At 37.4% G+C, this 288,358-nt stretch overlaps 1 protein-coding gene across 3 annotated transcripts; it reads left to right on the top strand.

The window, feature by feature from the left end:
• The first annotated feature begins 49,405 nt into the window (after positions 1 to 49,405).
• On the top strand, positions 49,406 to 273,585 carry PDE1A (phosphodiesterase 1A). Of its 3 annotated transcripts, XM_058664694.1 has the most exons (15): positions 49,413 to 49,865; positions 171,539 to 171,652; positions 200,146 to 200,328; positions 206,311 to 206,377; positions 209,462 to 209,578; positions 210,759 to 210,899; positions 223,106 to 223,206; positions 230,127 to 230,252; positions 233,195 to 233,296; positions 233,393 to 233,513; positions 245,148 to 245,229; positions 247,407 to 247,527; positions 247,896 to 248,083; positions 265,983 to 266,099; positions 273,260 to 273,585. In XM_058664694.1, the coding sequence occupies exons 1-14, from the start codon at positions 49,813 to 49,815 to the stop codon at positions 266,054 to 266,056; spliced, it is 1,590 nt and encodes a 529-aa protein (XP_058520677.1). In that variant the 5' UTR covers positions 49,413 to 49,812; the 3' UTR covers positions 266,057 to 266,099; positions 273,260 to 273,585. The 3 variants fall into 3 exon arrangements, with proteins under 3 accessions (XP_058520679.1, XP_058520677.1, XP_058520678.1); XM_058664696.1 differs by lacking the exons at positions 265,983 to 266,099; positions 273,260 to 273,585 and adding an exon at positions 259,540 to 259,909 and having other exon boundaries at positions 49,406 to 49,865; XM_058664695.1 differs by lacking the exons at positions 49,413 to 49,865; positions 273,260 to 273,585 and adding an exon at positions 171,226 to 171,334 and having other exon boundaries at positions 265,983 to 266,131.
• The last annotated feature ends 14,773 nt before the right edge of the window (positions 273,586 to 288,358 follow it).

Here is a 288,358-nt window from a genome sequence, read left to right as displayed (position 1 = left end):
GATATTGTATGTGGGATTTAATTAACATTGTAACTGCTATTTCAATTCAGGCAACTCCCTTTCCCATTTTTCTGATACTAGATTTTCTGGTGTTGCATACGAGACTTTTTGGGGTTGAATCTCAGAATCTGTGTTTTGCCAGTCTGCATATGAATTTATTTTCTTCTCCTTCCTCTCTTCTTTCCTTCCTTTTATTCTATTTTAGTGAAGAGAAGAATTATATTACATCTGTGAGCTTGACTCTAATTACTCTTTCAATTAAGGGTTTAATTATAATGTTCACAATTTTATATAATTTGTAATGTCCCAGTTTATCAAGGAATTGTTACGGCTGCCAGTATTGTGGGAAGCTGTCAATGTAAATGTCTTTTGGATGAACTTTCAAGTGGGAGTATGTGTGATGACAGGTATGCTGCTTTCATGAATCTTTAAGCTAACATCTGATTATTGATATTTGCAGAAGTAAAGTTCTGTTTTCATGATTTTAGTTTGTCTATTAAAATCTTAATGCTTCTTATATAGTCTGTTTCATATGCAGGGTATTAAAGAACTAGCTGTTCCTTGAACTGGCAGTGCCATGTTTTCTATTTGGAGTATTAAAGGTGTCTTCTATTTCCCTCGTTTCTTTTTTTTTCCAAACATTTTTAAAAAGATTTTTTAATTTTTATTGCAAAATCAGATATATATATAGAGGAGGAGAGACAGAGAGGAATATCTTCCATCTGATGTTTCACTCCCCAAGTGACCACAATGGCCGGAGCTGTAATGATCTGAAGCCAGAAGCCAGGAGCTCTTCCCGGTCTGCCATGTGGGTGTAGGACCCCAAGGCTTTAGGCCATCCTTGACTGCTTTTCCAGGCCACAAGCAGGGAGTTGAATGGGAAGCAGGGCTGTCGGGATTAGAAACGGTGCCCGTGTGGGATCCCAGTGCATTCAAGGTGAGGACTTTAGCTACTAGGCTATTGCGACGGGCCCTCCCCTCATTTCTAAGCAAATAGGATCAGTGGGAAGGAATAAATATGTGTGTTTTCTGTAACATCCTGTTAAAGGAAACATCATCAATCATCTCTACTGTGTTTTGGAGCCAAATGGAATATATAGCCTATTATAAAGTAATATGACAGAGCAGGAGTCATTTATCAGACAATATGAGATTACAATTTTAGTGTGGAGAAGAGAATATTGTAGACAAGTCACCCAAAACTAAATTGTGGATCCAATAACAGTTTAAAAGTGGTAAGTTAAACTCATAGCTCTTTCTTTCTTGTATGATAAGAGATGTCAGGCATTCACTATGTTAGCCTCAAAATGGGAACTGGGGCATGATAGATCATGCAGAAAAAGACCAACTTTTCTAAAATATTAAGAGCTAGAATTGGCCAAGGAATTTTGTGCAAAATCTTTAAGGCAGTATGATGAGTCCATTGGCAAAACTGTTCAAGTTTAATTGGGCCAAAAGATATAAATGACTCTTGCGGTGGTAAAATGATTTTGACGAAAAGATAATTTGAGGGATAAGTGGCATATATATAGGAGTCATCAAAAATGTGCTGGAAGGGATGCATCATGAGAGAAATGTGCATGGATGTCAGTTTTTTATGTCAAAATAAATGCAGCTTTCAATCCCATTTCCATCAGCTTCCGTACATGTCTTCATACGGGAATATAGGGTACACATGAAATAGAAATAGTACAAATGTAACATGTGTATGTATTTCCATTTTCTGCTCATGCCAGACATTGCTAACTGACCACAGTACCCTTTCCCACAGATGCTAGACGTAATCCTGTCAGCGCCATGCTCCAAAAACCCACTGCCAATTGATAAGAGTTAGAAAACACTCCAAGTTTGTTTTTATTTTTAAGAACAGGAATAATGGAGCCAATGTTTGATTTACAGATATACCTAATGAATATTCTTTTCATAACCGAATTGAAAATGTGGTCTAGAATTGATTAAGTTCCTTCAGTGTCTTTGAGAAATATAGCAAGTGCACAGCTACAAAGTGGTTTCTCTTTGCTGCTATTTGTTTTCAAAATCCCAAAAGAAATTTAATAATGGATCATGTTCATATTTCAATTTATATTGGTATGAATGGTTTCTTCTTAGAGATTCAATTCTACTCTAAGCTCTTCTCCATGCTGAATTGAACTGTTATTTAAGAATGAGGAAATGTTTCTGCTTCCATGAAACCTCACCTCTTCTTCCTGTGCACCAGGTTCTAGAAAATGAAGATTTCTCCGATTGTCCAGAAATGAGCTGTGCATCACATGGATGTTGTGTTTGAACCATGTCACATGGTTACTTTCAGAAACAGGAAAGAACTTAGGATTTTTAGGCTTGAGTGAGCTTGTGCCCAGTTTACACTAACTATGCAATCTAGGGTTTCTTCAGCTTTAGTTGTCTTATCTGTAAATGGAGATTGCTGTGAAAATGCTTCTCATTCTAGGAGTTATTTTGTGATATGAAATGAAATATGCACAGATGCCAGCATAACTTTAAACAAATGCCAGTCAAGAGTCAGCCCAATTTAGAAGGCTAAGACACTAATCAAAAGTGGAGGCAAGATGACATGTGAGTTGAGAACGCTGTCTTTGAAGCCAAACAAAACAGTATTCACATCTCACTTTCACTGTTTACTAACAAGGCGATACAAGACACATTTGTTGCTTTCTGAGCTCCATTTTCTTCATCTATCTGCAGGAAAATGTGCTTTTATGCAAACTGGGTGGCCCTCACTGAACAGTCAATTAGTGACAGTGACTACAATCAATGAGTACTTATTGACTAAGTTACAATCAGGTGTGATCATGATTCTGCATTTTTCCCTTTTATCCTCAGTATTACTTGGGTCATCAGAAAAATCCATGTATGAATTACTTACTGCATTACTCTCCTGTACCCATTCCTGTTGCAGATCCTCTGTGTTCTTGACCAGTTTTGTTGATGTTCTTTAGAGGTGATGGGAATATAGCCTCTGAATCATTATGTTATTCATTTGATTTTTTTGCTACCTGCTAAAATTTCACTAATGTGATAATAAAACATGATAGTGATATAAATTCCTTGGAAGGACAAAGTGAATGGGAAAGACAGTATCAAGAAAATCAGTCATTGTTAAAGTAGAAGGAAGAATGGACTTAATCTAATTATTTTTCTAAAAGGAATAAATTCAGCAAGAAAAAAAAATGTAACCCTAGGTTTTCCTGAATGTTTTGTCAATAAAACAATGAAATAATGAAACATTTTTAAAAAATACTGAGTCTGTATTCCATTCCCTCAGTGAGGTTACCTGTCCAAAACACCAGACTTGATTTGGATGGAGTGGGCAGAGAAATAACGAAAGTCTACATTAGTTCACTTCCTTTCTCTGTCTTGTCTCCATTAGCAGTGTTAATTGGTGCTTAGTCTTCTGCTAGTTTTTTTTTTAAAGATTTATTCATTTTATTACAGCCAGATATACACAGAGGAGGAGAGACAGAGAGGAAGATCTTCCGTCCGATGATTCACTCCCCAAGTGAGCCGCAACGGGCCGGTGCGCGCCGATCCGATGCCGGGAACTCGGAACCACCTCCGGGTCTCCCACGCGGGTGCAGGGTCCCAATGCATTGGGCCGTCCTCAACTGCTTTCCCAGGCCACAAGCAGGGAGCTGGATGGGAAGTGGAGCTGCCGGGATTAGAACCGGCGCCCATATGGGATCCCGGGGCTTTCAAGGCGAGGACTTTAGCCGCTAGGCCATGCCGCCGGGCCCTTCTGCTAGTTTTAATCTGTAACTTTTTCTGCCATACCAGGTAGCATTGATTTTGGTTTCTTCTACAGGATGTTTATATGGAAGCCATCCCATACAGGGAATTGATTGACAACACACTTGCTGAATGAGAGAGATCTATCTTTCCAGTTAGCTTCCAAGAAGATTTACGCTTCCAGGTTGCCTTTCCAGGATGGTATAGATAAGCCTTTAGAGACTAGGAAAGTTACTGAAAGGGGATCGCAAAGGCTGCTGTTCAAACGTGCCACGTTAAAAAATGTTTGGGAATGATTCTAACTTACATTGATTCTGATCTCTCAGTAACTGCCTACTTCCCTTCAGAGAGACATTGAGGAGGAATTTTTCCTCCCTTTCTTGAACCCCTGAGCTTGTTGTCCATGTCACCATCTTTCATTTTCCTTGGGCAGTTCTGTGCTGTTTTCATGCAAGCAGGAGTTGGTAGAATCATCTGGAACAACTGACAGTCATACTGTTGTTTCTATTTTCTCTTATTGAGGGAATGCAACAATTTGAAAAAGTTTCTCCATAGACCCAAGAGGACTAACATAATTAAATGCTTTTTTCATTCTCCCCAAATGCTTAACATTAGATACATTTACAAATAAGAAAATCAAGGTTGGGCAAGATTAAGTAGTTCATGCAAGATCACAAAGTTAATTTTGAATGGAGTCAAAGTTCGATGCTAGTGCATTTTGCTGTGCTCCATAGTCTTTGCTCTGACTGTTTCCTGGGTAACATTTACTTGGATTTCTTTACAAGCTCCTCCTTAACCTTTTAGAGAATTAAATCATCGGTCTTGCTGCGGCCCATTGTGTGGAGACATTCTTATTAGTTCCTTCCTTTGAAGAACATATTTATAAAGGTGCCATCCCTCATTTAAAAGGTACTTCCTCAACTGACATAAAAGTAAGACTTTCAGTCCTGATGCAAAGGCTCAATGGCTAAATCCCCACCTTGCAACCACCGGGATTCCCGTATGGGTGCTGGTTCATGTCCCAGTTGCTCCATTTCCCATCCATGGGGAGTGACTCAGCAGATGGAAGACCTCTCTCTCTCTGTCCTTCCCTCTGTAAATCTTATCTACCTTTCCAATAAAAATAAATAAATCTTTTTTTAAGGGAAGACTTTTAACACACTAACATACCTAGAACAAAGCAAAAAAAGTACTCTAAACACTTATCATTTAACACAGAACAGGTACATATACCTTATTACATATATATTATTGTCATGATTGTAGTGAGATATGGGTATAGATATCAAAGGTATGTTTTTGAAGAAATATTTATTTGATAGGAAGCGAGGAAAGCAGGGAGACAGAGCGAGAAAGAGAGAAATAGGAAGCACACAGGGTGAGATCCTGTATGCTGATTCATTGTCCAAACACCCTCAGTGGCCCCAGACTGATCCAGGCTGAAGCCAGGAGTTAGAAACTCAGTCAAGGAGTTTTATGAGGGTGGCGGGAACGCAACTGAATCCGTTGCTTGCTGCCTCCGAGGGTGTGTATTAGTAGGAAGCTGGAATCCGGAGCAGGGCAGGACTGAAAGTCAGGCATTCCAGTAGAGGATGTGAGTGTCCCAAACACTAGGTCAAATGCTTTCCCCAAAGGTAGGTTTTTATATAAAAAACCTATTTGAAGTGATAACTGGATTTTAAAATAAGAAAGTTTTAGAGGAAGGGTGTCTCACGAAACCCTTTTTGTCACCACATTGCTGAGCCATTGACTTTCGTGTTGACATTCACTGAACAGTTGGAACACTGAATAGTGTGATAATTTCTTTCCTGTTGGAAAAAGTTTTCAACCAAAAAAATTTCTTTAAAAAGAAACACATGACAAGCTAAAAAATTCTCTTCCCAGAGTATAATGAAGTATTTAGCAGTGTACAGCTTCTTAGTACATAAAATCTCAATACTTTTCACTAGCGATCCATCCAATAAGCTAAGACTAATGTCATTTTAGCTTAGGTTTGAAAAAGCTATACTTTACATTTAAGGGAACTTGATTTTGTTTTATTTCATTTGGGCTCCTGTGATAACAGGCAGTAATTTTCCACTGTAAGAAGAATCCTTAGAATTTTAAAAGTGGCAGGAATGAAGAGAGTCAATTCTGTGGTAGGTAGCACAGGGAAAATTTCTTGTTCATAATTTTTAATCTGCTTGACATGCATTATGTTTATGATATTCTATATATGTTATGATATGCTATGTATTTATTAAATGAATAGTTTTCAAAATATATGTATCTTTATATTTGAGTATCTATAGATTATAGCTAGTAAATATAAGCATATTGGTCTATAGACCAAGTTGAATTCCAATAACTGCTTAAATTTAGTTCACAATTTTGTGAAGATTGTTATTTGCCTATCCTGTTTTTCAGATAAGTGTATATAATTTTAACTATTTGAAATGTTATTCCACCTACATGCTGCACTCAAGCACAAAGATTACTTAGAACATCAGACAAGGTAATTCTTGAAAAACAAATTATTGTATCAAAATAGTCACAGTAGCTCTAGAAAATGTGAAGTCAAATGTTCATCTCTTACTGAATTGAATCTCACGTGTACATGCAAAATCATCTACAGTGGCACATTCTGCAATACAGTAGATATCATCTCTGCTCTGCAAATATATCCATTTCCATTGTCTATTTGTTCTTCCATTAACAGTGGATATGTTCCTTGCATGTACCCATATCGTATGTCTCATATATATGCCTCTTAATAAGGCCAGCTCCTCCTCAACTTCAGGGCCTCACTTTACAGATATCTACTTCCTAAAGTCTTTCTGCAATGCAAGACAGTAATGAGCAACTTCCATTGTGACTTTGCATTGCCCTGTGTTTATCAACATTACAGCACTGATCAAGTCTTAAATAGATCTTTTATTTTCCTCTCAGTAAATTGTCTTGAGAAGAAGGATTGTGTTCTCATTTACTATAAGACTGGCATTCCTGTAATAACCACTAGAAGAAAACAATTGCTAGGTGAATCTTTGGAGAGTTACATTGAAGTGAAAGTTTAGCATGTTGTACAGCATTACACACTGCTCCACTTCTTAGCTGTGGCTTCTTCGGCTCTCTTGAATAGGTTTAGGGCATTCATTTTTAATTCTTGTTCTGAAAAAATGTTTATCATGAAATGGTGGTCATTTTTCTAAGTTCTTTTCCTCAATCTATTGAAATGATTATGTAGGTTCCAATTTGAGTATAAATATTGTGAGTTACAAAGGTTGATTTTCAGATATCAGCTCAACCAAGCATTCTTGGGATAAACATAATCTATAGTTATGATATGTGATCCTTTTTCTGTAATGCCCACTTCGGTTCCTTTAACTTTTTTTTTTAAAGATTTATTTTATTTTTATTACAAAGTCAGATATAATGAGAGGAGGAGAGACAAAGAGGAAGTGGAGCTGCCGGGATTAGAACCAGCGGCCATATGGGATCAAGGCGAGGACCCTAGCCACTAGGCCATGCTGCCAAGCCCGGTTCCTTTAACTTTTAACAGACATTTTGTGTCTGGGTTCACAAGCACTTTGGGTCTGCAGTTTCCTTGCATTATTTGTGTTAAGTTTTTGATTAGTGTAATTTTGGCTTAACAAATTGCAAAATTGCAAAATTTTTGTCAAATCCTCTATTTTCTGTGTTTATTGATGTTAGTTATTGTTTCTTCCTTAAATATTGCTGGAATTCACCAGCAAAAACCATTTGGGTCTTAAGTTTTTTGCTTTGGAAGGTTTTAATTACACATAAAAAACTTTACTTTCATAAGGTTGATTATTTTTTATATTTCTTTGTATGTCTTTTAGGAATTTTTCTCATTTCAGTTAGGTGGCTCAGTTTGATACACAGTTTTTTATTTTAATGAAAGCCTGAAATTGTCTTATTTCCCTTTTCATGTCCACAGCACTGTGGTAAGGAAGTTTCTCTCAGTACTGGGATCGACCGCCTTTCTCCTCTGCCTCACCCCAAGCCTCCTTCCCTTCCCTTGTTCTTTCCTTCTCCTTCCCTATTTCCTTTCATTACCTTGCTCCTCTCCCAAATACCATCTGTGCACACACTGACGTCTAGCTGCTCTTTTAGCTCAGCAGAGACACCCTAATAACACCTCCTATTATATTCCTGGTAAATCCATGGCCGAGCAGAGTCAGTTTCCTTATGCCTTTATTCATCAAAACTATGTCCTTACATTCTGGATTTTTTGAGAAATAAGGCTTCCCATGAACAGAAAAATGAACATGTTAGGAGGAAGAACAGTCTTGAGTTACCTCATAGCTTTAACTGAAAAATATACCTTTTGCCCCACTTTCCAACTTTCTGTTTTCCTCTGTTTGCATCATCACATCTCTGCCCCCAATAGATTTCGGCTTCTTCACAATGTTAAATCTTTTACACTTTAACTTCTCTTAGACAACTGAGGTCCAGAGAATTGTTCAAGGCCAAGGACCTGACTTAACGGAGAACAGACTTAAAAATCTGATCTATGAGTTTTCTTTCCTTAAATGAAGAGTTTGTCTTTTGCCTGGTAAGAACCAGGTAGGGTGAGTTTGGGGTTCCTAGGAAGATAACTCTGGGATAAAAATGTGATGTGAGAAAGATAAGCCTGCTATCTTAAATAGAAAGGAGAAAGATAAAACCTAAGACATGTTCAACAACTAAAAGACTTGGGTTATCTCTGAGGATACAGCTCAGGCCAGAGGTTATGGGCAAATGGAAAGGTACGAATTAAAACACTATGAAGAAGACAAATGACAATGCACCCAAGACTTTGGAAACACAGAAGTAGCAGGTCACAAAAAATAAGTAAACTTTAACTGACACCTTAAAATACTTTGGATTACTCTAAAGGTTATCATGTTTGGTAAGAAAGTGTTGATGCCCACTGACTTATTTTTGCAAATAGTTTTGAACAATCTATTTTTTCTTAGCCATTGTTCTAAACAAAAATAACATAGGTGTAGACACTGTAATGAATATAATCTCATCATAAAATTGCATATGCCGGGCCCAGCGCGATAGCGTAGTAAAGTCCTTTCCTTGCATGTGCTGGGATCCTAGATGGGCACCGGTTCTAATCGTGGTGGCCCCACTTCCCGCTTCCCATCCAGCTCCCTGCTTGTGGCCTGGGAAAGCAGTCAAGGATGGCCCAGGGCCTTGGGACCCTGCACCTGCATGGGAGACCCGCCAGGAAGAGCTCCTGGCTCCTGGCTTCAGATTGGCTCAGCTCCAGCCGTTGCAGCCACTTGGGGAGTGAATCATTGGACGGAAGATCTTCCTCTCTGTTTCTCCTCCTCTCTGTATATCCACCTTTCCAATAAAAATAAATAAATCTTTAAAAAATGCATATGCCAAAAATTTGTTAAGACTTAGAAAAAAAGTGATCTACATATTTATTTTAAAGATAAAGAAGGGTCCAGCGCGAAGATCCGGTTGTTGAATTCTTCCCTTGCAAGTGCTGGGATCTCATATGGGCACCAGTTCATATCCCAGATGCTCCACCTCCCATCTAGCTCCCTGGTGTGGCCTGGAAAAACAGTAGAAGTTGGCCCAAACCTGGGATCCTGAACCCATATGGAAAACCCAGAAGAAGCTCCTGGCTCCTGGCTTTGGGTCGGCTGATGCAGGCACTTTGGGAGTGAACCAGCAGATGGAAGACCTTTATCTGTGTCTCTCCCTCTTTCTGCAATCTGCCTCTGTAAATCTCAGAGGTACGAGTACCACAGACTGTCTGTGTCAAGGGTCCTGTTAGGTGGCATTAGCCAGGATCCCTACTTATTCCTGGTGTTTCCTTTTAGTAATTTTTAAAATTACCTCTACCCTGCTCCTTGGCTCTGAATTTTCACTTCTCATGGTGTGTTTGAACTTGAGCTGAATTCTCCTGAAGTTTCCTTTTTCCCTACTGCAATCGTAATAATAGTTTTCTTTTGTTCTTTTAGCATGTTAACTGCGTACGACTCTATTTTCTTTGACAAAGGAAATATGCAAGTTACAGAATACAAAGTAAGTGGCCATGCATAGTCTACTTTTCATAGGTCCCCACAGCTGGAGGGGACCCTGCCAAGAGGTATTGGTTGAGCCGAGGGCTGAAGATTTTAATATGATTGACAAATTTGGTGCAGGGGAGTGGGCTTAGCTTAATAGCTGCCACAAACCCATTTCGCATTCAAAAAAGGCAGAGATATGAGAAGAAATAGCTTTTCCTTCTCTTCCAGGATGCCATTTCAGTTTTAACACTTCCCCTGCATATTTGACAGACTTTTAAAGGACATTAGCAAACTGGAAAATTGGAGAAGGGCTTGATATTTCTGAAGGTAATAATAAATTTGATCTTTACATAATTTTTTTCTGTGAAATAAAATTTTATAGCTCTAAACCTGTTGTAGTCTAGATTTGATCATTCTTGTCTAATTAAAAATTTTTTTGAGACAATGCGTTTTAAATTTACATTGTAGGCAAAGGAATAAAGCTCCACTAAAAGATACAACAAGCAAAAAGAGGATAGTTTAATAGTAATATAGGCAAGGACTATAAACAATAATCAGATGAATAGATGTGAACTTCACTAATACACTATCAGTTTAAAAACAGTTATGGATGATTAAAACTACAGTGGGTATATAATTCCTAACAATCAGTTTGAGAAAGATGTAAAACAAGACGATACTTAAAACAATAGTGATAGACAAGTATTTCTCTTCTTTTGCTTCCCAATTTGCTGTCTTTTTTTTATTTTATTTTTTAAAATTTTGGCTCTCTTATGCAGGAGGGATCAAGCAGTGTTTGCATATTATTGAAAAAGAATTAACACATACTATTTTGCATTTATATCCTATAGTATCATTTTAGCATAAGTGTATTGTTCTGCTTAAATCAAAATACATACTTTAAAATTTTTGACATTAAAATTTTTTTGCATTTATTGATTTATTGAAACACAGATATACAGAGCAAAGGAGACACAGAGAAATGTCACTTAAACAGTTGATTTGTTTTGCTTAGATGTCTGGATGTTGTGTATCTGATGGGGTTCAGGACACACTGCTCCAATGTGACACTTGGCATTTGAGAAGGTAAGGGGATGCTGGGGAGACTCTGGCTCTTCTGCCTTTCTCCCCTTGAAGCAAAGCACAACATCCAGAAAGGACTCCCAGCTTTCCCGTGAAGTCCTTTTGTGAGAGATGGCCAAGAAAATCCTTCTGTGAGAGGAAGCCACTTTATACCTGGAAGAAAGCAGCAGTTTTACCACTGAGCCACAAGGCAGAGGGGATCTGAATGAGCAGTTCTCCCAGTTTAAGATCATTAGCTCAGATCTTTTGTCCATCTTTTCAACAATGTTCATACGTCTGCAAATTTAAAGCATAAGAATGCACAAGCTTCCTTGTTTATTTGGGTCTTCATTTCCTGGCATGGGCTCCAACATCATTGAAAATCTACCTGAGAGAAATGTGTATGCTTTACTTCTTGTTTGTCTTTTTTTTTTAAGATTAGTTTATTTTGGCATGAAGCATTTTTTAAAGATTTATTTATTTTTATTGCAAAGTCAGATATGCAGAGAGGAGGAGAGACAAAGAGGAAAATCCTCCGTTCGATGATTCACTTCCCAAGTGAGCCACAACGGCCAGTGCCACACCAATCTGAAGCCAGGATCCAGGAGCTCTTCCTGGCGGTTGCAGGATCCCAAGGCTTTTGGCCATCCTTGACTGCTTTCCCAGACCACAAGCAGAGAGCTAGATGGGAAGCGAGGCTGCCACGATTAGAACTGGCGGCCATTTGCGATCCTGGCAGGTGCAAGGTGAGGACTTTAACCACTCTGCTATCGCACCAGGCCTGTTTGTCTTTTATTATAAGTACATCAGCCATGAACCTAGTAATGAGTGATGAAAGAAACATTTCTCTTTTACATGTGTTCTCAATTGGATAGAAATTTGTTTCTTACATAATAAGAGTAGAAAAGAATTAGTGTTAGTACAAACCTGGAATGCTCACTTGTGTGAGCATCTTTGCTATTTGATTAGAAGGAAATCTGGGCCCAGCACGATAGCCTAGCTGCTTAAGTCCTTGCCTTGCGCATGTGGGGATCCCATATGGGTGCCAGTTCTAATTCTGGCAGTCCTGCTTCCCATCCAGCCCATCATCTTCTGTGAAAAAAGAAAATTCTAAATTTTGTGACTGAATTCCTACCTTTTCAACAAAGCCTGTCCAAGACTTCATAAGTGCAATTTTATGACTGTCCATAGTTGGCATTAAAGGCTGATCTGGAATCAAATACAAGCTGGTAGCTTTGGCTGGCAACTAAATAAGATGTTTCAAATGGTCCAACTTTAGTTAGGGTCTTGACTCTTCCTCCAAGCTCATCTATGTGCTAATCAAATCCAGAACTAGTGAAGAAGCCTGTAATGCCAGGTTGGTAGGAACTCTCCTTTCTTAACAGTGTTTTACCCTTGATATATTATCAGCTTCCCTATCCTCTACCATCCCCCAGATGCTGTCGGACCTGCTTGGCCAATGTTTGGCAAAGTTTCCATTATGTCAGTTTAGTTAGGATTCTCCTTACTCTTCATACTTTCTTTTAGTAATTTTCTTGCCATTAAGCCCACATTGCACTGTGGCTATAAATTTCCACTTGTATGTTTGGTAGTCACAATAGAACTCAATCTATCTCTCTAAAGGACCCAATTGCAAGTTTGTATACCTAGTACACTGGTCCTGAATAAAGGTTTCCTTACTATGTTTTTAAAATGTCACTGAGTTATTTTTGTTAACATTACTCAAGATTTCAGAAGGTGAACATATTCAGAATCCCTCTGATACCAGCAGTTCGAAGAAACCAAATTTGTAAAGTTGCAAGTCCTTGGTGTTGTATGCTACAGGTGGCCAGGTTAGGATGGAACACTGATAGAGTCAGCATTGCCTTCTTATTGGCACTGAATTGTTATTCACTTATCAAAAAGAAAAGTTGGGCTGGCATAGAAGCTGCTTTTCCTGTGTCATTACCAGCTTATTCTCTTTGCCAGGAGTTCCATGCCAGGATATGGTTCGGTTACCATGGACTCCTAGAAGTGTTCCTTGGCACCTCTGAGTAAAGCGTGTGCTTGTCCATGATTCTGAAAATTAACTCTGAATTTTCAAAAATGACATGTATTTTGTATGTTTTAAATTTGTGGGCACTTGAACATTAGTTTTCCATTGTATATTTGTTCATCCATAATAACAAAACATTATTTTTTTTTGCCTTGTCAAGTGCACTTGTTTTTTTCTTTTTAGAGCAGTATGTGAGTGGGAAGATCTTGAATAGTTCCTGCTCCCTTTGCCAGAAGAAAATAAAAGTGTCTTCTACCAGTCTTTTCTCATGGTAACCAATGTTATTTGGGGCTGTGAAAATGCCAGCAGGTGACTTATAATACAGTTGGTACAATGCAACACAAATTTTCTCTCCTTTCACATAAAGTGGGTTAGCTTCCAATATATAAAGGTTAAAGGTCAAGGGAGAAGGAGTGTACAGTGTATTTTTTATGTGTATACATGAACATTGATCTTTTGTGTGTATATATGAATATATATATATATATATATATATATATATATATATATATGAATACCACAGGATTCGTGGGGATGACAGATAAGTTAGCTTTATAGTAGGTATTTTTGGTGGATTAGTGGTTTCAGTTACCTTAAGACTTTTGGACTGGGGGTCTTTTTTTTATTAACAGCAATGTAGAAAACTAGTCACAGGAAAAATATACTTAATGCCTGATGCAACACATTGTGAAAAATAATTTCTTGCTATTTTTCTTCCAAATTTGAAAAAGTAAGGAGAAATAATGGTTTCAGGGTATAACATTTTATCATTTAAAAATCAGTAGAAAAGGACCGAAGTGTTTCTCACTGGGAAGGGGAAAGGCGTGCTCCTCTTCACTCCGGCTCTGCTTGTGCGGCTCACTGCTATCTCATTTTCCTTTTAAAGGTTCAGGCATTGCTAACAAGAAAACTGGTCAGAATCACAGCATTCTAAAAGGCAGGACGTTGGCCCTGCTCCAAATCTTGTCATTCTCTATGCACAGGTTGAGTAGATTAAGCTGGATGAGGGTATTAACTGTCAAAATCCCTCTCCACAATCAAGCCTGGATATAGACTGTGACTCACATAATATTGGATGTGAGATTACTCTCAGTACCCAGTGCCACTTTCTAAAGCAACCGACTCCAATTCCTTTTGAAAACCAGCTGTCTTTCATTATTATTGATTGATGAGATTGAATTACAATGCTAGGAGAAAATCCAGGTTCGTTTAATCTTTCTTTTTGAGCATGAGACAAATTCACGGGTGGGCATGTAAACCAATCAGAACTAGATGATGAAAAAGCAAATTTTGTGCATTTCTGCAAAAAATTGGGTCATCATTTGTTGGATGTGGAAGTTTGAAGACATGAGAATGAGAGTTGGACAGCCTTTGACTAGCAAGAAGATCCACTCTGTAAATGAAGCCCATTCATAGGGGTAAAAACAGCTGAGATATAGGAGAAAACAAAACTTGATAACATTGTTGGAGAGTTTGATCCGAACCACGGCACGAGCAGTGGGTTCTACACATTTCCTTTCCTTAAGTCAGTCTGAGCTCAATGTCTTTCATTTGCAACATACAATGCTGTTCTATTAACAAAAGAAAATTCTGAGCTCTGTGACTGTTTATATTTGGTGGTCTAGAGCATCAAGGCTGTCTCTAGAACGAAACACAAACTGGTAGCTTTCGTTGACAAATATGTGTATATGTATTTTTTTAACTAAAGCCAAACTTGAGTACAGATCCTGATTCTTCCTCCAAGTACGTACAGATCAAAGTAAGAAGTTGAGATAGTGGGTTATGAAATGGCTGCTGATGGGTTGTTGGTTAAATTAACAGTAATAATATTGTACTTTGTCTTCAATTTGGCAACCATTCCCAGTACTTATATCCCTCTGGTTTCTTACAGATGAGAGAGTCAAAATAAATTACAGCACAGAGTCAATGAAGTTTTTGAAATTGTATAACAGTACAAAACCCGATGTTCAAGGATTTTATTTTTTTAAGTTTACTGACTGGAAGAACTTAGTTTACAATATTTAAATATTTTCTTTCATGATTTTTGGTAAATAAGGATACTTGAAAAGTGTCTAAACGGAATTAAAATATGATTTTATTTTGATGCTCTGAATTTTTTAAGTTCATGAGTAGTTTTCTTATAATGCTCATTTTCCATAAACTTTTTGAAGTATCCTTGTTTGCACAGATTTCAAATTTTTTTGCCTCTAAAAACTTACTGTTAATTCCATTTTCTAGCTACTTTATGAAATACGTTACATGAAGTAGTATGTGCTAGGGTGGGAGTGAATTCTATTTTATGTTATTGTAATCCATTTCAAATTCCTATGGTTTTATGCTGTGGAATAACATTTCATAAAGATCATACCTCAGAACTCCAGGTCTGCAAAGCGCTTGATGAAATTTCCACGGCCAAATATGTGGGAAAAATATTGCATATGAGATCACCTCTGATGACTCACAGAGTCCATTAATATATTTAAAGTTTTGACATGTAGTCAAGGAGCTTATTTATTTGTGCTTAGTTCACTTGACCTTGACTTGTTTGCTTCCTGATCTCCATCTCTTTCTCTGATTTATAAAGCAGATTGGAGTTGGTTGGCACTGAAATGACAATATTCACTTTGATCGACACCTGCCATTTTCCCACTTATACTTACAGTTATTAACAGAATGGCTTATTCTTTCTATTAAAACACAATTGGACTTGGGGCCTCTGTACACGCATGGCCCACTGTCTACCAACAATTCTTCTATTTAAACTGATGTCATATGTGAAAGATAAGCCCTTTTTATAAGCAGGAGCAAAAATTATATTAAATTTGCAAAATGGGATAAGAAAACCTTTTCTATTCTTGATTGTAAGGGGACCTGTGGAGGGGAGGTAACATTGGGAAGGACAGCTTGGGCAGCTGAATGTGTGTACCTGTCCCTGGAGAAGCCAACGGAGCTGTGGAGAGTAAGAATTTGAGTTCAGGTCTGAGGTGCTCTTTTGCTCTTGACTTACATTATAGTTAGTTGCTAATTATTGATAGATTTGAGGGAGATACACACACTTTTAGGAAAAAAAAATTGATGGTAACGTGGAAGATGGATTGTAGTAAGTGGAGATAAGGAAGAAGGGATGAAAAGCGACTTGGTGACTGGAGAGTGAAGTGGCTCACGGATAAGCTCCTTCACCTTAAAGAATGTAAAGCTGTGAAACCAGTTAAGTATTTACTAAGCACAATGGAAAAGGTATTTTTTTTTCCTACAAACTTAGAAATTTGATGAAAAACACATGATAAAGTGAATGTTGATAAGAAATGTAAAAATTTTTTGGCTGCTCACAATTAACTGGCTTTGTAGATATCCCCATTGAATCTTGGCAGTTAGAGTGTAACTCTTGCCACAAAGGTCAAATAGGGTGACATATTGTCTCTCCTTTCACACTTTCTGGCAGAACCCTATGCTTTTGACCAAATGTAGAATTTGGAGTTATTATGTATTTGGTGCCAGTCGAAGGCACCCAGATTTTCTCTTCAAATTTGACATGACAAATAAAAACATAGGAAAATAACAATGCATATAACAAAATATAAAACATAATTTCCTAAATAGGAAAGAGGGCACTCTTAAAAAGCAAGCTATCAGTACAAAGAGAAGCTCGCATGTTCCAACTTTTTTTTTCCTTGCTGCTGGTTTCCTTTTTTGTTGTGGGCTAAGGAGTTGGTTAGCACTCGTTAAACTGAGCACTACAGGTAATGGGCTTGGAGCTGAAAGCACCTGGTCTAATGGAACTCAGCTGTATCCAATATTGAGCGTGTGGGCTAAAGCATAAACAAGAACTAGGTGAGAGGTCAAGATTGGAGGCAATAAAAGCAGGCCTGAGAGAGGCCAGGGAGAGACATTTTCCACCATCTCTGGTCTCCGTGTCGGTGTCTCATCCCCAGATCCTTCGCCGTGCCACGATACCGGCTCAGCCGGCCGCGACACTTTTTGGTAGGAAAACTTTTTAAACATTTATTTATTTTTATCACAAAGTCAGATACAGAGAGAGGAGGAATGACAGAGAGGAAGATCTTCCATTCGATGTGACTGCAAGTGAGCACAATGGCAAGTGCTGTGCCAATCCGAAGCCAGGAGCCAGGAACTCTTCTGGGTCTCCCACGTGGGTGCAAGGTCCCAAGACTTTGGGCTGTCCTCAGCTGCTTTCCCAGGCCACAAGTGGGGAGCTGGATGGGAAGCAGGGCTGCCAGGATTAGAACCAGTGCCCATATGGGATTCCGGCACGTTTAAGGCGTGGACTTTAGCCACTAGGCCTCCGCATTAGGCCAGGTAAGAAATTTTTAAAAAATAATTAAAATTTTAATTAGTTTTGCCTTATTCAATATAGTAGGTACAACTGTATGAATATATATATTATCTTCACCTTCCTTCCTCCCTCCCTCCTTCTCTCCCCTCCAGCCTTTCCTTCCTTCCTTTCCTTCCTTTTTCTTTTTTATCCTTCCTGCCTTTCTTGAAATAGAAGTTTTTACATTACATCGCAGTAAAAAAGGCTCACTATTTCATCAAACAAGAAGTTTAGCAAGTAGAATCCCTGTCAGCATCCTCTTAACATGCACTGAAGGGAATTTCATCAAGGAAGAGGATTCCAACAACCCCTGACTACAGAGCTTAGTGTATATATGTTCTGTGAATTTCTGATGTGAAGGGTTTAGTGCTTTGTATAGAGACTTCTGTCTTGGTGCCTTAAACCTTCATTCACTTTGTGCTGACAATTTACACAGGAAACTCCACCAGTCTGTTGAGATTAATTTAATAGCTATATATATACACACATATATATGCATGTAATATATACAAATGATGTATGCATTGTATCCAATAGTAAATTATATATGTGCATAATATATAATAACGAATTATATATACATATTTATACACACACATATATATACATGTATGTCATGTTCAGGATGAGTGAAAATTGTGGTTAAATGTACTCAAACTACAAAAATTTCATTGCTTCAGGGAACAGCTTACAAATGAGTTTATTGTATCAGTGTGAATGCCTTTATTGAGTAGCAGAATCAATAAAAGTAAAAAAGAAAAAATATGATATTATCATCTTTAGAACATGATAAATGAATAGTTGGACCACTAATGAATAGACGAGTGATTTGGCACAGTTATTGATGTAATCATGAGAACGCTTAGCATCATTTTAATTATTCAGAATTTATGAGGGCTCAACTTGCTTTTGTGGCACAATGTTTTTAAAAAGCAGTTGCCTACATATCAATTCAGGCATCCCCCGCATTTTGCTTTGTTATGAAAAGCTTTTCAAGCCAACGTACTTCTCTCTTTGAAAGGCCTGTGATGCAAGGAAGCATACGTAAGACTGAGGTGCAAATTCTGAAACAGAGGTTTGATTTCTCCATTTCTTGTGTTCACCCTTGAGTTCTGGTTTCTCATTTGAAGAAAAGACTAAGATGAAGCTTCAGAGTAAAATGATGGTGATGATTAATAGCAGATACAAAATAGTGCTTCCTCACTACCTCCCTCCACAGCCTGCTGATCAGGGTAGCACTTGTTATACCTAACTTGTTTGCTTGCTGAATTACTTACTACCTACTGTCTCTTTCTGAGACAGATTAGAAATTTCATAAACACAGAATCTGCCTGTACTTTGTTCACTGTTTTCTTTCAAAAGCACACAGTTGTGCCCAAATGGAATGTGAGCTGAGTAAACTTTAGTTGACTAAATGTAATAAAGATGTTACCAGTGAAAAAATTATCATTTTGGATAACTCCATGATGCTTGTGCCAATTTATAAAAGTAAAAAAAATTAGTTTATACGTAAAATTTTATATTATTTATGGGGTACAGTATGTTAATTTGTTTTATTTATGCAATGTATAATCAGATCAGGGTAATTAGCATTTCCATTTTCTCAAACATTTATGCTTTTCATGAGTTGGCAATAGAGACTGTATAGTCTCTTCTACTTATTTTGAAATATAGAACAAATTATTACAGACTGTTATTTCACTGCGTGGTATAGAACACTAGAATTCATTCCTTTCTAGTTGTACTTTTGGCTATTATCAGAAAAGCAAAAACACTCTGGCCAGCATGGGGGGAAAGGGGAACTCGGCACAATGTGTGAGTGTGAAATGTGGCAAGTGAGGAGGTGCCTCAACATGGAAAGAGGACTACCCTCTGATTCAGGAGTTGTATTAGGTGTATCAAAGAGATATCTGTACCTCATGTTTATTGCATTATGATGCACAATAGCCAAAATAAGATGTCACTTGGGATGACTATTGTTGGGAGTACTTGAAATGCTTCATAGCAAACCTGAATAAAAGTTGTTATTTTTGTACAAAAACTTTTGGGAAAATGTGCATTTTTTAAATTTAATGAGCATTTTTCAGAGCTTGTGGAAAAGCACATATATACATGGATTTCAAAATTTGCACCAAAAAGCCTCCTGATTCCATTCCCACAAAGTCTTAAAGTACGCATGTATACACAACAGCCTAGTATTTTTCACAAAAAAGAATAAAATACTGTCATTTCGGGCAGCACAGATGCAACCGGAGCATGTCTTGTTAAGTGAAACAGGGTAGACACTGAAGGACGTGTTCTTATTATTTTGTGGTAATCAAAGTATTTATTTCACAGAAAGAAACTAGAATCACTAGACGCAAGGCGAGACAATGGGAAGGAGACAGCTGTAGACAAGCAGCACTTGCACCTGAAGGCAGGAGCAAGCCTTCGCAGCTGCTTTCCTGCAAACTGAGGCCCGGGAGTTTGGATTATAGGATAGCAGATCATATCTAATGGATGATCTTTGCTATCCATTGCACTATTCCAGGTTATCTTAACATAAGACAGATTGCTTCCTCTTAAACTTTTTATGCACGCTATAAAAACTATTAAAAGTATATCATGATCAAACATTCCTGGTTTGTACATATTTGATAATACTAAAACCTTAGATGATATTTCCTTCAATACGTACACGGACTTTTGACTTTAACTTGTCAGAGCCTGAATTTTGCTTTTCCCAACACAAACCATAAATAAATCAATTTCTTAGACATAATCTACTTCAAATGTCATGAAGCTTTTTCTTCATTAAGCCCAATGTATTTTCCTTATTGTAATCACTTAATATTTTCCCCTTTCATAGCTGTTTGCTTAATTATTTTAAAAAACTCCTTCACTCAACACCAAAAAATCATATATCTACAATCTCTCTCTCACTAATGCATTTTCACACCATGGTGACTGATAAAACCTTGTCATAGAACCATAGACTTTCACATTTGTATGTTACCTTAAAGAATCCAATTAACTACCATCTATAAATGTAATTATTGCTGAAAATTTTATATAGTAATTTTTATCAGATGCATCATTTAAATTGTCTATAGATAGATGCTGTAGAAGATCTTGTTTACTTAGTTTCTTTTATGTTTAATTAAATGCTTACTATAAATATACATAATAATTGAGAAAAATATCTTGCATACAACATTCAGGAGGGTTTATGACATAGCCTATAAAATAAAGTGATGAGAGGTCAGCAACAGATAATTGGGAATATTTTAGAATGTGAGGTTTTTTTTGTTTGTTTTTTTTTTTTTTTTTTTTTTTCAAAGCAGGATAAGAGTAATTTGTGGTATTATCTAGACCAATGAATTTCTCTATCAAAGAAAGTGGAATTGCTGTCTGGGATTGCGCCCAACTCTCCTGGAAATATATTGAAGTATTTTCACAAGAAAGAGAACACGGCGATAGCCCCAGGCTCCTGCCCCACTGCCTGGCAGGCTTGGCCTAAAGCTTATTCCCCATGGCCTGAGGCACAGCTTTCAAGCCTACGGGTGGAGTGCGGCCTCCAACATGGCTAGAACGGCAAAGGGAATACCAGTGGGACATGACCTCTGACATGACCGGAAGATCTAGGGAAACAGACGTGTCATACAGCCAATTACAGCGCCTTTGGTGGGCGTGGGGTCTGCCGGAAGGCTCCCCACTGCCCTCCCCTTCCTTACCCTTTAAAATCTGTAACTTGTGCGTAATAGAGTTTAAAATCTATAACCCATACATAATACAGCGGACATTACTTACCCTCTTGTCCCCGCTGCTTCTTGTGGCCAAAGAGCACCGTCGCCTCACCCTCGGGGGCACCGGGGACCTGCTGGCAGGCCTACACCCCGAGAACTGGCGCCTGGACAGGGACGTCAGAACTTTGAGACTTCAGAACGTCAGGACTTTGAGACATGAGGTAAAATTATGTGAGGCCCTCGGCCCGGTTTGTGGCCTCCCGATTTTCGCCCGGTTTAGGGCTCTTGCCCTGGTGTGTGGGTCAGGACTGGCAAGGTGTCGGCAAATCCTGGTTTGTGCGCTTTGGCGCCTCCTAGTGGTGGGCAGCCGCAGTTTGTGCTTAGAGATTTTCACCGTTTGGTTAGAGGATATTTCCCTTTTTGTGGAGCTCCTAGCTTGGGTACTGTTTGCTTCTAAGTGGTCAAAGAGCCTCACTCTGTGATTTTGGGACCTGCCGGCAGGCTTAAACCCCCGAGAACAATATCTGGTAATTTAATGTATCCAGATTGGGATTCTCAAAAGCATTAATAGTGACTATGAGGATGTTATTATGCAAAAGCCCAATATGTGAGAACTGGCTGCCAAAAGCAGAAGTGATATTGAGAGCAAAGAAAGTGGCAGATTATTCAGGATTACACAAAGAGTGATTTATTAGGGATTTTTTTAGGACAGAAACATGATCTTGGGCAGCCACAAAACAGGTATGTCCCTGAGATGTGAGGCAGCAGGAAATGGTTATCTTGCAGAGAAAAGGTAGTTCATGACTAATTGGAGGGTGCCTAGACTTTCTCAAGAAATAGTAATTTTCCATATATCAGTTCCCAGGGTAAAGTGTTTACTAGATTATTTTAAAGACTTGGTTTATCCCACAGCATGTAAAGGGCAAGATGACAGTCACAACCAAGTTGGCTGCATGCACATTGAGCTGGATTTGTACAGAAGTGTTTGAAAATTATGGGGCATGATTTTGCTCGTTCTAATACTGAAGGGGCACAATAAGCATTTCGTGTGTGAGGCAGTGGTAGTCCTATAATGTGAAAGGCTTTCTTTCATCCTGAACAATCTTAAATTTCTCACCAGAGGCTTGTGTAGAATAAAACATATTTTGGTAAATTTTCCAGGCGGTTCATAGCTCTCTTGTGCATGCGTACTTGCTGCTCACAGAGATTGTAACAATCATTTGTAACTTCAGGATTGTCTTGTCTCATCATGCTTGAGTACCAGCATAGGAAAATTTGTACTTTTTCATTTTCATTTATGCTGAATTACAGTTAAGATATTATATTAAATTTTTCTGGGTAGGTAAATGATAAATTTATGGTAATGGAAACACTATGAAATATTTATTATTAAAAAGATTTTGAGTCTGATCCACTGCAGGCCTAATTAAAATGTAAATGACTGGCCCACACCAGAGTTTCTGATTTCAGTGGGCGTGGGAGGAACCCAGATAATGTTTGCACAAGTTTCCAAGTGGTGCCGGTCCAAAATTCACACTGTGGAAGCAAGGGAGGGACTAATGGGTTTGAAAACCTGAGTAGACCTAAGCAATCCTGATGATCAAGAAAGCAGTGTTTTATGCCTATCTTGAGTTCAAGTCTGTCTGATTTCAAATGTACTAATTAGTTCTAAATTTTCCTGGATTATTTTGAATAAAAGCATGTGCATGAAAGACAGGTATCAAGGGTTTTCTGGATCAATCCACTGCTTTGGATGCCTGTATCCCATGTTGGTATGTCTGTTCAAGTACCAGCTGCTCTGCTTCCAATCCAGCTTTCTGCTAACGCTCTTCTTGGGAGGCAGCTGATGATGTTAGATGTATGGATGACCCAGGGGAAGCTGTGGAATGCTAGCTTTAGCTAGGCCCAGCCTGGTTGCCAAGGCATATGGAGAGTGAACCAACAGATAGATGAAAAAATGGCGATTTCTCCCCTTTTAAGTACCCAAATAGGTAAAAATCGTCATTTTCATAAGCATATATGTGATACATCAGAAATAATGTAAACGTAATTTACTCTGAATGGCCAACATAAGCACTCATTAGCAAATTCTCCTATTAAAGAAATGCCCTGTGAAACTTTTTTTTTTAAAATAAATTAACAAATTAGAAAAATGCTCAGAAAGTAAGCATATTCATGCAGGTTGTATCATGGCGATCTCCCCACTCCGTCCCGTCCCTGCAACACTATGGAAGTGGAGACAACTCTTACAAAACATAGGATTCAGCAGAAATGCAGGAAGGCAACACTGGGGCAACTGAGTGTTTGGAAAGTTGGGGACCCATGATAGAAAATAACTTAGAAGTTTGTGGTGGTGTGCCTGGCTAGTGTGCAGGATTTTTGTTCCGGAAAAATTGGGAAACTTGCAGTAGTAGTGGGTTGTTTTCTTCTTCATATTGCTGGTCACAGTGGCTTTTTTGGAGATTAACTTTCTAGTTGAGAAAGATGAAAACCAAGCAAAAAGATTATGAGCAACTAAAACAGTGCTTAAAGTCAACAATATAATCAAAGAATCAAAATAATTTAGCAAATAATTTAGCAAAGAGAACATTGGAAATCTGCCATGGATTTGTGCAGGGCTTTTTGCAAGGCCTTGCATCTGAAAGACTTACATATTCTATCACAGTGAATTCAGATGGGAGAAGACAACTGTGGAGATAATGGGATGCTGCCTCAACAGTACGTGCTGGCAGAGTCTCCAGGCCAAGGAGAAAGAACTGGATGGACAAAACTGAACTCACAACTTATTATTTTGCTATCTGAAGGTTGCCAAAGTAGAGTCTGCTATAAAACAACCCATGTGCATTGTGAACAACATGTTCCTGAGCAAAACATGATTTTCATTTTTTTTTAAATAAAATGCATCAGTTCAGAAATTAGCCCATAAAATATGTCTGTCTTGTTTATGCCTATAAACTAGTTTCCAGCAGAGGTTCCAGCTCACAGCTAACACTGAATGCTGCGTTAAGAACAATAGAATGGAAACCTGAGATGCTTGGAGCAGAGTGGTCCTGAGCACAGGAAAGCAGTAAGTTAGAGCCCCAGGGCTGATCAGAGACAGGGCTGAGCTACCACAGAGCTACCACAGAGAGATCAGCAAATTTCTTGTCTTTTGGGTGCTCTTTATGTCAACAAGAATTTGGAAAGTTTAATTAATTAATCTGAAGGTTATGCACAGTTCAAATTCACATTGACGTGCAATTGCATGTTCCATATAGTGGCCTGAAAGGAGAGTAGACTCCTCATTGATGTTATTTTTGACAAAAGATTTGTCTATTTGAAAATCAGAGGTTCAGAGAGAAAGGAGAAGACACAGAACAATGGTTCACTTCCTAGATATTGCAACAGCTGGAACTGGGCCAGGACTAAAGCAGGAGCAAGGAGATATGGGTAACAGGATCCTAAACATCTGTAACATTCTCCACCGTAAAACCCAGGCCATTCGTAGGGACGCAAATGGATAGTGGGGCTGCTAAGACAGGAATAGGCACCCATGTGAGATGCTGGCCCTGCAGGTAGTGGTTTGAACTGCTATACGGAGTTTAGACTGCCTAATGATACCTTATATAAGGATGGAAATATAATACATTCAAGATTACTAAAGATTACATTACTAAAGATGATTAAAAAGTTGAAAAAGGCTTAATAAATGAAGTCTTGATTTCTTAAGTAGTTAAGTAAGGTACTGTATTATCAGATGTTGCCAGTGAATGAAATAATTGGATACACAGAAGAGTACATATTTATACTTTTTAACTTATCATATATATGATAATATATTTATATTTTATGCACTTATATATTCAAAATAGTTTTAAAAAGCAAATATATTTCAAGCATGTATTTCTTATTTTGAATTGTGCCTTATAATTTTAAAACCAGCTTTGCTTTAGAATATTTTTGCTATTATTCCAATTGTATATATTTATGAGTCATAATGTGAAAATTGTATGCTTATATTCAGTGAATATTTAATCAAATCATGTTAGTGTTTACATCTTAAAGATGCTTTAGAATTTCTTATAATTACATGTATTGGACACAGAAGCACATTCTATAACATTGGTTATTGAATGCAATTTAGAATTCAGTCTTCAGGTACTTTAATACAGATTACCAGTTGTAGTTGTCTTCATTTTTTCTTTTTTTTTTATTAGTTAAGGTAAGTAATTTTTGGAACTATGAGAAATTCTTAGCTTTTGTACTTTATGTATTTTTATGCATAGTGAAAAACTAGCAGTTCTCACAAATGCAATACTAATGTAACGTGTTTCTGATTAAACGTTACAGTTGCTGCAGCATGACTTCTTGGGAATTTGAAAAACCAAACAATACCATTAACAGAAACAAGCGTGATCTGATCCCCACCAGTTCTTGATTCAACCAAGTTGCAAAAGATTTTTGTTTCCCAAGTAATGTCTGTTTCCTTAACAAAAGAAGACCTTGCCTGATGACAGTTGGTAGATTATCTTTTTCCATGAGCCAATAAATTCACTTTCATGGGCAGTGCTTATGTTTTGGGCACTAAGCCAACAGACCTACTTGAGTTAAGGTCTAGTCATGAAATGACCAGTTCTGAATTCCGTTCAGTGAGTATTTTATAGATTTTTTATCCAACATTCTAGCGTAATTTAGCCTTTTATGTTCCCATTTTTTTCTATTCTTTTTCTACGTCCAATTTCTTATTGTCTCTGGGTTAGCAAATTTTTGTGTGTGCCACACTCTTGGAGATATGATTTGTGCTTGAGGATGCTTATTTCATTTAGTTGGAAGAAAAGGAGACAGCAGCTGACACTTTGAGTAATTACAAATGATGCTAATGATAATAATGTCAGTGATGGCCGTTAAAAAGCCAGTATTTATTGGGATGGGCATTGTGGCAAAGTGACTTTATCCTTCTCTTGGAACAGCTGCAATGCCTATCGGAATGTTTGATTCAAGTCCTGGCTACTTCATGTTCTCATTCTGATTTCCTACCCTCATAGGCAGTAGATTCAAGTACTTACATCCATTCAACCAGCATAGGAGACCAAGATGAAGTTCCTGGCTCCTGGCTTCCACCTGGCCCAGTTCTAGCTGTTGAGGGTGTTTGGGGAAGTGAACAAGTCGATGGATGATTTTTCCCTCTCTTTTATTCTTTTTACTCTGACAGAAGTAAAGCAAAATAAGTGTTTTAAAAGTCGGTTTTATTTAGCTCTTATCATGTTTCTGGTACTATTAACAAAGTTTTTGAATTTATATTATCTTATTTAATCCTGACAAGAATCTCATAATGTAAAAATAATTTTAGCTGATATCCTTTATGTTGTTGTAGGCATTCTATGGATTATCAAAATTGGATTTATTTAATCTATCATGGAATAATGATTGAAGTCTAATTTTAAAAAGCTATTTATTCTAAAAGGCACAGAGAAAGAAAGAGAGAGAGAGAGAGAGAGAGAGAGAGAGCGCTCTCCCATCTCTTGATTTACTTCCTAAATGCACACCGCCTTTTGAGCTGGATCTTGGCCAAAACCAGGAACTCCATTGCAGTTTTTCATGTGAATGGCAGGAACCCAAGTATTTTGGTCATCTTTTGCTGCTTTCCAGGCACATCATCAGGAAGCTGGATCAAAAATGGAGCATCCTGAACTTACACGGGTATTCCAATGTGAGATGACAGGGTTGCAAGTAGCACCCTGATCTGCTGTGCCCCAGTCTGGCCCCAGGAGTCTTAAGCATCTCTTTTAACTAAACACCACAGACTCTATAGAGTTAGTGTCTACTCTGGTTTCATCTACTTAATTATGGCAGCTTGGCGAAGTAATTGCCTTTTTCAAATCTAGTTAAAAGTATGGAACTCAGGCATGAAGATATTAAGCCAGATACCCAAAGTCAAATAGTCAGTGACAAAATGATATTTGAAGTCAGACTTTTTGTCACCTGATTTTATGATTTTTAGCACTTCCCAGTCAAAGAAATTAAGGTAATGCCCAAGAGTGAGTCTCAGTACTCTTTGAGGATGTGGAAAACAAACTTTCGTGAAAGAGAAAATAGGTACATTTTCTCCTTTCATTACAAAATGCCATTCACGAAGTCTGAACTTCAAACACCCTCCTTTGCTGAAGGAGCATGGTATAGATAATCAAGGAAAGGACATTATTTATCCTATCCTATTATTTTTACCATTAATGGCACAGGATAAATTGTCCACTGAGGTGTATGTGGTTTTACTTTTGTTTTCTGGTGAGGCTGAGTTAATGATCTTGTTATTTGTGTTTTCATTTTTAGTGTCTTTTTTCTGGTTCAGTTTTCACATTTGGCAGAGACAAGTCTACATTTGGGTGTGTTGTTATAGTTGGATGCCTTTTATTCACAGGTTTATTACAAAGTTTGACAAAACTAGTGTATTGAAAATATGTAGAACGAATTCCTGGTGAGTGTGTGTGGGGTGAAGAGTGTAGAAAGTGAGGCAGTATATACCTCTATAGGTCATATAATTTTTTCACCTGCCATTGTTTTATATATAAGCATACTTGAAATGTAAGGTGAAATTAACTTTGGATTTGTGGAATAGATGAAAAGGACATCTTTTAGTGCAAGTGTGTGTTGTGACCTCAGTTTTCCCAAAGAAAATACTTATACAGGCTCATAACCAGAGTATCTGTATAGTATTCTTCCATATTGGCATCACAATTATTGTTTGTACAGGTCATGAAATGGGGTCATAGTAGACCATAAAAACACTGTAGTACATAAAACTTTTAAGTTAAAATAAATCGGCTTTAGCCATTGAACCATGCTAAACTAAATCAACTCATAACTCTCCTTAAAAAGAACTGTAAGTGAATACATTTGTTGGTACATGAAAATCGGCTGTCATGCACAATCATTAGCAGTGGGTGATGGTTTTTTTGGATGTAATGTGGAAAGAACAGAGAGCTGTTTTGAAATGCCTTTGAAGTTTTTTTCTTTCAGTTCCAAATATCTGAGATTCTTTGCAACTTTTCACAGCAAAATGGTCTATAATTTCTGCTGGGTTCTAAAAAGTCACATTTGGTTTACAATTATGGAGTTTCAGGGTAACTATAAGTCAGACTTAAATAAGGGAATTTATAAGTTGAAAGAATAATTCAAAGTTAACTCTGAGTTACCTGATTTTAACATCTGCTTTCCACATGAAAAACAAAAATGATTTAGATGGTAAGCCTAAGTAATGATGAAGCTTTGTTTATCATATTTAAAAATTCATCATATTAGAAACATATGCTCTGACATGGTACAATTGGCTTAAAATAGGATGCAGAGAAGGAAGTTGTTCAAAGGGTATTAAGCATACATTCACCACTCAAGCATGAGTGTTAGGATCTCGAAATGTTAAGAAAGCCAAGGATTTGCATGACTAAAGGTTTACTAAGCTCGTACTGTAGAGCTCAAATGCTAAATAAAGCTTGTCATCGCCATAACTGGTGTCTAGAGAGACATCAGCGACACCCAGGGTTGTGGAGAAAGATTACGTAGTTAGGGAAACAAAACCAGGGCTCCAAGCAAAGCTTGTGCTCTATCCCCATAATGGCAGAAGTTTGTCCAGTGATCATGGTCATCAGCAAGCAGCCATGACTGATTACGGATGGCATGCTGAAGCACCGATTATGTAAACAATTTAGACACAGTCCAGAGAGTGAAGTTTTATATTGATTCACTCATTCGCTCATGCACTTACTATCTATAATGCCTAAGAGCCTAAAAGGACAACATATCATGGATTTAAGAAACTACCATGCAGGGTAGAAAGTGTGTTGCGCAGTGAGAGACAGTAGATGAAGTTTGCGTTTAATCAGAGGGAGCGTGTAGAGGCACTGAAAAAAAAAAACTTTTCAAAGGTTGCCTTGGACCTGGGTCTTGTGGAGTAAGCCTGAGTGCTTCATTGGGGAGATCCCTGACTTGCCAGGTCTTTTCTGGGATGTGTGAGGAACTCTGGTGGCAATCCCCAGCAAGTTTCTGTTGTTCCTCTCCGCTCACGTGCTGGAGCAGCAAGAAGGGCTCTTCATTAACTGAACTTGAATCAGGAAGACTGAGAGAGTAGGAGTGAGAGGCAGTAGGAGACAGTACTATCTTCAGCCTGGGAAGTCTTGGATATGGCCTTCTTATGTGGCCATAACCCTCCTTCACTGGTTAGAAATTATTGTTCATAGATGACATAAGGTATTAGGATGGTAACACTAAATTCATTATAAAAAGGGACATAATGATAAGAGAGCACTATCTTGTAGCCTAAAGTGATAGTAAAAATATGAACAAAGTGTATACATTTACATGTATGTGTGTATAAATGAAAAAAAAAGTAAACATTTTCTCAATGGTGTTCCTTTTCAACAAACCAATATGTGAGTGCAATTGTAGAGTTGATTCTACAGATTAAAATGAAAACAAAAAAGCATTTTTGTGCAGGTTAGTTGTGGATCAGCCATTTGTCTAAATGACCTAATATACTATGTCATATAAAAACACAGCAATATATTCATATTCAATATGTTCATAAATATTTTCCCTTCTTTGCTGATGAAGAAACTGAAGATGAACTATTTCAATTTTAATTTTCCTGTGATCAACCATCTCGATCGAGTAGGAGCTAAGATTCTAGTCCAAGCAAGCCAGAGATCATACTTTCTAATCTATGCCAAAGAATAATTTAAAAGCATAGAAATTAACATTTGACATTTGAACTGAGCATTACTAATATATAACATAGGCTAGCTAATTAACCAAATAATAAGAGTAGTAAATTTGTTAAGTGACAATATGAATACCTATTCTTTGCTTTGAAGGAAATTACTTTTTCTTATAAAATATTTCTTTACTTGAAAAGCAGAGTTACACATGGAGAGGAGTGGGGGGAGAGCCAGAGAAATCTTCCATCAACTGGTTCCCTCCCCAGATGGCTACAATGTCCTGAAACAGTCAGGCCGGAAGCCAGAAAACAACAGCTCCACCCTCGTATCCTTGGTGCAGGGACCTAAACATTTGGGCCATCCTCTGCTGTTTCCCTAGGCACATTAGCAGAGAGCTGGGTCAGAAGTGGAACCCCTGGCAATTGAACTTGCCAATGACATGGGATACCTATGTTGCAGGCAATGGCTTCACTCGCCATGCCACAGTGTAGTTCTTATCTTTGACATTTCAGGCAGACTTTTTCCTCTCAGTCAACGCATTTGTAATAATCACTCCTAACCAAAACAACAGATTGTACTTAATTGAACAGACGATTAACAGCAGTAAAACTTTCCTCTATCCTCTGACTCAAATTATGGCAAACAAAATTTCTTTTGTGTTCAATGACTAAGGTAAATATATGCTAACCCTTTGCTAACTGTACCTTGTGGGAATGTTGACTTCACTGGCAAGAGCAATGTTCTGTAGAGCCAAGAGCTTCTGGTGTTTTCCAGGCAGGAGACTTGGTAACTGTGCGTGCTTTTTGTCTAGGAAGCATTTAAAGATGCAAGAAAATATCTCTGGGAAACCATTTGTATCCATTTTACTTTTTAATTAAATTATTCTGGTCATTATGTTTAAAATAGCAGTTTGATAAAAGCTGAGATGAGAGAAAACTGATGTCATCCTGGCAAATTCAAATCACATGAATAACTGGCACTTTTATCTCACGTATTAACATTTTAAATAGTTATAAATACTGAATATTCATGGCTCAGCATGTCATCTCATTTGTATTTTACTAATTGCCTAGTGAGTTTTGGTTAAATTCCTTTCTGATACTAAAGGCCCTTGACTATAATGAAAACATATTTGAAAGGAAGTCTTGATTGAGGGTCACACAAAACCCTTAGAAGGCCTGTGTAGTTTTATGCCAATACACTCATCTTTAAAACAGCTCAAGTATTTTTAAGCTTCAAAAATGGAAAAAACAACAATATTGGGCAGGAATGAAAAAGGATATGTTTGTATTATTATTTCCTTGGGCAGCAACAGATCCAAGTAATAAGATTAAAAACCAATTGCCTTACCAGTTATCTTTGTGTCCTATAGATTTTCTTCTTTTCAGCATTTTTTAAAATTGAAGCTAATTTGGCTTTTACTAGCACAAAATATTTGCCCTTAAACTCTAGCATCAACTCTCTAAAATAATATTTGTCAGTTTGAACTATCCAGAAGGGATTCACCAACATTCATGAAACCTTGAAAAAATAATGATGTTTAGAAGCAAAACAATGTCTTCTGATTTTGGAATGTTTATTTTGAGGAGACAGTTCAAGGCATAAATTATTTATTCTAAGTTACTTGTTTTGCTATTGGTTTTGTAACAATAAAAAGTTGGCTCAATTTATTTTATAATCTCTCTTGAGATCTTTATATTTAGAAGAAAGTTCCATTTTATTTTCTCATTTTTAGAGATACTGTATTTCTATATTCTCAAAAAATGAGATGAAAAATTTAAATCTCTTTGTTTTTGATCTGACTTATCCATGTCAAAAAATACACTAGCTTTCCAATAAATATAAACTCATTCGAGTGTACTGAATGCTCAACCACTCTTGTATGCATTTCTAAACATTATCATAGTATTTCTGAAATGGTCTGAAATTTCATTTGCTACAGCCAATAAAAGCAAATTTTTGGCTGAACGCTAATGTTTGCCTAGTATATATTGTGTCTCAGGACTATTTCAGCAAACTAAATCCCAAAGATATCTTTTCCATTCCTTTTTCCTTGTTTTATTCATGAAAGCAAATAAGAGTACTAAATTAAGTACTAAGGATATTCTCTTGAAGAAATATTCCTATTATTACATACTCAGCTGTGAGTAGATGGAGTCCTCTATCAGGCGAGAGTATATAGTGGCTAAAGTCTTGGAGGAAAGTATACCCATTACCATTGAATTGTCACTACCTGTAAGCCTTCTCACCACACGGAACAGCTACACACATACACAGATAATCATATATACATATACACATATATACATATATACATATATACACATATATACATATACACACACATATATAGTTATAGTTATATAACTATATATGTGTGTGTATATACACACACTCATATTTTTTCCCCATAGTGAAAATTTTGTAGACAATGCTTTATAAAATATGTACAAATGTGCATTTCATAATTAGGAATCCAGTTTATGTAAGACAGTGTTAAATGTACATAATACAAATGCATTATTTTCCAAATCTTGCATAAATTAAGAAAGGAAAGTTATAGCAATGGGAAGAGAGGAAATAAAATTGCTGCTACAAGGATTTTATGAACACTTTGAAAGTGGAAGGAAAGTTACTTAACTTCCTCAGAGGCACATTCAACTCAGACTTGATTCTCAGGATGGGTTTGTAAAGGCAAGAGATACACACATCAAGGGCTGGCTAGTAAGATGGAAATGGCTAGGAAAGTAATTTTTTTAAATGCATTTATTTTTTTTAAAGATTTATTCATTTTGTTACAGTCAGATGTACACAGAGGAGGAGAGACAGAGAGGAAGATCTTTCACTCCCCAAGTGAGCCACAATGGGCCGGTGCGCGCCGATCCGAAGCCAGGAACCTGGAACCTCCTCCGGGTCTCCCACGCGGGTGCAGGGTCCCAAAGCTTTGGGCCATCCTCGACTGCTTTCCCAGGCCACCAGCAGGGAGCTGGATGGGAAGTGGAGCTGCCGGGATTAGAACCAGCGCCCATATGGGATCCCGGGGCTTTCAAGGCAAGGACTTTAGCCGCTAGGCCACGCCACTGGGCCCTAAATGCATTTATTTATCTTTTTAAAAAAATAATGATTATGTGGTTGATCAGGTTGGGAAGGATAAAGGCTTAAGGAAAATTGAGTGAATTAATTGCTTCCATATTTGCTGTTTCTTCTTCTTGTTCCTGGGATAAGGGGAAAAACAGGGGAAAACCACTCACGACTTTCTGCACATCCCAGTACCCAGGGATGAGGAACCGCCACCTCATATCAACGCAGAGTCTCAGTGTGTACATATGCCAAGGGTTCTGTCTGGATGGTTTGGATAATTCTGAGATGCTGCTGATTTCACCGATCCAAGGATGACATCACCCTCCCAATGTCCATTGGCTCCATTCACCAAATTTTTTTGCTGTCATCATTTGTTTGGAGTTGTTGTCCAGTTAGTTCTGATCTTCTGCTTCAGCGCCAAATGTGCTGGCTTATTCTCTTTTTACAACAGGGCCTGTGTCACTGATCTACCTTTTTCATCAAGTAGGGCATATTTTTGCAGGTGAGTCCATGTAGTTGGGCCAGGTGTCCCAAGTATCACCGAATGCCCCTCCCCTGGGGCTGATGAACCTGGCACCCACCTAGTAGGAGGGCCCTGGGACCTGGGCAAGGAGACCCAAGCCTCACCAGATTCCCCACCCAGGGGTTCACTAAACCAACCCCCCACCAAGCAGGCGGGCCAGGTGACCCACACCCCACCAGTTCCCCTGTCCTCTAGGGCTTGGGAACCTATCCCCTACCACACATGTGGGTCCCATGGCCTAAGCCAACCTACCCTACCCCTGTCAGATCCCCTGTCCCTGGGATTCACAAACCTGGCCCCTGCTTGGCCCAGGCTGGCATGACTCGCCTCACCTGAGCTTCCTCAGTCTTACTGCACCGCCTGGCCAAGTCTAGTCTGCTCACTGTTCCAGCTCCTGCTGGTGGGTGCTACAGCCTATCCCAGCCCAGCCTCGTTGCTGTCCCAGTCCTAATGTGAACTGGCTGGTGTTGTAGCCTGACCTGGCTCCTCCTGTCCCCTGCTCTGGTTCTCAGATCTGCCATTGGGTGTCGTATGTCAGCCCAGACTGCGTCTGTCCCCAGATCTGACCCACATGTATCCTGGCAGGTACTGTAACCTGGCATGGTCTGGGCTGCTCCTAGCCTTGCTTCTCGCGCTGTGCTGCAGGGTCAGTGTTCCCATGAAGGAGTTTCCCACGCTCCTTCATTGAGTCTCCTCCAAGTGGCAGTTCTGGCACACACCAGTGTGTCGTTGGCTCAGGTTAACTTTGTCCACCTTCTGTCCTGGCTATAACAGTATCCTTGCTCAACTGGCCACACCCATTCTGGTTCTTGTTGTTGGGGGTTGTAGTCCAGCGCTACCTGGTCCACATCCAGACACAGATTTCATGTAGTTCAGCGGAAGTCAAGACCTAGTCTTGCCCGTTCTGCACCCAAACTGGCTCTCACAAGTACCCATGGGGCCAGGGGTCAAGCCCAATCTGACACTCTGCTGTGCCAGTGCACACCCGTGCTAGTGCAGTTTGTAGCCATGTATAGTCATGCCTGCTGCACTCAATAGGAAAGTAATTTGAAGAAATATTCTAAGCAACAAATCTGGAACCTGTAGATTTCTTGAGGGGAGAACACTGTTTTATAAGAAGTGAGTTTAATATATCTGATTGCACCTATGTACTGGATGAGTGGGTGGGAAGATTTTGAGAGATGTAGCTGTAATATAATGATATAATATAATAAAATATTTAATGTCATAAAATATAATATTAAAAAGTCTGACCATTTTCAGGGCATTTGTGAATCCACGGAAGGATTTTTTTGGTGAACAGAAATTACACGTTCCAGGAGTTTTCTTTAGTAAATGGTCAAAGAAAATGTTTGTATGTATAATTCCTAGGCAACATGGAAAGTTTAGTTAGTCTTGCAAAAATTAAAAAAAGTGATAGACAAGTTGAGAGTATGAGATTATTTCTACTTGAGGGTAGATAAACCTCCATGAAGGGAAAGCATTTTGGTATTAAATACTTACTACTCAACATGGCCATAGATTAACTACTTTGTTTATTATTGGGTGTTTTGTTTGAAATTCACTGTAAACTTGAGGAATAAGCAGAAATCATGTCCTAAAGTTTGGAATCTTGTAGTTGATATATGTATCAATGACATTTTGGTGTAGTAAATTCATCATTAGATAAAACATTATTACATATGTTTAATTATATTTTTCCTTTGATTTCTCTTAGATTTTGATACAATTAGTAAGTTAAAGCAACTAAATACAACTTTTACATTAAATATATCTTCAAAGTTAAACTTGGAAGAATAGCACAGGAAATCCCATTTTTAATTCTTTTTCTACACATATTTAAACATGCAAATATGTATGAACTTATGTACTAAAGTTAACACGTGTTACACACTAAACATGTAATCAATCATTTGTGTACTTACACTACAATATAAAACTAGAAGTTTGGGCAGACATTGCATCTAGTAGTTAGATGCTGCTTTAGATGTCTGCATTGGAGACATCATGCACCCCAGAGAATCTCGGCTCAGTTTCTTTTGCTGGCTTCTGGTTTCAGCTTCTTACGATTGCAAACTGTGGGAGGCAGTGGTGATGCTCAAGTGTCTGGGTTGCGGTCACATCCATGCAGCAGTCCAGGATTGAATCACTGTCTCTCAGTTTTAGTACCTGGCCTCTCCTCTGCCATTGTGGGTATGTGAAGATCAGATCAACTGATGGAATCTCTCTTTTTCTCTATCTATACCCTTCCTTTCTTGCTATGTGTGTGTCTCTGTCTCTTTGTTTTGTAGATAGATACATTTAAAAAAATCAAGTCATGTTCTATTGGTGAAATATTGTTGCTTATTGTATAGTTCTTATTAAAGTTTTGCCTTTGTCTGTAATCTTTAATTCTATATCACCTGCAGTCCAGGATCATGGAAGGGTGTATCATGTAAGATGATGTATCACACTTAGTTGTTGCATCTCTTTAGTTTTTAATCTAAAATAGCTTCTTGATGTTTCCTTTTTGTTTTGTTTTTATTTGTTCTGTTTTGGTCGATGTTTTTAGCAGACAAGCCGATATTTAGAGACCTTCTCTTGGTTTGATAGTGTCTGGAATTTCTGGATGTAAGAAGTATTTATTTTGATGTTTAAGTTGTCCCAGCTTTGATCAATTAAATCCTTTCAAGTTAGCTTTGATGTTCCTTAATAACCCACCATTGTTTTTTTTTAATTTTTATTTTTTTGGAAAGTCAGATATACAGAGAAGAGGAGAGACAGAGAGGAAAGATCTTCTGTCCGATGATTCACTCCCCAAGTGACCGCAACGGCTGGTGCTGAGCCAATCTGAAGCCAGGAGCCAGGAGCTTCCTCTGGGTCTCCCAGTTGGGTGCAGGGTCCCAAGGCTTTGGGCCGTCCTCGACTGCTTTCCCAGGCCACAGCAGGGAGCTGGATGGGAAGTGGAGCTGCCAGGATTAGAACTGGCGCCCATATGGAATCCTGGCATGCAAGGCGAGGACCTTAACCACTGTGCTATTGCGCCAGGCCCCAATTTCGTCTTGTATTTTCACTTCCTAGCTATAGATTCAGCCTATGTGATAAATAATCCTGATTACTTTTAATGACGTGTTCTTTAATTCTAGTTTTGAGTCTAGGTGAGGTGATTGCTACTGATGTTCCATTGCTGCTTGGTCTTCTCAATGGACATGGCTAGGATTTGTATGTATAACCTGACCTTCCATTTGTCCATATACAGAGTTCCTTTAATAGCGTTGAGCAATATGGCTTCCATTATCATCAGTATGCCTTTGCTCAAGTCATTACATATTTTGTGTAGAAATGATTATATATTCTAATAAAATTTTGAAAAAAGTATACTGTAGCATTCAAGATAAATTTTGTGTTGAGGGGGGAGACGACTTGAAAGAATGGTGCTATTACTAATGCTAAATTGTACTAAGAGCAATAATAATTAAACTAGCATGATACTAGTACAGAAAAATCAATAGAACAAATGAGAGCTAGAGGCAAATAAACAAGAAAATTAAATATATGGTAGAAGTAACATTTTTAACTATAGAAAAAGCAAGAGGATATTCTTTAGTAAATAGTATTGAGATAATAGGCAATTTAGACAGAATCAAAGTATTTATTATTGAGAATGTGCCTCAAACTGTTTATACTATTAATTCATTTACTCAATGAGCAATGTTTTAATTATGAATGTAATTATGCAGAAAATGTCATTATTTATTCATGACTAATTTATCATAAATAGAGACACAAGCAGGCCCTTCCTACAATTCAAGGGAAGCATGGCATGTCAGCATAAGTTAGGTAGAGCATCCTGCTCCTCCCTGCTTGTCCCTCAAAGTGTTGGGCTGTGGCTCTGGTCTTTACACCACACTGGGCATGTGTTCTCTGTGTGATATCATTCATGTTCATAATTTCATATTTTTGCAATACCCCCAACTTCATTTCTATAACTGATACTTTCCTCTGTCATCAACATCCCAGCTATTCCAATTTGAATATCTAATTACTCATTAACGAGATTCACTTGGATCATCTTTTACTATTGCAAGTTCACTGTGTATTGCCAGTGACCTTGCCTTTATTCTCCTGTCTTTATATCAGTTTGGATCTTATTAAACTTCCCTTTCAGACAACAAGCCAAAAACCCAAAATGTTGTCTTCAAACTCTTTTGTTTTTCATTCAGTAATAACATTTTTTACTAAACCATGTGTATTATTAGCTTTGTAAATGTCTTTTGAATATGTTCTCTTTTCCAGCTAAATTAGGTAGATTATTCCAAATTATTTTTACTGATGTTTCTGCACTCAGACTATAATCTTCAAAACTGTTTTTTAAATTGTAAAACATTTGAGAGGAGATAAGGTGTTGTGGAATAGGAGATTATGTTACCACCCCAGATGTCAGCATCCCATGTGGTTGCTCGTCCAATTCTTGGCTATTTCACTTCCAATTTAGCACCTTGATAATGTGTTTGAGAAAGCAGGGGGAGATTGTCCAAAAGAATGGGCTACTGCACTCACATGAGGACCAACACGAAGCTATTGGTCCTAGCCCTGGCCATTATGGCCATTTGGGGAGTGAACCACCAAATAGATTTCTTGTGGGTTTCTTCCTTTATCTCTGTGATTCTGTTTCAAATAAATAAATGCGTATTTTTAAGTAAAAATTTTGAGATGGAGAGTGATATTTCATCTACTGGTTCAGTTAGCAAATTTCCACAAATTTCCACAACAGCTCTAGCATCACAGGTTAGATTTCCCACAAGGGTGGTAGGAACTAAACTACTACACCTATTACCCCTTGCCTTGCTGGGTCTGCATTAGCCTGAATTGAGAAGGTAAGTCTGGGAAGGAAATCCAAGCACTCCTTTCTAGGCTACAGTGTATTAATCACTACGGCAAATACTTGCTCAATGTTTTACAATTTGATTAGTGGGATTTTTTTTTATTTAAAGATTTATTTATTTTTATTGGAAAGTCAGATATACAGAGAGAAAGATCTTCTGTCCGATGATTCGCTCCCCAAGTGAGCGCAATGGCCAGTGCTATGCCGATCCAAAGCCAGGAACCAGGAACTTCTTTCCAGGTCTCCCACACGGGTGCAGGGTCCCAAGGCTTTGGGCTATCCTCGACTGCTTTCCCAGGCCACCAGCAGGGAGCTGGATGGGAAGTGGAGCTGCCGTGGTTAGAACTGGCGCCCATATGGGATTCCGGTGCGTTCTAGGTGAGGACTTCAGCTGCTAGGCCACGCCACTGAGCCCGATTTAGTAGGCTCTTCAAAAACTTCAATACAGAAGATGCCATTTTCTTGGCAGCATCCTACCAGGAGCTTGCCCTGGCTATTTGATATACTCTTTTGTCCCCAGTAGGAAATGTAATATGGCCTCTAACTTTCCAACTTCATTGCTCCCCTACCTCCTCACGCTTCCATATGTGATGGCCCCAAATGCAGTAGACACAAGTGGCTAAATGCATGGGCAATGGAAGAAAACAGCCCTGGATTCAAATCTTTGCTCTTCCAGTCTCCTACCTGTATAACAGTAGCTCTGTCTAAAATATGGAGACTGATTACTCTCCCATCTTGTCATGGGAAAAACTCATTGTAATAGAGTTTGTGGAGCCTTAGTAGTGCCTGGTACTGAGCTTTTGCTCAATAAATGGCCAAGTTATTTTAGTAGAATAGTAAGAACTAAGTAATTTCCTAGATTTACTAGTGTATGTGTTGAACCCATGTACTAAACCCGTTTTAGTGAAAGTGTAACATTTTATGATACAGTTTTGGAGATAACTAGATAATTTAATTAAGTGATGCTATTGCTATTTGGGTTGCTCTAGACATGATTTTAAAGGAGAATTGCACTCCTGAGCTACACCTTAGAATTGGGCATCATTCTGCAGGATAAGAACTGCAATTTCATTTGTTTATTTACTCTGAGTTGATTTTTTTGAGTCTTTGAGTAGGTTTTAGCCAGAAGTTTTGTTCACTTTTGTCTGGTGAAGATTGTACAGCATGAAGATGTTATAATTCAGCTGTTACAGCCTCTAAATATCTAGTCTTCTGATGTTCTGGATTCTCTGGTTGCTCATGAGTGAAGCTTGTTTTGTATGAAAGATCCAAACTAAACTAATGTGTCCCTGGAATAAAGTTTTAATTCCTGCCAAAGTTTAAGTTATTTTATTCTTTCAGAGAATTCTATTTTTAAATATAAGGTTAGCCAAGACACATTTTACTGAAAACTATTATTAAAACCAAGAATATGTCCATGGAGGGGCAGTGTGATACCAGATGCACAGACTTTGAGCAATTATATAGCTCTTCTGAATTCAGCTTTTTTTTTGTTGAGTGTGAAATGGATATATGAGAATCTGACTTTTGGAGGTCTTAAGTATAGTTCTCTGAAATACTGCCTGATACACAATAAATGACTGACACATATCAAATCTGATGCTTTCCCTCTTTCCATTACGTCAAGTGGAGAAAAAGAAGCAGAGATGGGGAGACTATGCAATCCCAATAAAAATCCTAGCAACATCCTTCTCAGAGATAGAAAAGATGATACAGAAGTTCATCTGGAAGCAAAGAGACCAGGAATACCAAAGAAATCCTGAAGAATAAAAACTCACTGAATTTTTAAGATGGTTTTAATGTTCAGTGTTCATTTCTGATAATGTTTCAGTTATCAGATGATATAGCATTGGACATAGGACAAAACCACTGGAAGACTGACGTTCTTGTAGAATGTTAAATATGAGTTTAGTTGAAATAAATGTACAAATTAATGATTGCAGTAATAATCAATGATTAATATATTAATGCTCCACTGGCATGAAATATGAGACAGAAAGTCCAGAGATGAGTTTTGCAAGAAGAAATCATCATGATTGGTTTGTAATGGGGAGTATAGTCTGTAGAAGGAAGCTGAGGTTGAAATGAAGCACTTGAGGCATAAATCATTGTAAGAGTGCAAATACACAAGGGGTGATTTATTCTCTGCTAATAACTCACATTTTGTTTCAGAAAAATAGTAGCAGTACAACCCATTTCTATACCTTTGGCTTATTGTCCCTGAACCTGCCATATATACTATTGAATGTTTGGCAGGCTCAGGAGTCACCTGTCTTTAAAGTCAGGTCAGCATGAGTCACCAAAGGAAGAATAGTAAATAAGAATCTTGGCATTTGGGGGGAAGTAATAGAAACTTTTGAATGGCATGCTTTTGAGACATAATATTATGTGAATTTTTTTCTCAACTGTAATCCCTCTTCTTACACAATGCATTCTCTTTTGTAACTGTGTAGCTTAAGACCATACCAACCACATCACACTTCATGCCTGAAAATCGTGCACTGCTGTGTGGCTCCTTGAACACCCTGCTTGCCCTTGCTACTAGCCCTCTTGCTTACTCTAATTCTTCAACCATCTCCTTTCCAGTCCCTGACTCAAAGGAAGTTTTATATTGAGAAGGCTTCTTTTAGTAATGTTGCTTTACCCACTGTGCAAAAGTCATTTCCTTTTATAGTAGATATATATATTGCTGGATGACACACTGAGTAGTGGGTGTTTGGCTCTGAGGATCTGTTTTAAATGACTTCCTTTGTTGTTGTTGTTGTTTATGTTTTCACGAAATGTCACACCATTCAAAGCAAGTTGTTTGGCTGCAAGCACTAAACTAAACGCTGTTAGAACTTGTGGGAGTGCTAATTGGAGCCAATCAAACTTTAACTGACCTGCTTCTACACTTCAGTGACTAAGAGGAATTTCTCTGATTTTGTGAAGTAGAAAGGCTCAGCTCTGATGGAGTGTAAGTGACTGGAGAGTGTGCTCCTTGGTAGGTCTCTCATTTCACTGGAAGCTATGAATTCAGACTTGCTTTCTAATTCATTTAAGAAATCACAATTCTGATGTAGTTTGTTATTGAATACATTGCCAGTGAAGCTGATCTCCAGCACACAGTTCAAAAGAGTCAAATTTCAAGGAATTAACTGCCCAGAGTATGCTCCCACCCCACTCCCAGAGGAGGAAAAGATGTTTGCTGGAGTTGAGAATGACTTTCTGAGTGATTCTCAGTTATATTGTTGATTTTAATCTTGCATTTTGGTATAATTTGGACAAGGCTCTTGGAAAATCCAGATATTGCTCATCTGATGGTATTAGCTAATACGACTGTTACGAGGTGATAATACTGTTGCTTGTTCCTTCCTTGAGGTGTCATGGCAGCTTGTCCTGTCAGAGTCTGTGTTACAAGGAGGCCACAGCACAAAGACCCTCACTACACTAGATGGCTGGCACTTTGATCTTGGATTCCCAACTTTCCAGGCCTATAAGGAAATACATTCTGGTTCTTTGTAAACAACCCAGTATCAGTTGATCTGTGACAGCAGCACATGATGAACAAGGCAGCTGCATATGATGAGCTAAGGCAGTATTGTCTCAGATATGTAACGGCCCTGATTAGAAGAAGGGTGATTCCACTTACTTCAAGATAAAACACATACGTAAGTATTAGAAAATGTTCTGAGGCATTGCAAGAGATCAGTAAGAGTCTATTTTTAGGTTCTTACAGTCATACACATGAGGAAAAATGTACTTCTGGTTTAACAAATTAAGCTTATTTTTTATTGTAGTTAGGGAGAGTTAGATGTTCTGACTCTTCCTCAGTTACTACCTCTTTCATTTGTGTACTGAATGGCCACACAATAATTACACAGAATGTGCTTCATCCAGCTTGTGGTATACTTGGTATGAACGAAGCAAGTCAGCTCTGCATGCATGTAATATTCAGACAGTTCCTCCTGAATAAATAGGATGAGGATCAAGAGAGTGGGAAGTATGCACAAAACACACAAGGACGAGTGACAGAAGATCACAGCCCAAAATGCCAGTGCAGCTAGTGGGGAAGGAGTGAGAAGTTCATGATTTTGAAATGAGATGGATGATACAGGTAGGTGTTAGATGGCCATGTTAGATTGTTAAGCATATGGTATGGTATCCTAACTACACACACACTGAAATGAGTAAGAGAACGTCACAGCATGATAAGAGGAGAACATGCTTTTCTTTCTTCATTTTGATGAGTGTGACCTTTTCTTTTTCTGCCACAGATATCCAGCTGCCTCACCCTGGCAGGGAGCAGGGGAATGTGGGATTTACATGCCCACAGATAAAGGCAAAGACAAATAAGAAGTTCAGCTTTGAAAACCTAAATGGAAGTTTAAGTCCTGTCAGACCATAGTCTGGAAAACTAGGCGTTGTTTACAACAAAAAAGGGCATCTAAAATTCTGAAAACTCTGCTTAACAGATGTGGCCAAGTGCTGTAGACGGATGTGGGTTTTCTCTTTAGAGCTTTATTTATTTTGGTTGAAAGTCAGAATTACTGAGAGAGAGAGCGAGAGACATGGAGCTCTCCTGTCTACTGATTCACTCCCTAAATGGTGGCTACAGCCAGAGCTGGGCTGGTGCAAATCAGAGAGCCGAGAGCTTCTTCTGGGTCTCTCGCATGCTATTTTCCCAGGATAAAAGCAGGGAGCTCAATCAGAAGTGGAGCAACTAGGACACAAACTGTTGCCAATATGGGATGTGGTGTGGTAGGCAGAAGATTAGCATGATATGCCATTGTACTGGTGTTGTGGGATAGCATGGTGGCTGGCATCTCCTGTGGGTATAGGTTAATGTCCTAGTTGTTCCACTTCTGATCCAGCTTCCTACTGATGGCATGGGAAAAGAAGTGCAAAATGATCCAAGGGTTTGGAGCCCTGCCACCTGATGTGAGAGAACCAGAAGAAGTTCCTGGTTCCTGGGTTTGGCTTGACACAGCTCAGGCTGTTGGGGCAATCTAAAGAGGGAACCAGCAAATGGAAGATGTCTCTCTTGGTCTCTCCCTTCTCTGGAACTCTGACTTTCAAAATAAATCAATAAAATGTCAAAGTAAAAAGGAAGACAAATGTATGGATTTTCTGCCATGTGGGATGAAGAAAGCTTATCTCTTCTGTTGTGAGGTAAAGGAAAGCAGACAAACATCCAAGCTGTTATGTGCAAGTGATCAAGTGCTTTGACATATTCCTTGTAAACTGAAATTTTAGGAGAGCGACTTGGTTGGTTGAAAGTGAAAGTTGAAAAGACATGGCACTTTACTTTGATTTGCTGAGTTGACAGTGATGTGATGGTATGGCAAATCCCAAACCTTCCTTGGTGCATTAGTAGGAGCCAGGTCTTAGGAAATCCTGGCATCCCTGTGGGGATTTCAGAATTCAGCTCAAGAGGTAATGGAGTTTCCCTCATGATCCTGCCTTGTGTGTTACAAGGTCTAGGGGATCCTGCAGAGATGCACAGGACAGGGCCATGGCAGAGAACCAGATGGAGGAAATGGGCTAATTAGTAGGGAATGCCTATGGTTCCCATCATGAGTCAAGTGAACGGAATAGCAGTGAAGTGTAGGCGTCTGCAGGGAGCCAAGTGCCGTTTGTGCAGAGGGCAGAGAACTCAAAGGAGAGCATTGGTCTTCAGTCTTGAGGCAGAGGCCATTTCTTTTCCGCCTCCTAAAAGTCACAGAAACCTATCTCCTTATAAGTTCAGATGTCTCCTTCAAGAGAAACAGTGACTTAGGGGAAATACAAAAACTTGGGAGTTTACCAGATATGACTGAAGTTTGAGAAACAAAACATTTATAAAAGAAAGTGATGAGGTACCATTAGTGATCTTTTGCTTCATGTGTTTATTAATTTAATAAATACCAATTTGATGTCTCCTCTGCTATGCACCAGGAACATCCAGATACTAATCTCTGCCTTCCGGGATTCTAGTGAGGATAGTTCCAAGTGGAAGTTGGGTGTGATTCATTACTTGTGACAAATGTAATAATATGAGGTGTTAACAGGGAAATAGGGTGAGGAACTTATGGGAACATGCGTGTTACTACTTACATTTTTTCTTTTGTAAATTTAAAATTCATGATTAAAAAGCAGAAGGAACAGCTCTTCTAAGGTGAGTATAATGCACAGCTAGTAATGAGAACCAACAGCTGTTTTTGAAAACCACGCATCTGCCAGAAATGGAAACAAAAACACAAAACGGTAGGAAAATGAAATGCTACAATTTGTTTTCACAATTGAATACTGGTTTACATTTGTCATCCTACATCAATGGGGATGAAAAGTATTCCTGTGGCACATAGGACCTTCTTGTGGCCAAGGAAAGCTTAAAAATGATTACTGGGTTTACTCTGGGTTGGACGCTAAATTTAAACAGCAATATTTAATTATAGGGTCATTGTAGAGTCATAGAACTTTAGAGCTGGAAAGGATTTTAGAGGTTATCTGACTCAACCTTTTTGCTTGACTAGTGAGGAAATTGACATACAGGGACTTGAAAAGAAAATTGCTGCTAGAACTGAAGTTGAAATATGGTTCTTCAATAAGTTCTTCAATAAGTTCAAGGACTAAGTGAATTATCTTTTATTTCCATTTTCCATGACCTTTTGAACAAACCCATATATACATGTATATGTATATATATGGTTTGTTTTTAGTCCAGGGAGCTTCATGATAAGAGTTTCCATTCAGATTCGAGCAGGAAACAGTCATTGATTGGCTAGTTTAGTGATCTTGGAATTCAGAGGTATTTGGAAGACTTTCCAAGTCTGGCTGGTACTCAGGCTGGACATGACAGGCAGTGTTATATTTAAGGAAGGTAGGGGGTCAGTAGGAGAGACTCATTGGAGTTGTTGGTTATTTTCTCTTTGCTTCCACTGGAGAAAGTGTGAAAAGTGCCCGAGGACCCTCATAGGCTGAGTGGCTGCCCAGGTGAGACATTCTTAATTAGAGTAATGTCTGAGTTCAAATCCTGGCTCTGCCATGTGTCAAACAGCTTCTTAACTGGTTGTGAGTGTTGCAGCAAGAATTTTGTATTAAAAAATGCTGAAAATTGTGGGGGACTTAATTATTAAGAATAACTCAGAATTAAATTATAGGTAAGCCAGTCTCACTAACTTATTGCAATATGTTTACTCATGACTCAATGGCAGGTAATGGTTTTTCTATAAGGAATAATTTATACCTAGCCATTTACCTCATGACATAGATGAACAGTGATTTTCTACTTTGATGATACAGTGTTTATAACTGTGACAAGTGGAAACTATGGAATTGCCTGCATTTAAAGTGCATGTTTTAGATCGCTTTCTGAGAATGTAACATGTACATTTCACTTTTCCTGTATGACATATATATGTGTGTGTGTTGGTATACACACACACACATAAATTTGGAAGCATTTAACTGCAGTGCAGGTATATGAGATCCTCTTATGTTATACAAAGTTATCTTTAACACTGATAGGCTAGGGAGGTAACAATGAAAGAATCAACTTTAAAATTATTGGAGTATCAATATGTATATCATAATGATAACTTAAAATGCTTCCTATCCTTTATTTTCCACATTTTCTTTTTCTTCCTTCATTTGAATTAACACTCAATTATATAATTGTTTTCACTGTTTTTTTTTTATTATCTTGTATTTGAAAAAAGAAAAAGAACATACACTTGGTCTCTGCCTGGCATCTGGCTAGACCTATGTAGTGATGGTGATAACCTTCCAAGAGGCATTTTCCAGTGGCTAACCTGCCACATGTCGCATGATCTCTCTGCCCCTGTGTGGCTTGACATTTACATACTCCCGTTACAGACAAAGCCAGGGAGAAACTTAACAACAAGAAAATATTTTTTAAAAATGGTTTCTTTTCTATGAAGTTTAATAGAAAATAATATAACACTCTCAATATATTTTTTTTTGGAAAAATCATGTGAGTTAATTCAGGTATTTCATCACACAAAATGAATTAGTTATGATGAATGCATTGGTATGTTTCTGCCAGCTATTTTAGCAGATGAATAAAACAAGCATAGGTTTGTATGTATATATTGTGGATGTATGTGTGAGTGGCTATATGTAAATGTAGATATGATTACATATGAGTATGTAACTATGCGTTTTATGTACAGAAAAATGTTAGGTGGACTTTGTTTAACTTTGCCAGAAAAAAATAAAAAAAAATATTTTTGAATCCTGCACTGAGACAAAAACAATTCATGATAAGTTATGTTTAGTTTGTTTTAAAAGAGAGTGGGCCACATTATTTATACCATAAGTTTTAATATTATGTACTGCAAAGTTGTGTTAATATAAAGAACATATTTTTGTGATTTAAGTAACAACAGTGAGCTATTTTCATCTTATTGAATATTGTATTTAAGCTGAAGAAACTAATAACATGAACATTTCTTCCTAATATTAAAAATAATCTTGGAGAAAAATTTACTGAAAAAATTTAAGAAATAAATATCTTTATGTGTGCCAAATGAATGTTAAATTTATTGATATATCTCTATTGTTCTTAAGATTCTAACTGGATTTAAATATGGTGGGTAATAAGAATATTAATAAGAATATTAATATGAATAAGAATATGAATATAAGCTTCCCATCTCAACCACTTAAACCAGAATAGAAATCTAATATACAGAAATGTTATGAATTTCCTTGGGTTAATTAAGCAATTTTCAGATTATTTAATTGATAATAAAAATTTTAAAAAACGTTTATTTACTTTTATTTGAATGGCAGGATTATGGAGAGGAAAGGAGAGAGAGATCCTCTATCCTTTGGTTTACCCTTCAAATGACTGCCATGGTCAGAGCTGGGTCAGTTAAAGCCAGGAGCCTGGAGCTTTCTCTGAGTCTTACATGGATGCTTTCCATGGAGTTTTTCCATGGAGTCTTCCTGGTTGTGCTTTTCCAGGCACATTAGCAGGGAGTTAGAATGGAAGTAGTTTTCAGGGCTCAAACTAATGTCCATATGGATACTAGTCCTTCAGGTAGAGGCTTAGCGTAATAAACCATGGACCCAGCCCCAATAATCAAGTCTTCTTAAAAATATTTATTTTATTTATTTGAAAGATAGAGTTACAGAGAACAAGAGGTAGAGACATAGAAAGAAGACCATCCATTTCACTGGCTCACTTTCCCAATGTTGATAGTTGCTTTGACTGGGCCAGACTGAAGCTATGAGCCATAAGTTTCCGCCTGGTCTGCTACATGAATGCTTGAGTCATCTACTGTTTTCCTTCCTGCATTAAGAGGGAACTGGATTGGAGGTGGAGCATCTGAGACTCTTAACTGGTGCCCTATGGGTTGCCAGTATTGCAGGTGCTGACTTAACTTACCATGCCACAATGTGAGCTTGAATAATCAAGTCTTTGAGGACAAAGTTATATTGTATACTTGGCTTGCCATTGGGCTGTACTTGGCTAGATTTTGTTGTTGTTGTTGTTAGCATTCACGGGAGTTCCTTTTACTGTGCTTATATAGAAATAATCTCACCGTAAGAATTCAAAAGTAGGCAAAATGAAATTTTATTTAATGGTTTATCGAGTTGTTGTTCTCTTGGGTTGCTCCTCAGGAGGACCTTTCATGTTAAATTAATAGTAATATAGGCAAAACACAAGTATAGAAACTCAGTGCCATTCACAAATGCAAAAAGTCCCCAAAAGCCATATACATTGTGTTATTACTTCTGTACTTGCCTATATACAAAGAAAGCAAAACGTGCTATTATGATGTACAACTTGAAAAGACTTCACATGGATTTAGACATAAATGGTTTCCACATTTTACTGTTATATACACATGTGAATTTATGATTTGATGCACATTCATTATAATGGGAACATTGATTCAAGGTTGACTATGTAAATGCATAAAGAAATACCTAATATAAAATATTTTTATGGCAGCTTTCTTTTTTATTTACAACTGTACATAGTAACTGCACATTTTGGAATGCAGATTTCATACAACTGCTGATATGTTTTCTGTATGAACTAAATTAGTCATATTTACAAATATGACAGTACCATCAAGGCTCCGAAGAAGCTTAGAATGCAGTCAATATTATAATTTCATTTTACAGGCAGGGAAAACTGGAGTTCAAACAGGTTGAGAAGTTTGCTCACAGTAGTTGAGCACACTCATGATTGAGTTAAGACCGGAACCCATGAGAATCCAACTCTCTCAGCCTGGTCACGCTTGCTAGTGTGGAACAGAACATTTCAATAAAATCAGTGATTTCTTTGTAGTTCTCCTCGCCTTGCTTATCTCATTCCTGGGAGGAAAACAGCAGGGTTTACTGGCTCTGCTGGAAGCACCTGCACAGTGTGGATGACTGGAGATCATATTCTCCCTCATGACATTTGATCTTTATTTTTATGGATGTGTCAATGGAAGAGAGGTGATATCCATTTTTTTCCATCCTTTTTACATGTATAATTTTAAAATATTTAAATCATGCTTTGAGAAGTTTTACTTCTTTACTTACCAGACCTCTGGCTGAAATCTTTGACATAATTGATGGGAAAAGAACACTGGTGTAGTTTTGAATTCAGGGAAGTTTCCAAAATTAGTTATATTAATGTATGAGAACTCACATTTCTGTAACTAGAACAGCATTTCCTGTAGTGTACGTTTGAGTCTTATTTAAAAAAAATTTTTAATGTTATTTATTTTCAGCTATTTATCAATCTATTTTATATCTGCTTTTCTTTCCTTTTATTTCAGTTTCAAAATTCAAGTATCATTAAACAATAACATTTAAAAAAAGATCTTAGGTATCCTGGGTGTTTGGGAGCTTTTTAAAAATTATGAGTGCATGTGGGTGTGTTTGTATTTCCAATTCTTTTATTTTTTCTCTGTCTCCTCCTTCTGGACAGCCACATTTGGGTACAGACATCTGGGTACAATGTCACCAATAGAATTGAGCAATTTTGTTTTTCTAACTTTTGAGGCACTAGCCAGCTCACATGGGCTTCTATCAGTGGAAATGGCATCTTCAACTTCAGCCAAGTATAGGTTATTAGGTTATGAGTGCCAAAAATGATGAGTTGTCCACACACTTCATCCAGCATGAATAAAAGCAAGATTGTAAAACAATTATAATCTCTTGAAGCAGAGCCAGCCCTGAAACCGAAGCCCATCTTTCTTCATTAATTTGTATACAGTTCTTATTTTAACAGGACAAACTTTCAGAGGGTACTCACATGGGACTGCTGAGCCAGCTGTGCAACTTTTATTTTGAAGAAAAAAGTTGAGCCTCAGAACAGGCTGTTTTAAAGCCAGGGAGGGACTTAGCCTTTCTGAGCTTGACCAGCATGTGCAAGGAGAGTGCTCATGGCTGCAGTCATTTAGGGAGCGCCTACCTGGGTGTCACTGGAGATAGGAAGTTTTCTGTTAACTCTGTTCTCTTGCCGAGGGTCCCGTGTGCTTCTCTTGCCCAGCTCAACGTGACTGTTGGTGGTTTTTACTCACCCTGCTCTGTGGGGGAGTGCCCCAACGTGCCTCTCTTATGTGGCCTCTATGGACACATTGCTCAGCTGGCAGAGAGCAGGGAAGTTTTCTCCCAGCACCCAAAAAGAGAAAAAGGAAACTACTTTTTCCTTCTGGGCTCTTTGTAGCACAATAGCTCAGAATAAGTGTGCACATTCCCTCCCTGGATTTTCTGGAGTGGTTTCCAGGAAGAAGTTAAACCTTCACCTTTAAATGGATGACCATGTCACAATCAGGAAGAAACATCTCCAAAGACCCATCTTTCGGTAAGTAATGCTACATCCCAGGTGGCTCCAGGGGTGTCAGGAACATCAGATTCTCTTCATCCTTCTCGTGAGGATTTTGACACTAACCTATAGCACAGTAATACAGTGCACTTAAACTTCTAGGAGTCCTTTGTTTTTCTATTTTCTGAGTCTGTATACAGACTCTTATCAACTTCTCAAAATATATTTTGAAAACATCTTAACTATTTGAGCACATGAATGACATAGCACTGGAAAAACTTTGGAAACATTATGCACTCCCTTGCTGTTTCGGAGGACTTTTGCACAGCTTTCTCAAGAGGAAACATTGCGCTTGGTGCTTTCAACTGATTATACTCAAGAGCTGTATTTTAGTGCTGTAAATGCTACATCTTTTTTGCATAATGTGTTGGAGATAAATTTGCACTTGATAACTGCTGTGCCAGAGTGTACATTTTACAACTTGTTAAGGAGTATCGGACTGATACTAAAGAAACAGTGGTCAATAGAAAAATTGTACACTGATGGAATCTTTAAATAGGCAAAATGTCCATACAGTATAATGAATTGAACTGAAGCTTCATCTGGGGGGAGTTAAACACTCTCTCTGAGGAGGTGGCAATTTTTTCACTAAATTAGTACTTCTAGGTTGTTTACTCATTATGTAGTTCAGGACTCACAATTGAGAATGAATCATCTTAAAGCAGGTAGAAAATGAAGACAAACAATTTCTGCTCCTTAAAATACAAGCTTAAAAAAGAAACTAATTACATATATATTTACATATATTATATATCTATATTTCCCCAAATAATATTCTAAACAGCACAATACTGCATGTTATCAGTATTGAATGTTGAAGCAAGCCATTGACCATTGATTTACAGTTAACTACCAGATAATGGAAGTTTATGGATAGAGTTTCTGGCATTTTATGATTGTTATATAATGAATAGAGGACCTTGGGGTGTATGGTTATTCAAAATGTGGCAAGTTTTATTTATTGATTATGCATTACTAATGCTATACTTCCGTTATGCTTAAACAAATGCTAGCTCAAATGTATTTGAAAACCTTCTTTTGAATACATGTATGAGTGTTTAATATTATAACCTACATCTATTTAGATACATGTTTATAGATGTCATGCAGCAATGGCAATACAATATAAAAATTCATGTGTATTCCATTGCATGTGTTCTCTCCATCCTATTTAATTAATCTCTGTTTTCTCAAATATATGTGTGATTCCAACGTGGTATACTAGTCAACAGATCATTGGAAGATTGTACTTGCACCAGCTTAGGAAGGCCAGTTTGTGCTGGATAAAATCACATCAACCTAGCTATCATCTTCAGCGAGTTACACCACTGGAGAGTTGTTGGAGTTAAGCAGAGATGCTGGTGAGCTTTTACAATTAGCTAATGTTAAAATTTCATCTCCACATTGGATGAATTATATCCTAATGCTACATGCAAGTGAGCTGCAGTGTGACTAGGTTTCTTTTCATTTTTATGTGAAGAAAGAATCCATTATATAAGCTGAGATTATTTTTTCAGATACTTAAAAGAAATTTGGTAAGCTCAAGTGATTGGATCAGGATTTTGGTGATCTACAAGATAAATATAGCTACCAAAGACATCATACTTCCACCAAGGCAATTGTTTCAAGCAAATGTAGAATTGATCCCTAATGGAAAATGTTTAAGTCTAGAAGTGAGAGCAGGAGCCAACAGCAAGTTGATGTAAGACCTTGATCTTAATGATAGTATAACTGAGATGAGAGTACAGAGAGTTCAGAGTATCTTAAAGAATGGGAGAAATAGGGTATCATTTCTCAGAGAAAGCTTTGGGATGGATTTCAATAAAATATACCATGGATAACCTAATAGTTAATTATATTTTTAGTTATACTAGTTTTCCTAAGTTGGTTAAGGCCACCTTTGGCCTTCATGCCATGTATCTTCAACCAACTTTCCTTCCTCCCTTCCCTCCCTCTGTACTTTTCTTCTTCTTCCTCTTCTTCCTCCTCTTCTCCTGCTCCTTCTTCTTCTCCCTCTCCTTTTGCCTTGCCTTAGCCGCCTCCTCCTTCTTCTCCTCTCTCTCTTCCTGGAAGCTTCCACTGTCAGGTAGTCTCTCTTTGTAGCCCATCGTTGGGCTTCACTGTGAGAGGCACTTTTCAGCCTGACTCTCCTGTTCAGAGATGCATGTAGCAATTTTTCCTTCTCAATATGTACTTGTCTGTACCCATTTCACAAATGCCTTCAGAGCAGATCTTTGCTAATTGTTTTTAGATTGCTAGTTACTAGTTTAACATAAATTCAGTGAGAAGAATATCTTGACTATCCATAAATAATTTAGTTATTAAGGAATATGAATCTAGGATTTATTGGTGGGAGATTGTGTATGGAGGTAGTGAATGTTTGACTTCTTGGCATCATTCCAAGTTTCTATATAAAACACTTATTTTCTCCTAGAATTATAGCTTTAATTCAACTCAGTTAGCTTTCTCTGAGTGATTGTAAGTATCCACCTATAGTCTGTGGCACTCAGAAATTATACATGAAACAAAAGAAGAAGGCTTAGCTGCCCTCACATGATGCATCATCTAATTGATACGTAGATAACCATGGTGCGAGCAGCTAATACGTACCTTAAAGAGGTAAAAACATTGCTGGGAAGTTAACGTGGAAGAGATAGACTGCAGTTGTGACTGATTCTAACAAGTGACCTGACAGAGATGGGAATAATTTTTTTTTTCCAGCAGTTCTTGAGGCAATTTAAATAAAGCTTCCACTAGCATAATCTCTCCAAGTTTCAGGGAATGAAAGTCTATTTCAAGTGGAAAAAGTTAGAATAGAGGTGTAGGGTAGGCAGTGGGTGCTGAAAATTCCATGGCTCTATAAAATACTGAGATACTGCAACAAATCTGACTTCTTATTTAGATTCTGGCAGTAAGAATGTCTGGGCCTCCTGCAATGATGGTTTCCAAATCACCTCATGCAGTTCGGTCATCAATATGTTTTTTTTTTTTCTTTGAAATCTTTTTGGAAATATTCCTTTTATGGGCAAAACAGAAGTCTTTATCATGTCTTCAAGGTAGAGCATGTGGAATTTGGGACTCACAGGGCGGTTCAGCAGAGGCCTGGGAACATGGTGGATCACATCTTGTTATTCTGGCCACAAAGACTGGCAGACTGTTGTTACAAAGAAAAGACTTAGGGTTTTATGACTTTCCTGGGGGAGGAAATGCCCTCACAAAAAGTACAGCAGATTTTTTTTTAAAATCAACAACATTGAGTTTTGTCCTTTAGCACTTGCAGAATAATACTATATAGATCCTTAAAATCCTAGATTCAAAGCAACACTTGATAATAGAGATATTAAATAGAAACATTCCATTAGGTCTTTAAAGATTTTTTTTTTTCTGTATTGCCAGAGAACTTTATCTCCGGCAATTATAACAATTAATCTCTCCAAATTAATTAATTTATGTTTTAATATTACATGATACAGTATGTACACATGGAGAATCTTTATGCAACTTCAGCAAAAGCAATGGGGATACTTCAATTTTGTTGCATGCTCAATGTCTTAGTAGACTTTCTGACCATTCCCAAGTGGTAAGTCAACCTTAGAAAGCGATGTCAAGAAAAATTCATCTTTCCTAACATGGTCACATCACTGAAAAATATTTTTTATTTGAATTTTATTGTCTGCTGCTTCAGCGTCTATGTAGAAACAGGTAGGGCAAGAAGACATTTTAAAAATAAATGGAAATGATTCTTAGAAGTTAAATTTTATTTAGTATTCTTTGGAAACAACAACCTCTTTCAGGATTCATAGGTGGGCAAATTCTTGTGGTAATTTTCCATCAGAAGTCACGCTAGAAAGCCATAAAAAAAATCCTGCAAACAATGCTTCATTAGCCTGAGAATTAAGAATTTCTCTATTCTTCCAGGATCTGAGACAGAAAATCACAAGGCTGCCCGGTTCCAAGACTAATGAAAATTATGTTAGTGTCTCCACAGCATTTAGAACATATTGTTTCTTTTCTTCATGTCTTTCCAAAAGTTTTATTTTTACAAGTATCTGTTAGCAGAGCAATTCTGAGTGTGATTTTGGCAGACGTGCTGTCTTTCATGGAGATGTGGAAAGCAGGAGGATGAAATAAGAAAGCTTGAGAAAAGAACAACAGATCATAGCTTTGCTGTAGAGATGATTAGTAATACATTGGTGTGTATGTATTCTAATTCCAAGGTCTGGCAATTTATGCTTTATAGAGGACCATATGTTATATACTTACTGTAAAATATCTGCTATGTATTTAAAATCACAAAGTTTCTTGGAATCTGGTCAGTTTTATTTATTCCTTCACCAACTAAGTTTATTAACCTCAGTGTCAAACTAATACAGAAGTTGCTGGCATGCAGAGGCCATGTAACATCTCAAGCTTCTGAGAGAGTTGTAACTGACTTTGCCAGTGGATAGTAGTTTTCTGGGCAAGGGGTCCAGATAATTTTCAGCTGTTTCAGCTGTTTCAGGCAGGTCTGTTCCTGCAATGTTTCATGAACAATAGAAATGTTGAACAAGTTGTGTAAAACATAAAATCATTTCATAATTCAAAAAACTCATGACTTATGTCATTTAATAAATCCTTATTTACATTTTTGATATAAATCTATCTTATATACCTTTACATCAGACATATATATTTTAGGCAGCTATGCAGTTAATACCATTAAGCAGGTGAAAAGAAAATACATAGAAACAATTAGATATGAACTGACAAAGTAATTTAAAACATCAAATATTACTTTCCTTTTTGTGCAGTAAATTTTCTTATGGGAAACAGAACTATGTGAGTCAACAGAATTCTATATTTATGAAAGTTTTTACTAGTCTCAAGTTACAAGATGAAAGTAACCATGGATTTTTTTTATTTATAAAAGGAGATAAAGGAAGACCATGAATTTAACTGCAAGAGTGACATAGTCACTGGAAATTTAGGATTTTTGAAAGTGTGAATGTCAGCTTTTACATGGGTGATAATTAACAGGACAATGCAATATATTTAGATTATTCAATCTTGCATGGAAAATAAAAAATACTGTAAAGTGGATACAATAAAATTGGTTAAAAATTTGTAACACTATGGGGAATAAAGCTAATATGTAGACAAACAAAAGCATTATAAAATTATATAAACATAACATTATTATAAAACATACATGTTAAATTGAATATTTTTTTTGTTGTCTAGGTCAATGTTTATTCCTCCTGGTCAAAAAAATTGTTGTATGGTTTTAAGCAATAAGGAAAATACACCAATTAACTTTTCAAATATTTGATGAATACCAAATTAAAATAACAAAAATTTGAATATAAGGCAGGTAATCGTTTATCATGGAAACATCAGTTATCACTATACTTTATTACTTTTCAGGGTGGGAAAAAGTAGTTCAAATTTTTAGATGATCATCATCAATAAGTAAACTGTTGCTTGCTATACATTTTATTGTTGGGTAGTAAGTAATTTACTTTTCTGACATTATTTTACCCACAACAATAGAAATTTAAGTTATCTCCATTGGCAGGGGAGGGGGGACTTAGCCTGGTAGGTTAAATGGCCACATCCCACACTGGCATGCCTGGGTTTGTCTCCAGCTTCCAGCCAGTGCAGACCAAGGGAGATAGCACCATCAGTTCCACTGGTTGGCTCCCTGCCACCTACAGGGGAGACCTGCATTGGGTTCCCAGGTCCTGGCTCCAGCCTTAGCCAATAGGCATTATAGGCATCTGAATAGGAACTAGATGATAGATTTCTCTTTTTCTATTTCCCTCCCTTTTCTTCTCAAACAAATCAATAAAAATATTTAAAATATCTATAATAGACATTACTGTCAACAGCACTAGCATGTATTAATACTAATAACTAGGAGCTACAATTCATTGAACTCTCCATGTATTGGTAGAAAAGTTACAAACATGTAAGCTTTAGGGCAACTCATGAAAAAGTAGGAAATCCACCAGTAAGCATTTGGATACGGATCCAGGAATACAAAAGCATGAGAACATTTCTTGCTTAGGAGTTTTGTAATCTTGTTTTCTAAGCTAGAGTAACATGGTGATATTTGTGCTTATCTTGGGTGTTGGTATGATTTAGAAATAATTTTTTCAAAGATTTGGAGTACTTGAAATGAAAGAAATCAAGGATACATAGGTAAAATGATAGACTGGTAATATTGAATGGTTTTCTACCATCTGGAAAAGTTTATATTAGATAATTAACATTTTTACGAAGAGGTTTTATGTAGAAACTGGTGAAAAAATTCAGCCCTACTGGCAAATACTTGTTAAAAAGATGACTTGTAGCTTTAGGAAGTCTGTAATATTTATAAACCCATCCTCTTCAGTTATGTGTTGGGACAGAGCATAGTTCTGACAGTTAGTTCTCATGGGAAAGCCTTGGTTTATTTATGTATTTGATTAAAGCCACTTGGACAGGATCTCTAATTGAGAAAAGCCAGCATTTCCTGAATTGGAGCTTCTGTGGTACAAGACACATTGTATGGTACAAGACACAGTGCGTCTGAAGGACCAGCTCATGATGTTTAGATTTGTTATCTTTGTCGCAGCCCTTCCTGCTCCATTAGAACCAGTTATTGAAAAGCACTTGTTCTGAGACTGCTGCATATCTTTAGTGCTTTGGTGACTCCAGATCTTAGAATGCTAGTCTGTTATTTTTGAAAGAGCCTTTTAAAGCATGGAGTTAAATATTAATTATATATTTATCAACCAATTGCATATAGCATGGCAATTAGGATTTTGTTAGATAAGCCATTTCAGATTCAAAATCATTAATATTTAACTTGACTCTTTAAGGATCAAAGAGCTAGAAACTCATTAGATAGCAATGTTAATGCCTTTAAGATACAGCAGTGACTATCTTGTGAACCCTAGTTGAGAAGGGGAAACAAAATACCATGAGATCAGGTCATTTAAAAATTATATAATTAAAACTTGGATGAATGAAAGGGCATGTCACAATCCGTTAGACACCTAATGAAATTTACAAACTCATATTTGCTCCAGGACTGATGTTCCTTTGAAGCATTATAAAAAAGAAAGAAGATGACTTGCTAATTCCTGTGCCAGCTAATTCATCATGTGTTGTTCAGTGCAGCTGCATCCCATTGTTCCTAACTCTGAGAAGCCTTGTCATTTTATTTGTGTTTGTTCTACACCCATATGAATGATAAGGTGATAGGATCTCCTCAAAAATGAAATATTCCAGAGGCTAAATTCAATAATGAGTTCTGTGCAATTCTCCTTTTAGTAAATATTTTTCATAAGTAAGCATTTACTTTAAACCTTCAAATACTAACACATGAAACGATAAGTTTGATACTGTAGATGTATGAAGTAGAAAATGTGGGGCTCTGTGATAGCTGGGAAACAAAAGGCATTTCATTTCAGATTTTTTAAACACATCAGAAAACTAAACAAAATCAGCTGCAGATTACAGACTCATGACCCTTGACATAAGTGAGCGATAGAAAAAACAGTTTGTTTTGTTGGGTCCATTTAGTGGTCATTTCTGCATTCTCAGGGTGAATGATGACCAGCAAAGCCTGTTGAAAATTCTGACAATTGTATGTTAGGGAACTATTAGGCTGTTGCTTCTAGTATCTGTTACAGAATGAGAAACCAATAAACCCTATAGTTTATCTGTACTGAGACTATGTGGCATTAAGGAATAGATAACCATATAATTGCTGAATGAGAACATGGGTTCCTGTAAGCCCCAACTTAAATTATACCAGAATCAAGAAATTTAGTTATAATTGACTCATTGCTACTTTTGGACAACTATTACTTGTTGGAAGAACACTTTTTCAATTTAAATATGTCTTATCAACGCAATTTTTTTTTTCTTTTAGTGGAACAACAACAAAGGGAATCTAAAACCTCTCTTTCACAGGACAGCACTTAAACACCGAAGATAATTTTCTCAGCTATTACTATTTATAGTCTCCCCAAAACATGATGACATAAGACCACGGGTGAACTGCATGAGTCTGCTGATCTCTGCCAGGCTGGGTTGATCTCATGTTTTCTCAGGCAACTATGGCCAGATGGTGATTTGCTGGGAGCTGGTGGGTCTGGGAGCACCTTGTTTTCATGGTCTGGCTTTTTTTTTCCACCGTGTCTCTCTTTTTTGCCACCTAGGTCAGGCTGGATAGGTTCTTAGCATAGTAATGGAGAGGAGAAGTAGAAAACCAAAAACCCCCTTTCAAAGTACTGTTTGAGTGAAATTTCTGCTGTCCTACTGGGAAGAATTAAAAAAGAAAATCACACGGCCAAGCCTACACTCAGGATTCAGGATTCGACATATAGTTAGGTCAGTTAATGCAATTAACAAGGTTTGAAAGCTCTTTTCTGTTGTCTTTCTTTAGTCCATTCCTGGTTCGTTCAGTCATTCGTGAGACAACATGTATTTCAGTCATGATTTCTTGTTATAAAGTGTTCTGGGTCACCTGTGAACTCAGAAAAAAATGTTGCCTGAGCCATGAGGCCCAGATGACTTTGCTGGGACTCAGGAGTCACAGGTGGCTCACTTGACTCCAGGGTGACTGCATGCTTCAGATTCCTGCTTGAAAACAGATTTTTAAAGTTCAAAAGTTAAAATGTTTCACTTAACAGCCCCAAACATCAACTATTGTAGCCCTAATGCTTGCCTACATTTCTCTAGTTCCTGCTGGATAATTGGTTTTCACCAAGTGTCATGCTAGCACACTTGTGAAAATTAGTTGTTTTAATAGAAGCTGAATATAATTAATTACATAATTTTCAGCAATTCAATTCCAGTTTCACTAAACCATGACACAGAGAGGAAGATTCAGAAACAGTCATAATAACAATAAGCTTCCTTATGTATCTGGATGCATGTGAAACACATGCAGTGTGCATTCTCTTGAGATTCAGGTTTATTATGATCATTTAAAAATATTTATTTGCTATGTGATAGATTTATGATAATGTTCTCTATTACTGAATCCTTCTAAACACTGTAATAGTGGGTGCGTGCTTTCATAAAAGCCACAAATTATATAACCTCCCTTTTGAATCAATGGTTCATAAAATGAATCTAATTCTATTGACAATGAAGTTGCAGTTTACAAAACAAAACCAAAAATAAACAAAGCAAGCAATAACCTCAGAGATTCTGATTCCATGGTGGAGATTAGGAAACCCCTTTAAAGTTTCATTTATTTATTTGAAAAGCAGAGTGACAAAGATGACAAGAGAGAAAGAGGAGGAAGAGAGGGAGAATATTTCCATTCACTGGTTCATTCCCTAAGTAGCCATAGCAACCAGAGTTGAGCCAGGCTGAAGCCAAGAATCCAGGACTCCATCTTGGTGTATATTGGTTGATGAGACCAAATTAATTGGACCATCTGCCACTGTCTTCTATGTATACTAACAGTGAGTTATATTGGAATCAGAGTAGCCAGGACTTGAAACAACAGTTTGATATGAGATCTGCTGCAAGCCAGAGCTTAACTTGCTTCTCTACCATAGCATTCTGGGGATGGAAAACCTTGATGTAGTTCTACAAGCTCAAAAGCTTTTGAATGGTCATAACTATATTTGGGACCCACTTTCCTTACATGCAATAGAGATGGAAGAGAAATTGGGAAGACATTTTAACATGATTAGAATCATATTGGAAATAAATACTTTCAAAAATTTTTAAACTAAAAATCTTTTTTAGATATAGGGGAACTTCGAATATGAAGATGGCTAAATTTTCCCTGTGAAAGAATCTTAAATTTCTTTTCTAGTGTAGGTCCATGACAGAGACAAGCTACTGTGAACTTTAAAGCAAAGTTTTTCAACTTTGGTTGTTTCTGACGATCATTGGAGGCTATTTTCAAATTCCAGTGTCAGGCAGTGTTATGGTGTGGTGCCTGGAGCTTCAATTACTCTGATTCCAATTCAGTTTCCTGCCAATGTCCTTGAGGATTGCAGGCACTATGGGTATGGACCAACAGATCAAAGTGCAAATGGAACACCTCTCGCTCTCTGTCTCTCTCCCCCTCCTGTCACTCTGCTTTAAAATAAATAATTCAGTATTTCAAAAAATCCCAACCTTCAAGTGACATTTCGGACTGAAGATCCCTGAATGAGACTTAATAATCAGTATTTTATTTTTTCTTTCTCTCTCTCTCTCTCTTTGAATTGTCTTATTTTTGAATACACAGTCAAGCTGTCAGTCATAGCACATTAATTGCAGTGACTAAGGAGGGTCAGGCATGAGGGTGAACACTGATGGGCAAGTTGGATTTTGACAGCATATGGAAAAAGAAGGACACCAAGGCAACAGGGTGGCATGACCAAAGGCATGGAAATATAAAAACACATGGTGTCTGGAAAAGTTCTGGGATGGAGGAGCTGGTTGCCCAACACAGAGCTGAGTATCTTCATGAGGATGAAAGCCTGGTTAGCATTACATTTAAGGGCCATTGATTGATTTTGTGTGTTCTCTCCCATTTGGTCTGCTATTTAATAGCATTAAAATTGACTAATCCAATGAAGTATTCTGAGCTCAGTGTTTCTAAGATGAAATTTCATCACAGAACACCCTTCCCCTGAGATACAATCAAAAAGTTAATCAAATAAGTTTGGGAAATTCTGCTTGGGACACTCATTCCCTACTTTGGGGTTTGTAAAGCATATTAGAGGTTTGAAGTAAAATTTAAGTTTATTTACTCTAATATTTTCCCAAACACATTGCATCTATGCAGACTGCTTATTAATATCCAGTAAAACGTATACCTAACACTTTTATTCTCCTAAGGTATCCTCAACTGTACCTCTTGTGTTTCTGAAGTTTACTTTGCTTCAGCTAGTCTTTATCGTCCTTCAATTATTTCTTTACTTAATTATGTTATCTGGAAGATAGTCTGATTCCAAGAAATTTCTCCATAGTTAGCATTCTCATCTCTTCTTAGAGAAGCTTGGCAAATACAGTTGCCTAGTTGAGAGAATAGTTAATGTTTTATTATATAACCGTGATGGTACAAGTTTAAAAAAAGGAAGAAGAAATATTTTGAAAGCATTTAGAAATGATGAACAATGTCTTATTATTGAAACAGCTGAAGGCAAACTAAGCAATAACAGATGGAAGATACGTGTGGCTCCTCACACCCAGGTGTCTTTGTACGCACAAACTTGGCAGCATTACCTGCCATTTTCCTTGAAAAAGAATGTTTAAAGATTGCTTTGAGTTCACACTTGGTGGACAGTAGGACAGTTCAAACTTGCAAATACTATTGATAGAGATGATAGCGTAAAGTCGTACAGAATCCCCCATCAATTATTTTTACTTTTAAATTTTGTATGTTTGTTTTAGTATTTGTTAATGTTATACTTGTGACATAGAAAGGAAACCTTATTGGTCCTTCTTTTCTAGATGAAGAAGAGACATCTGGGTATTGACATTAAGGATGGGCAGATTAAGTAGGACATTACAAGGTCACCTTTTTGACAGATAGTGTAAGGGAACTGTGATAAGCTTGGCATGCCAGTCTTATAATTCTTCTTTGAATTGTAATCCCTTCTAATTACCCAAAGAAATAAGATGAATTTCTTTAAGACTACTTTTTTTTTTCTTAGTTATTGAGACTTTTTTTTTAAGCAAACAAGATTTCCATAAAGTTTCTGTTCTGGAGGTAGAAGGAGAAAAGGAAACTGAACTGAAGTGTATGTTGTGTTTTCTGTGTCATCTGATGATTACTTTACACATAGATTTGACATGTCACATGTGATGTACACACTGAGACCTTTAGAACTTATAGGAGGTAAAAAGAGGTAAAAATAAGGAGAGGAAGGAAAAGAAAGGTAAAGTTCAGGCCATGGCTTTATAACTGTTTCTAAACAAAAAAGATTTGTTGCTTTTATAACATAAACAGCATTTTGCTAGGAAGCAGAAGGACCCTTGAGGTACTGAAGAGAAGACTTTTAGCTTGTGCAGAATAGAAACAGATTTTTATGTGATTTCATTAATAGAAGGCCTTTACTATCATTTGAGAGTAGGATTTTGTTAATCTGTATTTTTAGATATTATTTTGATTTATTTCCTAATAGCCACGATTCTAGATAATCGCTGTTTAAAAGTATTTTCAGCAGCGGTGACATGGGCAGCAGGGTGGTATCCGGGACGGGGGGGGGCATCCCCGAGACCCTCCTAGGATGCACTGAGGTTACACTCTGCCAGGCACCCCAGCCCCTACACACAGGAGTGTCCTGCGCCTTGCTAACCTTGGGCCCACCAAGCCTCCTTCTTCCACCTACCCCCCAGGACTTAAGATCACTAAGCTGTTACAGTTAAATAATTTTGAACCATGTTTATAATCTGTACAGGTTTTTCTGCTTTATCCTTCCCAATACCTATGCACACATCAATCCTCCTCCTCACTGTTAGTTCAAATGGCAATTTAGCCTCATCTATACATTTCAAGGAGATCATGTCAGCATGGAGCTGGTAAAAGACCTACCTGCATCTAATTTTCTTTTTTTTTCTCAGTTATATACCAATATGATATTCTCCTTCTCACTCCTGCTTTGTTTTCTTCCTGTTCTTCATCACAACATACCAGGATGTCTAGTATTTCCTGCATGAGATGAGCATGCTATACACTCAGAAACATAATGACTATGCTGATTAGCATTTTATGTTTCAGGCCACCTAAGAAATATGAATTTAAATCTGAGCAAGTAGCAGCCTTAGAATTCCCAGCTGGACTGGTAGTTTTGAACTTTCTCCCAAGGAATAAGATCCTTAGGAAAGGTTCTGGAATTCTACATGTAAGACTCTCTTTTTTGGAGTGGAATGTGTGAGTGGATACAGTGATAACTTACTGAGTTATTTGGAGTTGTCCACTCTAATTTTACCTTATATCTTCAACTCCATTAAGTAACATTTCTACCTCTCTTTTATTTATTAGTCCTTAAATATGAATTCTGTTTGCTGCTTCCATATCTTAGTGTCTTCTTTTATACTTTATAAAAACATCTCTTCTCATAATCTCCACTGTCTTTTCTTTTTGGTGATTCTTAAAAATCCCTTTTCACATGAAATTTTAGCATAAGTAACAACTCACATTTCTTCCACACTCTTAGACATGTCCACATGATGACCTTCTGACATGATATTAATTCATTGAAATATGTTTGTGTAAAAACACTGTTGCAATTATTTGGAAACCCTGGTAAAGAAATAGTCTCCCAAGGCATAACTTTGTCAGATCTTTTCAATCATGTGCTTACATGTATGTCATTTTTTTCTTTTCTTTATGCCTTTTCATGTCAAATCTTTTGACTGTATAGTATGTTTTGAACTGAACTCCTGAATGTGTGCTCTTTCTAAACAGTTGTTTGATTCTAGTATTAACATTACAGTTGGAAACTTTCTCATGGTTATGTCATTTTTTTCTTCTGCAATTTCCAGGAACTTTCATTTTCTACCCAGTGAAAGACTGATTCTTTTGGTATTCAAACACTTACTAGTTGACATATTATACCCTAGATCCTGTCCTATGCTCCTCTTCTCTCCAATCTGCCCCCTCTGTTTGGAAGCTTCCCCTCCACTTCTTATCCACACTTGAAGTCCTGCTTTAAATGGCATTATATTCATGCAGTGTTCTCAAAGTCTTCTGGGCAGGATTGACATTTCTGCCTTGAACAGTAATGGCAGTGACACCCTTTACTTGTTAGCTCTGTGTTTAGGAGCATATTTCTGTTGACATGTGCCTTATGTCTCCTTTTTGGGTGAGAAGACCTTATCTCCAGCACAACTTCCTTATCTTAGAGATAAATGGAATGCTCTACAACATGACATGTTTCCCAGATCTCACAGCTAGATAGTGCTTAAGTCAAGATTAGAACACAAATCTTAACTTTCACTCTACTGTTTTGTTTCTGTGATTTCTTTCTGTATCTTGATCTTCTAATCCATGCTGCATCTAATTGTTGAGCATCCACTGTGTCAGTGATCTTTTCCACATTATATTTCATTGTAAAAGTAATGTTAGAGAGTATCATCTTCATATTGATGATAAAGATACTTAAGTTCAGGCACCAACATGGTGGTTCAAAAGGTTGATCCTCTGCCTGTGGCACTGGCATCCCATATGGGCACTGGTTCTAGTCCGGGCTGCTCCACTTTCTGATCCATCCCCCTGTTTATGCATTGGGAAAGCAGAAGAAAATGGCTTAAGTCTTGGGGCCTCTCGCCCATGTAGGAGACACTGAAGATGCTCCTAGTTTCAGATCTGCTTAGCTTCAGCCATTGCAGTTACTTGGAAAATGAACCAGAGGATGGAAGACCTCTATCCTAGTCTCTCCTTTTCTCTGTGAATCTATCTTTCAAACAAAAAATGAACAAGTCTTAAAATTACACTCAGGTTAATTACTTAGCTAGGTAGAATAATTTGTAGCTAAAGCCAAGTTCAGATGATTTCCAGAGCTTTCAAGAGGACTGTTCTGTTTAGGGTAGGAGATTAGGAACCTGAAGATTTAGATAGTTGCTCAAAAACCAAGTTTCAGTCATTGAATTTATCTGGACAATAAGATGCTGCATTCTGTGCCTGGTATATGCTTGCAGTGAAAGAATCTTGACTGAATTTGAACTATAATACTGCAACAAGGTGGAGGAATCCACCATGGGGGGAGGGTACAGGGAGGGGTGGGGGGAATCCCAGAGCCTATGAAACGGTGTCACATAATGCAATGTAATTAATATAAAATAAATAAATTTAAAAAAACAAGTTTCAGGCTTTAGAATGACTGTATCTAGTTGCCTAAGAAAGGCAAATTAAAACCACAGATAGGTAGAAAGCAGGTGGCACACTGTGTAAATGGCTGTGGTGTGGCGTGGATAGGCTTGAAAGACGAAAAATAGTTGTTTTTCATGTCCTTCAAATGCAAACCTAGCAAAGAGATGACAAGTGTGCTAGCAATTAGGAGTTGATATTTACGTAACATACTTTGCAGGTTCTTTTTCTATTTTGCATTATTAATCAAAGTGGTTATAATATTTTCATGAAAAAGAAATTGAGAATAGGAAAGCTATGCAGAAAGTCAGATTGTATGAGCCAATCTTTATTTTTCTGGCAGACAACTATCTATTTATTGTACTGCAATTCCTTCATCTTCACTAGAGAAATACTCCTACACTCATGTTTGGATTGTTTATTAATGTTGTTGTAGTAGATGCATTCTGTACCATATCATTATTTACTTTAATATTTTATTAGTAGTTTCAAACTGTGGGTGCACAATAAATTGGCAGTTTAGTTGAACTGTTAATTATATAGTTTTAAATATTTCTCATGAATATGATCTTATGGAATATAAACTTAGATACCATTTATTCAGTTATATTTTAAAAAATCTCCTCTGAATGTGGAAGAAATAAGCCAAATACACTCGATATTCTGAATTCTTAATGAAAGAGAACACTGTTGCTGATAAATTTGACTATTAATGATGTGATTTAAGCATATCAATTATCATGGAAGGAATATATAATATTCTTACTTACATATATATTGGCAAGTGTGTTTTTAGTGTTTTGACAACTGTCAAAGCTATCAAAAACTATCAAAGCTGAAAGTTTATCAATATAAGGATAATTATTATCACCCTGACCTTTATAATACATTCAGTGATCCTCTCATTCATTCTATTGTCATAAATTAATAAGTAACAGAGGAGACTTTCACAAGCTATAGGAGATGTGATTATTTAAAAACACTGAATAACCTCTATTTTAGATATTTATCATGGTTTGTAGCTATGATGTTTATTTTTATGATTTACTTAGAGTCTGTTACTTCCACTAGAATGAGGATTCTCACTGAATAACCTCTATTTTAGATATTTATCATGGTTTGTAGCTATGATGTTTATTTTTATGATTTACTTAGAGTCTGTTACTTCCACTAGAATGAGGATTAAGTTTGTACACACTGCATCTCCAATGAGTTGCACAGTGTCCCCAACTAGATAAATATTTGTACTGTATAAATATTTATTCAATTAATAAATAACATCTGTGAATATTTTTGGAGTCATGAAGATAAACAGGTTGTATAAGTTTTAGCCCAATATTTGAGATTAATAACTGAAGACGTAAGGCCATTTAGATCATAACTGTTAGCAAGTTTTTCCCAGCCAAAGAGTAAAGGCTTGAAATCAGATTCAAGAAACAGACAGAAAAAGATGCTAGTTGAGGAAGAGGAAAACGTTTTCAAGGAAAAGAGTATAAAAGGAAAGGGAAGAGGGCTGATAAAAAAGAAATACTTATTAAATACAAAAAAAAAAGGAAGAAGAGTGAGGAATGAAAAGTTTCAGAGTAGCATGTGACAGATAATGCAGATGGAGCAAAAGGGATTGTTTGAAGGCAGGAGACCTGTAGCTCTGGTCAGCTGCCTGCTAGGGGACAAATCCAGCCATCATTCTGCTATTTGACTTTGTCTCTGCAGTGTACATAATCTGACTTCTACTGGATCACTCAGTACCCTCCAGGGGACTTTGCAGCCCTTGGATTTTGCAAAAACTTAATCTGAGAAAGAGCCATGTCCATAGGGTTGATCCTCTTTGTTTATAACATTTAAGTGCCACCTTTAGAGAAATGGAAGAAAGATGGCAATTAACGAATCCTGAGTAACGATAAAGAGAAAGCAGCAGAGATAATTTACTTAAGTACTTTATAGAAAATGGAGTCAGCAGCAGATATCATATTGCACATTTGTCCCAAATGGTCTTTTAAAGGAAAATAAATCCTTTCAATTCAGCCTTTTTACAGATCTAGGACAATAACATAGGGGTATTCATGATAGTATTTAATGAGCACCTCCTATGTGAAGGTGCCTTTTCATTTGTTGTTTTACAAAATGTATCGTTAGATAGTCTTCTCCGTATTTGAGAGATTAAAAATGAAGACCAGAGATATTATCTAATTTGGTTAATGTGGTACAGCTTAGTAAATACCAGGGCCAAGATCTTCCAAATCACAGATTTTGGAAAGGACATGTGTGACATATTGTCTTCAAACACAGAGAAGGAGTAGTGTGAGGTAATAAAAGGCGAGCAGGTTTGGAAACCACTGTTATTTTTCATTGACAGATACTTGAAAAAATATTTTGTGCACAAATTGATGGACAAATTCTATTCGCTCAAAGTAGTGATATATCAAATGTAGGACAGTGATGCAGAAGTCTTGGGTACAGGAATTATGAGCTCACATGTTCTATACAGAATGTGAAAGCATTAGTAGCCAGCTAAGTATTAACTTACAATTAGCTAGCACCAGTGATTCTAAACAATATCAGCAACAAAACACTCTTTCAGGGTCCTGTGTTGCTCTCACTCCTAAATATTTGTTGTAGCTACTGTTAAATTTTAATTATCTACTTTACACAGATGGGATATGTATGTAAAGGGTCTGTGAGCCCATAGAAAATATTAATGTTTATGTCACTTATTCTTTGGTAAACATGATATTCACCGTGAAAAATAGTTTGGAAGAAGTTTCAGTTGTTTGGTAATCTTTCGACACATGAAGATTTGGCTAAATATTTTAGTTTAAGAATAAGCAGTTTGAATGTTCTGTTTTTCGATCATGTGGCACCGTTTGGTTTTGTTTGTTTTTAAAATACAGTTTTTAAAATTTTTGATGAGGTTTACATAGGTGATTAGGGTGCAAAGGGTTAAGGGCTATAGGAAGTGGTTGAGATCATTGTTTTCACATTCTCTTTTTTTTCCTTCCTGCATCTGGGGAAAGAGAGTGCGAAGGGTCAAGGGCTACAGGAAAATTGGTGAAACCATTGTTTCCGCATGCTCTCCTTTTTTTTGTTCCTACTTCTGGGGGAAGAGGGAGACAAGGGGAGAAGCCACAACCAGCCTCTCAAATGCCTTTGTACCCTGGGATGGAGGACAGCCACCAGACGCCATCCCAGGGTCCCTGATGTGGGGCATGCTCTGAGGGTCCTGCTCAAGAGGTTTTGATAGTTCCACAGTTCTAAATTATTGCCAATCTTGGCACTCCAGGCATGATGAAATCTTTCCAGAATCCATTGATTGACATAGTTCACCTTAGCTTCTCCATTTGCCCAGATATTTACTGCTAACACTTGGTTGCGGTAGTTGATCAAATTTTTTTCCATCCTGCATCCTCTGTTATGGAACAAGGTATCCTCTGCTGGCTCCAATGTACTGCCATATTCCCCATGTGCATCTGGATATGCTGTCCACAACTCTGCCTGAGCCACTGAGGAGGTCTGGCTCTGATACGTGCACTAGACATTCAGACCATGGAACCTGCAATTCTCTCCATGCTTGGGCTTCTGAGTCCAGCAATTCAGTTGGGGAAAGTGCATCTGAGGGGATCCCAGACCTGATTGTTGTGTATACTTGTCAATACAGAGTCTGGGACAGTCTGTTGTACACACTGATAGTTACAATTGCTGGGTCAGTTCTGTCTCCAGCCCTGTCTTCTATGCAAATCAGTGAGTGTTAGAGCTGGGCTATAACACCCAACAGTAAAAAATGGAAAGGGGTGGCAGTAATGAAAGGCCACTATTCCTGCTAGGACAGGAGGTGGACTAAGTAGAGCTGGCCCATGGAACGGTGGGCACAAGATCTGGCATTTGGAAAGGTTCTGATGGAGGAGTTTGGGGAACTCCTCTCTTGGGACACAGTCTCTGCAGGTGAATGCAAGAACCACAAGAGGGAGCAGCCCAGACCAGGTCAGGTAATGGTACTGGCATACATTTGGTTTAGGTCAGGAGCAGGCCAGGTTGGGCCAGTTCATATCACCCACTGGTGAATCCAAGCACCTGAATAGAGTGTGGGTCGGGTCGGGTCAGGTCACAGCACAAGCCAGTTGACATGAGGGCCATGACTGGAGGTTGGCTGGGATTGACTAGGTTGTAGCCCCCACCATATGAGCTGGAATTGGGGATAGGCTGGGCCCGACCAGGCTATAACACCCACTGGCAAATGCCGAGGTAAGATGGGCCATGCCAGACTGGGCCACAGCACCCAACCTGCACACGTGAGACCCCCGGGGAAGGGAACGAATCTGGTAGGGGGGCTGCATGGGACTCCCCTGCTGGGCCACTACTCCCACTGGAGAACATGAGAACTGGGATGGGGGCAAACCAGGCTGGGCAGGGCCACAACACCTGTTGGCCTGCATGTGAACTTGATCAGGGAAAAGCCAGACTGAGTTGACTATTCCTACTACTGCACACACAAGCCAGAGTGACTGTAGATTGGTTGGGCTTTGCTGCAGCATCAACTGGCACAGGCTGGCACGGGGGGTGGGGCAGGCAAATTCTGTCAAGTTAAACTGCAGAACCACCCGAAGAGTGCAATATCCAGGTGTGGGAGTAGGCACATTAGGGAAATAGTGGCACCTCCCTCTTGGGTTGCACTCTAACTGGTGAGCATGACAACAAGGACTGGGGTGGCATGGCTAGACAGAGAGCAGCACCCGCCAGCAGCTGTGTGGGCTGGATAGTGGGGCTGGTTGGGTTGAACTGGGCTCCAGTGCCTATTGACATGTATGAGAGATGAATGGGATGGGGGACAGACTGGACTAGTCTGCTGTACATACTGGCAAGCACGGGAACCAGGGCAGGGGTTATTGCACATTGCTCTGACTAGCTTGCAGCTACCGCTGGTTTGCGTGAAGGCCGAATGTGTGGTGGGCTGGTACAATTTGTTTTAAATAAATTATTTAAAATGTGTTGGAGATGAGTCAGTGTTGTGCTATGGGTTAAGCCACCACTTGCCATGCTAGAATCCCATATTCTGATTCAGCACTTTGATAATACACTTGAAAAGACATTGAAGGATGGCCCAAGGTCTTGGGACCCTACCACCCGTGTGGGAAACCAAGATGGAGTTCTTGGCCTGTGGCTTTATCCTGACACAACCCTGGATGTTGCTGCCACTTGGTTTGTGATCAAGGAGATAGAAAATCTGTCTCTCTGTTTCCTTGTCTCTGTGATTGTCTCTTTAAAATAAATGGGTAAATCTTAAATATAAAACATAAAATGTGTTGAAGAAAAGGAAGCAAAAATTGTCCTTAAAGAAAATTCAAATTATTCTGACACATTGTAAACTTTGGAGAGTTTTGCTAAATATAAGGCACATTATATCTCTTGCTGACAACTTTTCTGCATGAGGCGTCTGAAAGCTTACAACTCAGTTGTGAAGGAACAAAGATATGAGCAGCAGCTAATTGTGGAATGAGATTTCGTAAATCTCTGCCCACGACTTTTCTTATGTAATTTTCACACCTGTTGCTCTATGTGAGTAGTGCAGTGGAAATGTTACCTTCTTACTGTTTCCTTGTTGAATATTATGATTAGTGAAAATAAAGCTTATGAATAGAGAGTAGGTTAAAACTGTTTCTGTGCAAATAACTGTTGAAGAGAGGGAAAGGATGGATGGGTTTGGTGGAGGAGGGGCAGGGGAGCCAGTGACACGTGATTGTCTTCTTGGAACTGTACCTATGGAACACATAAAATCCATTCTCTTTATATTACTAATAACAAAAAAAATACCCCTAAACAGTTCAGTCTCATTCTAGTGGATGACTTTCAGGAAATCGTAGGGAACAAAGATAAGATTGTGAGGTAAACTGTGTGTAGTCCACATCTGTGGATAGTGAAAGTCACAGTCATTGAAGCATTTTTAAAATATATAATTGGCTATGCTTGATCATCCTCATAACAAAGTCATAGTAATTAAGAAGATGAAAGTAAAATGCATAAAACATATACTTTAAGCTACTCTTTTTGAAGATATATCAACAAATGTGGCAATGCTGGTGCAGTGAACATGAATGCAATGTTAGTAGATCAATTTGACACCACTGAAAAATATGCAAAAGTTAAAGTTCAAAAATAGAAAATGATATATCACTGATTAATGTGATAGAACATCACACTGGTATACCTTTCTGCTTTATACAGAATGCTAATTTTTATAAATGCTTCTTCACTTTTTCTCTTTTTTGGTGTCTTGTACAATCGCTTTTGTAGTTTCATACTAACAGACACAAGTTTCACTAAAATGTGTTTCATCTGCATTTCTTTTCCAGCTATTCTTTTTCAAAAGACTTATTTATTTATTATGTTATGGAAAATTCAGATTACAGAGAGAAGGAGCAACTCAGAGAAAAGTCTTCCATCTGCTGGTTCACTCAAGTGGCTACACTGGCCGGAGCTGAGCTGGAGCCAGGAGCTTTTGCCAGGTCTCCCACACATGTGCAGGGTCCCAAGGCCTTGGGCTATATTCTACTGTTTTTTCAGGCAGCAAACGGAGCTGCAAAGGAAATGGAGCAGCTGGGATATGAACCAGCACCCATATGGGATCCTGGTGCATACAGGGCAAGGACTTTAGCCACTAGGCTGCCTTGCAGGGTCCTTTTGCAGCTATTCTTACTATGTCATTTCTTGGTTATTTCCAAGAAAAATGTTTCATACATATAAAAGGAATGCTAAAAATTGATTTATTCTGGTGTCCAACATGCTTAACAGTGAGGATTATGTTTTCAGTTTTCTGTTTTATAATGGGAAGCATGTTTTTATTTCTTATGTTCTACCAACTTCTGAGCACAGCACTTGATAATACACAGTCATTGGATGAAAGGAAAGATGATGAGTGAATAACAAACAAATGCTTAAGGTACTCCATGTTTCATTTTCTAGCATTACTGGAAATCTGTATTTTTTTTGTGGGCCTAAAAATCTAAAAATAATTTGACAATTAAAATTTCCCTTTTAGGCTTTTGTTGAATAGAGTACTGAATGCGTAAAACCTCAAAGTAGTTAAGGCTTGATTTTCTAAAAATATTCTGTGAAAGGTTTAGGAATTTCTGACCTGATAAGAATTTTTCTTCTGTTACCTATAGGGAGAAGAGCAGTACTCCCTATAGTTGAAGTAGAGTAAAATGAGATTTTATATGTTTATTATATATAGTGCCTAACATCATGCTGAAAATATTTTAAGAACTTTGTGACAGTTACCATTTACCCTTATCACAGAAAATTAATGGATTTTAGTACTGTTCCTTTGACCTAAAATTGATGTATTAACTTTTTAATTTGATTGGGAAATATGTGTAGGAAGATGTTTTATTTTTTAATATTTTATTTTTTAAATGTTTTGAAAAAATATAATTATACATTATGGGGTAAAGTGTGACAGTGATCCACGTATATACCCATGAAGTAATTTAATCTAGCTAACTAACGTATTCCTAAACTCAAATACTTAGAATTTTTGTAGTCATAACATCTAACAGGTGTGATAGGTCTCAAAAGACACTCTTCTTATCTAACTGAAACTTTATACCCTTTGTTCAAATCCTTCCATTTTTGTCTATAACTCCAATATTTTATTCTTTTTATTTTAAAATATTTTTTAATTTTTATTTACTTTTATTTATTTTTTAATTTTATTTTTTGTAATGATTACATGGTTGATCAAGGTGGAAAGGGTCAAGGTTTAGGAAAAATTGGGTGAACTCATTGCTTCTAAATTTGCTGTTTCTTGTTGTTTTTTCTGGGGGAAGGGGGAGAGACAAAGGGGGAAATCACACATGACTTTCCACACGCCTCAATATCCAGGGATGAGGAACTGCCACCTCATATCAACCCAGAGTCTCAATGTGTACGTATTCCGAGGGTTCTATCCAAGTGGTTTGGATAGTTCTGAGATGCTGCTGATTTCACTGATCCGAGGATGATGTCACCCTCCCAATGTCCATTGGCTCCATTGACGGAGAGTTTTTGCTGTCATCGTTTCTTTGGGGTAGTTGTCCAGTTAGTTCTGATCTTCTGCTACAGCACCAAATGAGCTGCTATAGTCTCCTTTTACAACAGGGCCTGTGTCCAATGCTCCACCTTTTTCATTAAGTAGGACATGTTCTTGTAGGCGGGTCTAAGGACCTGAGCCAGGCATTCCAAGCATCACTAGATCCCCTCCCCTGGGGCTGATGAACCAGGCATCCACCTAGTAGGCGGGCCCCAGACTCAGGGCCAGGAGACCCAAGCCCCAGTATTTTATTCTGTAAAATTTTGAGGGACAGAATCAGTTGTTGACTCTGGTTTTGATAGAATCTGGTGAAAGCGGAAAATGAAAAATCAAAATCAAAGGGAATAAAAGTCACACTTGTAATAAAAGTCACAGTTCTATAAGCATCATATTCAGCTTTCTGCAAGTGATGATTATGTCAGGAGCACTTGACAAAATCCTATCCCATAGTTAATCCTGTGAAATGTAAGGTTTCACTCACTTATGGGCACTAGTCATGATCAAGGAATGATCAGCTTCCTTTCAAATCAGCTGTGTTCTTCTGTTCTCTAAATGTAAGACTGAAGAGAGTAGAGGAGTGAGGACTCATTTGAATCTTCAGTTGCTGTGCACATTCTGCTAGGGAAATGCTTTACCATTGAATCATGTATTCATGTGTGTAATAATTCTCATTTCTTCTCAGCCATGCTGATGCCATTTCCCAGTAGAGTTGTGGTGTAGCCTGACTGTAACTAAGTTGTTCATCAGCTGTATGTGATTCACTCTGCTGTCATTTGGCTATTGTTGACTCGTAGTAGATCCCTTTTTTATTGCCTGTTGATTCTGGTAAAAACAATTGTTTCTTCTCCGTGTTCACTTCCAGACACTACAGAAATGATAAACTTAGCTGTATTGGGTATTTTTATAGTTCATAGACATCCCTCCTGTGTTGTTTTCAATTGAAATCCAACATTGTACCTGGGCAGGAGGTTGGGGGTGGGGGAGAGCGAGGAGGGCAGCACTGTGTTAATCCTACACTTGCTGTAACTGAATGGCTGGGAGACTGCAGAAGCTGGAGCAGCCCGAGCTCCACATTACTGAACCAGAGCACTTTCTACTTCCTGAGTTGTGAAAATGCTGTCTATGATTAAAAAGCTTATTACCGAGAAGTTTCTTTCTATAGTTGACAAAATTAACTAGGAGTTGGATTTCATTATTGTTGCTATTCTCTTCTTTTGAGACCAATTCTGGATAACTATATCTATTTTTTTTTATTTCTATTGAGTCAGGTGTTTAATGTAGTGGTTGTTTCAGGTACCCACATCCCATACCACATTATCTGGTTTGAGTCCCAGCTGCTCCACTTCCAGTTCAGCTTTCAGGTAATGCTCAGCTTGGGGTGCTGCTGGTGGTGACTTGAACCCCTCCCACCTACATGAGGGATGTGAGTTAAGTTCTGACATTCTAGTTTCAGCCTGCCACTGCTCTAGCTGTTGTAGGCATTTGGAAAGTGAAACGGTGAAAGGTTTTCTCTTTTTCTCTTTCTACTTTTCAAATAAATGGGAAAAATGTTTCTGATGAACAAATCAAGGGCTGGAGGAAGCTTAATTTTAATGCAATTTATAGCTTCAAAATTAGTCAGCAGGCACATCTGAATGTTTTGTGCTGTACACTTTTCCACCACTACAGTGTTTCTGTAATGTGGTGGGGAGGGGAAGGGGTGAAGGAAGCACTGGCCACCAGCAAAGCAATAGTCAGCAGACGATTAAGTCTAAATGTAGAACTTGACAGCTAAACTTCTGTTCTCTCCCTTTATAAGATCATGTAACCAATTAACTAAGCAGAAAGAGCAGGCAATGGTGAATAGGAGGCAGAATGTCTCAATCTATGTTCATGAAGGTGAGCTGAAATTAGCATTAAGCCAAGCTAGATGAATAACAATGCTATTCCAATCTACAAATATTGCTCTTTAGCAAACACATGTTTAGATAAAATTTTGTGAGTCAACAATTTTAAAATCATTGTGCATTGCACAGGAGAGGTATTTGTGAGCTCTAAGAATCTTCCATACTTGAGTTTTTCTTTGTTAGACATTGGAGAACTACAGGTTAACTTCTTAATGGTCTAGAAATTTCTGGCTTAGAAAGTCACCTTCTTAGGTGAATAATGTGTAAGTAATGGTTTCTTCTAGAACTAACAGTTGTTACTAATCATCAGATTTTTTTTCTGAATTTTTATCACTTTGGCTTCAATCATGTGACATCTATTCTGTTAAATATAGTAACTGCATCTTTTTATTTTAATTAAATACAAGGCATTGATTTTTATCTCCTAAATTTAAATTATGTAAACTAATTAGTGTTTTAAATGTCTTTTTTTGGCTATGGCTATGCATAAAATGAAGAATGCAAATAGTTTATAATAATTTCTGAAGTCAAGAATGAGTAGGCCAGTAGCTAAATGGTATCTGAAATTTCAGCACATAAAATCATATTTAAAATGTTTTAAATTTAGAAAACATTTTAGATATTTAGAACACTTCACAAATAGCTTTCAAATAATTAGTCTTGATTAAATTTTTTTCATAATAGAGGGAACTAAAATAGAACAGAAGAGAAAAATTAAAAGCAAGACTAATCAAGCAAAGCTTTATTTTGCAGTATAAACTTGTTCTTTCTAGTTATATGCTAAACCCCAATTGTTTTGAGCTTCGAGTCCCGTATATTGAGATAATTTGCTGCATGTTGCCAGAAGACAATCTGAAAACGAATTTGATCTGCGCACTTGCAAAGGCACTTGCAGTGAAAACATGGGGGGGAAAAGAATAGAGAATGATTGAATATGGGTAATCATAGCAAAAAAAATTCAATGAACTTGAAATCTGTTTGATATTACTATATTCACATCTTATGACAATTTTGAGCTCTATGTTTCTATGTCAGTTGGAGTTAAATGGCAAAAGGAATCAGAGTTGTAAAATCAAGATTGGCAGTTGCATTATAATATAATGGTGTAATCATTTTCTATATGATTATTAAATTTTGTTTTCAGTGATCATAATTTAGGAGAGTACATTTAACTCTAAACTGTTTCACAAGAATAGAATAGAATAGGAATTTTCTCTCAGACTTCATCCAACGCAAGTTTTTTTTTCTGACATTTTTTCTTTCATTTGTTGCTTTTTCAATGTCAAATGCCTTTTTTTTTTGCCTCAGATATATAAACCATGTCTATCCTTTCTGAGGTCAGTTGAAATCCCATGTTTTTCATGTAAATCTCTTTGGCAAGAAGGCTTTGTATTTCTGAAATATTATTAAAGATATAATACTGTTAATGTAATACATGTAATATATAACACTTCTCTGAATAATTTATAATCACCTCCTTGCACGTATTTTTGTCATTCAGTCATGTTCCATCCATTCAATCATGTTGATGTTAACTATCTGTTTTGTTTGGGGTATCGTGTTAGCTGTTGAGGGGAAAATCAGGTTGACTGAACACACACCTGACCTTTAAAGAGAGATGAGCCCACTGCTCATCTGACCCCAATCTGAGACACATGTGGCATCAAACAATGAAACAATGCACAAACCATCAGTGGCAGGGCACTATTTCTTCTAGCTGATCTTAGAAATATTCAGTGGAATGAATATGGTTTCCTTCATATGGTTTTCTAGCCGAGATATGTTTTTATGTCTGATATTAATTCTAAGATACCTAAACATTTTCATTCTTTGAGAGTCTCTGGAAAACTGTTCATTTTTTTTTTCTAATTTACAGGTTTCCCTGAGATTGCAATGTCTCTAAAAATCAGATTGTGTCTTCTAAATCGTGTAGCATAGCTACTTCAGGTCATATGGAAGTCATATGTTAGATCAATCAATATGCAAAAGTTTTTAATTTATGCTAACAGGAATTTCATAAAATAATTGCTAGCCCATATTTAAATTTTGTCATTTTACTTTCAGTGCAATTTGTTATTTTTTTTTAAAAAACTATCAAAGTTGTTTATCTGAATTGCATAATAAGAACATATAGATTCTTCAAAGAAAAACAAATTTTTGGTTAATATTCAGCACATTTTCATTTCCATCTTGTCATGGTAGAAATGTGTTTAATTTTCCTTCTCACTTGTGTTGAATTAGATACGACCTCTATATTTAAATTTTCTTTCATTTATAAAAATCTAAAGAAACGGTTAGATATTTATCATTTGCAATGTTTAGCGCATGATCCCTGTACTCTATGCAACTACTGTCCATAAAGGAGATAAAGACAGTAAGGAAAGAGTTCAGAATGACATTTGAGAGGAAAGAAATAAATACACTGATAAAAGAAACTACTGCTCAGATGAGAAGTACTTGGGTATTTGGAAAAAAAGGAAATCTTGAGGGCAGGAGTAAATTGAAAGAACCTCAGGAAGGATGTTAACCATCTGAATTATAGGAGGATATTGGATAGGATGAGAGGAAGAAAGGTGAGTCCAGATCATAAGGGATAAATAAATAAGAAGCCAGCATGAAAATCTCAAGCTGTTTTCAGAATATACGGAAGTCAGCAGAGGAGGATTAATTCAATCGAAATTTTGGTCCAGAGGATACTCAGTCTGGATTTTAGCATATTGGTAGTGAAAAGTATTTAACAATTATTTTGATGGTGAATTTCAGTAGCTTAGATATGAAAAATCTGAACGTATCACCCACCATACTTCCTTTCAAATATTTTTTCAAAAATATTTTTCACAAAATAGTAGTAACCTTTATGAAGACTTCTGATCATTAAGTTATAAATGAAAAATATTTCATTTTGTACTGTGACTTACATGAAATGTTATGGTTTACAACAACATCCATGTATTAGTTCAAAGTTCTGCAGGTCGGAAACCCAAGCGTGCTCAGTTGGGTTTTATGTACAGTGTGTCCCAGAGAACATCAAGATGTCAGACAGGTTGGGCTTTAAACTGATCTTTCTGGGAAAAGTAGCCGTTTCCTGACCTTGTTAACGTTGACAAAAGTCAGCTGCTTAGCCAGGGCCCCCTCCAGCCTCTGCGGGCTGTTCCTGGTCCTTGAACGTGGTTCCTCCTTCATACTAAACCTTGAATCTTCTTTGTGCTTTGTATCTGGTTTCGTCTTCTGCCGTCTCACACCAGCATTCAAGGAGAGCTCTCTGCTTTGAAAGGAGTGGTGGCAGTTATGGTTGGAGAGCTGGATTACCTTCCATTTGAATGTTAACGTTACTCTATAATGCAAAATGTTCACAGAAAAGTAAATGCTTCACCATACTCAAAGAGATCACAAGAGCGTAGCAATCATTGGACAACATTCAAAGCAGTTTGATGGCTATAGCTGTGCATCTCATTATTGTCAAAATTAATTTTTAAGATTATACATAACAGATGTAGTGCAGAAAATAATGGTTACAGGAATGAATAATATGTAAGGACTACTGAGAAATCAGTCATCCAAAAGCAATACCTTTTAGTAAGAATAAAAGTAAATTAAAAATTTAAAAATATGTAAATTGCCATTTTGGGGGAGGAAAAAACACAAAATTAGACAATATGAGCAGCTCCTACTTTATGTGCAACATATGGCTTATCACTGACATTTCCAACAAAATTTTTACAAATTTGTTTATTTTCTTAGATGAAAGGCAGAGTTACAAAAAGAGAAAGAGAGAAAGACGGAGACAGAGAGAGATCTTCCATCTGCTGAATCACTCCTGGAAATGGTCCCAATGACTGGGGCCAGGCCAAGTGGAAGTCAGGAGCCAGGAGCTTCTTTTAAGTTTGCCACATGGATACAGGGCCCCAAACAGTTGGGCCATCCTCCACTTCCTATACTGTAAGTGACGGCTTCCCCCACTGAGCCACAGTGCCCGCCCCATTTCAACCAGGATTAAGAAGGCAGGTAGATTGCCATCACATCGTGATCCATACAGCCTGACTCTTCATTGACCACTGTGGCCACCGTCCCAAAGCCCAGTTTGGTGTACTCAGATGCCCTTCTGAGAAGTTCAGAAGTTTATTGTCTCAGCTGAATAGGGCCTGCTGGTAGACTTGGAGCTGAAGAAGAAAGCCCTCCTTCCTGTCAGCATCCCAGATTTTTAAGAAAAGGAAAAAAAAAAAAACTTTTTTTTTTTTTTTTTTGCAAAAATTTACCAGATCTCAAGTAGCTTTATTTCTTTCAAGAAACGTAAAATACACATTTCATAAGCCTCCCAATCATCTCCAAATAATCAAGCAATTTACCCTTCTCTATAGTTGCTTGCATGAGACCCTGAAAGCCTGCAGGTCACCATGAGTTCTCTGTGTGCATCACTGTACATGTCACCCACACCCACAAGCCCCTGTCCTGGCTACTGGCTATGGGTAGCAAATGATTGACAGTCTCCCACAAGTCTCCTGGCTGCATACCCTGTGCGTGAATTTTCACTGCTAGTGTACTGTTGCATCCTCAGGTAATTTTCAGTAAAGTATCATGGCTTGACCCCATGGAGATTTTATTTAATGTTATCATTATTGCTCCATAAATAACCATAAGTTCCAATCGGAGTAGGATGTCTTAAGTTTCCGTTAATGACATAATTTCTCAAAGATGAAGGAATAGCTTTCTCAATTAAAAAAGAATCTGTAAGCAGCTATTGAAAAGAGTAAATTAAAGAATGAGAACAAAGATTGCTTGAAACAAAAATTTCAAAAAATTTCAAAATGACATTCAAAATAATTGTTCATGTTTCTTACAAATCAACCGCACAGGTCATTATTTTCAAAATGAACATGATTTCATATCATATGGGCATGGATGGGTGGAGGAAATAGTACATAAGAAAGATCAGGAAGGAAAAAAGGAGTGAAGACAGAAAGGCATCACAGAACAAAGGTTGAAGGGAGAGGGGAAGGCAGGAGAAAAGAAGAGTCAGAATGTTGAGCTAATCAGTCATATCAAGAAGTGTGTGATACAATGGCAGTGGAATAGAACTTGTTCAAGTCCCTGGGTCATCATGGATATTCCCCTTTTCACAGAATCCACTCCCTGTTCTTTAGATTAAGCAAGAGGATGGTGGCAGGCTACCACTTCTGGAAATGAGGTATTTCATAAATAAACACATCACTATACTGTGGATGGAATCAAAGTAAAGACAATCCTGTTAACACCTTATTCCTAAACTCATGTTTGCAATTCATATACATCCAATCCCACTTCATATTTCTCAATGGTGTGCTTTAATTTTCTCCTTTTGTGAGATTGTTTAGTTATGCAAAATCCTTGCCTGTGAGAGCTGCTTTATTTCTGTTTGTGCTGTTAAAGTTCAGCCAGATGGAATTCATCCAAGCCCTTATTTCTATCAGACATTTGAACAGCTGGGATTCTGCTGTTCCTGTGTTTGAAGCAAAGTATCTGTGGCGCTCATGTCAGCAAGGCCGTGTGCTTCCATGATCTCTCTTAGCTTTATATTCACACAGTTTCACTTGGAAAAGACTAACGTCTGTGATTTGTGCCAGGATGGGAGAGAGTGAGAAGGAATTGCATAGAATATCTGGCTTTTAACAGTTCTGGACACTTGTGATTGTTTTACTAAATCAATTTTGTGAAACTGTAATTATGTCATTATTCCATCTGGTGAAGTAATTTTGCATTAAACATAGATTTCAGTAGAACAGGATAGACATCTTGAGGGAGTTATGATTCACCATGTTTTACTTAGCTAAGTAAGAGATAATTAATGTTGATGTGCTATAGCATGTGAGATTTATGTCAATCATTAAAGAGGTTTGAGGAGGTTAATTTGTTTAGTTTAAATTTTTATTTGTGAGGAAAAAAAGAGAGAAAGGAGAGAGAGAAAGAGGCAGAGATAGATAGATATAGAGAGAGCGTGCCTTGTTTGTCATGGTCCACTTCCTAGATTGCTAAATGTCCACAATTACAGGGCTGATTCAGAGCAAAGTCAGGAGCTGGGAACTCAATCCAGATCTTGACTGTGGGAGACAGACACTCAACTACTGCAGTCATGATTTTTCAGCCCCTAACGTTCATGTCAAGAGAACAGGGACTCAGAGCCTTTGATGTGAGATGAGGGTGTGTTAGTTGCTATCCAACCCTCACCTTGGTTTAGTGTTTTAAAGCAAATTTTTATATTGGCAACCAAAGGGCTGAAGTTATTTTAACTTTGAAACTAGATATTAGTGGAATTTAAACAAAGGTGTTGTTTCCTTTTCTCATTTTTCAGTGGCTTAAAATAATATTCTCATAAACTTTGATCAAGTTTGATTTAAAAAAATATGGGGAGGGAGTAGGGGAAGTCCCAGAGGCTATGGAGTTGTACCATAAAAGTAAAAATAAAATAGAGGAAGGAAAAAAAGAAATTCTACCTGTGTTGATTGCCCATGTGGGATATATTCTACATCTGAGTGTCCAGTATTCTACTGTCAGTATATATTCAGCATTTTCACTGGGAGTCCATATTTAGTCTGGATGCCAGAGATGCATACTGCATTATGCCTCCACATCTGGACGTGTCAGTTTCTGCTACACTTCTATTATACATCCCCTTAAATACAGAGCCAGAAAACACAATCAAAAACAGAGAGAAAAACAGAAAATTTACATCAACATGAAGTTAAACAACATGCTACAGAATGACCAATGTATTGCTAGAGCAATGAAAAAGAAAGTAAAAAACCTTTTTGTAGAAATTGATGCTACTGCATGACCCATGTGGTGCTGAAGAAATGACAGTAAAAATAAGAACATCGATTCCCATGAGATGTAGCAAAAACAGTCTTGAAAGAGACATTTAAAGATCAAGTGCTTTGCGGGGAGGGTACGGGGAAGGGTGGGGGGAATCCCAGAGCCTATGAAACTGTGTCACATAATGCAATGTAATTAATATAAAAAAATAAATCTTTTAAAAAAAGATCAAGTGCTTGCAAGCAATCCAAATGTCTTCTATGAATGATCTATTAATGAATCAGAAGGACTTATTGAAAATGACACAAATGAATAGGAAGTGTGAAAAGGTAAAATTCACAGCAAAAGTAATTGGATTTGAAATTAAAGCACTGCATATTGAAACAAGAATGAGTCATTCCCTAAGAAGATGAGCAAAACAACCCTTTAGCCATATTAGCAGAGAGCATCATGAGAAAACAACCACTTAAAATTAGAGATTAATAGAAATGGTTCCAAGTTTCTGCTCTTTATGGGGCCATGACACAGCTGGCATAGGCAATATTAGAGATTTTAATTTTTTGTTGTCTAGGTATATTTAGAAGTTTCATTTGGAGTCTACCTTCATTCCTTAGTAGAGATGCATTCTGTTGATTTTCCTTGATTCTTGGTACTCTGGTCTCTATCAGATCCTTCATTTGTGGGGTTACATATGTGTTTTTATTCTCCTTTATTGTTTTGTTTTGTATTTTCAATGGAGGTTGTCTTATATTAGAATGAACATATGATACCTACCCTTTTGGAATTGGCTCATTTCACTTAGCATAATGGTCTCCAGTTGGGCTCATTTGGATGCAAATGATAGAATTTCATTCTTTTTAATAGCTGAGTAGTATTCCATAGAGTAGATGTATCACAGTTTCCTTATCCAGTCCTCTTTCAATGGTCATCCAAGTTGTTTCCATGTTTTTGCAATTGTTGATTGTACTGCAATGAATACAGGAGTGCAAGTTGCTTTCTAATGTGTATGTATCAGATCCTTTGGAGATCTGGAGTGGGATTACTGGGTCATATGGTATGTGAATTTTCAGTTGCCTGACTAGTCTCCATATCGATTTCTACAAGTAGCTGCACCCGTCTGCAGTCACACCAGTAGTGGAGTATGGCACCTTTTCCCCCACATCCTTGCCAGCAAGTGTTGTTGGTAGTTTTCTGTATGTAGGGCATTCCTCATTGGAGTTAAGTAAAACCTCAGTCTCTTTCTTTCTTTCCTTCTTTCCTTCCTTCTTCCCTCCCTCCTTCCCTTCCTTTCTGTCTTTCTTTTTACTTTCCTTACTGCTAGGGAACTTGAGCATTTTTCATATGTCTGTTAGCCATTTGGATTGTTCCTTTGAAAAGTATCTGCCCGTTTCCTTCATCCATTTCTTAACCGGTTTGTTTGTTTTGTTGTTATGGTTTTTCTGGAGTTCTTTGTGTATTTTGGGTATTAGGCGCCCTGTCTGTTGTGTAGTGTGCAAAGATTTTCTTCCACTCTGTTGGTTGCTTTGTTACTTTGGTGATTGTTTCCTTTTCTGTGTAAAGGTTTCTTAGTTTGATGTAGTCCTGTTTATTTATTTTGGTCTTGATTGCCTGTGCTTTTAATGATTTTTCTAGGAAGTCTGCCTGCACCCATATATAATCTCATAAAGTATTTCCTACATTTTCTTCTAATAGTTTGATGGTTTCTGGGCATAGGTTTAGATTATTTTTTCATTTAGAATTGATCTTTGTGTATGGTGAATGGTGTGGGTCTTGCTTCTTACTTCCGCAGGCTGCTATCCAGTTGTCCCAACAGCATTTGTTGAAGAAACCTTCTTTCTTTCCTGGGTTGTTTTCTATTCTCTTGTCAAAGATTAGATGTCTGAACATGTGTGGGCTCTCTTTCGATGTTTGTATTATGCTCCACTGATCTTCCTTTTGTCATTTTCTGTTTATTACTTACTTCTATGGTACTTTCACAAAGATTGCACATGATTTAGTAACTGAATAGTCATTAAATAAAATTATAATTTCTTTTTTTGAGCTATTAGTAGCATTTCCTTGTTATATTTTCCCCACATCTAATTCCTTACAAGTATGTTTATTTTAAAAAGTGTGTGTGTGGGTGTGTGTGACAGAGAGAGAGATTAGGAGGTGAATATTCAGTTACTGGTTTGTTCTCCAAATGCTGTTAAACGATGTGGTTCAGCTGAAGCCAAGAGCCTGGAACTTAAACTGGTTCTACCTGGTTGGCAGAGATGAAACTACCTAATCATCACTTCCTGCCTTCCCAGAGCATAGATTGGCAGGAAAAGATCAGAGCCAGGCCTTGAACTCAGAGAATCCAGTATGGAACGCAGGCATTTCAGGTGGCATCTTAATCACTGTGCCAAGTATCTGCCACTCCTTTATGTCTGGTTTTCATATGCTCTTCTATTTGTTGCCTAATTTCTTCTTCATTGCCTACAAGCAAGCTCAAACGTGGAAAAAGATCTGCCCAGTTTTCATCTTTGCCATTCACAAAGTAATAGTTTATCTTTCTTCATTCCTGTTACTGGGTGTGCTATGTTATATTTCTGAGGGCCTTTAACTTTCCTGTGAGAAAGTAAAGTTTTCAGTTCAAAAGAAATACATGAAGGTCCGGTGCAGTAGCCTAGCGGTTCAAGTCCTCATCTTGCACGTGCCGGGATCCCATGTGGCCGCTGGTTCTAATCCCAGAAGCCCCATTTCACATCCAGCTTCCTTCTTGTGGCCTGGGAAAACAGTCGAGGATGGCCCAAAGCCTTGGGACACTGTATCCTTGTGGGAGACCCAGAAGAAGCTCCTGGCTCCTGGCTTCAGGTCATCTCAGCTCCAGCTGTTGTGGCCACTTGGGGAATGAATCATCAGATGGAAGATCTTCTCTTCTCCTCTCTGTGTATCTGACTTTCTAATAAAAATAAAACATATATTTTACAAGAAATAAATACATGAAATAGCCTTTTTCTGGAAGACCATCTTAAAACAAAGTTTTATAAAGTTTAACTGAATTTTGAGTTAGAGTTTTTAAGTTCAGCATGACTGAATGACTACCTAATAATTAGTCCATTTTCTAAAACATGAGGAGCTTGGTTGGCTTCAGGTTGTCATTACTGTTGATTTATCTCCCCTCTTCTCTCCTCCTCATCACTTCCTTGCCATCTGGCTTTGCCCTCTGGCTTTTCATCGAAGATGCGCTCTGACAGCAGCACATGACACCCAGGCCCTTCCGTAGGTCCACACGCAAAGGGGTGGGTTGAGAAGAATGTTCTCCCCTTCCATTACTGAAACATTGCAGAGTATGGTACCATCCCCCCAAGTCAGCGAGGTGCCTGAAGTGCCTTTTCCCTTCGAGTCTTCCTCACTGACTCAGGTAAGCATTGGCATTTGTGAGGTAATGAGAATGCCAAGCCTCAGCTGTTCCTTCTGCGCAGCCTCATGCTGTCCCAGTCACGGGCACATGGGTCGGATCCTTCTGACATCTCAGCTTGCCAGCTGGCCTCGTTCCAGGTTCCAGTCTTTTCCACTTCCAATAGATGGAATTTTATCTGACAGCTCAGCTTAGTGTTTGAGCTTTTCCTTCTTATGGAAAAGCTGATAAACCGTGGGTGCATTCCTCTTGAGCATTCAGCCAGTTCTTGAGTTTCTTTGTGTTCCTCATTACCCCTTCATATTGGCTCCCTATTATAAGAATCTTCTAGAATTAAACCTGAAATAATGGCACAGAACATTTATAGTTGATGCACGTTGTCCCTCTGCAGGCACACACCCCTGCGTTTCACGTCTCCACCTCACCTGACTCTGGGCACTAACTCAGACAGCTATGCTTTTTTCTTCTTCGTTTTGCTGTGACATTGACATGTGGCAGAAATGCGTTTACTTTGCTGTGGTAAGATCGTTCACAAAGTAGTCTACGATGTGTTTAAAGATTTTTTAAAAAAAATTATGGGGCTTATTAATTATTATTATTTTGCTCATTTTATTTGTTCATATTATGATTATTATTTTGGCTCATTTAAGAAAAGTCCTGATCATACCTACTTAGTCTGAAAAAAGAATGGACATTACTATTTTATTTCTTAAATATTTACTAAATTTCACAAAGCTATTAATTTATCTAAGCTCTGAAATGATTTCTGTATTTATTTTTAAACCAATACCTTCTATTCTCTATAATGCTGCACACAGCCTCTTTCCTTTAGCAGTTATGCAACAGAAGAGTTGTGTAAGTTATATAAATAAAAGTAGAACACATGGTTTTACTATATGCTCAAAAATATTCTTACCTTTTTAGGCAATTCAAGATATGGACATTTGAAAAGAGTGATGCCAGTTAACCATAACTTGGATACTTTTAAGTTATCACATGTTGGGTGTCATTTGAACATTTGTAATTATCAATAACATGATTTATAAAATCAAATGAAAGTGTTGGAAATATGTAAATGAGAAATTACCGCTGTATCTTTTGGGGAAATCGGTAATATCCTGATGAATAGCTATGCCATTTGGAATCTCTAATATGCAAATAATTTAGCAGAAAACCACAAATGTATCTTTTGGGAGGAAATTATAAATGTTTCCATTCCTCCGCCTATCAGCCTAGGCACTGCAGGGACAGTTTGCTTGCACTTTTTATCTGAAGCTTTGTGTCCCTGTCCTGCAGAATCATCTTCTTTTGCTCAACTCCTGCAGCCTTGTTCAGCATAAACTTCTCTCAAAAGAAGTTTTCATCTCCACAATCCCGATACTCATTCCAAACACAACATTTTAACCAAACTATTGCTTAGAGATGTTTCTTCTGTTTTTTTTTCTTCTTACCAAAATAGATGTGGCCGAACCTTGATCAGAAGTAGGGACTGATGCCTGCGGATGTTAATGGAATAGTTTAATATGGAAGGAATCTATATTTTAAAAATGTTTATAATGCATATTTTATAACTACTTTTTCCATAATCTTTTCTTGGAACTGTTGTTCTAACATTTTAAACTGGTTTTCAGAAGCGAGTGACGTTGTGATTCCACCCAGCTGTTGTTTGGAAAGGAAAAAGTTTTCTACTAGTATGTAACTGAAATTATTCTCTATCTTATCTGCTTGAATCACTCTCCCTGTTTTTCTGTCTCATGGTGAGCCTTGTAGAACCTCTCTTTAGTTTTTCTGCTTTCTTTTCTGTTTTGTTGTTGGTGGTGGTGTTGGATATTTCTGAAATGCTCCTGGGAGACTGTTAACTTCAGCATCCTCAGTGAAGAGCCATATAACACCACTTTTTGCTGCTGAAGCACATGCGCATGGTATTATCTTTATGCCCTTGAACTAAGAATTCGATCCTTCAAGGTGTCTAATTGTAACTCCTGCTAACCAATTTGTCATTCATCCTTGAGTTTTTTCTTTTCTTTTTCTGACAGGATCTCCTCGGGTGCTGACAATAGCCTCAACAGCACTACCACTCTTTCATTCTTTGGTCCTGCTTGGGACCAGGCTTAGTTGTCTGCCTGCTCCCAGCCTGAGTAATGCCTAGTCAATATGGCCCTTTGCTGTAGGTAGCCTTACTCAGCTCTCCTGAATTCCTGGTCAGTTTCTTTCAGATTCTCTTTCCAGCTACAAGAAAAATTTATGACTTCCTGCTCAAACACCCAACTAAACCCAGTAGGCAGCCTATTGTCCTGTTTAAAAAACAAAAAAACAAAACAAAATAAAAAACAAAAAACTAAACACCATCAGGCCTGGGCCCTATTCATCCATATCCATTTCAAAGTTTATCTAATTAATTGGCTTCTCTTTCCTCTTATTTCAAAGGAAACACTGAACCACTTGCCTAAGATCTCCTTTGCATTTATTTTAATTTCGAATAATGAATCCATCTCTAATCTTTCATTTACCACCAAACTCACATTGATTCTTAATCCTTATTGCTGATTTATTCTTTATGCCACTACAACTTGCTTCAGTTCTTACTGTTCAAGTGTAATGTTCTAAGATCTTAAGGCATTATTGATGGTTAAAGTTTGTTTTCTATGTCATACTTTTTTCTCATCTTCCTTAACTATGCTGCAGGATTTATCTCTGCTGACTACTTCTCCATCAAATGTTCTACGTCTTTCATTTTCATAGCACCCCTGAGATGTAAAGTTCACTTTCCTTAATCTTGGCTAAGATATAGCTATTATGAATTATCTCTCTGTCATTTCCAATAATTGCCTTATTAAGCTGGAAGGAAGCCACATTACTTACATTCTTAACTGGAGCTGCCTTTTAAGCAATTACCTCTAATTGTAATAGGTTGAGCTTAATTTTATGTCCCCCAAAAGTTTAAGTAGATTACAATAAAATGAAATAATTGCTAATACTATTAAATGTGTTTTTATACATACATATCAAGAAGATTAGCTTAAGAAGGAGGAATTATATTCTTAGAGTTATAACTACAAAATATTTGATACCTACTCTCTTTACATTATTAGAAAATAAAGACATATACTATGCTGATTGATGAAAGGAGAAGATGAAGTCGGTGAATTAGATATTCTATCTAGGCATCTTTGGGGGTGTAATTAGGGTAGAGACAGAATGCAGATGTGGAATAAAATGTCAACTGTCTTAAATCAGGCTTATTGAGATGGGTCAATCCTGGCATAGAAAGTTAGGGAAAGAATCAAAGGTGAGGAACTGTGATTCCTATTTGATATTAAAAATATTGAGTGACTGAAAACTAGTTTTTGATAAAAATAATTTTATGTATTCATAGCGTACAATATGAGATTTTTGTCTGCACATACATTGCAGAAAGATTCAACCAAAATAATTGGCAGATCCAATGTATTTTTAATGGTAATAATGTCACAAATATATTCTATTAGAATTATTAAAACATAATTCATAATATCTATTTTGACTTGTAATTCATCAAAAGTTGTAATTACATATGTATCCAATATGAGAATGCCTAAATATATAAAGAAAATATTAATATATCTAAATGAAGAGATAAACTGAAATATAGTGATAACTGGAAATTTGAACACCCCAGTTTTGACAATTGGTAGTCTTCTAAACAGATAATAAGGAAAGATTGAACTATAGTGACTATTTCAATAATTCCTTATTCAAGTCGAACTACCTACTGTTGGGTCACTTGGAAAACTAAAGCTTGAGTGCTCTTTCCCAAAGGGATAACTACATGGTAAAGCTAGAAATGACGATGTAAAATCAGGTATTGTAAATAATAATAAAATGCCCACAATGTCAAAAATGAGATTTCACCTATTTTATTGCTTTATCCTCTACTCTGTAAAACAAGTGCTATTGTTCTTGTTTTACAGAGCTCAATGAGTTACTGAGAGTTTATATAATACTCCCAAAGGCCACTTAGATGGAAGAGAAAAATTGGCTCTCAGTCCAAGTGGCTACGCTTCACATATCGTTCTCTTCCTTTCCATCCTACTGTATAAGGCCCTGGTAAGAGAATCTTAGCTCCAGCCATACATTTCTGTTACTTAGTTATGTAACCACAATGAATCATTTCATCACCTTAGCCCCAGTACAATGTTCTACTTTAAGAAAGCTGATAAGAACTTTAACAAGGAGAAAATCAGCCAAACTCAGACATTCTATAGGACAAATGACATGTTTTCTTCCACAGATAAAAGACATGAATAAAAAGGAGTAGGAAGGGAAACTATTATAGATTTTTAAAAGACTTAGTAGACATAACCAAATACATTGTTTGTACTTTTGGTGGGTGGTGAGTGATGAAAGTGTTCTAATTTTAAATAATAATTTATTTCAATGTATTAATAAATTCCTTAAAATTATTTAAAGTATGAAAGCTTCATGGAATTTTTAAAAACTTACCCTAAGTAAACATAAACCCTACTCTAAGCTAAGCTATAAATTCTTCTGTCTGTACCATGCAATTTTACACCTCAGTTGGCATTGTCAGCTTCCTTTTCTCAAGAAATGAAGTACCCAGAATGCAGGAAATTTTGGGGGGTCTCATTTAGCTGAATTTATTGAGAAAATAGTTTCTTGCAAGTAGAAATTTCAAATTTATTATTTTTTCTAATGATTAATATAAGTTTAAATTGTTCATACTTAGTTGAAATTCAAGCACAGGAAGATAAAAGGATTGCAGGGACCATGATAAGCAAAGTTGCTAATTATGTCATGTTATATTCATATTATACTCTTATTAACAAAGAAAAAATCATTTTGCAACTGATTTTAGTCATTTGAGAAATAACTATTTACAAAAATTGAAAGCAGGTCAATAAGACATTTTTTGCTGTAGATTTATACCCAGTTGGCATCTATATTTTTAATCATTCCCCTGTGATTTCTAAATCAAAGGAAGCAATAAAGCAAACTTATTTTTTCCAACTTGTAAATTTAATAAACCATTAAATATTTTTGACCAAAAAAGCACTGCTTTTTTTTTTTTTTTTTTTGGTGTGGTGACCAACAATCATTTGAAGAAAGATGGCCAATATGTACTTGCAGCTGATTTTTATTGCTTGTAGTGCTTCATCAGAATCACAGTTCTCATTTCAGAGTTATAAATTCTGCAGTGATTTAAGATGAGCTTGTGACAATGATGCTTTACTCTGTTTATCACTGAGCTCAAGGACCTGCTCTCTTCATTCTGTTTTCCATGAGTGCCAAGCCTACTAGTCAAAATATTTCTCAACTGAACATTAATGGACTCAAGAACATTAGCAGAAGCAAATATAAGCAGGAGAGCATGGTAACCCCTGAAATCTGAGGAAATGAAGTTCTGTTAAGGAGATTGTTGCTGTCTCAAAATAAAGCTTTGCATAAACAGACATCCTTCTCATATTTAAAATGTCTTAAGGGTGAAATGAGTTTTCATATTCTACGTCTCCCTCACTATAATCATAGTACTTTAACAATCATTAACATTTAATTTATTTTGAAAATATAAGAGCAAGAACTGATTAAATTACTATGAAAATACATATAGGACTGATTGGATATAGGTAGTTACTACTTTAGCTTACTTAAAGATAAGTAATATACTTTAAGAGAAGCAATAAACACATCATAGTTAATAGGTCTGTGTGATTTTAGATTTGGCTTTATGAAAAATGTTTCCTCACCCATAGAGGCAAATGGGAAATCGCTCACTTATTCCACTTTTTTTTCACATATTTATATTTGTAACAGTCATCACATGTTCATGTCTGAAGCAAACTGTTAACACTTTAACTTGTGGAGTTACACGTAGATATGAAAAAAAGTCAAATTGGCACTAAACATGGAAGGAACAATTTCCAAACTACTCTAGCAGAGGATAATCTCAGTGTCTGTTCATATAAAATAATTACAATTTCTCACAATTCATGTTGGCATCTTTCAACAGTGTGTCATTGAAATAACTGTTTATTGTCAGATGGATTCTTTTCACACTGAAGAAGCAATTTCTACATACTGCAGACGCTTCTCCATATTTCAAATGTTGACAGTACATCTAGAAAGGGAGTGGCAAATAACAGAGGAAAGAACCACTAATTTAGAGTCTGTGCTGGGTCCAGTGCCCTGTCATAAATTCTGTATATTATTTTTTTTGCAACTTCATTTTCAGTTATACTAAGAATAGAAAATAAGGAACAGATTTTTAACCAATGTACAAGGGGGTATTTTTTGGTATCATATATGCAATTGAAATAATTCTGGGATGGGCCAGCACATTATCACTGATGAGAAAAAGAGCAACCCTAAACATTATTAATCCCAAGACACTGCTGGACAAAAGAGGAAGAAAAAAGAATACAGAGTGAGTGGAAAGGAGTACATGAGGAACCAATGATTTAGAACTGAAAATTAATTAGTTTTATAATTTGCCCTTTTGTGGCTAAAGAGTTGATCTAGTTTAAGTTCCCTTGCTTTATATTACACATTAAACACATTTATATTGAATTAAATGTATAGGGCTGAACGCCATACAAACAAAAAATTATCTCAGGAAATAGAGCTGTTTTTAAATTTCAAAAAGAAAGAAGTAGACTTTTGTAGTTGAAGTTCAGTTATTTAAAATTTAGCTGTTCAAGAGGAGTCATATAAATGTATTCATTGTGACCCATCTTCCATCTTAGTCTGTAGCTGCTATGTCTGCTCAATTCTCAAATTATCTATTTCACTCCAGATATCCTTGATTGCATGATAAATACAGAGCAAAACACACTTGAAATGAAGTTATTTTAATGCAACCTTTTTACCTACAATGTCATGATACACATAAAATGCAAAATGTTGAAATTGTGCCTGCAGCTAAAGGACTACTGTTTAATACTACAGGGGAAAGTTAGAGTGGGAGACTAGGGACAGAGGAAAGGGAGGGAATGAGGGGGGAGTCTGTACCTATAAAACTGTAACATGGAAATTACACTTAATCTTAGCCAAAAGGCCGAGAAGCGGTAACATGGAAATTAATAATAACAATTTTTTAAATAAAGGAATTTGTTAGAAAACCTACTCCAAATAAGGGTTAAAGTTACAGATTTGTAAGAGTTAGGATTGCAATCTGATATAATACCTGCCAGCTCTGAGAATTTATTCTGTATTTACAGTACTTTAAAACATTACCTGTATTAACCTGTGTTAGAAAAGTATTCTATGTAGTAACAAGCTATTTTACTTATTTAAGAGTGAGAGGAAGAGAGAGCAAGAGTTCTCATATGTGCTAGTTGGCTGTCACATATACCAAATCCCCACCATTGAGTTTCTTTTTATTTAAAAATTTAAAAAGTATTAGGAAAAGTGAAAATTAAAATATTTATTTTTAGGACCTTAAATATCTGTTATGGCACGTAAGTCAGACACATCCCTGAAAGCTGAGAGAAGATTTGGCTGTGTCCTCATGCTAAGCTGACCTAAATGTCAGAACTACGCATTAGCCTCTCTCAGTGAAAGATAAGTTTGCTAGAAGATAAGCAAGACAGTTTCTTTTAAAACAAACACACAAAAACAAGGTATTCAGAAATAGTCTGGCAATGGGATAAAAGCCATATCAGATTAAATCATGATAACATTTGAGCTTGGGGAAAATGATTACAATATTGATGTAAGATTGAATTGTAACAGCACTTTTTTTTTTCAAGAGGAACAGCCTCTGGGACTCTGTCAGGAGAGAAAATTACACTGAGACCTTGATGGTTTCCAGGAATAGGAACCTGTAGACATTCTCAGTAAGGGAAGGGCGGAAAGCTCACAGGCCCCATCTAAGGCAGCTGAATCGTATGCTTTACTGAACCACAGAAAGCCACGCAGTACTATGTGGAGGGGAGGAGCTGGGGCCAAGTCCAGCTTCCTGGGGTGGGAGATAGAGGAGTGCAAAGATTGCACTCTCTGAATCCAGAATCGTACATATTTACAATTCCTGAAGCTCTGCCACATCAACCTTGCTTACTGGAGGTGTGGTACCAGAATTGAATTGAACAAGGCTAAGAGAAGGAAAAATCCTGAGGCCAAGTTCACATCTGGTTCCTATCTGATGGAGATAATTATGGCTAATACCGCTGTACTTTTCACAGCATGCACTTTTCTCTCACAGGTGGGCGGATCAGAACAGTGCCAAATTGGACTCTGATACATTGAGTGAGTTAGTGATGACCGGTTTTTCAGTCTGGAGATAGCATGATGTGTATCATGGCTGATTATTTCTGTTTCAATCTATACATGATGCACTTGTTTATTCCATTCATTTTAAAACAATATATTTCATTTCTTTTCTCCATAATAGATATCCATTACCTTACAAGTTACCAATTTACTTTCTTTGTGTACTTGACACATCTTATGAATTTTGCTTATCTTTCAGGCCAATTGCTTGCTTACTATCTATACTTGGTACTGGTAACTTTTTTCTATCCCAATTATTTTTCTTGTTTTCCATATAATGGAGTTTACTATTATTTAAAAATCTTCCAAACAAACATCACAGCCTCAAGCAGGCAGATAGAAAAGAAAAAAGTGAAAGGCAGAATGTCTTCATTTCAACTTCTGCTTCAACAGCTGTGAGTTCTACTTCTGCAAGTTTGTATATTCTGTGTAGGATCTTTCCATGGTGCTAATAAAAGAATCTGAAAACTATTACAAAAGTATATTCACTATTACTTAGTATTTATCTTTGATTAGGAATTCCATAATTATGAATGACATTTAAAATGCATAATTGCATCATTTTTGAAGTTTGAAAATTCCTGCAGGAATTAGATACCATATGTAAGTCTGTTGTTTCATTCCATGTAACAGAACCACTTAACCTGGGTAAAAATGCTGCTGATGGGCATTTACTGAAAACGATTTCATGTTTGACATAAATGTAAGCAAGACAAGGTATTGTAACAGATGAGAAACTGTGATTTAATAAATTAAATTCCCCTAGATCATGTTTCCCATTTATCTTACTTATAAACAATCCACTTATCTACCTTTCCAGCTAGTGTTACTTAGGGACAAATGCAGTTCTAAATGTTTGACATCTTAATGCTCATGTCAAACACTCAGTATGGTGGGGAAGATACAGAGTAAAGTGTTAGGTAAAAAGTCAGCACTTTTTCTTGGACTCTATTTTGGAGACTCCAAAGAGGAGTGAAATGGAAGGCAAAGCAAAGAAACGCTTCATGGGGAATTGAAAGACTGAACAAAAATTGGTGGAGAAGAAAGATGAGTTGAGATGAGGGTTGGAAAGCATACTATTTGTGAATAAAAGCTTAGCATTATGAATGGTATGTAAAAGGGAAAATGGGTAATAAATTCTGCTCGGCGAATCAAACCACAGACATCTGAATATGGATGGCTGTTAATGCTGGTACAACTACTAACATGAATTCTGAGGATGAAAGGTGTGCTTGAAAAATTTTAGGGATAAGCCCATCTTGATCATATTTGTAATGGGAGAGAGAACTTTGGCAGAGAGGAAATAAGGGGAGCAAGACTGATTAGTAGGCTGTAGCCCTAGTTCGAATGCAAAAGGTGTGGTGGCAGAAATGGGTTTGGCACTGTCACATGGAAAGCAGAGGCTAATACCATACATTTCTGTCACATAGCTTCTGAATTACATTTTAATTCTGGAATGTAGGGGTTAACTGCTAAGTCACTTCACTTATAACATCAGGATGGTTTTCCATGAGCTTAGCTTCTTGTAAAAAAAAAAATAGAAGCCTGGTAATACTAATTTGTGAAATAGCTGGCATGTTTCACTCAAATTGTTGATCTTATTAAGCCACAAAGCAAACTATTAGCTAATATAAAATTGCTACTCACATCATACAGAACACTGCTTGACACAGTGAGTAGTGTATACTTATTTTTAGAAATGTAGTAATCTTCCATCTTTAAGAGATACATATTCTACATAATCAGTATACACACATCAGAACTCCAGCCTCAGGTTTTGCTTCTTTGATTTTTCAGTGAAAAATTTCTAGGGAGATCGTGTCTTGCTTGGTTTCTGATTTCTAGAAACTTGGAGAATTCACATTTCCTTTCTGGTTTTCTTTCTTTCTACTCTGCCTTCAGCCGCACTGAGTTGTCCCTCTTTCGGAAGTACATACAGCTTGCCTTTCCTAGTTAGTCTTTACATGCTTTTTCCCTCTCACCGACATCTGTGTTCACTGTTTGGACTCCCTGAAGTCTCAGTTCAAGTTTCACATTTTTGGTGAGCTCTTCCAGGACCGCACTTCATAAAGTCATGATCTGGGATCAATCCTCCTCTGTTACATTGGTTTAGTGTTCAGCATTACCTAGACTTTTCTGCTATATTACAAACTTCATTAATTCCTTGTGTTTATTTTCTCTCTCATGTACCACATTAGAATGTGGTGTCATCTAAATAGAGATTTTTCAACTTTGTTTTTTTTTCTAGTTTCAGTAAGGTTATATATACTATATCTGTATGTTTATTAAGTAGTAATAGCTATAATATCTGTAGACAAGTCTTCATATTTTAAAAATGGTAACAATGTATGTAAAAATTTCAGAGTAAAAAGCAGCCTAGGCATCTTGCTCTAGTTTGCCTGGGACTGTCTCAATTTTAGCACTGAAAAATCTTTGAAATAGAAACCCTGGGTAAACGGGGGCAGTTGGTTACTGTTCAAATGTGATTATCTCTAATTTTTAAGTCCTGTTTCTGTCTTGGCTTGTCTAAATCTTCATCTAACACTTTTTTTCCCCACATAGCATTGAGAACAATAATTTTCAAAATTCCTAATAAGATTACAAATGATTTTCTTATACAACCTGACAGTTTTCACCCTGTAACCAGAAAGACTAAATTGTGCCATGTCTTTGGTTCTTTTTGACACTTGAAGTGAATCACTGTTCCTCTGACTAGTGCTAATTTAGTAATCTGGTCTGGATTCTAATACCAGACCTGTTCTTAACCTGGTAAAGTCACCTCTCCAGACTACTTTGATTGTTTCTTTCACCAAATGAGGGAAGGACATGTGTTAAAGAGAGGGCTTTCTTCAGTGATGTTTTATGAATCCGTTATGTGGCATCTCTTCTAATCTGTAGTTGAAATTGTTCCTTTTGTTTCATGGACAGCTCAGCTACTGCTGTGCTATCAACCAGAAAATTTTTCACTTGGGGAAAACAGGAGGTTTCTTGGACCACAAAAAGGAGAATTTTGTCCATGCAAGTGTCTTCCTTGTCTTTCCCAATCAAGAGTTCTGAGGGATGAAAAGTTGGGTATGTTTCTTACACATGTTCCCCTAAAGCAGCAGAAAATTGCTCTGCTAAATTGTTTTTTCTTGAAAGGATTCAACAATTTAAATTTAATAATTTTCTAGCCACTTCATCATAACATATATATAAATATATGCATGACTAAAACAATATACATAGAGAAAGAAGGTAGGAGTGTGGGTGAGTGGGGTGTGATATGTGTGCATGTGCATACATTAAAGGAAACCTATTGGTTTGTATTTCTTCCTCATCACCCAGTTCTTTAGTTTGTATGCCGTCTTCTCATGAGTTGAAGTGAAACATATGAAACAGTTTCATTTAATGTGGCTCTCAGATAAAACATTCTTTGAGGAAAAATGTCATCCTTTGCAATTCGATACTTGCTATTTAAATGGTGCTTAAGTGTTTAGGAATCATTCACTTTGTCTATAGATCCAAACACTTGCGTTTTGTATGGCAGCAGGTGTTCAAATCAGATTGGATTGAGCTTTTTTCTTTACTTCTTACTAACGGCGGCTATTTGGGGATGATGAGGCCAGTCTTCTCATCCTCATTTTTGGCAGGTGTGTAATGACATTTGCAGCACATGCCTCATCTGCTCAATGATTTTTCACATTGTTGCAGCAATGAATGAGGTCCTGCTCATAATGCACCTAGGTAAGGGCCAGATAAATAAGACATTGCTTCTGGGCTTGGCAGCGTGGCCTAGTGGCTAAGGTCCTCGCCTTGATCCCATATGGCTGCTGGTTCTAATCCCGGCAGCTCCACTTCCTCTCTGTCTCTCCTCCTCTCAGTATATCTGACTTTGTAATAAAAATAAAATAAATCTTTAAAAAAAAAAAAAATAAGACATTGCTTCTATTCTTCCTGTTGACAAATGCAGGAACTGAGGGTTGGGGAAGTTGGGATGTGTTTAAGTGAAAAACTCTTTCAACTCAAAGACCTGGGACTTGTTTACACATTCCTGTAAGAATGACAGCAATATATTTTTTCTGAGGGCAAAGATCTGGTTTATTTTTTATTTATTTATTTTTATTATTATTAATAACATTACATTATGTGACACAGTTTTATAGGTACTGGGATTCCCCCCACCTTTCTCCAAGCCCTCCCCCCATTGTGGATTCCTCCACCTTGTTGCATTACCACAGTTCAAATTCAGTTGAGATTCTTTCATTGGAAGCATATACCAAGCATAAAGTCCAGCATCTTATTGTCCAGATAAGTTCAACGGTTTCTTGGGGAGACCATCACTGGTCTGAAGGTAGAGCTGGCAGAGTATCATCCTGATCAATTAAAAGCCCCGACATTACATCAGCAACAATTTATAACGTTATAGAATTAATTGACATAGTATTGAGTAACCGGTATGTTAAAAAAATGCAAGTTCTGAACCACATCCTGTGACTTCTTCATTGACATTTCAATTTTAGTTTATATACAACTGGGTTCTATACACATTAAAATGGATATAGATTACTATTCAGCTGTCTCATGTCTATTTTAATTTCAGTATTTAGCAGTTTATAGCGTTGAAACATGATTTTGCTTAACCTGGCTGTTTTTCGGGTAGTATAACTCTATGATAAGACATATGTCAACAGTTTAGGTGCAGAACAGTTCTAGGAGGGGTGTGCAGAGAAATCTTTAATACCCTAGTGAGAAGTAACTAATCTTTGTGTCCCACCTAGTAAGGTATAAGTGAATCCCCGCTGACCATTTCCTGTCTGAGTCTAAGCTTTCCTTGTTGTTCTCTGTCTGTCTATTCTAGATTTTTTGTTTGATTGGCTATTTGTTTGTTTGTTTGTTTGTTTTGAGGAGTTTCCAGAGCCATCCTGATGGTCATTGCCAGAGAGGGTGGGGATCCAGTGTTGGAACCAAGCAAGGACCAGAGAAAGCTCCTCTCCCCAGTCCTGAAGGAACTTTACTGTTCTTCTGTTTCTGTGGACCGCTCAGGTCTCCTGGCTGTTGTTCTGATGCCCTTGGATCATGCAAGGAAGGATTTGGGCTTCTTCCATCCCATGTGGTAGATTCAAGCGTGAGTGGATGACCTCAGAGTTCTTGGCCTCCGAAGGCACGCAATTCCCCGTGGTCTCCTTGGCAGTTGGGATGTAGTCCTTAGTGCTCGTACTGATAGTCCTTGGTGAGGATCTGGGAGTCTTCAGGGTTGGGATACAAGCCTCCTCCTGTCCACCTGTTCTGCCCTGGGGTCCCCCCCCTGCTCTGTGCATATGACCTCCTGTTAAGATTTTGTCAGGATCGCTCTTAATTCCCCCTATATGTCTTTGTAGTTTAACTAATGTCTACTGCTGATTCAGGTCTGTTGTCTATGAGTTACCAGTTATGATCCTGGTAGGTTATATTTTATGTCTTCCTCACACATTCTAGGGAGATGGAAGATTCCTCTGCTCTCCCGCCCCATTACGGAATAACATAGGGTATTAAAAGTATATTGGGTTTTATAGTTCTTTGATGTAGATCATAAGCAGTCTGACTCACATTAATTGTTGGTTCATTGGTTACTTCACAATATCTTATTGCATGTGAGATAGGCTGTTTGAGTTTGAGATAATATTACATTTTACAGGTACTATTTTTCATATTGACATCATTTCATCTTAAATTAAGGCAAACACGTGGTGTCTAACCTTTTGGGTTTGACTCATTTCTCTAAGCATTATGGTTCTCCATACTGATTTCCATAGAGGCTATACTAACCTGCAGCCCCACCAGCAGTAGAGTAGGGGTCCCTTTTCCCCGCATCCTCGCCAGCAAGTGTTGTTAGTGTTTTTTTGTATGTGGGCCAATCTTACTGGCGTTAGGTGGTACCTCTTTGATGTCTTAATTTGGACTTCCCTTATTGCCAGGGAACTTGAGCATTTTTTCATGTGTTTGTTTGCCATTTGGGTTTGTTCCTTTGTGAAATGTCTGCCCATTTCCTGTGCTCATTTCTTGAGTGGCTTGTTTGTTTTGGTATTTTGGTTGTTTTGGAGTTCTTTGTATATTCTGGAGATTAGCTCTCTATCACCTATGTAGTGCGCAAAGATCTTCTCCCGTTTTGTGGGTTGCTTTTTTACTTTGTTGATTGTTTTCCTTGCTGTACAGAAGCTTCTTAGTTTGATGAAGTGCCATTTGTTTATTTTGGTCTTGATTGCTGTTGCTTTTGGTTTCCTTTTTAGGAAGTCAGGGCCTACCCCTAGATCTTGCAGGATATTTCCAACATTTTCTTCCAAAAGTTTGAAGGTTTCTTGATGTAGGTTTCGGTCTTTTATCCATTTAGATTTGATCTTAGTGTATGGTGAGAGATGTGGGTCTATCTTTTTGTTTCTGCAAGCTATCAACCAGTTGTCCCAACAGCATTTATGGAAGAGACCTTCCCATTTGCCTGGATTGTCATTTGTCTTTTTGTCAAAGATTATTTGGCTGTATCTGTGTGGGTTCCCTTCTGTTGTTTCTATTCTGCTCCATTGATCTTCCTCTCTATCTTTGTGCCAGAACCAGGTAGTTAACAGGGGGAATCACAGCAATACATTTTTAAAGATTTATTTTTATTTATTTGAAAGAGACAGAGAGAGAGAGAGAGAGAGAGAGAGAGAGAGAGAGAGAGAGATAGATCAAGAGATCGAGAGAGAGAGAGAGATTTTGCATTCACAGCCTCACTCCTCAAATGACTGCAATGACCAGGGTTGGGCTAGTTTTGGAGCCAGGAGCTTCTTCAGCAAGTTTTGCTTTCATGGTTTTTGCCTCCTGAAGAGGGAAAATTAAAATAAATCCAAGTGTGGTTCATGTGCTGTATTCTTTACGGTCATATTCATTTTGTGTTCATATATTTTTAAAGATTCATTTATTTGTTTCAAGTTCAGCATAACAGAGAGAGAGAGAGAGAAAGATCTTCTAACTGCTGATTGACATCCCAAGTGGCCTCAATGGTCAGGGCTGATCCAGGCCAAAGCCAGGAGCCAGAAGCTACTCAGAACTCCTAGGTGCATCACAGAGACACAAGTATTTGGGCCATCTACAGGTGTTTTTCCAAGGCCCTTACCAGAGAGCTGGATTGGAAACAGAACAGCTAGGACCAAATTGGTGCACACGTTGGAGGTCAGCATTTCAGGCAGTGCTTTTATTCACTATGCCGCAATGCCAACTCACTGTGTTCATATTTTAAAGAAAATTAAGATTAGAACATTTTTCTGGGTCTCTATAAAGTGCGTTGTGAGCACTGGGTACTGTGGTAACTGGGCCTAATGGTTAAGTCAAAGATGGAAAAAAGATTGCTTCATATGGAGACAAAGTATAAAAACAAGGGATTCTTCTATCCCTATGTTTGGTCTTGCAACTCGGAGAGTGTTCTGGCGAGGTCTTGCAGCCGCCCCCACAGCACTTCACAAAGTGAAATATAGTTAGCTTCTAAACCAAGTTAGATAACACTGGGACACTTGCCAAACCCTATTGCCTCAGTCTGTGAGTGATAGATGGGATTATACAAATTTAAACGTCCATGATAAAAAAAAAGTTAATATTTTTTGAAAAACATAAAATATAGTTCTTCCACACTAGCTAATGACATCTGGACTTAACCATGAAAAAAATGTCTACTAAGAAGTGTTGTAGTACTTCTTCATTTGTTCTTTGGGAGTGGTATTTAGGTTATGGGTTCACAGAGAGTGTCAAAGTCAGTGTTTGGAGTTGGGGGAATCAGGAAAGGGAAGGTGCACAGGATCGTACCCTATAAATATGTAGGCTTCATTCTATTTGAATTTTTTTTAACATTTCCTTCATGGTATTTGGGTTCCATTTTGCGGGTTATATAGAATTTAGGAATTCCAGACTGGAACTGTATAATATCATTGGACTATTGTCAAGAAGCAAAGTTAAATAAATATGTCATTGCTTGGCAATCCCAGGACAAGCTTTTCCCTCTTTGCTGGGTAATGTTTGGTGTGGTGTGACCAGCTGAATTTTCCTCAGATAGAAAGGTTTATGAATACAGCGAACAGAAGCTCATGGGAAAATGCCTTCTGTAACCTTTAGCCTGTTGGTTTCTTGTCTGCTGGGAGCTTTATTCCCCTAAAAATCTTAAGTGTGTCTGTGACATACAATCTCATACAAATTTTAACTACTCCATTACTATGTGGATGCTAACTTAAAACAAAAAAAGCCTTACTTAAGTGACATCATTATTGTTTCATTGCATAAATAGGATGTTTAACATAAGAAATGCACTAGTACAGATATAAACTTGGGCACTTGTATTCTTTGACCCAGAAATCTATTTGAAAGTGAAAAACGTCAATTATGTTAATCATTGATGTGTCAGCTGGAAGCTTATAAATCTGTCATCTTTAAAAGCAGTTTTACGTTATAAAGTTGCTCAGTAAAACCCTTCAAGTATAGAATGAAGGAATTTATTACCATTATTTATTACACATTTTAACATGGTAATTTCAGGTTTGCTTTCTTAAATAAAACAATTAAAAGAGCATGCTCTGAAACAGAGTACTTAACTTTTGCTTCGGATGGATTCTGGTTATTATCAGCTTCAAACTTAGGAAACAGAACTGTTTATGTTCTGTGCAATTTAAATTTATTAAACATTTGAAAAACTGGCTTGGGAAGAAGATGTGCCTACATTTCCCAAGATGTACTGGTGCGTGTTCTAACAGTATTAGTTAGTTTATTCAAGAACATGCATTGCTGCATGCTATCACAGACACTGGAAAGGGGAAAGATAGAGGGACATAAATGAGAGTGAGATAGAGAGATGTAGAAACGAAACAGTGTAGCAAGTTGGTTAAGAGAAAGGATCAAGGACTCAGCTGGCCTGCATTTGAGTGTTATTTCTTTTGATACCAAGAAACAAAACTTCATAGAAATTATTTAACTTCTCCCTCCCTCATTTTCCTTTAACATTGGGATGATGATAGCCTTACCTTGTAGGGTTGTTATGATGAGCAAATGGGTTTAAAACATTTAACATATTAGAGTCATCTCTGGCACTTAAAACTGTTGACAAATCAGAGTTTTAACTGCGTGTTATTTCGGCCTTAAGACCTGCAGTGTAGTAGAGAAGGAGCAACATAAACACATAGTGACCATATTGTGCTAAGCAGCAACGATGCAAGGCACAAGTGGAAACACAGAGATGATCTCAGGAAAAACAGAAAATGGTTAAAAAGGAGATGAAAAGGAATGAAAACCCTGGCTCTGGAACAGCGCAGTGGAGGGGAGATGAATTGTGATTCGCTTCAAAGAGGAGATCAACTGGAAGCCTGTTAAAATGTTTCAAATGTGCAAGGAGAGGGCACCAAGAAAGGGTTGGTAATACGGAAATGTCAGGCAGGGTCAAGAGATTGGTTAGGTGATCCTTCAGGGAGTGACTGAGTTGAAGAAAGTAAGTGTGGGAAGTTTGGAATCAAGCTGTAAAGGGGTTCTGTGAACTGTAATACAGATCTTGAGAAAGCCATGATTGGATTTGTAAAAAATAAATTTGTCTAGAAGAGTGCATCTATGTGCACTCCAGACACAAGGCACAAGGCTAGGTTCCAAAGGCTAGGTGACTGTGAACAAAAAGTCAGGTGTCTAACAGGTGGTGAACAGTAAAGATCACATGCCCTGCTACTGCAGGAAAGAGCTGCTCTGCTCACCACAAGGAAACAGGTACCTACACCCCATCCTACTTCTTCCTTTCACTAGCAACTGTGGAAGCTCCAGTGAAACTTCTTGATGCCTTATTTGCACAAAATGCTTGGAAATATAGCTTATAATTCAAGATCTGTTGAGAATAGCTATTTATTTCTTTAAGACATGTCTAAACACATTGGAGCTGTTTTGAAAGGCATAAAGAAATGTTGGTTAAAATCAATTTGGGAGCTCAACATTATTCAAAAAACAACAAAATTAGTAAGAGCTGGTTCCTCCTGGATCTCACTCAAAACAATTTAGTAACTAATATACAAAAAAGGACATTGTAATGACATATTCTTAATGTTATGGATTACTTATTCTTTAGACTTTGAGTAAGGCATTATTATTCATTTTTGTTGTGGATTAAAATAATTATTAATTGTCTATTCAAGTCATCTTCTCTTCAAATATTTTGACAAGCTCACCTAGTACAATGGCTCAAAAGGCTAATTCTTCCCTTGTAAGAGATGGGATCCCATATGGGCACTGGTTCGTGTCCCAGCTGCTCCGCTTTTTATCCAGCTCCGTGTTTGTGGCCTGGCAAAGCAGTGGAGGATGCACCAAACTCTTGGGACTCTACACCCATGTGAGAGACTTAGAAGAAGCTCCTGGCTCCTGATTGGCTCAGCTTTGACTGTTACAGCCACTTGGGGAATGAATCAGCAGACGGAAGATCTTTCTGCTTCTTTTTTTCTGTAAATATGCCTTTTCAATAAAAAATAAATCAGCCCTTTAAAAATTTAAATCTTATGGATTATACAAATACATTACAAAAACTTGTAGAAAGAACATTTCCAATAATCACTGGGTATTTATTATGAATTTGAATATCTTCACCCATTTTCATAATTTTATGTTTTTCTTTTTTTAATTTTACTTATTTCAAGCTCAAGAAACACTGTCAAAATATTTAGTGCAAACACTCAAATTTTTCATCAATTTTTTTAAGCAGGACAAAGTTAGTATTAGTTATTCTTGCTGAGATTTGAAATATATGAAATAGCAATATTATTATTTCAATCATAGTGTTCATAAGAGCCAAAGAATAAACACACTTTTTGCAACTCTTGAACGTGTTTTATACAGATATAAAGCTGTTTATTGTCCTCATGGCAGCATAATGACCCAGCACTGCTTAGTAAGTTAATATGTAAGTTGACATCCTAAACAGAGTACAGTTAATTTGTGATGGCCCATGTGATATAGTTTTTTAAACTTTTCTGCTATATGCCTTAAGATCATCTAAGCAAAACATTGATTTCAGGGATGACTAAAAATATTGATGTTATATGGGTGTTTCTCTTTGGTTTTCCATGATTCACTTCACCGCTCCACCCTGACCGTTGAAGTAGAGTATGAGAACTGTTTGCCAGGGCTAGCCCTGCAGCACAGCCATTGACGCAGCCACCTGATGCTCAAGCATGTCAGAGTGCTTCACTTACTATCCAACTTGTTGCAAAATTTGAGGGAGAGCAGTAGGGGATGGTCTGCGAAAATTTCATGCTCAAATGGATCTGAGCTGGTTTCAGCTTTCAAACATATGAACAGATGCTACAGTTGTTGAGTGTCTATGAAAAGTCACCTGTGTGAAAATATGTGTGGTAGAATGATAACAGAATATTTCTCCTGGAAAACTATGATATTCAGGAGAGGATAGATAAGGATGCAGAGTTACATAACCTCCAAACCTCAATGGGATAAAAGTAAGACTTATTCCTTGCTTGAACTACGTTTCAGTTACTAGCTAAAAAGAGAAGGCGGATCTCCATGTCAGCCTCACACAGGGATCCAGGCAGAGGCCCGGTGACTGAGCTGTCACCAGCCAGCACAAGAACAGAGGGATCCACAGTGTATCTCATGGACAAGGAGATGCATCCACGGCAAAGTGAAGCACTTACACTGGAATTTCACTGGCCCAAACAGATCACTTGGCTGCACATGTTCTGAGAAGGGAAGCACAACTTCTAGTACATAGAAGAAGAAAAACTGGAATGATTACTGATTTTCTCTAATATTGAGCTAAAAATATATATGTGGCTTAAAAGCTTGGACTTTTTTCCCTTTTATATATTTATTCCATTTAGCTCAATGTTAACTTTATGCATTCATGATATCTCTGTCATGAAAATGTGGTTAATAATTTGGATATTAATTTCTTGTGATTATAAAGCAATTATTTTTTAAAATTTGTCGCATATGGATAGGTAATATAATCATAACTACCTACAATCAATTCCTACAGTGCAAGATTCTATATATTGTATTTTACTATTACCATATGATTAGATTCTTTAAAAACAAAATGAATCTTTCATTTAAGAGGGAATTAGGTGCTCAAAAATTTGTTTCAATCATGCTGATTAACTTCATCTTGATGTAGTAAGTATTTTATTCTGTCTGTACTCAGGTTCACAGAAGTGGAACAGATGGTTTTTATATATTGTAAATATGTACTTGCAATTTAAATCTCATTCTAATTAAAGAATCTTTATTATTGCCTTCTGGTAAGTATATGTGTGGATACCATGTGGATACCATGGATATGCATATAGATACACAAAATTATGTGTCTTGGAACTTCAGGGGAGATTATGAAATTATCTTATTATTCATCTACCTTATCCATATAAAACCAAAATAACAGTGTCTTAATATATCAAGCCAAGAAAATTTGTAACAAGTTAGTTGATTTTATTTTAAATTTATGCTTCAATTTAGAAAGGCAAGTATTAGAAGTCATATATTCATAAATACAGCAGTCAGCAAATGACCCTAAGTTTGCGTTCCATGAAGATCTTTGATTTTAATGTATACTTTTTACACCAGTGAATTCTAGCATTAACAGATATAATTGAGCTGCAACTACTACTAAGTGCTTATAGTCTAAATAATTTTCCACCTGGCTGAATTTTAGAAAATAAATAAAAGATATACTTAATTTAACTCACATTACCTATGAACTGTGTCTATTAGCAAGGATTTGAGTTCTCGCCTGTAAAATGCACATGTGTTATGTGCACTTACACTAGCTGTTGTCAGATGTCTTTTAGCCTAACTAGATATTCATAATTAACTAGCACTAGTAACTATCTCATTGGAACTCTTGGTTCTAGCACACATGAAATGAAATGTGTTGTTAGGGAATTTAATTTTCATTTGTGCTTAACATACTCCAGATACACCAAGTCCAATAGTTTTCAGATTAGAAGCAAAATTAGCAAATGGTTTCCTTGACTTAGTATGGAATATAATTGCTGCTTACTAAGCATAGCAGCTGTGTTTTGTTTACAAAATTTTATCTAAAATAAATGTTTGCTGTGCCCCATATCAAGTCAACTCCTGTAGACAAATCCTTTAGTCTAGCTGACAAATGAACAAAATACCCACACAGTTAAGAGGGAAATGAACATAAAAAGTAGCTAGAATGAACATCACAAAAAGAAAATTAAATGTCCTTATGATGATATATACATACATAGTTTCAATGGTACTTTTTCCTTTGTCATTAAATTTACTTCATCTTTTTCTACTCAATTGTCGTTGGAGATAAAATGGAACACTAAACTTTTTAGCTCTCTCACTTTGATTTAGTTTCAGCATTTTACATTTGGGACTCTGTGTTGGAACAGAATTAACCCTATTTAGAAGGCAGTAAGTTATAAGCCATGTACAACTTCTTTGTAGATGCTGGTTGAAGACATGAGACTGACTTCTGAATCACAAACAAAAACTTCACAGTGTACAACACTGCAGGCAGCGTGAGTGACAGCACATGTGCTGGTTCCTTTTGCCCCCAAATATCACCTGGACAAGCAGTGTAGACTCACATAAACAGTGTCTGTGCACTGGCTTTGCTTCACAACTGAGGAATTCACCTTTGGAATGAAAGAGTAAGCACACTTGCTCTTTGTCCCGGAAAGAGAGTCATCACATCCCTTTAGATTGCTTACAAAAAACCTAACCAAAGAAATAGCCCAGAAAACAACTTTTCATGACCTTGTACTCCTGGAACACTTAGAAGGACATATAGGAGTGCTAGAGATCTATGGAGGCCTCTATGTTACACCAAATTACAAGTGTGGGAGTTGTAAATGCTTTCGCGTGAATCACTCCATTTAATAGGGGTATATATTCATATTATGTATTTTGTTGGCATATGACTAACCAGATGATAATAAGTGACACATTTAATATCCTTTTTTTTAAAAAAAGATTTATTTATTTTTATTGGAAAGGCAGATTTACAGAGAGAAAGATCTTCCATCTGCTGGTTCACTCCCAAAATGGCTACAACAGCCAGAGCTGCACTGATCTGAAGCCAGGAGCCAGGAGCTTCTTTTTGGTCTCCCATGTGGGTGCAGGGTTTCAAGGCTTTGGGCCATCTTCCACTGCTTTGCCAGGCCACAAGAAGGGAGCTTGGAGAGAAATGGTGCAGCCAGGACATGAACTTGCAACCATTTGGAATCCTGGCATGTGCAAGGCAAGGATTTAGCCACTGGACCATTGCACTGGGCCCAATTTACTCACTTAAAAAAAATTCATTTAGTTGAAAAATTGTGTGTGTGTGTGTGTGTGTGTGTGTGTGTGTGTGTAGAGACACAGAGAGAGAGATTACGTTCATTGGTTCACTTTCCAGATTGTCACAATATCTCAGGCTGTGTCAGGCCAAAGTCAGGAGCCAAGAGCATCTTCCAGGTCTCCAACATGGCTAGCAAGGTTCCAGGCATCTGGGTCATCTTTTGTTGCTTTTCCTGGGTCATTTGCAGGGAGCTGGGTTGGAAGTGGAGCAGCGGAACATGAACCAGTGCCCATATGATATCCTGGCATGAAGGCAGTAAGTTGATTTGTTATGACACAACACCAGCCCCTATTCATTTCCTTAATACATATTATGTCTTAGAATATCCAGCAATTGCTGGCATCAGCAAAGTGTGTTTCACATACATTGCTTTAAAAATAATCTTAGGTTGTTCAGTAAAACTTATCTGCACAACAGAACAAGGGTGATAGTGTCATAACTGGAATTTTGAACTCAGAATCTGTGATGTGTCTGCTCTGATGTGTCACCAGATTTCAAGGTGATACACGAAGCACCTCTACTCAAGGGGTTCATTTATGATGTGTATGGAAATTTTGTGATGAAAATAACTTTCTCTCTAATACAACTCTGCTGAAATAATTCATCTCCTATTCAGTGTTTTCTTTACTTTTCACCCTTTATATTATTACTGACACCCTCCCCCCATTTAGAGCTTGATAACTCTGTCCTTGATGATAGCCATTAAATTTTAAAGTTATTTTTAAGAAACTGAGTTTCATCAGTTTGAGAAATTTAGCTGAAAATAAATACATCGAAACACCCACTTAGTGTCTCACCTGAATTGACAGCTATGCGCAGTCTGGGCTTTTGATGACAACTTTGAGAATCATAGGTCAAAGGAGTCAACTAAGACTTAGAGTCTTCAGGAGCTGCGAGGACATGTCAGGGTTTAATGCAAGAATTTCTGGAGTTCCTACGAGACAGGGTTTGCTTATCTCAGATGGTTTCTTTTTTCCCCAAACTGTCTTAAGAAGAGCATATGTGGTTCCTCAGGGTGCTTTATGCTAATGTGGTTGAAATAATAATAATCTATAAACATGTCTTGTATTGTAACTTTAAGGACACACATGACTTTCAGAACCTCTAGAAATTTTTACCCCCTCTTATTTAGCTCATTTCATTGAACTTGAACCCTCAGTTACCTATTTTATATTATTTTTCAGCTGTATTTTCCAGCAAGTTTTCTGTTCTGATCAGGCCTTATTATTTCTTTCCTCTTTTTCTATCATCTAGATATGTCTAGACAAGTTTTTAGATTAATTTGTTTTATTTGAAAGGTAGATTTGATAGAAAGAGGAGAGACAGAGAGAAGGCTTCCATCTACTAGTTGACTAAAATAGCCACAACAGCTGGAGCTGAGTGGTCCAAAGCCAGGAACTTTATCCAGGTCTCCAATATGGGTGGAGAAGCCTGGGATTATGCTGATTTACCAGGCCATGAGAGGGAGCTATATAGGAAGGGAAGCAGTCAGGACAAACTGGTTCCATATGGGATGCTGCTGGAGAATTAACTGGCAATGCCACCAAACCAGTCCCTGGACATTTTCTTTCACAACACATCTTGCTTCGTTTATCAGCCTGAAGTTATTTCAGCTGTTCACTTCAGCACACATGTTGATGACATATAAAAAGAAGTGGAGAGACTTCCTGATATCAGAACATATGGTTTCTCCTGAAGGATGGAACCCTATAGAAGGCATGGGAGCTCCCACACCCCTTCTTCCATACCTCACCCTATGCTTCTCCCCATCTTTATCTGAGAAATGTGAAAAAGAGAGCAAAGATATGCAGGGATCTACTGTAAGCATTTTCTTTCACTGATGTATCCCTGTTATCAATGTGATTTTTTTCAATTCTTTTTTTTTTTTAAATTGATTACATTGCTTTATGTGACACAGTTTTATAGGCACTGGGATATTTGTGTGTACCCTGAACTGACTTCAATCTCTGTTGTCACAAAGCACTCCAGGTTCAACAAGGCTTCACTTGAGATTGAACAATATGAGACAGAACATGTGATGTTTGTCTTTCTTTGTGACTTACTTCAATGAACATATTAACACCAGTTCTATCTATTTTGCTTCAAATGATAGGATATCATCTTTAAAGCTAAATAATATTCTACTGTATTGTCTACCATATTTTCTTTATTCATTTACCCATTGATTTCCAGTTATTGGAGTTATGATGTAATAAGCATGGACATGTAGACATTTATACGCTAGGCTGATATCTTTGGCTATAAACCCAGAAATGGATAATTGGATCATATTTAGATCTACTTTTAGTTTCTCGGGACACTTCTATGTGGTTTTCCATATGTCTAAACTAATTTTCACACCCACTAACAGTGTGTGACTTGCCTTTTTCTCCACATGCTCCCTAGAATTGGTTATTTTTGATCATAGCAATTCTAGATTTAGGACCTGAAATTTTAAAACTACTAGAAGAAAAAGTTTAGGAAACACCTTTTGGAATTACTGTAGGATTTTTTTTTTTAGATAAGACCCAAGAAACACAGTTAGCAATAGCAAAACTAGACAAAGGGGGTTGTATTGAACAACAGCTTCTTCACCTCAAATGAAGTAAGGCTTACAGAATAGCTTACAGAATGGTAAATTTTGTAAACTTAATTTAATATGAGGTTGATATTCAAAATACATCAGTAACTCAAAAACTTAATAGCATAAGCATAAAGAGTCCAGTTCAAAAATAGGCAAATTATTTGAAAGAGCACATTCTGAAAGAAGAAACTCAAGTAGTCGATAAATATACTAAAAGACAGAGAGTTCCCACTTTTTGGTTCACTCTCCAACTGTCTATGAGGGCTGGGTTTTGGCCACAGTTGGAATTGAGAGCCAGGACTACAATCTAGGTCTCTCACACAGGTGGCAGGAACCCAGCCGTCGTGGATGTGTTCCAGGGGCTAGATTGGAAGGAAGCTGGAGTCAGAAACCAGAGCTAGTTGAACCCAGACACTCTGATGTGGATGCACGCATTTTGACTGTTGGGCTAAATGCCCACTCTCATGGAAACTTTTTAAAAATAGTTGTTGAATGTTCTACAGTTTACAGTTAAATATCATGGTTACAAATCCCTGGCTTCCATCATTCAGAGTGATCACTATCTGCTCCTATAAGCAAAACAAAACAAAAATTCAAAAGAATCCAAAACAACAAAACATAATTGCACTTCATATGCTTAAGGGAGGCCACAGGGCTTCCCACTTGCTCCACCCTAGTCTGGTTTTTGAAAATGTCAATAAAATTATCTGGTCAAAAGTTTATTACAATAACCTTTTTTCCCCTACAATATCAATTCCAATAAAATTTAAAATTAGATTCCAACCTACAGATTAAAGTAAATTAAAACATATGAGATTATACCCAAATCTTCATAGGAATATTACCTTTAGTGAGAACTTGTCTCTGTCATGTGAAATAAAATAGACATCAGTGATTTGAAATCCAGATAGGGAAAGGCCCTTGAGCTTTTCGGACCAACACAGATAACTTCAAGGTTCTGTGGGTCTGTTTTCATCACTCCCACTCCCTCCCTGATTCCTCGCCTTGGGTAAGAAGAAACTTAGGTCACACAATATATCTGGACTGACAGACTGGCCTCAGGAATAGAGATTTGTTCCATCCCACTCTGTCTGCCTCTCCTAGGTAGGAGATGGAAGGTTGGAGCACACAGATAATGGTTTTGCTAGGATCCACCCATACTGACATTCTTACATTTGATGCCGTGAGCTGGTTACTCATGCAACTGTTAACTCATTGAAGGAGGAAAGTGCTCCCTCTACTGCGGACTGGAGTGGGTCCTTGCCATGGCTGAATGCCTTGCCATGGCCAGGGTGCAACAGGGCTCTCAACATAGCCACCACTAAACAGCTGGTGCTGTCTTTTCTGGCTTTGCAGACAGTTTCCAGACCCGTGTGTTTCAGCTATCCTCCAGGTTGGACTCAACAATGTGAAAGACAGAAAATATTCATTAGAAAAACAGGGAGTGGGACCTAGCTCCGCTGAATGATACCATTTTAAATACTGTTGGAGATTGCCTGTTTGCTGTACGTTGGGGCAGTGGGCATCTGGAATGGAAAATGCCTATTTCAGTTTGCCTCAAGTCTGCCCCTTACTGAGGCCTAGCATCTCACGCCAAGAGCTGGTGGAAAAGAAGACCCAAAAGTGATCTGACTGAATGGGGACATCTATCTTAGTTCCAGCTGGGTTCCTATTGCCCAAGAAGGTCTGCACTCAACTGAGAGATTCCAAGGTCTCAGAAATTCCTCCACTAGCTCAAAGCTTGGGAGACCCTATGTTTCTGCAATCTTTCAGTGTCTGGCTTGATTAGTTCTAACCAACTTGGATCATCCCCTGAAATAAGAATTGTGCAGTTTTGGTGATGCCATATGACCATCAAAAACTAGCACAGCATAGATACAAAAGCTAAGATTCGCACTATATTAAGTCTTTAACTTTTCTTTTCTACGAATAAAGCTTTACAGAAAATAATCATTGTTTTGAAAAGCCAAGAGAAAGATCATGGAAGAATGGATTATGTGTGCGTGTGTTTAACTATCAACAGCACCTTTACCTTGTTTTCAAAGACGCACTCTCTATATTTATTTTGTATTGTGCCATGAAAATTATGTACCTCAGTCTTACATTTAGGCATTTGTTATAGCTATTCATCAACGATTTAGATGTATGTACTGACATTTTAGGAGATGTCCTTTTTTTTTTATATATATATATTCATTTATTCATTAATTACATTGTATTATATGACACGATTTCATAGGTACTGGGATTCCCCCCACCCCTTAGTTCAGGAATGAGAAGCACTTTCACAAGGTATAAGCAATGTGCAAATTTAATTAATAATTTATATACTATTGGTTTAGTCCAGTTTGGTATTTTTAGCTTTTTCTTTGTTGTCCTTGTTATATGTATCAATTGAGACATTCAAACTAAGGATTCAGGTATCCTCAATAAGTATTCCTAACAGGAGCAGTGAAAATATAAACACTGGTAAGTTAGAAAAGGCCAGCAACATGTAATGTTTTATGAAACAATTGTACAATATTTAAAAAATAACTAGCATTCACTATACCTCCATTATGTGTTTGATAATTTCAAATCGAATATGGTGAAAATGATAGGAAAATAGGTGTTCAATGACATAGCAAAGAATGAATTCATTATCTGTCACTAGTATATCAACAGCTTGCTATATGATTTTTCTACAATCTCCTTAAAGTAGCTCAGTTTTCTTTCTATTTTGAGTGAATTCTTCAAAACCAAATCTGATAGCATCACTTCTCTTCTGGAAAAACTTCAGCTGAATGTAACCTTTCAACAAGTTTGGTTTGCCTAATATGTTTGAAAACTTTCATGCTCTGGTTCCATACTCCTACCTGTCCTCTGCCATTTATTCCCTATGTCCTAAAGGCTTGATCTACTGCGGTTTAAGAATGATGCATTATCACTCGTATGTCTGCTTTTCTGCTTTATCTGGGATGCCTCTATTTCTTTTAGTCCTCCATATGAATCCAGAGGTACTAATTAGTCCTCTCCTGTGGAATTTTGTTCTTTCTTTTGTGATTATTTTAGTTCAAAATATAATACTTCTGGTTGTGTGATAATAAACTACAAGGAAGCAAGTGAATTTATCCTTGTATTTGAGGGGATTATCTCATTATTGGCTCATGTACTTTGGCTCAACTACTCTGCATGAAAGAGTGATTATCAGAAAAACCTAAAGTCAACTGGAAGCTGGTGAATTTCCATCATATTCCTGGAATTTTGTATTCTAGTATTGTAGTCAAAAGTATTTGGTATCTTACTGTGAACATCTGACCATTCCCTGAGCATTTTGGGTAGTTGAGACAACTCTGAGACTGGAGAATCAATTTGCATTGGTAGTATACCATGGCCTGCTAGACTATTCCTCTAGTTCTATCCCCCAGACACTTTAGCTATCTTTTCTTTTAAATCTGTGCTTGTGTGCTTGTGCCTGTATTTTAACTTTCAGATCAAGACCTAGAAATCCACGGCTTTGAAAGAGAATGTGTTTTGACAAGTCTTAATCCTTCTAATCGGAAGAATGATGATTTATAGAAATCTCAAGTGCCTTTCAAATGTCACAAACACTACTAAAAATGCCAGCAACCTGGTGTCTGACCAAGAACAACACAAAACATGACGGCAAGTTTAAACATAAATGCTTGTCTCTGAAAATCTTTTCCATTCAATGTGGTGTTGTAGTTAAAATCGCCAGGACTCAAGAACCATATTGCTTTACTGACCTGTACTGGCTCAGATGGAGGTCACTTTATGATTTGGCAAAGAGAAATGGAAAGTATGTCTTTTTCAGACAGATTCTATGTTTATCCTGTTTATTTAGGGTATTTAAAAAAAATTATTCACCCACAAATGCTTTCCTGTTGCTGTGTGAGGTGAACTTTGTAATCTTCAGTATATGGAAGTACCTCCCCTGGCATCTGGTTAGGAAGGAACTTACTTTCTGACTAAATAAGCACATCAATCAGAGGTCTGGTCTTTATATTCACTTGGGTATTTCAATTCTACTGAGAATGAAATCACCATAGCAATGACATTTGATTCTACCTAGATGTTCATTGGAGATGCCTATTAATATAACATTAATCAGAATGTCTTATTTGGCATTATAATAACACATCTTACAGAAGTTCAAACTATTCTATCTCTGTTGCAGTTCTTTCTGCCTTGAATTCTTTCATCCATCCACAGATAAAACCATTTAGTTCTATCAGGCTTAGACTAGTACAGACCAATCTGAATTCAAACTTTAAATTTCCGTTACCCTCCAAAGAATATAATACCCCAAAGCTCTGGTGGAAGTTACGATTTTAAAATTTAGGCATAAACTAAGAGTGTAGCTAGACGTGGAACTAGAGTAAACCAAGGAATGTTTTCTGGAGGAAAGAAACAGAGTGGAATACAATGGGAAATACAAAGTGGAGTCCAAAGAGTTGGTTAGGAAGATGGCTCTATACTGCTTAGTTAAATATTTCAAACAGGAGAGAGTAGCTGAAACATTGGGAAGCCAGGTGAGATTCTCTGAAGTGTTATGGAACTTGGGAGAAACCTTTACTAAGTGTCAATGCCTATTGTACTTGATCTGAGACAGTTTGTACAGGTAATATACATGACAAAATCCCAGCTGATGGAATGTTGATGTACTCTGTGTGCACTGGCAATTTTCTCCTTTTAAGTTTGATCATTTTATTTTCTTACTGGAAGATCCTAATAATGTGCTCAAGATCTTGAAGATTCCTGTAAGCATATAGAAAATGGAGAAATTATGGTGTTTTTACATAATTTCTTTGCTCTTAGTGACTTTAAGACCATTAACACGATGTATTCTTTAATTTAGCGGACACATTATTGCAAATTTTGAATTGTAGCTAAGTATAGGCCCCAAATAATGACAAATACCTGTCAATTTTGTAATAGCATGTCATATGTCAGTCTGAGTTCAATAATGGCCTACAGTCGTCAGGAGTGGTAATCATAATTACAAGAATTATTTCATTTGAGGCTGGTGTTAGTTCTTGTAAGGATAACTGTGTCATCATTACAATATGCCTTTTTAATGTTTTTTTTCTTAGCCTAACCTACTTTTCCACTCTCATTCTTCCACAAAGTTATTTCTTGATCTACTCAATGTAAGGAAATATTCTTTGTCATGCTCAATGGAACCTTGCTTATGTTGCTCAATGACCTTGCACAATTATTTGTTGCATCACATCATTTTTCAGCAGATCGTTTTAAAACATTTTAATTCATAATTTTTTATTTGAAAGAAATACAGTCAGGTGTTCACAGGCACGTGCATTCACACACACTAAGAATTGCAAAGTCTTAGTTATCTGCTTTTTTAAAAGAAATGTTTGTTTATTTTAATTTATGTGAAAGCAAAATGACAGAGAAAGATCTTTCAGCCACTGGTGCATCCCTTAAATGCCCACAAGAGCTTGGGCTGGGTCAGGCCAAAATCAGAAGCCAGAATTTCATCCCCATCTCCCACATGGATGAGAGTCACCCAAGAAATTGGGATCATCACCTGCTGCCTCTCAGGAAGAATTAACAGAAAGCTGGATTGGAAGCTGAGGCTGGACTCAATCCCAGCCACTCCATTTGATAAAAGAGGTGGGTGACCAGCATCTCACACTGTGTACCCCTCATCATCTACTCTGATCTGCTCGTGCAATGAAGAAAAACAGAGGTTCTCTGAAAAAAAATGAATTTTCTCTCAGCTTTTGACGTTGTTACACATATTATCATAATATACAAATACTTACTGTGTTAAAACTTCCACTTTCCATCCAGAGATCATAGAGACAAGCCATAGTTTAATTTACTGTTCTTCTAACTTCTTACTTTTAATATACTTTATCATGTGAATTTTTTACAATACAAGCAATTATGTTGAAAACATAATAGATGAGTACAGCTAAATACAGAGTTGTGGGTTATGTTTTCCTCTTCAAGAAGACATTATTTCCATTTCTTGTCAAATAGAGATTGTAAGTGGATAAAAATACTTCAGTCATTAACTTTAGAGTTTTGTCCAGAAGTGATCTCCAAATGAATTTCTCCTCTTGCTATGTAACAAACAGTGTAAAAAAGAAAGTTTTCTACCAAATGAATGATACCTAAATTAATCACCACAATAAATAAATAAATAAACAAATAAGTAAATAAATAAATAAAATGAAACAATAATGAGATTCTGCCCAAAAAGTGCACTAAGTAAGAATAACTCGTATTTAAAGACTCCAAAGCAAGTAAACAGAAAGATTGTATACAACATCTAGGTGAACTGTAAGGAATAGATTTTTGTGCATATATTTTTTTTAATTTTTAAAATTTTTTTTTAATTCATTAATTACATTGTATTATGTGACACAGTTTCATAGGTACTTGGATTCTCCCCACCCCTCCCCAAACCCTCCCACCATGGTGGATTCCTCCACCTTGTTGCATAACCACAGTTCAAGTTCAGTTGAGATTCCCCCATTGCAAGCATATACCAAACATAGAGTCCAGCATCTTATTGTCCAGACAAGTTTAACGGCTTCTTAGGTATACCCTTTCTGGTCTGAAGACAGAGCTAGCAGAGTATCATCCCGATGAATTAAAAGCTCCAACATACCATCAGCAAAAATTTACATTATTATGGAATTAATTGACATAGTAATGAGTAACCAATACGTTAAAAGTAAATGCAAGTTCTTAACCACCTTCTGTGACCACCCCATTCACATTTCAATTTTAGTTTATACACAACATATAACATACATAACATAACATGTTATGCATAATATCATATCATCTTAAATTAAGGCAAACATGTGGTATTTAACCTTTTGGGATTGGCTCATTTCCCTTAGCATTATGGTTTCCAGTTTGGCCCATTTGGCCACAAAGAACTGCATTTTGTTTTTTTTAATAGCTGAGTAGTATTCCATGGAGTAGATGAACCATAGCTTTCTTATCCAATCCTCTGCTGATGGGCATTTTGGCTGCTTCCATGTTTTTGCAATTACTGATTGTGCTGCTATGAACATAGGAGTGCATGTTGGTTTCTCATAAAACAAGTGTTCTGGATATATTCCTAGGAGTGTTATTGCTGGATCATACGGTATGTTGAATTTGAGTTGTTTGAATGTTCTCCATACTGATTTCCACAGAGGCTGTACCAGCCTGCAGCCCCACCAGCAGTGAAGTAGGGTTCCCTTTTCCCCACATCCTCGCCAACAAGTGTAGTTGGTGCTTTTATTCATGTGGGCCAGTCTTACTGATATCCACTTCCTTGAATTGAACATTTAGCTTATTAATTGCTAGTATTGCTTTATTCCACATTTAGTGCTGTCAATTTTTCTGTTTTGTTTTAGAGGCAGCTATTTTGGCATGTTGTATTTGATCATTTCTTAAAAAACATTTCACATATTTTGTTTGATTCACAAGTCAATCGCAAAGATATTCTTAATTTCTTTTTTTATTAATTATTTTGCGTTATGTGACAGTTTCATAGGCTCTGGGAATCCCCTCACCCCTCCCCCTCCCCTCCCCCCTGGTGGATTCCTCCACCTTGATGCAGTATTACAGTTCAAATTCAATCAAGATTCTTTCCTTGCAAACATATACCAAGCATAGAGTCCAGCTACTTATTGTCCAGATGGATTGAACAGTTTCTTTGGGAGACCATTTCTGGTCCGAAGTTAGAGCTGGTAGAAAGATATTCTTAATTTCAAGCCATCTAGGGACTTTGTAGTTATCTTTTCATTGTTTATTTCTAATTTCTTTGCATTATCAACAGGAAATACATTCCCCATGTTTTCAAGTCTTGAATTTTTCTTGAGACATGCTTTATTAATTTTGGAGCTTTTCACTGTAAACTTTTACAGAACATATGTTCTGTACTTGTTTGCAGTGTTAGAGGCAGCATTTATATTTGTCGGGAAGGTTTCTGTTATTCACCTCCACAATCTGAATAGATTAACTCACATCTCTTTCTGGGGCCGTGACAAAATATTTAAGATAGCTTTTTGTCACCATGTCTCTTTTCCTCTTCCCTTTTTATTTGTCTGTTTGGGAAACTGTTAATTTGCAATTTAATCCTTCTATTCCTGATAGCATGCAGCCTGCTTTTAAATCAACCCACTGAGTTCTTAATTCTAGTTTATTTTTCAGTTCTGTAATTTCTATTTGATAGTTTTTTAAAAAATCTTACGCATGACACTTTATAGTTTCCAGCTTCCTGACGTCAGGAAACAACAACCTAGGGAACAGGTTTCAGCCACTTGACACTTGTTTCCTAGGTTATTTCCTACTGCGTATGCCTAACTCCGGATTTGGAGTCCCTGGATTAACTTTGTCGCTTGTACTACCTTTCACTACCGGGATCTTGTCTGATGTGTGTTGATTTATTTGTCTACTGAACTATGAATTTTCAAAAGCATTTTTAGAAAAAAATTGAGATTTAGACATAACTTTGAGTTTATATTTGAAGTTTAAGTGGGAACACGGACTGTGTTTAGGGATGGAGCGGGCTGGGGAGGGATAGTTGGGAGACAAAATTTTTTCTGCCTTGCATCTTGTGTCTCAGGAAGAGAGATAGTGCCACACCTGTTGTTAGGCTTCTGTGGGCCTGAAAAAAGGAGTGATTGGTTGCATGACACCACCCAGGGTCAGCTGAGGGGAGGTATTCCTGGGAGAGGAATCAAACAAAAGAGATTTTTAATGCTTTATGTTCAACTTTCGAATCTACAGCAACTGCCTATCCAAGTTCTGCTTTAGAATTATAGGCTGCTTTGGTGACTCAATATGGATAGAATTAAGCTGTTCTTTCTTCTAGAATGAAGCTGCTCAATATTATAAGACAAAGCTGATAAAGGTATTCATGGCAATTTACCAAATCCCCCCTCTGTATATTCATGATGATTTACCACGTCTCCCTCCTGTTATGCCTACATGGCTATCAACCATTTTAAAATTCTTTCCAGTACTGTCTTTCCATTCACTGAAATGTGACCATTTGTTTAAAAATAACCCAGTTTAATGTGCAGAGCAATCTAATAGATAATCTTGAAAATAGAAACTTAATGTTGCCAACTTTTTCTTGAGGTTTATGATCTACTTTCTAGTTCCAAAAATACTTAGGAGCCATTATTTATAGATACTGAGAACACTAAGAGTTCAGTGGCTACATGATAGTTCAACATTGAGTGCCAAAGGAGAGAGCAGGATGTGTTAAAGATTGGGTTCTGTTGATTCCCTGCCTGAGAATTAAATCTAAGAAGAACTATTTAAGCAAATTGTTTATATCAATCAGGATAAAAATTAGCCAAGTAGAATAAAAATTAAGTATTTTATTGTGATTAGGCAGATGTTTGAGCATTCTGTTTAATGTTAAAATGTCAAAACAAGCAATCTTGAATTGTGACTATACCTGACCTAACAGTATCCATTCAGGAAGTGACATTGTAATGGAATTTTACACACACTAATTGAGTGAATTTTTTCATATAGAAGTTTTAGGTCATCAGCCAGTGTGTGAAAACAGCATGTCAACTCCATAGTTATTATAGAATGTAGCTGCATTCATTTTCTATCTGTAGTTCATGCATATTTAATAGCTATTATAATATATTTGTTGTATTATAATGTATTATAATATATTTGTTGTAATCAGTGTAGAAGATTATCTTTAAAATCCACCTTTCAAATAAAATAAATAAATCATGAAGAAAAAATTTATACTTTAGAAGCTCCAGGGAGTGGTATTTTGCACTAGAATCCAAAGAACTGGAAGGGTCCTTAGACATTAAATCACACACCTAAATTTCATCTGACAATTGAGGTTCTAAGATCTGGAAGGTCTGGACCAAGCTGAAACCAAGGGCTGAGAACTTCACTCTAGTCTGCTTCCTGAGTGGCAGGGCCAATTACTTGGGCCAACTCCATTGCCTTCCCAGGTCCATTCGCAGAAAGCTAGATCATAAACAAAGCAGCTAGGAGTCAAGCTGGCACTCTGATACTCTGATAAAAAAGAAAGTGGGTTAGCCCTCTACATAATGGCCACTCCAACCCTGGCTACGTTAATTAAAGGTAACATAAACCATATGGCTTTCAGGGTAGACTTTTAACCACCTTTCTTCTTACTTGAAAACTGAATGTGCTCTATGCAGTTAAAGGCTAGATTTATTGTTGTATAATCTTTCTAATTCTTTTTACATGAATTACTGTATGAAGGGAGGTTTATGAGGCAATGTGCATTTGCCTCAGTTTACAGACCAAGACAGAAAGGAGAAGCGGGAGCCATAGTAGACTTTAGAAGTTTTGTGGTTCAGTGTTTCCATTTAGAGACTCTCTGAAAGATCTGACAACAAGCTAATTCTCCATGCTTAGTAGACATGAACCACATGAAAGTCATGGTGATCAGTTTAACAGTCAGACTTCCTGAAGAATAACATTTAAATTCATGGAATTCACCATAAGGCTAGCAGAGATACAGGCAGTATATATTACAGATGGCCATAAGAGAGCCATTTGTTTATTTTGAAACTCCTTTAGATGATCCTATATGTCTATAAATTCTATGTATGTAAACTCACTCTATACTTTGCTCTTACTATAATTCAACAATCCACATATGACTCATCAATAAAATTTTAATTTTTTCTCCAAGAGGGATCAGCCTTTGCCTTATAACTTCAGTGGTTCAAGATTCAGAAGCACATTAGCTTTCTCCAGATTAAACAGAACTGTTGTGTGAGTGCCTTCAGCCACAGGATTGGATTGAGTCACCAAAGCAATTATATTCTGATGATTATGTACGATTATATAGTAATAAACATCTTTTTCCAAAACAATTTTTATTAACTCTGTATTCTATCTGGATTTTATAACTGTTTTTAAGAATAATTTTCAAGGACTAGACTTGTATTATCATATTCTTATTTCTAACATGGAAATTCATTGGTAAAAGCATATAGTTTATGCGAAATATTTTCTTAGACAAACAATTTGAACAAAAAATATAATAAAAAATGATTCCAGGTAAAATAAAGGTATGCTTGAGAAATGCAACATCTTTCAAATACTTTATAATGTATTGAATGAGTGAAAAAAACTTTTTTCTCACTGAGTTCTCCTAAAGGTTTTGCCCTACATCCTATAAAATTGCTTTTTGTGCAAAGAAGAGTGAATATGCATTTGAGGTGAAGGCAGGCTTATCCTTTTGTAAACATATTAAAAGAATAATACCTTGAACACAAATCTGTTATGAAGACTTTAATTAAAAATCAAGTTGTGCAGAAAGGCAGAAATTATCACCAAGTTAAAAACAAGCTTAAGGGCTTCAAAAAGCTCATTAAGTACAGTCTAGTTGCCACTGAAATATTGGTTACTGCCATTGGTGCACTCATGCAAGAGAAGTTAGATGCCTTACTTTCCTGTCACCTTGAGTTCTTGCCTCCTAGCTACAAATAAAACCACATGCTTAGCTATTACCTGGAGCTGGTGACAGTGAATGTTGTGACAGGTAGAGTAGTTTTCATTGTAACAGTGCTTAGGCAAGCTAATGTTCTAAGTGCTAAACCACTAAGAACGAATCACATGTTAGTTCAAGTAAATGACCTGCAATTTATTGAAAACATTTTATAAGGCTGTTTCATAAACTCTGTGTGAGGTAAGTGATACTCTGCCTGCTTGACAGATTAGGAAGCAGAGCTCCAGGGATGACATAGTAGTCTATATCACATAATTAGTGCATCGAAGAGGCAAATTCACATGTCTGCGGGGCCTGCATCTAGAGCTTCATTTTTCCTCTGGCTCTATTCAACATAGCAGATGATAAATTAAATGGATCCAAAATGCTACTTATCTTCATATGAATGCTTCTTTTCAGTAACATTATCTCTGAAATTATGGTGCTGGAATATTTCAGTCAGTTAATGGTGTGGAGTATTGCCAAAGGACTTGTATAATGGAGGACCTAATAGACCTAATGGGAATACCCAAAAAGGTCAAATATGATATGAACCTGAAGACTAACACATAAAATGACAGGTAGCTCATTAACACCAACAAAAAACTGAAGAAGATTTTGATTCGTATCTAATATTCAGACATAAACATTACCAAAAGCAGTATATGTCATATGTTCCTTTTATTATGAGTTAGAAAAACTGCTACATTTCATTTCAGCTCAAACAATATTTTGCTAATTTTGCTCAAACAGCAATAAAAATGCATTGCCCAACCTGATAAAAAAATTATCAGATAACAATTATTGCACAAGATGATTGTGTCTGATTAGGAATCAAAAGCTGTCAGCTATGTACAAGGAAAGGAAATCAAACAACTCCTTTTGATGAGCTTCTGTTTATTCCAAATGCTCTGGCAGCCCAAACATAACACAAGGCCGTTCTCTAACCAGTATGTGGAAATACAAGTGAAAAGCTGATTTTTAGCCTCCGAGGATTAATTTTCATGGCTAATAATATGGTATGTTATTTGTCAAATGTTTTCAGTAATTAATAATTACTTGAGCTTAATAATGATAGAATTATGCATAATTCCATCAAACATTCCACAATACATCCTCTTATTTGGATAGTAACTTCACTATAGCTTAGTATTGTGTTTCAGTGAGCTAAGTATGTTTAATATACTGTTTACATGGCGTTAGCTCTGAAAAAATATGTAGATTTTCTTTCCTTTTAGTGTTCTATTTCTCTTTCCTTGTGCATGTATTTCATATGAAAGTTTATAATTTTTCTATCTTCCGCTGACCACACTTTTTCCCTGTATTCCATGTCTTGCACTGTAATATATAATGCATAGAGGTTCCAGCTCCAGGGATAGAAACTAAAACCGACCGTGTATTTAACACTCACTGTGTACTAGTTGTTAACCACTTATAATGCACCCTTAACATATTTTTGTACATACTTTTATTTTCATTCTCACAGCCACGTTGTGATATAGGAGCTGCTTTTTAAATTCCACTCTGTAAATGAGTGAACTGACACACAGAAAAGATAAGTAACTGACTGAATTCCAACATTAAAATCCTGACCTCTAGTGCTCTCTGTGGGAACTCAGTAAGCCTCTCTAAGCCCTCATCTCTTCCCCAAGTTGTGGGGGTGTAAAATAAAGAGATCCGTTGCAGAGCCCACCGTTTTCTCAAGGAAGTTCATGGAACATGTGCAAGCATGACTATGGAATAAGGATGCAAGGTGGAACACAGAGTCTGGAGATGAAGCATCTGCAGTGGTCAGTAATAAGATCTTCAAGAAGAGCAGGTAGACTGAGAAAATGTATCTGTGAAGCAGGGTGAAATGGGGGCAGACGGGTTCTGCCTTGGCCCTGGAAGATGGGAAGGTGAGAGTCAGGGATTGTGTGGGACTGCATTTTAAGAAGCTGGGGTAGAACAAGAGAACGGTACTAGAGAATTTGAGAAACCAGTCAGTAAGACCAAACATAACTTTTCTATTTTGGGAAGTAAAAGCAGACCACTATGTTTGGCAATGATGTCATCAGTGACCTTTCAGGAGACCCCATTCTAGAACTGCAGTGATAGAAGTGGTGTCGCAGTGAATTAAGATTTGAGGAGGGAGGGTGAACAGTGATGTGCAGGCAGCCTAGCCCTAGCACAAAGGGACAGTTGCAGACAGACGAGTTCAGAGAGTTTTGAGAAGGGCTCATGGGTAAGGGATTCGAAATTTTGTTTATTTTATTTTATTTTAGGATCAGGAAGAAAGCAGGAGGAGATTGAGAAGTGGGGGAATGATGGAAAAAGAAGGAAGATAAAGAGGCTGACAGTCCTTCCAACATTGTACATTCATTATTATTTTTTAAGATTTGCTTATTTTTGTTTGAAAGATTTACAGAGAGGAGAGACAGAGAGAGAGGTCTTCTGTCCACTGGTTCCTTTCCTAAATGGATACAATGGCCAGAGATGAGCTGATCTGAAGCCAGGAGCTAGGATCTTCCTCCAGGTCTTCTATGTGGGTGCTGGATCCTAGGAACCAACTTGGTCCATCTTCTGCTGTTTTCACATAGCTTAAGGAGGGAGCTGGATTGAAAGTGGAGCAGTTTGGACATGAACCAGCTCCTATATGGGATGCCAGCACTGAAGGATTAGCCTATTAGGCCACTGTGCCAGCCTCCATTCATTTATAAAGACAGAAAGGGGAAGAGACAGAGATGGAGAAAGATACTGTCTAACAGCTGGTTGATTGAATATCCGCAATCACCAGGCAAGGACAGGGCAAAATCAGGAGCCTAGAATTTCATCAGGGTCCCATAGAAGGGTGGCAGGTATGCAAGTACTTGGGTCATCTTCTACTGCTTTTCCAAACGTATTAGCATGGAGGTATATCAGAAGTGGAACAGTTTAGACTTGAACCAGCACTCAAACAAGGTATTAGCATTGCAGAATGATCCATAACCTACTATGTTGTCACAACACCAGCCCCAACTAATTTGCATTTCATCAGTTTCTTCAATGCTGTTATTCCAGAAATAACTGACCAAATTGAGATTTATTCACCATCCAATCTATATATAATCCATGTATATAACATGCCATTTTAAGTGCTGGGACTACAACAGCAAAAACCAGTCAAATCCCTGTTTTCACAGGACTGTCATTGTAGTGTCTGTCTAAAAATAAGTAATTTGTATATGAATGAATGGATAGAAAAATATGTCCCACTAGAGATAAGTGGAATGAAGAAAGGAGAAACACTGCAAAGAGCCAGAGTGGTCTTTGGGGTGGGGGATAGTTCTATTGTAGACAGGAGATAGAAGTCCCCTTTGATAAACAGACCTTTGATGCATAGCCATCTGAAGGCAGTGAGAGACCAAACTGAGTGTTTTGGCTATATATAGCTGCAGACAGTAGGACAAGGAGTGCCACAGCCTACAAGGGCAGATGTCTTGACAGATGCCATGGGTGGAAGAGAATGAGGAAGGCTGCAGAATGCGAGGATGGCAATTTCCATCAAGTCACCATGTGAAGAAGAGCCGGCTATTCCTATGGGGAAAGATGGATCTAGTAGAGAGCCACAAGTGCAAATTTCACGTCTTACTGGTAGTTTTCTAAATATTGTGGGGTATTAGACCATTTTGAAAATCTAACAAATGCTGGCAGTCATTCCCTGGAAAACCAAACTTTTCTACAGAAAGAAACAAAGCTGCTCACCATTTTAGAGTCCTTCTGCCTGCAGAATTCCTTCCACAGGCCCCAGGATAAAGGTTATTGCTGTGGAAGATGATTTCTGACACTGGTCTTCAGTGTTGCTTTGATGCTAAGTAATGCGGAGATCCTAACACACTTCTGTCCAGCTCTCTGCATGCTCTTCATTAGATACTGCAAAGGTAGTATTCTCTGTTTGTGCTTTCTCCCTTCCCTCCTCCACAATCATATTGACTTGAACCAGGTTTTGTCTGTGCAACAATTCTTGTCAGCCTTCATTGATCATGCATTGCTGAATCATCATATATCAATCTGTTTATGAGAATAGCAGCATTTGAGATGACTGAAGGTACCGTTTTTATTAAATCATTTCTTCACTAGGTCTTTTCCTCACCTCAGTGACTATTTCATATTATAATATTGGCTGAAGCTTCCTCATTTCCCTACTCTTAAAACTTGGAGTCTTTTAAAAACGCATGCTCCAGCCTTATTTGAACTCCTTATTCTTTCCAAACCTTCAAACTTGTTCCTATCCCAGGGATTTTGTTGAGTCCTGCAATTAAATGTACCCCTTCTTGGAATGTTTTCCCTACAGATATTGTTTATGCTTCCCTCTGTTCACCTCTCTACTCCAACATTAGATTACCACTTTGCCCTTTGATAAGGCGCTCTTACCCTGATCCCTTCAGATATTCCCTAACCCTCTACCATGACTTAGCTCCCAACTCTCTCCAACCTTCCCACCCCACCACTAAGCATTGACCACCATCGTATTTGCACCTTTACTCTTTTGTGTCTCTCCTTTGTGTGATGTGTTGTACTGTCTCCAGAGCCTAAGATGTACCACACATTTAATAACTGTTTGTGAAGTGAATGAGAGATTATGAACCTTCTTAGCATCACAGATTTGTGTATCAGGCAGTTTTTACTCAAAATGCTCTGTGAACTTTCTGAACACAGGAACCATGTTTTGCTTAAATTATGAAGAAATGAATTGTAACTTTAATACATCCCTATAAACATTAAAGAAAGATCATATTGTTGATACTTGAAGAAAAATAATGTTGTATGCCTCATAAGTCTCCTCCTGAATCAACATATATAATCTTTAATTTTTAGTTTTCTTTCTTTCTTTTATTAAAGAGAGGGATGGAGGGAAGGAGAGAGAGAGAGCGCACACACCTATTTGCTCAGACTCATTTCCCAAAGCCCTATAATGGCCAGAACTGGTCCAGGTCAAACTCAGGAGCCAGGAACTCCATCTGGGTCTCTGATATAGATAGCAGGGATCCAAATACTTCTGCCATCACATCCTGCCTGGAATAGTGATTATAAATGTGAAGCTGATAATAAAGATATAGGTAGGATGCAAGGCCCATCACCCTGATTGCTATGAGATACAAATGTCCCAAGCAGTGACTTAATTGATATGCCAAATTTCTGCCCCTAAATGTTTTAAGAGATCCTAATTTTACCCTAGTCAAGTAACTTCAGAAACATTATTTTTTACTGAATTATCATATATGTATATATAATATACATAGAACATATATCATTTTAACAGTTTTCAATTGTGCAGCTCCATAGTATGGATGCATTACCATTATTGTGCAACTATCATGAAGTATCCATCGCTAGACCTTTTTCAATCCTCCCAACTGATACTCAATACTCATCAAAAGTACACATTCCTGAAAACCACTATTCTACTTTCTATTTCTATGAATTTGACTATTCTTTGTTTCTCATGTTTGATTGCAAGAATATATCGTTGCATATGATTGTTTCATTAATATATTTTCAAAGTTCATTTATATTGCAGTATGTATCAGAATCTGGTTTTTAAGAGTAATAATATTTCATTATATGTGCATAGCCCAATTTGTGTATCCATGAATTCATGATTGGACATTTTAATTATTTCCATGTTTGGCTGTTTTGAGTAATGATGCAGCAATATTGCACAAATACTTGTTCAAGTTTCTTCTTTCAGTTCTTTTGGGTGGGCATGACTGCAACATTTCATAGTCTGACCAGAAATGTACAGAAGTTCCAATTTCTCTATGTACTTGCCAACACGTGTTTTCTGTTTTGTTTTCTTTTGTTTTTAGCCTTCCTAGTGGTGTAAACTGATACCTTTAATGCACACTTTTTTATTGTAATGAAGTAAATTTTTTTCTTTTTTACCTATACTTTTGGTGTTATATCCAAGAAATCATTGCTAAATTCAATCATGAAGTTACTGTTCTGTTTTCTTCTAAGAATTTCTAGGTTTAGATCTTACATTTTCAGGTTTAGATCTATTTTCAGTTCTATTTTCAGTTAATTTTTCTACAGATCACAGAGAACAAATATGCTTTTGAGTCAAACTTCCTGCTATAAATTGGCACAATCTCTGTGTAGCACCACAATAATCTCTAACCAAGAAGACTATTTGCTAATTACTACCACACTGTTTCTAATCACTCAGCATGAATTTCATCTATCATAATTTTTTACTTTCTTGACTTGCCAAATGTTCATTTGTGCCTTGAGGTTTTAACCGTGTTCTGTTACTGAAATTGGATAAGTGTAAATTAATTTGAAATCAAAATCTTGAATTGAATCCCAATGATACCTATTTCCATGACTTTGAGAAAGTCATTTAACTTTTCTGAGTTCAGAGGTAATGACTCCTACCCCAGAGTTTGTTGTGATAACCTCTGTGAAGCAACCAGCATAGAATAAACACTTTGGTGCTGACTGAACCTATTGCTCAAGACCAAACTACCAATTCCTTTTTCTGAATGACTACTCTCAGCTGACTTAGTGTTGTGTTGGGTGCAATCAACCATTTAGAATGTAGAGGGCAAATGACTCAGACTGGAAAAAAAAATAAACAGGTGCCAAGAGACATCACAGAGGTGTGGATGTGGAGTGAGTATATTGCTTTAGGAGACTCCTACAGTTCAGTAGTGCTGTTTTCTTGAAGGCAAAGCAAAATATAAAACCTCAACTGAAACGAATAGCAGTAACAACTCTGATCTCTAAAATGGAAGATACTTAGCATCAGAATGAAAGTCTAAATTTTTTAAGATTATGCAGGAAGACTAATTTCTGCTTTTAATTCTTTTTTCATATTCAGATAATTGTAATAAATTAATGCATTTTAGAGTTCCATAAATCCAGGCTTTAAAATTATTTTCTGAGTTTCACTTTATTATTTAGCATAATTATAATTTTTACGTGTGCCTATAACTGTAGCTTGATTGTCTCATGGGTAATCTCAGAGTAAGAGTTTTAGTGGATTAATGTAGTGGAAGCAAAATTCACTTAAGGAAATTAAGGTTGTATAGATTCTGCTTCCTATATCCTAATCAATGAAATGTAGAATCCCTCCTCAGTAAAACTGTAACACTATTTCTTACTCTATTTCCCTCACAGAGATATATTGAAGTTCAAATGAAATGGAGCATATGCAGTCACAATGAGTATTTTTTTTCTGTCACCAGTCTAGGAAACAGACAATAAAAGTTATAACAGCACTGATATTTATGACTGTCTTCCATGCTCCTGTAGTGTCTGAATACAAGATTATCTACTCTAGTTGCTGTAGTGAGTCTGATTCATTCCCTTGTGTATTCCAAAAAAAAGTGTCATTGAAACATTTGTTCACTGTTTACGAAACCTGCATGTCATCTCTGCAATGCTGGACCCTGTAGCTGTGCCCCGGGCAGTTCAGAGACTCACTTGCTGGACTTCTCTGCCAGCTGATGGAGAACTTGAAAACTGGCACTGCCTCACACTAATGGCAGCAGTAATGTAGCTCAGAGGCTCACCCCCAGTGTCCATGAGATGCTGCACCTGTTTATCATACTTCTGCTCTATAAGGACCTGTTGTCCACAGCCAAGGCACACCCATGTCTGTGAATGAAGTCCGCACAAGTAGTGCTTACACAGAAGCTTTTTTCCCCCCGGTATTCTGCTAACAGACACCTACATCTTTCAAAGCATCCCATTTACCCTTCATAGAAAATGTTCAGATGCCCACTTCAGACAGTAGGGTAGGGGGCAGGTGTTTTCCCAAAATTTCCTTTGTATTTATTTTTTTTCATATGACTCCAGACTTGCATTCTAATTCCTTATACTCCCTATCTCCATCTTAAAAAAATGTTCATTATCACAGTTATCACTCCTCTGGTAAAGAATTTCTCTTCAGAAATTCTGTGAATGATCTCTCCCCTAAAGGGAGATTTGCATATGTATTAATCACTGGTAACTCCAGGAAAGGAAATGGATGTGTTTTGTGCTTCCATTTTTGTCTCCGTAAAATTATAACATATAACCAATGATCACTGACTATAGGAAGCTATTTCTAATTAGCTGCTAGCAGGAAACTGAGTATGCTTTCTTGTCTAGTAATACACACTTCCCATGAAATTTTGAAGTACCTTCATTTCTCTCTCTTTTTTCTCTTTTGAATGTTCTTGTCTTTCATGCCGCACCATGTTTTCAAACTCAAAGGTTTTTTTATAAAATTATTTATTTTTAAACTGGTTTGTTAAAACTCATATTTAAAATATGGTTTGTTTTATTTTGTAATGAGTCAGAATCTTTCACTTAGAAAAGATGTGAAATATTTATGTTATACATAGCATTTACACTAGTGTCTTACAAAATGTACAATAATTATATTGCAGTGCTCTGAGCATTCATATGGAATTCGCTTTATGGAAAAAAATGTCATTTAACACTGCCCTGAGGCATGTGGCTATGATTTCATTTTTGTAGGTGCAAACTGTGATTTTCTTTTTGGATGCCATTGAGTAGTCTATTGGCTTCAAAAAAGAGATTTAATTAATCTACCTTATTATATTTTTCTGAAATAAAATGAGCTTCATCTATCTATTTTATTGAAATGGTCTATAAATGTATTTACTAAATCTTATAATATAACCTGGAGTTAAAAATTCATGATGAATAAAACAAAAATTTAGCAGGGAATCATGTAACTCTTTACTTATATTGCACAGCTCATGTTCCCCAGGAAACAAATTCAAGTTTTCATATTCATGAATTTGTGAAATTTGTGACTGATTCTGTGGTCACTATGTGTTGACCAGTGTAAGAAATTTCTGTATGACACTGATTTTAATCTTGATGACGTAGATCCTACTCTTACTCCTCTTTTACAAAAGAGAAGACTTTGGTTTAGGAAGAAAACCTAAATTTCCCTAGGTCAGGCAGATTTTAAGTAGTAGAGAAGAAATTCAAAGTACAATGTGACTGGAGTTTTTACTTCCAAGGGTTAGCGGCTGAAGAGCACTAAGCATGATTCCCTCGACTTTATGATTCCAGAGAGAAACATTCCCTAGAAACTTGAAATAGAGAAGCTTGAAAGGAACTGAAGATAAAATCCAGCCTAATGGACTACAAATTGGTTCTGATCTGGAAACTTGAAAGTTGTAAAATATACAAATTGGAGAAGCTGATTATTGAGCAGTGGGGAGGTGGATATACTTCGCAGCTTTATGTGCTTTCTCTAAAAGTCCCAAAGCATCCTCCCAACACCAATTTTAGGGAGACAATTTGTAAGCCAAGGTAAATTTTACCATCTTCATTTCATACATTTATTTAAAATGAAAGAATCGTTCTGCTGTTGGTCAAAATAATGAAGACTCCCTTCTTTGTGGCTTTGCTGTCAGCTTTAATTCATATAACAGGACACTGTATTTTTAAAATTCTTTTCATTACTTATGGAAACCAATTTAATAAAAACTTAAAATCTTGTGTTACTGAACTCAACAATGAGTGCATGAATTAACTTTCTTACATGGGATCTTGTGTATGTGTTATGCTAAATTTGGGAAAGGAAAGTAGATTTTGCAGCCACATGTTGACTTATAGCTAAAATGTTCAGGCTTACTCTAATGTATTTCCTTGGGGAGACATTGTGAGCCATTAAAAATGGAACACCGTGTCCCTTTCACAGAGAAATAAGCAAGAAGTAGAGAAGTATGCCAATTGGAACCACAGGAGAGTTCAGAAATTCTGGCTGTGATCTCATGAATTGGAAGGCAGTCAGAGGGCACCAGTAACTATGCTTTCTGGAAAATGCCATTACTTTTTGTTTTCAAGATTGTCTTGGTTTTGTATCTCATTCAACACAAAATTATCTATTTGCTTTAAAGAAGGGCAATCATTTACCCTAAGCACTACATTTTGTTTTAGCTTTTTATTAAAACCAGCTTTGTTTTTCCCAAGCACTTTATTTGAACCTATTGTGATAGATAAAATCTGAATATTAGATAAACAATTTTATTAGCAAAATTAGAAAAAGCAGATTTGTAATAGTTTACATGTGGAATATTTCTTTTATGTAAGTATATCTTGGGAATCAGATATGATAGGTGCTGTGGAATTTGCAAGGTCCAGAACCTCACAAAGAATCTGGCTTAGCTCCTGAATAGGTATCTATCAGGTATCTCCTGAATGTGTGCATATACTTTGCAATCTTTATACCTGGATCTAATCAGACAGCATGCAAAGCCAATCAACCATGTTTTGGGCCTCAGGGCATAAGAAGAGAGATAGAGGGAGGCTTCTATGTTGAATTTATATTGTCATAAATATTTGTATTAGTATGTATTCATCTTCATTAATTAGAATGTTTAATATTTAAGCATTTCCAGCATACCATCAGCAAAAATTTACATCATTATGGAATTAATTGACATAGTAATGAGTAACCAATATGTTAAAAGTAAATGCGAATTGATCGGGATGATACGCTGCTGGCTCTGTCTTCAGACCAGAGAGGGTATACCTAAGAAGCCATTGAACTTGACTGGACAATAAGATGCTGGACTCTATGTTTGGTATATGCTTGCAATGGGGGAATCTCAACTGAACTTGAGCTGTGTTCATGCAACAAGGTGGAGGAATCCACCAAGGTGGGAGGGTTTGGGGAGGGTGGGGAGAATCCAAGTACCTATGAAACTGTGTCACATAATACAATGTAATTAATGAATAAAAAAAATTTTTTTAAAGTAAAAAAAAAAAAAACAAAAAAAAATATTTAAGCATTTCAATGCTTACTAAGAACCCAAACAACTAGTATAGTTTTTTGCCATTGTTTTCTGGTTGTTAATGAATGAAATCACTGAGTTTAGATAATTCAGAGTCTATCAAGAGAACATAGATTGCTGACATAGTTATATAGTTTTAATTCCTGTACAGCTTGAATTCAGAATTGTATAGTCCAATACTAAAGGAAATATTCTCATTTCCTGACAAACCAACAAAGTATACTATCCTTATTACCAATTCATTATCTTTGCCAGAACCAATTTTCAGAGGACTCATACTTTTTGTGTGTTCCTTGCAGATTTGCTAGGCTTGTCAGCAGGAACTGAAGTTATCCTGACAATTTCTAAAGAACAGCTGTACAGATCTGCATAACTCAGCTGAGAGAAGAGGGAAGAGAGCTCATTCCTACTGTCCCTTTAAAGTTTTAGAAAAACTGTTGGGCAAAATTACCCCTTAGGCTATCACTGAAGTAAGTGAAGTCTACATTCATGTAATTATATTACCATATTAATGCAATTGTGCTACTTGTTCCAGCAAGGTGAATAAACAGTTACTGTTAGATAGATTGAAGATGTGATCATTTAAAATGCATTGATTAGCTTAAGTGAGAGTATAAATGTTGAAGCTACAACTTAGAATTAATTTGTTACAGACTTTTTAAATTTTTTGATCTTTGGAGCATTTATCACCTATTACATAGTCTTTTTAAATGAACAGCCTTTTTAAAATAGTCTAGAGTAAACTATTTTAGGTGATATAAAGATTAGGTGTTGTCTATTTTTCCTCTCAATTTTATGCATTTTTTTGAGAATTTGAAGCGATAGTTGCAATTACAGAAACTGAAAGTATTTTGTTCTGAGGTAAAAGACATATCTCACAGTTCCTTTTTAACAAAAATTAAAAATTCCTGAAGTAGAAAAATTAATGCATGAGGAGAAAAAAATAGGTATGCACTTTTAGGACATGAAGGCATGAAGGGTAAAATGAGAGAGGGGCGAAGGAGTGAAAAGAAAATATTCATTCTCAAAGGCAGTTCTCAGCACATTTATGTAAACATAGGAAGAATGACTAAGAAAATGAGTAATTCACGTGGAGAATGCTAAGACAAATTGAAATAAGTGTGGGTTGAACACATTCTTCTTAAGGTTATAAAAAGCCCAGGGACAAAGAACAGCCCATGTTATTCAGTATAATGTTGGGCGTGATTCTGGTGAAAATCAGGCCCACTAGTGCTCTACAAACCACTGATAAACATGAAATGAAAGATCATCATGCTGACATATAGTTTTCTTCTGGAGTCTGAATGATACAGGCATGACTACCAGGCAGCAGCCTTGGTCTTGATGAACCTTCATATAAAATAGGGATATCCAGAAGAGTTCCAAGGAGAGTTGAAACCAGTACATCACCACTGCAATATTTAATTTTCTGTGAATGAATCTGTCCACTCATATCAATGCTTCCTCTGAAAACTGATTCCTGATCACAAGGATCTATATGTGTACTGCTGTCAATCTTTGGAAACAGGATACTGAAAATAGAAAGTGGCAGAAATCATTTCTCCATGTGAGGAAGCATAGGCCAGCTAAGGCAGAGAGTAGCATAATGTGCTGCAGTAAATTTCTGCAGAGGATTGCTGGGGTGAGGAAGGACAAGCAGGGAGAGAAAACATCACTGGAGAGGCAGGCCTTGTGGTGCTTCATGGTAAGGCATTGCTTGGGGCGTCAGCATCCCATATCAGAGAACTCAGCATCAAGTCCTGCCTCTGCTTCCAATCCAGTTTTCTGCTAATGCCTGGGGGAAAAGTGATGGTGGCCCATGCACTTGAGGCCTTGCCACTCATGTATGAAGCCTAGATGGAGTTCCTGGTTCTGGCTTTGGCTTGGTGTAGCTGTTACTGTGGGATTTTTTTGAGTAAACCAGCGGATGAGAGATCGACTCTTCCATTCTCTTTCTCCACCTCCTCTGCCACTCAATCTCCCAAATATGTAAATAACCATATCTTCTGAAAATCATGGGAAATGCATGATTTCTGGGCTTGAAATAAAAATGTACTTTAATTTCTATTAAAACATAGAAATTAATATTCTTGGCTGGTGAAAAATTATAGGTTATAATGTTCTATATCAAGGGAACTTACTGAGTTAGCTGGAAGTGTGGGGTAAAACCTCAATGCTTCTGAATAGCAAAAAACAGGTTAAAAATTTGAAATGGTTGAAACTTGACATGATTAAAATAAAGTAAGTGTTACATCCAGGACTTCATATATTGGGATCCCAGCCAGGCTGGGATGTTGCATAGCTGGGGGCACTCTCTGATTCTGGTGCCTTCAACTAAACTATATGTTTGGAATAATCACATCTAAGCCTATAGCTGATCACACTTACGCATCAAAACAAAAGGAATAATGTGGCAGTGTTTAAAGTGCCAGAAACTTGTAATAATTCATTCTCTACTCGTCTCTACTTATTTTTTTCTCTCACCCTTTGGCTCTTCTTTTTCAAATTCTCCCACATCTGTGCTCTTAACTCATGCTTCAGCGTATCAGTATACTCAAGAATCAGTCAAAAACAAACAAGAGAACCCAATCCATCTTTCTTGGATCGCCACTCCATCACCTCTTCATTCTGCATTGGAATTTTTTCTTTCTGCAGTAACATTTCCTGATCTACATTCACCATTTCCATTTTCCAATGAACTGGTCAAGTCACCTGTCACAACTGATTTTTGAAAAATATTTATTTTCATCTTCTTCATGAACACTACTCAAGCATCAAAAGAATTAAATGCTACAGTTTGCAGCAAAGTGGACCCAACAGGAGACCATCATGCTGAGTGAAATAAGCCAGTTCCAGAAGGACAAATATCATATGTTCTTTTTTATACATGACAGCCTTTAAGCAAATTTAAAAAATAGAGATAAGTAGTCAACCATATACATATACTTTCACAGATGTACATTATAACAGAGATAAGCATACTGGGAAGTAAAGTTGAATTGCAGTATGTGTTTCTACTCCTAAATAAAAGTAGAACTCTCATTCTCAAACATGTAAATATACCCATGCAGTTTAATAACTAAATTTTCTACCTTGCCCTATACCTACTACATCATGATATATTTATTTATTATTTTTAATATATTTTTATTTTGAATTTTGAATTATGTGGTATAATTTCGTATAGGCTGGGACTCTCCCCCCAAAAAACTCCCACCCCCAACAAATTTTATCCATTTTACCACAATAGTGTAGTCCTTCATAAGGAATCATAAATCTATTAGTCTCTTATTTAAGTGTACCCCGACATTGTTGGTACAGATAATGTCAAACAGTCCAGCATCTCATTGTCTACAGCATCCCATTGTCTACACATATCCAACAGATAGATTGGGAATCTATCTTTCATCTGAAAGTAGGGATGCATGTTCCATTATTTCCCCACATCTGTATATGATAGACCCCAGTACTCCATCACTATACATTTCCATAATTGAGAAGCCATGAAACAAAGTCAACAACTGGTATGAGTTATAACAGCCACAACAAAAACAAAAACATCAACAACAAATTACAGCACCATGAAAAACACGCCATTGAGTAACCAACACATGAGTGACAAAAAGGAAACACTAAAGTCTCTTGGGAAAAATTATGTCACCATGTAATCCATGAGCCAGTGATGAATTCGACAAGAAAAAAGGAATTATTTGGAATAAACAAAACTGAAATAAAAAACATTAAAACACATGGGATACAGCCAACAAACCAACAAACAAACAAAACCGGTATCTGTATCAGGTTATTGAAGTTACACTTTCCATGTTGGTTTTCTTATATAAGAGAGAACATATTTTCTTTTGTGATTGACTCATTTCACTGAGCATAATGGTCTCTAGTTGGGACCACTTGGTTGTAAATGGTATAATTTAAATCTTCTTAATAGCTGAATAATATTTCATATTCCATGAATAGCCAATACTATCCTGAAAAATAGAAATCAAACTGGAGGAATCACAATTACAGACCTCAAGACATACTATAGAGCAGTGGTTATCAGAACAGTCTGGTACAGAAACAGGGAAGATCAGTGAAACAGAATAGAAACACCAGAAGGCAGCCCACACATATATAGTCAACTAATCTTTGACAAGAAACCTGAAAACAACACAGGCAAAAATCCTGGACTATTCAACAAATGCTGTTGAGACAACTGGATAGCAGCTGGCAGAATTAAGAAGCAAGACCCACACCTGTCCCATTATGCAAAAATCAGCTCTAAATGGATCAAGGACCTAAATCTACACCCAGAAACCATCAAACTATTAAAGGAAAACATAGAAAGTATACTCCAAGATATAGGAACAGGGAAAAACTTCTTAGAAAAGACATCAAAAGCAAAGACAATCAAAGCCAAAATGAACAAATGGGACTACGTCAAACTAAAAAGCTTCTGTATAGCAAAGGAAACAAATAACAAAGTGAGGAAGCAACCAACAGAATGGGAGAAAATTTTAGCACACTATACAAGTGAGAGGGGACTAATATCCAGGATTTACAAAGAGCTTCAGAAACCCAGGGACAGAATAAAAAAAAACCCTGTAACAAAATGGGTAAAGGAAATGAACAGACATTTCTCAAAAGAACAGATTCAAATGGCAAACAAACATATGAAAAGATGCTCAGGCTCCCTAGCCATCAGAGAGATACAAATGAAAATCACGTTGGGATACCACCTAACTTCGGTGAGACAGGCCTACATTCAGAACTCAGCTAACATCATGATATATTTAAATAGCATAAAGTTAATCTTGTAACTGCTACTAAGAGACTGTACTATTGTGATAATTAAGGTAATAATAATGGGGTAGGAGATGTGAAAGGAGGGGAGAAAAGAACCACACTATACCTCCAAAACTGTTTCATGGTGTACATAATAATAAATAAATATTTAAATAATAAATACTTAAATAAATGTATATGTTTTAATACACTTAAATACATATATTTAAATAAATATTTTACTATCTTGATTTGAAAGGTATGTCTATAGAAGGATAAAGAGAGAGGGGATTAAAAGAGAAAGAATTTTCTGTTTGCTTGTTCACTCCCCAAATGGCTGCAGTGGCTGCAGTTGAACTCATCCAAAGCCAGTAGCTTCGAGTTTCTTTTTGGGTCTCCTATGTGGATGCAGGACCCAAGGACTTGAATCATTCTCCACCGCTTTCTCGGTCACAAGCAGGACTTGGATTGGAAGGAGATCAGTCAGGATATGAACTGATACCCACACAGGATGCCAAAATATGGGTGGAGGATTAGCCAGTTGCACCACTGCAGCTGCCCATACAGCTGATTTTTATTTTCATTATTTCCATTATATTTTATTTCATTAGAGTCTCCAGTTTCCCCAGTTGCAAAGGCACACCAGCAGCTGTTGGAATTTTCTCAATGGTCTTCAGGTGCTGTGATAATTGTACTACATCTCTGATGCTTTCTCCCCTGCCTTCCTCTCTGCCTATTGCCTCCCATATTCTCCTTACAAGGTTCCCATTCTCCTGTTTTTTCATATATTGTCATTTTCATGGTCTAATCTCAATGCCCTTTCCTTTTCTCTTCATAAACTGCCCACATCAGCAGCTTAAGTAACCTTATTACAGCATGTGGCATCTAGTTTGGAAGCACATGGGACACAAAGTAGGAGTGAACATTTGAAATTTGACCCAGCCCTCGCTTGTTCTGCGTTCTAAGTCCAAGTCTGTGTCAGCACTTTAGATTTCTTTCCTGAGTGTCCAAATCAACAATCTTACTTTCTGCTGGGCAGGTTTGCTTGTGTGTTCTATAAACCCCACAACTTCAGGGTGCCCAGAATTGAACTTACTATTTCTCTCATCCCAGCATGCCCTTCCCAATCCCTTGGCCACCATCATAATGATGCTTGCTACTGCCTCTCCCCAAGGTTAACTCTAGGATTTTGTTCTTATTGCCATATCCCATCCATCATCAAATTCCCTGCTGCATTTTCACTGTCTTCTTGTGTTGACTCGGTTTTTCTGCTGTTGCCCCTTCACTCTTAGGCTCTCCACTATACCACACTACTGTTAGACCGGCATTCACTACTGTAAGCAAGACTCTGGCTCCCCGAAAGTCCTCTAAATCAGTTCTGAACAATTTTTATTTTTATTTCAAGATTTATTTTCAGCAGACAGAGACACAGACAAGGAGACAAAAAGATATCTTCCATCTGTTGGTCATTCCCCAAAAATGCACAACAGCTGGGCCTGAAGTCAAAAGCTTGACTTAAGTTCACATTTTGCATGAAGGTGTAAGTTCCTTAGGCCTGCTGCCTTTCAGAGAGAACTTTAACGAAATCCAATGCAGAGGAGCTGTGATTCCCAAGCAGCATCCCGAGCAGCATTTTGACCACTGGGTCAAATGCAGCCCTCAGATGTCTTACTGGTATCTGCAGTCTCCAGCTACAATCTAGGATCATCAACTGCCACATACATCTCTGAGAGGAACTTTGAGAACCATTGCTTCTGATGCTTTGCAGCTTGCTGAAGGAGTCCTGCCTGGCACAGCTCTATGCCTTCAGACATGCCACTCTGTGTGTCTTTATTTGCATTCTGCATTTGGCGACCTCCTGCCATAACGCCAGTACTTATTTCTAGAATAATTCCCTAAGATCCTCTCAGCAAACTGCCTTCCTTGTCTAATTTAAAGGTACATACTTTTTTTGTACTTTTTAGTTGCAACATTTATAATATTCTATGGTGCTTGTCAGTGGTCTTCTCAATTTGCCTTTCTAATTTTTGAGGATGAGAACTGAAGCTTTCATTTTAGGACCCTAGTAGGTGTTTAGTTGTTATTTACTACCCTAGTGGGTGAACTAGTGGCTCACTGAGGAATATGATGGTGGCATTTTGTGTGGACAGAAAGATACTGTGTACAATGCCTTAGTTCAATTAATCATGATTCTATCAAACAATACATTGGGGTGTGTTGTATTTTTTTTCTGTTTCTGAGAAATGCTCAAAGCACATCTGCTTTCTTAAAAAAAATAAGCATAAATATTTAAAACAGCTTTGGAGCCACACATTGCTACATGTGTCAAAAGGTATAAATGTGTAAGAGTGCTAACATCTGGTCAGCATGGAAATAGGTTTAAGTGTAAGTACTAAGATACATTGCATAACCAAACTTGTCTAAATTCCAAACTAGAAATTTATTGTTTGGAAGCAAGATGAAACCAAAACACACGACTTTTAAACCTAAACACAGGCTTCTCAGAGGAAGAACAATGAAAACACGTCCATCCTTAAAGTCTTACAAAAGGATATGTCATTTTTCACTTTTTGAAATGAGTGCTGCAATCCAATAGCAGTTTAGCAGATGTTCATTATTTAACACTAAGCCAGTTTATGGCAGAAATGTCTGTTTTGATCTTTGATTTTCAATCATGACAGCCATTTCAGATAATTCTTTAATATATATGGAATGTACAGTTCCTACAATATTTATCAAAATTAAACATTTAATATATGAACATTAGCTCATTATAATACAATTTAGGAAAATATAATACAAATGAAAAGTAAACTCTTCTTTCCTTTCTGAATGTTCTCTCTTCCATCCCTAACCCAAAGTAAGGATTCTAATAACCTTTTTACAAATATTTTTATTTATTAATACAGTTGGTGTTTCTAATCCAGCCTCACCAGGAGGAGTATATGGAAAAGATGAACAACAGGTTCGAATTCAAACAATCTTGCCTAGGATATTGATCAGATCTGTGGTCTTAGGGAAGTCACTCATACTCTGAATCTCAGTTCACTCTGGGGTGAAATAGGCATTAATTCCTGTTTGGTCAATTAATGTTTATTGAATGATAGAATAAAAGACACAAAAGCTTTTTGCAAATGTGCGTGAGTGTAAAGCATCAGTGTAAGTGTTGCAACTTTATAAAACGTGTGTTTCTTTTCCAACTGCGGCCACATACATTACCTCATCTCTATGTGAATTGTCTGTTATGCTGTGGCCCATGTACATAAAATAGGATAACTTAATGATGCCTCTTATTCCCAGACTCTGAGATCATTTTGTCTATCATAGGCTCTCCTGCTACATTCATAGATGCAACCAATTATTTCTTGGATACAACAGGATCTTACCTCTGAACTGACATTGCTTGGCTAAAGATTTCTTTAAGGCATATTAAATTGACATGGAATTGAGTAACAAATATGTTTTTAAAAATGCAAGTTCTTAACCACATCCTGTGACTACTTCATTGACATTTCAATGTTAGTTTATATACAACCAGCTTCTATACACCTTAAAATGGCTATAGGGTACTATTCAGCTGTCTCATGTCTATTTTCATTTTAGTATTTAGCAGTTTATAGTGTTGAAGCATAATTTGGCTGAACTTGGCAGATTTTAGGATAACCTAAACTGGCTTATAACTTTAACAAGGCTTATGTCAACAGTTTAGGTGCAGAACAGTTTTAGGAGGGGTGTGCAGAGAAATTTTCAATACCCTAGTGAGAAGTAACTAATCTTTGTGTCCCACCTAGTAAGGTATATGTGAATCCACGCTGACCGTTTCCTGTCTGATTCTAAGCTTTCCTTGTTGTTCTCTGTCTATCCATTCTAATTTGGAGGGGGGACAGGGGACTCCAGAACAACCCTGATGGTCATTGCCAGAGAGGGTGGGGATCCAAAGTTGGAACTAAGTAAGGATCAGAGAAAGCTCCTCTCCCTAGTCCCGAAGGAAGCGTACTGTCTTCTGTTTCTGAGGACTTCTCAGGGCTCCTGGCTGTTGTTCTGATGACCTTGGATCCTGCGAGGAAGGATTTGGGCTTCTTGCATCCCATGTGGTAGATTCAAATGGGAGTGGATGAATTTTGGCTCTTATAACCATTGTTGACTTTTTTTGCAAAGATACTCTAATAGTTTTATAACAAAGAGTGGTCTAATCAGTGATTATTTTAAATTTTACTGCAAAAGGATGGAATAGTGATTTTTCCATTTAATTTTGTTTTTTAAAAGATTTATTTATGTATTTATTGGAAAGTCAGATTACAGAGAGGAGGAGAGATGGAAAGGAAGATCTTCCGTCCATTGATACACTGCATAGGGGCCGCAATGGCTGGAGCTGAGCCAATCAGAACCCAGGAGCCTGAAACTTCATCCAGGTCTCCCATGCGGGTACAGGGTCCCAAGGCTTTGGGCCACCCTCGACTGCTTTCCCAGGCCGCAAGCAGGGAGCTGGAAGAGAAGCAGGGCTACTGGCATTAGAACCGGCACCATATGGGATACTGGCACATGCAAGATAGGACTTTAGCCACTAGGCTATTGCACCAGGCCCTAATTTTTTTCTTATACCTCTTACTCTTATCACCACTGAACTAAGTAAGGTCTTTTTACTTTTTGGCCTCTTTATGTAGTGAAGCATTAAGGTCTTGACCTTATTGTTAATTAAAAATATGTTATCTCGAAAAGTAACAGACAGAAGGAAAGAAATTAAGGAAGGGAGTGTGAGGGAGGCTTGGAGGTAGGAGAGGAATATGATTATTTTCTTAGAATTGTATCTGTAAACTATATTGAACATGGCAAATGAAGTATCAGAAAAAATGAATGTTATTCCTTTTTGAAGTATTTTATTAAAAATCACCATGTGATGAATTTTAAATTTGTTGAAGTACTGATACAAAAAAAGTATTACAAAATCTATATGCTAGATAAGAAAGCTCCACTTCTGAGTCCCTGAGTATTCGTTCTACACACTGTTCTATTTTAGTATGTTCATAATTATGGCGGTCTCAGAAGAATTTTAGTTCTAAGAAAAGCTAATCTCACTGGATTACAATTATACTTTCTGCCCCCACCTCCACCCCACAGTTTCTTTTTTTAAGATAGTTCTAATGAGACACAATAGATTATGTATGAAAAAACATATAACTTGATAAGTTTTGATACATGTAAATATGCATCATGTGACCACTACAATGAAGCAGATATAAACATTGTTCAAAAAGATTCCTTCTCCTGGTTTTCTTTTCTCAAAAAAACCACTGGTTGTCTTTTCTGCCGTATCAATTCTTCTCCATTTCCTCAAATGTTATATGAGTGGTATTCCTTCTGTCTGATATCTATTGCTCCTTCTGTTTGGAGAATAAAATGTGTACCAATTATTCGTTGATTTTTACTTAGAGTAGCAGTATGGATATATCAAGATTTATTTTTCATCTGTTGTTGGAGAGCAAGAATACTTTTATTTTGTTTGGATGTTAAAACTAAAGCTTCTATAGATTTTCACATACAAATTTGTGGAACCATTACATTTAATTCTCCTGGATAATTCTTAGGAATGGAATTACTGCACTACATGAGAAATTTGTAAGAAAAATTTTCACCTATTTCCCCACAGTGACTAAACCTCTTTGTGTTCCTACAAGATCTGAGCATCAAGTAATCCCACATCATTGCCAGCTCTTGGTATATTGTCTTGAAATAACCTAAATTGTATTAGTTGATTAATTAAATGTTCATATAATTACTAAGGTAATTTCTTAAGTAGACTGTTTCACAATATCCACACTTAAAAGTCAGGAGCCTTTCTTCTTATTTGTGAAAGAGAATCTGTAACCAACCAGTGCACATAAAAAGTAGCTGGAATTATTAGATACTGGATAGCAGAAATCACATACTTCCTGAAATTTTTTATTGTGATCCTCAATAATGGTGAATACAGATGAAAGAGAAAAGTATACAAAAACAAGCAAAATATAGGAAAAAAAGAAACTGGCAACTACTGGTAAAAAGGAGCCAATACAGCTTTTGAAGCTCTAGTAAAAACAGTAAGATAATAAAAATGAAACAGACACCTGAATTGGAAGGAAAGAATTAAAACCTTTATTTTCAGGACACATGATTTGTATCTAGTTAGTCAATGGAATTTCCTTATGAAAACTGCTAGAATCAATAAGTGAATTTAACAAGATGATAACTCACCTAATGCTTTTAATAGCTTCAAAATTTTCAAAATACTTAGGGTAAACAATACGCAAAGTCTACATACTAAAAACTATTAAAACGCGAAGAAAGGGCACGTAGTCACAAGTGAAGAAGTATGCCATGTTTATGATCAAAACTGTTAGTGTTAACTCAGTCTAACTTGTTCTGCAAATAGCTTAATCTTGAATAAAATCCTAGTAGACTTATTTTGGGGGGGGGGAATATAAGAAATTCCTCCTAAAATTCATATGAAAGGCCAGACCCCAGCAATAACCAAAACGTTTTTCTAAGAGAAGAACAAAGGTCGAAGGCTGATAGGACCTGATTTAAGGACTTTTTAAGAGCTGTCCAAATAGTGTTGAACTAGTATGAAGGAATCAAATGGAAATAGTCTGTAAATTAGCCCACACTATATGTACAGGCACTCTTGACATAAAATAACAATAGCAGTCATTTAAAAAGCAATCATTTTAATAAATTGTGCTACCAAAAATTGGTTCTCTGTATGCATAAAAGGTAAAACCATTATCTCACATAACATGTAAAAAAATTAGCTTGAAATAGGTAGCCGACCTAGATATAAGACTAAAAATAATAGATTCTCCAGAAAAAAAAATTATAACAGAATTGCTTTTCTGATATTGGATTGTTCAAATGTTTCCTACAAGTGAGACAAGGTAGGCAAAGTTGCATGGGAGATTTTGAGTCTGAGCATAGAAGCTAAATAATTAAGTTCCTATTATGTCTTTCCTTTAGAAATTTCATTTTTGCCTTATTTATAGTGCCCTTTATTATGACATCGAGTTCTGTTTCAATTATTCCAATAAATCTGCTTACTCACCTGTAGGCTGTTTGACAACTGGTCACTTCTAAACCCAATTTGCTGTTCTTCATTGCTTTGGCTTCCTCTCTTTCTCTCTCTCTCTCTCTCTCTCTCTCTCTCTCTCTCTCTCTCTCTCTCTCAATTACCCTCTCAGTGCCTTTGAATTCAGTTTTCCTATTTCATTGAGTTCCAGGACAACTTTTTTTTTTTTTTTTACCATTCCTGAGCATCAATCAGTTATTTCACTTCTACATATCTTCACATCGCAATTTAAAAACCATCATTTTGCTATTTTCTGTCAAATCTATTTTCATGTACATTTGAGCTGATTGCTTGGGTTGTAAAAAGTGAAAATGTTTTTATCATGTCACTCTTTTTACCCTTTGAATAACTGTGAGTTTTTATGTGATCTTTACTGAATTGATTGACTTAATTATTCCAACTAAGAGGACCTACCTTTCTCAGCTTTGGTAATTTTTTATCAAAGTCCATGAAACATGATTACAGTGAATGCTTCATATTTTAAAAGATAATTATGATTACTGGAAAGCATGTCAATTATGTCGATTTAACCCATTGGGTACATTTTTGTTCTTTTTACAATTTCCATATTCCACATTACTTTACTGGAAGTGGAGATATTTTCAACTAAGTGTAAGAACACCCCATTATCTTTCACTGTTTTTACCTATTATGGAATCATCAGAATGGTGCTTTCAATGTTAACCTTTATTCTAATAAAATAATTTCAATAAAAGTGTAACATACTGGTTTACCTATACTTATTTGAAATTAAAAGAATGCCTAAGTGAAAGTGTTGACACAGTAGTTAAGACGCAACTTGAGATGTTTGCATCCTGTCTCTATGTGTCTGGGTTCAAGCCCCAGCTTTGCCTTCATCCTAATGACACCCTAATGAGGCAGCAAATGAGGGCACGCGCTGTTGGATCGTTGCCACCGGTGTGGCAGACATCACCAAATTTTCCAGCTTCTGGTTTCAAACTGACTCATCTGTGGATATTGTAGCATTTCAGAGCACACCAACAGATCTTTCTCTGTGACTCTCTGTTACTTCTGCCTTTCAATAAAAATGAAAGCAAATAAAATTTAAAAGAGAAAAACACGATTAAATAAAATAAAACAGGTATAATTAATAGACTTTACCTCCCTTTAGAATTAATTACAATAAAATCGCTTAAATATAGACACAAATTAAACTTTTCACCTTAAGAGAAAATACAAAATTAATGACTCACTAGATTAATGTGCAAATTCTTTGTCTTTTCCCTATGTGAACATTTCTTGTCAATTTTTTCCGAAAGTAAGACTATGGACAACTCTCTAAATTTTTTATCTAGTGTTATAATAAATTGTTACCATAACAGTGAGGACACAGGAAATCTGTATCAGTTTAAAAAGGAATAATTTGGACAGATTTCTCAATATGCGTGTGTGCTCTGTAATTCAATTTTTCCATTAAACTGAGTTTTTAAATTATGTGAATGGAGTACTAAGTACTAAGTACATTTCTTTTTATGTTAAGGAGAAAAACACATTGTTCCTCTCATTAAATGTAAGAAATCATTTGACTTTTTCATAAGCATTTAATACTTTATAATATATGCAAATGTACAACAGGATGGAAGTGAAATTTTCTCATTGAATAACCTATGGGTTTAAGGAGGGAAGTAGCAGTAATTGCAAGCACCATTTATTTTTTGTTTTGTTTTGTTTTCGTTTTTCATGATAGTCAGTATAGTCCTTCAGCACAGTCTCAAGTCCATCATTCCTCCATTTAAGCGTATCCTGACCTTGTAGGTATACACAATGGTCTAAAGTCCAGCATCCTATTTTCAAAAAGTATCTAACAGTATCACTGGGAATCCTTTCATTTGAGAGGAAAGATACATGCTGCAATGTGTCTATATTTCATGGCATACTTGCCTCAATTATATAGTTCCTCTAGATAAATATATGTATATACATATTTACCTATAAATCTATTGATCTTGTATTTTGCATGAAGGTTGCCTCATGTCAGAGAGAATATATGATGTTTGCCCTTTTGGGATTGACTTGTTTCACTGAGCGTAATGGTCTCTATTTGAAATCATTTGATTGCAAAAGGTACAATTTTATTCTTTTTAATGACTGAGTAGTATTCTAGAGTAGAGGTAGCACAGTTTTTTTATCCATTCCTCTTGCAGTGGATGTCTGGGGTCACTTTCTCATATAAAGTGGTTGTATTAGAATACACTCCCCCCAACAGTGAATAGGATAGTTAGGCTTCAAGAAACTTTTTTTAATGTTAAGTATTACATATTTTAAATGTGGCAGTTTTTCCCAGTACTCTAGTTGGATGTGATTTTGTTTTGATCTAATTTATAGTCATTAAACTTAAGCAAAATAGCATTTTCAACAGGACTGTCATGATAAAGGATTTCCCAGGTAGTTATTAACTTTGAAGTATTTTCAATATAGCTGTCAATGAATTTTTGCTAAATGTTCAAATTAGTTATATTTAGTTTTTGGAGGAGCCTCCATAATGTTTTCCACAATGGTTGTGTTGATTTACAATTCCACCAGAAGGGTAAAAGGGTTCCCTTTATTGAACCCTCACCAATATCTCTTATCTTTATTTTGATGATAATCCTTCTGACAGGGTATTGTGAAACTTTGTGATTTTAATATTTGTTTTCTTAATAATTAGTGATGTTAGAATGTTTCATTTATCTATTGGTCACTTTCAAGTATTTTATGAGAAGCACCTGTTCAATTCCTTGGCTATTTTGAATCAGGTTATTTGTTTATTTTGATATTGAACTATTTGACTTCCCTTTATATTGGACAGTAGCACCTTAACATTTGCAGACATTGAAAATAATTTCCCTCAATTAGGTATTTCCTTTAATCTTTCAGTTGCCCTCTTGCCTTGAAGAAACTTTTTATTTGAATGTAATTCCAATTATATAGTTTTACTTTTTTGTCTCAGATTTGGTGGCCATATATTACAATAATATCCTATATGGGTGTTGTTTTATTTTTCTCCTGTATTTTCAGCATAATTTTGAAATTTCAGCTATTTGGTTTAAGTCTTAAATCAATTTTGAATTTTTTTAATGTGGTGTGAGAAACGAGTCCAAACCATTTTTTGGCATATGGATATTGTTTTTCCAGCACCCTTTAAGAGGTTGCCTTTTTTTCCCACTGAAATTATTCTCACGCTTTTTGAAAGGCAACTGAGAGTAAATAAGTGGGCTTATGTTAATATAGCACTATGCTGTTTTGATTACAATTGCTTTGTGATATATTTTGAAATAAGGTCATATGATAAGAGAAATTCTTGGTTTTGCTGAAGATATTCTTACCTATTCACTTTTGATTCTATGTGTTTTTAGGTTTTTTTTCCCCCTTGTGTTTCATTATCTGGAAAAATTACTTACATATCTTAGAACTGAGACTGGGAGATTAATTGTTGTCTTAGTTTCAATTTTCCCCATAAAAGGCATAGGAATAAAGTTGTGAATTTAAGTGATTTATTTGGGAAGGTAGTCCCAGTTAATACTGACAGGGATTAGAGAAGAGAAAATGAGAAGAAGGTCAATTACACGTATGTTATTAAGCAAGTACAACTAATTCACTAATGGGTTTTTGTTTGGTGAATAGCTCTAAGACTCAATCTTACTGGAAATCTAAAGGGAAAATACAACTCATGTCCCATATGTTTATTTCATCTGAATAGCAATAGAGTTGAAGAATTTCCATCAGAAAAAGCTTTCATGTTAAGTATTGTATATGTTACATGTGGCAGTTTTTCCCAGTACTCTAGCTGGATGTGATTTGGTTTTTGATCTAGGTTATAGTCATTAAACTTAAGCATTTTAATTCCCTGGAAATGAAGAATTTTAATTCCCTGGAAATCTGGCCTGCCAAATGCATTTTCATTGCAGGCTGTAGCGAAAGAAGTCAGAAGTTAAGCTGATATGTGCTAACGTGGGATGAGCTCAGAGCATCAGGGAGGGGAACAAATTAAGACCTTCATATTGTGATGTCAAAGCCCGTGGAAACCAGAACCTTTTCATAGAGAGATTGTGTAATTGTTCATCTGTACGTATCATGGAACGTGAAAATCAAGAGATCCTCAGTGAGTCCCCAGGTTCTCGGGCATCTTGTTGCTCCCTTTATGTGTAGTGGCTGTTACACATCACAGTAACCAGTGCTTTTTTTTTTTTTAAGATTTGTTTATATTTATTGGAAAGGCAGATTTACAGAGAGAAAAAGAGGCATACAGAAAGATCTTCCATTTGCGGGTTCACTTCCCAAATGGTTGCAAAAACTGTAGCTAAGAAAATCCAGAGCCAGGAGCCAGGAGCTTCCTCTGGATCTCTCACAGGAGTGCAGAGTCCCAGGGACTTGGACCATCCTACACTGCTTTCTCGGGCGTTAAGCAGGGAACTGGATGAGGGAGAGCAGCTGGGACACAAACCAGTGCCCATGAGGGATGCTGGCACTTGAATTGGAGGATAAGTGAGTTGAGCTATTGTGCCGGCCCCAATAATCAGTGTTATTATGAATTTCATTTCAGGCAGTTTTATTTGCACTCTATTTTATCAGTGCTAGGACACAGCAATTAATACAATACCAGCCAGAGTGTAGAAGAATCTTTTTTCATTCTCCTTTGCGAAACCATCCTCTCACCGCTTACCCCAGGAGTTTTGTTTCTTAAATAATTGAGTTGGAAGTTGTGTTTGGAAATCACAAATTGGGCTTGGAACAATAGCCTAGTGGCTAAAGTCCTAGTCCTGCATGTACTGGGATCCCATATGATCACCAGTTCATATCCTGGCTGCTCCTCTTTCCTTCCAGTTCCCTGGCTTTGGATGGCTCAGCTCTAGCCATTGCGGCTACTTGGGGAATGAAGCAGTGGTTGGAAGGTCTTCCTCTCTGTCTCTCCTTCTCTCTGTAAATCTGATTTTTCAATTAAAAAGAAAGAAATCACAAATCATGAAAATAAATCACTTGAAGAGATAGTAAAAGGGATCACTGTTTGTTCTTGGCCATGTATTCTAGATGTTATACACAAAGAGTACCTTATAATAGCCACTATTATTTAAAGGGGAATATCTCAATTAGACAGTAATAGTAGGATCCACAAACTGGTGATTTACCTGTACTTATTCACATTTAAGGTATCAACTGAACATTCTAACAAGATACCTGATTTAGGGGAAAATAGTATGTTGTAATAAAATGAATGATGTTTCCCAATCATTGGTCATCTTTCCTTTGATGTAATCTGGCTCATTTAAATGCAGTAGATGAAACCTTCAAACTTTTGGAAGAAAATGTTGGAAATACTCTGCAAGATCTAGGGGTAGGTCCCTACTTCCTAAAAAGGACTCCAAAAGCAATAGAAATCAAGACCAGCATAAACAAATGGGACCTCATCAAACTAAGAAGCTTCTGTACAGCAAAGGAAACAATCAATAAAATAAAAAAGCAGCCCACAGAATGGGAGAAGATCTTCACGCACTATGTAGGTGATAGAGGGCTAATCTCAGAATATACAAAGAACTACAAAACAGCCAAAACACCAAAACAAATAAGCCGCTCAAGAAATGGGCATGGGAAATGGGCAGACATTTCACAAAGGAACAATCCCAAATGGCAAATAAGCATATGAAAAAATGCTCAAGTTCCCTGGCAATAAGGGAAGTCCAAATTAAAACATCAATGAGGTACCACCTAACGCCAGTAAGAGTGGCTCACATGAAAAACACCAACAACACTTGCTGGCAAGGATGCGGGGAAAAGGGAACCCTACTTCACTGCTGGTGGGGCTGCAGGCTGGTACAGCCTCTATGGAAATCAGTATGGAGAATATTCAAACAACTCAAAATTGACATACCATATGATCCAGCAATAGCACTCCTAGGAATATATCCAAAACACCTATTTTACGAGAAACCAACATGCACTCTTATGTTCATAGCCGTACAACCAGTAATTGCAAAAACATGGAAACAACCAAAATGCCCATCAACAGAGGATTGGATAAGAAAGCTATGGCTCATCTACTCCATGGAATACTACTCAGCTATTAAAAAAAAAACAAAATGCAGTTCTTTGTGGCCAAATGGGCCAAACTGGAAACCATAATGCTAAGGGAAATGAGCCAATCCCAAAGGGTTAGATACCACATGTTTGCCTTAATTTAAGAAGATATGATGTTATGCATAACATGTTATGTTATGGATGTTATGTCATATGTATTATATAAACTAAAATGGAAATGTGAATGGGGTGGTCACAGAATGTGGTTAATAAATTGCATTTATTTTTAACATGTTGGCTGCTCAATACTATGTCAATTAATTCCATAACGATGTTAATTGTTGCCGATAATATGTTAGTGCTTTTATTTGATTGGGATGATACTCTGCTGGCTCTGCCCTCAGACCAGAGAGGGTCTCCCCAATAAGTAGTTGGACTTGACTGGACTATAAGATGCTGGACTCTATGCTTGGCATATGCTTGCTAAGAGGGAATCTCAACTGAACTTGAACTATGGTTTACGCAACAGGGTGGTGGAACCCACCATGGGGGGAGGGTGTGGGGAAATGGGGGGAGAATCCCAGTTCCTATGAAATTACAACACAATGTAATTAATGAATAAATTTAATAAAAAAATAAAAATAAATAAATGCAGTAGATGTTATATACAGTTTCAGGACCATAAATCACCCATTTTATCTTCCAAATTTTTGAATAATATTGTTATCTGAGATACTTAGAAAGTCAAGCCCATGTCTAAAATATTTATATTATATATCATTGCCCTCTCCAGCAATGAGAAGGTCAAATATTAGCCACTTGCAGATGAGTGGTTGATTTTCTCAAGGAATTCCATTATCTCAAGTGGTCACTGAGGGCCTCTTATAATGAAAAAACTCAGTCACATGATAGAGGCAGTAGCTATGTGAGCTGTTCAAGAGGGAGCTCATGCTTAACTATACTCATGCCACAATTGTTCCTCTCATGCATAATTACATAACTAGTAACCAAGAGAAGAAAACAACAATTTGTTTTGCAAGTAATTCTATCCATTTGTTTACTCAATGCCCTTTTAATAAAGGACATTCCTACAAGATATAAAGTTTGTTTCTGCTACTTCTATAATTCTTTCTATTATATCTTCTCTATAATTTGTTATTCTTGGCATTCAAGTACTGTTCTACACAACTTCTCTTATTGACCGATACAATTTTTGTTACTCAGTAGTCCATATGTACCCATGTCTTGGTCCATTATCCCTTTGCACATTGACTAAGCAGATAATGCTGCTCAAAAGTCCACCTATTGGGGTGTTTGCCAATAGTGCTCTCTTTCGGGGTTACTACTGAACGCAGAGACAGTGTGATATTTTTAACTTCCCATGAATTGTTGCAATGAAACAAACCCTGGTTTTCTCCAACTCCATCAGTTGGTCATATTTAACCTCTCAAGTTGCATATATGTGAACTGAGAAAGAAACGTAACTGAAACATGGAAATCCAAACTTGTAATTGAAACTTCTTTTATTTGTTCAGTACACTAAGTATATCAGGGTTTTACTCACAAATGTGCCATCTCGATTATACAAAGGATTTCTGTTACATTGATCATCAAAGTCACTAACAGGCCAGAACATATTGATATGAATGATAAATATCAGCTATTTAAAATATGAAAAAGCTATGCTAAGTGGTATGCTTCTTTCTTAGTGCTAGAAAGTACAAGACACAATAACTTGTTCCTAATCTTGTAGGGTATAGCACCCCACATTCCAGAAACCATGTCCCTAGAAACTTCATCAGTATAATGCAGCTTTGCCAGATATATGTCACAGTGTGATTGTCCTCATCAGTTGCTAATACTCAGCTTTGATTAGCATGATGTAAGAAATACAGTGAATCAGCATGATATTCTGGGATCAAATGAAATGTCCAAATGATCATGTGTTCTTCATTGCAAGTTATCTCAGTAATTGAGAGTTAAAGAGTTAAACGTCTGGAGCATGCTCATAAGTATGCTCGTAAGTATTGCTTCTGATTCTACGTTGCTATGGGTATTAAAATACTGACTTGGTGTGGAAACTTTGATGATAAACTCTAGAAAAGATGCTCAAGGTAGCAACTGTAAATGGAGCTGCTATTTAATTAAATCTGTTAGTCAGCCATCATGTGCCATAAAATGAACTTCTTTGCAGGGGGTCATTATGGTGAATTCATTGGCATTAAGATGGAGATGAGTATCCTATACCATTAAGTCTTTTGTAGTGACATTAATCCCTGTCATTACACCTAAAATGCTACACTGAATTTATTATATTCCTGGTCAGAAAGAGCATAAAGGTTTCCAGATTTACATGTTGGTTTTCTACCGGACCATTCTTTATGTAAAGATTAAGAAATAAATTCACAGGTTGTCCCACCTAGCAAGTAAATCTATGCAAATTCTACATCCAAGGATTAAGGAGGTGATCGCAGGAAGTGTTCATGATCATGCTGTATCCATTGTGAGACTGCACTTGTCACTTTGCACAGGTATGCTGTTAAATAGTCAGAACCTGGTGGCATTTAAGGGTTTGTGATATCTAACACACTTGGAAATACATGATGATGATGATTTTGTATTATAAAAAGCCTGATGTCATGAACTTCTTCCATAAACACATTTAGATTTCTTAGATTATACATTTTTGTTTTATCAATAGTCTTTTTTACTCACTTAGTCCAGGATAGGGGTGTGTGTGTGTGTGTGTGTGTGAGAGAGAGAGAGAGAGAGTCAAATTCCAGTGTTACATACTCTGATTTTTTTTTTAATTTTGAATTTTACAGTACAATTCCATAGGGTCTGGGATTTCCCTTCCCCCTCCCCAAATACTCATCCCAAGGCTGATTTTCCCCACATTATTACAGTAGTATAGCCCTTCCCAAACAGTCATAAGTCTGTCAGTCTACTGTTTAACTGTGCCCTGACATTGCTGGCACAGACAATGTTAGACAGGATAGGTTTTTTTTTTTAAGATTGATTTATTTTTATTGAAAAGGCAGATATTGGCTGCGATGGCTAGAGCTGAGTCAATGCAAAGGCAGGAACCAGGAGCTTCCTCTGGGTCTCCCACACGAATGTAGAGTCCCAAGGCTTTGGGCTGTCCCCAACTGCTTTCGCAGGCCACAAGCAGGGAGGTAGATGAAAAGCGGGGCGGCCAGGACATGAACTTGTCCCAATAGGGATCTCAGCCCTTACAAGGTGAGGACTTTTGACACTAGGCTACCACACTGGGCCCAGGAAAATTTTTGAATGTGTATATGTGTGCATCTAACTTGACTTTCAATTCATTACAGTTCAGAATTTATATTCCCTCAAGATGAGTTCCCGGGTATAATCTTCCAGGTTTTGTTGGTACATAGTACAGAGGTCCTACCACTCTTTGATGAATAACCTGTTAATCTGTAAAAGGAACTATGTGAGTTACTTCCCCAGCAAAATCATGCTGACTTGACCTTAATTTTTGATCTATAAGTAATGACATAAGGTGGGAAAAGATAAATGTCTGAGCCATTTGCGTCGATGAAATCTTTACATAATCTCCATGGTAGGAAAGGCTGCTAGTAATTATTACTAGATGTTTTTGTTATAGTTCAAGACAATTTGAGGTTTTATGTTACCATGTGCATCCATCTATATAGCCCTGTCCCACATGTCATGGTCACAGTTTGCTATCAGAGCCTTACTGTAGCATAAAGGACTTAGTGATTCTGTGTCTTTTCCTTATTCAACATAAGCAGCTACTTTTCCACCTATGTGAGATGAATGTCTAAGTACTGTTATAAGTATCTTATGGCCATCACATTCTATCCTGACTTTAGACAGTCCCATCTAATGCTAACATTTTCTCTCTTTAAGTGCTGCAGTGTACACAACAATTAATACCCAATTCCATATTCCTGTAATTACCATAAGCTACAGAGTACTCAAGTGTTCTGTGTAGCTATTTCCTTCCATCTTGATTTTTCCCCATTCGGCATAGGTGAGGAAAAATTGTACTGTAGCACATAAAAGAATATCAATATTTTGGTTACAACTAGCAAAGGCATTATTGTTGCCATCTGGATTAAAAACCATCCAATTCTATTTGTCTATCCTGAGAATAGCTTTTTTTTTAGATTTATTTCTTTTTATTGTAAAGGCAGATATACAGAGGAGAGACAGAGAGGAAGATCTTCCATCCGCTGGTTCATTCCCCAAGTACTGTAAAGCCTGGATCTGAGCCAATCCGAAGCTAGGAGCCAGGAACTTCTTCCAGGTCTCCCACGTGGGTGCAGGGTCCCAAGGCTTTGGGCCATGCTTGACTTGTTTCTTAAGCCAAAAGTGGGATGCTGGAGGGGGAGTGGAGCAGCCAAGACACAAACTGGTATCTTATATGGCATTCTGGCACTTGCAAAGTGAGGACTTTAGCCACTAGGCTATGGCGCTGGGCCCAAGAATAGCTTTTTAAATAAGAAAATGCTATGTTTAATATGCTTTTTCAGAGCAGATCAATTGAACTCTGAAAACACATGAGCAAAGTGTAACCTTGCAGTTTACAATCGGGCAGCTGAATCTTACTGAGGAACTGGAGTAAGAGCAAACAAAAGGTGAAATAAATGGGTATTTATATACCAGCTTCACTGTTGGCAGCCATTAGTGTGGCTATTTGCATAATCAATGATGATAGGTTAATAGGCAGAGTGGGGTGTGAGTCTATGGAAAGTTCCGAGATGAAGGGATTCAAGTGCTGAATGTTGCATGCAGAAGAGAAGTACACTAAAATGGCAAGTTCTGAGTAGATACGGGCTAAGCACTGGATAGTACTTTTGTTTATCTGACTGGCCTAACATTATAGTCTCTGCATTGTAGATGGGAAACCAAAGCATAAGTTTTCCAAGTTGTACTATGATAATCTTACGCTCTGGACTTTGACAATTGTTTTCAGAGAACACTGCCTTGCCTTTATTAAGATTCATATATAATAAAAGAATCCCAATATGTTTTAATTATAAGAACCCCTCTTTGTTGCTGGCTCAAAGATAAAAAGTTTTATAAATAGCTATCATCTTTTCTGCTTTGAGCACAGGAAATGAAATTAACAAGAAAAGACAATGTTCTTATGTGGGTGGGAGTGAGGAGAGGAATAGAGGGTAAGTAGATGTATTTTCCACTAATGGAAAAGATCAAAACAGTGGAAGTTTTGTGCAACAAACAATCATTTTTGTAAACCAGGGATAGCCAATTATAACTTTGCAATTAACCATTCCAATGGCAAAATATAAGTGTAGCACTGTATTAGTTTGAGTTCTTTTGAGAAGAAAGACAACCCATAGGATTTTTGTGGGTAGGATGAGTTTTTTATTCAGAGTAATTGTGTCATGTGATTATGGAGCTTGAGAAGCCCTTGATCTGGACACCCACGAAAGCCCATGACACCATTCTGTCTTGAGTCCAGAGCTTGAGACAAAGGACAGTTAGACGTGCAGGTCAACCCAGGTCAGAATAAGATTGATGCTGATGCTGAAGGAGTCAGAAAAACCAAGGAGTCAAATTCTTCCCTCTTCCACCTTCTGTGCTCATTATGCTCTCAATAGATTTGATGATGCACACCCATGCTAGGAATAAAAAACTTGTGCAGAACACACTAACAGACACAACAAGAATAATGTTTAACCTAGGGACTCATGTCAAGTTGATAGATAAAATTAATCAGCATGTATTCATCGCTTTTTCTCTCACATGCTCTGTCTTGTTCTCTCTCTCTCTCTCTCTCTCTCTCTCTCTCTCTCTCTCTCTCACACACACACACACACACACACACACACACACACAATGGCAGATTGAATTCTTAGCCCCCAAAGGAAATTCTGCTAGCTGCATCTTGTTTGAGGACTGGTGTTGTATTCCTTACTAGCTGGCCTTGTGGGCTCTATTGGCTATATCCTTAGGGAACGAGGATTCTGTCTACTTTTATATATCTATATGCATCTGTCTGTGTCTACGCTTATATCTGTATCTCTAGGGTTTCCTTGGGGTAGCCACAATTCATCCAAAGTATTTTCTTAAGTGCACTCCATTTCGTGAGTAAACACAAGTAGTAGTTGATGTCACAATGCTATCTGTGTAATAGTAAACAGTATACCAAGACTAAGAAAATGGTTATAGGAATCTGCATCACGGAATTGGAACATAGTAACTTGGAGACAGTAAATAAGCACAAAGACAACTGGAAGCTCAAGTCGAGTCAATGCATGTTTAACCAGTGTTTTCCCCTCATGTTGTGGATGCCAAAGTACCATATACTGACTTTTACTGTGGCTCAAGAAGGATGTGCTTTGGTTTCTGTATATTGACTGGCATTAAAATGGAAACTGCTCACGAGTTATACTTTATTTATAATAGATACTCAAATAATTGTGAATCCAGACCTTTGTGTGTTATTTAATATCCAAAATTTAAGTTCATTAACTAGTAAGACGAATCTGTATTGTTAAACTATGGTAGATGTCTTCCTCAGGCACAGCACATTGGACAAATGTGATTACAAAGCTCATCTTCTTTTCCATGTAAGAAATCATTAGTTAGTGGCATCTAGGATTTTGCATTTTCACAGTAAGTGTCCAACAATAGTAAATCAGATATTCTCCTTTCTTTCTGTCTATATGTACTTTATTCAGAAAATGGGTCTTAGGCTAATCTTGTAAAGAAAGAAGCTCAGAAAGCTTGAAGTTTCACATTTCTTTAGAAGTAGGCATATTTGGTCCTCAAGCTGGATGATCATCAGAAAGATAATGTAGAACTTAATTAAATTTCTGAAATTAAGCCAAAGTTATATCTCTAGGGATTGTGATTCAGTTGGTCTTGGTCAGGACCCAGAAAACTTCATTTGCTAAAACTCTTCTGATGATTCTGACGATCTTTTGAATTTCAGTAAATGTGGGAAAGAAAACTTTTGGCTTGCTTTTGAAAAGCTTGTGCTCCACCACCAGCTCAAACGCTTTGACCTTCTGACAGCAGATACAAGCTTCAAGTCTTTAGAATGTCTGTTATTTGATTTATAATGTTGGTGTAATTGTTTTATTATTGTTTTATTAGCTATTTTTATTATAAAATATTTTATTAGTTATTTTTATTCTAAAAATAATTTTATCAGTTATTTTCATTAATCAGTTTTCATTGCAATGAATAGACAATTAATTTGCTTAAAGATACTTGAAGTGAAGTGAGGCAGCTACTGCAGGCCAAAGATTTCTCTTTCATTGCATTTGTGTTGTTCTCTTATCCAACATCATTTTGGTTTGCAATGATTCCTATGTCCCTGGTTGTACTTCATGGTTTCTCTCCCTAAATTCACTTTCATGTTTACCTACCACTACTATTTACATTATTCTATATCACAGTTTGTAAGTTTTTTAGAAAGAGAGAGTAGCTGTTGCTCACAGGCATTAACATAAGTAAAATTTAGTGCTAAAAGGCTCAAATTCCATTTTAATATGAAATTTATTTTTAAAACTAATGAAAAAAGTAAAAATGAATAAATTCTTTGTGAATATCATAAAATGATCAGATCTGTAGACATGGAGGTTATCAAAGGTTTAATGGTTGAATATTTAGGCACAAAATAAGAGCACAAGCAATTAAAGAAAAAACTCCGAAATAGCAATCTAGTTTGATGAAAGGATCTTTAGAGAAAGTTTCTGGCCTTTCAGAATTTTATGGAGAAGGCATCTGTAAAACCACGTATACACGCAAAGCCTGTCCAATAAGCTGAGCATTTGAAAAAAGAATGCTCATTATCTTCACTGAATATATAGTTATTTTAAAATTAGTGATATATTTTGACAGGTCATATTGTACTTCTAGTCATATTTTTTATAATCACAAAATATGTGAAGAAGGCATGTGGCTGGCATAAAAGATAAAGCTTCCACCCACAGCACAAGCATCTCATATGGATGTCAGTTCAAGTCACAGCTATTCCGCTTGCAATCCACCTCCTTGCTAGTGGCCTTGGAAAAGCAAGGGAATATGGTATAAGTGTGTGGGCTTCTTCTAGCCACCTGGATGACCTGAATGAAGGTCCTGGCTTCTGGCTTTGTCGTGGTCCAGCTCTGGATGTTGCAGCCATCTAGGGAGTCAAACAACAGACAGAAAAATCTCTCTCCTTCTGTCTTATCTTCTCCTCTCGCTATAATTCTAACTTTCAAAGTAAGTAAATAAGTCTAAAAAAAAAAAGTAAATGTGGGCCTAGTGTGCTGGCCTTATGGTTAATGTCCTCACCTTGCACACACTGGATCCCATATGGGAGCCGGTTCTAATCCTGGCAGCCCTGCAAACATTAGGCCAAAAAGAATCTCACAAGACAGAAAACATTTGACCTACTTTTTGTAGGATGACTTATAATTTGGTGAATTTTGCTGAAATAGAGTGCTCAGGGATTTGCCTGGGGATCTCTGAAGACAGTGTGGAACCTGGAGAGGCTTACCGTGCTTGAATGCACAGTGTATTAGGATTATGTCAGTGGCCATATACAAGGGATGTATTAAGTAGGGCAATGTGATGACAGAGTCTAACAAGGGAATAGAGCAGTTAGTAGCCTGAACAACCAGCATGAGGGAGAGGGCATCAGTTTTACAGCTAAAGCCATGCAGCCAAGGAAGGAAAGATCAGATACTGTAAATGTGATGGAAAACAGTGATTTGAAATGCAAATCAATTAGTGGCTAACAGTATGGTGGATTATTGGAAATGAGAAGTCTGACATAAGAACACTTCTGTAGCCTTTAGGACCAAGTGACTAGTTGGCACCCTCATATAAAATACCAGAGAAAGAGCAGAGCATGTTTGGGGGAAGTCAGAAAACCTCATCTGGGATTATGGCATTGACATTGCTGGCTGAAGTTTTAAATAGAAAACTCAAATAGAAAGTATTTTATGTGGTTGGAATATCAATTGAGAGGCAGAAAATACAGATTTATATGACATTCATACAGCATCAACAGATTTTGGGATCATGTAGGCAAAACTGAGGAGAAAGAAAGGGTGACACTAATACTTAAGGAACAGGATGATAAAAGAAACAAAAAAGTTGGAGGAGAAAACAAATGAAACAGTTTAATCTGGAAACACAAAAAAAGTACGAATAGCCAGAACTATCCTGAAGAATAAGAACTTAGCAGAAGGGATCACAGTCCCAGATCTCCGGACATATTATAGGATGATAGTTATAAAAACAGCCTGGTACTGGTACTGAAACAGAGAGGTAGATCAACGAAGTGTAATATAAAGTCCAGAAGGGAAACCACATGTGGACAGCTATCTAATCTTTGACACACACACAAAAAAAGACAGAAAACAATCTGGGAAAAAAGGAAGGTCTCTTCAATAGATGCTGTTGGGACAACTGACTAATAGCATGTAGTAATAAGAAGCAAAACCCACACCTTTTCCCATACACAAAGATCAAATCTAAATGGATAAAAGACCTAAACCTGCACCCAGAAACCATCAAACTTTTGGAAGAGAAAGTAGAAAATGCTCTGAAAGACATAGGCGTGGGCATAAACTTCCTAGAAAAAAACATCAAAAGCAGAAGTCAAAACCAAAATAAGCAAATGGGACTACATTAAGCTGAGAAGTTTCTGCACAACAAAGAAAACAATCAACAAAGTAAAAAAGCAACCAACAGAATGGGAGAACATCTTTGCACACTACACAGGAGACAAAGGGCTAATTTCCAGATTATACAAAAATTGTGAAGAGTCCAAGGAATCCTTAGGGGTTAAGGATAACGAGAAACACAATAAGGTGAGAAAGTGTGGTACAGGAAAATGGGAATGTAGGAGCAGGATTCTGGGGCTTTAATTTTGAGTGCCTCTAAAAAAATTCTTCAAAATCTGAAATGTATTGATGTAATAAATTAATACACATATGGAAAGCATTTAAAATAATTTCATACCTGGTATTCATGCCTAGGAAGTGTTTGCTATTATTTAATAAACAGGTTAGAAAAATATGCAACATGATGATACAATATTGAGAAAAGCTTATGTTATAGGAAAGATATAAAAGTTATGAAATGAGACTGGCATTGTGTCACAGCCAGCAAAGCCAACAGCTGGGACATCAGCATCCTATTTGAGCGCAGGTTCTTGTCCTGACTGCTTCCCACCCCACAACTTGCTAACTGAACTGGGAAAACAACGGAAGAAGTCCCAGTTAACTGGACATCTAAGTCATTCTATCAAAACCGCTTTATAATGACAGTTGCCAAAAAATGTCTACATATAATAGGGCTCAAACTTCTAACACTAGAATTTGAACTTATAGAAAATGGGATGTGGCTCGTTCTTGCTTGTGTGCCATATCTGTCTTCCTTCAAGTAAACATCTCTGTGGTATCTCAAATTAATTTCAACAGGTCAGGGCTACCGGATCATCAGATGCTTGAAACCCAGGGCTTAATTCAGTTGTAGCCAGAGAAAAGAAGAGTGTGTAATTAATTGTAGCAAATTTTCTATTAAATGATAATTTACTTGACCTAATGCCACACTAACCCTAAGTGACATGAAGTCTCATGAGTTTCGGAATTTTGCACTATCCTTAAAATAAGGATGTGTTCCTATACAATAATTTAAGAGCCATGGAGTCCTAGCTAACCACTAATTTAATAAAAATAATTCTATCTTGTCTGTACTTTCATTTTATATTCTTTGTAATTTTTTTCGAAAAAACTTCTAGTTATAGCAGTGGTCCTTTCTATTGTTTGAAGTCAAGAATGATGATTTTCTTCTGGATGAATTCATCTTTTATTTGTTCCCAGGAAAGCTTAAGATTTTATATCTTTGCTTGTTAAACTAATGGTTACACATTTTTTCTGAGTTCATAGTTGTAAAGATTTTAAAAGTTTACAATTTCTAAAATAAATAATATAAAAATCCCAAGGAGAGCCCCATATTATTGCTTTAATCATTTCCTTAAATCTATTGGTTTATATTATAGAATTCTTATTAAAGGTTGCCAGGGAGGTATAAATTGTGTGAGTGTGTGTGTGTGTGTGTGTGTTGTACATGTGTAAAACTCAAAACCTTTTGTATATATTTTGATCAAAATGATTCCTCAAAGGGAAAGCAGGATTAGCAACTTGTTACTACTGGAAAGATTCAGTAATTGAAGAATTCCATCAAACTTGCTGTAAACATCTACATCAAAGACTGTTTTCCAAATGTGGGGCGTATTTGGCTGTGTACATGTAGGCTCTCAATAGATATCATGTGTATGTTTTTTATATTTTGCTATAACATTTACTAATCATTAGGAATGGTAATGGAGATTTGAGAAGAACTTATTTAATTCCTATGTTTATTGACAATCAATACAAGATTTTTATTAAATTAAACCTTATTGTTAGTTCTTGGAATAGAAGCAAAACATCATGTATTTCTAAGAAATGTAGAATAATCAGATAGCCCTTTTTGATGATTGGACTAAGTCACACTGAAAACTCCAAACTTCAGTGTCCATATTTTAAAGTTGAGGATATTTCATTACATAGCCAATTAAATGTATCTTAATGTTTTTAGTAAATTGGACTACAAATGAAAATTTAGGGCCTCAAAAACTGTCATGACACAGTGATGCATTTAAAGTGCTTAGTAATATATTTGTTTAATTATATATAAATTACAAAACCATATTTTTAACATCTCTTTCTTTTAAAGATTTATTTTATTTTTATTGCGAAGTCAGATATACAGAGAGGAAGATCTTCCATCTGCTGATTCACTCCTCAAGTGACCGCAACAGCCGGTGCTATGCCGATCCGAAGCCAGGAGCCAGGAACCTCCTCCGGGTCTCCCATGCGGGTGCAGGAACCCAAGGCTTTGGGCCATCCTCGACTGCTTTGCCAGGCCACAAGCAGAGAGCTGGATGGGAAGTGGAGGTCCTGGGACTAGAACCGGTGACCATATGGGATCCTGACACATTCAAGGCAAAGACCTTAACCACTACGCTAACGTGCTGGGCCCCACAAACCTAATTAAAAAAAAAAATATATTGTCAGTGTTTAACATTGAGTATGACATGTCAGCAGATAACACAAGGACACACAGGCAATGGAAGAATGTTCTGAGGGTCATTAAAATGTGACAATAAAATACTGGTTTGTTTTTCCCAACATTTGTTTCAGAGTTATTTCTCTAACATGTGTTAATTACATGTAGCACTAGATTCAAAAATATGTTGGGGATGTGTGTCAGATGCATTCGTCAATTGCTTGTGGAGTTTAAAAATGCAGTCAATACTCACTTGCTAATCAAGTAAACAATTTTCTAAACAGCTATTAAGATATGTATGCTGCCAAAACAAGAACACACTCAAAATCTTATTTCTTTGGACATGCTGACATTTGTCACACTCCTGGACCATAATAATACATGATGAGTACAATGTGCATTCTGGATGCTTAGTTGCTTTCGGCCTCTCAGCAGCAATGATAATAGCATCCGTATAATATCTGGTTCTTTATTGTAACAATTGATTATTGAAGCTCCAATTGAACCTTCTGGTCCATGTGGTTAGTATTCGGATAGGTTTCTCGAGATTACTTAGCTGTTTTATTGGCATCAGTTTAAAGTTGTATAACCATTTGTTCCACTGGCTTGTTTTAAGCAGTGTCTTTGAAAAACAATATGATTTTCAGTATCACTGAGACAAAATACTGATTATAACATTCTTCAGTGTGATTTTTTAATGAGATAGCTTAATACCAAACTGCAGTAGGAAACCAGCATCTGTGTCACAGAACTTCAGAGTGTATCACACTTCCAAATTAAAGTGCTAGGCACCCAGAAAAAGCCAAAAGAATCATGCTTTTGTGAAGTATCAAGACAGGAGGAATAGTGCCAATTGTCAGAACAGGGTACAGAGATCAAGCTCAGAGCTTCCTGCAGCAGAAGGAAGGAAGCAAGGCTTTTAAGTTTTAGAATCCTAATCTAAAATAATTGTCAAACTGTCAATCAAATGGAAAGAGAACAAAGGTGGTTAGTACTCAGAGACTCGAAAATTTATGTCACAAACACATCTAATGGAAACAATTGGAGAATGTGCGTTTTCCAGCAAAATAGAATTCGAAAAGAAAGAAGCCATAGAATTCAGAAACAGAAGGTCCATAAAGGATGGTGGTCAAGGAAAGCTTCTGGATGACAGTGTATCAAATCTGGAATATAACCCTCCCCTGGGAGCTAGAGCATAGAGTCTAAGGTAAAGGTCTCCAGGATAAACGAGAATTGATACTTGAACTTTGACAGATGTAAATTGGGCTTGAAGGGACAATTTTAGATAGATATGGATAAAATAATGCTAGTGATTGTTACTTGAGATAATTTTTTAAAAATCCAGGAATCAAGTATAATTTTCAATACAATTCAGCTATGAAATAAACATTCCCAGGTGCAAGTTTGCAACTAAATATAAACATTGAATATTGATAGTGTTATAGGGGCAAGCATTTGATAAAGTGGTGAAGACATTGCACTCACCTTTGTGTCTGCTCCACAAATTAGAAAGAAAAAATGTGATGTTTTCTGACTACTGTGTACCATGCTTCTGGGCCTGTTTGCCCTCTGACTTACTCCTCCCTCTGTCCCTGTTAAGCTGTGTTTGCATTATCATTATTTGAATTTCCCAAGCCCTTGTGTCAGCTGACAACTGACTGGATTTAGCCAATGGATCAAATTGTCAGGGGATTTGAGGTAGGTGAGGTGAGGGGAGAAGGGAAAAGTCAGACTATTGCTCTCCTCCTCCTTCCTCCAAGAATTCTCCCCTTACATCAGCTGTTTCTCTCTTGTAACGAAACAGTCCCCTTGCACAGGATGACTGGTACCTTTCCCCTTGGCACAAATCAAAAGTTCCTTCAATTTGTTCAACCTATTCTCCTCCTTTGCACTTAAAAACTTTCTGCATTTGCTTATTTCCCTGGGCCATCTTACCATCTCCCTTCATTCAAGAGCTAAACTTCTAGTCTTAGATCAGAATTGTCTTTCCCTGCTTATGCACTAGCTAATTCAATTTGGGAATGTTTTGTTTTTTATCCCCAATGTTAATCTGTACTAAATTTGCAACTCAGTAGCTATTCCAGTGATGATGGATTCTCAAAATTGCTGTTGTTGATGTCAATGTAATACTCCTAAAATCTCATAAGGAAAAAATGTTTAGAGTGATCCTGAGATTATAGATATAATGTTATATGCCACAGGGAAGAAGAAATTCTGTAAAATCAAAGATGAGGTTTTGGGCTGGGTGTGGTAGCCAATGAACCTGTGTCCTTGCCTTGCGTGCACCTAAGATCCCATATGGGTGCTGGCGGTTCTAATCCTGGTGGCCCTGCTTCCTATCCAGCTCCCTCCTTGTGGCCTGGGAGAGCAGTCCAGGACCATCCAAAGCCTTGGTAACCTGTACCTGCATGGGAGACCCAGAAGGGGTTCCGAACTCCTAGCTTAGGATCGGCGCAGCTGTGGCCATTGCAGCTGCTTAAGAAGTGAATCAGCAGATGGAAGATCTTCCTCTCTGTCTCTCCTCCTCTATATATATCTGACTTTGCAATAAAAATAAATAAATGTTTAAAGAAAAGAGATTTTTCTGATCCAATTTTGGTGATGTCTTGAACCCAAGGTATTTAGAGAGATAGAGGGAGATTATCATTCAAATTAAAGAGATAATTTTTTTCAGATACATACAACAATTTTCGCCAAAAATATCCACCTTCTCAATCAGTTCATGTCAATTCAGTGTGCTTGTTTATTATACCACCAAGCTGCTGGTGAATGATTTGGCTTTCAGGAGACTCTTCTTTGAATGAGTCACTTTTCCTCTTCTGGAGTGACAAGAGTGACAGATGGACTTCTCTGCTCTCAGTATCTGCCAATGAAATATTTTTGTTTACAGATTTTCATGTGTTGTGCAATCTATTATAATTGGGAAAAAAATCCATGTTGACTTTTCTTTCTGTAGTTCTATGTTTTTGTATGTGTAGTTCTCTGAAACTCTATTTTTATGATTTTCCTTCTCAGTGTATTTTTAGAGCTCGTTGGTACATGATGCCACATTAGTTCAGAGTAGATGTCCCAAGATGTCTTCTATATGTGTCTTCTCCAATCCTCCTCCATTTGTTTGCTCACTCTAGCCACTGAATCTGATCATACCCAGATTGCAGATGTCCCAGCCTCTACAACTATGAAAAAGAAAACCCTGCTGTTTTATAAGACACATTCAATAAATGATTATCTTCCTATATCACCCTGAATAAATGGACTAAGGTATCGCTTTTTAACACATCAGTGTTATTTTTATTGAGTCGGTGCCTAGATTGCTGCTTAGCTATGTTATCAGATTTGCAGTTCTTCAGTCCTCTTGTTGTTTCTGAATCAGCTTTGTCTGGTGGAACTCTTAGGCTTCCCAATCCTGTGTCTACTCACTTCCATTCTTTCTCAGTCATATTTTAAGCATTTTACTAAAATTGCATTAAAACACTTTCATTGTTAGCAGATTTTGCAAAAAGAACTGTGATATATTCAGTCTTTATGGTGCACTCCACTCTCAGTGTCTCATGGTTTCCTCATGTCACTTTCTTTTTAAAATTCGTTAGTTGAAAATCAGATCTACAATGACAGGAACACATGCACAGAGGGAGGGAGAGAGAGATTCACTCCTCAGATGGCCGCAATGGTTGGAGCCAGGAGCTAGAAGCTTCTTTTGGTCTCCCACATAGGTTCAAGAGCCCAAACAGTGGAACTCTGTTGCTTTCTCACACCATAGACAGGAAGCTGCATAAGAGGTGGAGCATGCAGGACACAAACCAGTACTCTAATGGGGTCCCAGTGCCATAGGTGGGTAATTGGATTGCTACACCACTACACCAGCGCCATCATTTCACTTTCTTGATTCCACTTACTATTTATTCCATTTTTGTATTCACCTCAAAGCCAAAATATGTACTTTTTAAAAAAATTATTTTTATTGGAAAGGCAGACATACAGAGGAGGAGAGACAAAGATCTTCCGTCAGAAACGGCCAGAGCTGAGCCAATCTAAAGCCAGGAGTCAGGAGCCACTTTTGGGTCTCCCTCACGGGTGCAGGGTCCCAAGGCCCTGGGCTGTCCTTGACTGCTTTCCCAGGCCACAGGCAGGGAGCTGGATGGGAAGCAGGGCCGCCGGGACTAGAACCGGCGCCCATATGGGATCCCAGCGTGTGCGAGGTGAGGACTTAACCACTACACTATCACGCCAGCCCTGTACTTGTTTTCAATTAGTTCAATATGTGGGCATAGAATATGCAACAAGCAAGTATATAGTTTTCTTGTTAAATCCAAATTTCTTTGTTTGGCATCACAGTGCCTAAAAATGCCTAGAAAAACTGGAATCTAATATCACCCTTAACTCATGATTGTAATCCTTTTTACCCTTTGAAAATCTTTACTATTCTACATTTTGAGTTTTAGATAAAAGAAATATTATTCATAGTTTTATGCTTTTAAAACAAAACATAAAAAAGCACACATTTTCCATCTTTTATAGTCACCCTTCCATATAACAGGTTTCATACTTCTGGATTCAATCAACCTTAATTTAAAAATATTCAGGAAATTACTCGCCCTGCATCCACGGGGATCCCATATGGGCGCTGGTTCTAATCCAGGCAGCCCCACTTCCCATGCAGCTCCCTGCTTGTGGCCTGGGAAAGCAGTCGAGGACGGCCCAATGCATTGGGACACTGCACCCGCGTGGGAGACCCGGGGGAGGTTCCGGGTTCCCGGCTTTGGATCGGCGCGCATCGGCCCGTTGCGGCTCACTTGGGGAGTGAAACATCGGACGGAAGATCTTCCTCTCTGTCTCTCCTCCACTCTGTATATCTGGCTGTAATAAAATGAATAAATCTTTAAAAAAAAAAAAAGATGGCTCAAATGCTTGGAACCCTATACCCATGTGGGAGACCCAGAAGAAGCTCTAGGCTCCTGGCTTTGGATTGGCTTCAGCTCTGGCCGTTTCATCCACTTGGGGGGCGTGAATCAGCAGATGGAAGATTTTCCTCTCTGTATATCTGACTTTGCAATGAAAACAAATCAATACTTTAAAAAAATATATTCAGGAAATAATGTCTACTGAATCTGTGCAGACTTCTTTTTCTTGCCATTATTCTCCAAGCAAATATAACATCTCATAAATTTGCATTGTATTAGGTGTTTTGTGAAATCCAGAGATGATTTAATGTAAAGAATGTGTATATAGGCTATAGGCAGATATTATTTAAGGGATTTGAATATCTTTAGTATCTTTAAACAGGTAGCCCTTGCTTTTTGGACTACTATTAGGTCTTAATTCCTGAGCATTGGTGTGTAAATTGGGTAAGACAAGTTTATTAAATAACACATGGTTAGTATCATTTTTCATTGTTTCGGGCTCTGAAGAAGCAAGACTTACAGAAAATGACACCATGGTTTCTTGTCCTCACAGTTACTAATGTGTGATTTCATGTACTGCTTCTTATGGTCGTATTTTAGTGTTAATACCCAGTATAGATATTCATTTAACTTTACCACTTTTGAGTCTTAGTGAAGATTTGAAACCACAAATCCTTTGTTTTTCCTTGATGTTTGGTCTTTAGTCTTTTTTTTTTTTCCTTAAGAAAGTTGTTAATTTCATGTAACCTGTAAAATGTGACTTTTTTGTTTTTACCTTATTTTAATAATCATTTCAAAATTCTCATCTACTAAACCTTCTACCTTTGACATATCTCTAAAGTTTTCAAGTATTTTTATTTTTGTTATTGATTTGACTTCCCACTTCTTTGCATACTTTATAATTCTTTTTCAGCAAGAGACCTATTTTGGGGGAAAAAATGTAAAAAGTAGAAGCTGATGCTGGAAGTCAGAGAAATTTCAGTGTTACTCCTGAGAATCGAAAGAATTGTGGTTTGGTTCCTAAGCAGGGAGGGATCCTAATGTATCCCATAATGAAAGGTCTTACAAGATTTGAAACAGCCTGGAAATGCCCAGTGACTAGGCATAATTTAGACAGCTGAAGATGGGTGGGAACTGGGAAGAAGGAACTTCAGAGTAAGAGACAGAAACTTGCATTCAAGATGATGTGAGAATTTTTGAGGAATTGTGACCAAACTTTTTGCTTGGAAACTGCAGTATAAGTAAAAGTAGAGGTTAGAATTATATGCAAATATTTGTATAATATATGCAAAAACATACCACCTGCAGAGATTGCAAGTATCTTGGAGATAAGTAGTGTGGTGTGTACATACATCTCCATGAATTGCATGTGTGTATGTCTTTATAAATGCATTGAATATATGTTCCCGCATAATGAAATCGATTACAAACAATCAATGGTATAAGTGAATTAAGACCTTTCTGGAAATCCTGTCTGTTCAGAAAAAATTGCTTATATTTTTGATAGGGTGACTACTAGCTTGTGTTGCTACAAAAGGAAAAAAGCTAATTGGTGTGGACCGGGTGTGGCATCCAACTGTAAGAGCCTCAGTGGGTGGCTGGTCTGATTGGGTAATACTACTATTCCTGCCTGGACAAGAGGTAGACTAAAGACAGTCTGGGTCAAGGACCCACCAGTATGTGCAATATCTGCAATTGGAAGGAGACTTCCATGGCAGAGGAGCTTGGGGGAATTCCTTTGTAAAGATTCAGTCCCTGCAGGTGAGAGTGAAAACCAAGACCGGGAGCAGCATAGACCAGGCCGGTTTACAGATACCAGCCAGCATACACTGGTGTCCATTCTGGGAGCGACTCAGGCTAGGACCTGCTCATGACACCCACTGGCAGATCTGAGAACCAGGACAGGGTGCAGGACAATTCAGGTCAGGCCATAACACCAGCCAGTTCACATCAGGGCCAAGATTGTGGGCTGGCTGGGTTGGGCTAGGCTGTAACACTCACCAGTATGGACTGGAACAGGGGGGCAAATCAGGCCAGGCCAGGCTAAGAACCTGCAGGCAAATGCTGAGGTGAGGGGTGCCATTCCAGATTGGGCCACAGCACCCACCAGCACATGTCAGATCCAGGGGTGAGGAGGGGCAAGGAGAGTGGGGAGAGGAGCAGGTGAGGGGTTTGAGGCTGGTGGTGGGGCTGCAGAGGGCTACTTTCCTGGGCCACTGCCTCAACTGGTGAGGTTGAGAGCTGGAACTGGAGGCAGACCAAGCCAGGGAGCTAAAACACGTATTATCCAGTATGTGAACTGGGTTAGGGAGAGAGCCAGGCTTGGGTAACCAACTGTATCCACTGATGCAGGCATGTTGGACTTTGCCACAGCATCAGCTGGCAAGTGCTGGGACTGGGGACAAAACCTGTAAAGCTAAACTGCAGAACCACCTGGGGAGTACAAGATCTGGGACTAGGAGAGGGTCCAGTAGGGAAATGGTGAGCACCTCTATTATGGGCTATAACTCTCACTGGTGAGCATGAGACCTAGGACTGAGGGCAGGCATGGTTAGACAGGTGATGGCACCCTCTGTATAGTGGGGTCAGTTGAGTTGGGCTGAGCTTTAACACCCACTGACATGTATGAAAGCTGAATGAGATGTAGGACAGACTGGACCAGTCTGCTGCACATATTGGCAAGCAGAGATTCCTTCCATCTGAGTTCCTTCGAAACAAATTTTTTTCCCAAAATTTTTGATTTAGGAATCTTATCATTTGACCGTACTTAGCTTCAAGAGACCCTGGTGAAACACTTTTTACTGTGGACAATTCTGTACTTACCTACAAATACAGCGCAGTTATTCAGAAACAGGGGAAACTGTCTTCAACACTTACATTTTTAAACCACATCATGCAATCGAGTTACATTCAAATATTTTCACAAGAAGGCTAGATGACGAAGTGTCTTAAGCCACTGTGCAGATACAGATGAGAAAATTTTTCCTTCTTTATTAATGAATTAAAAAGAGTCTTACTAAGTACAGCATCTTGGGTCACATCTTGGAAAATCTAAAAGCTGCCTCTGGTTCCTCTGTAACATTGGTGTCAGTGTTTCCGACAAACCTGGAAGCCAGGCCTGTTTTTCCTTTCTAAGTCATGTGCTACATATCAATTTATCTAATGTCATTGCTATTGTTGTGCTTTGCTTCACTTCGATGACAGTTTCGGGGGGGGGGGGCGTCTATCAAATGTACTGTTCAATGATGTTGTCTGCTAATGTTTTATCCACTGAAAGAAAAGCACAGAAATAATTACATTCTCCTGATTACGTTTTTAAAATACATTTATTATTTACTGAACTACAGTTTTGTTGATATAGGAGCTCATCCTCCCCCATTCCCCAACTTTTGAGTAAGTTTTAATATAAATGCAATCTCCCCCCCATAACATGTTTGTATAAATAGAGAATCAAATACCTTCTGTGAAATTCCTCACTTGTCTTTATAGTTTAAAGATTGACAGGGGAAATCATCCAAGGTACATCGTCAGAAAATTTGCCAAATTGTCTCCAACATAGTCCCCCAGAGTAGACATACTCTGTTCTTTCTTTGGAAATACAGACAGGGATGAGATTTAATTATCTCTGACAGTTTAGGAAAGAAACTGACTTTTCTGTATATTTCATACTTTTCTGCCTAGTATAAGACAGTGGTTTTAGAAATGTTTGATTTATAATTGAATGCATAAAGGCTTCCAAAACTGGTACTTATTTATTGTAATTTGTACAGTGTCAAATTTGTTAGACATTTATTGCTGCACAAAGATTGCCCCGTATTTTGTGGCTTAGAAGAATAGTATCAGTTATCACATGCTTTCTGTAAGTTAGGAATCTTGCTTTAAAAGTCCTCAGAGATTTGGAGCACATCATCTTATGGGAAGAAATGAGAGAAAATGTCTTCATTTCAGTAAAACTAGTAAGCGTGTATGCATTTCCTTCTTATCTCAATGAAGCATGCAGGAAGGTTTTGCCCTTCATCCTCGTTTCTATAGCTGTATATGGTGATCACAGTGGCCAGGACAATCAGAACAGTGCCCTTTAAATGATCTCCTAGCAACAACTCTGAGGAATTAGAACAAACAAGGAATTCTGTCATTAGGAACATGTCTGTGTTGTCATCTGAGGAGGACTAGGCTTGACATGTGGCACTTTAGCTATGTTCACTCCTAATGTTATTGACAGGTAAATATACTTTGTAAGAATTGCTTAAGGGGTCAGCCTTAAGCTTAATTATGCCAAACATTTGGAAAATAATTATTTTTGATGAGCTAGAAGTAAGGATGTTAAAAAGTTTTAGTCAATTTGTGTGTTTGACATTGTACCATTTTTGCCAAGTCATAATGTGACTTATCTCTCTCTTTCTCTTTGGCAACTTTTTTGAAACAGATTAAGATGCTTAGTGAAGCAGCTGGAAAAAGGTGATGTCAATATCACCGACCTAAAGAAGAACATTGAATATGCAGCCTCTGTGTTGGAAGCGGTATATATCGATGAAACAAGGTAACTACTCGCCCACATTTCTTGTTCTTTCCTTTCTGGTCTCTTCTCCTTGTTTCTCTTTCTTAACCCCCATTCATCTCAAATGGGAACTTATCATTTCTAAGAATCCTACTAAGAGCATAAAAGGTCTTCTTCATACAGAAAATTAATTGGATTAAAATTCTTTTTTAAAATTCAAGTTTGAATCTATACACTTTTATAAAATAGTTAAATGCTAAACTTATAAATAGGAAAAAAAAGTTAATTTTTACCTCTCCCCCCTCACTTTCATCAGGCCCAAATTTTTCAATACCAGAGACATGCGAGGACTTATATTTCTTCTCAGTGATTAAAAAAATGCCTGTTATGTCATTTCAAAGTTCCTGCTGAGACAGGAAAGGCCTGAGAACAGGCACTCTCAGATGCGCTCTGCACTAGTGCCCAAACCAAGCCAAGTAATTAGCTTAGTGATAAATAGACTAGGAAAGTTAACCTAGTGCTGTGGTTTTCAAACAGGTCAATTATCTTCCAGGGGCCATTTGGCACATCTGTATTAGTCCACTGTCAATTCATACTCCTAGAGAACTGAGACCTGTTCTTTATTGACATTTTAAGAAAAAAAAAGCAGCATAAAAACAAACAAATAAGTAAAGATGATGGGTGAATCAGGGCTGCCAGCAACTTCAAACGTGAGAAAACCAGAGACAAACATCTCCAGAACATGCATATTAACAGTGCTGAGTTTTGTTTGCAAAGCCATAGAGCAGGTGGTGCAGGGGGCTCTTGAACGCTCAATGCTGACTGGCACCACCCTCCACGGGCGTGATTATTTGCAAGGGAACCAGCTAAGAAATTATAAAATTGAATCAAAATATCATAGGAAACAAACTGTTGAAGGTATCAGCCTCTGTATTTAGTCATCTCTGAACAGCCACAAAAGTTCCTTGGGAGAAAAAAAAATGACCAGTATCTCAGCATTCATTACATAGTTGGCAGAAAAATTTACATGTCTGCTGAAGTCCATTGGTCCTGTAATTTACTGCCTCTCATACCACATTGCTGAACAATGTGAGAGACTGGTGAGGGAAACTGCCCACTGGGCTTTATTTTGCAGGTGCCAGGCCTCAGCCTAGGGAGGGTGAGAAACATGAAACGAAAAGAGAAAAGAAACTGTGATTCATGTATGAGTTCTGGACTTCATGGATGTACCTATATGCATACACACACACACACACACACAGAGTGATGTCTACTACATAGCGAAGGGGCATAATTCAAAAAGCAAAGCAAGATAATGTTGGTTCCTTACTGTCTGCACTCTGCAATCTATGTCATCCCTTCGTGGATTTCTTGGATTACTTTTTAGTGATTTATTACAAACTTTTCTTTTTGTATTGTTTCCCTCTTTCCTTCAAGGAAGTAGCATACTCTGTGGTCTTTCATTCCCCTCCCCCTTTCACTAAACAAGAAAAATGAAACTTTCTCTTCATTAAATCTCAATCTTTCTGGTAACTGAAAATCTACAGTAATAGCCAACTGAACATGCCATGATGAGTGTTGTTTATCTTCCAAACAAAATTCTTCTGCCGAAGTATGCCTTGCAGGCATAAGGTACAAAAAAGGGTGACATTTTGCAGTATAAATTCTCTTCCATATTTTCTTGAAGGAAGAACAAACTAAGCTGAGTTAGAGACTAGAGGTCTTCCCCTCCCCACACACAGAAACTAATGTGGACAGCTATTCATGAACCAAGTCACAAGAGCTATAGAAGTCATGTGAGAGACCACATGTCCTGGTTTTAGTAAAATTAAGATGTATTTATTGAAGAGTGGAAGAAATCCAGGTCTCATATCACCATTTTCATCTTGCTCCAAATAGTTCAGCTTGAAAAGTCTTGGCTCCCACTTGGAGCTTGGCAAAGGAATTAAGTCCAGATCCTCTCAGTACCCTGTTGCTGCTGCCATCAGTTACACTACGGCATCCAACTGGAACTGAAGAAAAAAAAAGTACCAAATAGCACCCAAAGATATCTTTAGAAAAAGTCCTTTACTGGGCCCGGCGGCGTGGCCTAGCGGCTAAAAGTCCTCGCCTTGAACGCACCGGGATCCCATATGGGCACCGGTTCTAATCCCGGCAGCTCCACTTCCCATCCAGCTCCCTGCTTGTGGCCTGGGAAAGCAGTTGAGGACGGCCCAATGCTTTGGGACCCTGCACCCCCGTGGGAGACCCGGAGGAGGTTCCAGGTTCCCGGCTTCGGATCCGCGCACACTGGCCCGTTGCGGCTCACTTGGGGAGTGAAACATCGGACGGAAGATCTTCCTCTCTGTTTCTCTCCTCCTCTCTGTATATCTGACTTTGTAATAAAAAAAAAAATAAATCTTTAAAAAAAAAAGAAAAGAAAAAGTCCTTTACAATGAAATCCACTCTTGAGAAGTGAGAGACTGCTGATCTGACTGAAGTGTAAATGTCAACATCAGGATATAGAAACGTACAAAACCAGGTACCGTGACTCTCCAAGGAGTGAGCTAATGCTTTAGTAACAAACTTCTTTTAAAGGTTGATTTTATTTTAATTTGAAATACACATTTACAGAGAGATGGAAAAATAGATTCTATCTGCTGATTCACTCCCAGATGTTCACAATGGCCAAAGTTTAGCTGATCTTAAGCCAGCAGCCAGGAAATTCTCACGGATTACTCACATCCGTGCAGGGGTTCAAGGACTTGAACCATCCTCTGCTAGTTTCCTAGGTCATAGGCAGGGAGCTGGGCACAAATCAGTGCCCTAATGGGATGTTGGCAGAGGCTTAGTCTTCTGAAACATGTCACTGGCACCTGGATAGGCAGTTTTGTAAAACTGGGAATTACCACATGTTATGAATGAGAAACTGAGCAGAGATAATGGTCTTGAAAAAATCTGAAAGATATTTTAGAGATGAAGAATTCAGGTCACATAAAAAGCATGGGAGAGCAGCCAGCATTGTTGTGCAACAGGTTAAGCCGCTGCCTATAATGCTAGCATCTCATATTGGAGCTCAAGTTTGAGTCCTGGCTGCTCTGTTGCTGGCTCAGCTCCCTGCAAATGCTCCTGCAAAGCAGAGGAGCATGACTTGACTCGGGTGGTGTGGCTCTTTATCCATGTGGGAAACCTAGATGAACTTCCTGACTCTTGGTTTCATTCTGGCCCAGGCCCATCTGTCACACCATTTGGGGAGTGAATGAGTAGATGACTGATCTCTTTCTCTCTCTGTTTCTCTGTGTGTGTGTGTCATTCTGCCTTTCAAACAAGCAAAATACTTATCTTTTAAATAACAAAATGATGTATGTTATTAAAAACAGGGTTGAAGTTTCAGTAACAGACTACTTCAAGGAGATGATCTGAACCTGAAGACAAGTTTTAGGATACTCTGATTCTGCCTTCCAAGAAAAGAGAAAAAACATGATAGCAGAAAAAAATATAACATTCAAGACTTTTGATACATAATTAAATGGGAAAATACTTAATTTTTTGTCATCTCTATGTGGGGAGAAAGGAGTAAAGGCATAGGAAACCTAATGAAATGTTCCATCAGCAGGCAAAATAAATGGATTAAGAAAAATTATTACATTTTCAAATGAGTAACTAATGAAGAATGTTGGAACTTGGTACAAGATTAGCAGCAACCCAGGAGGACACAGATACCAAGAGTGGCCACATAAAGAAAATAATGTATAGCACAACTCTCATGAAAGTCCTTGCCCCATGATCACAGGAATCCCTATAAAATGGAGGAGTCAATTGTACATCTTGTGGAGGTAATCATTGGTAGAAAAATCTAGTCGTAACAGACTAAGGCCTCAATAAAGAGCTACCAGAAAAAACTCAGGGCCACTCTACTTCAGAGAACTCTCATTGTCTCCTCCCCACAACTCTCAGAGCACACGCTGTGGTTGTGTGGTAACTTCTTGGAAAAGGAGTCAACTTTGACTTTCCCACATCTCCAGGGGACAAAAGTCCTTTCCCATCTCCATTCGCAGGGTACCACATTTGTTGCAGATGTGTGGAAATCTAGCAAGAAAGATTGTAGCCTCATGGTTCTAACTGAATCCAGCAGAGCAAGGAATGAACCCAGCATCACAGCCTGCAGGGTAAACTGCTTTTCAAAGCACAGGGAATGCAGAGCTACCTGGGGAACTAGACCTCGGGATCCTAGAATTATGGAAGACTGCTCCTTCACGTTTGAAGGTTATCTTTTCTCACACTCTCCTCTTCCTTTAATGATTCAGGACCTTTCTCCTTGCTACTAGAGCCTATAAAAATGAAGACTCTAGAGAAAGCTTTAGAAAAACCATTTAGCAAGAGAAAGATGTGGAAGTCCTTCAGTTAAGAAATTAGATTATCTCTGAGTCTGTAGATGACATGATTCCATATGGAGAAGCCAGAAAATTCCATCAAGAAACTACTGTAGCTGATAAGAAAATTCAGCACAGTTGCAAGATACAAATACACCCAAATTATTAACATTTTCATGCACAGTAACAGACTCATAGAAAGAACAAGTAAGTATGATCTCATACTCAGTAACTACAAAAAAATTGGCTAAATGCCTTGGATAAATTTAACCAAGGATGTTAAAGGCCTTTACAATGAAAGTCATACTACACTAATGAAAGACATTGGACAGGTACACAAAAATGGAGATGCTCCATGTTCATGAATCGAAAAAAAAATTGTTAGAGAATGTCCATACTGCCCAAATCAATTTATAGATGCAATGCAATGTTCATCAGAATATTCACAGTATTGGAAAAAATTCTGAAATTCATAAACACAAAAAGTTTTGAGAACCTAATGCTACCATGAGCAAGCAGAACAAGGCTAGATGCATCATATTGCAGGCTTCAAGACATACTATGGGGCTACTGTAACCAAATAATCATAGTAGTGGCATTAAAAACAGGCATACCAAACAAGCAAACAGAAGTGAAACCCCAGAAATAAATCCACACACCTGCAGTAAGCTTACTTTGACAAAGTTACTATAAAGCTCCCTGGAGAAAAAAGTCTCTTCAATAAGATGGATTTTCATGTGTAACAGTTTCAAAAAATACCTCTATACTTACCACTCTTCACAAAAATCAACTCAAAATGAATCAAATAGCTAAGTAAGAGATCTGAAACTAATAAAGTATTAAAGAAAAATACCTCAAGACATTAGCAAAGGCAATGTTCATTTGTTTTGAATAAGACACCAAAAGCACATGCATATAAAAAGCACTCAGACAAGTATCTCAGAACATGCCCCACATCCGGGACCTGGAATGGGTGGGAAACTGGGTGGGGCTTCTCCCTCAATATCACCCTTTACCTCAGACACATGAAGGAAACAATATGGACATAATAGTCTTACCCACTTTCCTATAGCCCTTGAACCTTTTTACTCTAAGTATGTAAAGATTGTTAAAAATATAATAATAAAAAAAGAAAAAAGCGCTCAGAAATAGAAGCTGTGTACAGTAAAGGAAACGCTTAATAGAATGAAGAGACAGCCAATAAAATGGATAAATTATTGATACCCTGAATATATAAAGAATTAAAAGAATCCAGTTAGAAACTAGGCAAATAATTTAAGTAAATATTGTTTTAAAAGAGAAATGCAAATGAACTGTAAACACATGGAAAAAATTTTGGAATCATTAGTTATCAGAGAAATGCAAATAGAAGTCACAATGAGGAGTAATTTCCTTTCAGTTACAATGGCTAATATTTAAAGACAAAAAATAAAAAAATTGGTGATTATATAGAGAAAAGTGAACCCTAATGCATGGGTTGATAGGAATATAAATAAAAAAGCTATCATCTAAAAGAGTATAGAGGTTCCTCAAAAACAAAAATAGATTCATCACATGACACATATGGATATATTTTCTAAATATATTCAGAAACAAACTCAACATATGAAAGTGATACCAGAACTTTCATGTTTATTAAAGAACTATTCAAGTTAGCTCAGCTATGGTATCATTCTAAACAGTCATCAATGGACTAATAGATGTAGAAAATAATATATAGAAATGCATATATATTAGTACTCAATCAGTGAAAAAGAATAACATTCTGGAATTGGAGAATATAATGATAAAGCAATATAATCCAGATACTGAAAAGCAAATGTTGTATATTTGTATGTGGAAGTTAATGTGTATATATTCCATATGAATATAAAGTAGAGATTATTAGACTCAGGGAAGCATTAGGGATTGGGAGGCAATTAGATATTGGCTATTAAAATATAGTTGGGAGAAGATAATTGGTTTCAGTGTCCAGAGAACTAGCAGTATGAACTATAATCTTCAGTAAAGGAAGTTGAAAGGCTAACTTTGGTATTATTGGTGTATAGTTTGTATATCTGTCCAAGTATTGAAATGTGCCCCATTAAATATGTAATTTTTTGTTTGTACAAGATTTACATAATGATTAATACTAAATATAAAATTTTTGCCAAAAAAAGCTAGTTGAGGATATTTTTAGCTAAAAAACAGCCTGAATCTTGTTTGATTTGGGCATCTAAGAGTAGGATGCCCACAAGAAAACAGACATGACCAGAAAATATCTCATTGTCCCACATATAATCAAACTCTCAAAAGCACAACACAAAAGCAGATTTTTTTAATAGGTGGGAAAGAAGTGCCAAGTCACATTAAAGGGAGAAATAGGGAGAGAAATGGGGAGGAGAGAAAGATCACTTTTCTACCAGTGGGTTTACTCCCTAAATGCCTTAAACACTAGGGCAGGGTTGCAGGCTACAGTCAGGAGCCACAATCTCCACCGGTGTCTCCCACATGGGTGGCAGGAACCCAAATACATCATCTCCTGTTTTCCACGTTCCTTAGCAGGAAGATGGATGATAAGCCAGGGCATGCTCATGAGATGCAAGCATCCTGAAAGACAGTTTAGCCCACTGTGTTAGCATGCCTCTTTCCCTTACACAGTTATTGCAAGTTAACCGAGATCCAAAGTGTGTTAAAGATCATATTTCTGTAATTTCCTTGTGCCTTTATTTTTATATGTGCTCTGTATTGTTCACAAGTTCACTGTACTTAACCAGAGACTCTATTTTATATTTATTTATTAAACTTCAAAGTCTTGTTTTTTAAATACTTAGAGGTTTACATCATTCATCTTAAAATGACATAACACACTGCTAATTATCTGGTGTTTCTATATGCTCTTTCATTTGACAGATTCTTACATGTTATTTTTATTCATTTTTTCCTGATATATTTCCTTTCCCAAAACATTGACTTCATATATGCTTTTCTGACTCAGTTCTCCATCATACCTAGGTCATTCAAACAAATAAGCAACTAAACAACCGACTAAATAAAGCTGAATAAACTAAAATAAATAGACTAAATAAACTCCTAAAAAAGTATAGTTCTTTAGTACAGTGCCATTTTGTTGCTGGGGTATATGTGGTGTTAAGCACTGTGCTAAACTGCTTCTTGGTAGGAGGTTAATTTTATTTTTATTCCTTGCAATGGAACATAGCAACTGTTAATGTCTAATCATTTCCTTTTCTTATTCAAATGACATGAAACTGTTCACTTTATTCAAATGTTTCTATGAAATTATGATTTTAAATGGAATAACTTCCCATATTTGTAGTATCTTCAAAAAGCACTTAGTTTTATTATCACACGTTTATCTCACCACAATTCTATGCAGTTTACAGGGTGATTATTTCTGTATTTTATTAATGAGTGAATCAAGCATTTAGAAGTAAAATGACTTGCCAAAGGTCATAGATAAAGCATTGGCAAAAAGTTGGACTAGACATCCACCTGTGACCCTAGTTAGTACTCTCCTGTCATTGTCTGACTCTTGTTAGGTTATTGGTATAAGATATGATAGTTTTCAATGATCTATAAAGATTTAGAGAGCAAGACAAAAACACACCAACAGCTAGAAATGCAAACCTTGGAAAATAATAGCTAACATGTACCAAGGAATCTGGCAATTCTTCCAAGTATTTTATAAATAATATTTCATCTAAATATCACAACAGCCCTGTGATTACTATCACCATTTTGTATGTAGAAACTAAGTCACAGAAAAAGATATGTAGTTTCCCCAAGGGAACACAATGAATAAACTGAATGCAGAGCATGGACTACAAAACATTTTTCATTCTCATATGCTGTTATGGTCAACAGACCCAATGTTGGATGGATGTAGTTCCACCTCTTTCCAATTCTGTCTTCAATAACGTCATGTTGGTAATTTTAAATTGGCTACATTGGGAGTATTTGCTCCATGGAAAATGATATGTGCTAAAGATAAGAACTTTATGTTTTCAGTGTAGAACTTGTTAAATACTAACATATTATTTGTATGGTTGCCTCTTTGGTTTTTCTAAGAAATGTAATTGTAGGATTAAAATACCAACTTGAGAAATTTTAGAGGAAAAACAATGTGATTTAAATTCTATTCTGCATAGTAAGACATGTCAATAGTCTAAAGATGCTTCTCTTGAAATGTGTGTAATGTCCCTTTAAGACTATCCATACAACAAAGATATACTAAAAGGAGTGCAGCTCAAGAAGCATTTTGGTTGCTTTTAAATTTTAAATTAAGAAATTTGCTGACTTTGAGTTGTTTTTAGTAGAAAATTCTGATTTTTAGGGAAAAAAATATTCAGTAAATATACCATAGAGATACTGTTTAAAAGGAGGGCTAGACTAGAGAAAAAAAGTCAACATGAAATTAACCAGGACTAAACAAATTATTCTCTGATTTCATGAATATTTCATTCACATGTATACACACACACATACAAACATGCACCTTTTCTTTAATGGTGATTTTTTTTCTTCAATTATGTTTTCTTTCAAGTAAGAAAATACAGCCATACAAAATTCCCTTAAAATGATTTTGGTGAGAAAAAAAAAAGTTTCTAGTTCAAATTGAATCCTGACCTACTTTGTGGAGATCATAGCACAGTTCCACAGTGACTATGACTGCTCAGTTTCTGAATTGGTTTTTCTATCAAACTTCAATGTTTTTTGATTCCTGCTTCCAGATGTATTCCCAGAGGCTATTGTTTTTCAAAGTTTCACAATTGTAATTCAGAAACATCTATCAAAAAAAAAAAACAGTCTGTTTGATTGTCCTCATTTAATTGGGAGACTGCCAAGAAAAGTCGCATCCTTGGCCCTGTGATTACAGGGTAGCAGCAGAGTAGGAGGTACGCTTTCAAGAACTGATATTGTTCTTACAAACACCTCCTAAAACACAATTTATAACTTCGCTTTGTTGGAGCGAAGCAGTCCTCCCTATGATTACCATATGTTTAGCATAGACTCTGCATGCAGAAAGAGTGGGTTGTTCAAAGCCTGGGATTCAACACTCTTTCTCTTGGAGAAAATTACTTAATATCTTTAGTCCCCATCTTCATCTTCTATAAAATAATGGTAAGGTCAAAGCTCACTTGATGGAATAATCATAAGGATTAAATGTAGCACAATGCCTGGCAATGTAAACATTAAGTAATAATTATTATTTTTAGTATGTTTTTGCTACATATAATAAAAATTTATGTACCTCTGGAACACATAATATATCAAGATATATAAATTACATTTCTGAGTATCTCCAATAGCTTGCTGAGAGCAATTTTTGATCCTGAGAAAAAGAAAGACAAGTAGGCTCTAGTTACCAAGAAGTGAAAGTAAAGTGTAGGGCTAATGGGTTGGCTCAACTGGCTAATTCTCTACCTTGCAGCACAGAAATCCCCTATGAGTGCTTGGTCTAGTCCTGGCTGCTCTACTTCCCATCCAGCTCCTAATTAGGCATCAGAGAGTGGCCCAAAGCCTTGGGACCTTGCACCCATGTGGGAGGCCTGGAGCAGGATCCTGGCTCCTGGCTTCAGAATAGTCCAGCTGTGGCCATTGCTGGCTTTGGGGAGTGAACCACCAGACGGAAGCCTTTCTCTTCTGCCTTTCCAACAAAAATAAGTAAATCTTTAAAAGAAAGAATATAAAGTGTGAAATGACAGATAGAAACCTTAATCAGAATTACATATCTCTGTAGACATCCTCAATGAAGTTTCACCTCTTACTAAGCCTAAGATTTCATATTGGATTTTCTTTAATTGATGCCAAAATGATAAAATTGGCAGAATTCAAAGACATTCAGAGCAGCTTACTGACTTGATCACTGAAATCATTGGGTTCTGGGATTTACCATGGAAACCTCACTCATTTACCAAACATTTATTGAGCACCTGAGCTGAATCCCAGACACAAGGTACTCAGAATCAGGAGTATCTCTGTGAAGATAGCTAGGCAATAGAATGAGCCAAGACTTATAAACCAGGACACATGCTGCAAACCAGAAACAGCCATACACATTGACAAATTACTAAAGGAAATTTCACGTAGCAGCAATAAGTCACAACCAGAAGGTGCACCATGAGGATAAGAATTTACGTGAAGCCAGGATTCTAAATCAGATCTGATTTGAAGTTATTCCTTAATGTGAATGAATTTGTTCTCCATAAATCAATCTCTGCCAATTTCCTAATAGGTGGCTTCTAATAGGAGGACTTGAGGCAAAAATTACATGGAGCATGCTCGACCTATGGCCACCAAAGCTGCGCAGTACAGACATGGTGCCAATTTGAAATGTGAATTTGGGAAGGGTAACCAGCTCAGAGGCCTTATATACCCACTCACCAACCCACCCCTACTGTGGATATTTTTACTTTGATACTAATCTTCAATAGTTCAGGATCCTTTACTGCTCTGAAATGTGGCCCACCTTGAAGTTTGTGAAAATGTCCAGCAAATGTTTACTTATTTCACCAATCTGGCTCAGCTGTCATTTTCCCCTGCAGCCAGCTCTCCCACACCCAGCTGTTGAATTGTTCCTATTTCAGGTCATCTATTTTTCTCTCAAATGCAACTATCTACGGTTAATGAAGTGATCAAGAATCTACGAGTAATCAAGAATGACCTTGATCACTTCACTCCAGTTCTCCAAACTTGAAAAACAAAGTCAACTGTAACTACTGTAAGAGCTGACCTATAGAGACTTGCAGATTTCACAGCTCAAGGCCCTTTGCTGAGGTCTCCTCCCATGCTCCTCTAAGCAACTCTAACTTCTGACAGCCCTCTCCCAGGAAGCAGATTATCTTGCCCCATAGAGTCCTTTTGGCATGTTTTCCTATCCTGCGTTCAGAATCTCAAGACGCATCTAAATTAGTGTCAAGTTGTGTAATCATCTCCCAGATACAATAATTTCTACAAAAAAAACTTTCTATGCAATCAAATAGTTTTCTAAAAGATAGGGAATCTACAGTGATATGACTAGCTCATAATGACAAAAGTCATGTAGGTCATTACTGCTGTCATTAACCTCTTAGAATCCCATGGTCTCAATTTTCTATATATCAGAGTAGAGATTGCACTTTACTGTAGTGAAAGTCAAAGGTTCACTCAAAAGATTTTTCATAAAACAGGAGTATTCTGCACTGTAAGCAAAAACAAAGCTTCTGTGAAATAAAACACTTTATCACTTCTGAAATATGTTTGTCTCACTTCCAGTCATTAAAGCTGTACCCTTGAGTCCCCTACCCAAAATGGGTGACCACATTACATTAGTAATTGAATCAAAGGAGAGAATGAACATGTCACATGTGATGTGGCATGTAGGTAGTTAGGGACACAGAGGTAGGAAAGAAGAACACAAATATTTACAGTTAGGTAAAGACATAAAAAAATTATAAAGAGGAGTTCAGAAGCAGAAGGCCCATCTGAAGAATGGACTAGATCATGGAAAAGCCAGTCTGGGCTGATTATTCCTACTGGTGCAAGCATAAATTGGAGTGGGTGAGGGATGTTTGGGCTTAGCCGCAGCATCAGCTGGCACTGGGGACTAATTCTGTCAAGTCAAACCACAGAACCACCTAAAGAGTGCATAAACAGGGAGTGAGAGAGACCTGGGAGGGAAAAAGTGGGTTCCCCCTTCTTGGGTCACTACTCCCACGGGAGGGCATGAAAACTAGGATGGGGACTGGGATGGCTAGCCAGAGAGGCACTCAACAACATCCGTGAGGGCTGGATGCTTGAGTTGGTTAGATGGAACTAAGCTTTAATACCCAGTGACAAGTACAAGAGCAAAATGGGATGGGGGACAGACTGGTCTACTGCTACACATACTGGCAAACCAGGGTAGGGGCAGGCCTGGTGGGGGTTATTGTGGGTCGCCCCGACTAGGCTGCAGCTCCCACTGGTTGATGTAAGGGCCGAGTATGTGCTGGGCAGAACCAGACTGGACTGCAACACCCATTGGTTCCAGTGCAACTCGGGACCGAAAACAGAACCAACCCAGCAATTGCAACCACCAGCTGATCGGGGTGATGGACTGTGCCGGGCCCTGTGCTTTCTAGAACATACAAGAATCTAGTCTGGGAATACCTCAAAGTTTCTTTCTCCCCAATCGAACTGCTGGACTCAGAACTCTAACCAAGAAAAGACAGAAGACAGATCAGGTCAATCATTCATCTCAGCTGTACATTGTTGGCAGCGAAATATGGGGTGAATGGATACTTTACGATGGACCGTATCAATCAGTGGACGACCTCATCGAGCGAAACTGGCAGCGATTCATAACTGGAGAACTATTAAAACCACTTGAGCAAATATCTCAGAGCATGCCCCACATCTGGGACTTGGGGTGGGCGGGAAACCGGGTGAGGCTTCTCCCTCAATATTCCCCTTTACCTCGGATACATGATGGAAACAGTATGGACATAATAGTATTACCCACTTCCCTATACCCCCGAACCTTTTTTTTAAAAAAAAAAAAAAGAATTTCCTGGTATAGGAAATGCCAATATAGAACCTTGTATTTATGAGGAAGATTTTTGGCTTCTTGTTTTTGTTCATGCTGTTTTTAGGATGTAGAACTAATACATGTGTAACCTGGAGACAAAGACTTTTAAAACAGAGACAGCTGTAACAAATGGGAAAAAAAAAGTTCATAAAGATCAGGTAGAGAATTATCCTTGAGAAATTATCTAAGAAACAGATAAATAATGCCAGTGGAAAATATGAAGATATAGCTAATTAACACACAGTTTAACATCATGAGTAAGCAAAATAGGTATTGCACTGTAAAATCAAAAATACTAGCTGGTGTTTTATTTTACACTCAACTCCTCAGCATGGGTAAGGATGCTTCAACAGTTATGGTCTAAGTATCAGCAAAGGCTTGTGAAACTCAGGGGGTCAAGGTGACAGTCAAGAAAACTCTTTGATTCCTCACTACCTTCTGTTTGTGGTGATGCTGCTGACTCAGGCATGCTTCTTTGACATACAGAGGCTGAGTTAAGAAAGAAGAAAAATCTGGACTAATATACAGTTTTAGTATTTTAATTGTAAGCAATAGTAAATCCATCAAGCCAGCTTACATGAGACAATGAATGCATTGGCTTCCACTACCAAAATATTGGTGAGTAGTGAGCATAGAACACAAATGATATCAACAAATCAAACTCAGGGCACAGGTAATATAAACAAATGAACCTTTCTGTTTTGCTTGCTCTGGAGTGGCCTCTTATTTTACCCTGGGAGCAAGATGGTAAAGGTATTTTCAAGCTTTCCACCTGCACAATATCAAAGCATCCAGGAGAGAGGAAGTTTTCTCTTCCAAGAGGTGCAAACAAACATATTCCTGTTGTAAATGCAGGGACAGGATCCTGAAGAAACCAGTTTCTGAAAAATGTGCTGAGACATTGCTGGAGCTCAGTGAATCATTTAAAAACTTTGCCTTTTTTGAATCCCATTTGTGTGATGTGAGTTGAGAGAGAGATGCTGTTTGGAGATCTGGGTTTGTAGGCTGTTCTCACCCAAAGCTGAAGTGTGAAAAACAGACTTAGAAAAAATTGCAGTACCTTTTGGGTGGTTTTCTAATTTTCTGTCCATCTGTGGTATGTTACTTTCTGCAAACTTTCAAAAACAGCCTTGACAATGAAAAGGCAAAAACAATCTAATCAGATCTTTTCAGAAATAACACACTCTCAAAATCTCTGCAATTTCACTATTTGTATTTTAAATCAATAATAATGCATAGATATTCCTAGATTTGAAAAGGTTACTATCATAAATCTTATAATTAGATTAGTAGCGATGAGAATCTTTCCAAAGTTATGCCCTAGTTGACATATTTTGTACTTTCCATGTGAGTGCATGTAATTTTCAACAAAATCTTATAAACTAGAGACTTATACATTAAAAATGAGGAATTTGGCAACCGACTTGCTTAGGATCCTACCATTATATATCACTATACAGGAGTTTAAACTTAAATGGGACACATCTAGCTTCCATTCTACTCTTCTTCCTTACCAGAAGAACAATTTTTAGTTTTCAATTTTCCAAAAATCTTCAAAACCAAATGATTCAGGGGATATCAAACTCACACTCAGGCTCAAACTGGGTGAGTCTATGTGATCTGACCCAGTTATTTGTCCTCAGTTCCATAACCAGCCAGCCTGAACATGTGATTCTGGGCAATGAGAATTACAGAAAAGGAAGACCGACAGTGGTATTAGCAAAAGCTACAAAAAGAGGGTTATTGTTGTAGTTGAGTATGATGGTTGAAAGTGAAACAGCCATATTGTCACAAACATAAAGCAAAACCTAATACTAAAGTTCACGACACAGAAAAACAAGCAAAACTAAATTCTTAATGATACTGTTTATCAACCAATTGATACACGTTCTTACTATATGTAACCTATCCTTTTTCTTCAGGAAAATAAAAAAATTCTATTATTTAAGTCACTGAATATCAATATCATATCCAAACTTTCAACGCCATCTTTGTAGCCCTTTTCTGTTTAACTGTAATTTTTTGGTCTTAATGTATAGTCCTTCCAGACAGCCACACTTTATTATAACATTAAATCCTAACACATTTGATGTTTTAATTAGCTACTTAAAATTAACAGCCTAATTTCCCATAAAACAAGAAGTTGATTAAGTTTCTAAGGCATCCCACAGAAGTCGCTGATCCTTTGATAGTGTCAAACAACACAGATGATTCTTGAGCAAGTATCAAGTTTTCTTTATTTTGTCTTTTTTTTTGTCCTCATTATTCTTTCATACATTGTATTAGCAAGTCTGGTGGAAGTGTACCCAGCCTTGGTTGGTTTTGTCTTTTCTCTCATTTCCATTTCTTTGAGTGTGGTCTGAGCCACTCTTATCCGTGAGACAACCCCAGGCCCATGGGGCTAAGTACTCACCAGCCAGTTCTGCACTAGGATCTCTCTGTCTTCAAGGTTTCACACAGGGTAGGGGTTGGGAGTAGAAGATGCCAGCAAAGACATTAACGTTATAGCACATGCATCAAACAAACAAACACGACTTCATCTGGACTAACACCTAGCTACTGCAGAAACTTGAATTTAAGTTTCTGCTTAAGCTTAAAGTTTCTGCTGATGTTTGACAGCCAGAGAACAGTCAGCCCAAGGACAGGAGCTTAAAGCTCAATTCAGATTTTCCTCACTGGTGGCAGAGACCCAAATCCTTGAGCTGTCATCTGCTGCTCCCCAGGTTTCACATTAACAGGAAACTGGATTAAAAGTGGAGCCAGGACGCGAGTCAAAACATCCCATGTGGATGTAGGCACCCCAAACAGCATCACGATTATTGCACCGAATACCTGCTTTCAGTTTAATGTCAGGGAAATTAAATATATATAAAATGTGTACAAGCATCCATCACCCGAACTCTTTCATCATTCCAAGCAGAAATCTATATCCATCAAATAGTTATTCTCAATTACCTCTTTGCCTCAGATCTCGGTTATTTCTATTTTGCTTTGGCAGCTCTGAATTTCCTATTGGAATAGCTAAAAGTTACTTTGGGAGAATTTGCCCATCATCTTTTCACAACACACGTACTTTCATTATTTTCTTCCCACAATGTGTCATCAAGTACTTCCATCCCTTCAACAACTGTCTTTCTCTAACCTTTAGAGGAAGAACTGCTTGCACTAATTCAGCCAGGTATGCAAATATCTGTGTGTTAACTTAGGGCTTGGATAATGATATGCTTTTCTCAGTGCTTCTGTGAATGTGTCCATTGCATACACTCATCTTCACATCCCTACTTCCAAGGATATTGTTATTATCTCAATTGTACCGACAGGAACCGCATTTCTCACCAATGAAATGTTTTCCCAAGAATATTTTGCTAATAGGTGATGAAGCCAGAGACAACTGCAGAGGCAGCTTTTCTAACCACAGAGGGTGCTTATTAATCAACAGTAGGCTAATTAGGGGAATGTTAGGCTTTGTGCCTAATGGAATATTTTCAAAGATATTTTTGAACTAAGATAATTTCCTGGTGGGAAGCCCAGAGTCATCTGTCAGACCTGCGGCACTTTTCTGCCTCACTCATTTCCTGTTTCCCTTCCTAATTGACTACAAAAATATGATCTTGACTCCAGTTCTCCAAGTAAGTTTGGTCTTTCTCCATACTTTGTGCCCAGCATTTTTTGGACCCTGTCTGGGCTGTTTTAGGGAACAGGCTCTCTCTCCTTGGCCACCTTATTTCTTGAGTAGGCACAGAGGAAACATCACGCCTTCCTTGGGTCTTTACTTGGAGAAATTGATATCCAACTTTAACACTATTCCTTGTAAACTTCATTCTAGTCAATATTTATCTCTTAAAAGCTGAGCTAATGTCAGCATAATTGACTTCTTCACTAGGAGGTTGTCTTCATAGACACTTAGAGTGGTTTCATAGACTAGCAAATACAAACTAGATTAACAAAACCAGAAGGAACTTTGAACAAAGCCAATCTAATGACTGACAGAAAAAGAAAAGAAACTGCCAACACAAAGATGCTGAAATCACTTTGTGAGCCTTCCATTTTGAATAGTTTTTGGAATAAGATAAGGAATAAATAATAAATCAACGTGCTTTGGTGGTAGCCTTGAAAAATCAATTCAGATGCATTTATCACTCAGGAAGTAAGTTAATAGCAAGTAAATACAGTATATCAAAAGTATTACATTTTTGCCATGCTGATATTTAATTTATTATACTTTGAAGGATTCTGAAACTTTGCTATATGCATATATTTATCTATGAGAAAGTGAGTTAACAGACTTAGCAAATAAGTTTCTTCTAAGAATTCCCCAATAGACAAAAAGCATCTGAAGCTTTTTTAATGTTAGGTTATATTTTATTTCTTATTTTTTATAAGAAAGTTTTATATTTTATTTTCCAAAAAATGGAGATTAATTTCATATTTTTAGTCCACTTCCCAAACCCTGTAATAATAAGGACTAGGCCAAAATGTCACCAGGAGCTGGAAACCCAATGAATGGCAAGGGGGCTACCACTTGAGTCATTACTTGCTGCCTCCTGGGACACCAACATCCCTAACAGAGCACCTGAGTTTGAGTCTCAGTTCCACTCCCAATTCCAGCTTCTTGCTAATACACACGTTGGTATTGCTGCTCGAAAACCCTACTCTTGAGATCAAACTTTTTTTTAAGATTTATTTATTTTTATTGTAAAAGAGGAGAGACAGAGAGGAAGATCCTCCATCCATTGATTCACTCCCCAGGTGGCCACAGTGGCTGGAGTTTAACCGATTAGTAGCCAGGAGCCTGGAGCTTCTTCTGGGTCTCCCACATGAGTACAGGGTCCTAAGACTTTGGGCCATTCTACTGCTTTCCCAGGTCACAAGCAGGGAGCTAGATGGGACATGGGGCTGCTGTGATTAGAACTGGCACCCTATGGGTTGCTGGGCACGCAAGGTGAGGACTTTAGCCACTAGGCCACCACCCCAGGCCCAAAATCAATTGTGTTTCAACCCCAAATTTCAAGGTGGAGACAGGATAGTGTTATTAATGATTGGATATGAAAGTTAGTGTGGGTGATTAGGTAAGCAATCCTGCATTTAAGGTAAAATGTACATTACAGCTAAAAACTTACACTCTGAAATTAGGGTTATGTGGCATAGCTAGTACTCATTGTAAGACTTCAAACACTTAAGGTGCCTGTGCCTCAATTATTGCTCAAATGCAGGTAATAATGGCAAGTAAATGTTTCTCCTGGCCTGGTTCATGGTAAGAAGGGGATACAGTTTAACAGCATCATAGCTGTGTCTATTCTCAGTTGTTGTGAACTACCTGAGAATTGTTGTGGAGTAAAGCATTCATATTACATTCACAAAACATTCATATTACTTTTAGGGCTCTGTTTTGTTTTGAGGGGCAGGGGATAAAATTCGGACATCTATTAAAGAAATAGTATAGTACAGACACTCGTATGCTGCAGAAAGATCACCCCAGCTATCCAAGAAGGGCTTCTCTTGCAGTATGTGAATTTGGTACCAACATTTGTCCCAGGCCAGTGGAATCACTTCCCTGGACTCTATCTTTCACTTCAGGGAGCCTGATAATGGTCCTTTTTTATATGCTCTTCATAACAGTGATACTTCTCTCTGTCCCTCTGCCACTTCCAGGTGCTAGGAGGAATGACCTGCCCTGCCTGGTATGATTATTTATTTCAGGTTCCCAAAGCAGTGTCCCAAGTGTTAGTAGGCTCCCTTGTCAGGTGTTTCTTCTTCACGAGGTAGGACATCCTGATGCTTGTATTCCTCAATCCCAAAGAGTGAACAAGGAGCCTGTTAGCAAGGCTGGGATTGTTGGTGGCGGGGGCCTCAAGGATACAGTCTGTGCTTGCTTTTGTGTAGGGCTTATCCCTTGTGTGCTTGGGCAGTAAGGTAGATACACAGGGGCAGTTAAGAGCAGCTGGCCCAACCCTAACACACAAGGATAGTTGAGAAGTCTCAATTAAGCCCAACCAGTTAGTCTTTCCTAAAATGGATTAAAATGTGGAAGGGCAGGACCTGTTGTAGTTTATTCATGTAACTATAGATCATTGATACCATAATAATATTTGGAAGCATTGTGTTTCTACCCCAGGTTCATTGAATTTCAGGTTCAGAACTGAAAGAACTGCTTGTCGAATATCCACTTACAGGAATAGTAAAACAGGGAAAGAAAATTCCAAACTTACACACTTGAGAAGCTGTTTTGTCCTAATCCCATTCAGCAGCTGTGTTTTAATACTTAATAGATTCCTGCAGGCACCTTTTGCCTGGAAATGACTGTGTACCTACATGTTTGTAACCATTTTCCGAAAGCCCACTATGGACAGAAATATGTTCGCTGACGTAATCGTAAGAGTCAAAATCCCATGACCTCTCCTTCCGTGGCAGCCTCCTTCTTTACTTCCCGTCTCTTGAAAACTTTCTACTTCAAAATATATGCCCTTTGGGAGCTGTGTCATCTGATTTCAAGAGAAAATTTGGAATATAAATAGCTCCCGAAGATCAGCTGTTCACTTACTGGGTGCAGGGTCAGTTTCACAGCTTGCTGGTCCCCCATCAACACAGCCCAAGTTAGGGACCCTTCATTTTAAGCTTTAATGAACACACTGGGACTAATAAAGAAGTTATGTCAAACGCTAGTGAAAGTGTATTTCAAAGGTCAACAGTGATAGCGTTATATGCATATATATGTATTCTCATTTATTTCCTGAATATTGCGTTTTAGAATTCCTAGGGGAAAGGCACTATTTTTTCCAAGAGGTGCATTCATCTTTTTTCTTTTAAGATTTATTTTATTTTTATTGCAAAGTCAGATATACAGAGAGCAGGAGAGACAGAGAGGAAGATTTTCCGTCCGCTGATTGACTCCAAGTGACTACAATGGCTGGTGCTGAGCCGATCCTAAGCCAGGAGCCAGGAGCTCTTCGGGATCTCCCACGCAAGTGCAGGGTTCCAAGGCTTTGGGCCGTCCTCGACTGCTTTCCCAGGCCACAAGCAGGGAGCTGGATGGGAAGTGGAGCTGCCGGGATTAGAACCGGCACCCATATGGGATCCCTGCGGGTTCAAGGTGAGGACTTTAGCTGCTAGGCCATGGTGCTGGGCCCTTGAGGTGCATTTCTTAAAGAAGAGTGTTAAGAGTACTCAGCATCAAATGTTACACATATATTACCCCACTAACAGTGGGATGATGACCAGTTGCGCTCTTGAATGGAAAGTAGAGTTAATTCTAATATTTGAGATTTTATGCTATTAAATTGTTCATATGAATATATTTCAAAAAAGAAATAAGAACAAAATATAGCTTTATGTTTTAGTACCATAAACTTAAGTATTGAGATATTTTACATATCTCAACTATATAGGGAAGTTTTATAATTACCTACCTACAAACATGTCAGAATAACCAATCCACATCATGCTATAGTTTTTATTCCAGCCCTATATGGTATTGTTAAATAAATGTGAAAAGCCCATCATGTTCAGTAGGAGGGGTAGACAGGGGAGGGGAAAAGGCCAGGGAGAAGAGAGGGCAGAATAAAGAAGGGAGAAATATTCAGGGAAGTAAGAGAAATACAAACCATTAGATCTGTTTAATAATTTTTAAATTGATTCAAATGTGTTTTATCCACTTGTCTTTCTTTCTTCTCTCCAATGGAAATGATTACCGTCATGAATCTGCTGTTTATGTTTTCATTAGGAATTTCTTACCATATTCTCCTTGATAGGTGAGCACAGAATAACTATGTAGTATAATAGATTGCTTGTGTAAATGCATGTGTACAGTGCATACAATGTTTTTCTTATTTTCCATTTCAGTTTTGTAGTTATACGGCTTCCCCTCTTTCCGTCCATTTCATATTCACCCCTTTCCATTGTCCTCTGTAATTTGCAATAATATACTCTTTCAGCTGTAGTCTCGACTCCAGCATTCCTCTCTTTATCTGTGTCATGACATGTTTTATGTATGAGCAATGGTAGAGGGTCTGGTATATGGTAGAGAGTCTCTATATTGTTGTCTAGGTATATTTAGTAGTTTTAATAGGAGTATACTTTTATTCAGGAGTAGGGATGCAGATTTTTTGATTCAGCAGACATTTGATTCCTGCTACACTGGTCTCCATTATATTATTCATTTGTAAGATTTCAAGGATACTTGTTTACTTTTATATCTTTTTGTTTTGTATTTTGGATGAAAGTTGTCTGAGATCAGAGAGAACGTATGGTATTTGTCCTTTTGAGATTGGCTTATTTCAGGGAGAATAATAGTCTCCAGTTGGGATCACTTTGTTGCAAATAGTAGAATTACATTCTTTTTAATGACTGTATGGTAGTATTCCATGGAATAGCTGTACCACAGTTTCTTTATCCAATCCTCATTCAGTGGGCATCTAATGTGTTTCCATATCTTTCCTATTGTGGATAGTGTTGCAATGAATACAGGGAAGCAGGCTGCTTTCTCATATATACATGTCACTTCTTTTGGAAGTATTCCCAGGAGTGGGATTACTGGGTCATATGCTAGATGGATTTTCAGTTGCCTAAGCACTCTACATGCTTAGACTGGTTGCACAAGTCTACAATCCCACTGGCAGTGGAATATGGTACCTTTCTCCTCTCATCCTCACCAGCAGATGTTCTTAGTAAATTTCTGTATGTAGACAGCTTTTATAGGGGTTAAGTGGACTCTCAATGTGGTTTTAATTTGTACTTCCATTATTGCCAGGAAACTTGAGGATTTTTTTCATAAGTCTGTTAGCCATTTAAACTTGTTCCTTTAAAAATATCTCTGCTTATTTACTTTGCCCATTTCTTAAGCTTGCAATTTTTTAAAATTCCCTGTATGATTAATTCTAAATGCATTCAAAATTATTTAATGCCTGTTCTATATCAAATGTGCAGATGGTCTCCAAATTACAATGGCTTGACTTTTTTTCAGTTTACAATGGTGTGAAAGCAGTGTGCTTTCAGTAGAAATTATATTTCAGATTTTTGAACTTTTCACAGGCTGGCATTATGTGGTATGCTCATTTCTCATCACATTTGGCAGTAACAGTCCCCAATATGCCTGGCAGATGAACAAACTCAACTGTGTAGAATATTTGTTGCTAAGCCAAATTTGAGAGTAAAGGTATTTTCAAACATAATAATTTGTCAAGGTATAAAGCCATTGTAAGTCAACAAATATTACTATATGTTTTTCCATAGTTTGCTTAAGAGATTTTGAAATTAATTACTAAAGCACAAATTAGCATAAAGATAAGGAAGGAAAATAATGGAAGTACTGAGTTTACTGCTTCTCAAATGATATAAGACTCTAGCATTCTAATTCTCACTTCATTCTAAAAATGATAATCAGGGCCCAGCGTGATTGCTAAAGTCCTGCTCTTACATTTGCCAGGATCCATATGGGCGCTGGTTTGTGTCCCAGCTGATCCACTTCCCATCCAGCTCCCTGTTTGTGGCCTAGGAGAGCAGTCAAGGATGGCCCAAAGCCTTGGAACCTTGAACCCATATGTGAGACTTGAAAGAAATTCTTGGCTCCTGGCTTGGGATTGGTTCAGCTCTAGGCTGTTGTGGCCACATGCATAATGAATCAACTTATAGAAGATCTTTCTTTCTGTTTCTCCTATCTGTAAATCTGACTTTCCAAGAAAAATAAATAATTTATTAAAATACCGAAAATTTAAATATTAAAAGAATAATCACCTATAATAATTTAGTGTAAATATTTCTGAACATTTTCTAGTTACTCACAGGATATATATTGACCCCGCTTCTGCATGTTAAGCACTATCTTAAATGTTGGGATTACATGATGCACAAAAACAGACCAACTCTCTGCTTTTAAGTCCATACAGTCCAGTTTGCTAGACTACAAACATAAACTAAATGAATGAATCAGGAAGTAATCAATGTGATGTCCAGCAACCGTAAGTGATAAGAAGACTACAATAGAATAAAAAGGCCAGAAAATGTACTATTTGAAGGAAGAGGGGAAATACTTTCTCTACTTCAATGTCATGAAGAAATAAGCTACGCAAATCTTTTGAGAAGAGAGTCTAAGCAGACATGATGAGTAGCAACAAGCTTTACGCACAGAAAGGAAGCAGGTTTATAAGAGAAAGATGAATAAAAGGGATGTGGCAAACAAATGAAGCTGGAAATTTAGCTTGAGATGATTTATGCTGGACTTCATGAATCAGCCACTGACATGGTCTGACCTCTACTTTAAAAAGAAGCATTCTGAGGATCTCTGGTGGCAGTTGGTGACATCTGAATAATTGGGTTTCTGTCACCCATGTGGGAACCTCAGGTTAGTTTTTAATAATCAACTTTGACCTAGTTCAGCCTTCTACCCATTGAGGGGATTTATGGAGTAAACCAGCAGATGGGAGTTCTCTTTCTTTTTTCCCCTCTCTCTCAAATTAGGAAACAATAGTAATAATGTGTAACAAGTGAGTCCTAATGCAGGCTGTGGGTTTTATTTGAAGTAGTTCTTTACTGGTTGCAAAGGGAAGCAGTGTGACAGTGGTCAGCAGCTGGAGCTGGAAGGCCAGTTAGGAGGTGGTAAAGCAGACCAGGCAAGAGATATTTGTAGCTTGGCCTCTCATGCATTTGTATACACACTTTGTAAGGCAATATTTTCACAAAACTGCATCCACTCTCATTATGTCACCTAGTCAGTATGTCCCTGGATATTGCATCAGATTAGTTGAAGAAACCCAAATGTGACTGTAGAAGCTTTATTCGTGATTGCCAAGTCTTGAAAACAAGCAAGATACTCTTCAGTAGTAGAACGTGTAAACTAACTATAGCATATTTGTGCACTAGAATGTTGCCCCGTAATAATATATAGAAATTATCCAAATCATGAAAAGACATGGGGAAAACTTAAATGCCTATTACTAAGTTAAATAAGTCAGTTTTTTAAAAAATGTAGGCATTTACTGTATGGTTTCAACTGTATTATAGTATGGAAAGACAATACCATAGAAACAGTATAGAGATCAGTGGTTGCCAGAGATGTGGAGGGAGGGCAGGAAGGATAAACAGATGGAGCACAGGGGATTTCTCAAAGCAATGGAACCACTCAGTGCATTACCATACTGTTGGAGACATTCCACTGTCTGTGTGCCAAAACCTATGGCCTTAACAACAAAGGAATGAATAGTCGTGTATGAACATTGGTTCATCAGCAGAAATAATTCTAGCATAGAAATTCAAAACTGTCAATAATAGAAGAAATTACAGAAATAAAGATAATGTAGTGTGTAAAAACTCTACATACAACTCAATTTTTCTGTAAGTCTAAAAGTACTCTGAAAAGGTGAAGTCTGTTTAAACATTTAAAATGAAAAGGATGCTCGAGATTGTAGACCTGAGGCCAGGAGTTCTCCAAAGAATGTCAGTCATTCAAAAGAAAGAGCCAGAGATCCCTTGGCCAGAATTAATAGGTCAATGTGTTTTGGCTGACTAGGGAGAATTCTGTCCCGGCCACATTGCAGAGAAGAGGTGGATACACAGATGGAGATACTCAGGCCACTTTTACCATTGCCCTTTAGAGGAGGAAAGAGTCCTTAGGGAGCAGACCTAGGAGTCAGTAAAGTAAGTGAAAATCAGTTCTTCCCCACACTGACAGACCTCTCACTCAGATTCACTTCCTGTCTGCTGCAGACATTTCCGTGGTCCCTCTCTTCAAACTTTAATCCAGAAAGACGTCCCTCATTCAAAGATGGGCAATTTTCAAAAAGAAATCCTAGTATCTGTGTGCTCATACTACAAGAATAAAAACTGAATGGATTAAGAAAAAATAAATGACAAAATGCTTGACAGATGAATGAAGAAAATTGTGGACCAGCCGGGACGCCACCAGCATCCGTGTGGGAAAACTGGCACAACAAGGAAAGGATTATCCTGTTATTCCACCACACTGGTCCCAAGGCTATTCTTTTCCAATTTTAGATTATTTCCTACATTGACTATACTATTTCAATGTAAAAAGGATGATGTTTAGATTCATAAAAGCTAAAAAAGGCATTCGATTGTAAATAGAATATTCATTGTATCTTACAGCCAGAAATTGATTGATAGCATCTTTAAAGTCAGGCTAGTATCCTCTGTGTGATTTATAAGTCACATTGATGGTTACCATAGAAGGTTCACTGGAATGGTGAGAATACCTTTTCCCAGAAGAACCAAAAAGCAGAAAGGAGGAGAGATTAAAGAAACAGCTCATGTGTTCATGGGGGCTCAGAGATTCTCAAGGCAGGATAGCAGGCCAGGTTCCCTGGACTTGGCTAATACTGCCTCCTTGATCCTGAAGCAGTCAAGAGGCAGAATTCCTGCCACTTCAGAGTCCCCTGTTTGATTCTCTGCTTGTTTCTTTGTTTCTTAAGGCTTGCAGCTGATTAGCTGAGGACTAACTACTTTTTTGAGGGGAATATACTTAATGTCTCCTATTAAATATTTGTGGGTTTTTTTCCAATTGCTGTGATTTTTTTTCATCTGAAGCAGGGTTTACACATTAAACATTAAATTAACAGTGAAGCTTAAAAGCCTAGCACACATTCTGAAACCTGATCATCAACAATGTGGTGATGGGTTACTCTTAGCTCAAGGTGGTGATCTAGTTATTGGTCCTTGCAGGATACATTTGTAGAAGGAGCAGCATTCACCATGTCGGACATTTTACATGGCCGTTTATGGTAAACTGGGAAGAGGAGGCTGGCATTTCCTGGTGTGTTGTTGGGGAATGGAAGACTGCCAGTGACGCCTGACATTGTCATTGTCCACCCGAGGGAAAGGAGAAAGAGCATCCTTTCTGGACATAGGATTTAAAAAAATAACTTTGCCTCAGTTCTAGTCCCCTGTGTTATTTTGTGATTTTAAAGATACTCTTTTTTTTTTCTACTCTAAATGCCTTTAAAGTCAAATGTAACAAAATTCTAGTAAAAAACAAAATGCAGAATTCATAGATTATGCTTTTAGTATCTCCCTTGAATAAGGAAATGGACAATGCATACAATTTTGCTTCAGAGATTTGCTGCTTCTCGTTCCACAATGGAGCAGATATCCTCTTTTTCCAAATAAGTAGACAAAGGAGCAGGAGCAGCACCATTAAACTCGATAACAAATAGCAGTGATTGTCATCTCACAAGGATTTGTTAAAGTCATTTAATCCATTAATCGCTTTGTCCAAAGAGGCTTTTAGCCCTCCCTAAAGAATCGTGTGGATCATGAAGTACTAAGAAAGTTTTCAGCTGCACAGCCATGGGGCTATAACTTGCTGGAATCCTGAGGATGTGTGGTTTGTCAACCATGTAGACGATGGAGTCTGTCACCAGCAGAGATGTGCTTTGTGCCATCCTTCTTCCTGAGTATGGCAGACAGTGGTGCCTCTGGTAGCTTGCACACTGTGTTAGTGCTGGGGTACTGGAGTGTCAAGTTCTTGTCAATGAAACTTTCATTTTGTTGAAAGTTCCCAGGAAACAGCTCTGCATCCTTCTGGTTCTGGGAAACATGTAGATGTCTAGAATCATTTGGTTTACAGACTCAGAATAAATCTAGAGTGAGAGAGCAGCATTAGGAGAGGCCCAGAGTCCAGAATTTTGTTGCTACTTATGCAAATGTTAATCATATCTAAACAATAGTTTCACTGAATTATCTAGATTTTTTCCCAAGTAACTTGGTATTATAGGTAGCAATGTTGACCCACAAAATTAGCCATCTTCCATATTCCAAGCCATATTCCATGCTTTTATTTTTCAATAATCTTCCTTTATTCCTAAACCTACTAATTAATCTATTTTTCTCACTGAAATTCTGTGCTCTTTCTTTCACAACTAATGACCTTATACATCATGACTAAGGGTTTCCAGTTTCTGAATAATACATTTCTGCAGACCATCACTAGCATTTGTTGATTTTTTCATGTTTGATGACCTAAGTTGCATAGATATGAGTTTAAGACATAATGATGAAATCTTCAACATCAGATGTTTTGTGGATAAGCTGGCAATTTTTCCCTTATGTAAGTCGTTGCACTTAGATTACCTGATAAGACAAGGTAGCATGGATGCTTGGAGCATTGTGAAGTCACAGGATTACACCTCAATTCTTGCTATAATGTCTTGCTCTGATTTTAATGGATCACTGCACAAGAGATAATAGAAGTGTCACAATCTTTGATATACAGAAATTTTCAAACTACAAAGCATAGTGTCTTTTTTTTTAAAGATTTATTTTTATATTTATTACAAAGTCAGATATACTGAGAGGAGGAGAGACAGAGAGGAAGTGGAGCTGCCGGGATTAGAACCAGCAGCCATATGGGATCGAGGCGAGGACCTTAGCCACTAGGCCACGTCGCTGAGCCCAAAGCATAGTGTCTTGCTAAAATGGGTCAAGGAGTTCATTTTCAACTTACCAAAAAAAAAGTTTTACATTAATCCAAAATGTTATTGCTAAAGATAAATCATTGGCATTATAAATTTCTTTTTTTATTCTTCCTGTTGTTAATTTTGCTTGTGGCTTTTTATTTAAGGGGATGTATAAGTAACTGTGTAATGGAGACTGTCATATCCAGATATGAGGATTCAAGGCAGTATGCTTCTCTAATTCCATATCAAAGATGGACTTCCAATGAAGCTGTAAACTATATCTTGACAGTAGGATGCTGGACTCTCTGCCATTGTCCATGCTCTCAATGATGGACATATGACTGTTTATTAATAACTAAGCTATTATAATAATACAGGGGAACTCAGTGAGGGTGGTAAGGGACTTGTGTAGGGGGTAAGGGAAATCCGGTGTCTATGAAACTGTGTCATAAAACTCTGATAATAATAAAAATGAAACAAGATAAAATTATCCAAACAAACACTTAGAGGAAATTTTTAAAAATAATGTGAAAGGTTAACCCAGCTACATAAATTTTAGCTTCATATATGTGCATACAGTTTTTTGAATGCACCATTCATTTTGGTATCCACAAGGTTCTTGTAACCAATTCCTGATGTATACTGATGTATACCCAATCTGTTTATTGTCATGTGTTTTTGCTTCTTTGAAACTTCATGTATTATTATTATACTGGAATGAATGTAATTAGAGCTCTTGCATTCACATTTTCCTAAAATAGGTTTTTGTCCAATGACATAGCTCCTGTGATTCTTGCAAATTCAGAAATCTCAATTTAAACATGATGCACTGCCTTTATTGTATGATAATCTGATCTAAAGTGACGACTATAGGTTCAGCCCCCTTTATTCATTTTTCTGTCCTTGCTTACTTTAGTAACAGACTTATGTTTTTCAGTTCTCTTTCTAATCCTTCTCTAGTTTTATCAACTGTTGAGAATACAATATTCATGACGTTAGTAATCAATATCTCCCGACTAATATCATTTAAAAGCTGCAAAAGCACAGGTGTAGTTTTGCTTTCAGAACATGAAGATGTTGAAAGTGTGGGGTTTGACATGTTACCCCAATTCTTTTCTTTATTTAGCTCATATCGAAAACAGTCAGTGATAGATATCTTTGAAGTCTATGCAATGCTTCGTTTCCTGCTATTAGTTTGCTTCATGTTTTCATGCTGTTGGAATTGAATTTTGACAGACGACTGCTGGACACTGAAGATGAGCTCGGTGACATTCAGACAGATTCGGTCCCTCTGGAAGTGCGGGACTGGCTGGCGTCCACCTTTACACGAAAAATGGGGATGACGAAAAAGAAACCCGAGGAAAAACCAAAATTTCGAAGCATTGTTCATGCTGTACAAGCTGGAATTTTTGTGGAAAGGTAAGTGAATTGTTGGTATCTCAAGATAACACTATTTGAATGACAATGAGTATTTTTTTTAACCAAAGTTAAAATATGACCTAATTGAAGAAAAGCACTATTGCGTGAATAATGGATTAGGGACATTATGATGAATTTAAGGTAACAAAAATGCCTTGTTCTGGATGTATGATCTTTACTCATATTAAGTTAGGATGAAGACTGAAAGCAAAAGATTTAGAATAATCATTTTTCTCCAATGAAACTATGTGAATAACTAATTGAAAACAATGCTAATGCATATGAATAATATGTGGTGTCTCATACAATACGTCTTCCCTTGGGTAACAATTCATAAATCAAAATTAAACAGGGTTTTGCTGCCTAAAAGAAAAAGGCCAACATCGCCTCATCTTTTCATCATTCTCATTTCAAACTGAGTACTTTTTTAACATTTCTCTCATTTAAAGGAGGGGCATTTGACATCCCCTAAAACAGAATCAAAGTTTCTGATGTGAAAATTATGTTAATATGACCCAATTTTATATTTGTTAAGCTAAAAAGAGCAGTTTATTTTTCTTTCTAGGAAAAATGTTTCACAACTAAAAATATAAAAAGATCCAAAATAACCATGTTATATTTGACAAAGTTGAAAAGTAGTTATAAGAAATTCCTTATATTAAGTACTTTTACAGTAAGTAACATATAAAATTATATATTTGAGAAATTAATGAGATTGAGAGAAAGGAAGATGTATTTTTGGCCAACATACGTCATATTTAAGTGAGACTACATTAGGCCAGTGCAATGACTCAGTTGGATAATCCTTCCCCTGCGAGCACTGTGATCCTAAATGAGTGCTGGTTTGTGTCCTGGCTGCTCCATTTCCCATCCAGCTCCCTTCTTGTGGCCTGGGAGGGAAGAGGAGGATGGCCCAAAACCTTGGGACCCTGTGCCTACATGGGAGACCCGAATGAAGCTCCTGGCTCCTGGCTTCGGATTGGCTGGGGAGTGAACCTTCAGAGAGTATATCTTCTATCTCTCCGTGTGTCTGTAAATCTGCCTTTCAAAGAAATAAATTACTCCTTAAAAAATTTAAAAAAGGCAGGGGGAGGGAGGACCACATAATTTTTATTCTTTCATTAAGCTCTAAAAACATTACAAATGCACTTTTGTATGCTAAAAGAACAATGGGAAAGGTGCTTGGGTATTTTAAATATGCAAATGAGAATGCATTGCAAGACTCACACTGTGTGATTTAAAGCTGTACAAGAGCCACAACACACGACTGCTTATATCATGACCTTTGGCTGTATCCCCAAATGGCATACAGAGTTGTTATTCAAAGTATTTTGCACATTTATACGCCTTATGTAATTGGCTGAGATGAAAGAATCTGAAAAACACTTTGATTAGTTTGGTGAAATGCTACCATCCTTGTTAGAGCATTAACTGCCTCCATTCTGGATCAGATAGGAATGGAAATTTCGGTCTGGGAGGCAAGAATTTTTTCATCTGTATTCTTGGTTTTGTTAAGCAGCTTCAGCAAGTGTGTGACAGTTATCGTATCCCCCAAGACATCAGCTTTTAAACCTCTAAAGAGGGTTTCAAAGGGTCAGTGAGAGCATCACACATAAAAGAGTTGATGTTTGATTTGCTGAAGGAATACACACCTTCTCTTCTCTGATCAAAAAAAAAAAAAGGCAAACAAAAAAGAAATGAAAACCAGATTTTGATTTCTATTCAAGAGAAATAATTCCATAGTCATTTTACATGCCTCATAAAAATTTCTTTAATAGCTTATAGCAATATTAAAATATTCCAAAGGTCACTTAATTCATGAGCAATCTTAAAGGAAATCAATGTACTAAGAACATAGGGAAATAAAGTATTTTTATTGCTTGTGAATCCCTAATGTTAAACCCTTACAGATAATGTAACATATATACCTGGTATATTAAAAGATAATCATCTCTAATACTACAAGTCAGAAATCTTTCTTAAAGCCAAGCCTATTGCCTCTTCCTCCCAAGTTTTAAAGCCTTACAATGTTTGGCAATGACTTACCTAAAAATATCCTGAATCTACTCTCTTTCCCCTGTGAAGTCTTTGATTCCCGTATCTAACATGTCATCACCTGCCAGAAGAAATAAGATGGCAGCTTTTTAACTGGGTTCCCATCCTCCTCACTTGCTTTCTGTAAAAATACAACAATATTTTAGAATCCATGCTAGCTCCTGTCACTCCCAAGCTTAAACATATCTGATGGTTTTCCATTTCACTAGCCTCCGTTAAAGTTTGCAGCTTCATCTAATGATAGTTGGGTGAACATACAAACCAACCTAATTTATCCAGGAACCTTGTTGAACTCTGTACTGCTTTGGCAACATTAATCCTGCTATTCTTTCTGACCCAGTTGCTTCCCCGTGCCCTACAGCAAGACTGACCCTCTGTGACTCCAGACACCCACCCTGGGTGCCAGGGCTCCCTGTCACTGCCACCAACCAGTACCTTAGTTTATGGCACTCAACGTTGCTTCTAATCAGCAATTGTTGCTGGTGTTTTTCTCTTCATTTTTATCAGCCCCATAAGTGTTGTCATTGAATTTCCCTTGCTATGCATTAAATAGCCTAGCCAACTATAGTATCTGACTCAAAACATTTTTAGACGTTTCTAAACTATGTTGTAATGATAGCAAAAAAAAAAGCTCTAAAAATAATCATGTTATCAGTTTGATATAACTTACCAGAATGAACGTAAAAAATTCATTGTTCTTTTTTTCAGAAGCTTTCTTTCTGTGTGTCTCCAATTTATGGAAATTTAGGGTAACTGGTGCAATCATGCTGATTCCATGTCATGAAATAAGAAATTCATGGGTCAAAAACCTAGAAAATCTACTTTTTCACCCTAAATTTTTTTAAAAAGACTTATTTGAAAGGCAGGATGACAGAAACTAGGGAAACAGAATGAAAGAGATCTTTGATCAACTGATTAACCAAATGGCCTGGACCCATCACAAACAGGAACCAAGGACTCACTCTGGGTCTCTCACTTGGGTAGCAAAGACCTGTCATTCTCTGATGCTTTCCCAAGTGCATTACCAGGGAGCTGGATAAGAAACAGAGACTCTAGGGCTCAAACTCACACTCTGATATTGAATTTTCATGTTTTAGATGGTGGTTTAACTCACTGCACCACTGTGGGCCCCTAGATTTCTGTTCTTGAATACATGATCTGGAAGACATAGCAAAAATATTTCCCTGCCTCTTTGAAAGTGTGATCCTCTTCTTATCTCTTTATATTTCATATAATGCGAAACTGCATTGATAATGCACGTTTCAAATTTCCAAGTTCCAGAAACTCAGTAGCACCAGAGATTCCCACTGAACCCAGGGAGTGAGAACTATAGGAATTAGAAACAATAGTGCTGGCTGTAGAGTAATGAGAATAATTACTGGAATGATTATAATGGCACTCTTGTATTTAGTTCTTGTTAGATTAACCTAGGCATTTATATCATTGACTCCTCACAAAAAGCTTGTAATTATTCTCATTTTATAAATGAGTGACATTAAATAGCTTTTCAAAGGTCACACAGCTAGTGATTGGCTAACTCTTGATTTAAGCCTGTGTTCTCTTGTGCTACATCATACTGCTTTTCACGCCATGAGGTCAAACTGATTTAATGTTACTTAAGTGTTTTATTATTCCTGATTAGTTTTCATATTGACCTTTTCTCCTCTTTACAACCCTTCCATTTCCCTTACCACTCCTTCATGTAGTGATAATGACAAGAAAAATAGAAAGGATTAATTGTTTCGCCCCAAAACCATCACTACTGACAGTAATTATTTTCTAAATCTTTTATCATGATACTATTTTCCTGTTCTATAAGGCCAGAATAATTATACCTCTCTCAATATATATAATTAAGGTATGTATTTTTATTTATAAACAGCTCTGAAACCTTCTGTCAGAGAAGCTGGATAAAGGAAAGATTTTGTTGCATCTGATCACCCACACCCAGAAATGATTTATGATCATTTAAACATAAAACTATGGCATGAAAATTAAGTAGTGATGTCTTTGAAGTAAAATAGGAAGACACTTGATCAAGAAGGATAGTCTATAGACCAATATTTTAACCTGAACTTCCAAGAAGTCAAGATCAAAGGAAGATATGGTCAATTATTTGATTTTTATTTTGTAAAGAAACAAAAGGCATTTGCATAGAAACTGTTTAATATAGCTCATGGAGTTTGGCTATCAACTTCATTGACTAGAAAAAAGATTAGTATCTTCTTAGAGATTTACAAAACATGAAGACTCTCTTCCACATGATTGTTTCTTATATTTACGATTGTATTTAATTATATTATGGTGTTGTTCAGGCATTGTGGGGGTAGAAATTTGAGCAATAATGATTAACTTGTTACAAAAATGTAGGAACATGATTAAACAGTTCAATTATTTCTTCCAGGATGTTGTGGAGGAATCATGTAGCAATCAAGGTCCCAAATTTTTGATGGGAATTTGACATAAAAAAACCTCATTTCTTATCTCACATGAAAGAAAAAATTTTATACGTCCAATCTCAGTATACAAAGCAAGATTTATTTGAGCGTGAGAATGAGGCCTCCTGCCATAGTGACAGGAGGGGGCTCCAGGAGAGGAAAAACCCCTAGAAGCTCAAGAGTACCCAATTCACTGGCCAGCACTGACCTATGGGCTGTCCCAATCCACGTGGATGAGGGGAGCATCCTAGATCAACCACATTCAGGAGTCTTAAACCATGATCATTCAATCAATGAAAAGATCACTGGCTCATGATGCAAATCATTCGATCAGCTGAGCTTACAACTACCCAAGACAAATGATCCAATTAATTGTAGTGACATGGGACAGATATCAAGTTTAAGCATCAAGCATTTTAAGTTATCCAGTTAGTAACAATCTCATTCCACCAAGTAGCATACAGCAGAACCAGGCAAACTGCACATTCCAATTGTGTTTACAGAAAGCAACGTGGGGCAATAAGCTTACTGCCTGAGCTGAAAAGAACAGCAAGATCTCAGGCTGTAATGAGATACTGTCTTGTGATAAGCCCTCTCACATCCCTTTTGGGACTTTTCCAAGAACCCAAGGTTATGGCAAGATCAGGTTATGGACATGTCCTAGAAGTGTTTCAGAAGACCTGGTCTCACTCTCACCAGTTTCTATTGTCTGGGCTGTCACATTCCCCACTGGTTTTTAGTACCCAACAGGAGCAGGCCAACAGGTGTGGTCAGGGAGTTAACCATAGAGAGACCAGAATAAATTTTTCGTAAGCAGGTACTAATCTGGCTTTAGTTTCTAGATGGCTCCCTGTCCACCTGGTTCCTGGGTGGAGTGGAGCCAGTGTCACTTCCCAGATGCCTTAACAGCTGTGGGCATCTTCATGATGATGTTGAAGGGTGCCTCTTCACCAAGTATCCAGGATGAGTGGGTGATGTGGTAGGATCCACACCATCTCCTGGCTCAGACAACAACTGTCCATTGTTCTCAGGCTGTGAGTGTATGGAGTGGACTCCTTATACCAAAGAGAGGGTGTGATTAAGAACCTGTTGGAAGGCCTGGAGAGACTAGGGGTTACACCTGTTAGCCCAGGTACTACTCAGCTGTCATGGAAAGTATTCAGCCCAAGTACTATTCAGCTTCATGGAAAGTATTTTTCTTGTGTAAGCAGAATACAGTCTGCTTTCAATAAGTTGAAGTCCAGGAAAAGATGCCTAAGAGAGAAACTAAACCCACATTAACTTTATTGGTTATTGTGAGTAAAGAAAATACTGTTAGCCTCTGCAACATTATGGGTGCTTATAAATTGTAACATTAGTAATCCTTGTCACAAAAATATCTGAAAATAGTAATAAAACGTGAATGGCGCAAAAATGATCTGATCTGTTGTACCTAATAGACATACTTAAACCTGAGAAAATTATAATTTATGCTATTTTTATTTTTTAGGATGTACAGAAAAACCTATCACATGGTTGGTTTGGCATATCCAGCAGCTGTCATAGTAACATTAAAGGTAAAATAAAATTAATTATTTTTATTTATAAAATAGTCATTTAAAAACCTTATAATGTTTAGGTGAAAATGAAAAATAGGTCTCTGTTACAGGCTACATAATGAAAGTAAAAAATATTTTAGACATTTATAAAAGGCAGCATGTTCTCAATCATGGGGTCATTGTAAGCTTGTTTGAGGATATATGTACTATGACAAACTGCAAAAACATACGCATTTGTGACTGTGCACACTTGTGTGTGATTTTCTCCTTCATATGTTTATATGAAGCTTGAATTCTGTATCACGCTAGGGCTTGTGAGAACATGTACATACTTTGTAATGTATATTACTGAAGAAGTGCATGCATCATTACATAATGTTTTAGTCATTTATGTTTAAAAGACAGAACATACAGAAGCAAATTAGAATTTCATGTCTGAAAAAGTACAAAATTTAAAGAATTTGGGCTTGGCAGCGTGGCCTAGTGGCTAAGGTCCTTGCCTTGATCCCATATGGCCGCTGATTCTTATCCCAGCAGCTCTACTTCCTCTCTGTCTCTCCTCCTCTCAGTATATCTGACTTTGTAATAAAAATGGAATAAATCTTTAAAAAAAAATAAAGCAAATTATAAAAAAAAATTTAAAGAATTTGAGAGCAAAAACAAAACACAAAGCTTCATTTCATGTCTGGCTTCCTTCATGGTTGCCCTATTCTGAGACCCAATGGCAGAGTTAGACTCTCATGTGTTCACAGTAAAAGAGCCGAAGTGGGGATGGGAGGAGAGCTGTTGGCACTCTTGTCTCCATGGCGTGTGCGTGTTAGGCCCTGTTCTGCAGAGGCTCTTTGTCGGCTTAGCCTCCCAAATCCCTTATTTCTATGACTTGATTTGGTTGGGAGAATTTATCTTTATCTCATAAAACAGCTTCATGGTGGCTTTCCTGTGTTAATCAAAAGCTAAAAGGATGCTGGCAAGAAAACTCCTTGGGTTGCCTTATTTCTGATTTGTTATAGCCTTTTCCTATTTTAAATTTGCATGGTTTGTTATTGTTGCTGTTTTTAAATTTCCTTGTGTGTATCCCTTTGGCATTTATTCTTTTTCTGCTGCATATTAGATTTAATTTAATTTATGAAAGTAGCATATTTTTCTTGATTTTTACATTTGTGTCTTCAAAACTCTAATGCAGAAAAGTGTATAACTGAAATGTCACATTAAAGAAAACTAATTATTTCTCAGATCAAGATATTTTGACTTCCCTATTATTTCCTCAACTATTGGTACGAGAATTACTAATTTTAATTTTCTCTTCCTGAAGAATTTTTGCTTAGAAATCATCTAATAAAATATGTTGGTATGAAAAAAAAATGGGATGGATTTTCTAAAATGCATTATAGTAAAAACAAGTGAACTAACACTTTCTGGGAGGAATCATCCAACAAGTAAAGAAATCTTAGATTAAAAAAAAATCTGTTTCCTGAGAAACCTTGCCTTGTTTGTTCTTGACATGAACCACTAAAAGCCAAACATCTGTAATAGTTTACAAATGTAAATTTTCACTGTTTATTAAAAACAAAAATAAAAACAGGAATACCAGTTCTTTCCTCAGTGGGAGACTGCTGCTTGGAGCTGTAAATAGCGGCCTTTTAGAGTTTGCACAAAGTCTTTTGTGCTAGTGTTGGAATTTGATTAAAGATATACTGGTTACATTTGAGCCTTACCTCTGACAGAACTTTAAGAAATTTTTAATTTACCAAGACATAAATCAATGTTTAGGGATGAAAATAGGATCAAATGCTGGATTTTAACAATGGTATGCAGACTAACCAAAAAGAATTTTAGTGATGTTTGTTTTCAAGTATACTTAAAAGGGCTATTTGAGGAAATTGCCACTGGTTTTCGTAGGAATCATTTTGTCTTTTATTTTGTTTTTAGGAATTTATTTAGTTGAAAGCCAGAGTTATATATAGAGAGAGATTTTCTGCGTGCAGGGTCACTCCCCAAATGGCCTAACAGTCTGAACCCAGGAGCTGAATCTAGATCTCACACATGGATGCAGTGGCAGGAGGACTCGAACCACAATCCACTGCTTTTCCAGGAGAGAGATGGATCAGAAGGGAGAGGCAGGAACTAGAACTGACAGCAATATGGGCTGCCAGCACCACGGGTAGTGTCTTCTATGCTACAGCGCCAGCTCCAGGAATCATTTTTAAAATAGACTTGTTTGAATAATTTTTTAATCAGATAGGGTTGAATTTTACATATGTTTAGTTGAACTCTAAAAAAATGTATTGAGTCAATGAAATTCTAGACAGTTCCTAATTGAATTCAAAATATGTAACTTTAAGGCTGCCCATTTATAGTTCAAGCCTAAGACAAACTGAGCAAATATTAGGCATTCATTGCTAACAGTTTCTGGTCAGTTTTTGAACTGGCCATTTTGATTCTTTAAGATTTCTTAAGCAAAATTGACAAGCATGTGAAAATTTGCTCTCTGTTCATTGCACTGTCACCCAAGGGGCCTGCCAGCTTCTCTAGGGAATTGCCTGAAGATCAAAAGTCAGGATCCTGCATCTTAACCAGAAAGGCTCACCACTGGTCCCTGGAGAAAGGTGTGAATGAATCAACCAATATTAAAGCAGTGATAAGATAGTGTGCACTCTATCTCTGTGTGATATTTGCATTTTAACAGAGCACATAATGTGTCACAATGTTCCACAGCTATAAGCCAAATGGCTAACTCTTCAGTGAAATGTTAAAGCAATGCATCAGGTGAACGAATGGGAATGAGAAATTGAAGTCCTCTTCCTTTATTCCTCAAATAACCCCACCAGCCATTCTCTGCTAAAATGAGAACCACTCTGGCAGTGTTATCCAGTTTATTACATCATTTTAGTAACATTGGTGTTAGTGAGAAGATTTCTGTGCTATATTAAACATTATGGCATCAAATTTGTGGACTCCAAGATGCTAAGTGGCCCTTAAAATGTGAGAAATGTGGAAATATGACCTTCTGTTGTTCAATGACTGATCAATCAAATATTTTCCATGGACAGAAACATAACTACGTAATTTTGCCACCTGAAGTATTTATCCTTCTTTCCACAGGATGTTGATAAATGGTCTTTTGATGTATTTGCCCTAAATGAAGCAAGCGGAGAGCATAGTTTGAAGTTTATGATTTATGAGCTGTTTACCAGATACGATCTTATCAACCGCTTCAAGGTCAGAAATGTGGAACAAAGTGAAATGTTGTTAGATTTGGTTATTTGAATAAGAATGAAAATTCAGAACATTCACTAGTCAATTCACCTAGAATTTTCCTAGTTAGTAGGCTGCAAAATTAGGGCAAGTTTGTCCCTGTGGTAGAATTCCCCACAGCTTCCTGGCACAGCTTTTTATCCTGCAGGACACAAGGCCAAGATGGCCTCATTCCAACAAAATACCAACATCCTCAGAACTGTTCACTGAACATCGAGGTAGAGATTGGAACCAATATATCAAATATTCTAGCTGTCCAGTGTTCCTAAGACAGAATGAAACTTTGCTGGGAGATTCTTTCAGACTGAAATGAAGAGGACTTCTCCTTAGTTTCCTGTATTGTACTCTGAACAGAATTGATCCAGACTTCTGAGCAGCCCGAAGTCTGAAACTTTCACTTCCCAGAACCATGGTGGGTTTTTTTTTTGGTTCTAAAAGTACTCGGAGGTCATCATTTTTAAACTCTTTGTATTACAGATAGAAAAAAATTAAATTTCATCTTATACTTAGAAATTTTACCCTTTTCAATTAAAAAATTTTTTAATTTGATAGGCAGATTTTTACAGAGAAAAAGAAGAGACGGAGGTCTTCCATCTGCTGGTTCACTCCTCAAATGTCCGCAATTGCCAAACCTGTGCTGATCCAAAGCTAGGAGACAGGAGCTTTTTCCCAGCCTTCTACATGGTGTAGGCCCCAAAGCCCTGGACCAACTTCTGCTGCTTTCCCAGACCATGAGCAGAGAGCTAGATCAGAAGTGGAGCAGCCGATACATGATCCAGCACCTGTACGGGATGCTGATGCTTGGGAGCAGAAGATTAACTAGCCTACACCGCACTAGCCCCACACTAGCCACACATTTTGCCACTTTAAAATGAGTGTTCTTACTTGACTCTGAGAGAATCCTTTAAAGACTATGGTGTGGGTAAGGTTGTTATTTCACTTGTCTCCGTCAAGTACTTGGAGGTTGTATCACTTACACCTGGCTTGAAAGCCAGCACTTTAAGGAAGTGGTTTTTCAGAACACTTTACATTTAGCTTGAAGAAATCACTTCTCATGTTGCTTTCAGCTCCCAAACACTGTGCTCATGTTGGTTTAGTGCCACTTTTATAATCAAAATATATCCATAATTATTACTTTCCACAGATTCCTGTTTCTTGCCTAATTGCCTTTGCAGAAGCTTTGGAAGTTGGATACAGCAAGTACAAAAATCCGTATCACAACTTGATTCATGCAGCTGATGTCACTCAAACTGTGCATTATATAATGCTTCACACAGGTATCATGGTAAGAACATCTTTAATGACCTTGGTTGGTTTGGAAACATCAAATTTCAGTTTCCTAGGTCCCCATTGTCTTTTTAATGTCCATAGAAAAAATGATAAGTAATAATCTTCCGGATTTTTTTTTTGATTTTTTTGACATCAGTAATATTTATCAAAAAAAATATTTAACTCAGTGAAAAATATTTATCTCAGTAGAAATACATTACAATATATGAGGTCTTTTGTTTTTTTCAGTTGAATTGTTCTGTGGTTTTGCTTCTAAAATTTTGTCAGGATGAAAAAATTGTGAGCCACAGAAAACATCTTCTAAATAAAAGTTATAGTGCTGTTCCCTTTTTGCTTGTGTTCTCCATTTCTTGCATCCCTAATTACAATCAAATCCTAATTAGGATTTAGCAAAATTATTTACTTGAATTCTTCCAAATTCTCTGTCCTCTTCTGTGCATCTGGATAAATCATTGTGTGAGTGAATAAATGATTTACCGAGGCAAATACTAAGGTAACGTTAAGTATATAACAGAAGCAGTGAGTAGATGACAACTTCAGCTTTCTGTAATAGATCTCAGGACAACCTCAAAATGTGAAAAGAGGAGAGGTCCTCATCCTTCTGAAAGTACCAAAAAGAAGTGGGTTCAAAGCGGAATGGCCCATGTGAGATGCCAAAATCCTATCACTTCTTCGGTTCCTCATTTGTCAACACAGGCTGAGATGGTACCATATTAAGTGCATGTAATGAATGTTTCTCTTTGTCCCAGAAATATGTTCTGCCACTCTGAATTTTAGGAGCCAAATCCTACTTATTGGAAAGAATCATTAACCCTCAGGTCTATGTAATTTGCACTCTTTGGAGCCCACATAACCTTAAAACTTCATCATTCTCCAGGAATATCAAGCCCTAAAGATCTTGAAAATGTCCAGCAAATGCATCATTTTCCAAGTTTATCATATGTAGAAATATTTTTCTCCCCATTGTCATTTCCCACATGTGATTTATTACACATAACACAACTAATTGCTATGATTCTGTCAATAGTATCTCATATGGTGCCTGAAGAAATTGTTCCTCGTCTTTCATTGTTCATAAAAGTTCCAGACCCATCGATGCCTTAGGCCTAGATCCCACTGCTGTCATTCATCCATATATCAATTGCTTCAAAATAAAAAATTCCAAAGCAAAATGACTTAAACCATCATTTGCCATTGTCTCTCAAGTGTCTCAGAGAGGACCCGACTAGAAGGCTGTCATCTGGGGTCTCCCATGAGATTGCCACCAGTGACCATGACTGAACATCAAAGGACATCACAGAGCAGGATAGCCAATGGTTTGCTTGTGTAGCTCTCTAATTATAACAGCTTTGGCTGGGAGCTTAGTTGTGAATTTAAGGATTTTTTTAAAAATTGATTTATTTGAAATTTAGAGAGAATCTTTCATCTGCCGACTCCCCAAATGGCAACAGTGACCTGCAGTGGCCAGGCTAAAGCCAGGAATCCTGAGCTTCCTTTGACTCTTTCATCTGGGTGCAGAAATCCAAGATTTTGGGCCGCTTTGCACGACTTTCCCAGACACATTATCAGAGACCTAGTTGGAATCAGAGCAATCAGATCTCGAACTGGCACCCTTACAGAATGCCAGAAATACAGATAGCAGCTTACTCGCGTTATGAAACATGGGCCCCTGAGGATTTTTTAAAATCTCATTACAGCTTTATATATATTCTGTAATAAGTTATGAAGTCACATATCCTGATTTGGTGCTCAGTCTTATCTTAAAGGAAGCATAAATCTCAAAAACTTCACTCACTTAAGGACATAGAAAAACCCTCTTCAGAGCTTCTAGAAGGAAGAATTAGATGTGATGTAATCAGCTACACTAGAATTTCCCAATTAAATGTATACAAAGAGACAACTTAAGAAGTAAGACAACAGAAGACAATTTAAGAAGTGGGCATTTTGAATTAATGAAATGTTCATTTCTTCACATGATTGTTTTGCTGTTGTTGAGCTTCTGAAGCTCTTCCCCCGCCCCCATTTTATATTATCATTTTATAATACAGTTCCATTGGCTCTGGGATTTCCCTTACCCCCTCCTCAAATCCTATCCTTCCACACACTGACTTCCCATATATTATTACAATAATATAGTTCTTCATAAACAGTCATAAATGCATCATTGTGGGCTTGGAAAATGGCAGGGAGTCCAGCATCCTATTGTCAAGATATATTTGACAGTTTCATTGAGAGTTCATCTTTGATCTGGAAGTAGAGATGCATACTGCATTATATCTGGATATGGTAGTCTCCATTACACAGATACTATACATGCCCACAAGTGAAAAGCCACAAAACAAAATCAGCAACAGGAAAAATAGAAATTATAGTGCTATAAAGTTAAACAACATGCTGCTGAATGACTAATTTGTCATTGAAGAAAGAAAAAGAAAATCAAGAATCTTCTTGAAGAAAATGATGCTACTGTATGATCTATGATCAGTGAAGAATTTAATATGAAGAAATGAAAATAAAAGCAAAACGTCAAAATCCACAAGCTATAGTTTCCGTTGAAATTTGTTGGTGAGATATGTCTCCTTTAGGCAATAAATGGGTTTTATTTTATTAATCCAGTCTATTAATCTATGACGTTTGATTGATGGGTTTAAGCCACTTATATTCAGGGTTAATATGAATAGATGCTAATTTGACCTTGTCATTTTAACGATGGATTGTTCATTGTTTGATTTAGTCTTCTGTTGTTATTTTACTGGGATGTTCACATTTGTCTTTGGCTTTAGTGGGTGCTATTCTTTTCTCTGTCAAGAGAACATCTTTAAGTATCACTTGTAGAGTAGGTCTGGAAGAGGCATATTCTTTTGACTTTTCTTTACTGTGGAAGAATCTTCTTTCATTTTTCAAAGACAAAGGAAAGCTTTGCTGGATAAATTATTCTGGTATGACTTTTTTTTTGTTTTTAGAATCTGGAATATGTCACTCCATTAGCTTCTGGGTTATAGAGATTTTTTATTATATTCCTTATGTTTGATTGAAGAGAGTTTGACTATTATATGTTGTGATGAAGATCACTTTTGGTCATCCCTGTTGGGAGTTTTGTACCCCTCCTGGATGTTGTTTCCCAATTCTTTCTCCAAATTAGGAAAGTTTTCCTTTATTATTTCCTTAAGTACATTTTTAAACCCAGCTTCTTTTTCTGCACCTTCTGTAATTCCCACAACTCTTATGTTTGGCCTTTTAATAGTTTCCCTTAACTCTTGGAAATATTTTTTATCTTGACCCAGCTCTGCTTCCAGTTTTTTTGATTGTTTTCCCATTGTGACAAGAAATATCTTCCTATTCTGAGATTTTTTTCTTCTGCCTCTTTCATTTTGTTTTGGAGACTTAACCACTGAATCTTTAATTAACTCTATGGCATCTTTCATTTCTAATAATTCAGCTTGATTTTGTTTCAGTGTTGCTATTTCCAGTGTGACTTACTCCTTAAATTCCTTGAATTCCTGTATGTGCTTCTCAGTGTTGATAAGAAACTTTATAATGAGTTTTCTGAATTATATATCCCCAATTTTCTTGATGTATTCCTCAGTTAAGCCTGAGATTGACAAAGGCTTTTGCTCCTTTGCAGGGAGTCTTCAGTAATATCCATTACGCCTCTGTCTCTTCTTTTGTTCTTGGTCATTGTACTACTGGTTAGTAGATGCTTCTCGATGGGGCAGGTTTCTAAGCTGTGTCAGCTACAGGTCTACAATTTGATTTTACTGATTCAGTTTGATGCCTGGTTCTTTGCTTGCAATCACTTGTGCCACTCCCTCCAGCGAGTTTCAGTACTGGACACTTGTGCTAGACTTCCACCATGGTCTCCATATCTCCAGCTCTTGTCTCACCACTCTGCACCTCCTGTGATCCTGTGCTGATGCTGCACCATTGTCTGTACAACCTTTCTTCTACTTCCGGTTTAGGCAGCTGCCAGAATTAGAGAGACACCAGGTGTCCTAAATAGCTAACTTGTTGGTGGTGCTGATCTTTCCAGCACCTGCTGGCTGTTAGGTCTGATGGCTACATGGACCTCTTTTGAGTTGTAAGATGGCAAATTCGGTATTATTTTCTTTGCGAGACCAGTGCAATGCACTGAGCTATAATTGAGATCACTCCCAGCTCAGCACATGTGCAGCTCATTGTTGTCCCTGCAGTCCTAAAACCTTTGCTGCACTGTACAAAATGGCACCTGATGTGCCTCAGGTGGAGTTATGGATCTGATGACCGTTAGGTATGGGGGCTACCTAGACCTATTTTGGGTGGAGCCTGTAGGATGCCACGTTGGTGCAGTGCACTAATCCAGAAATGAGTTTGCTCCCAGCTTAGTGCATGTGCACTCTCGTCCAATAGCCTTTGCCTCCCTACACGAGATGGTGCCTGATTCAGTTCTGGTGGGGGGGTCTCGGCTGTGAAATCCAACCTGTTCCCACACCACTTGTTTGGGATCTGCTGCTTTGTCTCTGCTCCTGGTCGAATCAAACAAATCATCAGGACAGGCAGTTCTTTGCTTGTGTTCATCTGTTGAGCTGCCAGTGAACTGTCATTTCCACCTGGTGGCTGGTGGAGCTCCACTGATGGAGCTCAGATTGCTGCTCCCTGACTGCCACTGGGTTATCTGGTCACTGAAACACCATACTGTTATTTCCACTGCTATTGGGTGTCCAGGTGCCCCTTTGCCATTGGTCCATACGCTCCTGTTTCCTGGAATGTGCCCTCTCTGCCTCACCCTGGTTAATGTTTCTCCATGTGTTTAAATCTGTTCATACCCTATTACACCATCTTCTCTGAAGCTCTTTCTAAATCCTGGATGTTAGTCCCCTATTGACTGTGTAGTCTGCAAAGATTTTCTCCCATTCTATTGGTTGCTTCTTCACTTTGTTGATCATCTTTGCTGTACAGAAGCTTTTTAGTTTGATGCAGTCCCTTTTGTTAATTTTGTCTTTGACTGCCTGCATTTTTGTTTGTTTGGACTGCCTGTTCTTTTGGAGACTTCCAAGCAGTCTTTCCCAATCCTTATATCTTAGAGTTTTCTTCCAATATTTTTCCTCTAATAGTTTCTGTTTTCTGAGTGCAAGTTTAGGTCCTTTATCCATTCAGAGCTGATTTTTTTTATAAGGTGACAGGTGGCCGTCTTGGCTTTTTACCTCTTCAGATTGCTATCCAGTCATCTCAATAGCATTTGTTGAAGAGATGAAATGTTTCCCCTGGGTTATTTTCAGTTCTCGTATCAAAACTTAATTGGTTGTACATTCGTGGACTCTGATCTGGGGTTTCTATTCTGTTCCATTGATTTTCTCTGTTTATGTACCAGTACAAGACTGTTTTGATGACCATGACTCTGTAGCATGTCTTGAGGTCTGGAATTGTGATTCTTCCAGCTTGATTTTTATGCTTCAGGATAGCTCTGGTTATTCTTGGTTTCTTCTGCTTCCAGAAAACTTTTGTATCATCTTTTCTGAGAAGAATGTTGTGGAGATTTTGATTGGGATCACAATGAATCTGTATATTATTTTTGGTAATACAGATATGTTGATGATGTTGATCTCTCCAATCCAGAAACATGGTATTTCTTCATCTTTTAAGGTTTTCTTCTATTCTTTTTCTTAATGTTTTATAATTTTCATTATAGAGGTCTTCCCTGTCTTTGGTTATGTTAATTTCAAGGTATTTAAGATTCCTCTCTGCTATTTTAAAAGGGACTGTACTTATAATTTCTTCTCAGCCATGGAGTTATTTGTGTATACCAGTTCCATTAATTTATGTTCATTAATTTTGTATTCTGCTGTACTTTCAAATTCTCTTATGAATTGCAATATTGTTTTGATTGATTGAATCTTTTGGTTCACCTAGGTAGAGAGTCATGTCTTCTGCAAACAGGGGTAACTCCTCAGCTCCAAAAGTTTTTGTTTTTATTATTGATTTCCTCACTGACTCATAGGTTACAGAGCAGCATCGTTTGCTTCAGGAAGGTCTTTGATTTTCTTTCTCTTTTCTTCAGTGACACATTGATCATACATTAACATTTTATTTAACTTCATGTTGTGTAAAATTTTTATTTTTCTTTCTGTTGTATTTTTTATGGCTTTTCATTCAAGGAGAGGTATAGTAACTGTGTAGCAGAGACTATCACATACAAATGTGAAGATATAATGCAGTGTGCATCTCTACTTACAAATCAGAGATGGACTTCCAATGAAACTGTCGAATATTTTGGCAATAGGATGATGGATTCTCTGTCATTGTTCATGCCTACAATGTCAGGATACACTTAAATAGCAGAATGACAGACGTATGACTGATTGTGAAGGACTATATAGTATTGTAATGATATGGTAGAAATCAGTGAAGGAGGGGTAGGAATTTGGGGGAAAGGTTAGGGAAATCTTTCAATAGTAAAATAAGTAAATAAATTTTTAAAAATAAAAAAAGATGAAGTAAATGACCTAAAGCAAATGCATTCCAGCTGATTTTATTCCTTGCCTGGTTTTTGTTCATTCTTTATTTCAGTTGTCTGAGAATGAAAAGAAGACAATAATAGCACTAATAATTAGACACTGTAAGCATGCATAGATATAAACGTATAGCTTAAAAGCACTCTCAGCCTTAGAATATGGTATACTTAAACATCTTTACATGTTTTCTTTTTCAGTAGGGTAGATGCCCGGATGCACATTCACCAAAATTATTCTAATATCCCTTTGTTTAATAAGTTTTCCTTGTCACATCTGTTTTGCAACTCACGGTTTCTACTTAGTTTAATATGCAGGATGTGTCCCAGGAAGACAAGTGCCTGCTGACAGCTGCGAATGCTGTTCCACTTGCTCAAGGAAGCTTCACTGCTTTACTCCTTAGAGCTGCTTGCTTTTCCTAAGGCGTTTGTCCTCAGTCTGATAGCAGTTGTCATGTCACATGCTAGGCATTTCCTCTTTTCTGAAACACATGACTCTGCAAAAGTTAACTGAAAAATGAGATACTTAGGTGTCACTGAAATAGAAACTGAGGAGTTTTCTCAGAACACAATGGAGAGAAAGTGCAATAACTACTTCATCATAAACATCTGCTTTAATTATGAAGCTAAGTGAATAAATATATGTCATTTTAGGCTAACAGATAAAAATTTCATCGTTTCAAAATAGGTCTCTAAGTACATCCTCCCGTTTTTTGTTTGTTTGTTTGACGTAATTGTAAAGGGGGTCCAAATAAAAATCTCATATCCCAGCTTCTGTACAGGAAAAGATGGGATATATCATTGAAGGGTCTTCATTCTGTTTCTGGAAAACAATCATTTTGGAGATACTGTACATCAATTACAAAATTTGTGGACTAAAATGAATATATCTTTTAATATTACTTTTCCACAAAAGTTTTGAACCTTCTCTCGTACCAGTGGGTGCACACAAAAATTCAAATCTACAATGTGACTTTAATTTCTCGCTTACATAGGGGATGTTGCAGGACAGCATGCGCCATTCCCTGTTCCTCCAGGAAAATCTGATCCAGCTGGAATGACTTAGAAAGTTGAAGGTGTTAGTAAAGATCACATAGCCACTTTCTGAGAAGGCCAAGATTTACCAGATATCAATGTAATCTATCCTAACTCAGCATGATTGACTTGGAAACTTGGATCAAATTTTACTCATCCCTTAGCAAAAAATGTGTCAGTTGGGTTCTTTATTTAGGATGGACATTTTGAAAATATTGATGGCAGATCTTCACTCTCCTCCCAAGTCAGTAAAATATATTTAAACATAAAAAATAGAGGAGACTTTACAATAAATGGTGAAAGGTAAGGTAAAATTCATTTATTAATATGTTGAGTGTTGATTGAAACTATATCACATGGCCAATGAGGAATTTTAGAATGTTGTTTTAGCATCCCTTTACCTAAATGGGAAAGTGCTGTTAGATAAGTAGCATTGTAGAATATTCATTTAGCTAAAACACTTTACGCTTTCATACTACTCAGATGTGATATGTGCAACAGGGGTCACTTTGTTTTAATTGGTGCCCTGCTATTTCAGGATGATGGCCTTATCACTGTGATATACATGGAGCACGCCAATGGCAGGTGACTAATGGGTCTTGTCATCTACAATATATTATGAGGCTCAATGTTTCAAAGAGTGTTGCAGCGAAGCCATTGTAGTTCTGTTAATGTTGTAAGTAGGCAGTACAAGCAGAGTTGAAACTAGCAATCCTGCCACATACATTGATTTCTCTCCTTTTGTAACTTAAATAGCATGTAGTCCTCTGCCATAATGACAGTGACATGCAGTAATTCAGTGCAGGCACTAAAGAGCAAATGCTTTACAGAGCTGCAGACTATTTTCAACTTGTCATCTGGACATGAAAGCATCCACAGACCTTGGCTGAAGCATATGTGCCTCTTGGTGCTCTTAGCACACTCCTCTCTAACAGTAAGAGTAGAAGAAGTATAGTTGGTTTGCATCTGATTCCTTCGGAACTTATAGTCCACTCCCCTCCCTTTATGTCATTACTATGCATGCCTCTGTTTGCAATCCATACTGGTTCATGAAATGATATGAGGACATTGCATTTTAAAGTAAATCTACCTGAGCATCTCTCCAGGTGCTAATACAACTACAATTTAGATGAGAATGCTGTCTTGATTGGGCAGAACCTAGGGATCAGAAAAACCTTCTTGGTACCCATGTTCCTGTTGGGAAGAGTGGCATGATTCAGCTCTGTTCCATCTGACGTCTTAATAAATCATTTACAAAAATTCATGATTTGAACATCATTTTTTCTGAGTTAGAATTTTCACTTGACACAAATGACTTCTCCTTTGACATATACTGAATGAGCTTAGGAGGAAACCAGCTCAAAATTTGATCATTAATACAAAAAAGACATGTATTTCAGTTAAGTGTGACAGTGTGTTTTCTCTTTCTTCCTAAACTATTTTGCAGTGTAGACTTAATAATTAAGGTTGTAGTGAAGCAATAAATAAGTAGAGCTCACAAACAATGTACTGTTCATGTGAGGCCTGGATTAGAATGAAAACAGGAAATATATTTATAGTTAAATTTTGACAACTGGAGGATGATAATTTCAAATATATGAGCTAATTTATAATTAAATTCTATCATGAAATGTAATTTTCTTACTATTGCAGATTCATATCCTGTATTACCCTAGTGAATACTGAGTGCTGCATTTTGTAAAATCAGTTAAATCTTTCAGTCCACAGTCAGTAACACACACACACACACACACATGTAGTCTAAGAACTTTTTTCTAAGAAACAATTTCTTCCTAATAGAACTGTAGGTTTCTGAGTACACAAACATCAGCTTAACTTAAATTGCTATTCATTTCATAACGCTTAAGTCCTAGTCCCTTTGGGGACAATGGAGGCTTAGTCACATTTCACCCTGTAATAAAGACCATTAGTAAAGTCACTTTCTTCCTTTTAATGAGCCACAATTAAATGTGTATGTAGGGCCCGGCGCAATAGTGTAGTGGTTAAAGTCCTCGCCTTGCACGTGCCGGGATCCCATATGGGTGCCAGTTCTAATCCCAGCAGTCCTGCTTCCCATCCAGCTCCCTGCTTGTGGCCTGGGAAAGCAGTGAGGCTGGCCCAAAGCTTTGGGACGCTGCACCCGTGTGGTAGACCCAGAAGAAGCTCCTAGCTCCCGGCTTTGGATTGGCTCAACTCCAGCCATTGTGGCTGCTTGTGGAGTGAACCATCGGAGGGAAGATCTTCTTCTCTGTCTCTTCTCCTCTCTGTATATCTGGCTTTCCAATAAAAATAAATAAATCTTTTTAAAAATGTGTGTGTTAACATAGAATTGCTTGCTGTATCCACTTCCTTCTATTCTGAAAATCATTTATGCTTTAGCCAGCACACTGTGAGGCATTTATCTTTAAATTGCAATCAGTAAAGATATCTTAGCTATCATTTTCCAAATTTAATGCCTTTAAACAGTGTAGGTAGCAAATAGGTTCATTGAAAGACCTTAAAACCCTCTTATCATATATTTTATTGCATGACAAGAATTTGATTTTCAACTTTCTTTGAAACTTTACTAAACAATGGCCACTAACTGCATTTCATGGAAACTACAGCAGAAAGGATAGATAATTTTCCTAGGACTCCACAGAGATTTAAAATCAAGATTGCCTGATTTCAAAGTCTCTTTGCACTACTCTCTGCTATCTTGTTGTCCTGCAATGCTATGAAATTCATTTCAAAAAATATATTAAGTTTGTGTTATGCACCAAATATCATAATAGGCTCTGGAAAGGGAGCAAAGATTAACCAGACCATGTTTTTCACAACTATGAAAGTCATAAGTTTTTCCTGCCTACATTTTTTACTCAAAAAACTATACTGGTTAATTCCTGCCTTGTATACAAATCCAAACACATCAGCTCTATAAAAAGCTGTCCATCACCTCTCACCATACCTCCCAATCCTTTTCAGTTTTCCTTTACTAGATTATTCAGCACAATTGTACTTTCAAAATGCTATTTCAGTACAAGGCCCTATAGTAATCAACATGCATTCCTCTCCCCACAACTTTTCATCAGTCTTTGTTCACTCTCTGTCAAGAGCTAAAGAGTAAGATCCACATAATTTTGGATCCTCCATTGTTAACATGAAACACTATCTATAGTGTTGTCCAATGGAACTTTTAAGATAGAATGACTTTGTGAAAATGTGGTTACTGTGGCTGGTAAAATGAACTTAATTGTACTTATTTTTAATTTAAATTGTCACATGTGGTTATCACATTGTATAACATATAAAAGTGTCTTATAAAATGTGGGTAATGAATAGACTATTTAATTGCTTCTAGTAATATGTGATAGGAGAATTTCATTAAACCTATAAAATGTGGGTAATGAATAAACTATTTAATTGCTTCTAGTAATATATGATAGGAGAATTTCATTAAACCATCAGTTGGTAATAGCAAGATGGTTCTAGATTTTAAATGAATGCATTTATGCTTTCCATGATTATGGGTAAGTTTAATTGCAAAATCATATATTCATTTTGAATAGAAAACTGGGTAAGTTCTCAGAAACTCTTCCAATTTTAAATATAAAAATGTACAACTTTTCTAATGAGAAAAATGAATATATTCTGCTTTTAAATAAAAAATTCTCAAAGTAGGGTATTCTACAAAACATAGGCAAAGATATTTTGGTGATATATGAACTATATGTTAATGATTAAAATATAGTTATTTTAAAAGAACTCAAAACGATAAGGCTATGAATTCAAAATTCAGTCAAGTCCATTTTCTTTTTTTTTTTAAAGATTTATTTATTTATTTTTTATTACAAAGTCAGATATATAGAGAGGAGGAATGACAGAGGGGAAGATCTTCCATCCAATGATTCACTCCCCAAGTGAGCTCAACGGCCGGTGCTGTGCTGATCCGAAGCCAGGAACCAGGAACCTCTTCCGGGTCTCCCACATGGGTGCAGGGTCCCAAAGCATTGGGCCATCCTCTACTGCTTTCCCAGGCCACAAGCAGGGAGCTGAATGGGAAGTGGAGCTGCCGGGATTAGAACCAGAGCCCAAGTGGGATTCCAGGGCGTTGAAGGCGAGGACTTTAGCTGCTAGGCCACGCCGCTGGGCCCAAGTCCATTTTCTAAGTCATAAACATTTACTCATTGTTTGGTTACCAAAGATAATCATTGGCTTCATAAAGTGTCCTTTATATATAATAAATAAAGGTGAAAAAAGAAGAAAAGAAAATATAAAATTTTAAGGGACAGCTTGTGTTGTAGTATGTAAAATCAACACCTGCCGTGCCTGCCTTCCATATGGGCACAGGTTTGAATCCATACTACTCCACTTTGAATCTAGGCTCCTGTTAATGCACTTGGTAAAAGCCACAGAAGATGATCCCACTGCTTGGGTTCTGCCATCCAGATTGGAGATCCAGATGAAGCTGCTGGGTCCTGCTGCGCTCTGGTCCAGTTCTGATCATTGGTGCCATCTTGGGAGTTCACCCATGAATGGAAGATCTGTATCTCCCTCTCTCTGACTTTCAAATAAATAAATAAATCTAGAAAAGGAAACATTTAAAAACCTTATATGATTAAGTGTATTGTGGAGTGAAAGAGCTTCCATGTTTCTAAATATGATGAACTCTTTTTAATTGTTCATTTTCTTTTCTTCACCAGCACTGGCTCAATGAACTGGAAATTTTAGCAATGGTCTTTGCTGCAGCCATTCATGATTATGAACATACAGGGACCACAAACAACTTTCATATTCAGACTAGGTAAGCTGGATAAAGTATTTACTCACACAAGCTAACCTTTGAAACAGATTTTGTTACTGCTTTTATTTATTTTAAAAGAATAAATAGCAAGCAACACTCTAGTAATAGGTTTGTTGAATTTAGGGGAAATTTTCTTAAGCTGCAAGCATGCCAATGAGTTATTTTTTCCAAGAATCTTCCATATTTTGTGCTGCATGTTTAACGGTTTAAGGGACATAGGAAGTTTAAGATAATTCCTCTCTGCCCAGAACTTAGACTGTGAGCTATCACACAAGTCAGACTTGTCTTATAATATGTAATTTAAAGCACTGAATCTGTGTCATCATTGCATTTTGAAAACAATAGAACTGGACTCAAAAATAAGCACAAAAATAAAAGAAAGCTCATTTTTAGGACAGCATAAAGTACTAAATATAAAATAATTGCATCGGTGTGGTGGATTTGCTGAAATTGAGGTACCAATATGAATATATTTTATTAGCTGATATCCATAGTATGTATAGGGTGTATTCTTTGTATCAAAGGTCCTATGAGTTTTGACAAGGGTGTTTGGCACATACCAATAACACTGCTATAGGCATATATGTGCAAGATTTTGTGTTGTTGGTTCATTTGAATTTCCTTTAGCTATAAGAACTGATTTTCCAGAAATATGGAGTTGTTGTGTTGGTATGGAATGTTTATAAATATTGTACTAAAATATTATTAACACTTGAGTACTTAAGGGACCTTAGGGTGACTAAAGTAAAAAACCATCTCATCTAAGACTTCCAGTCTAGGAAAAAAAGAAAGAGCTGTTAAAGAAGGGCACCAAAAAGAAAGATCTCCAGAAAAATTGATCAGTCAATGTGCACATAATCTGGTAATGGCAGGTGTAAATCTGAGAAGCTGGAACAAGGAGCACTCATTCCCAGTCCAATTACTGACACAATCTTGCTCCCACAACCATCCAGACACATCATGGCTCATTGAAACAGTGAGGGTTGAAGTGCAAGCAAGGCAATGCTGGGGAAGGCCTTCTGTCTGTCATTGGAACGGAGGAAATCCCATCTGTCAGAAGGACTTCAAGGGAAAGAAGCTTGCAAATTAGTTGGTATGGTAGCACTGTTATCTCATATTCTCCTAGTCACACAGTAGGGGGAGTTGTGCTTTCATTTAAATTAAGCATCATAGGAGCTTTTGGCTATTCAAGTCTTCTTTCTTCCACTGAATCCATAAAGAGAAAGATCTCAATGAAAGATGGCTCATTACTGAGCTGGAATCTGCACAGACCCTCATAGGAGTTGGTGAAGTGATATGTTACGTGAGTACTTCTTCACTTCTCACTCTGAGAAATGCAGGCAGTAGTTGTTGGATTTTCCAGAGCCTTTTCAGATCACCACTTGTAGCTTTTTCTTTGGTGCTAATTTTCAGTTGCATGATGAGTCCTAGATTATGGTTGATCTGGGTTGTGGTGAAGGAAATAAAAGGTGAAGATAGGGAAAAAAGAATAAGGAATGGAAAGAGTAGCAGGAAAGGGGTAAAGGGGTAAAATGAATTTTTTCTTACATTGAGAAATTACATAAGAAGACAAAAATGCCTTACATGTCACTTATTTTCTTATACATTACTTAATAGCCTATTGTTGAATGAATGAATTCTACATGAATTTGAAAATTCTGTGAGCATAGATGTTGCAACCAAATGTAGCAATATGACATACTGTTTTCCCCCCCAAATTCTCCATTGCTTCTTCACATCTTGTGAAAGCATAAACAAGGTTACAAGTCACTGGTATCCACTGTATTTCATATTATTCACTGTTATTTAATTTTATAGTGCTTTTATAATAGAGATATTTATTGAATATAGTAAAATAACTGAAAAGTAATTCTGAACAAAGAGCAGGGCTGGATTTGAGTTCAACACAGATATAATAATTTATGTGATTCTTGAAAGTGTAAACGAAGGGAAATAATTTCCTCTTTGTGAAAAGAAAATGTCGAGCTGCACGTTACCATGGTTACTGAATGTTGCTTTGAGTCTTGTTCTTTTCTTAGCAGAGACCATCTCAGACATTAAGACCATGCTGTATTCTCAGCATTCTGATTGTATTTATGGGGGGGCATGTGATTGGGGGAGGGGAACCATGTATGCTTTGCTATGACTGAATCTGGTTCAAAAAACAAATCTTTGCTTGTTTCTGAAAGGAAATATTGGTCGTCTTTGAAGATACTGTCTTGTAATAACCCAGACAGAACTGATATGACTCTATTTTAAAGGTGTATGGGATGAACAATGTTATTGGGGGGAAAAATCAGCTTTTCCCATGATTTCAATAGTGATTGGAAATCCACATGGTATTTTATACTGACAAGATCTATTTAATTATTTCATATGTGCTTTCTAGTTCTGCTTCCTGTGGACTACTGAGATTAAAGGGAAGTCTATTTTGGAAATAAAAGTAATAGCTAAATGTGTATGCCAACCCACCTAAGCAACAATGCTAGAAACAAAGAAGAAGGAATTATTGTTGTGCTTGATTAATTATGTTGGATTAATAATAAAGCTTGATTTAACTGGCATACTTCCAGATACAAATCCTGGTTGCTGCAGGAGATACCACACTTTTTGGTCACTTTATTAGAAAAAAAAGTTTTGTTATGCCTATTTAAGGGCTACAACATGATGTGACTGGAAGCATGAATAAAATGGTTAGTAGTGTGAAGCAAATGAACATATCTATCATCTTAGTTATGTATTTTTGTTGTTTTGTTGTAACTGTACTTTATTTTCTTCTCTATTCTTCAACAAACATTCAGTTGGCATGGAAAGTACTAGGTTATAACTAAGATTCCACCAACACAAAGTCCAAAACAATAAGTTTTGCTAGAGGAAGTTTTATACAAAGGGAAGGACAATGAGAGAAGTCTGAATATGGAGATGGCAGCAAAGTGCATTCTTGTTTTGCCTTTTGCTGCCTGCTGACAACTTGCCTAGTTAAACAAATGGGCTTGTGTTTTGAACATAGTGTTTTCTTCCATTCTACGTTTGCAAAGTGATCTGGCAACCCAAGAGGAAACAGCAAAAAGGGGCAAAGGCTGCGTTTTACACTGATGATTATGGTTGGGATACCTCAGACAACATGAGAATACCAAAAGCACTCATGCAGCTTTAAGTTAAAATAATCAAATTACATGAAAATACACATAGAAAAATAATAACATTGCTTTGAATTCATCATTGTAAAAGTACTTTGTAAATTGCACACCCATTTTAAGGTTTGTTTAAAAAATCGGTTTCTTCATTGAAACTTAAGATAAAAATATCTATAACATAACATTATAAGAGATAATGACAAGAGTCTCAAGGTTTTCAACATCTTCTCTACCTCATACCTAAAGTAATATTATTCCAAAGCAATGTTAGCCCATCAGGAATAGACATAAGGGATTCTTATTCCTTCTTTGACTTAATGAGACTGGGTTAATTTCTTACTCCTTACTATAACTAGATGCTCTCACTGTTATCTGCAGTGTAAATGGAAAGGAAAAAGCATATACATATTTAAACTGTGATAGCAAATAGAAAGGGAAGTACCATGACCAAGAAAGATTTATCTCTAGCATTATTTAATTAATGTAATTAATAAAAGAACACCTAAGATTGCATAGTGTTTTGGGAGCAGGTATTTCTCACAGTTCTGGAGGATGGAAAGCACTGCTGAGTGTCCTGCATTCTTACAGGATAGCAAGAATCAGCCAGGGGGAGACTGAGAAGCTGAGTATGAACCTGCCCTCATGAGTCTGTTTGCTAATGGGATTAATCTACCTAGGAGGGAGTGGCCCTTGTAACTAACATAATAATTCAATTAATAAATTATCACTTCAGGCTAAACACAAATCACATGATAATATTGATAAACACAGGAAGAAAACTTGAAAACTCCAGCATGCGTTCTTGCTTAAAAAAATTATCAGTCAGCTAGGAACGCAGAGTTAGCTCCTAGAATGGAATAGTTGCTACCAGGGTTGGGGGTTCCTAGTGTTAGTTAGGGAGACATTAGTCAAAGAATACAGAATTTCAGTCTGAAAGAAATAAGTTCAAGAGATCTAGTATATAGAATGGTACTATACTTAACAATGAGGTGTTATTGAAAATTATTAGAAGTGTATTTGTAAGCATTTCTATACATGCAAATGATAACACGTTAGCTTGATTTGGCTTTTGACAATGTATACATCTTTGACAGCATCTATACATAATTTATAACATGTATTTGTTCACTTTAAGAGTAAATAATAAAACAAAAACAATATTTTCACAAAACCTACAGCTAACGTCATACTTAAAATTTCCCACTCAGTTTAAGAACAAGGCAAGACCCTCCCTGTCACTTCGGGATATTAGACATCACCGTGAAAGTCCTATAGAGCAACACAAGAGTGGAGGGGCAACACATATTTGGAAGGAAAGGCTGAAATTATCCTTTCTATGTTTGATATGATCCTCTGTGTATAAAAACTGCAGCAATCAAAATACGTTTCCAAAACTAATACGTGGTTATGGCAGGGTTGCAGGACACAAGGTTAACAGCAATGAACAAGTAGAATTTGAAGCTGAAAACACAATATTTTTTTAATTAGTACCTCTAGAATGAAATCCTTAAGTTTAATTTACAAATATGCTCAGCTCTATAGTAGGAAAATTTAACAATTTTAATAAAATAATAAATCCAGAAATATTTTGTAGTCATGGAAAGATGAAACAAAACATACAGATAAAAGATGCATAATGCTTTATTGACCCATACAGTTGATGAAATCTCAATCAAAATCTTAGCAACTCATATTAAGTGTGTTGACAAAAGGGTTCTAAATGGTGGACAGACCAAAGACCCAACATAATTGTGCAAGGTTAGAACACTGAATGTTGCCTAATGTCACAGCTTACACTGAAGCAGTAACAGTAGAAGAGGAAAGGCTGGTGATAGCATGTTCACTTTTGTAGTCTGAGCATTCTATCACGTGATTCATGTGGCAATGCAAAAAGAAAATCTCACCAGCACTTGGACAGTGTGGTCTCAAGGACTGTGAGAAACATCAGTTCCCTATCAACTACCCAGTCCTAGATATTCTGTTAGAACAGTCTAAAAGGTACAGAGACACAGACCCTACAACCCTCACAAAAATTAACTCTGCAAAGATCACAAAGCTAGAGGTATCACAGAAGAACATAAAATACTTCAGAGAAAATCTAGTTGGCCTTGGATTTGGCAGTGATTTTTAAGATTTATTTTTAAAGATTTGTTTATTTTTACTGGAAAGCCAGATATGTAGAGAAACAGAGAATAAGAGAAAGATCTTCCATCCTCTGGTTCACTCCCCAAATGGCCTCAGTGGCCAAAGCTGAGCTGATCCCAAACTAGGAGCCAGGATCTTCTTCCAAATCTCCCACGTGAGCACAGGGTCCCAAGACTTTGGGCCATCCTTCACTACTTGCCCAGGCCACAGGCAGGGAGTTCAATGGGAAGTTGGGTTGCCAGGACACAAAGCAGCACGAACGTGGAATCCTGGCACTTGCAAGGTGAGGATTTAGTCATTGAGCCTTTGCACTAAACTGTGGCAGTAACTTTTAAAATATGTTACCAACGGCTCACTTTGTGAAAGAAAAAATTGGTAAGCTAAATTCCATTAAGATTAAAACTTATTCTGCTGTAAGCTATTGAAAGAGGGAAGAGATAAGACACAGTGGCAGGAAATATTTTAAGAGATCGCTTATAAAGAATTGTTATTGAAAAGTACAAAGAATAGTTAAAAGTCAAGGAAAGAATCAATTTTTAAAATAGGCCAAAGTATTAGAAATATCAGTAAAGAAGGTGTGTGGATAGCAAATAAGCATATGGAAAGGTATGCACATGAGAAGTCACCAGGGAAATGAAGCTGCAGTGGAATACCACTACATACATAGAAGAATGAACAAACTCTAGAAGTGGCAATTGTATATGACAGCAAGGATATAGGGCACCACTCTCGTTTGTCACTGGTGGGAATGCAAAATGATATGACCACCTTTGGGAAATAGTTTGACAGTTTCCTAAACATATGATGCAGAAATTGCATTTCTTGATATGGAATTACTAATGTATGTTCATACAAAAAACTGCACAAAGGCATTTAAACCGGTATTATTAACAATTCCCACAAAACTGAAAGTAACCAAAATTTCTTTCAGTAGGCAAATGGATAAGTAAATTGTGGTACATTCAGCCAGGGGACATTATTCAGTGAAAAAAAAGAAACATATTTGGCATAAAAAGAAATATCTTGGCATAAAAAGACACCGGGGAAATTTCAGTGAATGTTCATTGAAAGGAGCCATTCTGAAGACAGCATGTGATTCTGACTAGATGACATTTGGAAAAATCAAATCCATGGAAGTAATGAAAAGATCAATGGTTAGTCGAGAAAGGGATGAAGAGCAGAGCACAGCTGATGAGTTTTTAGCAATGAAAGTCCTCATATGAGACCTTGATGATAGTCACATGTTGTTATCTGTGGGCAAAACCTGATAAATGTACAACACCAAAATGTGCACTTTGGGTAACAATGATCCATAAGAATTAGTTCATCTTAACACACAAAAAGCACTCTTTGGGAGATGTTGGTAATGGGGAAGATCACATATGTGAGAGCAAAAGATAAATGATATTTGTACTCCTCCCACAATTTTGCTGTAAACCTAAAACTGCTATTAAAAAAACAAAGCCTATGAAAATTTTGAAATATAGTTCTGACAAAAGAAACTAAGTACTTCCATAACTTTAAGATTTCATTTAAAGGGTTTTATCTCACAAAGTAATTTGAAAGTTGAATTGGTTTACCTGGACATGCATAATGTGTAAAGACATCCTCAGCTGGGTATTTTGTGTTACTTCTTAGGTCAGATGTCGCCATCTTGTATAACGATCGCTCTGTCCTTGAGAATCACCATGTGAGTGCAGCTTATCGACTCATGCAAGAAGAAGAGATGAATATTCTAATAAATCTATCTAAAGATGATTGGAGGTGAGTTTCAGAGGGAACCTAACTTAGGGAAAAGATCATGTGATGTAAACAGCGAAATACAATACCTTCACCAGCATACTGCAAACTCAATTACCATTGATTATTTACCTAAGAAAGATAAGTACATAGGGGATTTTGTTCAGGAATCAGGATCTAGTCAATGGAGTTGAAATATTCCAAGTTAATTCAGCCTCCACACACATGAATTAGCACACCATGTAAAATAAATCTAGAGACACAATGATACACTTTTTTTCAACAGAGCTGGGCATGGTATATATTATTAACATATTAATTCAAAATGTTATCATCATATTTATTCCTTCATTTGTTATCTTTCTATATAAGCAAAGTGTCTTTAAAAATTTTTAAGCTCCACTACTTTGATAGGGGGAAGAATAAAATACACGAAAATGATCCTAGTATAGCAGGAAATGCCATGTTTCCCCAAGGCATCTGTTTGTTTAAATGACATAGAACGATGATACTTGCTGTCATACAAAGAAGTAACCATATGTTAACCCACCATTCTACCTAACTTTGACTCTTCTCATTCTAATCCCTTTATTGTCATAAGTCTCAAACTGCACTTAGTAAATAAAGGGAAAAGGACACTGAGTTCGTAAGGATGAACTTCAGAAAAGCATAAAATCCTGAGGGCAGCTCATACAGAAACAAAAGTTTTTAAAAAGCACACTGTGTTGTGGTCATCTTTAATAAATATCATAATAAGAACTCATTATCATTATACTTTTAAAGCAACTTTAAAAAAAAAAAGTCCAGAAGAAAAGTGACGCAATCTCAAGAACTGCCTTTTATTTTTTTTTAAAGATTTATTTTATTTTTATTACAAAGTCAGATATACAGAGAGGAGGAGAGACAGAGAGGAAGATCTTCCGTCCAATGATTCACTCCCCAAGTGAGCCGCAACAGGCTGGTGAGCCGCCGATCCAAAGCCGGGAACCAGGAACTCTTCCAGGTCTCCCACAAGGGTGCAGCATCCCAATGCATTGGGCCGTCCTCAACTGCTTTCCCAGGCCACAAGCAGGGAGCTGGATGGGAAGTGGAGCTGCCGGGGTTAGAACCGGAGCCCATATGGGATCCCGGGGCGTTGAAGGCGAGGATTTTAGCCGCTGGACCAAAGAACTGCCTTTTAAAACCAAAATAAACTAACATAGTAAATCTCAGGCTTGAAAACATACTACCAACCTCAGAATTACTTTTAAAGCTCCCTGGTTTCCTAGTCCAATTTCAGATATGAGCTAATATTTGCAGCTTCGTAAAATACTGAAAGGTTGGGGGTCAAGGAAGATGGGGAGCTTCATTTGGGACCTGGTGAAGCCTTTCATCAAGTTTGCTGCAGCAAAATGTAACCCTAGAAGTTTTCCAACCTAGTCAAGAAATGAACTAATTGTAAAGGAATTATAAATCAATCACACTGCTAGGCTATGTGGAGAATAGATGGGCAAAGGTAGAACTTGGGAGAGATTTTAGGAGATATTTCTCAAGGTCCCCTTCCCCCAGAAAGAATATGTATCCCTACAACATTAATAGTTTGTCATTAGCGATTATCGTTCCAAGAGGTAAAACTTGTAATATTTATTTTTGTTATTCCTTTGGATTAAGCTTTTTGTTTCTCAGGTTTTTTTTTCTGTTTCCATTTCAGTGTAAACAGCAATCCTAATTGGGTATTTTCATAGATTTTTTTTTTAACAAGGCTGTATGTAATGTGTTTAGCAAATTTACATCATCAAATTTGATAGATGTGTCATGGTGCTGTGTCTTAAGCAGCAGCTTGTTATACCCATATCCCATATTGGAAGATCCAGAATCAAGTCTGTTATTTAGCTTCCCATCCAGCTTCCTGCTACTGTGCACCCTGGGTGGCAGCAAATGATGGCCCCAAGTATTTGACTGCCTGCCACCCATGTGGAAGACTCAGCTGGAAGCTCATTTCTTCAATCTGTCCCAGCCCTAGTTGTAGGCGTTTGGAAAGTGCACCAACTGATGGGCAATGTCAACCTACCCTGTTAGTTGTTTTTCTGTTCAGTAACTAAGCCCTTCTCTCCCATAGTGCCAGTGGTTCTGCCCGTATTATTATATTGGGTTAAGTTCCAAAAGCTTAAACTGGGATTCTTACGATGGACTATTCCTTATTCCAAACTTTGGGAGTGGGACTTTAGTGGGAGTGGGACTTTTGTAGGAGTGGGACTTTTATGGCTCATTCCTAACCTAGCCACCAAGTAGCTGGATGACTAAGCAAAGCACTCCATCTTCCCTGATAACAAACATTAGTACTCTCTCATCTAAAGAAAATTTAATGTCTTAATTGCATGCAAAGCAAATACAATACAGTTGCAATCAGTGCTTATGCTGAATAAATACTACACAAGTAATACTGATTTTGTTAATAGTAGTAATTTCGTTAAAAAAATACAATATCAGCTTTGAGTATACAAGCCTTTTTTATCTGTGTCACTTCTCAGAGACAGACAAGAGACCTTTCATTTTGTTAATTATATGGATTTAGAATGGTCTCAATCCCATTGGGATATATGTTTGCTTCCATAGCATACAAATACTATATTTCAAGTTATGGCTTTAATGGCTAAAAATATTTTCAGATAGAAAAATAATAGTTAGGAATTGAAATGGGGGCAGGGAGAGGTTGTAATGGTGTTAGTGGGAAGGGACATTATCTTCCTTTAAAGGGATGTTAAACTCTGTCACTCACAGATCTTTGCTGGTAATTTCTTAAATTAATGAGAATTAAAGGGTAAAATAATCTCCAACTTTTATAATCACTTTTACATTTAAAAAGTGTCATCTTCTGTGTTCATGTCCCTTAAGAAGACTAAAATGTGATACAGATAATTAAGGAACAGTTCCACTTTAGAACAATAAAGGGTAGCTGAAGATATCTCCTTTTGATGACTCTGCAGGGATCTTCGGAATCTCGTGATTGAAATGGTTTTATCTACAGACATGTCAGGCCACTTTCAGCAAATTAAAAACATAAGAAACAGTTTGCAGCAGCCTGAAGGGTAGGTCATTTTCTTTTATCTTGTTAAAACTTAATGAAATTGTGCTATAAATCATTTACTTTGCTCAATAATTTGAATGCATCTTTGGTTTGACAGGATTGATAGAGCCAAAACTATGTCTCTGATTCTTCATGCAGCCGACATCAGCCACCCAGCCAAATCCTGGAACCTGCATTATCGGTGGACCATGGCCCTGATGGAGGAGTTCTTCCTACAGGTGCCTCTTGCACACTACTTGAATGTTTATGTAAATAATAACATTGCATATTGACATATTCTGTTTCTAAACAGAATCCAGAGCTGACAACTTCATATCATCAACGCTCTACAAGATATTTGTGAGGATTTTTGTCAGAAATGTTGATCTTCCAGATAAATAATCCTGTGTTGTGTATTATATACTTTAAGGAGTCAAGTCTTAGGGCTTAAAAATGAACTCTCAGGAAGTTAGGAAGGGTTAGAATTATTACCTGCTCCAGAGGCAGCTTGAAGAGCAGAGAGCAAATGACTTCCACAGTAAAAAGAGAAAGGAGGATGTACAACACTTCTGCATATCAGAATCTAGTCATATGTGCATAACTGCAATAGAGACCAAAAAATATCACTCGTAGTGGTGTGGACATGCACCTGCTCATCTAAAAAAACTGAAATGTTGGTAAGAAAGCAATCCTGCACATGGGGAATAGTCCATGTTGACACAAGGATACATTTTTTTCTCCAGAGTGTCCCTTTTATGACCTCTCACCCCCAAATGGGATACAGCCATACACGAGTAACACTAACCATTCAATGTTAGCCTCAAATACTACAAGGTAAGGTGCAGGATTCCATAAAACTTGCTCCTCTTCAGATGTCAATCACTAGAATGGTCATGAGACACAAGCACTTTTTTTGCAAACAGTTATAGATTTGGAATTTCTCAACACTGCTCAAGCTTTGTAGTTTTCTAGAACAGCGCTTAGCATTCAATAGGGTCTTACATTTACAGTGACAGCTTTACTAGAAAGGATACTGTTGTAGGCACAGCTAAAAGAGGTACTTTGAATGAGTCTGGAAGTTGTTGAACCTGGAGCTTCCATGCCCTCTCCTAGCAAAGTAATGGTGTGTTACCATCTGGCCTGTTGATGGGTTCTCTGACCAAGAAGCTCCACCCAAGCCCTAGTGATACAAATACTCATCAGTACTCATGACCATGTGACTGAACTCATTCTCCAGCTAAACCTCCAATCTGGGGCCAAACAGCTCCAAATCCCACACTTATAATCATGTGATGAATCCTGAGGCAGTCTACAGGAGCTACCAAAAGTTGCCACATTCATGTAAAAAAAACTCTCTGCTCCAGAAATTACACAGGTTGGTGAAGTTCTGTGCCAGGAACCCAGAAGAGATATCATAAATATTACATATTAAATCATAGTACCACTCAAAGAAACTCTTATGTCTGAATTTTCAGATGATTTCATTTCTCACTACTATTCTTTCTTTTGAAAGTTCATTCATTGTTTGTAAAACCCATTCTGAAGACAAACTTCAAATGCATTACTATATCTGGAGGAATATTTTTCCTGGCTCCCATTGTGAATGGAAACATGATTTGATCTTAAAGTAATGTTTCATATTGAGAATCATCTTGCAAATTCAAATGTTTTAATAAGAATAAATAAGTACAAATAGTTTTGAGTGGTAGGGGTTTGGTGCAATGTTTATGTTACCCCTTGGGGTGACACTATCCATATTGGAGGTGATGGATTTGATAACTTCTACTTTTGATCTATTTTCCTACTAGTTCAAACCCGGGGAGGCAACAGACAACAACTCCAGAAGTTGATTTGATGCTACTCATGTGGGAGATCAAAATTCAGTTCTAGGCTGCAGCCCAGTCTCTTTCTGGATATTGTGGCATTTGGAGAGTGACCAAAGCATGAAAGATTGTGTGTGTGTGTGTGTGTGTGTGTGTGTGTGTGTGTGTGTGTGTGTCCATCTATCCCTACCCCTCTCTCCATGCCCCCGTATCTGTCTCAGATAAGTACAATTTATATGATTAAGAAAAGACAAAGCATAGTGACCAGTGTGGTGGCCTAGTGGCTAAGGTCCTTGCCTTGCATGCACCAGGATCCCATATAGGTGCCAGTTCTAATCCTGGCAACTCCACTTCCCATACAAGTCCCTGCTTGTGGCCTGGTAAAGCACTCAAGGATGGCCCAAGCCCTTGGGACCGTGTACCTGCATGGGAGACCCAGAGGAAGCTCCAGGCTTCTGACCTCAGATGGGCTTAGCTCTGGCCACAATGGCTGCTTGGGGAGTGAACCAGCAAGCAGAAGATCCTTCTCTTTGTCTCGTCTTCTCTCTGTAATTCTGCCTTTCCAATAAAAAAAAAAAGTATTTAAAAAGCTTAAAAAAAAGAATGGTTCCATTTCAATTAAAAAAAAAATTACCAAACATAGTCTGCAAGCCTGTGGTGGGTGGAACTGTTTGTCAATGTTTGTGCCTAGTAAACTGTTTCAAGTACCTTACTTGCGGAAATCAAAATACATCCAACATGAAAGGTTAAATCTTGTGAAAGGAACATGAGTCTAATTAGATATTTTTTATTTCCATTGTGTGTACTTTTTCATGTTATTCTATGTTAAACCAAATAAGGAAGACTAGCTTTTTAAAAAAAACATTGAATAATAACAAGATTCTGTGTAATGTCAAAGTATTCAGACATGGACAGCATTTGCTTGAATGTTCTTAGTACTTAGTGCAGAACAGTCCAAAGAAGAGGCAAGAAAGCATAACTATGTGGACTACCCTGACATCAGCGCATCTTCTGTTAGCATTACTTCATCTCTCCCAACATTAAAACCTCCTCACATCATCACAGATTGGTTTAGGACTTTAGCTTTAAATAAAGGAACTTACTATGGAAACATCTTTTTTTTTCAGTTTCTGGATTTTAAAGGAGGAATAACTTTCAAACACCCTTCAGAAAAATATTTAGTAAAACAGAATATGGAGTTAAAGCAAGCAACTGTGATACACCAGATGTTTATTCAAACAAAGCAGTTTATCAGTATGAGATTTAAACTAAGACATGATACTGAACTTCAGCAGGTAGAATGCTTTCTTGAGTTCAGCTCAATAAATCTCATAGCATCATTATTCTTAACTATATCAACTATTTAAGCCTTTGGGAGGTAGATACAGCAATGAATCTAAAACTTGTTGTGATGTGTATTCAGAATATGTTTAATATAAGCTATTCTGTGTATCTGTGCAGATGTTGTAGAAACTCAGGACGGCAGTGTTTTTGCCTGTGTTTTCTTGGCTTTTCTTTGCATAGCCATCTGTGAAACTATCGTTTTCCCGACTTAGTGTACCAATAGATACTTTCTTATTTTGTGTCTAGCCTGGGTGGTTGGAATTTTTTATCTTAGTGAAAAGCGCATGCTTATATGGCAATTTGTACATAGATTCCTTCCTTCATGCAAAATATACTTAGAAAAATATATATATATAAATACTTAGAACTTTTTTTCTTCGTCGTATAATTCACTGGTCTATGCTAGAAGATTTGAAGGAAATTAAAGGCGTTCCAATGAATTCATCAGAGTCTTCTGTTGTAGTATAAAGGTGAACACTTATTGTTTTTTCCTGGATAAAATCTTTCATGTTATTCAAGCAGATGCTCAAGAAAGTGTCTTGGAAATATAATTGGATGTTGGACTTTGTGCTTGGTAAATGCTTGCAATGAAATAATCTCAACTGAATTTGACCTGTGGTAATGCAGCAAGGTGGAGGAATCCACCATGGGGGGAGGGTTTGGGGAGGGGTGGGGGGAATCCCAGTGCCTATAAAACTGTGTCACATAATGCAATGTAACCAATGAAAAAAAAAAAAAAGCCCAAGGATAAGCCCTAGCTTTCATCTCTCAGCAGGGATGCTTAGGGGTCTTACTCTGCTGCCTCTGCCTCAGGCTGATTGTAAAGAACAGACTGCCAGAATGAATGCAGGAGGGCTATGCCATGAGGTGAAATGAGGAAAAAGTGATCATTGATTCCTGTAGTCTGTTTTATGCTTTAAGTTCTCTCTAGAACCATCAGATAGCCATTGATTGAAATATTTTATTGTTACATAATCAAACTTGAACTACAATGGATCTGGACACAATTTTAGAAACAATTTAAATTCAGTCACAATTTTTTTAAAACCAATTTACAGAATTTCGTTTTCTCTACATAATATGGAGCCAGATTTGGAATTCCTTTAATAGGCCTGGAACAAAAGTAGAGACAGAATGCCAATTCAAAAAATCGGAACAGTGTGAGTGGAATTTTTTTTAAATACCAAAAACAAGAGGAGTGCTGTGTATGTATATTAACATTTCACAAATGCACAAATGGATTTAGGGATACTCAATCTATAAATCCATTTATTTTCAACTTTTCTGCCAAGCTCATTTTATTCAAGAAATAGGATTAAATAGAAACTTAGAATTATTACGCATAGTATATTTCTGGAATGCAGTATAAACCAGTTTGCTTGTATCACTCTTAAAAATTCAGACAGTTTACACCAGTCCCTAGTACAACTGCATTAGCCTCACACTCGAAAACCATGAGAAACTGTAGCATAAGAAGATGAGGATCATATACAGAATTTATAGCTCAGAAATATGCTTATTTATGACTTTTGAATTATCAGTTGGAGATGAAGTAGGTAGAGCAGATTCTCATCTGAAAGCATGTTCAGAACCGCCACGAGATACCTGGCAGTCTGATTGGTTCCCTCTCTGGCAGTGTCCACACAGCTCCACACGCTGACTCTGCAGTCTGTCACAGGTCAATTCAGAAGACATCCCATTTGTTTCTGCTATGACTGACCTGCGATCAGAGTTGGGGGTTCCAGCACTCCCACTCCTTCAAAAAAAATCAAACATAAATTAAAGCAGTTTTTAAAAATGTATTTGCAAAATTTTATTTGAAAGGAAAATAAAGAGACATGTTATACATGCACGAATTCATTTTCCAAATATCTGCAACAGTTGGAGCTGAACTGGGCAAACATAAATAAGCTTGAAACCCAATCAGAATCTCCCTTGTGGGTGATGGGGGTCCAGCTACTTAAACCAATACTGCTAGCAGGAAGCTAGAAGCAGAAACAGAGCAGGGACTCAATTCCAAACATTCTAATACAGGATGAGCAAAATGTGCATTACCTGAGGCCAGCAGTCTGGCTTCCCGGCTAATCCTTCACTTTGCAGCACTGGCATCCCATGTGGGTATCTGGTCTTGTCCCAGCCACTCCACTTCCCATTCAGCTCTCTGCTTGAGACATGAAAGAATAGTGAAGAATAGCCCAGAGCCTTGGGACCCTGCACCAGCATGGGCAACCCAGAGGAGGTCCCTGGTTCCTGGCTTCTGATCAGCTTAGTTCAGGCTATTACAGCTGTGTGTAGAATGAATCAGCAGATGGAGCAGCTTTCTCTGTCTCTTCTTCACCCTGAAAATCTGCCTTCCTAATAAAAATAAGTAAAAATTTAATTAATAAGGGCTAATCAAGTTAATAATTGCAAATACAAGCTTTTTTCAAAGAATGGCAAATGTGTAACTGTACACAGTTCAGTATTTCGTGTTGCTAGAAACAGTATAGAGTGTGTCATTTCAAAACCAATTTTATTTCCACTGACAATGTATTAAATTTCTACCAAATACATTAGAATACTCACAGCCAAAAATCTAGCATAAAAGTAATAGATATCACTTCCGAAATTGTATAATATTAAACACTTCAGCTATGAGCCAGGGTAGTAGTGCCAACATAAGTGCTTCTAGGTGAAGAGTCATGAAAGCATTGCAAATATCAATTACTTAGGGACTTCTGAAGTTGAATAAATTGTTGATAACACAAAATAAACTTTTATCATATAAATTTTACTAAAGGTAGATGTTTTTAGTTGCTTTATTTGTCAGACATTTAGCCAGTTCTTGGGGCTTTGATAGAATTTAAGAGAGTCTTTTTCAGAGAATTGAAAAAGCTCATTATAGATAGTTTAAATTACATAAATATGTTGTACAAAGATAACCAGACCCTTAATTTGGCTTTCTGACAGAACTAGTTTTCCCTCAAAATCTGCTCCTAGCCTTGTGTGGTCTCTAAGCCTATGGGCAAAGGCTTGTGAGTGTTACTAACTTTTCGGGGCCTAACACAAGGTTTCAATGCAAAAGGGTGCCCAAGATTTCTGTGCTTGTCTATTCTATCTTCTTCATTTGTTTGAAAGCTGTAAGGACTGCTTGGCTTCAGAGAAATGCAAAAACAAGTGGCAAGTCACTGAATTTTAAAGTCACTTGATAATGCTGATAGCTGCCAGAGCATTTAACACAGTTAGGAAAGCACCAAAAACAATTTCAATGCTTTTGTTAGGGCTGCCCTTTCAACAACCTTGCAGGAAACCTGCTAAGACAGGTGTGAACACACCAAGTTGCCTTGTGTTTCCTTCCTGATGAGGCCAATTTCTCTTCCGTTCACCTCTAGGCCCAGCCCCAGGGACACAATGCTGAGATCCAGGAATGTTTTTCATTGGTGCTAACTGCATGAGGCGTTAGTTCCAACCACTTGCATCCATCAGTTTAAACACCAGGCCATGTGAATATTTTTTTTTCTTAAGAAAATTGTTTCCATTGGAAAGGCACATTTACAGAGAAAAAGAGAGACAGAGAAAAATCTAATTCCCCAAATGTCCACAATGGCTGTAGTGGAATAAACCTGAAGGCAGGAGGCCAAGAGGCTCTTCCAAGGATTTTGGCCATCCTCAGATGCTTTCCTGGACCATAAACTGGGAGCTGGATGGGAAGTGGAGCAGCTGGGATGTGAACTGACACCCATATGGGATGCTGGCAGTTTAGGTGGAGGATGAATGTGTTGCACCGTGGAACTTGCTCCAAGTTATTGATTTTCTAAATCTATACTTTTGGTTTTGCTGAAGGCTTACCCTTAATGGAAAGCATGGCTTTCCAGAACTATAACCTTTCTTACAGAGTGCTTCCTGCTGTGATCATGAGTTCATTTTGATGGAAGAGAAGTGGCATATAGCAAAGTTAATCAGCTTTATATTCAGGGACCCTAACTGCCTCTATATCTTCCCCCTCTGTTTTAATTCTATCCCATCCTTGTTGGTTGTTTAGGGCTGACATAGTCCAGCTCCAAAGCCCAGCTAATCCTGTTTTTGTGGCTTTTATTTATCTTAAAAGAATAAATAACACTTTGAAATATTTATACATAAATTGAATAATTAATGCACTACAGCATTGAATATGCTTTAGTAGAATTTTAATCTAAATTAAAGTGGGTGGCAGGAAACAAATAGAAATAATATTAACCTATCATTTCATGTATAAGAAGTTCAAACTGTATATTTGTGGAAACCCCAGTCTGACAGTAAAAAGTTCTCATTCAGAAACATGCAATCCTCTGCAAAAGTTAGCTCATGGAAGTTAAATCGTTCCAATACCTCTTCCAGCCCTAACTCGTTGTTGGGTCTACCAAAGGGACAAACATAAAAATGTCTTTATATGTAATATATTTGTGTTCTCAAGTGGCATACCAGTCCTTGACCAATAAAACCAGTTGCATGCTGTGGGAGATCGCCCTTGGATCTCTGCCTGCTTGGCCTATGGGGGAGGTCATAGGCACACAACACACTGTGTCCCAAGGGGAACCCCCTGACAAGAGTCTTGGTCACCGAGACCTCAAAGACTTAGACTGAATAACGTTATGCACATCAAGATAAAGTGCTGTCAGAGGAAACCAAGTAGAAGGAAACTTCCAGCCCTTAGCAGATACTGAGTCCTGTGCAAGATTGTTGTATGTGATGAAGATAAAAAGCTAATAAACTGTGCAAAAATGTAGTGAAAACACGGTTTCAGCTGGTAAACTAAAGGGAAGGACAGGAAATTCTCTCCTGTTTATTTCTTAACAACATCCCCTTGAACACAAAGCAATGAATGAATGTTTCATAAACCTTGTAGTCATGAAGATTTGCCCAACACTCACCTTTATTTTGAGGTGACGAAAATCCAGATGTATCTCATGATGTTAAACGTGAACGTAAATGGAATTCCTTGACAAACAGGCTCAATATTCTGTAGATAATATTTAAATAATAGTAAAAAGTCATTACATTTTCATTTCTTTGAGAACAATGTGTTAGAATACAGTTATGCACACAGAATTTACAAGTGCTGAGGTAGTCCATTACCTTTTAGGGGCTATTTAATAAGACTTGACTAATGATGAGAAAAATGTTTTAGAATGTTCATATACTATTTTTTAAAGATTTATTTTTATTGCAAAGTCAGATATGTAGAGAGAAGGAGAGACAGAGAGAAAGATCTTCTGTCCGATGATTCATTCCCCAAGTGACTGCAACGGCCGGTACTGTGCCATCCGAAGTCAGGAGCCAGGAACTTCTTCCAGGTCTCCCACGCGGGTGCAGGGTCCCAAAGCTTTGGGCTGTGCTCTACTGCTTTTCCACGCTACAAGTAGGGAGCTGGATGGGAAGCGGGACCACCAGGATTAAAACCGGCGTCCATATGGGATCCCAGCGCATTCAAGGCGAAGACTTTTAGCCGCTAGGCCCCGCTCATATACTATTTTTAATTAATTAATTTTATTATTTTATGACACAATTCCATAGGCTCTAGGATTTCCCTTCCCCCTCCCAAAATCATCTCTCTCCCCACTGGTTTCCCCTATATTATTACAATAGTGTAGTCCTTTATAATCAGTTTATGAAGTGTATTCTGCCATTTAAGTGTATCCTGACATTGTAACTGAGGACAATGTCAGAAAGTACAGCATCCTATTGTCAAGATATATTTAACTGTTTCAGTGGGAGTTCATTACAACAGTGTGAAGTTAAATAACATACTACGGAATGACTAATGTGTCATTGATGAAACAAAAAAGAAAATCAAGAACCTTCTTGAAGAAACTAATGCTACTATTTGACATATGTGTCATTTGAAAACAAACAGAAAAAATTTTTTGAATAAACAAAAATATCAACACCCATGAGATGTAACAAAAACAATTTTAAATGGGACAGTTATAACATCATGTGCTTACAAAAAATATTTCAAATAAATGATCTAATAGTACATCTCAAGGACTTAATAAAAAATAAAAAAATGAATAAGCATCAAGAAATGATTTTTTAAAATCACAGCAAAAATAAATGGAATTGAAACCCAAAAAATTACAAATTGCAACAAGAAAGAGCCATTTTTCAAAATGAGCAAAACAAACTTTTAGCCAGATTAGCCAAGAAAAACAAGAGAGAAAAACAAAGTAAAATTGGAGATGAAAGGTAAAACATCAGAAGAAATAGGTGATCTGTTCTTGCTGAATGTATCCTTTAATCATTATGTAGTATCCTAACCTCATCTCTTTTAATATTTTTACATCAATTTCTATATTTGATGTAAGAGTGGCTACACCAGCTCGTTTTTCTTTTTCACTAGCCTGCAGTATCTTTTTCCATCCTTTCACTTTCAATTTCCACATATCTTTATTGGTAAGATATGCCTCCTGTAGGAAACAGATAGATAGACTTTGCTTTTGATCCAGTCCACTAACCTGTGATGCCTAATCAATGAGTTTAAGTCATTTACATTCAGGATTTACATTGATAGGTACTAGTATGGTCTTGTCATTTTAACAATGGGTTGTTCATAGTTTGATTTTGTTTTATGTTGTTTTATTGGGATATTCTCCACATTTGATTTGGAGGTGCTATTGTTGATTTAGTAGGTGCTATTCCTTTTCTCTGCTAAGAGAACAAGAGAACATCTTTAAGTACTATTTGTAGGGCAGGTTTAGAAGAGGCATATTCTTTCAACTTTTTTTTACTGTGGGAGAATTTAATTTCAAAGACAAGGCAAAGCTTTGCTGGGCAAGTTTTTCTGGGCTGACAATATTTTTCCTCTTAGGATCTGGAATATGTCACTCCATTCTCATCAGGCCTGTAGAGTTTCCTGTGAGAGCTCAACTGTGAATCTGATTGGGGTACCTCTATATGTTGACTTTTTTTTTCCACGTGCATATTTAAGGATCTTTTCCTCATGTTTAGCTGAAAAGAGCTTGATTATCATGTGTTGTGATGAAGATCGCTTTTTGTCAATCCTTCTGGGAGCTCTGTGCCCCTGCTTTATTTTGTTTTCCCGTTCTTTTTGTTATTATTTCATTGAATACATTTTCTTACTTAGCTTCTCTTTCTATGTCTTCAGGAACTCCCATATCTCATATTTGGCCTTTTAAAAATGTCTTTTAATTCTTGAATACTTTGTTAGTTTGACTCAGTTCCTCTTCCAGGTTTTTTATTTTTTTCACCATTGTTGAAGCAAATGTCTTCCAATTCTGATGTTTTTCCTTGTACCTCACTCATTCTATTATTGGGGCGTTACTTTGAATTTTTAATTTGCTCCATTGTGTCCTTCATGTCTAATAATTCAGTATTGCTATTTCCTGTGTGATATATTCCTGAGTTTGCTTGGACTCCTGTATATACTTCTCATTGTTGTTAAGAAGCTTTATAACAAGACTTTGAAATCGTTATACCCCATTTTCCTCGATGTCTTCCTCAGTTAACTCTGGGGTTGACGAAGGCTTTTGTTCCTTTGTGGGAGAGGTATCAGTTATATTTATTGTGTCTCTTTCTCTTCTTTTGCTCTTGGTCATTACTGTTCTGGTTAGCAGATTCCTCTCCTTAGGGCCAGCTTCTAAGCTGAGTCATCCACTGATGACAGGTCAGTTTTACTGAATGCATTCAGTACCCACATCTTCATTTGCAGTCTCTGGTGCCACTCCGTCTGGCAAGTTTCAGACCTGGGCTCTTGTGCTAGGCTTCCGCCCTGGTCTCCACAGCCCCCATTCCTGGACCACTGCTTTCCACTCCCTGTGAACCTGTGCGGTGGCTGCACCGTTGCCTGCACAGTTGTTCTCCTATTTCCAGTTTAAGCAGTGCCTGACACTAGGGAGACTCCAGATGTCCTGAATCTCTGGGTTGTCAGTGGTGCTGGGCTTTCCAGAAACTGCTGACCATTAGGTCTGAGGGCTACCCGGACCTATTTTGGGTGAGACCCATAGGATGCCAAGTCAGTACTATGCAATGCCTTATGCCGGAAGTGAGTTCTCTCCTGCTCGGTGCCTGTGAAGCTTGCTGTGGTTCTTCAGCCCCACTGGGCCTGCCATCAGCCTGTCCTCTTCTCTTTCCTGGAATCTGTCCTCTCTGCCTCACCCTGGCTGATGATTCTCCATCTGTTTAAATGTGCCCTTCCCCTATTCTGCCATCTTATTTCCTACTAGATTAATTTTAAAGTGAAATCCTGAGTGTTCCAAAATCTGAAACCTTTGTGTGTCTTATACATGCCCACAATAAGTTTTAAGAAGTCCTTACCCTATTCTACCATCTTGTTTTACCCCCCTCATATACTTTTAATATCATAAAACAGCCTAATGTCACAAACTTGACACTGTGGACATACTGATATATTTGGCATTTTAAAAATAGAGCAGAAAGCTCTCTGAACTGGATTGCTAATTAAATGCCAAATAATGCACTGAGATGACTATGTTATGAGGCCTTAAGAAAATTTAAAGGAGCAAAGTTTCTTACAGTGAAAGGGTTACGATAGTGAAGCTGAAGGTCCCAGTGCTGAAAATATTCCCTTTGTAAATGTCTGCCAAAGAAGTCTGAACATTTCGGTTTTGCATATTTTTTTTTTAGGAAGTAGTGACGATTAAGAATAGGAATGTGTGATTTTTTTTAAGGCTTTGATAACCTTAACTTTTCCTGCCTCTCTTTCCACAGGGAGACAAAGAAGCTGAATTAGGGCTTCCATTTTCCCCACTCTGTGATCGGAAGTCTACCATGGTGGCCCAGTCACAAATAGGTAATATTGGAGTGCTCTTTGAAAGTGGACATATTTTTGTCAGGTATCAATGTATCCATCATGCAGTTCAAACTCTGCCATGGAAATCTCATTGCATTCCCATGATAAATTTGACCTTTAGACTGAGCAATATGGTGCTGAATAAGAATTTGGGAACCATATATAGAGGAATCCTCACCCTTACCTCTCTAGTAATGTTCTAGAAACACCTCCCACAAAGCTATGTAACATGTAGCCACAAAAAAGGGATTGCTAGAACCTTACCTCTTTCCTGTTCAAGTTGCAGCAAGATTAATCCAGTACAGCAGCATTGGGAAATACAGTTTTTATTCTGGTTGTAATTCTTACCAGTTATCTCCCCCCCAGTTACAGAACTCTCTTCCTATGTAATAGATTATTTTTTGCTGTTTTGTTGCTGGTTTTTGTGATTCATCCTTTCAAGGATAGGGAATGTGCAGCGTACAGGCATCCATTTGGCTGGCCCCGGCAAAGCAACTGCAAGCAGAACTCAAAACTCAATGTTTTGCATGGCTCATGAATAATGTTATAAATATTCAAATGTCTCTTGGCAGAAAAAAAGTTTCACTGCCTAGGATAATTCAATAACCATGTGAAAGTATCTATTATCCTTAAGCTTTCCTACTAAATACACCAGCTCATATTTTGGAAATACAAGCATGAATAGATAAGTTGATATGAAGTTCGCAATTGATATTGCTTCCAACCATGTTTATTATCATTTGCACTTGTTTGGGGGCTTCAAGTTTAAACCACTATTAGAATATGCTACTGCAATGCTGGGTGATCCAAGTGTTTGGGACAGTCACTCCTGAGCCAACTTTTGCATAATATGAACCATAAATAGAGGAGTCCTCACCCTTACCTCTATAGTCATGTTCCAGAAATATCTCCCACAAAGCTCTGTGATGTATAGCCACAAAATAGCAATTGCTAGAACCTTACTTCTTTCCCATTCTAGTTGTAACAACTGTTTTTGTAAAAACTATAACACAAGTGTCTGTTATCATCCAGTAAGTGGGAGTGTGGCAGGCTAAAGGGCTCATCAGGGCTTATTGGTGCAGTATAAATTGTTGCCATGTTAAAAGAGGCAATGACTCCTCTGACAATCTACATATGCCAGAATTAAAATACCATAGAACTTCAAACGCTGCCCTGAGTGACCAATTAATGTTGCCTTGCCTTGAAAGTGCCAATTAAAATATAAAACTACTGGATTTTGTTTTTAAAGTTAAAAATGTGCTTTAATATTTGCTAGAAGTAATCCAATTCCTTGAAGTATGAATTTCTTTTATCTGAGCATCTGATAGATGTTCTTCAAATGCAGCTATTTCCCAGGGCACTGTCACTTCAGACACCTGCTTCCAATTACAATGCTCCCCATAGAACAAGCACTTGATTCCAAGCAGCAAAGCTCACCTGAGACCTCAGGTTTTGAAGTGTACACAGAGCTTGGAATAGCTCATCTCCTTCTCTCCCTAAACACTGAGCAGTTAGTGCCCCCCAAGGGTCATTTTTGACCTGGATGACTACTCTAGAAAGACTTGAGTCAAACCTGACATCTCAAAGCGGTGGGATGAGTGCTGCCTCGCTGAGAAGTCATTTGTGACTCTTCAGTGATTTGACAGAACGCACCCACACACTGGGAACTAACACTTTACCTCTAAGGAATAATAAACAGCAATTTGAAATATTAACACCCTGACAGAAAGCTCTGCCAGCTACAGTAAAGAAGAAGAAAGTAAGTTCTTGCCTTCCTTAGCCAGAGGGAGGCAAATTTCAATTTAGGTTCTTTGAAAGTTTGATATTATTTCACGTTGGTCAATAAGAAGATCCAACAAGCAAATAGAGACCTTTTAGAATAGATAATACTTTTCTCTTGTTAAGAGAAGAAAGTGTCCTCACTCTCAGTGGATCTAAATGTCTTGTTAGCATTAGTACATGATGTTTTTACAGGGCAAAACCAGGATTTGAAAGCTTAAGTTGTCTCACTTCTACTGCTTGAGAAATCATTTTATACAGTAATTGATCCATTACATTCTGAATTAAACTAGTAGCAAATGGTAAGGGGTGCCAGACACCCTCCATTACTACTGATTCTAGAATTCTAGAATTTATAATATGCATTAATCACTTGATTTTTGCTTTTGCTTTTGTAGGTTTCATTGATTTCATAGTAGAGCCAACGTTTTCTCTTCTGACAGACTCAACGGAGAAAATTGTTATTCCTCTTATAGAGGAAGCCTCTAAACCTGAAAATTCTAACTTTGGGGCAAGCAGGTATGATCATCAATTTTTTGGGCTCTGTAATGATTGGAAGAAATCTTTACTTGATTTTCCTAGTTTCTCACAGCTAGGCAGGCAGTGTTTAAAATAATTATTAGGTAGTATTGCCATCTAGTGGCTTTACGATATACAACATGTGCCCAACTAAAAAAAGAGAGAAGTACTCAAAAAGAGTGTAATAAGGATTGTCCCTGGCCCTTTCCATGTGGAGGGGGAGGGAAGAGAGATGAACAGCTATCATAAGCTCAAAACTGGGACTGTGCACCTGCTACTCAGCTCCTCTAATCAGTTAAGTTTTCCAACTGTCTCCTCCTGCCATCTCCTGACCTTGTTATCTTGGTTTTGGTGGTTGTGACGGTCAGCTCACCCAGCGTGGGAGGATTCCATGTTGCTGACACACTGAGACGACCCAACTCAAAAGGCTCTGCGACAGATGGGAATTACTCCCCTGATTACTCCCTCTCAGCCGTGGACCTGAAGAGCTTCAAAAACAATCTGGTGGACATCATTCAGCAGAACAAAGAGAGGTGGAAAGAATTAGCTGCACAAGGTACAGTTGTCTTCACGTCTCTTTGAATGGCTTTTCTTTTTCATCTGAGACTTTTTATGAACTAGTACGTTCTTGGTGGTATTTAGAATATGGCTACTCTTTGATCATTTGTTGAAAAGTTGACTTTTTGTTAGATCAAAGGGAATTCTCCCTGTTAATGCCAGTTGGCTGCCAGCATGTGTGGTAACAAATTAGATATGAAAGATAGGACAAAATGGTAACTTAACTTTGTGATACAATAACTTTCCGTGCTTTTGAGCCTGGGTTTTAGGCTTTGTGAGTGACTTTTCTAAGCTAAACTAAGAAGATAATACTCAGTATCAAAGATTTGGGGTTTTTTTCTTCTTTTATCACATTATTTCCTTTGACTCAGATTTCTTCATAAGTTGGAAAAACTCCTTGTAGCCAGAAACCAGAAAAAGCAAATGAGAAGCTAACTGTATTTCTTTCTGGCATACTTGTTGATGTGAATTAATTGTTCCCTTTGGCTCAGGAAACCAATACCACAATAGACATTATCTTTCAAACTCCAGATCTAGCCCTTGCTGCCTTGATGTTCCCTCCCAGAGCCTTTCCTCTTTCAGCATCACACCCCTGTGCAGCGGCCACCTGCAGGTCTATAAGCCCCAAGAGCCTTGGCGATCACTGGCTCTCAGCCAGGAATTCTTCTCCTCTTTCCAACTCTGTTTGCTTCTTGGCTCCGAAGTCTCATGTTTTCAAGGTTTTTTTCACTCAAAAATCAGTCTTTAACTCATTTGATTTCCACATGGATTTTATGAAGTATATACTATCATTCCCTTTTTTTAAATGAGGTAGATGGAAATTATATAACTTGCTCAGTGCCCATTTATAACTGGTAAGTGAAGGAGGATTCAGTTCTCCCCAAAGTGTGGCCAGAACTTCCATGCTTTGCAGCCCATAGAGGCCCGCCTACATGATTAAATGCAATGTTATATCTTCTGTCCTGTTTATTCCTGCAAGAGCCCTGTTTAGCCATTTCAAAGTTGCACTACCAGCCTGTACGCAATAACATTTGTTTATTTATTCCTTTTTTGTCTGTCTTTTACATGGAGATCTATAGAACACAGCAGTCACATGTTCTATTTTGCTTTCCAGTGTATCTTTCATTTATAGCATAGTTTTGAACAAACTATACACACTAATTAAGTATAATTCATCAATAATTTGCTTAATGAGGAAGTTGATCCCAGATTGTGTCATATCATTCTTTAATCTCTGTGATTAGAAAAATAAGACTGCCAAATGAATACCACGGTCTGCCTCTGTAACTCATGCTTTCCCAGCCATGGAAATTGAGCATTAGCTGAAAAGAAATAGCTTCCACACAGTGATCACTATACATAGCCGTTACAAGGGCCACTTTCTAAATGTGTAGCTTGTGCAGTCACAAAGTTTCGTGGTTAGAATGGCTATGTGTTTGGCTAAGCACTGTCGTTAACTTGAAATCCCTAGTGGTTGTTGAGCACAGATCTTCACTTTCATCTTGCATCTCCCCCTACAATTATATTGCCGGCACGAGCCACTACTAAGGATCTTTAGAATCCCATATAAATGTCCTTCAGTAAAATATTTAACAATACCAGGCATGGAGGGCAGAAATATTGTCAATGTATCCAACTAGAATCCTGAAGTAAACAAAATTGCCTTTCTATAAAGAATAAATTATACTCAAAATTTTGATCCTAGAGCACCAACAGCTAGCATCACTAACTATAAGGTCTTTTGAGAAAAGAAATAATATCTCACTTTTGGTCTCTCAGAATTAGCAAGTCCCAAGCAATGCAGCTATTTTAAACTACTTATGGAATGATTTTTTTATTTTATTCATTTTTAAAAAGAATTATTTGAATGTTCGACTGACAGAGATAGGGAGAGAGTGACACATAGCTTCCATCCACTGATTTAATCCCCAGGTGGTCACAGTAACCAGTGGTAGACCTGGTTTAAGCCAAGAGTTTCTTCCTTGTGCTGCATGTGGGTGTCAAATACTTGATCCATCTTTCCCTGCTTTTTCTAGGCTGGTAGCAAGGAACTGGGTTACAAGTGGGGCACCCAGAACACAAACCAGTGCCCACATGACTGATACGGCATGTTGACATTACACATGGCAGCTTTACCTGCTACATCACAGTGCTGGCTCTGTGCCACTCCCATATGTCAATTGTCTGCACCAAATGCTCACAATATCTAGAACTGGGCTAAGGCCTAAGCCAGAGAATCGGAAGTCAATTCAGAACTTCCACAGGGATGGTAGGGATCCAACCACTTGACCATAACTGCCATCTCCAAGCACCTGCATTGTCCTAAAGTTGAATTCAGGGGCCAAAATACGAATCAAACCCAAATAGTCTGATGTGAGACATTGTGCTTTAAGGCTAAATGCCTCTCCTGAATAGATTCAAAAATGAATGAACTAACTGATATTTAAACTCCACTTTGAATATTTTATTTATTCGGAAGTGAAAAAAATGTTGCATTTTCAACACAGAAAGGAGAGTAGGGAAACAATTGCTGACATCCTTCCTGTGAGTCACACATTCTACGTATATTATCCCTCTTGCTCCTACATCCACTTTCAAGGTAGAAACTGATGTGGAAGTGGAGGACCATGCAAGCCTAAGCACTGGAATCAGAGTTGTCACTGCAATAGAAAACCCTTTTCTTCGGCAATGATTTTGAGAATTTACTAAGTTGACTTATATAATCTGTTTAGTAGAGTGGTGAACACCGAGGAGTTTTCTGCTATTGGCATATTTATTATACTTCTGTGATACATTCTAAGAATTATAGAAATAGAAAATAACAAAACAGAAGCAAATATTTAGGAAAGATTGAAGGAGAGGCACAGAATCACACTTTGAAGTTAATTGGTCAGTAAAGGTCTTACTGTATAAGTTGTAAGCTTATAGAGTGAACCATGGTGGGGGAAGCAGAAGGATATTCAGGAATGAAGAATAATAAGTTTTCAGACATAGACAATGGCTATGCTAAAAGAATTATCAAGGGAAGCCTGTGGAGCATGGAAAAACTGGACAAGTGGGGATATTATAGAAAATGTGATAAAAGGGCAATGTGGTACCAGATAATTGGTTTTGACCAAAGGAAGAGAAATTTGTAGAACTGTAAAGAGAAAAAAATGAGAGATCTGAACTACAGATTTAAAAGAATGACCTTGTCTACCCAATGGCAAAGCTGTTTCTGTTGTTTAGAAGGCACAAACGAAACAGTCTAGAGAGAAGTGTGTAGTTTATAACCTGAGAAAGATGAGAGTCTAGACATAATAATAAAGGAAGAGAAAACATCTTAATTCTGGATACATAAAAAATGGTTCCTTTAAGCAGTTTGCTTGAATAGGAACAAAGTTAGTAAAGAAATTGGATTTTAGACATACTTTGACAGTAGAATTGATAGAAATCAGTATAGACTTGATATAGGGTTCAAATTATCAATAGCAGGGTCAGAAATAATGCCAAGATTGTTGATTCCCTTAAGTGTGTGTGTGTAAATTTACATAATCATTTTACCAAATGACTGGACATTTCAGGTAAAGTTGAAGATGTACTCAGGCTGTTTCCCAACAATGTTACTTCTGTTCTCTTGAGACATGTGTGTGTCAGGAAACATGCGCAAAGCACTCCCTGCATCATTGTTGAAGTGTGAGAACTAAAGTGAAAGAACAAAGTAGCGTAGATTCATGTGGTGATTTATTCAAAGCATTGAACAGCATTCAGCTGTTAGCAATGAACTTTAGCTGTGACCACCAGTAATGCAGAAGTGATTCAATATACAAACTGCTGAAAATACAGCAAGATAACACAGAAAATTTAATGAAACAAAAACAACTTAATAATCTTGGATAGCACTAATTATAGGGGAAGGTATTCAGAATGGTTCAGTATGGGTTATTTAGGTATTAGTTATACTTTATTTCTTAGATGAACATAGAAATAGATATTCGTTTTATCATATTTAACTTTTATATACAAAATCTGTACAAATGAAATCCTACATAATAATGTAAAAAGGCGGTTGACTAAAAATGTCATCAATTATAAGGTCACTATCAGGTATTACCCAACTGCTATTTTCTAGCCTGAAGTATAGTGAAGATCAAACTTTCCTTAATATAATATTATAATGAAAACAATCAGACTCTGCAATACTTAGAGCTTATGAATATTAAATACTCAGCCTCTAAAGAGAATTCCAGATGTTAGGTTATCATAGTATTTGTCTTTCAACTGTAATTTAATAGCTATCTCAAAAAAAATAATCTCAGAGCAGTTGTAAGGTTGTAGGTCCCTAGGCTCCAGGTTCCTACTCAGTGAAACTACAAAAAATATGCTTAAGGAGTACTTTATTCAGTGAGGCTTCTTTTAAGGAACCGGGAACATCTAACAATCTCAAGCATGCTTTTGTTTTTAAATACACTGGAACCTTTTAACCTTTTAACCTTTTGGTTAAGAGACTGAAGAAAATAATGAAGAGTTTCCTTCTACTTTTATTTTAACTTATAGAGTGCCAGAAAAAAAATAAATACAGCCTCTCTTAACCTCAACAACTTACTGAGATGGCAATGGAGCTCAATGGAGCCAGTATTTTCATAAGTTCCTGATCAATCTCCTATCATGGTATGGGGAGTCTCAAAGATGTAGAATGCTTTACAAGAAAAACACCTACAGAAATGAGATGGGGAGTAAAAAAAAGTGTTTGCCTTTACTAGTGGTGCATGGAATGACACCTAATTAGAAGCAAAGGAAACAATATACAGGAAAGAAATGTACAACATTTGAAGTCCCATTTAATGTGAATCCTTTGCCTTAGTGTCTTGACATCCTGTGCCATGGGGCAGCATTTGGGTCCAGAGCAGTAATGGAGAGGAAGTGCCATACTGTTAGAGAAAACACTAGTTTGGAGCATCCCCAATGGCAAAGACAGAGCTTAATGCTCAAGGCAAAGCAATCACTTTGTAAGCACTTGAGAGTTTGGTCACCCTTGTGTCAGTGATTCCAAGGAGAACCAGGTTCGCCCAATCAGTTTTGATCATAACCAAGACTATGAATCCATTCCGTATCTGCTTTTTTGTGCCCTTATCAAGGAGAATGTCTATTTAGGAAAACAAGCTGTGTTCCAGAAGTACTTCATTCTGAAGATCAGACTGGAGTGGAATGAAATGCGATGTTTCTTACCATCCTGAGTAATTTTATGATTTGCTTCATCCTGCCTCCCACCTCGCTTTACTCAGCATGCATATATTTGAATTCTTACTTGGTACCAGGCACTGTTCTTGGATGATCAGCGATCATAAAATATACCCATGCTCCAAGGAACCTTATTTTTAACGAGGAAAAACAAAAGAATTAAGCTATTAACTATTTTTTTTAAGATTTATTTTCTTTTTATTGCAAAGTCAGATATACTGAGAGAAGGAGAGACAGAGAAGAAGATCTTCATCCGATGATTCACTCCCAAAGCGGCCGCAACTGCTGGAGCTGAGCCAATCTGAAGCCATGAGCCAGGAGCTTCTTCTAGGTCTCCTATGCGGGTGCAGGGTCCCTAGGCTTTGGGCCATCCTCGACTGCTTTCCCAGGGCACAAGCAAGGAGCTGGATGGGAGGCGGGGCTGCCGGGATTAGAACCAGTGACCATATGGGATCCCAGGTGTGCAAGGCGAGGACTTTAACTACTATGCTATCGTGCCAGGACCAGCTATTAACTATTTATAAGCTGGACAGTGGTACATGTCATGGCAAAAATACTTGAGGGTGAGATCGGAAGAGCAAGGAAGAATGTGGGTGAAATTTGAAGTTTTTGCCAGAAAAAGCCTCGTTGATAAAGTGACAAGGAGAAACAGACTTGAACAGAGAGAGGGACGCAGGTTGGCAGTATTTGAAGGCAAGTTACTTTCAACAGAAGTACAAAACTCAGCAAGAAATACAAATGTGTGGAAAGGAAGAAAAGAAAAGGAGCCTGTGTGGCAAAAGTAGAGTGAAGGAAATCCTAATGTGAATTAAATGAGCTCGTGAGAGCTGTGAGCACGGCTGTGGAGCACACCACCCCCTGGACGTGCTAGGCGATGCGATCGGGTTAAGTTTTAGAAATTTAAAAAGTGGTTGTCAGGGTTTCATTTGACCATTGGCTATAGCTCTTGCCTGGAAGTTTCTTTATGGTTCCTTCTAATAATTTCGTCTTCTTGCCCTCCAGCGAGTTAATTCCTATTCTGATTTACACAAAAAGAACTGTTTGTTTTCTTGTTTTCTCTAGCTGTTATGACTTTGTATATAACTTTAAGCACTTTAATTTTGCCTGTCTTAAGACTTGCTGTGAACAGTCCTGCCGTATGCATTCTTTCGCTTTGCACTCAATGTTTTATGTGATTTATCCCTCAGAACAAAAATAGTTCTGTTTCAGCAGGGGTTTTTTGGCTGTTCTTGACAGAAAGCATGAGAAGGAAGAAAATGTATCTAAATACCATAAGGTTTAAAAATGTTAAGCATTTAAAGTCCTTTTAACAACATTAATACCACATTCAATTTCTTAGGCAATAGATCAGGTACACAAAAATGTAGCTTCCAATTTTTGGTGCCAAAATAGTTTCCTGTGTTACTGGAACTGATAGCTTATCACTCAAATATTTTAACTGAATCAGAATAAGCACGCACAGGCTTTCCAGAAGGCGTGTTAACCTCTGTTTCATCTTCCTTCAGATGGCCTTGCTGGGAACTAGCATGGTATCACAGGCTTCAGGGAAGGATCAGAGCCTCACTTGCTCTCAGGTCTCTCTCAGACATACAGCCTCCCATTACCATGCGCATTTATCTTCCAGTTGGACACCTGAAACCTTGTTTCAACCATTGCAGATCACAGATTTGCTGGCGTTGACTGAGAGCTGGGGATGGCTTGTGGCTCATTCCCCGTAGACCCCATAGCCACCTCTTTTGCTTGCACCTACTTCACCTCAACCTCTAAAAAGTCCTGATATGACAACCTGACAAAGATCTCCTGCAAGTCCTGAGCCTAAAAATTCTTTCACACTTTATCCACTTGGAACTACTTCAAAATGTGACTGGTATTACAGAGCCCTGGGTCCTGTGGCAGCAGCGTTCTGGAACCTTCTAGATCTTGAACCTTCTACAACCTTCTGATCTTAAAGTTTCAAACTTTTTTCTCCCCCATGTCCCTTCGGCTCCCTACGGTGAATAAAATGCCACTGAAACAGTGAGGGGGTGAGCCTTTCCTTCTTCCAGTCTGAACCCTGTGCTCATAATCCTTGCTTTGCTTGGAGGAAATCTGAATTTCCCTTCAGGGAATAAGAAGCATAGATGGGAGAGTAAAACTGGATCAAGGACTTGCAAAGAAATTGTGCCCCCAACCTAGACATGATTTTTAAACACCATGAACACTTTTTCGTTGTTGTTTCTGGAAACCTTGGTGGCAATACTTCTTTCTTCTTGTCTTAATGGTCCTGGAATCCTGATAGCAAATAATTGGGAACAAAATCAGGTACAGCGTTTGCACACCCTCTCCACTCCCAACCCTTGAGAAGTTAAAGAGGAAATATAATCATTGAGTTATTCAAAATACTCTTCTGTTTATCAAGTATTTTTCAGTTTGTAAGAAAAAAAATTGAGGTTCAATTATTTTTGCTTGAGGGGGTAACAATCCTGACCGGACTATGTGATATAAATTGTGTAATTTTAAATTATTTGAGCTATTTGGGTGGTCAAGAGTTTCAAAGACAGTATTTCAAAGAAAAATAGCAGGGGAAGAGACATTTTTGATCATAGGAAAATCTGAATTTTAGAAAAAGAGTGTTTTATTCCAAAGCTTCAGAAAGTTTTAAGACCTGTGAAGTACATGAGCGGAATTCAATGAGAGGATAAAAGCCAGTTTAGAAAATTGAGTGCTTATCAGAGTGGGGGCAGTCAGCATCCTCTCACTGGGCTCAGTAAAGAACTCCAAAAACTGTTGTGGGATTGCCTGGCTAGGCTGGATCCAGGTTTTTGCCTCAAGAAGAGGAAGAATTCAAGCAGACAAGCAGATTGTTCAACGTGGAAGTACACACTCAAGAGGGAATGTGGGCATGCTCTGGAGAGAGAGAAAGCTATGCTTAACATTGTTCTGGACCATCCTTTTACCAGATCTAGGGCAAAGGATGAGGCATCTAGTGGAAAATTTAACAGAATATTCAGAGAGAGTTCAGGTTGAGGTTGGGCTTGAGTGCCACCCATATCCTTGCCCTGTATGGAAATCTCCAGACCATCATGATGTCAGGTATGTTGGAAGTGGGAGTATCTACCATAATGATTTTATTATAATGATATCATCCCAGGACAACAGCTGGCAGCTGTGTTGGGTGTTTTGGCCCGTGCAAGCTATTAAAAAGCAAACCCCTGTGTCTGCACAGAATGGCTTAGGGTTTGGGCAGTGCATGTGAGGTCACAGCACTGGTGAGGCTGCAATGCAGGTGCCTGCCCTCCTGAGCACCTCTTTGTTAGCTACACCCCTGCCTACATCAGAACTAAAGCAAGAACTGTTGTTTTACACTCCCCCCACTGACACCCACAGTTTTTCTTGCCTCTTTTGAAAAGTTCCACAGTTTGCATCAGGCTGATTCTCACTTTCACCTTCACAGCTGACCGCTAAGGAATCCTTCTTCTGAATGCTATCTTTAGACAAAACTTTTGCTTCTCTATGGAAAGCCTGACCTTTGTCCACAGAGTTAATCAGAAACAAGCATAAATGCTTACTGTTTCTCTCCCCAAATTCTTACCTGTGGGTACTCAGAGTAACATCATGAGTGCATATTTTCACAGCACCCAGAGAACTTAGGGATGTCAAGCTGCTTAATGAGGAAAAATGCAATTGTTAGACTGTGCCTCAAACACAAAACAGTTGCATGGTAGTCAAACCTAAGATTCTATTTTCTAAAAACAAACAAAAAACAAATCTACCAGCTAGCATCTCCATTTTTTAAAGAAAATTTATTTTTATTAGAAAGGTAGATCAGATTTACAGAGAGGAGAGACAGAGAGAAAGAACTTTTCTCTGCTGGTGCATTCGCAAGTGGCCACAGTGGTCAGAGCTGAGCTGGTCTCCCGCATGGGTGCAGGTTCCCAAGGCTTTGGGCCATCATCTGCTACTTCCCCAGACCTCAGGGAGAGAGTTGGATGAGAAGTGGAGCAGCTGGACCATGAATACAAACCGGCACCCATATGGGATCCCGGCACATGCAAGGCAAGGACTTAGCCACTGAGCCACATTACATGTGAAATGTAATGTAGATTTGTGTTTCACAAAGCACATACTGATGTGCTGGGGGATCTATTAAGCATAATAATCATGCTATTTGGACAGTCTTGTTAACGTTTGTCACGTTCTTCCTAAGGTGAATCTAGTAAGTCACCTTACATCACAAATTTGTGTACATATCACAAATGAACCTACGTTTCTTACCCTCTATACAACTTCAGTAATGCAAAGAAAATATGTTAGGAATAAATACTAAAAGAGGAGACAGAAACTTACCCCAGACACTGGAATTATTCTTTTCTTAAGTCTACTCCTTTCAAATCCTAGAACAGCTTATTCACTGAGTCACCAATGGGATCGTTGGTGCACTTATGCCCTCTAAATACTTTTATTTTAAAATATTAAAATTTTTACTTTGAGAGTGAAATTGTTTATCATTTATTTACCCACTCATTCATCATTTATACAGAAGTGCTTTGTAGGAACTCCACAAGGAAAGAGTTATAGCCCATTGCAACTGAAGCTCCAAGGGCCTAAATTATTTGTCAAAATTCATACAATTAGTCTTTGAAAAGATGGGGATTTACATCTCATTTGTCCAAATCCGAAGTCCAGGAACTTCTAGATTATACTTAGCATTTCTAAACTTTCCTTTAACAGTGAAGATGTGCCCAGGCTGATAGAGGAACTGAGAGAGTAGCAGAATTTAGGGCATTTTAAGGGCTATTGTGTGTATGAGTCCTGCCCATTAGTATTCACATGGATGCTGCAAGCAGGAAAGGAGACAGAGCCAATAGCCTGCAACCGCTTGTGGGTCATCCCTGGCTCAGTGAAGACAAAGCAGTTTTCCTTAAAACATTGTAGGATTAGAATGAGAGGAGATGCGAGACAGTAAGAAAATGAATTTCAGGAAAATGTGTACCTTGATGGACTTGGACTTGGAGGTGATCTTAGAAGATCTCTCTTGAAGGAACTCAGAAATCTTTTCCATCCTTTGAAGGTAGGCAGGAGAGATGAAGCTATTTCGAGTTCCTCCACCCAAGGCACATATGTTGCCATTCCCATCTGACCAAGGAAAACTCTAACGTGATCTATTTTTGTTTATCTTGGCATTCCCATTGTAATTACCAATTTTAGCTAGTGCTGTTTTTAACATCTTTTTAGTTGGAACAATCAAAACTTATATATTGTGTTCACATACAAAATTTATGGCATATTTGTGGACAAATTGCTAAGTATTTAAATAGTCTCTAGTATATAAGTTTCAGTGTTTGTCACACTACCTCTTGAGTTCACAACATTGTATTCTTAAAACTGTATTTCCATAACACTGCTGAATTGGAAGAATCACTATAGAGGCTGTTAGGCAATAAAAATAAGACATGTCATCTTCAATGAGCTAAGAATTTTACAAAAACTGTATTCAATCAAAATTGCTGTTCTGCATTCAAAGAAAATGCTTATAATCTACTCAATGCTTTTAAGGTACTTATATTATTTTTTTAGCATTATATTGGCACAAGAGTACAACTTGTACACACACACAAATCTTAATATTTCTTGATGCTTTCTCATGAGATTAAATAACAGTAGGTAAAATTTTACTTGAAAATCATGTTAAAACCTAAATAGGGGCACTGACTTCTCTAGTCTGAGAGTTCTCAGTTTCTAGAAGGAATTTGTAGAAATTTTTATTATTGTTGTTAGTGTTATTCACAAAGATTAATGAGAGATATTTTATAAGAAGAAAAAAGAGAATTATGATTTTTAAAAAATTCTTAGAATAAATTAGATGCAAAATATTGACTCCTTGAATGATATAATGCTACTCCCAAGTACTTGTAAATAACTTTTTGGTAAATGATGTTAATATCTTTCAAGAGAAGTTTTCACTAGAATCTGAGAATGTTTGCTGTGGTTGAAATTAAGGAGAACTGATCTCCATGTCTTAATTGTAAAAAGTATCATTTCAGGCTCACCACTGCTGAGTACAATAATCCCTAAAGGCTTCAGCAGAAAAACAAAAGGTATTGAAAATTAAGAAAAATATATCAGCTGTATTTACCTTCATAATTTCACCACCCTAATTTCTACAAGCTGAATGATTACCAAAACTAATTAGTCTATATTTTTCGCAACGTCTTATAACATTTTCTCTAGATTGTTAAATGCTTCTCTTTTCAGATGCAAAAGCCAGTTCACAGAAACCTGAGCTTTCCAAACAGTAAACACCTTTCAGTAAAACCTCATACATGGTAGCAGCTCTCATTTGACAAAAACATGGAGATGTCGATATTCTTGTGGAAATACATTGCTCAATCAGCCTCATGAACCAGATACATAACAGCTACAGATCGCATGACTGACTGACCAAACCGCTACAGAATACGATCATCTGGTGACTACATCAACAACTTTAGGCCTTCAAATACCTGTTCAAATAGTATTTTGTGGCATTTCATGTTACTGAGATAATATAGTAAGAATCAATAAATTTCCTCTGAGAGCCAATCTTACTTTTGTCATTTCTGCAATAAAGCTTGTCCATCTACTTTGCCTTTGAATGTCTTTTTTATTAAAAAAAAATCGGAAATATAGTATGAATTCTATAAATTTAGCTTTCAATTCTATTCATCTTCCTGAACAATTGATTCAATATTTGCTAACATTATTAATACTATTTTAAATAAGATATTTTAAAATAGATATTTAACAGTTTAATTTGCTGTATTTTATATATTTTTATAGATACACAATAGGTAATAGAGGGAATGAATGACAGAGATAAAATGGTCTAAAATATTGGTCTTTGTCTTTGTTGGATTTGAAAATGCATGTTCCACTACCTAATTCAATTTAAGGCTAGTTAAATTAACCTTAAACTCAACTAGCTGCAGAAGTTAAACTCATGGGAAATGGCTGTTTTTGTGTGTGTTGTTTTGCTTTTTAATGGGCTGCACTTGTACAGCCACTTTTACTATGATCTACTAACAGTTAATGGTTGACTCTACTAGGCAATCAGGAAACTCCAAAATGATTTAGATCAGAATGAATAACTAATGTCTAATATTGAAAATTAGAATTTCGTGGGCCCAGCAGCGTGGCCTAGCGGCTAAAGTCCTCGCCTTGAACGCACCGGGATCCCATATGGGCCCCGGTTCTAATCCCGGCAGCTCCACTTCCCATCCAGCTCCCTGCTTGTGGCCTGGGAAAGCAGTTGAGGATGGCCCAATGCGTTGGGACACTGCACCCGCGTGGGAGACCTGGAAGAGGTTCCTGGTACCTGGAAGAGGTTCCTGGTTCCTGGCTTCGGATTGGCGCGTACCGGCCCCTTGTGGCTCACTTGGGGAGTGAAACATCGGATGGAAGATCTTCCTCTCTGTCTCTCCTCCTCTCTGTATATCTGACTTTGTAATAAAAATAAATCTTTAAAAAAAAAAAGAAAATTAGAATTTCGTAAAGAAATCTGCTTACTCCTACAGTCAGGCTGCTTCCATTGATGACAATGGGCTGTAACATGCTATCAGATTTAATTTCAAATATAAGATATGCATTTTTACTAAGTAATGACAAATCGATACCTTTGGTTAATTATACACAGGGAAGTGGCCTGACATAGTTAAGATCCAGACCTCTGGAACAGACTTTGTTATTCCATTCTGCTGCCCTTAAGTTATTCATTCATGTATTACTGAAAATTTTTAATCTCTTTGTGTTAGTTTTTTATTATCTATCTAAAAAGTTGTTGAGACAACAGCATGTAGTGTTCAAAACTTGCAGTCTTCTGGAATAATTGATGCTATTACCTGGGCTCACATACATGCCTCCTTACTGCATCCGGCTCTCATAGAAGGCAGAAGATCTTCCTTTCTGTCTCTCCTCCTCTCTGTATATCTGACTTTGTAATAAAGTAAATAAATCTTTTTTAAAAATTATTCCATTTGCATTAAAATATATCTATTAACACATTTAAGTCAACTTAAGGATGTAATACATGGGCTACTTTAGGAACACACTGAACGGAAATGTTTACATGCTGGCTTATTTTCTATACTATTTACCATTGTTTAACTTCATAAAGTTTTTATCTATTTGAAACACAGAGTGACAGGAAGAGAAGGAGAAAGAAATCTTCCACTCACTGGTTCACCTCCCCAAATGCCCACAGATATGGGCAAGGCTGTAGCCAGGAGCCAGGAACTTCACTCTATCTCCCCAATGGATCAGAAGCCAAATGGGTTGACTATCCGCCACAGGCTCAGGGCATTATCAGGAGCATTATCAGAAGCATAGAATAGTTGGGACTTGTCTGCAACCCTAGTATCTTTTGTGTAGAACACTCTCAAGCTGTAAAGATCATCTAAGGTAATCTCCAATGAATTAAATAATGAGAACCTTTTCTTCTTTTTTGGTGAATATTATCAGAAAAAAATTACTTCATTTTAAGGAAAGACAAGAGGTAACTTATAACTAGTATTACCCAAGTTAATTGTAAAGGCTTCTCCAGGAAAAAATTTATTTGATTCAAATTTAGTATTTTCCTGAGCTATCTGTCTACTATAACATTGTTTAGACATGTTGTATGTGTGGAAGCTGAAACAGGTGGATGGGGCAAGCGTTGCATTACAGTGAGTTAATCCACCACCAGCAGTCCCATGTTGGACCACTGATTTGAGTTCCAACGGCTCTGCTTCTCATGTCACTCCTTGCAAATTCACCTGGGAAAGCAGCACAGGATGGCCTGTGTGCTTGGATCTCTGCCACCACATGAGAAACCTGGATGAAATTTCTGGTTCCTGGCTCCCGCCTATCCTAGCCCAAACCATTGGGGCTATGTGGGGCTTGTACTAATAAACGGAATACTTTTTGTCTATCCCTCTCTGTCACTCTGCATTTCAAATAAATAGATCTTTTTTACAGCAAAGAAACAAATGGAATTTAATTTTTAAGGAAGAAACTTTTTTGAGAGCTGCCAAAATCTTTTCTTGAGTTGGCCACAAGCTGTAATTATATCTTTTCCAGTTGTGTGTACTGAGTTATCCTTGGATGAGTTGGCTCTTTTTGTGTGTGTGTGTATTTTTTTGTATTTGTTTCACTGTTTCAAGTCTATTATTCTGTGCCTTTTTTAGTAATAAGTGTACCTTAGCATTCTATCCATTGTAAAACACTCAACATTTTTGGGATCTAGTGGGTAAGTTAATGGCATATAATTTTTCTGTTCTGTTCTGCTCTGAGCTGTCTTGTTTTATCAACAGAGGGTTTTTTTTAGGAGGGTTGTTTTGTTTTTTCTGTTCTAATGAAGTTTTCAGTAATAGGAAGTGGAGTCAAAACTTCATGGAAACCAATGCAATAAAACAAATTTAGTTCAGAGACAGAAATTTCAAAAAAAATTAATAAGGCCCAGCACGATAACCTAGTGGTAAGTTCTCACCTTGCACACTCCGGAACCCCATATGGGTGATGGCTCATGTCCAGCCTGCCCCACTTCCCATCCAGATCCCTGCTTGTGACCTGGGAAAGCAGTAGAGAATGATGGCCCAATTCCTTAAGACTTTGCATTCATGTGGGAGACCCAGAAGACCCCCCGGCTCCTGGCTTTGCATCGACTCAGCTCCAGGATTGGAGCTACTTGGGGAGTGAACAAGTGGATGGAAAATCTTTCTCTTCCTCCTCTCTGTAAATCTGCCTTTCCAGTAAAAATAAATGAATCTTTAAAAAACAAAACAAAACAGACTCATAAATTGGATATAGAAAGCATAAAATCCCCATAAAATTTAATTACAGGGTCAGACTGTAAATGATAAGATTTATAAGAATTTCCTTAAAACAGTCTTCATAGGGGGAAGGGATAGAGATGATGCCTTCTTAATTTCAAATTGGGGTATAAGAGTGTCTGTAAGACCTTTATGGATGCCAAGTGAAGGGGACTTGGGAAACAGAATCTAGTTCCTATCTAGGGAACTATCAAGTTGGATAATGACAAATGAGTCATTTTGCCATTCAGTTGTTTGCAACTGTCAGCTATATTCCCAGTTAACCAGAATCATTTTGCTTTTTACTTGTTAAGCTTGGTGAAGCATTAAGTCTGTTAATTAAAATGTAAGTTAAAACATGAGGGCCCGGCGGCGTGGCCTAGTGGCTAAAGTCCTCGCCTTGAAAGCCCTGGAATCCCATATGGGCGCCGGTTCTGATCCCAGCAGCTCCACTTCCCATCCAGCTCCCTGCTTGTGGCCTGGGAAAGCAGTCGAGGACGGCCCAAAGCTTTGGGACCCTGCACCTGCGTGGGAGACCTGGAAGAGGTTCCTGGTTCCCAGCATGGGATCGGCGTGCACGAGCCCGTTGTGGCTCACTTGGGGAGTGAAACATCGGATGGAAGATCTTCCTCTCTGTCTCTCCTCCTCTCTGTATATCTGGCTTTCCAATAATAATAAAATCTTAAAAAAAAAAATTAAAACATGAAAACAGATTATCTCAAAAAATAAAGAGCTAAAGAAAGAGTGAAAGGAAGGAAGGGAAATAGGAAGGAAACGAGGAACGGAGGTGGCAAGGATGGAGAGGGGTGCAAGGAGGAATGGAATATTACTATATTCTTAGTATTTTATCTATGAACTGTATTGAATCTGTTTAAAACTAGTTAAACATTTTAAAAATTATTTTTATTGGAAAAGCAGATGTACAGAGAGGAGAGACAAAGATCTTCCAAGTGGTCACAATTAACTGCCAGAGCAGAATTGATCTGAAGCCAGGAGCCAGGAGCTTCTTCCAGGTCTTCCATGTGGGTGCAGGGTCCCAAGGCTTTGGGCCGTCCTCGACTGCTTTCCCCAGGCCACAAGCAGGGAGCTGGATGGGAAGTGGAGCAGCTGGGAACATGAACCGCAGTGCATATGGGATCTCAGCGCTTGGGGGCCCATTTGTAGCTTTCAGAGAGAGAGAGAGAGAGAGAGAGAGAGAGAGAGAGAGAGAGAGAGAGAGAGAAAGAAGAGGAGAGGAGAGGAAGTGGAGTAGGTTTTAGCCTTTCATGAAGCAGTTCACAGGCAAGTAAGCCTCATAAATGCTCTCCAAGGTCCACTCACATGTTGAAACTGAGACCTCTGCCGACAGAAGCTGAAAACAAATGAAACTCTGCTAGGGGCCATGCGTGTCAGATCAAGCTGGTACGTCATCTCCAGTCAGATTCTTGGCAGAACGGCTCTGATTAACCCAGGACTGCGCTCACAGAAGAAGGTCCGCTCCAAGAACCTGCCAGGTCTAGTGTTCACAAAGCCATGTTATAGTAATGTGAGCAAAGCGGATATTTGGCTGTTGTAGGCCTCGTCTCCCTAGCCGCAGTTCAGGAGTTTGAAATTGGGTGACAACAACCAAGAAATGAAATTTCACCCTTGCCCCGCTGCATCCCCCCTCACTGAAACACACACACACACACACACACACACACACACACACACACACACACACACCATTTCAGAGTTCTATATTGATCACGGGGTGGGAAATAAGTATTTTCTTGGTTGGGTGATGTTTGTCCCTGGCAATCAGGTAAGACGTTGGAAACCTGATCACCTGTGGAAGAATGATCATGAATACTCAGAGGGTCATGAGAGCCCTTGGCATGTAATTTTAGCTACAGCAGATACATTTGAGTATGTACTTTATAGAGACAATTGGAGACACTGTCTATCTTTTTACAGGACAAAAGGAGACAATAAATTTGCTTTCAGATAGCACCCTGTAAATTCTATGTATGTCTTCAATAATCACAGAACCTCAATAAAAGTCTGTTACAACTGAGCTAACAGTTTTATAATATATAAATAATTTATCATCATAATAAATTATAATTTTAAAAATATATAAGAATATATATATATATATATATATATATATATACACCCCTCAGATTACTGCAAAGGATAGTTGTTCAAATGCCTTTCATCAAATTTCAGGAGGAAAGAGCATTTTCTGTTATATTGCTGTTTCTTAAAATATAACAATATTTAGAATAATTGACTTGAAAATTAATTTCTGCTTATTTTGGTTACTTCATTTTTGTGTAAGACGTTTATTTGTACATTTTAAGTTATAGTTCTAATTTTTGATAAACTATCTGTAATCTCTCTGGAAGTGAAGTGTGAAATATTATTTCATGCTGTGCTAATTTTAAACATTTCTTTAGTTTGTTTTGGCAGATTATCTTACTTTAAACATTACTGTTCTTTTAAACTTACTTGTTTTGCACTAAGAGATGTGTGATAAGGGGGCTGGGGAAAAAAGAAGTGTGTGATAAAAGATATTGCTGATCAGAGTTTTTTTTTTTGTAGAATTTGTTTCAAAAAACATGGGGAAAAAGGTGTCACTTTTACATGTGGTTTAATAGATGTTTAAGCACATCTCATTTGTTTCTTTTGTGCGTTGGCAAATTGAAGTGTATCTTCAAACCTTAAATAACCACCAGGAGATGGCTTGTTTATACTCTGTAAATCCACAAGCTGAAGAGGAAATGGTTGGTAGCTTTAGAGAAATGAGCAGCACAATCCAGTTGACAATATTTTAAAATTTGCTTCAGTCTCCTGACTTAACTAAGCATTTTTCAAAGTCCTGTTGTTTTGTTTGTCTGCTTATTTCTGCAGGTGAACCTGATGTTTGTAGGAACTCAGAAGGATTAGCAAATGCTGAAGCAAAGCATGCTGACACACATTTGTAGGTCTGAAACGCCTAAAGAGCTTCTGTCATTTTGGATATGAGAGGTAATCGTGCTTTTTAGACGAGATCCCAATTTCTAAAGTTAATGATGAGTAGAATATCTTTTGAGGTGACATTATCTTCTTAAAATGTCTCCCCAGATTCTTTATAAAGAGTTCTATCTGTAACCTTTGGGAAGAGTTCCTAACTTGCTCATCAATAAAACATTATACTTACTGAGAACAAAATTTAATTCTTAAAACAAATAAGATTTAATAAATCCATGGGGATATTTAATCCTCACTTATTTTTTTACCTTGTATATGAAATAAAAGCAGGGCAAATATATGTAATGCAACCAATATGTTTGCTAAAGTCTTTGTGCATGCATATTAATTGTTATTTAAAAATCTTTTTAAAAATCTGCTGTAGAATTCACCTCCAATTTACCAAAATATTAACTATTGAGAACCACTATGCCTGATCTACAGAGGAGGCAATTAGCAAGATGGTGACTAGCTTTGAAAACTTGTTATTCATTACAATTTCATGAACAGCAGCTCTCAAGTTTTACACACTGGAGTATTCATCTCCCATATAATCTCACTCTCCTCAGCAACTCGAGTTAGTGAGTCTGTTTCTGTTTTGTATACGAAGTTGGGGAAGAAATCAAGCCACAAAGTGGCTGCACAGAAACCAAAATTCTTCCCAATACTTTGTAATTATATTGTCTTATATTAACCCCAACCATTCTCCTCTCTACTGCCCAAACAAACTGTCCACTTATTATCTTTAGTACCCATGGTTATTTTGGAAGAGCTTTGGGTCTTGTTATGTGGTAGAAAGCCCTTAAATATTTTTAAAGAAAAACCTGTTCATTGATGTGTTTATAGTTGTTTCAAATAACAAAAGGTTTTGCTGGCAAATTTAAGTCCTTAGAAAGCTGAGTAAAATAAAACTAAATATGTTCTGTCTCATAGGTTCCCCCAAAAGCAAAGTATGATGTGTAACAGGGTCTTCAAAACTTTGTTGAAATTCTTATTATGAAAAAAGCTGCACAAAAATTTCAAAATTGTTTCTACATCAATTAAATATCTCCTTAATTTCATTTCCCTTGATCATTTTGAAGTACTTTTATTTTTCTTCAAAAGAAAAAACAATGCTCCCCAAAATTCTAAGGTCAGTATTTCCAAAGCACTTATGTTAGGAATATAGAATATTTAGCAACATTTTCCGGAAGTTGTATGTACAAAGTATAGGTCACCAATACTTTTGTGAAAGTGACTGTTCAATCTAGGAACATGTCCAAGGCACTAGATGTGTGTGTATCATGCACATACATGTATATATGTTTATATATATATGAAAGATGCACAGAGATAAATCTGGATATAGTCATATATACACACACCTGACTCTAGTGTTGCTGCAGTGAGAGATTTTGACGAGATTCAATAGGCAGTTAACAAAGTCTTTGCCTCTGTTCAACTAAAAAGTCTCCAAAGCTGAAAAGTTTGAGACCCACTCAAGCTAGATATGATCCTCAAATCCCAGAGGATGCATTGACTAACATTAATCGAATCAGCCCTCTCTTTTTATTTTATTTTTTTTAAAGATTTATTCATTTTATTACAGCCAGATATACACAGAGGAGGAGAGACAGAGAGGAAGATCTTCCGTCAGATGATTCACTCCCCAAGTGAGCCGCAACGGGCCGATGCGAGCCGATCCAAAGCCGGGAACCTGGAACCTCTTCCGGGTCTCCCACGCAGGTGCAGTGTCCCAATGCATTGGGCTGTCCTCAACTGCTTTCCCAGGCCACAAGCAGGGAGCTGGATGGGAAGTGGAGCTGCTGGGATTAGAACTGGCGCCCATATGGGATACCGGGGCGTTCAAGGCGAGGACTTTAGGCGCTAGGCCACGCTGCCGGGCCCAAATCAGCCCTCTCTTTATCCTCCTTCTCAGGAGACGACAGTTAGTGATCAGCTTGGAAAACGTGAGACCTGAAAACAGTAGCCAGCCACTCTGTCTGTTGCAGATCTTCACTCGGAAAAAAATGAAGATCCAGTGCTTTCAGGTGTTCCTAGTGACTAAGAGATTTTTGATGAAAAATGTTCCATTTATATGTTGGCCCAAAGTTTCACGTGCTAGTTCACGGACAGAACTTACCATCTGAGTTTCGGAGTTAGCCTACAGGCTCCTTGCTTAGAATTCACCAGATTTCTTTGTGATGGGGAGTTTTCCTTTCCCGGCTTCCACAAGAAGTGTAAATCTTAAAAGTAAATGCGAGTTCCTAGCCACCTTCTGTGACCACCTCACTTACATTTCAATTTTAGTTTATACACAATATATAACATACAACATACAACACATAACATGTTATACATAACATCATATCATCTTAAATTAAGGCAAACATGTGGTATTTAACCTTTTGGGATTGGCTCATTTCCCTTAGCATTATGGTTTCCAGTTTGGCCCATTTGGCCACAAAGAACTGCATTTTGTTTTTTTTAATAGCTGAGTAGTATTCCATGGAGTAGATGAACCATAGCTTTCTTATCCAACCCTCTGTTGATGGGCATTTCGGTTGTTTCCATGTTTTTGCAATTGCTGATTGTGCGTCTATGAACATAGGAGTGCATGTTGGTTTCTCATAAAACAAGTGTTCTGGATATATTCCTAGGAGTGCTATTGCTGGATCATACGGTATGTTGAATTTGAGTTGTTTGAATATTCTCCATACTGATTTCCATAGAGGCTGTACCAGCCTGCAGCCCCACCAGCAGTGGAGTAGGGTTCCCTTTACCCCGCAACCTCGCCAACAAGTGTTGTTGGTGCTTTTATTCATGTGGGCCAGTCTTACTGGTGTTAGGTGGTACCTCATTGATGTTTTAATTTGGATTTCCCTTATTGCCAGGGAACTTGAGCATTTTTTCATATGTGTATTTGCCATTTGGGTTTGTTCTTTTGTGAAGTGTTTGCCCATTTCCCGTGCCCATTTCTTGAGTGGCTTGTTTGTTTTGACATTTTGGTTGTTTTGTAGCTCTTTGTATATTCTGGAGATCAGCCCTCTATCACCTATGTCATGTGCGAAGATCTCCCATTCTGTGGGTTGCCTTTTTACTTTGTTGATTGTTTCTCTAGCTGTACAGAAGCTTCTTAGTTTGATGAGGTCCCAATTGTTTATTTTGGTCTCGATTTCTACTGCATTTGGAGTCTTTTTTAGGAAGTGAGGGCCTACCCCTTAACCAGTTGTCCCAACAGCATTTATTGAACAGACCTTCCCATTTGCCTGGATTGTCGTTTGTCTTTTTGTCAAAGATTATTTGGCTGTACCTGTTTGGGCTCCCTTCTGGTGTTTCTATTCTGCTCCATTGATCTTCCTCTCTATCTTTGTGCCAGTACCAGGCTGTTTTGATAACCACTGCCCTATAGTATGTCCAGAGGTCCGGAACTGTGATTCCCCCTGCTAACTTCCTGTTCTTCAGGATGGTTCTAGCTATCCGTGGTTTTTTGTGTTTCCAGATGAACCTTTGGATCATTGTTTCCACTTCCATGAAGAATGTTTTGGGCAATTTGATTGGGATTGCGTTGAATGTATATATTGCTTTTGGCAGTATAGACATTTTAATGATATTGATTTTACCTATCCACGAGCATGGGATGTTACTCCATCTTTTGAGGTCTTGTTCAATTTCTTTTTTAAGTAGTTTGTAGTTTTCTTCAAATAAGTCTTCTACATTTTTGGTTAGATTTATTCCCAGATATTTCATACTTTTCTCTGTTATTTTGAATGGTATCTTGCTGGTTAAGTCTTTTTCCATCTTGGGGCTGTTCGCATACACTATGGCTACTGATTTTTGTTCATTAATTTTGTACCCTGCCACTCTACCAAACTCTCGTACAAGTTCTAGCAGTCTCTGTATTGAGTCTCTTGGCTCTTCTACATAAAGAATCATATCATCTGCGTAAAGTGAGAGCTTGACTTCTTCGTTTCCCATTTGGATTCCTCTGATTTCTTTTTCTTGTCTTATGGCCTCAGCGAGTACCTCTAGGACTATGTTGAATAGTAGTGGAGAAAGTGGACATCCCTGTCTTGTTCCAGATCTCAGTGGGAAGGGTTCCAGTTTTTCTCCATTCAGTATGATGCTGGAGTTGGGTTTTTCATATATGGCTTTAATTATGTTGTGGATTTTTCCATCTATGCCTACCTTGGTTAGAGTTTTTAGTAGGAAGTGGTGTTGGATTTTGTCGAAAGCTTTTTCTGCATCTATTGATACTATCATGTGATTCTTGTTTTTCAGTTTTTGGATGTGGTGTATCACATTTATGGATTTCCGAATGTTGAACCATCTCTGCATTCCAGGGATGAATCCTACTTGATCTGGATGAATGATCTGTCTGATGTGTTTTTGAATTCTGTTGGCTAGGATTTTGTTGAGAATCTTAGCATCAATATTCATCAAAGAGATAGGTCTGTAGTTTTCCTTCTCTGTTAGTTCTCTGGTTTTGGGATTAAGGTAATGTTGGCTTCATAGAATGAGTTTGGAAGGGTTGCTTCTTTTTCTATTGTTTTGAAGAGTTTGTAGAGGATTGGGGTCAGTTCTGTTCGGAATGTTTTGTAGAATTCTGTAGTGAAGCCGTCAGGGCCTGGGCTTTTCTTTTACTTTTCACATTTACTTTTAACATATTGGTTACTCATTACTATGTCAATTAATTCCATAATGATGTAAATTTTTGCTGATGGTATGTTGGAGCTTTCAATTGACTGGGATGATACTCTGCTGGCTCTGTCTTCAGACCAGAAAGGGTATACCTAAGAAGCCGTTGAACTTGACTGGACAATAAGATGCTGGACTCTATGTTTGGTATACGCTTGCAATGGGGGAATCTCAACTGAACTTGAGCTGTGGTTATGCAACAAGGTGGAGGAATCCACCATGGTGGGAGGGTTTGGGGAGGGGTGGGGAGAACCCAAGTACCTATGTAACTGTGTCACATAATACAATGTAATTAATGAATTAAAAATAATAAATAATAATAATAAAAAAATATCCTAACACACACACACACACACACACAAAAAGAAGTGTAAATCTTATGGAGGGCTGGTCATGTCTCTGACCTGTTTTCAACATGTAGGCCTCACTGTGAGACATGTTTCTAGTAAGCTATTAAGGTCTAATTAAATCAGAAATATGATGAGACATTGTAAATTAATGTGCAACAGCAAGGACAGCAAACAAGTCTTTGAAATCTATTTTGCATAATCTCACAATCATTTCTAAGAAATTTCACTCTGCGAATGTTTGTGGGAGAACAACTCCATTTGGCTCCCTAACGTCACACACCATCAGGCTTACAAGCAGCTCTCAAGGAAACTCCGTTTTCACCCTTTATGCTAAATGCCCATTTACTTAAATTTTTAAGTGGGTAAGATTGGTGTTGCATGTAGAATTTCATGTTGCTTTATTATTTTAGAAAGATAATGGCATATCATTTATTATATTATCTTCCTTGCTATATATGTCAGAGGCTTCTGGAGTTACAAAAGCAAGTTAGTATCATAAGTAAAAGTGTCCCCTAATCCTATCAATGCCAGGTATTTAGTGTTGCGTATTGTTGCAAAAAAGACAAAAAGTATAAAATGGGGCCCAGAGCCATAGCCTAGCAGCTAAAGTCCTTGGCTGGAGTATACCGGGATCCCATACGGGCGGTGGTTCTAACCCCAACGGCTCCGCTTCCCATCCAGCTCTCTGCTTGTGGCCTGGAAAAGCAGTTGAAGATGGCCCAAAGCCTTGGGACCCTGCACCTGTGTGGGAGACCCAGAAGGAAGTTCCTGACTCCTGGCTTTGGATTGGCTCAGCTCCAGTCATTGCAGCCACTTGGAGAGTGATTCATCAGACAAAAGATATTCCTCTCTGTCTTTCCTCCTCTCTGTGTATCTGACTTTCCAATAAAAATAAATAACTCTTTTTAAGAAGTATAAAATAATCACTTTCGGGCATATTTATCTGGCAAAGAAAGATTTTTTACTTAATTTGAAGTGTAATCCTATGACAAGGTGGAGGAATCACCATGGGGGGAAGGCATGGGTGTGGGTTGGGGGAATCCCAGAGCCTATGAAACTGTGCCACATAATTCAATGTGATTAATTAAAAAAAGAAAAGGCCACAGATTAGAAATGTACAGACAGGAAAGTGACGGTGAGTCAACAGAAACACTGAAGTATCATCTGGAATCCACTAAGGAAATTAAGGGAAAGTTAAGGGACAAATATCTGAAACAAAACCAGAACTGGTAGAAACCATAAAATAAATTGTATGTAATACTGTACCTAGCAAAAAATGTGTGTGTGTGTGTGTGTATTCTGTCCCTGCTTCTTGCCCTTAAGTTCCCATAACCCTTATGGTTAGGGGTATTAGGAAAAATTTTTTTTTCTGATAGTTATTTTTTGATGCAAATTTCCTAAGCCTTTTGTGATTTCTTGAATGATAAAATCTTCTGATGTAGAAAAGAAAAGTATAAAATAACGGCCTTTGGGCATATTTATCTTGTAGATTTTTTTTGTTTAACTTCCACAAAGTTTTAAGATATCTCTTTAAAATAACTTTTGGTGAGTCTGTTATTTTAATATAGTCCCTGATAGTCAAGCTGTTTTACACTAATGCAACTTCCTTTAATTCATTTACATTGCTTGCCAAGCTATTTGAGTTGTGATGTTTGTCCAAACAACTAAATTTTCCTGAGATTAAAATACAAACACACATCTACACACTCACACAAAGAGCAGAAAGCTGAAGAACATCACAACTGGAATCAACCGGCATCTCTTCTTTTTGATAAGAGACATGAAGTCCCAATGTGAAATCTCCACATAGGAATTGATGACTGTGTATAACTAAATCATGACCTTCATTTTTTCTTTGTTTCTCAATTTTTAAAATAACAAACAAAACTTGTGTATATGTATCATATAAACCATGCTGTGTTGAAATATGGCTACTGAGTATACACAGAATCTTACACTTTTTTGTGCTAAGATCACTGAAAATCTACTCCTGTAGTAATTTATTAACTATAGTTACCATATTTTACAATAGATCTCTTGAATTTATTCTTCCTAACCAAAATTTTCTTGTAGCCAACAGCTCCCCAATGTCCCCCTCCTTTGCCAAGCCCATCCTTCTCTGACCTTATTTTCATTTGGATTTTATTTCAGGATAACAAAAACAGAGGTAAGACATTCTGAATCCTCAAGTCCCCACAAAGCGTACTCTCCTTTTTCAACATGTGATTAGATATAATTTTTATGGGTTCATATTTGAGAATTATGAAGAATATAACTTTTGAGGTAATAACTCTGGTCAAAGTTTGCCATCGGATTTGTTGACCAGTACTTTAGCCATTTTTGTCTCCACAACTGGGCCTTCTTCAATCAAGCCTGAGATGTTTCTGAGATGGAAGTCAAACAGTTCTAAACTCTCAGCACTTTGAAACGGTCACAGGGATGATGAAATACACAGAAGATGAAGCATTTTCATGTTGACTTGCTGCACTGAATTATGTATGCTGTGACTACAAATTGTTCAAGTTCTGAAGTAGAATGAAAGCAGAAACACAATTGTGGAAGACATTTTTGCAGTATTGTGAAACATGATCATTTAGATTGTCTTTCTCATTTTAAATGCACGGAAACAAAAATAATAGGTGGGTTGCTCAGAAGTTGTGGTTGAAGTCCCACAACAATATTGGCACATCATAGACCCAGGTCAATGTCACCATGGCCTTCTCTTTCTAAATTTCAAGTGGGGAAATGACAGAGAAAGCTTTTCAAGAAACTGGTGGACCAGTCTGAGACCATCCCATGGCTTTGAAGCACTACATCAGTATGGTCATAATGCAGGTAACACATTACCTATAGTCCAGGATGATGAGAACCATCAGCTCCCACAGGAGACAGACAGTAGAATGCAGAATGGAATTTGTTTTCTGGAATGTTGACAATAACAGGATGTGACAAGACATCATTTCAAGCCAAGAGATAAGATACAAGAAGTGTGTGTATATGTGTGTGTGTGTGTGTGAATGTTAAAAATGTCTTTGATTTTTCTGTATAGATAATATTATTGGTCATAGCTTTTAAATTTTGTAACACACAAATAAACTGCAACCCTAGAGAGGCCCTGCTTCCTTGTCGTGTTTTGCTCAAGCATGTGAAAAGCCTTTGCTTTGCTCCAAACAAAAGTGTGTTCATCCTCTGATAGGAAGGCTCAAGCACAATTAAATATTGCAGCTTTTCACTGTATAGACATTTCAATAATTGTGACCTTAAAATGAATATCTCTTTTTGAAAAGCAGAAGTTGGATGGAAAGAATCAAGAATAGCCATCAATTAAATGACATTAAACTGGGCGGGGGGGGGTGCATCCATTCTAATAAGTTCTCTAATGTACCTGTTTCCTTTTTGGGCTTGACAATGCTAAGCAATATTTTAGAAATGGATACAACTATAAACTTTTAATCCTAAGAAGTGAGATTTTGTAACTCACAACTTAGATCTCTTTTAATGTGGAAGCCATATTCTCTATGCATATTCAATAGGCATATTATAATTTAAGATATATTTGCATATAGACTGTATAAAATGCTATTGTTTTGTGAATAGTCTTTTGATTTACTTTTACCTGTGCTTGTGCAGAACACAAATAATTGAAATGTATCATAGATATTATAATACAATCAATATTTTAAATGTAAGCTATAAACAAACATTGATCTAAAGTAATGTGTGGGGAAAATGTATAGATATGTACATCATATCCTTTAAGTGCATATTTTATTTATATTTATGAAAAATAATAGCTTCTGCTTTTAATGCCTTTTTAAAATACACTAGACAATCTTCCGCATTTAAAATAGAATCTGACTACTGTATCTGGGAAGTCTAATTACTTTTGTTCCTATTTGAGCCAGCTGTCTTTCAGTAAATCTATAGAAACTCCGAAGGGAGTAGTAGGTTGAAACACTTCTCAAATGTCATGGGAAACATATTCACTTTTTATTAATATTTTAAGATCTGTTGACTTTGTTGCTAACAAATAAAGGAATATAAATAATTCATCAATTTCTGTGTATGGAAGTTATAGTCTATTTTCCCAAATTATGTGGCTTTTAAAGCACTGTGACTACAGGTCCGGAAGGCTTGGAGCACTTCCTCAGGGAAGTTGTAATTCTGCCTGATGCACCTGTTGTTTCCAAACTGTCCTCCTCACTCCCTCTGATAGATTTCCTCTCCATGATTTTCTTTTTTAGCTTCCATATTTCTTCCTTCCCTTCCAATTCATTCTCTCTCTCTCTCTCTCTCTCTCTCTCTCTCTCTCTGTCTCTGAGACAGCTACTAGTTAGCACTAATTACCAGGAAATCAGGATGGAGATTACCTGTGCCCATCTTCTACAAACACAAATGCTAAGTCTGTTCTCAATATTGATTGATGAATTAAGCTGCTGTTGCTTGAATATCCTGCTTCTCATTTTTATACTCAGCTACTCAAAACATATATCTTGCATGTTATATGCCCTTTCATTTAGCAAGAACCTGTTTAATTTTTATCATGATGACCTACAATTTTGGTGTTTTATTATGCTGTAATTCTCTGTATTTCCTATTACATATAATTGCTAAATAAATCATTTTAAGGGAAAATATTGTGAAACATTTGATGTTTTATGTAATTCAGTTTGGGGGACAATTGAGAAGTTGGAAAAAATTGTTTAAAAAGGAAATAGCATAACCAGAAACTGACATATGTTTATCATAAAGTGCTTTCTCCCATTAGAGAACTATTTCTTGAACAGTTATTATTGAACTATTACTTGCAAGTGCTCAAAGAGAAGTATGCCACAGAAAAAAATAGGAAGTGAGAATCTTTACTCCAAAAATTTCATGTTGTATAGAAAAGATCATCTATAGTACTGGAATTCATATGTAACTTTAATAACATGTACAAAAATAGTCAGGAACAAATGAAATACACCCACAGATATTAGAGAAAGTTAAAACTGCTTCCATTGTCAGTTATCATTTCATTATCAAGACAGGTGATGTGTTAGTTGACACAATGAATATTGAAGGGCATGGGGACATCACTTATGTTGTATGCACAGTCTTCATGTAAAGATTACTTCTCTCTCACCTTCATAGTCATCGAGTAAGGCAGTAACTGCAAAAAGCAAACCATCTCAGATAAAGGGCCCATCCCTAGGCGATAGAGGTACCCAGTTGCAGTTTCTATCTCTCTTCCTTCCCACTAAATCTAGGTGGGGCAGGGCAGAGGCAGAGTAGAAGGGAAAGCTCTGTGAACAAGAGTGTCAGGAATAAGGCAACACCGGAGAATCATAAAGAAGACAGGTGTGTCGTGTTAAGGTGAAGATGGAATGACTTTGATAAACTGGATTAAGAATTGGTATGGCATGGATCACTCCTTAGATTACATCTCCAGGATGCCAAAGTGTTCCAGATGAAAATGTAAAAGATGAGCCTGTCATCATATGCATAATGTTTAACTATTTTCTTTTGTTTGATTACATGGGGCCTGGCGCAATACCCTAGTGACATGAACAAGCACCCATATGGAATCTCGGAGCTTGAAATAAAAGGAATAGATAGTCCCATGTAGGTTGTGGTTCATATCCCGGCTGTCCCACTTCCCATCCAGTTCCCTGCTTGTGGCCTGGAAAAGCAGTCAAGGACAGCCCAAAGCCTTGGGACCCTGCACCCACATGTGAAATCTGGAAGAAGCTCTGGCTTCTTGGCTTCAGATCATCTCAGCTCCGGCCATTGCAGCCACTTGGGGAGTGAACCAGTGGATGGAAGATCTTTCTTTCTGTATTTCTGCCTCTCTATATATCTGCTTTTCCAATAAAAAAAAATAAAATGAATAGGTTTGATTACATGATAAATTTCCACCTAATATCAAAGTTTCTAAGTGCTCTATTTTAATTTAGGTAAGCAACTATAAAACATATTTACTTTGGCACTTATTCAAGGCTCTATGCTCTGTTTAGTTGTTTTTTTTTAAAATATTAGAAAACCTACCCTTCATTTAGTATAAACCTTAGACAATGTAATTTAGGGTTGGCATTGCACTGTAGTGTCTAAATCACTAGGGGCGATGTTACTAGCACTTTCGGAGACCCAGCTACTCAGCTTCACTTCTGGCTTTGTTTTCTTTCTCTCTCTTTCTTTCTTTCTTAATTTATTTATTTATATTGAAAGGCAAACTTAGAGAGAGAAGGAGAAACACAATGGCCAGAACCTATTTGAAGCCATGAGCCAGGAGCTTCCTCAGGGTCTCCCATGCGGGTGCAGGGTCCCAAGGCTTTGGGTCATCCTTGACTGCTTTCCCAGGCCGAAAGCAGGGAGCTGGAAGCAAAGCAGGGCGCCGATATACTAATTGGCACCCATATGGGACCCCGGTGCATACAAAGCAAGGTCCCTAGCCACTAGGCTACAGTGCTGGTCCCAGTAAATCCTTTTTAAAGTTGTTCTTGTGGCCAGCATTATAGTACAGCACATTAAGCCATTTTTGGTACTGGTCGCCCATATGGGCAACAGTTCATGTCCAGTTGCTCCTCTGCCTTTCCCTCTCCCTGCCAATGCCACCTGAGAGAGCAGTGGATGATGACTCAAGTGCTTTGGTTTCTGTCATGTACAAGGGAGACTCACATGAAGATTCCAGCTCCAAGCCTGACCTAGCCCTTTCCTTGTGAAGAGTGAACCAGCTAATGGAAAATTTCTGTTTCTTCCTCTCTGTGACTTCCAAGTGAATAAATAATTTTTTGAAATGTTCTGTTCATTTCTTCAAGTAAAATCTTAAATACTTAACAAAAATCTTAATATGGGCTTACTGAATCTATCTGGGACTTTTTATTTCTTGGTAACTTCAATGAACTTCTGAATTTCTTAACATTTGTGAAGCTTATAGAACTTGCTTTGTATCTCAAGCTAATCTACTCTTATCTGTGGAAAATAGAGCCTGTAATTATTTAATTATTCTAGTTTATTATGCTTTCATGGATGTATTACTACTTTCTTTTCTTACATTATCTCTGTCATTCTCAGCTACTCTTTGAGGCGTTATTGAGGAAGCATAATGGGGGCAGGTTCAATACCTTATGTAAGTTAATGCAGCCACCGTGTGAAGAAGCACAGATTTGAACTAAGATGATATCCGACCTTCAAAACCACTAAACCACGCTGTTGCTGGCCATGGGGGAGGCTGTCACAAGTTCTCCGCCCACCATAATCATTACCTGTCCTTTCTTCTATTTGTTGCCTTTCCCAGGCACTTTTCCCTAAAATCACCATTCAAGGATGGCATATCCTAGAGGCATGCACTTTGGGGACCAGTAAAATTCACCACTGTCAATAAGGTATTTGATTCTCATAGATGGTAGAGAGTGTTTCCCTTGCTTCATAAATGGCCATACATTGTGCTTTTTAAATAACCACGGGTGTCTAACCTAGACCTCTGCTCTTCAAACTGTACATCTTTGAATTTCTTACAAATAAAGAATCTAGGCCCTACCCAGTAAATAAACTGAAATTGACATTTTAGTAGGTAACTGGTAAGATCTGTGAGTATGTCTGCTCTGAACAGTAACTAAATGTCATTGAGGAGTTATAGACATCCATTAAGCACTTAAACACACAAGAGCATTTTTCTCCACACTACAGATGCTTATTAATAAGTGGTTTTTTTTGTTTGTTTGTTTTTGTTTTTAACTCCTGTGCCTTCTGCTAGGTCAGTCAACACAGATTCCAGAAGCAAAGCGTGAAGACCATGCTGCTGTGCTTTCTAATGGAGTTTAATTCTATGTTAAGAAATGTGAATTCTTACATGAATAATTAGAGGAAGGAAGACTCACGAAAGCTTGGGAAAAGCAATATATGTATATGACTATTTGGTGGTCTAAGAAAAAAAATGAACCCCCCCAAAGAGAAACCAAAGTATAATAATTTTCAACAGAATTTTCCCTGTTTTCATTCACCAGTCAAGTACTGTACTTGACTTACTATGGGTACAAAGGTCAACGTTAACATTCACAAGTGACAAAGATGTTGCATAACTCTTAGCCTCAAAACAGTTTGGTATGTTTTACTCTAATATGCCAGGTTCTTCCAACCTTTTACGCCTCTGCTTAGAAACAGTTTCTCCTGTCTGGAGTCAGCAAATTTTTTATATTCAGAGAGCAAATATTTAAGGTTTTGAAAATCACAAACATTGTACTGTTCCTTCTCTGCTCCGCCTTCTTCCACTCCTTTTCCTTTTCTCTCTCCCCTCTTCCTCCTGCTATTTCTTTTTCCTTTTTCTTATCCTTTTCCCCCAATCTTTTTTAAAATCCTTCACAGTTGTTAATGTTAAAAATAGCCTTCTCAATCAGGTGGTGGGTAAGGGGGATGGGCATTCCAAACCAGGCCACACACACATGGCAGAATGAGCCTGTGGAAATGCTTCTTTCTCAGATCAAGGTGCGGCGCCCATAGGGAAGAGAATAAGCATCCTGGTGCCACCTCCAGCCATAGCCAGGAGCTCCAGCCTGCCTAGTCTCTGCTCAGCCACCCTGAGGCCTGGGAGAATGAGTGCCCCGCAGCATAGCTTGCTTCCATGCAGGCACACATATCCACATAGAAGGCAGGCCACAGCACTGCTTCTCAGCCCTGAGCATTTGTCAACACCACCTGGAGGATTTGCTAAAAATGCAGGTGGCTCAGCTGTATCCCCAGGGGTTTTAATTCACTGGGACTGAGATGGGGTTCCATGTGAAACCAATTCTATTGGTCTGAGTCTCACTTTAAGAACAAGTGGCCTATAGGTGATGAATAAACTGTTTAGCATAACATTCTAAGCCCCTCTCAGTCTAACTTGGCTTGTCGTCAGGCGGCGGTGGTCGGTGGTAATGTCCTGGGTACAAAAATATACCATGTTCATCTTCCAGACTAAACTAAGAGTGTAGGATGACAAGATTACTGATCTGATCTGCCTCCATTTGTTACCTATTTTTACTATCAGGTTTAAAATGGCACTAGTAACTAGTAAAGAACCAGATCAAAACTATCCTTCCCTGCCTGGGTCTCACTGCTGCTTTTGCCACTTCCACCTGTCGGGATCCCTCCTTCCTATAAAGATCTATGCATAAAACAAAACAAAACAAAAAAAGATCTATGCATATGCCAGCTCTCTCACTGTCTCCTCTCACAATGGAGATAATGTTCACTTCCTTTTCTGTGGACTAGTTATCTTCTCTGTTACTACTATGTCCAAGCAATTGCAGCTGTTTGTCTCCTACGCTGGAAGTAAAGAAACCTTGGGACCAACACATAGCAAGCACTTGGTAAATACTTGCTGAATATGTACTCAGGAAGGGAAAGTTTTTCTTGTTTGTCCTCATTGCTGCATGATTGAGTGAAGCGCTTTCTGATAACATCTCCCGTTAATGCCATCAAAACAAGACTCCGTTTTCAAGCACTTCAGATCTACAGAATCCCAGAAAGCCATTTGTCTTTTTTTTCTCAGTGTAGACAAATGGGAAATGCATTAAATCTTAATTAATTCTTAATAGCATACTAAAAGCAAAGCTGAAATTTGTGGAAGAAACATTAGGACTGCTCCATCTGTTTCTTGTCTCTCCCCTGAGGGAGATGGGTCAGCATGGCAGAAGCACAGTAACCAGTGACTCCTACAGCCTCACGACTCACAGTGGGAAGTAGACAGGATTGGAGGCAAGGAAGATTTTCATCCTTAGTCATGACTGAATGGTAAAAACCTTGACATTTTCCAGTCTTTCACCATGAAGACTTTGACAGGAGGGTAAAAGAAAAATATTTAAAGGATCTAGATAGCACCTGATACATTGCTGGTATTCAATCAACAGGAATTGATATTCTTTCCTATTTTTCCAGGTGTTGTTATTTCTTGTTGCATTGATGTAGAAGTCCTGAGGCAAGAACTATCTTATTTGAAAACGGGATTTGAACCAGAGTTTAGCTTTGGACTGTATCATTTTCTGGTTCTGTGGTCTTGGGAAAGTTTCAATTTTCATGTGTCTAGAGACAGGAAAAGAGCATAAAGCACAGGATTGGTGGAGTTAGTCGATGGAATGCCCACGTAACAGCCTGAGAATTTTCCCTGACATTTAGGGAAACCTGATAGGAGATGCCGGAGTAACAACGTTCCCGGAACTCCATGCCCTTCTTTAGCTGGTGTTTACAGCTTCAAGACCGTGCCTGGCTTTCACTCAGTAGTAATATCCTGAAAGTCCACACGATGGGGAGGTTGCTCTATGCAAAGAACAGGCCTGCCTTTCCACAGCAGAGAGCGCATTCTCACCAAGTTCAGCATTTAGAGCCTTGCTTGAGAGAGTGAAAATTGCATTAATTTATAGACAATATAGAAAGCATGAAGTACAAAATACATAGTATGAGTAGATAGATATACTGACTGCTGGTTGATATACTATGCAGGAATTCTGTTTTGGGGTAAAAAAGATTAGTGCAAATTTTAAGAAAAATACATCAGCATAAAAACAAAACAATACTCTTTATATTGGGGGTGAAATTTGTTAAATAAAACATATTTTGGGGACTGCGGAAGCTATGACAATATTTTTTGCCAGAAACAAAGCTAAACACAATCACACACATACCAGCACACTCCCTGATTTTAGCTTTTCATTTGCAAAACAAAAGCAATTTAAACGGAGAAAGCAAAACAGAAGAGGATCTTGCATTATTTGGAAATCACTCCCTAAGTCTGGTAAGTCAGATACAGTCCAGCATCCAACAGGATCAACATTGGAATTAGAATCTTCAAGACTACAAGGGAACAGAGGGTATCCAGACACACTCACACGGAGGCCAATTGGCAGCAGCAGTGGCAGGCGTCAACCACGAAGAGCCACTTGCGTGGCTAGGTACAGAGAAGGGAAGGAGCAGGCCTTGGCTCTGCACCAGGCTCCCCACTCTGGTCTGGCTTCTTCTAACAGAAGAGGACATAGAAACAACTTTGGAAAGTATTTATTTAAGTTATTAATTTAAATAGAGGTGAAGTTCTTCTTGCCCTTCCTTCTTTTCTATTTCAGGGTAATGAAACACTATTTATATATAAATAGATGTATATTCTACATATGCATGTGTGCATATTGACATATACACATATTAAAATGTAGACACATACTCATATATATTCCTCCATAGAAAAAATTCACTATGCATTGCACAATGTACAAAAATAGTATTTATTTTGGCAACTATACTTTCCCTGAAATATTGAGTTGTATTTTATAAAGGTAAAATTTTGATATTTTGTGAAAATGCCTAATTTTAGTATTTTTGTATCCATACTACAAAACTTTTAAAGATATCATCTAGCTCTAAACCAATCTCAATGACCTACTTCCAAACATAAACTCCATTTCTATGAAAAATAAAAATGTGTAGCTCATGCTTAACTTATATGTATGTGCAGCCGAAGATTTAGTAATATAATTCCTATCTTAGTTATGATTGAACACATGTTGTTTTAATTTTTAGGCTCTTGGGTATACTCATAAGCAAACAAGGAATCAATAGAATGTTGAAAACACTTGACAAATGTCACACACAAGTGACAAATTCAAAATAAGAAATCTGTGTTCCATTAGGAAAACAGAAAAAGGAGAGGAACGTACAGTGATAAAACTGTGATTAGGGAAATACAGCCATTGAATTGGTGCGACAGGGATAACACAACAGAAAACTCTCCTTCCTGCAGCCATGTTTAAAAAATGCTCTCCTCTAAACAACAGAGAAGAAAGTCAGAACTCCTGTGCAAGAAACGTTCAACCCTCTGTGAGCTCTTTGTTTTATAAAATTCGTACCGTTTCATTGCTTTGATTCCTATGAAGCCATGTGATACCTTTACTGCTGTTGAGAAAAATCGTGTTTTTAACCTCATTCTTCAGCGAGCTTGAGAACAGCAGCAGATGAAATGTTTTCCTTGGCTCCCATTAAGCAGCATGTAGTTTCTGTCATTGTCACAACATCTATTGTATGTACCGCAATTACACCTTTAAATCTAAGGCAATTATGCTTGTTCTAATATTTTGCTTCTTGTCAATACAAAGTCTTGGAATAGGGAATGAAAATTCTCATTCCTCAAATCCCGTGTAATACTAGGGGAAGAAAAATGATTTCAAAAGCAATTTATAAGATTGATCTAAGTTTTGCTTTGTAATTTATCAGAAATTAAAAAAAATACTGGATGATTAGGATTGATGTTTTGTTTATTAAGAGAATATTATACCTAAGATTGCCTTAAATTTGTCAAATTACTTATTTTTTAAGATTTATTTATTTTTATTGAAAGGCAGATTTACAGAGAGAAGGAGAAACAGAGAGGAAGATCTTCCATCTGCTGCTTCACTCTCCAAGTGGCCACAGCTGCTGGATCTGAGCCAATCCGAAGCCATGACTGCTTCAGTTTCATCCAGGTCTCCCACGTGGGTGCAAGATCCCAAGGCCTGGGTTGTCCTCACCTGCTTTCCCAGGCTACAAGCAGGGAGCTAGATGGGAAGTGGGGAAGCCTGGATTAGAACCAGTGCCAATATGGGATCCCAGTGCATGCAAGGCAAGGACTTTAACCACTAGTCTGTCAACACCTGGCTTCAGCCCGGTCTGTCATGGCAGGTATTTGGGGAGTTACTACCGGCTGGAAGATGTTCTTTCATCTCTTCTCTAACTTTTTTTCAAGTAGGTGAAAGCAGATAAATAAACATTTAAAACAAGAAAGAAAAGTTTTTTTTTTTTTTAACCCCAGCCTCATTAGCAAGAATACCCCCAGCCCACTGCCATAATCACATCTGAATGTAGCAAGTTCACTGTTTCGGGTCTATCCAAAAGACTAACATAGCGTAAAAGCCAAGGATTCTTAAAGAAATTGAGCTTTTTACACTAAAAAAAAATCACAACCTCTCAAACAGCTGGTGAGCTAGTGAGCTAGTGTGGAAGGATTGTTTTGGTTATTGCTTCATTTGGGATCAGTTGTTTTGTTTGGACATCGGTTTCCTTCTTTATAAAATGAATCCTACCGGTCAGACATACTTAACATGATTGTTATCTAAAAAGCATAGTTGAAGTCAATTTATCAATTACAAAGAATTGCACAAATATGTGCTACCAGCACCACCTGACAATAACAGCCTCTTCATTTTCACAATCCAGATGCTTAATCCATACTTAGCAGCTATGTTTCAAACAAAGAGTTGAGGAACTAACTTGACTCAAGAACATCAGAATTTGAAAAAACAACAAAGCAACGAATAAACACAGTGGCATTTCAAAAAGAAACAAAGGCCATGTGTCTGGAAGCTTCTTCCTGTAAGAGAAGGCTCACATTCTATAATTAGAGAAAACAAAAAGGAATGACTCAAAACTTACCTAACTACAAGATCTCTCTTTTAAATTCAATTTTGGCTTTAAACTAAAACAAGAAGAAAGAATTTGTCAAGTTATGTTACATAATGAGAAAAAATAATAAAATGAAGAATTCTGAAATCCTAAAACAAACTGATACTATTTCCAAGTCCATTTTCTAAAGTACTAATAAAAGTTTTGCTGCATGGTAAAAAAAAAAAAAAAAAGGATGTTTTAAAAGACAGAAAACAGTTGGTTGCAGTGCCAATGCTATTTCATACTTAGGTATGTAGGGAGAAATATGTGTGTTTGCATTTTCCTTTTATTCTGTTGGCTTCCATGCAAGGGTGCCCGTTTTCTTTTTGCAATCCCACCTTCTACTAAGTGCGCTGCTTTCTGTCCCCATCTCTTCTCCTTTACAGATTCCTTTAATTCCTGATAGATAATTAGAGGAAAAACAAAGATCTTAGAGTCAGGGGAGCCCTTACAAGATCATCTGGTCATTTATACCATTCTTATCATTTTTCAGAATAGAAAATTGACTTCATGAGATGTTGAAAGACTTTCCCAAGGGCGCAGTCTTTATTATAATAAAGACAAGACATCGCTATCTGCCATTTCCCTTTGGATTTTCTTCCAAGAATTTTTCATCACTGAAAATTATCTTTTTGTAATTTATGTGTTTTTTTGACAGTCTTCACACACTGAAATATATATATATCCTTGAACTTAAGAAACTTAACTTTTTTAATAGCTGTATCCCAAACACCTAATCATTGTCTTGTTGACACAAGCATTCACACATATTTATTGAATAGTAAATTAGAATTTGGGTCTGTTGTTTATAAAATAAAGTCTTAAACCTATACCAAATAATCCCATGAAAATCAGGATAGGACAAGAAATTTGACTTGTACTATTCAGCTATAAATCTATGAAGCCATGTGATACCTGAGCGGTCCGCAGAAACAGAAGAACAGTAAACTTCCTTCAGGACTAGGGAGAGGAGCTTTCTCTGGTCCTTGCCTGGTTCCAACTTTGGGTCCCCACCCTCCCTGGCAATGACCATCAGGATCGCTCCAGAAAACCCTCAAAACAAACAAACAAGCAAACAAACAAACAAACTAGAATAGACAGAGAACAACAAGGAAAGCTTAGAAACAGACAAGAAATGGTCAGCGGGGATGCACTTATAACTCACTGGGTGGGACACAAAGATTAGTTACTCTTCACTGGGGTATCGAAGATTTCTCTGCACACCCCTCCTAAAACTGTTCACCTAAACTGTTGACATATGTCTTGTTAGAGTTATAGAGTTAGACTACCCGAAAAACAGCCAGGTTCAGCAAAATCATGCTTCAACGCTATGAAATGCTAAATACTAAAATTAAAATAGACATGAGACAGCTGAATAGTAATCTATAGCCATTTTGAGGTGTATAGAACCCGGTTGTATATAAACTAATAATTTAAATGTCAATGCAGAAGTCACAGGATGTGGTTCAGAACTTGCATTCTTTTTTTTTTCTCTTTTAACATATTGGTTACTTAATACCATGTCAACTAATTCCATAACATTATAAATTGTTACTGATGTAATGTCGGGGCTTTTAATTGATCGGGATGATACTCTGCCAGCTTTACCTTCAGACCAGAGATGGTCTCCCCAAGAAACCATTGCACTTGATCTTAGCCAAAAGGCCAAGAAGCGATTCCCCAAGAAACCGTTGAACTTATCTGGACAATAAGATGCTGGACTTTATACTGGTAGATGCTTGCAATGAAAGAATATCAACTGAATTTGAACTGTGGTAATGCAACAAGGTGGAGGAATCCACCATGGGGGAGTGGGGAGGGGTGTGTGGGGGGAATCCCAGTACCTATAAAACTGTGTTACATAATGCAATGTAAACAATAAAAAAAAGAAAAAAAAAGAAGTGACACAATGTTGGCCTCTATGCTATTGGTTCAAGGTTTCTGGGAAGGCTTTCTCTCTTTGCTATAGATAATGATCCCCTTTCTTTTCCTACTGTTCTTTCTGCTTGGAAAAGATTCGATGCCTAGAACAGCAGTTCTTGAGACCAAATGGTTACAACTCTGAAAATGTCAAGGAAAATGAAAATTGCCTGTTTTTTTTGGTCTTGTTTTGTTTTTTGGTGCTGTTATCCAATATTCTTGTTTTGAACACATCACTCTATTGACATAGTCAAACTTCTCCCACAACTGTCTGTTAATGTTTTAATTAAATGCTGCAAAAATTCTCTTACCTGAAACAGTTTTAACAGAGCATATATATCTGAATTAAAATTCCCATGTCTTGGTTTCCTCACTTGTTAAATTAAAGACATGGGCCAGAATTCTACCACATTTTTTAGCTCAATCAAGGTTAGCACCTTTAGCTAGGCTGGACACACAACCTGAAAACAGAGACAAGATAAAGTACCCTACAAAGTTGTGAATTGATTGCAAAACAATTAGACATCTTCAGATGTGCCCAGCATTTTCCTAAATTTCCTCTTTGACATGTAATCTGCCAGAATGTTATGAAATCTAATCAAATCTAATAATTTCTCCAAGAGACTTCACATTCAGCACAAAGCCAATTACATTACTTAATATACCTGAAGAAACTTTTTTTTTAAAGATTTGTTTTCCTTAATTGAAAGTCACAGTTACAGAGAGAGAGAAGAGTGATTGATAGAGAGAGAGCGGTCTTCCATCTGCTGGGTTACTCTCACAGATGGCTGCAATGCCCTTGGCCAAGCCAGGGCAAAGTCAAGAGCCAGGAGCTTCGCCTGAGTTTCTCACGTGGATAGTCGAACTATTGAATCCACAAAGCCACAACATCAGCTCTGACTGGAAGAGAATTTTAAGACTAGTTCTCAGAATCATACACATAGAAAGTGAGTTACAACATGCCTTCCCACATGACTCTTTCCAAGGAACACAAACACTCAAAATTGCATGTGAACATAAAAGATAGTTTTATATATATATATATTTCTTGCTTTTTCTTGTATTCTTGTGTTTTCTTGTATTCATTCTGGACTTAATTTCCTTTTCATGTTGACCGAAAGAAACAGTTGAACTTTTAAAATTAATGCAATGTATATGTGTATTTATTAATTCACAAATCATTGTTGTATTAAACAAAGTATATAAGCCTTATAGTTAAGTTGATCTCATGACAGTATCCAAAACCAGTGCTCCTGCTAACTCAATTGTATATCACTTTGGGGGCATCACTTTTGGGGTATCATTCCTATTAGAGGTACTTAATAGCTTTCTTTTTTTTTTTTTTTAAGATTTATTCATTTTATTACAGCCAGATATACACAGAGGAGGAGAGAAAGAAAGGAGGATCTTCCATCCGATGTTTCACTCCCCAAGTGAGCCGCAACGGGCCGATGCGAGCCGATCCCATGCCGGGAACCAGGAACCTCTTCCGGGTCTCCCACGCAGGTGCAGTGTCCCAATGCATTGGGCTGTCCTCAACTGCTTTCCCAGGCCACAAGCAGAGAGCTGGATAGGAAGTGGAGCTGCCGGGATTAGAACCGGCGCCATATGGGATCCTGGGGCATTCAAGGTGAGGACTTTAGCCGCTAGGCCACGCCGCCGGGCCCTAATAGCTTTCTTAAAATGGACTTAAATTATATTCAGTTTAAATTGCCTAATCTTAAGCAATAATAAAGATTAATTATGGATTTGGACTTCCAGTTATATATTCTTATACATGTTATAAAATGTATTTTACTATAAAAATAAATAATTAATCCCTGTCTAACCTAAAATCATCTTGTTTTTCACAAAACATTGATAATTTTTAACTTAAAATTATACTGATAAATTTTAACTTAAATCATTAAA

The sequence above is a fragment of the Ochotona princeps genome, chromosome 5 (genome assembly GCF_030435755.1).
Source record: "Ochotona princeps isolate mOchPri1 chromosome 5, mOchPri1.hap1, whole genome shotgun sequence".
Taxonomy (NCBI): Eukaryota; Metazoa; Chordata; class Mammalia; order Lagomorpha; family Ochotonidae; genus Ochotona; species Ochotona princeps.
The sequence above is the reverse complement of the archived record's forward strand: the minus strand, read 5'-3'. Positions and strand labels throughout refer to the sequence as shown.

Bases quoted from the DNA above. Each gene is read 5' to 3' on its own strand.
- PDE1A (XM_058664694.1), top strand. From the start codon at position 49,813: ATGGATGACCATGTCACAATCAGGAAGAAACATCTCCAAAGACCCATC. The intron at 200,329-206,310 runs GTAAGTGAATTG...TTTATTTTTTAG, and splicing joins GCTGGAATTTTTGTGGAAAG to GATGTACAGAAAAACCTATC. The intron at 233,297-233,392 runs GTAGGTCATTTT...TTGGTTTGACAG, and splicing joins AGTTTGCAGCAGCCTGAAGG to GATTGATAGAGCCAAAACTA.